Here is a 276,956-nt window from a genome sequence, read left to right as displayed (position 1 = left end):
GTGTGGTGTGTAGTGACGGCTGAGAAAAATATTTCATTTCACGTTTTCATGAAGAATAGGAATAGAATGTGCATCTGTGAATGAGCTGAGGACTACAGCAAACAATATAAAAACAACCACGAAAACAATCTTACAATATTCATGTCTCATAATCCGTGCATCATGTCATCCAGCTATATGCTTGCATAAGCAAAACACATGCATTTTTTGCTAAAATATTGTTGAATAAATACTTTCTGAGAAAACATGTTCTGCGGTGGGCTGGCGCCCTGCCCAAGGTTTGTTTCCTGCCTTGCGCCCTGTGTTGGCTGGGATTGGCTCCAGCAGACCCCCGTGACCCTGTGTTCGGATTCATGAAAACATGTTCACACTGACTCAAGCTTTTACATTGAAGAGCCACCTCTCCTCCTCATTCATTGGTCAGTCTTGTCTTCAGTTCAAAAGGTCGTTCTTATGTGAATGTGTTACTGCTTTGATTTTCTGGAAATATTTATATAACAATATTGTAGCAAAAAATCCATCTTTTTTCTAGTTGTGACCATACTGCTGGATGACTTGACATGTTGTGGTATTATGGGTCCACAGCTCGCTTAGTAAAGGCCATTTAAATAAATGATCACCGCGCTGGCGGTTTCGTGAGGGGGCGTAGTGGTTGTAGCAAGCCGCGGGCGATCTGCGGTGTGGGCGTTTCTCACCGAGTGCACAGGTGTGGAATTGCCCACATCTGTGATCGTTCCCGTGGCTAATGTGCTGCAGCTGCTATGGCCCCTCGCTGTATGAAAGAAGCGCGAGTCGGTTGGGAAAGAGATCAGAGAAAAAAGAAAAGGAGAGGACGGGGGCTACATGGGAGCGAGAGAGGAAGCAGGTCGGTGCAAGAGAGAGGGACACGCGGTGCGTGTGCGTGGACGAGCGACCGAGCGCTCGTGGGCAGCTGCGAGAAGTCTGGGTGTTAGGCCTACACCCAGGTGTTGATGTTGGATGTACCTGAGCGAACAGGTAGCGGGAGTGACCGGGGAAAGGCAGCGGGAGTTGGGAGGCTTGGTGGTGGAGTCCCCAACGTGAGCGACCTGGCCGTTGGTGGAAACCAAGTCTCGGGACTGGGATGAGTGCCAGACCAAAGCCAGGGATCGGGAGGTCTCCAGTCTCGTGTTCGGGTGAGAAAAGGGAAGCTACAGGGAGCGTCTCGCCTGTTGCATGGGCCCGTATGGGAGAAACAGGTGAGGCGCCAGCATGAAAGAAGGCACCGGGATTGTTGTTGTTTTTTTTTAAAGACTGCTTCCTGTAGAACATTTTAACCTAGTTTTTAAAAGGATTGTTTTTTTTTTCTATTGTTTTTTAACCTCCACATTTTTTATGGATTATTTATTTATTGAACTATTTTTGAAGCACTGCACTTTATTTATTGAACACTTTGTTTTTGATTGATGGACTGTTTTTAAATAAAAGCACTATGCACCTTTTTATACCATCCATCCCCTTGCTATGTTGCTATGTTGTTGCCTCCACTGTCTAGCTCACTCGGTGACATTACTGACAGTGTTGGGTTGAAGGGCTGCCGAATAGCGATGGGAGCGTGGAGCCAAACCCGCATCGTCACACATGTGGATTATGGGAAATGAGTAAAGTGTGATTTTGTTTCATAGAAATCCTTATATTGTTTACTGTGGTAAAGCGTTGGTCTCCATAGGTGTTCTGTCGTCACAAAAACATGAGATTAAATTTTTTTCTTGGGCATCACTACAAGTTACATGGGCTAAGTAACATATAAAATAGATACATTTTAGGTCAAGTATGCCATTGACTTGCCAAGGAGTGTGTTGTAGAAAAAATGGAAAATAAGCATTGTATCTTTTGGATAGCTGTGACTAGAAATATGCTATGTTGTAGTAATAGTTGTAATAATGGTAGTAGAATTAGTAGTAGCGTTGTCACATTCTTACTTGTATGTCCAACCAACATGAAACACATCACCATTCTCCAGCTTCACGATAAACAAGAATGCAATAAAATACATAACTTGCTGTAATTTTATTCAATAGAAAACAATAATCAACTTGCCACAGTAACCTTAATATCTCCCATCTCATCATCTCACGTAGACTGCGTGTTTTTCAAAGCAGTAAACCCAATCCCAGAACACTCAACGCCATGCATGCATTTTCTCACATGATTAAAAATCAAGGATGTGTTTGTTTGGCCACAAGTATAATAAGCAGACAAAAAAAAGTTTTCTGTCATTTCAGTATAGTTAACAGAACTTGTGTACCTTTCAGAATTTCAAAGTTTTAAATGTGTCATTTTATGTGAGATTTAGGTTATAATGTAATTTTATATTACAGACAATTTATGATACGTGACTTGTAATATAATGTAAATATCCATCCATCCATTATCCAACCCTCTATATCCTAACACAGGGTCACAGGGGTCTGCTGGAGCCAATCCCAGCCAACACAGGGTGCAAGGCAGGAAATAAACCCCGGACAGGGTGCCAGCCTACCGCAGGGCACACACACACACACACACACCAAGCACACACATTAGAACATTAAAACACTAGAACACTCTAGACGAGAACAGGCCATTCAGCCCATCAAAGCTAGCCAGTCCTATCCACTTATTTCCTTTCAAGAAAACAATTTAGGATCGCCAGCTCACCTAACCTGCATGTCTTTGGACTGTGGGAGGAAACCCACGCAGACACGGGGAGAACACGCAAACTCCACGCAGGGAGGACCTGAGAAGCAAACCCGGGTCTCCTAACTCCAAGGCAGCAGTGCTAATCACTGCACCACAGTGAAGCCCAGGCTATAAGTCCATCCATCCATTATCCAACCCGCTACATCCTAACTACAGGGTCACGGGGGTCTGCTGAAGCCAATCCCAGCCAACACAGGGCGCAAGGCAGGAAACAAACCCTGGGCAGGGTGCCAGCCCACCGCAGGGCACACCTACACACCAAGCACACACACTAGGGACAATTTAGGATCGCCAATCCACCTAACCTGCATGTCTTTGGACGGTGGGAGGAAACCCACGCAGACACGGGGAGAACATGCAAACTCCACGCAGGGAGGACCTGAGAAGCAAACCCGGGTCTCCTAACTGCGAGGCAGCTGCGCCACCACTGTGCCACCACCCTCATTCATTTACATTTATTTGCTTGGCAGATGCTTTTATCCAAAGGAACTTATAAAAGAGGTAAACATAATGGAGTAACATTAGGCTACGGCCTGTTTGTTGAGCAAGTGTAGTAGGACAGGTTACAAAGGTTGACTGCCACAAGTGAAGAGATGTAATAACTAATAATTTGCAATGCTATATTAAGAATCGATAAAGCAGTTAAACTTAATGTGACATAAAATCAACTAACAATATGAAATATCATAAAGTTAGACAGATATTTACAGAACAGATTGGCTTTCAATTGCTTCTTAAATACATTGACGGAGTCAGCAGGTCAGATGGTGGTGAGCAGCTCATTCCACCAACTAGGAACTACACAGGAAGAGAGTCTAACTGTGAGGCAGCAGCACTACCCACTGTGCCACCCTAATGTAAATATGTAACATATAATTGAGACTCCACAAAAATGTAATTTTTTATGCTTCGCCTAGCCCCCCCAAGCCTAAATGTCAAACTCCTGTACATGATGCCACCTTGAAGGGACCTACAAAGTGAAGGTTTATGAAGACTGAGGATGGACACATGAACATGCTCTTCTTGAAAGGTGCTACACCTAGGTGTGAATATTTCAGATGATATACAGTATACAAGTTTAATGCATACTCCTCAAGTGTTATCAGGTGAATGAGTTGAAGGTCCTCTTGAAGGTGTCTGTCTACACAAGGGTTATTGGATCAGGACATTCCAGTTGAGTGGGATACTGTGCGATGGCAGTGTTATGTGTTTGTCCTGTTTTCTTGCCGTGACAACAAGGAAATGAAGTCTGATCATGTGCTATTGAATAAAGGGCCTCCCTAACAAGCCTAAACAAGTCTTGTGGGAGTGACCTGCCTGTCCACAGCTGCAATGCTGGTCTGTTCCATCAGGTTGCTCATTTAGTGAAAGGCTACATACCTCTACAACAACAAACTCAGGAAGGGAATGGAGAGCCAATTTGTCACGCTAGCTGAAGTCCAGTGGACTCCGGAGGAGTGTGGACCAGTACCCGTGCACGCAGAAAACACATTTTGCTGCCAGGGTTTCCTCAGGTCCAGAAAGGTTTGTTCGGCATCTGCTGTACAGGAAGATTTCCACATTCATCTTGGACCCCAGTGTTCCCGTACATCATCTTCGGCAAAAGCCATTTTCTTGGAGCTGTTGGACACAGAAACTCTCGACACTTTCTGCAAGCAACTGAACGCTCAAGGCTGGAAAAGGTGGCAAAATAAGAGGGTTACATGTCAGGACTTTCTAGCGTTGATTGCCGTGGCCCTTCAGGGTGGCTTCCACAAGGGGCTGCGACTCTATGGCCTTACAGACTCTGTTAACCAGATGGAAAAGCTGCGACATTCCTTACCCCAGGTGCAAGGTTTTCCTCTACTACTAGATGACTTAAAGGATGAAGCGGTGTTCCAGGCGGCAGTGCGGAATTTACTTGAAACGATGAGGAAAAATTTCCAAAAGGCTTGCACCCCAGGACAGAACCTTAGCATCAAAAAGTTTGAGCTGCGCTCCAAAGGCCAACACACCATGAGTGAACTCAGAGTGGCTGTGCTCTTCGAGACGGCACATGGCTTTGTGTGCAATTTCTTCTTCTACTCAGCTTCATGCTTGCGGAGAAGCACTAACAGTCCTCCAGTGTTGCACATCCTGTGTGAACTTTTACAGCCATACTACAACAAGGCATATCATGTGCAGCTGGACCACTCCGCATACTCAGACGGTCGTTTAGCGGATTCTTTTGCCCGTTTGGGAATAACATTAAGCTTTACAAGCTTCTGTCCCCGACTAGAAAAAACTCCTGAAGAAGTGAAGCCATCCTTCACATACAGCCAGACTGCACTATGGTGTCCATTTCTGGAAGGATGGGTATGGCCTGCTCTCGTGCCGCCTTCTCCAGAGACACATTTGGACCCATTCTTAATGTTATGGTTAGGAGTGCACTTAGTGTGCGTGGATGCGTTTGTCCTCGGATCAGTAACACAGCATGGCACCATTGGTGAGATGTCCCTCTGCGATTTCAGCCATTCTCTTTCTGCACAGCTGGCAAATGAGTGTGTTTCAGAGGAGCCCTTTATAGCAGGGTTAACGTTACACAACCTAAAGATCAGCTCTGGAAGAAACAGAGGCAGCATCAGGTCGAATGTTTTATTTTCTTTGTTTTTTTCACAGAAACAGACAACTGCTTGAGCTTCACGGTGCTACAGTTAAGACTTCTCACCAGTCAGAAGTATCCAAAAATGAATTGTCAGTAATACATTTTATTGTTCTTCTTCTTCTGCTGCTGCTCCTGTTAGGTGTTGCCACAGTGGATCATCTTCTTCCATATTTTCCTGTCCTCGTCTTTTTGCTCTGTCACACCCATCACCTGCATGTCCTCTCTCACCACATCCATAAACCTTCTCTTAGGCCTTCCTCTTCTCCTCTTACCTGGCAGCTCTATCCTTAGCACGTTTCTCCCAATATACTCAGCATCTCTCCTCTGCACATGTCCAAACCAACGCAATCTCACCTCTCTGACTTTGTCTTCCAACCTGAGCTGACCCTCTAGTGTCCTCATTTCTAATCCTGTCCATCCTCGTCACACCCAATGGAAATCTTAGCATCTTTAACTCTGCCACCTCCAGCTCTTTCTCCTGTGCCACCGTCTCCAGCCCATATAACATAGCTGGTCTCACTACCATCTTGTTGACCTTCCCTTTCACTCTTGCTGATACCCGTCTGTCACAAATCACTCCTGACACTCTTCTCCACCCACTCCACCCTGCCTGCACTCTCTTTTTCACTTCTCTTCCACAATCCCCATTACTCTGTCCTGTTGATCCCAAGTATTTAAACTCATCCACCTTCGCCAACTCTACTCCCTCATCCTCACCTCTCCTCTGACCTCCCTCTCATTCACACACGTGTATTCTGTCTTGGTGGTCCTACTGACCTTCATTTCTCTCCTCTCATATCTCCACCTCTCCAGGGTCTACTCAACCTGCTCCCTACTCTCACTACAGATCACAATGTCATCAGCGAACATCACAGTCCACAGGGACTCCTGTCTAATCTCGTCTGTCAATTAAAAAAAAAATAAAAAAATCTCTTAATGGCGTGAATGACCTTTGTCGTTTTGGGTTGTAATGTTACTGCTTCCTTGTACCTCTGATAAGAACCTGAGACAGAATCCCAAGCTAGAGACTCTCCTCATGTTCTGTCTCTTTCGGGGTGTAGTTTTTCCAGGTGTTTACATTTAAATCTTCATCCCAAAAATGGGTAGGTTACAGTGCCTATAAAAAGTACTTTGGATGTTTTCACTTTTTCTTACCGTGCAATTTTGAATAACAGTGGATCATTTAATCAGGCTTTTTATTTAAACTGATCATCAGAAAGATACTCTTTAATGTTAAACTTTGCACATATCTCTGCAAAAAAGACTAAATTAATGGTGGTTATAAAAAAAAAAAACGTAACTAGGTCCACCAAGGACACAACGAGGCGACATATATCATTTTGGGCAGGCAGGAGGGAGTCTGCAGAAGCCATTCACCATTTCTACTGTTCTGATGGTGTAGAGTCCTAGATTGTTACAAGCTCACTATTTAACAGGGCTGCCCACCTCTCTTTGATAGAATGTTTCGTCATTAGTAGTGAGGAGACCCACACATGTCATCATTACCGCCGCCAGGATTTAATTCAGGGGGGTGCATAAAGAGATTTTTTTCTTTCTACGCTCCCCCCCGCAACAAAAACTTTTTTTGTATATATGTGCCCATTAAATACCTGCCAATACAGTCGCTATCTCTGAACAGTACAGAGCAGTCAGTTTTTGCATAGATAGATTAACCACTTAAGGCATGACCTAATTTTTAATTTTCTGACAAAAATCATCGACTTTTTTTTGTTATCATATGATCACTGGAATATAGTTAAAAATGTTATTGATGTATTCAGTGGCATAGGTAGTGCTTTTTTCCTTAAGTTTTTAATGTAATTTTGTAAGCACTTACATACAGCTAGACCTCTTTTTACGCCGGTTAATAGTTCCGATTTCTGGGAGAACAGTACACTTTAGAGAAAAATATTTCAAATAAAAATTGTAGACATTGATAAGTTCTACAACTTTTATGATAAATATTTTTCTCTAAAGCGTACTGTTCTCCCATAAATCGGAACTATACACCGGCGTAAAAGAGATCTAGCTGTACACTATAAGAGGCTACGAAGTTTTATCCGGCTGTTTCCGAGGCACTCAAGATTGGCATGACACTTCCTGCAACAACCTGCAGTATTGAAAGATCTTTTAGCACATTACGGCGCGTCAAAACTTGGAACCGATCTACAATGAGTGACGATAGATTAAGTGGATTATGTATGCTTAGTGTACACAAAAAAAGAATAAATAATTGTCCAAAATTTATCGACAAAGTTGTAGACAAGTTTGGACAACAAAAAAGAAGGCTTGAGATGCTCTTTTAGAAACAAAGTGAATGATTGTTTATGTATAGTTGTAAAATGTAAACGTCTAATTGTAATTTAAAAATTTAAAATAAAAACTATTTTTTCGCGTTTTTTCTTATTATTGAAAGATTTATTTTTTTTCTCCATTTCCTTTTTTTTCAAAAGCTAGGGGGGTGCACGTGCACCTACTTGCACCCCCCTGCCGGCGCCCATGCATGTCATATCATCAGCAAGCTTCACAATTTGGTTCTGGAATTATCAAAGGAGGTACAAATATAAATGTAAATTGAGAACAAGATGGGTGGAAGAATTGAGCCCTGGGGAGGACCTGGTCTGATACACAAGCAATTAAACCATCTGAGAATCTTATGATAAACAGAAAGTCTTTCGCTGCGTATTCCTCGACACGGAAACCCTGATTTTACAGCGACACCTGCTGGTTAATAAAACAGTGACTAGTGTTGTTGACTAGATGAGATTCAGGGTTCAAAACCAGTGCCACAGACCTTTAGAAATGAGAGGAATAGCACACCAGCATTAGCCTATTTTAGATAATAGGCACAGTTTTGTACTTGGCTAAAAAAATGGAAAATCTGCTGAATTTATTTCATCATTTAGATCATAAAATATAAGTGATGGTTTGGCACAGTGGCCACATTGGATAACGTCTAAGAATAATATGATTACACTAAATGCATTTTAATTGCAGTGTATTATACAAAAGTTTGAAATAACCCCACATGACATGATCAAGATCGTTTGCACACACCATATCTTAAACCAGGGGTGTTGAACTCCGGGCCTGGAGGGCTGCAGTTCCTGCAGGTTTTCATTCTAATCCTTTCCTTCATTTTAATAACCCTGTTTTTAAGGATTCAGTCCGCTGAATTTATTCCTGTCTTCGTTTAACGATAGCCAAACAGAAATGAGATGTGAAACGAGCCAACAGATGACCAGCTAAACTGGGATTTCAAACTCCAGCCAATTTCACTCCAAACAATCTCTTAATGAGAAGCTGATTCTTGCTGTTAATTAAATCCGTTATTTAGGCCTTGTTCACACGGGCGTTAAAATCGAGCGTTTTTTTTTTTGCGTTCGTAGCGTCCGGTGAGCGCGGATCAAGCGCCGAGTGTTTTCTACACGGGCTTTGGTGACGTGCGTTTGTCCGGCTGCGTGTTTATACGGCATCAAAAAACGTTGCATGCAGCTTTTTCTTGGCGTTCAAAACTCAACGAACGCAAGGAAACCGTTTCTAGTTCGTTTTCTGCGCGTTTATTTTACGCTTGGGGGGGGTGCATTTCAGTGCATAACACCGGTGTAAGCGCACGCTCGACTACTGTTTCCTTACCTCAAAGTGACAAGTAGTCTCTCTTCGGGGCTAACACCAAGTCGCATATTGGTTGATCGGCGTGCAATGTGGCATTGCACCAGCTGCAGCAGACAATCAAAAGTGGAAACCGACATCCGACAGTAATTAAAAAACTTGCGCGGAAATTTTCGCATTTCTTCATAAAGCACAAAAAAACTTCCTTTAACCCGACGTTGTGCAGTCAGAGGATGAACCCAGTAGCGGCGGCGATTTTTTCTCTACCTACGTCGCCGTATTACGAGTATTTTTAAAACAAGAAGATTAATATCTAACATAGCAAAATGGTCCATATTGAAAGGAGGCACCTCAAATAAAACGACAAGGGCTTTCATATCCAGTTCCCGACACTGCCTCCACAGGTTAACACACAAACTACAATTTAGGCTGCAGGCTGGCGTTAGACAGAGACAAACGGACGCCGGTGTAGAAGTCAATCGATCGCCACCACAAAATGCAACATAAACGTCTAGGACGTTCAGAGCAAGTTCGTTTATCCAACAACTTAACGCCCGTGTGAACAAGGCCTTAATTCTATGGCTTGTTGCTGGTCTCATTCTGACACAGCAGATATTTCCAATACTGTTGATTTTTCTGTTTTTTCTAACAACACCGTCAAAATGTTTTAGTGACCTGAGAGATCAACCTTACTGACTTACTTACTGACCATCACCTTTCTTTATTTTCAGATACTGTGTAATGGACACAGGTGAGCTGCTCATGTGGCAGCTTGTTTTGTGTCTCGCTATTATTTGGCTGCTAGTTAAAGGAAAAGAGACAACTAAGGGGCCTGAGTTGAGTTAATTAAAACTAAGGCAGAAGAATTTAATTAGCCGCAAAAACTTGTCACTAATGAAGAAGATGGTTAGAATGAAAACTTGCAACCACTGTGGCCCCCCAGGACCGGAGTTCGACGCCTGTGTCTTAATGGACTACTCCACCCCAACATTTGTACAGGTTTCTTACTTCATGTAGATTGCAGAGATGGCTGAGAAAAAAATGCACTCTCATGTTTCCATGCAGAATGGTGAGAAAAATGTATGATATAACAGAAACCCAAAATGACCCAGGCATATACACAACACATGCAAAATCCATGCTTTTTGGTAAATTACTGTTAAACGTTTACTTCCAGAATAATAAACACACATCGCAAACACAAAACTAACGCCTCATGGGATTGACTTTTTGAATTGAAGACTCACATCTCCACCCCCCATTTGTTAGTCTTCAATTCAAAAAGTGAATTGCTGCTACTTTAAAGCAGGGGTCCTCCATCATGGTCCTGATGGGCTGCAGTGGCTACAGGTTTTCATTCCAACTAGTTTCCTAATTAGACGACAGTCCTTGCTGATAATGAAAATTGGTATTTAACTATTTGGCTTGTTAGTGATTTCATTCATCCAATAGAAATTTTAATTTATTGTAGAGTTTCCTTCTCTGAGAACATTATTCATGTGTTTTGAGGACCAGAACAGATTGAATTTAAAGCTCCTTCCAATTCCCCTCTCATTTATTTCTAAACATCTTTAACACAGATACTTCAGGGTGCACATGCACAGGATTACAGGGAAGCACATTAGATGGAGAGCTGCTAGCTTTATTAGTTATCTGCATTACATTTTTAAATAAAGTCTGGTTAAGAAAACAGGCAATGATTAAAACTTAAATGCAGCTGCTAAAAACTAAAATTGGCAAATAAGTGTTTTGAATTGTAATAGGCAAGGTAACTAAAATGAAGCCCCAAAAAATGTATTGCTTTAGTAGTAAATAAATGGGTTCTAATTAAGAAATTGGTTGAAATGAAAACCTGCACCCGCTGTGGACCTCCAGGACTGTAAATCTCTAATCTATAATTTAACAAAAAATTTGTCTTTAATGAATGAAAATGCTAACAAGGCATATAGTTAAATATCAAGGTTCATTATCAGAAAGGACTGAGTTCTAATTAGGAAACTAGTTGGAATGAAAGCCACTGCGATCCTTCAGAACCATGATTGTGGATCCTTGCTTTAAAGAAATACTCCAGGCAAAAATGATATTTCTTTATATGTTACTTACCCCATGTACGTTTAAGTGGTGGCAGAGAAAAAATTTGAATGTCATGTTTTCATGCAAAACGGAAAGAACAAATGTTATGATGAAATACAAGTCAATAGTGACCAATGCTGTGCAACTGCAAGCAATGTGAAAAATGTTGATGGAAACAAAGAACAAAAAATCTCCCATTGCTTGTGTTGTACATGCCAGTTAACCAGTCATATGCACAAAACATTATTGTGTTATTTAATATTTGTTCTCTCTACCTTTAAATGTGCTGCCATTTCTTATGCTTTACTGGGGGGAGCCCACAGGAGGCAGGGCCACCCTGATGTTTCTGCTGCCTGGTTGTCTTTCTGTCTTCATATTGGAGCTAGAAAGAGAGCTCTGGCAGTGCATTACTGAGTTTGTGGCTTTTGTTTGGCTTTTGCTATTGGATTGTGTATTTGGACTAGTTTGCCTTTGTAGGCAAATCCTTTTGGCCCTATTTTTGTACTTTTGTTATGTTTTGTTCTTTTTCAATACTAGGGGGCTTTGCCCACCTCTCCGAAACCCCTCTTAAACGGTGAGACAATGGGAAAGAAGTACATTTTTTTTAAACGGTGATACAATGGGAATCAATTTTTTTTTTTTAACTCCTTTTTGCTTGAACTGCTGCTGCCCTCACACGTGATCTGCAATTTGCTCGCCTATCCTCAAGCCAGCAGAGGACACCCCAAGGAGATGCATCGACTCCTCCAAAACCCCTCTTAGACGGTGATACATTGGGAAACAAGTAACAGGTGTTTTTTCACCCCCTCTTTGATCGAGAAGCTGTTGGCTTGCTGCTGCTGCTGCGTCCCGCGTGATCTGTATTTCGTGCGGAGCTGTGAACATTTAAAAGCCTGTACAGCACCTAAATATTCAATCTCTTTTCACCGTTTCATTATTTTCCCGAGTAATATTTTCAGATTGGTTGCACTAATGCGATCTTCACTCTCATTTTTGGAGACTTTCGAATTTTCCTACTTCCTTCATCTCTAACCTGCTCTGCATGTGTATCGCGGGTCTTGCGTCTGACGGTTGTTAAGTATGACGTGACTTGACCGTCTCGTGAGAAGTGAAAGTGTCTCTGTCTCTCTTCAAAAGATCACGTCTTGTCCCCGGGAAAAAGTCTCGTCTCGTTGCAAGTTTTTTTTTTTTAAATAGAGAGAAATGTTGTCATTTATAAAAGTTCTTTTTGATGCGTGGCTCAACAAGCCAGAGTCTAACAGTTTCTCTCACCTTTGTGAGACGTCTTGATATATTCTGGGACATTTTTGATATTTTGAACTTTAAAAGCCAGCTCCTCCCTTTTGGACCTGCTTAGTTTTAAGTCTACTGCTGGTAATTGAAGACTGTCTGACTTGGACTGAGGTTTATCTGGGCAGGCTGATTAAGGCCTTTGCCTGCTTTGCGGAGCATTTTGGGAACAGCTACATCTAAAATGCACAGTCCGGTGTAAACCAGAATGTTAACATAAGCCAAAGTCTGAAACCTTAAAATGCTTTTTTGTTTTCAAAGTTTTCTCCACAAACTCAGTATTATGAGTGGATTCATTATTTCATTTTTTTGCACTTTTTCTGTCATTTTTCGAGTTCTAACACTTCATGTGGGGTTTTCTTACCACTAGAATTCAAATTTAACATCAGTTTTCTGATTTGAAGCTAAGCTTTAAGGATTTTGTCACTCCTTCTGTCTTAAAATGTCTTAAACAGCTAATATCATACACTGATAATTTCTGTATTATCTATATCTATTATTTATTTATTATATTACATATCTTACACATCAATATTGCTGCTACTTCTTTGTCCAATCTTTGCACAATGTCTTGTCTAGTTTGTGTTTTAATTCTATTTTTAATTTATTATTTGCACATCATGTTGTTACACTGTGGACCCTGAGCTTCGCAATTTCGTCTATCTGTATACTTGTATATGGTTGAGATGACAATAAAGTTCACTTTGACTTTGATTTTGAACTTTTAGTGGGGTTAAATATTTTGTGTCATTACATTTTGGTTATTTACGATTACCACCATTTTGTCTTCTTGTCGTTAGGGCAGCTTCTGCATTCTGCATTGTGAGAGCTTTGAATTACGACGTGCCAAATAAAAAGGTCATAGTTGGGATTACTTCTGTATTTGAGCAGAATATTCAAAATTCTATTCTGAACACCTTTTTTTGTTATTGAAATCAAATTTGTACACAAGAAACCTGAATGCAAGTCATTTACGAAGGAACAGTATTAACCAATGGAGTCCAGTTATCAGTGATACCCAGAGCACCAGGTTCTATAAACATCCTTTTCAGAATCTTTCTCTTCTGTTTTGTTTTTTTTTTTTTTTTTTATTTGTGCCTGACTGTTTTATTCTGCTTTTCATCTTGTGTTTTTGATTTTGGTATTTAGAGCAGAAGATTTTGACATTTTTCTGTCTTTGACTTCATCGTGTCAATTCTTCTTTCTAGTTTTCTTGCATAACAATCAGAAGACTAAAGTGCCGGTTTATATGATGTTGCAGTCATGAGGTCACGTCAAGTAACATCCGAAGACATGCCTGTAGCAACCCACATAGTTACGGTTGCTCAAAATGGTGGCATAAAAAACAAAGCAAAATGGCGTCCCAGCAACATTCCAACTAGAATGTTAATAAACAGACTTCTTCAGAAACAAACTATACAGAAAATCACCAGTGCAGAATGTCCCTTAATAATTCAGAGAAAGAATAATCCTTATTTTAAGTTCTGAAAAAAGTACTGAAGGAGAAGAAATATTTTTTAACGGAATCTAACTACAGGGTGGTCCAGATCTAGTTATGCAGATCCAGATCGTCTGGATGATTTTGATTTATGTGAAGATTATTTTTCATGTCGTCAGTTCGCACACTTCTTGATGGTCCGGGATTTTTCGGGTGATTTTCTATGTAATAAACTTAATAAGTTATAGCGTAATGAAAATTGCATAATTAGATCTGGACCACGCTATATAATGCTATCCTGCTAATTCTCTTCCATGCGTTTCAAATTTTTATTTGCAGAAGTTAATGGACATCTTTCTTAAATGATTCTCGTCTTAACAGGACTGTGATAATGTCATTTCCTCAGGGAGAAGCTGGAGGTAAGAAACCATGGCTCCTACTATTGGGGTGATAAAGAAGAAGCAGGCACGCATGGGACAGCTGGAAAAGGAGCACCTCATGGTTCTGTAGGTTTAACCAATTTGGGGAATTCCTGTTACATTAACGCTGTGCTGCAGTGTTTGAGCCGCACCACTCCACTTTTGCAAGAATTTCTCCGTGAAGAAAAATGGCCAGATCAGCCAAGGTGAGTGACCAGTCCTGTGCTAAGATGTGTTGAACATTTCCTTTAATTTAGATTGCTTGTTTGCATCTATTGTAGTTCAAAGTCTACGGTATACAGTGTGTTGGGTTACAGTGCGACTTTTAAAGCTAGATTTCTGCGCAGATGTGCTTCACAGAAGTTAAGATTTTCCAGAAACTTCAGCTATGCACAAGAGGTTTCTAGCATCTTGAGTAGGATTTAGTTTTGCTTCCTTCTGAACCCAATTATAATACTTTTGGAACCTGATGAAGTTTTTTTTTTTTTTTAAATTTGTAGTTGTTTAGAATAAGATTTTGTATTTCACTGTGCTAAGGTGAAGCTAAACGTTCTTGCACAGATAAATCTCTCACTTGCCAGATCCTTGCAAGCAATCTCGGCATGTTTAGTAGAACAATAAATTTCACTTTATTTTCAGCCAGAGAACTGATGTGACCCGTGCTGTTGTCACACTTCTAGCAGACATGTGGAATGGCCACTTGGAGCAAAGGACTTTACATGAAACTGTGTCTTTTATCAAGCAGATGCACCCTCAGTTCACCAACAGTAGACAGCAAGATGCACAGGAATTGCTTCTGTGTCTTATGAATGTACTTCATGAAGACTTAAAAAAAGTAAGAAGCTGTACTTGATCTGCGCTTACAAGTGGATGTCAGTTCCAGCATGTCAGTCTTCAAATCTTGTGTGCTCTGAAAGGCTACTTAATTGATACCATCAGTCTATATATTTTAACATTTTAGTGACTAGAACTTTGTCAGAGGGTGCTTGAACCAACCAGATTTCATAACAGCCATAACCAAAAATGTTTTGTTGAAGTACTTCTGAAAAACAAAAACACAAACAAAAATGTTTGTTACATTTTTACAGTTGTACAGTGACACCTAGTGGGATTTCTCTCTCATCACAAAGACATGTAAATTACTGGCAGTACTAAGTAGGCACGTTGTGAGTCAAGTGCTTATGACAATGTGCTTCCTATCCATGGTTGGTTCCTGCCTTAGACCCAATAGCCGGGAATAGGCTCCAGCTCCCTCCAGCCTCATAATGGAATACATTTATTCAGAAAACAAATACTTGCACATTATTCGAAATGAAATTGTAAATTCATTGGAAATATCTTTGACTTTCTAATATATTGGAAAGTGAAGAAAAATGACACCTTTTATTGGCTAACTAAAAAGATTACAATATGCAAGCTTTTCGAGGCAACTCAGGCCCCTATAATATAACAATAATTATAAATTATTGTTTGGGATTATTTGCGATATACAAAGTCTCAAGGCTTCTAAGCCACAGTTGCTTCTCTTTCATTTAAAGGGCACTGTTTAAGAACTCTCATTATAAACAGCAAAATTCCACATATTTGGAGGAAGTGCCGGGCTTTCTATACCATGCAAAATTTTACTTTACAAGGCTTAACATCAAGGCCAGTGTAACCTCTACATGGACCTGGGTGCAAGTAAGCAAAGAGATCCCATTCTACATCCTCCTTCCAATGTGCAAGTACAGACATGGAGTAACAGGGAAAAATGTTGGTATGTTGGATAATACCTGAATTTAATACTTATAAGGCTACCACTTATTTAAAAAAAAAAACTTGGATTTGCCTCACAACTTGAATCATCGCACTTGTAGAAAAACCCGCCTCCGGCCACCATCCAACTCACACTGCACCCGACCGTGTCCCTCGGGGAATCCTGTGGGCGGTGCTCCGGGAGTATGGGGTACCGGACCCCCTGATAAGAGCTGTTCGGTTCCTGTACAACTGGTGTCAGAGCTTGGTCCGCATTGCCGGCAGTAAGTCGAGCCCGTTTCCAGTGAGAGTTGGACTCCGCCAGGGCTGCCCTTTGTCAACGATTCTGTTCATAACTTTTATGGACAGAATTTCTAGGCGCAGCCAGGGTGTTGAAGGGGTCCGGTTTGGTGGACTCAGGATTGGGTCACTGTTTCCTGTTTGCTTCATCAGGCCGTGATCTTCAGCTCTCACTGGATTGGTTTGCAGCTGAGTGTGAAGCGGCTGGGATGAGAATCAGCACCTCCAAATCCGAGAGCATGGTCCTCAGCCGGAAAAGGGTGGAGTGCCCTCTCAGGGTTGGGGGGGAGATCCTGCCCCAAGTGGAGGAGTTCAAGTATCTCGGGTCTTGTTCACGAGTGAGGGAAGAATGGATCGTGAGATTGACAGGCAGATCGGTGCGGCATCCGCAGTGATGCGGGCTCTGCATCGGTCTGTCGTGGTGAAAAAAGAGCTGAGCCGTAAGACAAAGCTCTCAATTTACCAGTCGATCTACGCTCCTACCCTCACCTATGGTCATGAGCTATGGGTAGTGACCGAAAGAACGAGATCGCGAATACAAGCGGCTGAAATGAGTTTCCTTCGCAGGGTGTCTGGGCTTTCCCTTAAGGATAGGGTGAGGGGCTCAGAGTAGAGCTGCTACTCCTCCACATCGAGAGGAGAGATGAGGTGGCTCGGGCATCTGATCAGGATGCCTCCTGGACGCCTCCCTGGTAAGGTGTTCCGGGCACGTCCAACCGGGAGGAGGCCCCAGGGAAGACCCAGGACACGCTGGAGGGACTATGTCTCCCGGCTGGCCTGGGAATGCCTTGGGATTCTCCCGGAAGAGCTGGAAGAAGAGAGGGAAGTCTGGGCTTCTCTGCTTAAGCTGCTACCCCCGCGACCCGACCTTGGATAAGTGGAAGAGGATGGATGGATGGATGGATGTAGAATAACCCTGACTAGAGACCCTTTTTGTCGCAAAGGTCTTTGGCCTAGGCCAGGGGTCCTCAATCCCAGTCCTGGAGAGCCGCAGTGGCTGCAGGTTTTTGTTCTGACCTGGTTGCTTAATTAGAAAGCAATTCTTGCCAATAAAGCACTAACAAGCTATGAAATTAAATTAACTCTGCTATGTCAGGTCATTCTCATATCCTAGATTTTCTTTCCCTTTCTATCATGCAAATGATTTGAAGGCTAAAATGGACGAGTAATTCTCAGTCCTTCACTTTTTTCTCTTCCTTTTTCTTCCAAGTATTTAATTAAACCCAATAGTGCAGATAAATACACACGGGTGTAAATGTAAATAAGCTAAATGGAGAAATGCTGCTCTCTCTTGTCATTTGCATGTTATTGATAATAAGGAGCAATTAAAATAGCTGTTTAAGACAAAATTAAGCAATAAGGGCTCAAAATCACTAAAGTGAAGCAGAAGTGTTACTTTAGCAATAAGTGCTTTTTATTAAGCAACTGGGTTGGAGCAAAAACCTGCAGCCACTGCGGCTCTCCAGGACCGTGATTGAGGACCCCTGGCCTAGGCCCAAGGTGACAGCCCACCTTGACAAATGATGTCCATTGGCTTTCAAGAATGAAATACCTTTGATTTGCAAGGGTTTGCTTTTCACTATGTCCATTGTGATGTTGTTGGTTACTAAGTCTGGCCAAAGTGAAGGGTCAAAAAAAATAATTTATATCACAATTATTCCCTACTACTGTACCTTTCATTGAATTAGTTTTTAAAACTTTGACATCAGTTGCCTCTGCAGCATTGTCGCCATGATTAATGAGTTTGGTGGATGTTCTTACAAAGTGGGTGCTGCCCTAGAAATCACTGCCTGCCAACTGATTTTGACACTTGGTGGTAACTGGTGACTAAGGCAGGCTCTATTGTAGACAGGGAGCTGGACAGTTTGACATCCGTGGCAGAGCGACGGGCGCTGAGCAGACTCCTGTCAATCATGGAGAATCCACTGCATCCACTGAACAGGATCATCTCCAGACAAAGGAGCAGCTTCAGAGACAGACTGCTGTCACTGTCCTGCTCCACTGACGGACTGAGGAGATCGCTCCTCCCTCACACTATGCGACTCTTCAATTCCACCCGGGGGGGTAAACGTTAACATTATACAAAGTTATTGTCTGTTATACCTGCCTCTCACTCTCCACCTTGCATTTTTTAACTTGCACTCCTTTTTTTTTATTGCTCTTTAATTAATATTGTTCTTTATCAGTATGCTGCTGCTGGAGTATGTGAATTTCCCCTTTGGGATAAATAAAGTATCTATCTATCTGTCACTGCTATATAAGGAACTGTGAGGCAGGAACCATACACTCTTTTGTCAGTCTTTTCTCACTACCAGGCTTACACTTTTGCATCGTCTTCACCACCTACTGTACCAGCATACAGCAACTACATATAGTTTTTCAGCCTTATGAGACTGGTCCAGCAGAGTATTATTTTTATATCTTATGTAACATGACACATGCAGTGTACAATTGGGCTGAATGAAATATATCTCTGTATTATAAAAGAAAATCTTGAGATGAGACTTTTGCCAAGAGGTTTTTCAAGTCCCGCGAGACGAGACTATTGCCAAGAGATTTTGAAGAAACCAAAATTCAGTCAGGTTTATATTTATGATCATGGAGGAGTGATAGATTTGAAAGAGTTAAATGATCGGACATATTAGAAATTCTACAGGCAATAATGGATACAAATCCATACGTCCAATAGTGTCACACTTTTCATGGAATTTATCTGCAAAACACAGACAAAGAAGTTTTCTTGGATTTCTATATGAATCCGAAAGATCACGATCGTATTTATAATAAACCAACATGTGACGAATTGTCACCAAATAATAGTTTTGAATTGATATTCGTGTTTATCCAAAGCACAGCACAGTCCGTCATTTGTCTAATAATTCAACTCATTCTGATCATTTACTCTTTCCTTTGCTTTTCCCTGTTGAAACAGGATGGTCGTATAATATGAAACACACGAATTCGGATAAATGAATAACACCCACACAATATTTCAGGTCAAAATTAGCAATACGTCCCAATGTATTTTACATCCGCTTCACCCTACAAGAGCGGCAGATCCACGAAGTGGCTAGCGCATAGTGCCGACCCGGGGGTTGGCGAGCAAAGCAAGCAGGGGGCAGAGCCCCCTAGTCTTTATTTAGGAAAAAACAACATATTATTCACTTTAAATATTGCTCTGCCTTTTGCATGACAGTATCAGTTAAAACAAACTGAATAAACTAAAAGGTTCCTCTGGACCTGACAGCAGCGGCAAACAGCAATAGATCACCACACAGAACACATTAAATGTATGATATTCCAACTCTCTGCATATTTAGAATCCTAAGATTTATACTTGATATCACTTTCATGATGAAATGCATGCATTAAAGTGTGTATGTTACATTTTACAGATAAATCGTTAATTTTATTTAAATAATGAATACTGTTAATAATTACACACATGGGGGTGATATGGTGGCGGAGCGGTAGCACTGCTGTCTCGCATCGCTGGTATTCTCTTCCTGGAGTTTGCATGTTTTCCTGCTGGGTTTCCACCGTGTGCTGCGGTTTCCTTCCAAAGATATGCAGATTTGGTGACACTAAAATGACGGCAGTGTATGTGAGTGCTTGTATTCACCTTGCGATGAGCTGATGCCCCATGTAGGGATTGTTTCTGCCTCGTGCCCAATGCTAGCTGGAATGGACAAATCTCTGGATTGATGGATTTAATCATTAAACATCCTTTTCAGAGATACTGCGGTAAGGTGTCATTGGAATTTAATGGGTGTTCCAGGCAATGCACAACACAGCGAAGCCGAACCTGTTCTCACCGTGATAATATCTCGCATTGCCACCTGGTGTTTTCCTCCAGATTTACGTAAAGTACGATATAGTTGGACAATGGATGGATGGACGCGTGCAAGTATAAACAGTACAACACTTGTGTAGCAGGAGCGTCTGCTGCAGCATGCGTCACGTCACGTGAAGTATAAACCCGGCCTAAGAGTTGAGGGTGAACAGTCGCTTAATCTACTTAACTGAGAATTTATGAAAAAAATGGGTATATTTGTACAAGCTGTATTAAAATATCAGTTTCAAGAACTGCTGACCCAATGTGCTGTTGTCCCTGATTAATTTAACACATCTTTGTGCCTCAATCATATTTAAATAAAGAAAAGCAGGGGGCTCAGCCCCCTGCTCGCTTTGCTTGCCAACCCCTGGGTTTGGTTAACCGGATGTACAATTTAAAGAGATTGTTATTTTCATGGGAATTGTTACATATGCATTATTTTCACTTTTACTTTAAAAGTTCAGTTAAAACAATATTTGGAATTAACTTTTCTTCAAGATCGCATTGAATTTTGAGTCTGTGTTTGGATTTACATTGTGACAGCGCAAAGTGAGCGAATATCGTTTCTTTCTCTTTAATAAATAAACCGACTTTTTCTAATGTTTGTCTCTGTGATTTGTTAATTGTCATAGCAAAAGCTATTCTCACGGGAAACTGTAAACATTTTAATATGAATGGCATATCAAGATCTCCTTTGGTGTCTAATGTTATCCACGGAAGATGTACTACATTACCTTTCTTGTCACCTGTTAAAATTTTACATGTTAGAATTGTTCAACCAATTTTTAATACGACTAATCTTGTTCCATTGCATAGCCCATCACTCATACATAAATTACGCAATAACATTACGATACATCCTTCTTTCAACAGTAATTCGGTCGGTGGAAGACCAGACGGTGTTAACGGTTGTAGATATTCTTTGCGATATTGTAAGTTGATATTTTCATCTTCCACACCATCACCGCCAACTGCTTCAGCAGAGTCTATTGATACGCATTTAATCAATTTGCAGTGTAACCGATCGAAAATTTTCATGGTTAATTCATTTGACTTAATTTCTCGCTGCCATATTTAGATGAATGGGTGATTCTAAACTGGCTCTTCGTAAGTGTGTGTGTGTGTATATTCATAAGTATGCCTTTTAATGGATTGGTGTCTCTCCTGTGAAATGCCAGTATGCTCCTGATGACCTGGGTCTTGTTTGAAAATAGTTGTAAGTAGGGTGTGAATCTCATGGCAAAAGTCTCCACATCGCAAAACTTCATTCCAAAAAATCTCTTCAAAAAGTCAAGTCTCGTAGCAGATTTGTCTCATCTCACCCCAAGATTTTTTTATTATAATAGAGAGACATTAAAACGTAATCAAAAGGCTGCAGGAGAAATGCAAAATAAAAAAAAAATATTTAAGTGAGCAGCAAGTAAGAAAACCTGCCACCATAATGGTGCTCCTATCAGCGGCTGATAGCTCACCATGACTTAGGTTTGACCATGGCCAGAGTAAGACATACCCTGTAGCATAGAAACAGAAGTTTATCTCTCCATTTCAACTTAATTTCAGACAAGATCAAGGAGCCACTCACGATTTGAAAGTGGGAAATCATCCACCGAGGAACCAAAAGAGTTTTCCATCATTACTCAACTCTTTGAGGGCCTGCTAAGCTATGATATGATATGCTTTATATGTGACCATCAAACCCAGACAAATGAAGTTTTCACAATTCTTTCACTGCCTATTCCAGCTAACACCAAGGAGTGCTCTGTTCAGGTGAGTCATTTGGGGTTTAGTTATTGCAGAGCCATGTTTAATTGCCTGCATGCTGTCAAGTCTTGTTAAGCTTTCTTTTAAAAGTTTTATTTAATTTAGGCTTTAACAACTGGAAATTTGTAAACTGTACTATTTATGTAACAAATTTAGATTAGGAAACAGTTTATAAAAATAGAACATTTGTAAACTAATGCAATAAAAAGTAGAACAAATTCTATGATCTTGTTCTAGGTAGATTTACAGCTGTGCCATACTTTTTCCATTGAGTAATTGATTTAACTGGACACATGGTGATTTTGATATTTTCTGTGTCCATCCTGAACTGTGCTTTTCTTGGATTTGCTTGAGGTGTTCTTTTGTCTTCATTGTGTAAGTGATTCCAAAATACCGACTCAGCACAAATTGTCCTTCCAGATAAGGTGTATTTATACAACAATCTACTGACAATGCCAGAATGTGTGACACATGATGTCACCAGAGTGACACCATATAGAAGCGCGCATTCCCATAGTATACAAGATTGTCCGAAAACTCCTGTGTAGTGTGCAAAGTAACATTTTTTTTTTATCTTTATCCTCCTAGTTTAGTAGTTTTAGATTTTTTGAGGTCTTCAAGTTCTTGTTAATGATTTCATTTTTACTGACAGATCAGTTTGATTTTCAGATTAGACCCTGGTTTGTTCCTAAATATGTTCATCTTCCAATCCTTATCACCCAGAGTCAGTAAACAAACACCTTTCCCAGCTCACTCTACAGAACTCCCTTCTCTCCAGTCCTCTCTTGACTTTCCTTCTGCCATTTTAATGTTTGTCACCTGCTAACACTAAGCTCCTAACAACAACAACATTTATTTCTATAGCACATTTTCATACAAACAGTAGCTCAAAGTGCTTTACATAATGAAGAATAGAAAAATAAAAGGCACAGAAAGAAAATAAAATAAGTCAACATTAATTAACATCGAATAAGAGTAAGGTCCAATGGCCAGGGGGGACAGAAAAAAAAAAAAAATCTCCAGACGGGTGGAGAAAAAAATAAAATCTGTAGGGATTCCAGACCATGAGACCACCCAGTCCCCTCTGGGCAATCTACCTCACATAAATGAAACAGTCCTCTTTGGATTTAGGGTTCTCACGGAAGAACTTGATGATGATGGTCACGTAGACTTCTGCCTTTTAATCCATCCATCATTGCGCCACCACCACCACAGAGAAACGGGAAAAAGAAACAGAAGAGAGAGTAGGGGTCAGTACGGATTTTAGAGCCACTATGAATAGTTATTGTGATGAATTGAACATACAGAGTATCAGGATTAAGTTAAAGTGAAGTTATGAGAAGGCCATGTTAAAGTAATGTGTTTTCAGCAGTGTTTTAAACTGCTCCACTGTATCAGCCTGGCGAATTCCTATTGGCAGGCTATTCCAGATTTTAGGTGCATAGCAGCAGAAGGCCGCCCAAGGTACTGGTTGAAAGGGCTTTAAAGCTTGGGTCTAGGAACACTTCCAGCAAACCATTCAAATCTATTCAGCCACCATTCAAAGTTTGCTGGTCATTTAGAGGAAGTCCCCCAGCAACCCCAGGAGGCTCCCCACTGGACACTACTAGAGTGTTATTTTTCCCACAATTCTTGCAAGTCTAACCCACAGCGTCACCTAGTGGCCTTAAGAATATTAACAATGCTAACAAATCACAGGGGGTATCCCGGACAACTTTGCAAAACCCATTAAATGAATTTTCTTTTGAGAAATATTTAATTTTCACTTTCTCATAACGTCATGCTGTACTAGTGTAAATTCAGCAATGTATTTCTGGTTTATGTACTGGTTCATTTTTTTTTCTAGTCAACTATGAAGGGGTCACACTTTCCCATTTCTCTTGCTTCTGTGCCTTTCAAAGGACATAACCAACTTTCTGGGAGCCAGTAATACTAAAAAATTAGTTGTAATCATTCAGAATATTTTAAAATATGCTTTTCAATTGATTTGTCTCCAAAATAGGATTGTCTGGAGCTCTTCTTTCAACCAAACGCTTTGCTGCAAGGTAACCAAATCTTTTGTCCTCAGTGTGAACAGAAACAGGATGCAGCAGTTCTGACAACTCTCTCAAAACCTCCTCAAATTCTCATCTTGCATTTGAAACGGTAACTGTGTTCAATTCGTTATTCTTTAAATGGTTTGCCTTTTGACACGTGAATACTTTTTCTTGTAACCTGATATTCTGTTATCCTTATCCCAGATTTGGTGCAAAAATAAGAGAATGAATGGCTGGATCTTCTGTATTTTCTATATTACATTCTTCTGTATTTATTCCTGTTATTAGCAGGACTTCTTTCTGAGTATTGTGAGCCAGCCCTTCAAACTGGAGGAGTTGCTCAGTCAGACCAACATCAGGGGCTAAGTACAAACAGAAATCAGCAGCAAAACATTTTAGTGCAACTGAACCAATGCAATATGTCATTCACTAAATTCACTAAAAGTTAATCATGTGTTTCTATAAATTCTTATATGATACAGTCAGAAATCATATTTGTGTTCAGCTTGGAGCTGTGCTTCATATTCACGAAAAATCTTTCTGGAACCATAACTTTTGAAAAAAAAAATATTGTCCAGTGTTTCAATAGTTGCTTAATACAGTTACACATCTTGGTAGCCAGTGCCCATGCTGACAGCACTAGGCACAAGGCAGGAAGAAACTGTAGCTGCACACAAGCACAAGTCTTTGTGTCACCACTTAACCGAATGCTGAGGGAACCCTGGAGAAAACCCCACTAAAGGCAAGGAGAGAACATGCTAACCTTACAGAAGATCTACTCAAAGTAACCGAAGGGTACAAATCCTAATGCTCAGTTCTATAATACGTTACAGCATATAGCATTACTGCCACCTAGTGGTGCAATAAAAAAGTGGTTAGTAATCTGGTCCTCTCATCTGCTTTAAAAGTTATATTTCAAACGTGTAAAAAGGATTAGTTTATGTATAGTAGTGATAGATTTATGAAGACTTGCAATATATATATATATATATATAATATAATATAATATAATATAATAATATATAAATATATATATATAAATATATATATATATATAAATATATAAATATATATATATATATAAATATATAAATATATATATATATAAATATATAAATATATATATATATAAATATAAATATATATATATATATAAATATAAATATATATATATATTTACTTTTTGTGCACATTTTTAATTGTAATGTAGGACCAGCGATTTCTCAAAAAGATTTTCTTTCTAAACATTTCTTACCACTGTGTCTTTGTGTATTTTTCACACCTCTAAATATAATGTCATGTTCTTCAAAAAATATATAACCAGCAGTTATACAGATAATTAATCAGAAAGGTTGTTTTTACACGTTTGTTTTCCAAGGCCAATGTCTCTGGATAAATTTAATCCAATCCTGATTCAAATACCCACAAATAAGTTAAAAAATGAGAATATGTTGAAATTGAAAAGTTGACTAGAGGCACACATATGTACCCTAAGATTAACCACATACCATCTGTAGTTTTCAATACAGGGGTAAAAAGAAGCAAAAACTGAATACTTGCGTCAAGTTTGTGGTGGAGACTCTGGATCTGTCCCCCTATTTAACTACCAGGACCAACTCGCAATACTTCTTATATGCTGTAGTGGTGAGTAGATCATACTTAAAACATTTAGTATTGCAAATGTTATTAACAAGATTGAAAAAGTAATTTAATATATAGTGTCCAAGAACAAATTTAAAGAAAGTTGGTTTTAGACAGTTGTTTCATATAAAATTTCACATTCAGAGAAAAGTGTAAACTGGGACTAAGAAAAAAATATCAACTCTGAAGCCCATACAGACTTACCCCAATCCATTCATTGAATGACAGCCATTATACAATGTGCCAGTATCTGTACTTTGTCCAAGTGGATCAATGTAAAGGCACAGAGATGTGATAGCATGGCTAGGTAAATGCCCTGTCATATTACATAACCGTTCCTGCAATTTTCAGATGCAGATTTCATTTACATAATCTAGGGAGATGGATGCAGACATGGCACACTCTTGTAATCTGACATACCCTGCAACTCAGTTCAAACATCCTGTGATGTGCACCAAAAAAAATCAAACAGGTCTGGTTATTTCTTAAGTATGCGTGAGAGTTGAAGCCAGTTAGCACTCCCCGGCTGTACACTGCCTCATATGCAGTCAAGAGGATTAAGGAATAAAAGCAGGTATTTTGGACTTAGCTGACAGACCTGAAAAGCATTTGAATAACACTGACTGTCAGGCAGCAAGTTATTAGCTGTTGAGTTCACAATACTTTGGAAATTTGACACTATGCTGGAAAGTCATGTAATTTGCCAATCGCAGCAAATGCTACCTGTGTAATCCAACATCTTCAGGTGATGAGAACAAATCAGGACAAATTGCTCCAAGGCCCGTCACACTACACTGCTTTTCCTGAGATTTTCAGTTGTAGACTTCATTTACATAATTCTAGAATGTCTAGGGAAGTCATCACACACTCCCTTGACCGTGTAGTTTGAAAGTCCCTGCAAATCAGTTTGGCCAGTCTGTGACTCGCCCCAACAAAGTCAAACTTTGTTTAGGTCGTAAGGACGGGCTTACGTGTATGTAAGTGCGGGGGAGCAATGCATATGGCTCAGCAACAAGGAAAGAATGAAAGCAGCGATTTTGGACGAGTCAAACTAAAGGCTTCTCTGTCTGATATATAGTGTTTGTCATATCATTATAGACTTGAAAAAGGAAAATAAAATGGTGGAGATTGCAGCATACACCTTGCCATACCTGGAAAGTCTTCGTACAGCACTGGCATCATCAGGTAGCAGGCTATTGGACATCAGAATGTGTTGAGCTTCTGATACTTTGAAAATGTGAAACTGCTGAAAAAACTGCAAGAAGTCACATAATTTGTCAACTTATGTGGTTCTTACCAAGTAATCTGACATCTTCAAGGCAACAAGATCAGCAATTGTAGTCATTAAGTTTGACATCCTTTACAACTATAAGTTATGTGATGTGCCCCAGCTTAGCTGCGTTGAACTCCCCAAAGCTTCTGATGCCAACAGTAGGATTGCTTGTAAGGCGCACTCTTTGCTAAAGTATCACAAAAAAGGACGACAGTGGTGAAGACTCCTGGGGATGAACAAACATATCTGTGATACCAACTGCAATTCTACGTTTTTCTTTTGGTGCACATTAGGTTTATACACATACATATCAAACAGTTAATGATTTTATGAAGCAAAAGTCTGATTTACTTTTGTTCATCCATGTTTTTCAGAACCACACTGGTGATTTGGATAAAGGACACTATACAGCCTATTGCAGAGACCCTTTCACCAAAAACTGGCATCAGTATGATGACGAAATTGAATCAGACATCAAAGAAGACTTTGTACAGTCTCCCAATGCTTACTTGCTTTTCTATAGCAAAGAAAACCTGCCAATTCCTTGTCTTCATTTTTGATACACGACAGACTACTGTTAGTGCACATTACTGTATATAAAAAATCAAACTTTCCAGCATGTACTTGGTTTTATTTTTATTGAAAAGTCAACCCAGTTCACTTCCCTGCACATCTCAAAGGCATACATGTTAAGCTTACTGATTGTCAATTTTAAAAGTTGTGTCATGGGAGCTCTGTGATGACCGCACTTCTACTTGATCCCACTTGGCAGATGCCTCAGACCCTGCAAGCATGAGCCAAATTTCAAAGAATACATTTCCTTAACAGTGTGAGCTATAATGAAAGAACACCATCAACTAGCTAGTATTTGGATTATAAACTTAGAAGTTAAAATCCCTTCTGCCAGGTCTATGCCTACTATAAAATAATTATAGAGTAATAACTCAAAAATGCTTTCCTTTATTTGTAAACACAGTAGCAAAACCACTCTACTCGTATAAATACAAATTCCAAAGTATTGTCTTCATTTTGATCCTTCTTGTTAATGCAAAGCGTAATTCATGTAGCTCTTTACGTTTTATGTTCTTTCTATTCTATTGCATCAGAAACTTCTAGCTGTACAAGGGAGTAGCCAAAAATAACCGGAATTGAAGAAAAAAAAAAAAAAAGTTTTAATCATTTTTACTTACTGAAACATTAGTCTTCTTTAAAGTACTCTCCATGTGAATGAATGCACTTGTCCCAATGGTTTTCCCACTGGTGGGAACATTTTCAGAATTGCTGAAGAGGAACATTGTCCAATGCCTGACTTCCTTCATGGTGCAAAAATGCTTTCCTTTGAGTTCTTTTTTCATACGCAGGATAAAGAAAATGTCGAACGGAGCAAGACCAGGTGAGTAGGGAAGGTTGTAAGAACTCCAAGACTCACAAGTCAGTTCAGAAATCTCTTCAATAGTCCGACGGTGATCTTCATAAATTGCATTGCAAACATTTTCAAATTTTTTTTATCATTCCTAACTGTAGAAGGCTGGCCAGATCTTGGTTGGTCTTCAAGTGACATTTCTCCTCTTATGAAACGCGAAAACCACTTGTTGACCTGTGTTTTACTTAAAGCTTCCTCTTTAAAAGCAGTTTCAAGCATCACTATAGTTTCAGCAGCTGTTTTCCCCAAGAGAAAACAAAATTTAAACGCAGGCTCACTGTTGTTTATGATCACCCATCACAAAAATCGCAGAACATGTTTAATAGGCACCAAGAAAAACTGAACAATACACAGCAACGCCACTTGGCAGACTACCACAGAATACATAAGTATGCTACACCTAGCAGCGTAATTCACAACTAAGTCGAGATTACACCCCACGTACAGATTCCAGTTATTTTTGGGTCCTCCCTTGTATATATTATATATCCTCGTGATTTATATAATTCTCTGCAACTAGCCCAGAGAATGGATATATAAGAACGGTTTGTAAGTTTGCAAAGCTGAAGTCAATAAAGCAGCAGTTTTGACTTCCAGGGCTTTTTATGTTTCCACAGAACTTTAGACATATTATTATTTACTTTTCAAAACTAGTACTCTGTTTGTTAAATGAAACTATCACCAAAGATTTACCCTATTTATTATTAATATATTGTTATATTTATATGTGTGCATTTATACATTTTGTATAAAAATATACTCCATTTTAAAATGTAAAGTCAAATTTACATTTGATTATTATTATCTGTAGTAAACTGGTAGTGTTAATACCAATTCAAGTATGAAATTCATCAAAACAAATTACTAAAGTACTTTATAGTCCATATGAAATGCACACATAAAAGTGAGTATCAGTTCATAATCCATTTCAACTACCAGATTACAAACAAAACATATACAAAACATTATATCAAAGGGTAAAATAGAAATAAGCCTACATTTATTAAAGTTGCATCATAGAAAGGATCATAGGATTTTCGGGGGCGCCGCTTACAGCTTCATCTAGAGTTAGTCCTGAAAAATTTTAAATTGTACAAATAATTATGAGAACAGTCAGACTTAATTAAGAGTCTAAAATGAAGTGAAACTCTGCCAACCCCAATATAGAATTTTATAGTTTGGATTTCTAAAATGCTCCCTGTTCCTGCACAATATCTAAAACACACATTCACAAACACATAAACTAAGAAAACAGACTCTTTTGGAGACATCCACATGTATCAGGGTTTATAATATCTTAACAGTGCAAAAATAAATTTTAATTTTACATACATTTCTAGGAAAATGTCATTTTATATTTAAAATGTGACATGGATATACAAATATTTCTTTCCAGTGACAGCAGTGATTTCAAGTGTACTTTTCACAGAGCTAACAATGCTTTTCAAGAAATGAAATGTCAACGCAATTAGTGTTTGTGTAAAAATTTATTCTCCACAAATTTTGTGAATGCTGGTTAGCAAAAACTGTGGTTAGTAAGGTCTGAAGTAGTAATTCTTAGTATATATGTGCATGCATGTCTCTCACAATAAATGTAACTGGTTGATTAAATAAATGAATATTTATTTTCAAAGCTATATACATAAGATTTCATGTGCAATATCAGCAGTTTTATATACATATACAATTCTATATAATTCTTCTAATAAATTCACAGTACAGGGAAGCTGAATTTCAGTTATGTGAAAAGGCCATAAATATGAAAATCTAGAGACAAGGTTTATAACATTTAATGAATTTTTACATAGTTCCATTTTGACTACAGTATAATAAGGTCATTGTGTAATACACATTTTAAATCGTGCTAAACTGGACTTTTTCCTACAGGCAGTAGTGTAGTATTGTAAAGGACAGGAAGATATGCTTTTTAGCCTCACTAAAAGAAGAGTTACAGTTGTTTTATATTTATGTAAATGCTAAAAGAGTGTAAATTCAGGCACCCACAGACCTGTACTGATTACTTTCCTTCAATTAGGAAGTTATTTTTATAATGTTCTCTGTACCGTAATGATAACCAGAATGCTGTTTGACGAAGAGCAGTTTTATTAAGTGGCAATTTCTGACACTCGGAAATCCAAGGAGGTGTAAAATAGAATATAAGCAGCAGAAGACTTGACTGATGATGTTGAAATATCAGACACCTCGTGATCATCAAACTTGTGCCATCGTTGCTTTATAGCATTTTTGCAGTAAGCTGTATAATGACCTCCATCCAGTCCTCCATAGTGATTCTGTTTAAAATAAAAATAAGCATCTTAAAATTAAGTTTCTACAGTCCTTATCTTAAAATTGCCAAAGTGCTTAATTTCCAAGTTATTACTGTAATAAACTCTGCCTTCACACTTATAAGAAGTTACTTCATTAGCCCAGCAAAATATTACAATGAAAAGATGTAGATTAGTTTAAAATATTCTATGTACTACTTACAGATACTCCATACAAGCTGTATTTCTTTAAATTACTCTTTGGACCAATCACATACTGGGACAAATCCAGATTTTCCAAAGGGAAATCCACAGAGGTCTGAAGCTTCTGTTTCCATCTGCCGTCATAAGAAAACCTAACAAACATAAAATGGAGATATTTTAAGATATTACTCTTTTCCCAAATCACTCACTCAAAAAATAACACCAATATGGTGAAACTCAAGTCTGAGGTACGTGCACAGGTCTTTACATCAGAAAAGACTTTTCTTAAGAGCGGCTGCCAATTTTCATCACAGATAATAATTCTGATCCAAAGCAATCAATAACTAATTCACACTGATAGTAAATAATGCAATTCACATTTCAGAATAAGCTATCTGTTGTTAACTTCTAACTTTTAGCCAGCCAGAATACTGATAGCTGTTGGGTTGTATCACCTTCCTGTGTACTACACAGAGGCAGCATTAATCAGTATGCTTCTGGAGAGGCTCTCTGAATGACTTTCACCTTTTAGAAATCTCATACATGCTGTAAATGTTTGTCTAAATCTTCTGTATAGTGGTACCTTTTTAAGTGCACAAGCAGTATAGGTGGGAGCTTCCAGATTTCAATCTTTTTGGTTGAATCTCTTCGGGTTTTGCAATGGCTGCATAACACTTTATTGTTGTCAGTTAGTTTTTCTTCTTTAGAAAATAACTTCAGACATTCCTAAGAAAAACAAACAAGGCATATAATTCTTCTTCAAAAATGGAAAAGTATATGATTCTGTTACCTTGGGAGGATAACCAATAATGAAAAAAATGCACTGCAATAAAAAAGTTAGCTATAATAATGAGTTTAAAGATGACATGTTTTCCAAAAATATGAAGTCTGTATTTTTATTGGTGTTTTCATGCTCTTTCATAACTGTTCTGTTTCCATGATGAAAGGGCTCTTGACATCCAATCTAAGACCAACACTTTTTATGGTTGGGCATTTCAGGAAATGCCAATAAATTTGCTAATTTTTTTAATACTAAATCAGAGGAATCAATTAATGCGAATGCAAAAAATATTAGATATAGACATGTTTGAAAGTCCGTTTTTTGAGCTCCTGTTATTTAACATTACAAATAAATTTTTGCTTAATAAAGTTTAGCCCTTTCTTCTCTCAAGGAAACACTTTGGATCTAAAACAAAATCTATGAATAGTGATTAGATTAGGAATTTGTGCCTTTAATAGATATAAATATAAAGTGCAATATGAAGTGAACCCTAAACTGCGTTAGCTCAGTCAACAAGGTAAATGTAACAAAATACAACATAAAAACAACAAAGACAGATGCGAATCACTTTAAGGCAACATCAAACTCCAGGGAAAAATCTGGGAGTCTCCGTGGCAGAATTTCAACAGACATTGCATTACAGTCAATTGAAAAAGTAAGCCAGCCTCATGAAATATTGTTTCTTTTGTAACATATGTGGAAAAATCAGGATTTGTATTTCATTTAATTAATATCTATAGATAAAAATGATATTAACAAACACAATGCTACATTTACATTTTGTAGTCCATTGAATAGTTTAAACAAGCATAAATGCAAAATTATTTTAATTTTTAAAAGTGGAAGAATGAAGTTCACTACCTCAAATTAGAATCAGGTGCACATGATTAGAACCTCATGAGAGAAGATGTCGTTATATTTAAACCTCAGACATTTACTTTCATTGGCTCATTGTTTCTGAAGTGCGTGAAAAAATCTATGAGGCCTTCAGAAAGACAGTAATAGAGGCCTATGAGTCTAGGAAGGGATTTAAAAGGCCAGTCCATCCTGATAGCTGAAAACAAGATACTGTAAGGAGTCTCAAAGAAACACAGAATTTCACCACAGAACCTACAGGTAGGTCTTGGCACAGATCTTGTCAAAGTTCATGAGTCCACCATTAGAAATAGGCTGCACAAATTAAGTTTCTATGGGAGGTGTGCCAGAAGAAACCTTGGCTGTCCAGAAAGAAAATCAGAGTAAATCTAAAGTTTGTCCATGAACACCTAGACAATGACAAGGACTTTGGTAACGATGTGCTCTGGACAGGTGATGCAAAGAACAATAGAGTTACAGTATTTGGTTACAGCAGCAAAGGACAAGTTTGGTGAAAACCAAAGACACCATTTTACCAGAAGACAATGATTACAACTATGAAGCAGAGTGGGGGAAATGTTATGGTTTGGGGGTGCTTTTGTGTCTCAGGAATTAGGCAGTTCAACATCATGGAATCCACTATGAATTCTTTATTGTACCACAGGGTGCTTGAGGATAATGTGAAACCATCTGCTGTCCAAGACTGAAGCTCAACAGAAGGTGGACTTTATAATATGACAAAGACATTAGACATCCCAGTAAATTCACAAAATATTGAAAGGAAAGCAATGGAGTGTTCTGGAATGGCCAAATCAAAGCCTGAATCTGAATTCCACTGAGATGATGTGGGGTAATTTGGAATAGGCTGTGCAAACAACGCACCCCTCAAACATTGCACAGCTGAAAGAATTCCGCATGAAGGAGTGGGAAAAACTTTCTCAAAGTCAGTGTCAGAGACTGCTAGATAGGTTTAGGAAACATCTATCTATATGAGGGGGCAATACCAGCTCTAGAGCCAGATATGGAAAATGTGTATTTTTTAAATAAATTATATCATCATTTAATTATAATTTAAATAAATTACATCTTGCCTGTAGAAGAGGCCCGAGTTTCCTTGAAAGCTTGCATATTGTAATCCTTTTAGTTAGCCAATAAAAGGTGTCCTTTTGCTTGGCTTTTCTCTACATTCATAATGGCTAACACGGTACAACATCCTAGTACTAAATAAATTATGGAAAAGTTAAAATTTTTATTTTTAATTACACCAACAAGATTTTTTTTTAATTATTATCAAATCTTGATATGTATATCCCAACAGGTTCAAGAAAAATGCATATCATAAAGAATGTTGTTGGTGCTCACTAGCCTGAAGGGTGTTTATAAGACCATAGCAAAAAGTTTATCAGTATACAATAAGACAAAGTTTTCATTAGGTGGGTTGTGCATTCCTGTGAAACTGTCACTGTTCCCATCTATCAGACTCTTGGTATAAGAACAACAGGGTTCAAAATTCACTTTTTTCATTCTCTCCATGAAAATACTACTGTGCTTATTTTGACAGATATGGTTTGCTTACAAATGTGGTAAAATACTATGACAAGGACAAACACCCATGAATTAATCTCATGTACAGTACATGTTGTGTATATAACTCAACTACATAAACAAAAGAGCTCTGCCTTGGTACCAGCAAAGATTACAGATACTGGAAAGGGAAAAATTAGCTTAATATATATGAACATTTTCCGCTACTGCTGCTAATATTCTCTATGTACACATACTATGACTTAAATCGGACTAAGGGCTTTTTTTTTTTTGAAGACCTGCCTCTTCTCTCATTCACTGGTCACGTCTGGTCTTTAATTAATCAAAACCATTTTAACATGTTTCATATTCATGCACTACACTGATTTTTCCAGAAACAGGCATTTAACAATATTTTATTTACGTGCTTTAGATGTGATGAACATATGACTACATAACTGAAATATGGATTATGCAACACAACTTGATTTTTATTCATAGATGTATAAATATTGTTTGCTGTTTTTCAGTACTGGCTGCCTGCCAGCACCTACATTGTTACATCTGTTCTCTGTGAAAACGTGATATTGAAAAATCTTCTCAGTCGTCACAAAGCAAGACAGATAAGTAACTAATAAAAAATATTTTTTGGGTTGATTTTTCCATTAAAGGCAATCTTCCTTTAAGTCTACTGAACTTACCTGCAGAGAACATTTGTTTGAAGATGCTAATGGCAATGACAAGTACATGAAAGCTTCAAATGTCCTGGATTTTTTATGACATGTCAGGCACTGCACTGTGGATTTGAACTGGCCTTGAAACAGGGCCACAATAATGGATTCATTAAGCATCTTGTGTTTACTCCAAGCCAAATCTGCAGCCTTGTAGTCATCAAGGTGATCATTAGTTTCTTCTTTGTACCTTTTCCTATTGTCAGCCTTGAAAAAGTAATAGAAAACCAAGACATTAATATTTATCCTCTAATTTCAAGTGTACAATTACAGTTTTTCTTCAGTACCTCGTGTTGGTTTTAAGAAAGGTAGTTTGGCATGGCCTACTTTGAATTGTAAAATATGTTGTTCTGAACTTTCACAAGATATGGGAAGAAAAAAAGGTTTAATAGCTGATGCTGCTGAATAATGTAAAGCATGACCATTTCCAATGTTTAGCCAATAACTCAATGAGATGTTAACATTTACCTTAAATTAAATTTGTGATTGAAATGCAATGGCTTTTTTCATTAATATAAATTATATGCTGTGGCACAGGAATTTAAAGATATAGTTAGATTCTAGAAGAATTATTGCCACACTTGATAAAGATAAATAGAAAAAATTAAAGAAAAGACACACTACCTGGACAAACTATACATTTTATGTCCAATAATGAGGAAAACTATAGAATTTAATCCTAACACAATAATTTGAAAACATATATATTAAAAATCACCTAATAATGATTGGATCTTCTGCGACTAGTATTTGACTGAAACCTCATCTGAAAAGGATAACAGAAATCCATTTCCTATAGTGTTTAATCAGTGAAGTATCTGAAAATCTCTCCAATGGTTTGTGTAACATACACTTGTGTCCTTGTCCTGTCAAATGACTCTCTGTTTTAGAAGTTTTGAACATCTTGTTCATTTCTCCCAAAGAACAAAGTGTTAATTTTTAACTTTTTTTTTTTTTTTTTAGCTTTTCTTGTCAAGGTTTATGAAGACCAAAAACAATTTGTTTAAACCGATTTTCAAAAATATAACTTGGGAGTTACATTTAAACTGAAAGTATTCAATATAGAATGAATTTTCTTACAATATCTAGACTTTTGAGGAACAAAATAGGTATTACTAATTTAATGGCATGCTTGTCTTAATGAATATTATAATAATATGGGAAGATCAGTTTAGATCACATATTGACTATAATTTTAAAAGTGAAAAGCGGAAGCTAAAGTGGCTCTTCCAGGATCGGGTCTGCGTACACCTTGCTTCATCCAGTTCAGAGCTATGAAAACAGTAATCTGGTTACAATTATTTCAAATGAAGAGAGAGTAAACAAGATATTTGTCCAAATCTGTTGACGTTAAATAATGCAGGAGGCTTAGATGTGTAACATCACCCTAAAATTAAATGGTAATAAGTTGGTAAAAATGTTAAAATTATTATTCCCTATTGACATTTAATAATAAAAATGTCATGGTCTCTCTCTAGTAATAATCTCTACCCACTGTATACGCAATGCAGACAGGTACCTATTTCAAAGCACCTAATAAACCGTGTGCAAGAACAGATACCATTCTTACAGATGTAACAGTCTGTAGTGTCCTGTAAGGTATGCCCTCATTGAAGGCCTCAGGAGGGCAGGGTGTCTTGCATTTCTGTTTTCCCAGTTTTATGTATTTGGAGATTTACTTGATTTATCTGGCTATGTAAATAAACATCTTGGCAGCATAACACATGCTTAAACTAAAAAACCAATTAAAAAATAAAAAGTATGTTAGTTATAGTCAGTGCACTGATGATGTTTCAAACATAACCTTAAGCCAATTAACTTCGCATCATTGAGAACAAATGTGTCAGCTTTAACTCTGTTCATTCCAATAACACGTTTCAAAATAAAAACAACACCCAAAACCATAAAATGCAGAAGCCACAATACAATTTATTTTTGCATAGTAGCCCAAAATCACACAAGAAGTGCCGCAATGGGCTTTAACAGGCCTTGCCTCTTGACAGCCACCCAGTCTTGAATCTCTAAGAAGAGAAGAAAAACTCCCAAAAAAAACCTTGTAGGGAAAAATGGAAGAAACCTCAGGACAGGCAATTCAAAGAGAGACCCCTATCCAGGAAAGGTAGGCTGAGCGTGCAGTGGGTGTCAAAAAGAAGGGGGTCAATACAATACAATACACAGAACAAATCCTCAACACAGTATAAAAATAAATATTTTAGGAGTACGGAGTAGAATTAACAGTAAATGATATCATATAATATGATTTGGATTTGTTTACAATACAACTGAATAAACGTGTAAGGAGTATTCTGAAAGAAAAATTAGCACATTACTCTAATACACTAAAACAAAAGACACTGAGATGATGACTGAAAAAAGTATTTTACAAGTGAAATGATATTCTGCACAATGGCAACAAACAATTACACCACTTGTGTTAACTTTATCTGAGGGTTGGGAAGGAATTTAACTTAACGAAAAGTTAATATGATAACATATTCACTTTTGGATAAATACATATGTCACAATCATGACACAGGAAGAAAAAAAAGATGTACTTTATGAATTTACTTTAGAGAGCATCATATGCACAAAACACAGATGATCATAAAAATCACACATCATACGTTACTTACTCTCTAATTTGTCATCGAAATGAAAACCAGAAAAGAAAAAACAAAAGGAGAAATGGATACCATTATTGATAAACAATAGACGTAAAATTATTACAGCATCATTTGTATTTTGTTTATTTTCTCTCAAATGTTTTGATATTTTCTGTAACAAAAATTTGAAAGCAAAAAATCACAATCCACACCATATTTAAAAATTCTATAAAAACATGTAAAAGACTAGTACAGATAAAAAAAAATGTGTTTTATGGAGGAAAGCTATGTATTTTTGCAGGCAAAGCTGAATTAAATAAATCACATAAAGGACAACTGATGCTATATTTACCAAAAAAGGTACCACTTAATAGATGCTTGCTTCTGATAATTACTATAACAAAAAAGAGGTTAGTACTTGTTGTATTTATAATATAAAACTACTCAAATGTAAATGTAACAAAAGTATCATAATACCACAATCAAAAGATAGAGCAGAGGGGAAAACATGAAGCAGATGTCTTACTTTATTTAGATCCTCATGAAGCCCATCCATTAAGAAAAGCAACAGCTCTTGTGAGTCCTGCTGATCAAAGCCTGAAAACTGATCATTAATCTTCCCAATTGTAAATTTAAAATCTCTGGGACTAATAAACCTGTACTGCCCCGACCACAGTGCTTTCATAATAACTCCAAATTCTTCAGCTACTTCTCCTTTATGTCCCAAAATGTTGGATCTGTGAAAAGGGAAAAATTAATTGCTCTCCTTTCATGTAACAAGATTACTTTTGCTATGATATTGGAGTTGCATCTTAAGACTCAATTATTTATCAAAAATATATTTGAATTCATTATGCACATCAATCCCATGTATCAAAGTACAGCATATTCTATGTCACGTGCATACAAATTTTGAGAATAAAAATGGAAATTGATCATTTTTTAAATTTTAAAGCTCACTAAAATGGAAGGGGGTAAAGCATCAAATCAAAAAATATTATACACTGCAATCAAAATATTAAGACTTTCATGCAATTCTTCGGTGACTCTTTTACCCACACTACTTGCCTGTTGATATCTTCCTGATAGTAGTTCTTATTGAAATATTCTGCCAAGCGTGGAGTATTACACAAGCATTGCAGGATAGAGTTCATGTAACAGGTGTTGCCAAGATTTCGCAGACCTGTAAGAGCAGCACCTAGACCACCAAACACAGGGTTGAGGTTGCGTATCTGAGTAGCAGTTGGCCGTGTGATCTCTGTTTTAGTGTATGTGGTGAAGCTGGCAGGCCTTTCAAAGAAATTAAATGTAAAAATATTTTAACACTTGACATTTAAAGACATTAAAGGAATACTTCACCCAAAATTATATTTTTTATATGTTACTTAAACTATTTGTTTTGTAGCAACGACTGAGAAAAATGATTCATCTCATGTTTTCATGGATAACACAGATAAAAAGATTTATTGCACAATGGCAGCCTATGGTGGCAAATGGTGGACCACAGCAAACTGTATCAAAAACATCCATTAAAAAAATACTTCACTTTACTCATGTCGCATAATCAACACCTCAATTCAAATTGTGGTTCCTATTTATGCCTGACACTGATTTTTCTCGATGCATTTATTTAACAGTATTTTAGGAAAAAGGAAAAAAAAAAAAGAAAAAGAAAAAGAGAATGCACTTTGGACATTGTGAATATAAGACAGGATAACTGATATGTGGATTATGTGACATAAGTAACAGATTTTTTTTCCTCCATGGGCATTTTTTAAATTGTTACCTACAGTAAAGCACTGGTCACCATACACTGCCATTCTATTATAAACATTTTTTTATCTCCGTTCTTCATTAAAACATTAGAATAAAAATTTTTCCTTGGCCATCAGTACAAAACACTTGAAGTAAATAAAGAAAACAATATGTAACAAAAAAATTCACCTTTTGGGTGGAGTAACTAACTACACATGAGAACAGATTTGTAAAAGCCTTTACTTCTAGCAATTTCCACACTTGTATTAACTTGCTTGATTTCAAAGCAGCATATATGCTGTGATACATTCCTAATGCAATGTACTATTTACAGTTTATCGTCTGGCAGACATATGTGCCATTTCATCATTGAAACTTTGTCATCTCACAGATATGAAACAATTAGATCAATGTTTTTTAAGTTCAATCATGGGGCACCCCTGGCTTCAAGTTTTCATGGCGAATAATTTTTACAATCAGTGTGTCATTCTTATGAAATTGGTAGGAATAAATACCTCCCATCCACAGAGGTATCCTACAACTGATACTGGGAAATCAGCTAGTTACACTAGTGAAATAATTAGGCAAATATAATGTAAATCTACTTTGTAAAATGGTATAAAACATCTGATGACCCAAAAATAACATTCATGGGGGGGGAAAGAAATCACTTTCCCAGTATTAAACTGTAATATCCCTAATACTGTGAAAGAAATTCCAAGACAGACATACTTAGTTCCTCGGTTAATTGTGGGAGTTACAATCACTTTCTTCTTGCCTTCCTCCAAGATGGCTTGTGTGATGTCTGGAGAAGAGTAAGAACGCTTCAACTTGGAGTGCTCCTTTTCAAGCTCCACCTGTGGCTGCTGCTTTGGCTTAAGAGTGGGGGGCGTGGAAGGGGGTGTTGCAGATACACTCATCTCTGGTGGGTACAGGTGAACCATATTTGTGGGTGAATGATAATATCGAAAAGTCCCAGTCACTGTATCTAAAAACTAACCAAAAAGAACACATTTAATAAAATGAGTGTCAGATTTGCATAAAAGAATAAACAGCCACATTGACATGGTCCCAACTGTATATAAATGCATAATATCAATAAACTGAAAAAATTAACATCTAAAATTTTTCACTTATAGGAATTAGTAAGTGGATTAATTATTATTAATTTCATATCTATCAATATTCATATCAAAACCTCTCACTACAGTACAAACAAGTATTATTGCATGCAAAATTTTAAAATTATAAAAATAAATGTACATTGGACACTATGTTACAGTGCACTGTAAATTACTGTAAATCCATATTTTATTATTATTATTATAACAATAGCTTTAGCACTAAAAAATGTAATTCATTTAGTGCTCAGCATCTCACCTTCATCCAGCCATCAGGCAAACCAGGCACAGTTCTGCCCATTTCTTCACTCCTGGCTCGGTTCAAGGTTTCTCTCTTAAGAAGAGATACAAAATAGAAAAATGTACTTTATTCATCAAAGAAAAAGTGATGCCTTAGACAGTTGGTTAACAAATGTTATACTCTTGTAATGGTCAATGTCCTGCTGTTCTCAAAAGCAGTTTTTCAGGTTTTATCAAGTCACAGCAATCTTTTCCATTCTAGTCAGTTCCTTAATATTTTCATGAAACTAGTAAAACTCTATCATTATAGCTTCTATATCACAGAACACAAAGGTCAGCCTGAAATCCAGTTTCTTTTTTTTTTTTAATGAATACTTTCTCATTATGCTATAGCTAACCTAAATTGACAGTAAGTTGGTTTCAAAATGAATATATGCTTACATTAATATGAATCTAAAAAAAGAAATGTCATGGGGTAAATAATGGAAATAGAAAAAGATTCTGTCCATCTTGAACTGTTATATGGTAAAGGAGTTTGAAAATGGACGGATAAATAGAAATTAGGTAGAACAGCAACACAGTGGTTAGTGCTGCTATAGCATTGCTTCAAGGCACAAAGTTTGAATTATAGAAAAAAAAAATCTAATATGCTATCCCAATGACTCGAATCTCTATTATTCAAGCAGCAATAAATGCAATTTAAGATATGTGCTATTAGCAATGAAAAATACGGTCAGCCACTAAAAGCTTATTTGTTTATGTGATACTTCAGAAAACCAACAACTTCTGGTAACGGGTCGGATTTATTATTTTGCCACTTCAAATCCATCAAATGCTTGAGAAGTTCACACAATATATTTTTGTCCAATTTTTTAAATCTGTTGATAAATTTAGGATCAAAAGGAGTTTCTAATTATATTTCATTTTCACCAAAAGTAATCTTCTAAACATTGTATAACATGTTATGGGTGCTCACCTTAGTTTCATGACTGGCCATGATATCTGGAGAGGATTCTCTGGAGCCCTTATTTACTTGAGCCATTTCACTACTTCTTCCTTTCTCTTGATCTTCCTTGAGTTTTTTTTCCAGCTCTGCTTTTTCAGCTTCAAGCTTTTCTAACCTTTTCCTCTCCATTGTTTCTTTGTGTTCTTTCTCTTCCTTCTGCTTTATCTCTCTTTCTTCCTGCTCTAATTTCTCCTTCTGTTCTTGCCTTTCTCGTTCCTTTTGTTGCTCTTCTTGTACATTTTTTTCTCGTTTTCGCAATTCTTGCTCTTTTTTTGCCTTTTCTATAAGACTAGCGGTTTCTAGTTGAATCTGATTTTTCTCTTCATCCGTGAGAGAACTGCTTATGTCAAATGATGGCTTTACCGAGCGATCAGGAACAACAGGTCCATTGTGAATATTTTTTTGATCAGTGGATGCAGCAGCTGTGCCAGATTTGGTGCCATTTGGTATTTTTACTGAAGGCTTCTTGGTACGATCAATCTATTGAGGGGAGAGAGAGAGAAACATTTAAAGACTTAAAATAAGAAAATATGAAACACACCAACAATAATGTGAGATTTTTTTAAATAAAAAAAAAAAAAATGTTATTGTTGTTCTATTTTTGGCTGCTCCCGTTAGGGGTTGCCACAGTAGATCATCTTTTTCAATAAAATATAATAATAATGTAAGCAATAAAAATGTTAGATCCAGTATGTCATATTACTCAAACATGAAACAGATAATAGTGGTATCTCATCAAGGGTTGGTGCTAGTCTTATGTCCACTGCTTAAGGCAAAGTCACCTGTTTCCCATAACCCTGAACTAGATAAACATGTTAAAAAAATTAATGGAAATTAAATTACTCACTTGTGGAATAATCTTAGTTGTCACTACAGTTTTGCTGACTGCCTCGCTTTCTGATTTTGCAGAAGATATGGGTGATTCCACCTGGTTTTGCTCAGGTATATTTTTTGCAGGCTGTTTAGTTTCTTCTGAATCTTCTACTTGAAGCTCAGTTTCATCACAGGTAATCTTCCCATTTACTTCCACAGGGTGTTCTGGTTCTATGCTAACTTGTACAGGCGGCTCTTCTAAAGATGGGTAGCTAAAATTTACTAACATAAATAGATAAGCAAATAAATAAAATGTAACCGCCAATATTACATACATTTATACATCTTATGCTGCAAATTAAAACCATCACCAAAAAAGTCATGCTAATACACATGCTGAAAATATTCCAATTGTCCAGCCTGAACATTTACTTTCCAAAAAGTAAAGTCAGAAATGTGGTAGTGTGTCAGTTTGGGGCATTATACCAAAACGTATTCCTAACAATCAATTATTGAGCTACAGTTTAAATGCTTTTTCTTCAATATACAATTTTATAAAAGGAAGCCTGCTTGAGATTTTACTAAAATATTTTGTCTGGGACAAGACTCAGTTAATTCTTCTAAAAACACAAACGTGTTCACTACTAATCCTGTTTTTGGTAGATCTTTTGTACATTTCATGATTATTACTATGTTGAAAAAAACATTTTCAACTTCAGTTCTCAGAACAGAAAGTCTACAGTTTCCTTCTTAAAATTTTGTGATGACTCTGAATTTACAAATCCCTCAACAGCAGAAATTCATCAAATAACAAAGCCGCCACCGGACTAAACTATTGGTTTTGGTGAGGTTGGGACTTCATTTTCCTTGTCAGTAAGTGACTTACTGTATATGATTATGAAAATCACAGCAATAAAATGTCCATTCTAAAATCTATACCAGCCAAAAAAGAAATAATTTGTTGCACCGACATTGTGTTTGAGTGCACAATGTATACAGAGAATATGGACAATTCAACATGACGTGACAATCAGTTATTTATCAAAAATACAAACTACTTTTAGAGGCAGACATGCACAGCCAAGTCAAAACACTCATCCCATCACATTTCAGATGAAGTGGCATGCACTGGGTAATGTGCAGTTCACTTCTTTCACTACACTTTAAGTTTGTCAGCACTATAGTAGATGGTTCCTTTTGAATAAATAAATACTGATGTAATAAAAATTGCATTTGTATACAGCAAAAAGGCAATTTTGACTTTGTTATTATAGTACTCCAGAAGTAAAAGTGGTTAAGTTTTTATTATCCAGCAAATACAGTTGGTTTTGTTAAGGGAGCATTACACATTTCAGAAAACTCACATAACGTTGCACAAAGGGAAAAACAGTGAGAGATAACAAAATGTATGCATACTTACATGAAACAACTATGGTTTCAGTCCTCTGCTGCTTTGGAGGTTTGATTTTGGCGTTAGATGTATACATGGGATAACAAAGAAGCCAGCTTTCATAACCACCTTCTAAAACCAATGGTTCACTCCGAAGTATTGTCTGACTGTCCCACTGAAGAAAGGTTTCAGAATTAAGATGAGCTACTTTATGAATTGTTCAAGTAATTACCAAAACACTTAATACAGTATTTCTACTGAAAATTAAAATGTCTACTAATAAAAGGGTTATGCTTTAGATTGAAACGTATTAGATATTGAAATGTTAATTACTGATTAAAACGAGGTTTAAAATATTTACTGTTTTAGCTGTCATTCACAATTACGAGTATGTATAGAACATTTCAAAACTGCTAAGTTCCAACATAATTTCTATTTATTTTTTTATTAAAAACATTCAGAAAAATGTATAAGAAATACAGTGACTCAAAGCACGTGCAGCTTAATATTTCAGAAAATGTCATACCTTAAACAATGCATCTTTTAAGCTTTGTAGTGTGGTCCCAAGTTTTAGGTCCTTTGCAGAACTAAACCAATCTAACAAAACTACATAATCAGCAAGGCCTCGTTTCTTCCATTGTTCTCTGGATTCTGAAGGCAAGTTTGCCTCTATCTGGTTTACTGTTATTCTGAAAAAATGAGTGAAAAATGGGTTAAGATAAAAGATAGGGCACTTCATAAAAACTGCAAGACAATTTTTTTTTATAATTAACAATCAGATAAATTTCCATTATATCTGAAATAGTGTCATATCACACATTGCACTGCAAATATGTTAAAAAAAAAAAGATGTTAAACAATTAAACAAAAATACTTTTCTGCATATTAAATGTCACTGAAAATGCACTATGTACAAGTGAAAGCAAAATAACATTTTTGTTGATATACGTAGTTCAATTTATAATTTAGCAATGTAAATAGGTGTTGCCCTAGATAGATTTTTCTAGAAATACACATGGAATGTTGCAAATTATACAGTAAATACTCTGTCATTTCATACGTTAGTTAGATAGTCCAATTACACAGTATCTGGTATACCCAACCATAGTTTCAATACGCCACAAATATCCAGAGATGGCATCAGGCACTGAAACTCAGTGCCATGTATTAGGACCCTCAGGAGAGGAAAAAAAGGATATCCACTTACTAATAAGAAGACTAAAGTGGACATATTCAAAAAAACTTAATGTCTTATAAACTTCAAAAATCTAATTACTCTTAGAAAAAGGTAAACTCAATCTGGAAAGAGAAATTTATATAAATATATACAAGGACCACTTATAGTGCCAGATTTTATACTTGATAAGTATTTGATGAGACCTGAAGAATGTAATGACATTTTAAGTAAAAAATAACTTTTATATTTCTTTTATTAACTGAATTTCTAATGTAATATAGTGTAATATCAGAGATTACTATGAAGAAACAATAGTTTTAAAGAATTTTGTGGAAGAAGTTGACAGTGCAGAATGAACAGCTACTTTCTTTGCAACCAAAGGATTTTTTTTGTTAGGAGTTTTAAAACATTTAGGAAAAAAAACTGCGACTGAATTAAGACATATTACTGTAACAGCCAAATTCTTCTTGCTAACATAATTTTAAACACAATTTCATCTGAACAAGGCAACATATCTTGAACTATATTGTCAGTATTTTTCCCATGTTTTACAACTGACATCATAATTCTTTTTGTTTTCATATATTGATACAGAATCTTCATTTCTTGTATAACTCTGGCTTTAGCAATAAGCAAGCATATTGGATTTTAAAAATTGTATGACTGATCCAAACTGGCAGTAATCAAAACAAAACATTTAATTTCATGTTATGAATTCTATCTTGCAAAACTATTATCACTTTTTTCTTTGCTGTTACAGTGTCCTTTGCCATTATGCACTGTGCAAAAACCATCTAAATAAGACTTTTCTTTAAACTGGCTTCAGCTGTAATGTGGAAAAGTTGTTTCAATAAGCATTCAAACATGGCAAGTCACAATCTGATAAATATAAAATTATGTATATGCGTTTGTTCAAATATTCTCTTCACCATAACATAAGTCCTTTTTCAGTTGTTGCTCTTTATTATACCCATCTGTGTATGAGAAGTAAAAAATTGGATTGCATTTCCTTAAGCCATGTACAATTTGCAAGAAAGTAATATTAGCTAGGATATTAAAGCTGAAATATATTCATGTGAAAATAGGCTATCATGAACTACCAATTTCCAGAGTATGGACGAAGCAGGACTAGTTTTCTCAAACCAGTAACATTTGCCCCACTTATACTGTATTACATGTATTGTCTTCAAGCAATGCAGTTGAGGCCACAAGTCTACAGGGAGTGCAGAATTATTAGGCAAGTTGTATTTTTGAGGATTAATTTTAATATGAAACAAACACAGTTCTATCAGTCAATCCAAAATGTTAATAAACCTGAAACCTGAATGTTTCACAACGGAAATGTGAGTGTGAACATCATCAGGGGAATACATATGTGCGCACAATTATTAGGCAACTATTAGTGTGCAGATTTATTATGCAACTAAAGGAAAAATGAAAATTTTCCCATCTCACTTGTTTATTTTCATCTGTTATAGTGAGAATAATAAACAAACACCTCAAAATTTACAAATAAACATCTCTGACATTTCAAAAAAAATAAATCAATCAATCAATGACCAATATAGCCACCCTTCTTTCCAATAACAGTCATAAGCCTTTCCATTCATGGAGTCTGTCAGTTTCTTGATCTGTTGACGATCAGCTTTTTGTGGAGCAGTGACTACAGCCTCCCAGACGCTCTTCAGAGAGGTGTATTGTTTTTCTCCCCCGTAAATCTAGCGTTTAAGAAGTGCCCACAAGTTCTCGATAGGGTTTAGGTCAGATGAGGAAGGGGCCATGTCATTATTCCTTCATCTTTAAGGCCTTTACTGGCTGGCCACGCAGTGGAGAACTTCGATGCAAGTGATGGAGCATTGGCCTGCATAAAAATCATGGTCTTTTTCCTGTATCACTGTTTGAAGAAAGTGTCTTCGAAAAACTGGCAGTAGGTTTGGGAGTTGATTTTGAGTTCATCTTCAATGCAAAAGGTCCAACTAGCTCATCTTTAAAAATACCAGCTCATACCAGTACCCCACCTCCACGTTGGAGTGGAGCTCTGTGCCCATTACTGATCCACAGGTCCATCCATCTGGTCCATCAAGTGTCACTCTCATCTCATCGGTCCATAAAACCTTTGAAAAAAATCTGTCTTCAGATATTTCTTGGCCCAGTTTTGACGTTTCAACTTATGTTTCTTGTTCATTGGTGGTTGGGTTTCAGCCCTCCTTACCTTGGCCATGTCTTTGAGCACTGAACACCTTGTACTTCTGGGCACTCCAGGTAGGTTGCAGCTCTGGAATATGAAAGTACTGGAGGATAATGGGTTCCTGGTAGCTTCACGTTTGATTCTTCTCAAATCTTTGGCAGCTAATTTGCGTCTTTTGTTCTCAACACCTTTCTTGCGACCCTGTTGTCTATTTGCAACAAAATGTTTGATGGTTCTGTGATCACACACCAGTATCTTAGCAATTCCAAAAGTGCTGCATCCCTCTGAAAGACTTTTTACAATTTTTGACTTTTCAGAGTCAGTTAAATCTCTTTTTTGGCCCATTTTGCCTGAGGAAAACTAGCTGCCTAATAATTCTGCACACCTTGATATAGGGTGTTGATCTCCTTAGGCCACACCCTCCCTCATTACACAAATACACATCACCTGACGTGCTTAAATCCAATAAGCATTCAAGTTAATACAGCTTGGAGTTGGAATATACGCATTAAAAATGATGATATGGTCAAAATACTCACTTGCCTAATAATTGTGCACACAGTGTATATGCAAATTAGCTAAAAACTTTCAGAATCAAAATTACCTAAATTAAACACATATCAGGTTACCTAACAATTAATGAAACCCAAGATCCAGAAACTGGTGAAGGATTTGGAGGCACCAGGAACAAATACGTCATCTCAATCATTAAGACAGCATTTCTTCACCATGGCCTGAAAGTGCGTCGGTCTAGGAAGAAACCATTACTCCAAAATTGTCATAAAAAAGCAGAAGTACAGTTCACGGTTGCTCACTAGAACAAAGACAAAGCCTTTTGGAAGTGTTCTCTGCTCAAACAAAACAAAATATGAGCTATCTGGACATAATGATCAGCATTACGGGTAAATGCAGACAGAGGCCATTTATCTGTTCTCATCCTCTTAGATCTGAGTGCCGCATTTGACACCATTGATCATAATATTCTTAGAAATCGCTTAGTCAATGGGTAGGCCTCTCTGGCAGTGTCTTAAATTGGTTTGAATCCTACCTGGCAGGGAGAAAATTCTTTGTTAGTTGTGGTAATTACAACTCAAAGACACATAATATCCAATATGGCATTCCACAAGGCTCTATCCTGGGTCCGCTGCTCTTCTCAATCTACATGCTTCCGTTAGGTCAGATTATCTCAGGGCACAACGTGAGCTACCACAGCTATGCTGATGATACACAGCTGTACTTATGAATAGCACCTGATGACCCTGATTCTCTTGATTCACTAACACAATGTCTGACTTGTATCTCAGAATGGATGAATAGTAATTTTCTCAAGTTAAATAAAGAGAAAACTGAAATCTTAGTGATTGGCAATAATGGATACAGTGAGGCTATTAGAAATAAACTGGATACATTAGGATTAAAAGTCAAGAAGGAGGTAAAAACCTTAGGGGTAACTGTTGACTGTAATCTAAATTTTAAATCGCATATTAATCAGATCACTAGGACAGCATTTTTTCACTTAAGAAACATAAGTAAAGTTAGACCTCTTATATCATTTCAAGATGCTGAGAAATTAGTTTGTGCGTTTGTTTTCAGTCGACTACATTACTGTAACGCACTCCTCTCAGGACTACCCAAAAAAAGACATAAATCGTTTGCAACTAGTGCAGAATGCAGCTGCTAGAATCCTAACTAGAAAAAGAAAATCTGGGCACATCTCTCCAGTTTTGATGTCACTACACTGATTACCTGTGTCATTCAGGATTGCCTTTAAAATTCTGCTTATGGTTTATAAAGCCTTAAATAATCTCGCCCCATCTTATATATCGGAATGTCTGACACCTTATATTCCAAATCGTAACCTCAGATCCTCAAATGAGTGTCTCCTTAGAATTCCAAGAACAAAACTTAAAAAAAGTGGTGAGGCGACCTTCTGCTGTTATGCACCTCAAATCTAGAATAGCCTGCCAATAGGAATTCACCAGGCTGATACGGTGGAGCACTTTAAAAAACTGCTGAAAACACATTACTTTAACATGGCCTTCTCATAACTTCACTGTAATTAAAATCCTGATACTCTGTATATCCAACTCATTATAATAACTATTCATGGTGGCTCTAAAATCTGTACTAACCCCTACTCACTCTTCTGTTTCCTTTTCCAGTGTCCTTTTGGTGGTGGCGATCTACTCAAAGCACCGTGATGTTCCAGCAGTGATGGACGAATTAAAAGCCAGAAGTCTGTACGACCATCAACATCAAGTGACTCCGTGAGAACCCCAACTACAAAGAGGACTGTTTCATTTATGTTAGGTAGAATGCCCAGAGGGGACTGGGCGGTCCCGTTGCCTGGAACCCCTGCAGATTTTACTTTTTTCTCCAGACATGTGGGGTTTTATTTTGTTTTATCTGTCCACCCTGGCCATCGGACATTACTCCTTTTCTATGTTAACTAATGTTGTCTTATTTTAATTTCTTATTTTGTCTTTTATTTTTCTTCATTATGTAAAGCACTTTGAGCTACTTTTTGTATGAAAATCTGCTATATAAATAAATGTTGTTGTTGTTGTATTATGTATGGAAAGAACACCATCTCAACTGTGAATAACTGGGGAGGCAGAATCATGTTATCAGGGTGTTTTGCTGGGAAAGGGGTAAGGTGCGCTTCAAAAAATAGATGACATCATGAAGAGGGAGCATTATCTGGAAATTCTGAACCTACACTTCAGGACATCACCCAGAAAGCTAAACTTTGACCACAAAAGGGCTTTCCAACAGGTCCATGATTCACTATTCTGGAGAAAAAATGTCATGGAAATTAAGTAGATATATTAATTGAGTTAACACAAATTGTTTGGTAATGTGATATGTGTGAATTTGGGGAATTTGAGTTTGAATATTTTTAGCCAAGGTTTATGTAAACTTGTGGCCTCAACTATATATATATTTTTCCCAAACTGAAGTACTTCATTTAATGGATGATTAATCACAATGCCCATGTGGCTTCAAGGAAAATGGTGAGCAATTAAACCTACTTGTATACATATTTTTATTAAAATACCCCAGTGAGCACCTGTGTTCACTGAGGCTTAAAACTTTCTGAACATGTCCATATGTCCGACGACAAGGTAAACAATTTACATTTTGATTTTTCAGTATCAATTAAATTCTGAATTGTTAAATTCAAGGAAAAATGTCTTGATGGAATTTGATACTAAGGATCTAATACTTTCACAAGATTAATAAATCCAGCACTTTTAAACTATACTAAAAGAAAGACTGCCCAAAGCAATCATTTCTCCAGTGTTATAAAGAATTTCACTAGCCTAAAGATTATTAATAGCCCCCTAACAGGACTTTGTTCAAACACTGGGCTAACCTCTGAGGTTGCCTGACTTGATTCCACTGTTTTGAATATATTTAAAACAAATGTTTCATTACCTTCAAATATCCAAAGAACTTTGCTTCCACCTTATGATTTACTGAATTACATGTTTTAGCACTACTTTGATTTCATCATGAAATGGCACTTCACAAAAATCTTCACATTAAACTCTTTTACAGTAAAAGTACAGGCAAAAATAAAGTAATAACTATAACCACGACTTTACAAACCTGGATTAGACGCTTACGTACCCCTTGATAACAAGTTTCTTTGCAAATAAGGCTGATTTTCTTTCAACTCTATAAAAATGTATTTACTCTGCTTTCTTTCAGTAACTTCCTTTTATCGTTTGACTATTTTTTTTTTTTCTATTAAAGACCTGTGCCAGCTGAATAGTTAAATAGGGTACTGGCCTTAGTGAACCTCAAAAGCATTGCTGAGAAAATGGCTTATATTCACGAGTACATAGAACTTCTCTAACTTTCATTTTATTAAGATGTCTTGTGTGCTAGACAAATGTCCTAATGAGCCATGGTTTCAGTAGTCTTGCAGCAGACAGCATAATAATGTCAGAGTAACACTATTGCTGTGCAACTCAGCAAGTTATTTCTGAATTCCAAAAGATGAGAGTAGGGAGCTTTAACAAACTGATTTTTCACCACTGAAGGCTGCACAAATTATTCAAAAATGGAAGACTAATACATGTATATAAAAAAGAGAAGGAAACAACAGGATTCTTAATCAGTTACTTTCAGGAAGTAACTTAATATTTTAGCAAAAAATGCACACATGTTGCAAGTTTTGACCACACAAATCGATAACAGACATGTGGATTATGCAACGTGTTTATGTGAGAATTTTTTTTTTCTTTCTAAGGACATTTCACGCATTGTTTACGGTTTCCCAGAATTAGTTACAGCAGGGCCCTCTTTGAGCTTGTATATTAAATATGTTATTTTTCTATGGAAGCATAATATTAAAAATTCTTCTCGGACTCGACTACAAACTACATGTGGTAAGTAACATAAAAAAAAAAAAAAGACATCCTTGTGTGGAGTATTCCTTTACAAAGAAAAGAAAAACAAATTATCTTACTGTAGATCTTGCAATAAAGATACTCTAGCACAACATTGCTTAACTTGTTTTCTTTCTTCAGCAGATATTAATTTATTTAAAAACCTTACCCTGGTTTTATAATGTCCTCAGGAACGCTGATAATTTTCTGAGTAGGCACTTGAATTTGAGATTCCTGATAATCCTTTTGACTCCTGGCATCCATTATAATAACAGCAATGTTTTGATCATTTAATATTTCAAAAAGTTTTTTTGCTGTAATTGCTGCAGGTGACACAGAATCTATGGTAAGCAAGAAAACCAAAATACTAGATTCAGTTTAGTGCAAAGGTCCCACGTCCAGCCCTAAGAGTGCCAGAGTAGCTGACAATACTAACTGCAATACTATTTTATTAGGATGTAAATTGTGTGCAACTCCATGAATTTATATTTTACAGTTTATTTCAATGAATGAGTGGCTTTAAAATAAAAATATTAATGATACATTCAGCAAAGACAAGCTCAAGTATTCATTATTCACACAGTGAATTTTTGTATGAGCCATTTAAAATCGAGTTATACAAGATAATTTAAAAATAGATTATATATCACCAGCTCATTTTATTGGACTGTAGAAACTATGGAGGACTGATATGTATGCAGGTCGATGTTTTCCATTTATCCTTGAGCACTAAAATATTTTATTTTTATATTATTTATTTATATTATTTTGTTCAAGAAAATTAAACATTTCTGTAACATAAAAATTGGTAGTGTATTAAGTAATGTAGTGCTTTGTGACACACTACAGTTGGCAGTAATGAAAGGAGAACAAATAAACCGATTCCTGTTGCACCTCACCTTTCAGTATCTCAAATAGATCTGACCATTGGAATAGCAACCTATGCATAAGCTGGTACATTCTGTTCTTAACATCTGGAATTGTGATTTAATTAGTATTCATGGACAGGCGGGCACTCAGGAAAAATTATTGATAAATTGGTAATACTTTGGAAAATTATGACTTGAAGTAGTGTCAAATTACAGTGTTGAAGCGTTTAAATAAAACTGAACAGGACAGTTCACGTTACAATTTTCAGGCCAACAGCTATCTCCACCAATGACTTATTTCCCACTCTAATACATGGTTTGAATTGAATTGTATTCCGTCCCATTGACAGGTGATAGACTTTCTCAACCCTTTATTACAACAGTGACTACAGATTTTTTTTTTTTTAACATTGTACATTAGGCTATGCATTTGTGGCTAGTTTTGTTTCAAATTAAGCAGTCCAACACATCAGAAGCTTCATTAAAATGTCATTACTGTATAACACTGTGACTTTTACTAGTTCAATCAAAGTTAGATTAGCACTTTTCTGTTATTTCTTTTTAGTCAGCTATTAAACAGCTTGTATATGATAAACATTATCAGCTCTACAGGAGCTATGCTTGCATGAGACACAGTGTTATTTCTAGCTGCTTAGCAAAACACTGAAAACAATTACATAGAGAACAAGGAACATAAATCATCCAATTATAGTGTAGTTTATCAGAAAGAATTTGAGCAGTGATTATGTGATACAATATAATGAGCCGTAACAGTCAATCCTCATAAGCCGTATTACATTCTGAAGAGTACACTAAAAACACAGAGGAAAGGGGTCTGCTATTATGGTTCAGAAGGGGTCATGTATGCTAAGTGACCTTTATAAACAAAAGCACTAAACAGCATTACATCATATCATAGGTTTAGGGCTTAATGTAAGTTGGACATGATAACCTTATGTGTTTCAACAGTAATAAAATTTCAACTTAAACAAAAAAAGTCCTAAACTATTTTAGTTTACATAATATAAACATTTTAAATAACAAATTTGATAAAAGTTGTGGTTTTAATTCTTTACTTTACAAGACTGGCAATATAAAATATTTTGGTGTGAAAATGTATCATATATATTATATGTATTATATATTTACTTGTGCTTTAAACATGCACTTACCTTTTGATGTCTTATTTTGACCATCTTTTAAATCCTTCTGCTGCAACTTAATCTAAAATATAAAATTTAAAGAGTGATTTTATAAATCAGAAATACTATAAATTCTCTGTTTTTGCATATGCAACACTTTCTGAATCTTCCAAACTATGAAAGCTCTATACAAGTCAATACATTTAGAACTTGATATTTTAAAAATGAACTAGTGTAAAAGAAAAAACATTTTCTCTAGGTATGAGGTCATGGGCTAAACTAGTGTTGGTGTCAGAAATATTCTACAATCTACACTTTAAATGGCATTATTAGTGTTCAGTTGTATCTTGAAATGTATGTTCCATTAAGAAGGTGCTGGAAAACTGGCACATTTTATCACTTTTAAACTATATTAATGCCAACAAATTCTGTCAACTATATTTTAATTTAATAAAAAAACAACATAATTCACAGATTCTTGGCAAAATGGTTCACTCAATTGGTCTGCATTATTTTCAACTGCCGTCAATGTTATTGTTAGTATTTGTTTCAGTAAATCACAAAGATTCCAAAGTAAATATTACATGTGTTATTAAAAAATCTTTACATTTTAAAATTATTTCCACTTTAATTTTTGAGACTTTCAAACCTCTTGGAAAAAATATAAGAGGTGATACCAGCTCTTTTAGCTTCTATGCAGAATTAAAAATAGAGTGAGACTTAACTTAGATTAACACGGAGATTGCTCACTTGCTGTTCATGGTGCTGGTGTGAAAATAACAGCCGAACATATTATATTTTCTATTTCAAAACTTAAAAGATCAGCTATATCATTCACGGAACATTTTTAACAGTCATTACTTCTGTTCACTTTTGTTAAAATCTTGCTGTCGAACACAACTGTCTTAATAATGGAAGCTGTTGCAGTGTAACAACTTTACCTTCTTGTCTTTTTTCACATCTCCATTCTCTTTCAGGGCACCTTTGGCTGGTTCTTTTTCTTCAGTTTTTGATTTCTCTAGTTTTTTCTTCTTTTCTTCTTGTCTTTCCCTCTCTTCTAGTTTTTTGCGTACTTCTGCTTCCTCATATCTTAAATGGGGGGTGGGGGTGGAAAAAAAATCAAACTCTATTTAAGCAACACTATCCAATTCTACAATATTGGGGACCTTAAACTTTCTGGCTTTCATTATTTTTTACATTTTTGTTTTAGGTATATTTCAGGGGAAAAAAAAATATATATATATATATATATATATATATATATATATATATATATATATATATATATATTTGGGAGTAGAAAAGTAAGCCTGTATATATAATAAAAAAAAAAAATCAATATTTGTATGTTCTTTGCATATTCTTCCTGCGTACATATTGTTTATTCTCTAAATTCCAAAGATATGCTTGTTAGGTTAATTAAAGATTCTAAACCAGCAAACTTTCTTTGTAAATTTATTGGTGAAATGCCACCATTTCCACAGGAGGTTTTATGTCTTACACCAGATAATACCAAGGATAGGCTCCTTCATCAGAAAAATTATTATTAAGCAGATCAGAGTATGTTATGTTATGAGAATATTGCGGTATATCCAAATAATAATAAATCCAAAGAACAGTATATGATTACAGACACAAGTGCAACAAAATCCAGAATGCAGATTTTGCCAGCTGTGGTAGGCTGGTCTGTCAGCTTCCAATTTAATTTTGTGGATTCTGCTTCAAACAATATTTGTTATATTTGACTAAAGGATACACTCATTTTTAATGTCAGTACCCAATTAAAAACAGAAGGTATACAAAATTAACCTGGAAAAAAACCTAGTTTAAAAACACAAAAATAACTAATTAATTTTAATATTACTGGTATAAATGGTAGCCTTGCCATCATGTAACTCTTGTAATTTAGCCATATAAGACATAGTATAATGGCGTATGCTGCTCAAGACCCTATATAGAGTAAACATTGAAATATGTTCTCCTTATACTTAAAATCTTCTGACAAAGAATGAATTAAGCTAACATAGCCAACAATCCACAAAACCTACTGAATCTATTTCAATATACAGTTTGTGCCTGTGGCATAACACATTGAGGAATGAAAATACTGTCAGCATGGTTTACATAAGACAGAAAAACCCAAACGTTTAAACAAAGCTGAATACAAATAGTGAGGAAACTAGGCTACACATCACTCAAAGCATTACTAGGGCACAGACAAGGCAGTGTTATCAAATAAGGTGAGTGAGGTGTTTATTCTGCTTCCAGTAGACTTGCCTTCCTCCCTCAAAAGATGAACAACATCCTGCACATCCTATGGGCAAACTACACCCTTTTCAAGATTTGGCTCCTCTTTTTTTGTCACAACAAAGATGTCCCACGCTTTTTTGGGCAAAAAACATTTAACAGAATTATAAACCCCAAACATGGTCACTGTCTGTGCAGAGTTTGCAGCTTTTCCCCTTGTCTGAAAGAGATTTTCCTACCACATCCATAATGAAATGGAAATTAGGTTAACTGGGATTTCTAAACTGGCTCCAGTGTGAGTACACCTTGTCCAGGGCTGATTTCTTTCCTTGTACCCAATACTGTTGGGACAGCACACCCATGACCCTGAACTGAATTATGCGGACTGGAGCACATTATGTAGAGAAATGATTAAAGCAACTGGTGGTGGGCTCATTCAATCTGTTCTTACACACACATCCTAATTAATTTAGAATTAAAGCTAACAGAAAACAGTAGATGGTTAAAACTGAAGATTCATTACATTTCTTTTGTTCATGCTTGTCTTCTGCACTTTTTACTGCTCAACCAATGGCATTAATGTCAGATACAGTTCATGGGGCATGGAAAAAGAGTGCCAAAATACATATTTAAAAACTTCAGATCAGCACAAGAAAAACACAACTCATTATTTAAACATTATGAGGAAAACAAACTAACAATACAATACCTAAGTTTAAGACTATCCGACAGCTTCTCAGCTTCTTCAATTGCTTTTTTGAAACTTGTTGGTCCAAGCATAGACATAACATAGTCCTGGAGGGAAAAATAAAATAAACAGTATTATGTACTTCTTAAAAATAATATTGTTGAATCAGTTACAGATTAAACATACTGATGTACATTTCAGTCAATTGCAGTTAAACATATCTAGACATTAACCTGTCACTGTTTTAAATTGTAAAATTCACAGAAAATATTGAAAATATTTTGTTAATGACTGTTTAAGCATGTCACACTTTGTTCACATATAGCTTTTACACAAGAATCATAGTTTATCAGAAAACAAAGGTACAATCAATAACCATTCTTCACATAATTAATAACATTTATAATATATACCTGCTGCTGCTTAAAATCAGGCCTTTTTTTAATAAGATCATAAACAGAGAGGAACTTCATATAAAACACATATGCTTTTTCTTCATCTCTGTCCAATCTGCACTCTTCTGCAGCTTTAAATATTTTACAAGCACTCTGAACATAACTGAAATTAAAAAAAAAAAAAAGTTATTTTTAATATTGTGAAGGAAGATTTTCAAGGTAATAGAAATAGTAGGTAGATGCATGCAAAACAGTCTCAAAAGCAATAGGCAAGTTAGATTAGTTAAACAGGAGAATGCGTTAAATGTTTTCAAAGAGGAGGACCCAGATTTTTTTTTAGTTACCAGATAAAAACAGCATAGACTGTAAATCACCATTTCTGAATACGTGTGCAATCAGGTATACCAGCTATACTAGTATGTGAATGTAGGCCATGATTTAAACAAAACAAAACAAAAAATCTGTACCTCCGTGTGCTGATTTTATCTGGTTTAACCTCAGCTTTCTTGTTTAATTCTCCTAGAGATGTTGAAAGGTACAGTTCCTTTAGACCTGATGATACTGCTGGCATCTTTATAGGTCTTGTATTCCTTGAAAAGTTACTTTACTCTCTTGTCTGTATGCATGGTTAGATTACCTAAAAAAAAAACAAAGAAAAAAAAAACAACTAATGAAATCTAATAAAACTGTTTTTTTCTTTGATCCTTATTTAATACAAATGGAATTCAATTACTTGAACTATCTACACACAAGTTATTCAATTAAATTGAGCTAAATATTAATAAACTTCAAACCTTGTACAAAAAACATTTTTAATTTTCCAAATTAACCACACCACAACAAATATACAAAACTCTAAGTGCAATAACCTATGCCAACATGCAGGGTGTATTTTAATGATATACTCACAATCAACTAGATGAATTATGCTGTGACCTTCCAAATTATTTAGCCAAGCCTACACTGGGGAAGGAAAAAAAGTAAACCATTCACTTAAAATGAATCAAATAATTGAATTAATTTCACTATTTATCAATCCTGAATTGCATTATGGAACATAATGAATTTAGTTTTAAATTACTGATAAGAGCATTAACAACTAGTAACATGCAGTGTGGATTTGAATTGTGGAAGCATGGCGCTTAAAAAAAAGATTAATAAAATATAACATACATTGTACAAGATTACAAGGGATAAAACAAACATATGTACTGGTATATATTTTAATAATTGTACTTTATAATGGCACTTAAAAATAAAGACCAATTAATTGCCAATGGAAAAAGCAGGTCAGAAACATGACATGGAAAAGAATGGATTATTTGACATAGCTCCTTTACCATGCAAGTCATCCTTTATAAAAGGATTGTAATTTATTTCCCTGTAGCTCCTCACAAAACTGTTGTAATGAAGTGGCCTTTTTTTGTTTTAAGTGGTAGAGGTGGGCTCTGTGTGTGAAGGGGTTGAGAAACAATGATCGCTCAGTTGGAAATAGAATGCATACAAGTGCCACTAAAAGAAATGAGTAATGTGGGAGGTCTGGACCTCGCAAACAGGAGAGAGACTTGTCAACCTGATGTTATGCGTTTTATGTACCACGACAAAATGGAAAAATGAAAAAGGGTCGAGATTGTGGCTGAGTTATTCATACCTGGAAAAGAATTGTGTAGTACCTGTTCTGACAGGCAGCACATTACTGGCTATCAGACTCCTCTCCCATAGATGACAGGTTATGGTGAGGGAGGCCGCAAAGCAAAAAAAGTTGTCTGCTGTTTTTGGTGATGCAAAGTGTTTTTTTCAGTTCATTAAGATTTGTTGTATTGTTCAATCACCAAATGTCACCATTTCATGGAAATGCAACATCTCAAATGACTGCTGATTACGTTGTTTATGTAGCCTTATGTAACTCTGTCTAGAACATTTCAATTGAATAGGAAGTGGTTAGGATAAAAATCCAAATTTCTAAATCTGGAACTGGTATTTTCTTCAAAAATGAGTGAATTCATCTCCACATACAGAGTTACTTAACTACTAGGTCTTCTTAAAATTTAAGGCCGGGTGTGAGTATGGAATTAACCAAGTAAATAATTGCTGTAGTAGCAGTAGCACTGTGATCCTAATAGTGAAGCTTTCGATCGAAGTCTCCATTATCCCGCAAGGCCCCAATGTTTGAAATCAATCTCCTATACCAGTAGTTTTGGAATCTAGTGAAAATACATACTCTGCACCATGGGAAAAAGACAGAACAAATGGGAGGGATTAAATCTCTTAGCAGGCCAGGAAACAACTGAAAATTCTTCAGGAAGAGCTGAAGTAACTGGCTTAGGCCTCTTTACTAACAAATGCCAACAGGGTCAAAAATAATGCCATCTGCAGCAGTGGTTAAAGGAAATGCCCAGGGTTTGAGACCATTGGTGAGCGACTTTCAGATGAACCTGTACTTAAGGTGGTTCTGGCAAATAATTTGATGATTCAAGATGGATAAACAGAGGACCGCTTGCACATTCTTGGCATAGGTAGGGAAAGGCAGACCTCAACCGTAGATATCACAGAAAAACAAAGGAATACAAAGAGTATCTCTAGTATTTCCCTGTCTAAGGCTGCTGTGGAGATTAAAAAGCTCCATGGAAACAAAACCACAGGGGTGGATGAAAAGTTAAATACAGGAAGTTGCTGTCATACCAAAACACATGCCTTAGTGAAAGTGTGAACAGGTAGGTACTTGCTGAACACAATTGTCTGCCTGAGAGCAACACAAGGCTAAAATAATTTGGAAAAAAAAAGTCTGGCAATAATGCACAGTTTACAAAACTAGAAGACACCATACAAGAAGTATGTTCATTGAGGAGAAAGAATGTGCTTTCAGACCATGACATTACCCTTTCCATTTCCAAACCTGCTAGGACAAGATCACAGTCAGCCCAAGCCTATCCTGGCCCCAATTAATCACAAGGCACACTCACACACAAAAATAGGGCCTTCATAGAGCTGTCAATTAGCATTACACACACCCCCGGGATACGTGGGGAAAAAATGCTGTACCTAAAGCAAGGGTGTCAAATTCCAGGCCTGGAGGACTGCAGGTTTTCATTCTCACTCTTTTCCCAATCAGTGACCACTTTTCACTGCTAATTAACTTCTCTTCCCTTCATTTTAATATCCCTGCTCTTAAGGATTCAGTCCTCTAAACGTATTCCTTTCTTCATTAAATGACAGCCAAACCAAAATGAGATGTGAAACAAGCCAACAGATGACCATCTTAACTGGGATTTCAAACTCTAACCAATGCAGTGCAGCATTTGACACTCAGGTCAGACATAACATTCTACCATCCAGAATGAAGAACATGCTGGGTATCTCTGGCACTGCCCTCCAGTGGTTTAAGTCCTATCTGACTGATAGACAAGGGTTTGTTAGTCTCGGCAACAGCAGATCCAGCTCAGAACCAGTCACACAAGGAGTCCCTCAGGGCTCTATCCTCGGCCCTCTTCTCTTCTTTATTTATATGTTTCCCCTTGGCCATATTATTTGTAGCTATGGACTGGGTTATCATTTTATGCAGACGATACTCAACTCTATTTCAATGTTAAAAGTGCAACTTCATCAGAGCTTTCTCAGCTCACAACCTGCCTCAGCAAAATTAATACCTGGATGGAGCAGAATGCTTTAAAATTAAATTTAGGGATGCACCGAATGTTCGGCAACCAAAATTATTCGGCCGAAAATAGCCAAAAAAAGCACTTTCGGTGTTCGGGTGAATAAATTTTGCCGAACAATGACGTTTTTAATGACGCGATCAAATAGTAACCCGCGTAGAGTGAGAGGCGCGCGCTTTATGCAGCAAAAATGTCAGCAGTGTGGAAGCACTTTCAAGCGTCAGAGAAAGAGGCAAGAACGGCCGTTTGCAGACACTGTTCTGCTGAATTGTCCAGAGGGGGTGCATCTACAAAAACGTACAGCACTTCAAGTTTAATTTATCACTTAAAATCAAGACACCCCGAACATCATGCAGAGTACGAGAAAGACACGGCAGCGGCTACGGCAACAGCAGCAGCGAAAAGAAAAGTAGCTCCTCTCAGTCCTTGGACACCCACTCCATCTGTGGCTGACTTCTTAGAAAAGGCAAAAAAGTTTGCCAATGACAGTGCCAAAGCTAAAGGTATTACTAAAAGGATAATGGAATTCATCGCATTGGATGATCAACCATTCTCTGTTGTAGAGGATGTTGGATTTCGAAGGCTTATAGACCATATTGAGCCCTGTTACACCATGCCTAGTAGACGGCATTTCTCAGACGTGTGCTTACCTGAGACGTATAACGTCGTTTCAACTCAGGTCCATGAGCTCTTGGCTACAGATATTGCAGCCCTCAGCTTCACGACTGATATTTGGAGCTCGGATGTGAGCCCCACCAGTATGCTGAGTTTAACTGCGCAGTGGATCGACACAGATTTCAAGCTACAAAAGATTGTGCTTCACTCACAAGAGTTTAGAGGGTCCCATACAGCTGTAGCCATATCCGAGGTGTTCGCCAACATGTTTGACACTTGGCATATCGACTGATCTAAAGTGCAAGAGGTAGTCAGTGACAACGCAAGAAATATGGCTAAAGCCATGGAAGATAGTGATCTGAAAGGCATACGGTGTATGGCACACACAATTCAACTGGCAGTCAACGAGGGATTGTTGAGTCAGCGCAGTATAGCAGATGTGATAGTGATAGGCAGGAAAATTGTTGGCCATTTAAAACATTCACCGCTTGCCTATGCGCGCCTACAATCTATCCAAGAACAGTTCGGAACGCCACAAAACGTTTCCAACAAGATGTGAGCACAAGGTGGAACAGTACATATTATATGCTGGAAAGCCTTTTTGCGCAAAAGCGAGCCTTGGCTACATACATAGCAGATCATGACCTGCCCGCGACATTCACCGCATACCAGTGGGTGTTAATCGAGAACGTTCTCTCTCTTCTCACCCCCTTTGAGCAGATAACAAAAGAGATAAGCTCATCTGATGCATCTGTGGCAGACGTTATACTTTTACTTGCAGCACTAAAGCGTCTTTTAAACAAAGAGGCTGAAACAGACCACGGAGTTAAAACAACTAAAAGTGCGCGGTCAGCACACGATTTAGTCAGGCGGACTCAGAACCCCTGTACTGCATCGCGACTGTGCTTGATCCACGATATAAAGATCATTACTTGGATGTGGGGAAAAGCTGCACGAGAAATGATCCAGGGAGAGTTGGATTTGGGAAAGCCGCTAGGTGATGGAGACGGTCAGGTGATGCACAGCGCAGGAGATGAAAACAGCGCAGAGAGTAAACTGGCTCGTACTACAGATGAGTCGCGCATAGTCTCGCTGTCTGACATGTTCGATGAGATCCTCCAAGAGAATAACCCATTTGCAAGACAGAGGACAAGCTCAACCGCTCAACAGTTAGATGGTTATCTCTCAGAAGTCTCCATCATCCCCAGGAGCAATAACCCTCTCGAATTTTGGAGGACCAATCAAGGCCGCTTTCCCGACCTGGCGCAGATGGCACGCAGGTAGGCTACTTCTATGGGAAATTAATTTAAGATTTTATTTATATTTTGGATTATGGTAACACTTTATAAGTAGTTTCTATTTTTAACATTAACTAACAATGAAAAACCCTTATTAAAAGCATTTATTAATCTTAATGTTAACATTTACTAATACAGTATTAAAACTAAGTATCACATTTTTAATTTTTGAATTAAAAAGTATCAAAAGTGGTAGGCCTATTTGTTAAAATTGTTAATGCACTTATACTAACATGGACTAAATATTTTTTATTATCTTACATTAACGAAGATTAATAAATACCATAACAAATGTATTGCTCATTGTTAGTTAATGCAATAATGTTAACAAAAGGAAACATTGTAAAGTGTTACTACCTATATTTTATATTATGTGAAAATTTAACTATTTTCAGTGTAGTAAAATAGTAGGCCTACACTGGGTTTCAACCATTTCATTATCTTGAAGACATTGTTCGTTTTGAAATGAGCAACTGTCAGAAAACTGCAATAAAAATTTCAACTATTCTGCAGGTACTTGTCTGCTCCATGCACAAGCACCGACAGCGCGAGACTGTTTAGTGCTGCATCTCATGTCATCGATGAGAAGAGGAACCGACTTTCATGTGAGAAAGCAGAGAAGCTACTTTTCATAAAGAAGAACCTGCCACTTTTCCTGAAGAAGTAGGCTAAGTAGGCTAATGTCTAGGACAGTTATTCATTTGTTGTGGGTTCATCCACATTTTTTGCACTATTCAATGCACATTTGTTGTTGTAGACATACAGAGTTACATTCTTTTAGCAGTCAGTTATAGGCCTAACATAGGCTATTCAAGAAGGGGGGCTTCAAAGATGGCCAAATAAAAATATTTTTTTATTTTACTAATTTATTTATTTTAAGTTATATTGTGCTTTCTTTGTATAATATCTGCTGGAATGTTTAAAAAAAATGTTCAGTGTTAAATAAATATTTTGAAATTGTATTTTTGTTATTTGATTTATTTCTCTGAAAAGCAACACAAAATAGTAAAAAGCAAATTTTTACTATTTAATTATTGTAATGGTGAAAAAATTGGCAAAATAAATGGAAAAAAATGCGAAACACCACGTTCGGTATTCGGCCTTCAGCCGAGCATTTCACTATTATTCGGCTTCGGCCAAGAATTTCATTTCGGTGCATCCCTAATTAAATTGCAACAAAACTGAACTCCTGCAAATTGGGACTAAAGTGCAACTCAATAAAATGAGCTCCTTTCCAGTCCACCTTGGTGGTGATCTCATCAGACCTGCCTCTACAAAGAATTTTGGTGTCATTTTTGATTCCTCCCTCTCTTATTCCGCCCACATAAATCACATTAAGAAACTTTCTTACTTTCACCTCCGTAACATGTCCCGTGTTCGCTCCTTCCTCTCCTTCTCTAATGCTGTGAAACTTGTCCCTACTTTTATCACATCCCACATCGTTTATTGTAATTCCCTACTGGCAGGTGCCCCTTCTAATCTTATATCACAGCTGCAGCTTATTCAAAACTTGGCTGCAAGAACCAGCAGCAGCGAGCACATAACACCCATCATGCTCCGCTTTCACTGGCTCCCCGTGTCTTACAGAATCAAATATAAAAATTCTACTAATAACCTACAAAGCCTTAAATGACCCTATGCCAAACTACATCAGTAACCTTCTCCATCACTATGTGCCTGTCCGCCCATTAAGGTCCTCTGATTCTGGCAATCTTAATGTGCCCCACACTAATCTACACTTAATGGGTGACAGGGCCTTCAGCTTTATAGAGCCCAGACTATGAAATGACCTACCGAAATTAATTACATCAGGTGACTCCATGAATTCTTTTAAAAAACATCTCAAAACTCATTTGTTCAGGAAGGCTTTTTAGTTCTACCTGTCATTATTACCCTTCTCTCAGTTTACCTCTATGTCAAGATGCTCATGTAACCTGTATGTGTGTGTGCTAAACCATCAATTATGTTGTCTGTAAGGCTTTATCTCTGAATTTACTATCTTACTCTTCTTTATTATCTGGTTTAGTACAATGCTATATACTGTATACCCTGCTATTCTTTCTTAAACTCTGTGAAGTGCCTTGAGCATGGGAAAGGCGCTATATAATTAAAATGTATTATTATCATTATTATTATTAAGGCTCCTTGCAAAGCTGTTGGCGAGTTCACTTTTGTAGGCATTGACCAGCAGTTTCAATATGAGGTCATCTGATAAAATCAACTACATGGACAGAAAGGCACCAAAACACAAACAAAGACAGACCAGCCCAAGCACTTTTCGAGCCACATGAAGGATCATTAAAGGAAACCACTGCTGTCATCCATCAAATAATGAATAATCTTATCTGCCCACTGCAAAAAGCATGTGAAGTGCATAAATTCTTTCACCATCTTTTTGTGGTCAGCTATTTATTTTTAAAGTTGAAAAGAAATCAACTCAAAGTAAGAAAAGAGCAATATATAAAATAAATCCACACAACACCCCTCTCTCTCATCCCCCAACCATGACCTGTGCCATATCTCCAGGAGCCACAGCAGCACCAACTGACCACACTTGACCAAGGTAGTAACCACGTCACGAGTCTCGGCACATAAAAGATTTAACTCTGGAAGCAAGAGATTCCCAGTTATGAATGAACTATGGACTCACTGAATGCTATCTGAGATGCAGGCAACTCCAAAAGGATCAGGTTGTAAAAAGGTACACAATCAGTTCTTCAGTGTAATTAATGGTCTTCCACCTAGAGGCAAGACATGTTTAGCAGCTACCATGTCCAGAATTTATTCTTGTGCAAAAACGGAACAGTCCTAAAAGGTCTAGGAGTACAAGAACATTTGGCAAAAGAGAAACAGGAACTGATAGCACTGAAGAGGGTGAACAAGAGATTAGAGTCCAGAAAGCCAGAACAGGAGGATAAAGCCAATACATTTGCATACATGCTAATGGGGAATCACTGGGGCATAAGTGACTGAGGGGATCTGGGTTAAGGCCCATTAAATGTAACTTATGAGGAGTAAAATATGACTTGTATACAAAATTAAATTGAGTAAACTTATGAAAATTTGATATTCCTCAAAACTATATTAGAGCACACTGGAGAAGATAATGTGAGGTCCACTGAGAGATGAGTGGTAGGTGTTTACAAAAATAACATATTATACAGCAGTGAGTAAAGCCCTGAAACAGGTGTCTGAATGGAGAACTGCAGCGCTGCTGCCTTCAAGAAGGCAGGAAACTTCAGTGAGCACCTAAAATCAATGCATGATTACTGAAGACAGGTCAAAGCATGTCATTTGGGAATTTTTCCTAACTTTTTTTCAGTTTTACACCAAATGGGCTCTAGGTAGAGTTTGGATATGCTGAGCTTGAAATTGGCTCATACAACTGAATTTAATTTTTATGGCATACAACTAGCAATTCGAAGCGAAACAACAAAAGAACACAACCGATGGTGACAGACAATATAAAGCATACAGTTACAATACAACATTTGCTAGAACAAAAAAATAATAGTGGGATGCTGTCCTTAAAATATTATTAAATGTTAATGTTGAAGTTTAGAGAGGGACACACTTTAATTATTAAGAGGTGATTTAATTTGTATGAGATGCAAAAACCGGATTGGAGTAAACTATTAAAACTCTCTCTTTAGGACAGATTAAACTGCACTGGGTGTGGGCTGGAGGACAGAATTTTTTTAATTCAAATTGGTTGACTTTGCGTGTAACTTCAGGTCTACTCTTTTAAAAACAAAATAGTCAGTTTTTAATTTAAGAAATTATAAGGCAAGATACACAAGCTATATTTGAATATATAACATTATAAACTGTAGTCTACATATACAGATGACGGACCCACAAGCTATATACTTCTATACCATAATTAATAACGAGGTTCTTTAAACGGAAGGATAACAAACGAATGACTGTTTATTGTGTTCCATCTGGCATGGGAAATACGGAACACAACTAGGGGACAAGGGCGAGTGTCTTTTTTATTTACTAAGAATATTTGCTTCGACAACTGCAATAAACATGAATCCCCGAATTTAAACCCAGAGGTTTATCAGTGTTTATACCGCTTTTGGATATTCACGGGAGATAAGAAAAAGAGTTTGTGGCCTGTACTTTCACTACAGGCTTCGCGAAGACTGTTCACGCTACCACGAAGCACAAGCAAGCGTCTGTTCTTAACAACAACATTAAACAATAATCGATACGTCCCTTATAAAAGAATTAAACAACTTTAAACACACCAGCAAAATGTCAAACCCATTACGTCCTCACCGCTTGAACTGCCAGGCTGCTGTTTATATCAGGCACTGCTTCACTTCCCGGAACAAACTCCTCTCGACGTGCAATCATCAGACGAGTCGCGTGACGTTATGACGTTAGGGGGCGGGGTTTGCAAGCAAGTTTACCGGTACTGTGGTGATTGGTATACGAAAAGAGCCTTCTGTTTTTTTAACGATCAACGAAACGTTTTTCATTAAAGAACTGTTCATAGAATTTTTGAAAATAATTTGCTGTTTCACATTACTGTAACATTACTAAGAATGCAACACAGAGTTTATTGTATTCAGAAGAATTCCTTACAGACACTTTTTGAACTCGAGCAAAATTACACGTTATATCGGCTAACTGAACAGATCACAATATTGAAGCTTTCGAGCAGGCAAGATGAAAGCTTGCATATTGCAATCTGTTCAGTATGCCAATAAAATATGCAATTTTGCTCGACTTCTCATTGCATCTATAATGGTTAACACGGTACAACACCCTGCTATTACGGACGCTTTGAAATCACTTGTTTGCCCGGTGCCTCCTGAATCACCGCTACATGAAAATTTCCACATACGATATACCTTTCGACTAATCTTGATGTCTGCTTATGCAAGAGATTGATTTTTGTGAGGGTTCCCCCTATATTTGACCCTCTAGACCAGCAAAAAAAAAAAAACAACTCATTTTAAAGTCATTTTGAATCATATTTTGTGCAGTAAATTACAAAAGAGTAAACCTATGTGTTTTCTACCAAAAATAATTAGACGGACTTGAAGTTGTGCATGCCATATCAACTGGCCTCCGAGGTTCAAACCCAAATGGGATAGGACTCGATGCTCCACATAAATACTTATTCGAAATAGGAGGAGTCAAAGTCACTCCCTTTAACAAAATTTTCGAACAAGTAGTTATGTGAAGTGTCGTTTAATGAATTTTCAAGTTTGCTGATCAAGAATAAAGTCATAGTTTTCATATTTGATTATTGCCCTCTAAGAGCCACTCCCAGAAGGTTAAAAATGACAGATTTTTGACTATATCAAAGTAACTGCTTAGAAATGTATTATTTTTTTATCCATTACCAGGGATCTAGCCCCCTATGGACCTCTGTCAGAGGGTGAAAAATTCGGACGTGAGTGTCAGTAGGCTTTGCGCCCTAGGAATCAAGTTACCTAAACTATTCTATAACATTTCAGTAATTATTTACCGCTCTGATGCTGATCTCTCTGATCATAAGATAGGTATAGCAATTGACGAGAAGAATTCATAATTACAGAATTAAAGTATTTGAGGGTTCCTGTAGAGTGTCCCCTTTCTTACATGATTTGGCTCAAAAACTAATGAGCACATCATCATCTCATTACAGGCTTAAGGTTTGAGTTTGGTATTTTTCTGTCCAACCATTTTAGCTCTAGACCGTCCTCAAGAAATTCTGACACACAGATACACACCCATCATGGAGATATTAATGCTTTCGTTATAAGGGGACCCTAAAACATCAAGTTCCATCCAAAACCAGATCAACATTTTTGATGAATCTAAAGCTTTTGCTCCTCCCCCACAGAAGATAGGTTATGGTGGGGGAGAGCACAAAGCAAAAATTGCAAATTTTTATTACAATCGTGAATATTTAAATATTAAAAATTTACACAGTGCATTTTAATTTTTCAAATATTTGACACAACTACTCATGTTTATTATGTACTATCCCATGAAGTAAATCATTATATTTCTTATCTTCTTCTTTCGGCTCTCGGTTGCCACAGCAGATCATCTTCTTCCATATCTTTCTGTCCTCTGCATCTTGTTCTGTTACATCCATCACCTGCATGACCTCTTTTATACCACATCCATAAACCTTCCACTCTTTTTACTTTCCTCTTCTCCTCCTGCCTCCGGACACGTCTCCCCCATCTTCTTCACCCTCTTTTTCTTTGGCCAACAGTAGCCCGATTTCTGCCAGCACCCTGTTGGCTAACAGTACTGGTGGCGGTCATTGTTAACCCGGGGCTCGACCGATCCGGTATGGAAATTTGTATTGTCTGCATATTGATTTGGCAAAATTTCACACCGGATGCCCTTCCTGACGTAATTCTCCCCATTTATTAGGACAGTTTATGCTAATTCCAACTTTTATCCTTATTCTTTCCTTTAAACTGGAGGTATCAAACTCAGATCTTAAACAGCCACATTAGAATAGTTTTCTTCTTTCCATTTATGGCGGTCCACATTCATTTTAAAGATGCATTACCACCACCTACTGTACAGTCGTGGCCAAACGTTTTGAGAATGACACAAGTATTGGTTTTCACAAAGTTTACTGCTTCCGTGTTTTTAGATCTTTTTGTCAGATGTTATTATGCATACTGAAGTATAATTACAAGTATTTTGTAAGTTTCAAAGGCTTTTATTGACAATTACATTAGGTTTATGCAAAGAGTCAATATTTTCAGTGTTGGTCCTTCTTTTCAAGACCTCTGCAATTCGCCTTGGCATGCTGTCAATCAACTTCTGGACCAAATCCTGACTGATGGCAGCACATTCTTGAATAATCAATGCAGAGTTTGTCAGAATTTATGGGTTTTTGTTTGTCCACCTGTCTTTTGAGGACTGACCACAAGTTAAAAATCTTGGTAGTTTCCTGGTCATGGACCCAAAATTACGATGCATTGTTCCCTGAGCCACTTAGTTATCACTTTTGCCTTGTGGCACAGTGCTCCATCATGCTGGAAAAAGCATTGTTCGTCACCAAACTGTTCTTGGATGGTTGGGAGAAGTTGCTCTCAGAGGATGTTTTTGTATCATTCTTTATTCATGGCTGTGTTCTTAGGCAAAATTGTGAGTGAGCCCACTGCCTTGGCTGAGAAGCAACCCCACACATGAATGGTTTAGGGTTGCTTAACTGTTGGCATCACATAGGACTGATGGTAGTGCTCACCTTTTCTTCTCCTGATAATCTGTTTTCTGGATGCCCCAAACAATCGGAAAGGGGATTCATCAGAGAAAATGACTTTACCTCAGCAATCCAATCCCTGTACCTTTTGCAGAATATCAGTCTGTCCCTGATGTTTTTCCTGGAGAGAAATGGCTTCTTTGCTGCCCTTCTTGACACCAGGCCATCCTGCAATAGTCTTTGCCTCACTGTGCATGCAGATGCACTCGCACCTGCCTGCTGCCATTCCTGAGCAAGATCTGCACTGGTGGTGCCCCAATCCAGCAGCTGAATTAACTGTAGGAGATGGTTCTGGCACTTGCTGGACTTTCTCCGTCTTCACAACAACAGTGGAAATCGGTTTTTTGGGACTAGGTTCATTTTCATGGCAAAGAGGGATTGTGCAATTAATTGCAATTCATCTGATCACTCTTCATAACATTCTGGAGTATATGCAAATTGCCATCATAAAAACTGGGGCAGCAAACTTTGTGAAAATGAATATTTGTGTCATTCTCAAAATTTTTGGAGACGGCTGTACTTGGAGTGTGAGAGAGAAATGGCCAATTCTCCAGATTCTCCCACCCAGAAACTGTTTTGATTATAAATGTAATTACCACACTATGTACCTCATTTGACCCATTTTAACTCCTAGGTCCACTCTCACTTCAAATCCTTTTGTATTTCCAATTATTTTCTTCAAAAAGTTTTACTTAAATACTGTATATGGAGGTGGCACAGTGGGTAACGCTGCTGCCTAGCAGTTAGGAGACTCTAGGTTCACTTCCCGGGTAATCCATGCGTGGAGTTTGCATGTTTTCCCCATTTCTGCGTGGGTTTCCTCCAGGTACTCCAGTTTCCTCCCAAAGTCCAAAGACATGCAGGTTAGGTGCATTGGTGGTCCTAAATTGTCCCTAGTGTGTGCTTGGTGTGTGCGCCCTGCCTGGGGTTTGTTTCCTTTCTTGCGCTCTGTGTTGGCTGGAATTGGCTCCAGCAGACCCCCGTGACCCTGTAGTTAGGATACAGCGGGTTGGATAATGGATGGATGGATGGACTGTATATGGAACAAACCATCATTATTTGTTTTTCCATTGCTGGTAACATTCATGATTCATACATACCATTGTCATGCTTTCTCATTAGTATTATTGCGGAGTTTAAACCAGTATCTCCAAGTTTCAACCTTCCCAGCCACACATCATCCTTCCTGTTTTTACACATCAGACATTTCCCTTCCACTGATCTACACGATGCATGATATCACCCACATACCCATTTTTCTATTACCCCATATCATCTGCCACTTGTTGATCCCAGCCAGTTTTGCAAGACTTCACTTCTCATACTAATTAGTACATCCACCTCTGGCCTTTTACTTGTTTTTTTAGGTAGACTATCTGCCTTTTCATTCCCATAAATCCCATCATGTGCAGGAACCCAACAAAAGTAGACTACTACACCCCTAATATTTCAAACCATATAACAATCAACCACAAGTAGCAGTCCTGCCCTCTTCTTTCTCTTTGTACTCCTCATTCAATAAATACAACACCAGGTCATGTCACATGCAGAAATTCTCAGATTATTCTGAACTGAAGGGAAGTATTAGCAACAAGGGTGAGACAGAGGAGAGGAGTAAGGTGGAGAACAGTCAGGTAGAGAACCATTGTTTCTTGGTGCAGAAAGAAGTGTCTGCAAAGCACCATCAACAAAACCAAGGAACTGCTAATTGACTTCTGCCACACAAAAATGGCCTCTACTTCCAGTCTCTGAGGAGAATGTGCCCCTTTAATGTGGGCAGTGACATCCTTTATATTTTCTGCATCTCTGTAATGGACATTGCAACACTGTGGTTTGCTGAGTCAGTAATATCACTTCAAACCCACCAAGTTTATTATAAAGACTCAATTATTGGACACATTCTTGACCTACTGGAGGTAAAAGCAAAAGAGAGAATGAGAACAAAAAAAAGTGAGATTATGAACAATGTTGCATATCCTCTTTTGCACACTTAACATGGAGTACTTTCTGCCAACAAATTATTCAGCTGAAGTGTGTCAAGAAACACTACTGGGATTCTCTTTATAACAATGGCAATATGGCTTTATAATGCCTCATTGTGACTGCTTTTTATCTTTACTTAAATTAAAAGTGTTAGCCATTATATTGTGTATTTATGGTTTGTTATGACAATATTTACATAGAGCTTCTATAAAAAGCCACATTTTCCTGTGGGGACAAACAAAGTGCTTCCCATGCATTTAAGTGTGCTTCTGTGTTCACCCTGTGATGGACTGGCATCCTGTGCAGGTACTGTTCTTGCCTTGCACCTGATGATTACTCAGATAGGCACAATAGCTTGCCCTGGATAAGGGGGTTATGAAAATGGGAGTATAAAATAATCACCAACCTTCTACATGTGCTTAACATTCCTTAATTCAACTACAGCTCTTTCATCGATCACATTTATCTTGTTTAAAATTGTCCAAAATATACCCAGGGCAAGATCCAACCTACAAGCAATGCCATCTAGCTCCAACTTCACAAGATTATATGTTTTGGGAATGCTCTAAATTAGCATCATTTTGGACAAAGATCTTTACATACTTCTCAGACAGCCTTGGTCTTAGAATCACTCTGATTGTAACTGCCTGTATTACACAACTAACACACAGACATGTCTTCCTTAGCTGGAAGAATTTCAACCCACCCTTTATAACTTAGTGGATAAGCAGCATTCTTTATCATCTCCTATTTGAGAAAATAAAATTCTCTCTCAGAGGATATGTATAAATCTTTTAAAAACATGGCAAAAATTAAGTAATGTTATTTTTAGAGCCAAACAAGCATTCTGGGCCAATGACTGACTGTAATGGGCTGCATCAGGAGTGGGCAGGAGGAGGAGTACAGAAAGTTAATCAAAGACTTTGTTAAATGGTGCGACTCAAACCACTTACACCTTAACACCAGCAAGACCAAGGAGCTGGTGGTGGATTTTAGGAGGCCCAGGCCCCTCATGGACCCTGTGATCATCAGAGGTGACTGTGTGCAGAGGGTGCATACCTATAAATATCTGGGAGTGCAGCTGGATGACAAATTGGACTGGACTGCCAATACTGATGCTCTATGTAAGAAAGCTCAGAGCAGAATATACTTTCTGAGAAGGTTGGCATCCTTCAACATCTGCAGTAAGATGCTGCAGATGTTCTACCAGACGGTTGTGGCGAGTGCCCTCTTCTACGCGGTGGTGTGCTGGGGTGGCAGCATAAAGATGAAAGACGCCTCACGCCTGGACAAACTTGTTAAGAAGGCAGGCTCCATTGTAGGATTAAAGTTGGACAGTTTAACATCTGTGGCAGAGCGACGGGCACTAAGCAAACTACTGTCAATCATGAAGAATCCACTGCATCCACTGAACAGTGTCATCTCCAGGCAGAGGAGTAGCTTCAGTGACAGACTTTTGTCACCGTCCTGTTCCACTGACAGACTAAAGAGATCGTTCCTCCCCCACACTATGCGACTCTTCAATTCCACCCGGGGGAGTAAATGTGAACATTAATTTTATTTTAATTCTTTTCATTTTTATTACTATTTAATTTAATATTGTTTCTTTGTATCAGTATACTGCTGCTGGATTATGTGAATTTCCCCTTGGGATTAATAAAGTATCTATCTATCTAATGTTATGAATCACTTATGTTTAAAAAAAACAAACTTTTTTATTTTTTGCTCGTCGCTCTTCTTTTTCTCCTGGAGGAGGGCTGAATTTGTTTTACTTTCTTCTTTTTGAGTACTTTGCATGAAGTTCGAAGTAAATGACTGTTAAGTTATTGTTACGTGTTTAACGCCATATTATGGCACGCCATAATAATCACGTTTTTGAAAATACAATTTATATAAAAATACAGATCAACGTTAACATAATGAAAATGATTTCTCATTTTGAAAAGTGAAGACTGATAACGGATTTATCACAAGATCTGACATTACATATTTATTATTCTGATTAATTACATCTAAAAGAAATTAGCTCCATAGTATAACAAATCACTAGTTGAACAAAGGTAATGGCTATATTTTAAGGGCACTTTTATCCTGTATTTACACCTGGAGGTGTTCGACTGCATTCCATATACAGTAGCTCATTCATTTTTTTTTTTTTACGAATCGGGTCGTTTAGGTAATATTTAAATTTTTTACATTTACACTCGTACTGAAGATGTGTTGTGACTACATATCTAGCGGTTTAGTTGGCCGAATTACCGCTGCAGCTTATTAAAGGCAAACACAGCAAGGCCGATAAACGGTCTTTATTTTTGCTAATACGGTCTTCCTAAACACACGAGTAGTTTCAACAAGTCTCTTAATTTATTAGCATAACCTCACTGATGCTCTCCTCCATCTTCATACGCCCGTCTCAGCAGAGAAAGAATGGAAGTAATAACGCGCATGCTCAGGAGGCTAAAATATTACTCCGCTAGGCGCTTCACCATACAATTAACCATGTCTCGAAAATATGAAAAAAATCACACTAGTAAAACGCACTAAACAATCGAATTCCAGCATTTGCTAGAATTACACGAAATCGTACCATAAAGATGTTCTGTAATTAAAAAATACAAAGGCACAATAAGTGTAAGGAAAATTGAGGGAGGCACCTTGCTCTGCGGTGCTTTGGTATGTACACATCCGCGTCGTTATACGGGGACTTTTCTTTCAGCGAGAGAAAAAAATTGGGCGCCGAACAGACGGCATTATAAGAAAACCCGCCATCCTGTACGAGCCGGCGATCTAGACTCGGTGTTACGCGATAAATAATTCCAAAAAGCAAAGGTAAGAAGTAAGCGGACGCCGTCTCACCAGGGCAGGTAATAACGAATCTTTTCCAGGTCAGTGTCAGGGTATTTTGTGTGGCCCTACCGGATGTGGAAGTTGATCTCTTTTTGCTGGCGAAAAATAATTCAACTTCCCCCGGAACCCCGATCATCCGACCGATTTCCTGTTTATTGCATTAACTCGCCGGGTTTCCGGGGTTACCGGAGTTTAGGGTTTTATATTTTGAGGAGAAACGTGATCAGGAGAAGGTGTTTCTCAGAGTAGTGATCAATATTTTCTAGGGAGGGGAAAAGGGGGGTGGTGATCGGTGTTACCTTATAAAATGGTGGCCTGTGTTTTCGCTGATAAGGCGAGGCGGCCGACCTGTGTTTTGAAGATGAGGGCCAAAATAAAGAAAGACGGTGGTTATGTTAAAAAAAAAAAAATTGGGGGTGTGCGTGGGTGAAACAAACAATAAATTAGCAGGAATAAAACATTGCTGATTCTTCCTAATGTGTCTAATAGTAATACGTTTCTTGCAAATACTTTAAACTACAATCGCGCCAATTTAATATAATAACAATGGGATGGGACAAGAAAAGAAGCATTAGAATTGTGTGAAGATACAATGTAGACAGATGAACAACGCTTTATTTGTTCACAAGGGGAAAGTTGGCTTTTTACAGAATTCGTTAAATAAATGCAGTTATTTTATGACAAACAACAATCCCTCTGAAAAATACACACTAGAATGAGCAACAAGAATGAAAAATGTGCCAGTTTTCATAATAATTATTTTAAAGACATTGATTTTTTCCCCTTTATACTCATACTTGTGTAGTTTTAAGTAGTATAATATTTCATTACTAAATTTTGATATAAGATGATTTTTTTCTGCCTTGAAAAATGAATTTGTTCTGCTAAGAGTAGTGCTACTCAACATTTTAAAAGAGAGACCTGGAGTTTAAATTGATTAATCCCATCTATTCAAAACACTGTACATATTACAACTTGCTTGTCAAATATAGCATCATTTTTGTTAAGTAATTATTTTGATAGTAAGCTTCTAATGCAAAACATAGTTAAATGCTTTATCCAAGTATTACATTTTATGTAGTAGAGCAGAATATAGGAAACAAAAAGACAGTACTTGTAGTAACATTCTCACACAGCATAGAAATCATTAGATAATTAACCAAATTAGGAGCTTTGTAGCTCTTAATGTAAAAAGACTATACACACTATACAGAAAAGAAATGTGTAAATAATGGGCAACATCTGAAATGTCTGCATTTATCTGTAAATTTTTCTAACATGCTGTATTGTGTGTGTGTGGTCATGGTGATGCTGCAAGCATAGGGTGCAAGTTAGAAACATTCCTCGGACGGGGTACCTGTCCATGGCAGGTTGAGCACAGTGACACCCATGCACTAACATACACTGGGGGCAATTTAGTATTGCCAGTCCACCAAACATGCATGTCTTTAGACTGTGGGAGGAAACCAGAGCACCCAAAGGAAAACCACATGAATATGGGGAGAACAAATAAACTACAATGTACTCTGGTGTCTTTGTTGTGAGGTGTTAGTGCTACCAATGTTTTTGTTTATGAAGGAAATATTTACCAAATGCTATGGAAAAGTTATTCAGGAATAAAGCAGTATAATTAACATATATAAAAGAAAGTAAAACACCTCAATTCAGTTCAGATTAAATAAACAACTCAAATTGTGTTCAGTTCAAGTAGACACATCTTGGTGTTCTGGAGTAAAGATATTCAAAAAGCGGTTCTTCTGCATAGTAATTCTAAAATACACAATTGATATAACTTCTCTCTTTGTTTCTTTTGTGTGGCATATAGTCCTTTTGCCTGTTTGGTGGGAATTGGTTGAAAAATCACAGTGAGTGATGATTGTTAGATCATTCCCACTCTATTTTTTAAATCCCCTATAACCTGTTATAGGGTTACATTGAGACAGATCCTGCTCTAACAGCATTGGGTACAAGGCAGAAACTAACCCTAGATGAGTTGCCAGTCTATTGCATGGTGCACTTACCCACAGTCCCATTTCTGCTCTTGCCAGGCCAGTCCAAGTTAGATTGGCCATTTTACATATCCTGAAGTGGAATATGAAAAGAAAACAAAACTACACTTAAAAAATAAATAAATATATAAATAACTACTAGGTCACCATGTACTGTAAATCAAATTCTACAGACAGTGAGCAGATTATTTTTGAATCCAAGCTTTGAGGCAGAATTTGTGAATTGTTAGAAGTATCACTGCATTACCTTATCAACCTATAATAGATAATATAACGTTTTACCCAATAACAACAATAGGTGAATAAATGAAGTGAATAAAAATATATAGATAATTGCTTAAGATGATGGTAACAGAGTGATACAGTTACAAGCAACATTTTTTTCATACATATGTTGCCAGTTGTGTCTTGTTTGTAAACATAAAAGACTGAATGATCTTTTGTGAGAGGTAAAACTATCTTAATTTTAAGCAGGAGCTAACAGTTTTCAGAGCTGGATTAATATCTGTCATTACTCCTAAATCATGGTACGTTTCTAGTCAGTTATATTATTTAAAGATAATAGGGGGCTCTGCCCACTGCTCGCTTCACTCACCAACCCAGGGTGGGCACTATGCGCTGGCCACTTCGTGACTCTTAAGCTTGCGTATGGGGAAGCAGATGTACAGTTTAAACAGATTGTTATTTTCATGGTAATTGTTACATAGGCATAATAGAACTAACTGTTTTACATTACAGCGTGTAATTAACCATATTAAAATAGTTAAATGTAATAAAATGAAAGAAAATTATGTTTCATATTGCATTAGAGGTGTTCATTGCGTTATACGTTTTTGTTCTGTTTGGCTTTGAAATTAACACGCAAATACTTTTTAAACTTACACTTTTACTGTAAAATTTCAGTAAAAACAATATTTGGAATTAACGTTTCTTCAATATCACATAGAATTTTGATTCCGTTTTTGGACTTGCATTGTGGCAGCGCAATGTATAACTGCTCGTGAGTGAATATCATTTCCTTCTCCCTAATAAATAAACCGACTTTTTTGAATGCTTGTCTCTGTGATTTGTTAATTGTCATAGCAAAAGCTATTCTAACGGGAAACTGTAAACGTTTTAATACGAATGGCATATCAAGATCTCTGATATATCTGGTGATCCGCGGAATATGTACAACATTACCTTTCTTGTCGCCTGTTAAAATTTTACATGTTAGAATTGTTCACCCAATTTTCAATACAACTAATCTTGTCCAATTGCAAAGCCCATCACTAAGACATAAATTACATAATAACATTACAATACATCCTTCTTTCAACAGTAATTCGGCCTTTGGAAGACCGGAAAGGTTTTAATGGTTGTAGATATTCTACGGGATATTGTAAGTTGATGTTTTCTTCTTCCACACCATCACCACCAACATTTTCAGCATAGTCTATTGATATGCATTTAACCAATTTGCCCTGTAACCGATTGACAGTTTTTTGCATTAATTTGTTTGACTTCATCGTTTCTTGGTGCTCTCACTGTTTTCATAATCTGTAACCTGCTCTACATGTGTATAACGCCAGCGTTTTCGAACCACATTACGACATTCTACTTTGTTTGAACCTGCTAGGTTTTCAGTTCAACTTGGTCCGGGCTGATTATTTCTTTCCTTATTTTCTGAATTTGTACTTTGATTATTATTGTTCTTTTTTGAATTCTTTTCTCTCCAACACTTTCGGGCCTCTTTTCAACATGCTGCCCTTTCTTCTTCGTTTAGTTGTTCATGTGTCATCTACAATGTATAAAATAATTGTCCAGAAAAGTACTACAACGAAGGAAACAAATAGATTGTATGTATAAAAATACTGCCCAGAAAAGCTTCTTTAAAGGATGAAACTGAGAACTTTTCGTAAACTACTTGAAATCAGGAAAACTTAAAAAATTTATGAGAGCTGAGAGTGCGGGAAGTGTGTCTGACAAAAGCATTCACATGAATGAGAGGTGAGAGGACCGTGGCCATGGGCCGTCAACCGGAAATGGTTAAGACCAACTTGAAAAAATCTCTTGGTAAAAATAATAATAATTCTTTGCATTTATATATCACTTTTCTCACTATCAAAGCACTCAGCAATTGCAGGTTAAGGGCCTTGCTCAAGGGTCCAACAGAGCAGAGTTCCTTTTGCCATTTACGGGATTCGAACCGGTAACCTTCCGATTGCCAGTGTAGATCCCTAGCCTCCGAGCCACCACTCCGCCACAAAAGAGAAATTTGTATGTTTTACATTGGAATTGAACTTGCGCTTCGTGGTTGATAACTATTTATGCTAACCACTACACTACCATAACTGGCCTTGAATAGTGTCGAAATGGTTCAGACCATCTTGAAAAAATCTCTTGGCAATAATCTTGTTGCGTCTCAAGATTTTCTTTTATAATAGAGAGATACGAGATAAATATAAGAAGAAAAAAATAATAACACAATGACTTTCTCCAACCCAGTCTGCAAGAGGTTTGCGCCTATCCTGGCAGCAGTGGGCCCAAGGCAGTAAACAGGCTTGAATAGTACACTGGTTTATTGTGGTTATAACAATGTATATTTAAATGAAGGGATATAGGAAAAGGCATTGCTCTAAATAAAAAAATGCAGACACTGGTTCATAAGTCAAAACAGTAAAGAAAATAATTTGTTTTTATTGTCAAATATAGCAAATTGACATTTTTATGTGTCTGTCCTAGGGCTGGCTACACACCCTTTTGTATAGAGTAACTGCATTTTAATTTCAAAATTTATCCCTGATAGTTTGTTTATATGGAAATGGTAACATACAGAATGGTTTAGGGGATGTCATCACATGAATTCACCTTTAGTTCTCAGTACAAGGCAACTACAATAACCAGCTTTTTTCAATTTTGTTTTTTTTACCAAGCTCATTGCCACCCATTGAATTTAGGCTTTTATTCTATGAGCTAATCTCTTTCATTGCTGACTTTTCTCTCCCATTAAATGTTTAGAAATATACAGTTTTACATGAAAATATTTTAAACAGATGAAAAGGCCTTTAATGTGTAAAAACTGATGTGTTGCAAGTAAGGCACTGTGAAAAATTAACATTGTTATGTTATGTAATTTGACAGTCATGCTGTTCAGAACTAGTTTTAAATTCCAAATTGCAAGTGTACAGGGTGGTCCAGATCTAATTATGCAGATCCAGAACGTCTGGACGACTTTGATTTATGTGGGGACGATTCCAGTTCGGCACAAAGACAATTCTTCATGTCGTCAGTTCGCTCGCTTCTCGATGATCCGGGGTTTTTGGTTGATTTTTTATGTAATAAACTTAATAAGTTATAGCGTAATGAAAATTGCATAATTAGATTTGGACCACTCTATATTAATGAACTTGACAGTAGAATTATTCCTTAATTTTTATACATTGAGGGAAAAATGGTAATTGATCATTTCAAATATCTTATTTCTTCATTCTACCAAAGGAGTGAGAAGTCAAGCAAAATGACACCTTTTATTGGTTAACTAAAAAGATTACAATATGCAAGCTTTCAAGGCAACTCGGGCCCCTTCTTCAGGCAAGATCTTTACTACATTAATAATGGCTAACACGGTACAACACCGTAGTACTTCTACCAAAGAAGAAATATATATATATGAATGTGTGTGTATATATGTATGTATATAATATGTATATGTGCCGTTTTGACAAGCTAATATCTTCATTATGTATGCCACTTGGAAGTTAAAGCAGAACATGGAAAAAAGGTGGAAAGATGTAATTGACTCATTGAAGTTCTTTAGTCATTGTTTGTGTTTGTTACCATGTGTATATGCAGTGCATTTCCAATTCTAACTTCTTTAGTTTTGTAATCCAGGTTAAGTTTCATCTGCTCATATTTTCATTTACATCCTACAGTTATAGCTTCAATAGTAGCTTATTGCCTAATTTTCTACAGAAGAATAGCAGAGCAGACTCTACCTTCTTAGGAAGCTGTACTCCTTTAATGTGGATAGTTATGTTCTTTGCATATTTTACAACTCTGTAACGGCCAGTGCACATTTCTTCGCTCTGATGTGCTGGGCTGATAACATCACTTCAAAAAAGGCCACCCTATCAACAAGCTAATTAAAAAGCTAGACTCGGTTATGGGGTATACTGTCAACCTCCTGGAGGTGCTACCAAAGGAGAGAGAGAATGAAAACAAAACTGAGTGCCATTATGAACAATGCTACATATCTTCTCTCTGAAACACTAATATTGAGTACTTTCAGCTAACGGCAATATATCTGCTTAATACTTCACTGGAACTGTAACTCCTCTTTTTATCTGTAGCCAAGTAAAAAGTTTTCTTTCCTTTTAGTCATTCTAGTGTTTATTTAACTATTTATTTATTAACTAGTGTCTGAGGAGGTGGAAAATCATGTTCTTCATATAAGCATTTGGTGGTATCTCATTTTGTGTTTTCATTTTTGAACTTTATTTAATCCACTTTTGTTCAAAGTCTGTGACTTCAAAATTTGACCAAAAATAATCTGCACCTCTCCTCACAATTCAAGAGCAGTCAGACAGTCAGTTAGAATTTAGATTTTTTAAGGAAATCCTTTGCCTACATCAACTTTTCTGTTCAGGATATGGTAATTGAAAGTGTAAAAACATACTGAAAAGGTTGAATTCAAAATGTCATGTAAATACACAGCTCCACTTAAAAGGAAGGTTTCTGCCTTTTTAAATTGTCTGGGTATCAACACTGTATCTGGACTAGCATTTCAGTAGTCCCTTATGTAATACTAGTATCATCCTTAGGCACATGGACAGTTTATATGTTATCCTCAGTAAATTAATGTATATATGCTACCAGTGTAAAATTTGAGTTGCATCTACTGACAATTTAGTCACACTCTGAAGCTCTTTTACTATTTTCACTCTAAGCTGTATTTTTATAGTTTACATATTCTTTTTATTTAATTAAAGAAATATGATTATCTTGTTTTCAATGTAAAGATATTTATTTATAGTGTGAATGCATTATTTATGCATTTCTTATTAATGTTTCCATTGTTACATAAAAGTTGACACAGAGCATTGGGGCAGCTTGCTTTACTCATGTTCATGTAAATACAGTAATTACAGTTTAATAAATTACAAATTTCAAAGCACATTAATCTAATTTTATTTTCATGGAGCCCTTTCACAAAGCTTGCAGTGTCATGCTACATGATGTTTTCTCTTTATATTCCAAAGACCTGTAAGTTAGGCTAATTGATGATTCTCAACTGGACCAGTTGTGACAGTGTGGTTATGTATAGGAGTGTGCCTTGTGATGAACTGCCACCATATGGAGGGTTAGATCCCACCTTACAACCAGTGTTGCTAAGTATTGATTCTCCTGAACCATTTCACCCCGAGCATACAAACAAAACAAGAAAAATCAACAATTAGTCAGTTATTTAAAAAAGAAATAAAGAGTGGCCTGCTTCGAAAGACTGTGTCCAGGGTTATTTGTAAATAATTTTCACCATTTTATATTCTGCCTGTTCACAGCACTATATGCACAGCCTGCTGTTACATTACAAAAGAATTTTCATTATTAGACATCAAAGTAAGTTTTAGATACCTGTTGTTTTGTATATTTTATAGTGTATTATTATTACTGCTTTGCATTTTTTAACCTTAGTTTTGTAAATGTATTCTCTATTTACTCTGACCTAAATTTGCAATATGCATAGATGGAAAGTTAACATTTGCTGTGATTTTCTTTTTTTTTTTTTTAACTTTTTATTGTTACATTGCACTTAGTGTTGTGCATTTGATTTTTGAAGCTTCATGCTGCTTCTTAATAAACATCTTAGGCATAGCCAAATGCTTTTTCCCGTATCGTTGATGGTTAAGATGCACTGTTAGAGATAGTAAAATAAAAGAGTAGTCTCATGCAGTCCTTTTTAGTAATCAAAAATAATTTATGAAATGATCTCTCTTGCTTCTGTAAATGAACATAATGTTTAATTCATTATCAGATATCAATTTATAGTTTGTAATAAAAGTATTTCAATTTGAATAATTCATAAATCGCAGTTTCAAGTTTATTTAAGAGTGAAGGCAAAGGTGCTAATAATCTCCAACACTAACATAAATGACTTGTGTGTTTTGAGCATTATTTGCTTTGTAGTGCATTGGTTTTAAGTAGAAAAAGATTAAAGTAAAAATACTCATCAGAGAAGTTACACTGGTTAACAAAATGTATTTTTTGTCACATGAATCAATGTAGGTGAATCTTACAGTATTTATCATGCTGAATTCAAATATCTAATCAGACTTTTTCTGCCACGCAAGGTTTTTAAGTAACACACAATTAAAATTTGCAATAAATGTATATCTGAACTATATATAAAGTACATGCTGGGAGTGTCTCACTTAAAAGTTAGAAGTGTATGATTTTCTGATGTACTGGACCTCAGGAATAACCCCCTTAGTAGTCCGCAGTAGTCGGCAATCATACTGGGACACCATTTGCTGTGGTATCGCGTTTCTGTTTCATTAATGTCCTGATGAAACTGTTCACAATGCTTCTTGCTGACCACTTTGAGATTTCCAGGGAAAAAAGTCTATAAAATGTTCACAGACAGCAATTAAAACATTTTAAACCTGAATTTACCTTTAAAAAAGCACATACACCATAGTGATGGTTTATATACTAAATATAAAGCCTGAAAAAATAACTTGGAAGCTGTGAGTGACAGATCTTTGTTGAGTAGTGTTATGTTCAAAGTATTTTGTGATCTTTAGTTTGAATTGCTTTTTTTTATTTCCTGATTAAATAAAGCATGCTCCTTTTTAATTGTATGCTAACTTTAATGAAGCATGAGCTCAAGAAATTATTGCATTTATTTTGATGTCCTGTCTTCACATATCACCATTGTACTGCACTCATTTTTCTCAGAATAGTTTAATATCTGCGTTCTGCTGATTTTTGCCAATATGAAATGTCAGCCTGAAATACATCTAAAAAGTTATTTCCTGGAATGTTTGTATGAATTAGTTTTCTATATCGGACTTAATACATTTATTAAATGTAAACTGCTTGAAAGTTTGTATTAATTATGTGTCATTTACCTACAGATGTCCCTTGTGGACTTGGGTAAGAAACTATTAGATGCAGCAAGAGCAGGTCAAGATGATGAAGTCCGTATTCTCATGGCCAATGGAGCTCCTTTTACCACAGACTGGGTATGTTATTCATGTGTAAAATACAATTGAAATATTTTTGGTCTGCATGCCACATTTCATACAAGTTGTTTTATGTCAAAAGAAGAATGACAAATAAGTGGTGGGGGGGGGGGTGAAAAATAGTTTCTTTTATTAGAAGAAAAATATTGTAACTATTAGTTTCATGATTGTTATTACTGTAAAGTCAAAATAATGTTGAATGAAATTTTAGATTTTTTTTTTTGCTGTTTTATATTCAAACAAAATGTAAACTCTTGAGATTATTCAAGTTGAAATAAGTTGTGGAACTGATTTATGGTGTTTCTTAGACTATAGTCACTATTACTGAGAATGCTTTTTTAAATTAAAATTTCCAATTAATGTATGTAATTCCCCTTTGGGTTTTTAATTTGTCTACATTGTCTAGTATTAGTATGCTTAATAGAATCATATATCGTGTCATAATGAAGATGTAGTGGTATTAGATAGTAGCATTGTGCTAGATAGAAGATGATGATGTACTTTATTAAATTGTTGTAGTCCATTTTATCTTTTATTCACACTGATTAAATCCGGTGTGTACCTATTATTATTATTATTATTATTATTATTATAGTATGTATAGATTCAGAGTCTTTCACATGTTTACAAGTGTAATACATTTGCAATAAAACATAGACAGTCATGCATTATACTGTATGTCTTATACATACAGATAACTTCAGTATGCATATAGAGATTCTTTTAAGGTTTTGTAGGGGATGGCAAAGTAGAACAGTGGTTAGTGTAACAGGAATCAGGGCTTCAGTTCTGTTCAGTCAGTGTAAGTGTGCTCTGTGGTTGTTGAAGAGTAAAATATTGATATTGCGGTGCTGGATGAAATCCCTCTGAAATCAGTCCCCATAAAATACAGTATTAGCAGACAGATTCCATGAAACAACACTATGTCATCTATGTCCTACAGGGCATGTCCTGCGCTAAAGGGCTCAGACCTGTTTAATACTGAACAGAGGTGTTTGCACAGGGACTTTTTTTAATCTTTCTGGCCATCAGTAAATGAAATCAAATGGAATGCTGTCAGTCAAATAATGAATTGTGTCCTTGAAGACTCTGGTCAGAACTAAGAGCAATTGTGTTATACAAAAAACCAATAGACAAGTTAATTCCGAAAGTGAAGTAGAAATCTTTAGGAAAAAAAAAAAAAGACTACTAGACTGATCAATGCAGTTAAAGTGGAAAATCTGACCACTTTTAAACAACTTATTTACTGTATCAAAGCAAACAGATGAGATGGAGTGAGTGTTTTCTGTCATTTATAAAATCTCCTATATCTATGGCATAATGACAGTTTTGCAGGACGGTATTCGAAGCACGATAGACTGCATGCTAATGATGCAATTTGGGTATACTTGTTACTCATGTTTTTGCAAAAAATGTTAAGTGGTACTGAACTCTTTTACATTTGAAGAAAAGTCTGGGTACACTTGTACTCCACACAGTTAAATTAAGAGATATTGTGGCATGTTTCCTGGGATGCAACTTGGGGGGAAGGGGGGGAAATCAGTCGCTTATAAGCAGACTTTTATTTTAAGAATTCATGTACTATACTTTAAAAACATGACATCAGCCAACTGCACCATATGTTTCAGAAAGACGATTATTGATTTGCTGTACATGTTCCAATATCAAATTTCTTTCTTTTAGATGAAGCTATGTGCCTTCTACCTTTTGCAGATTTTACATTAATCAGTGTTGATTCAACAAAAACTCTTTGGTACTTATTTACCACCATTCTTATGAGAAAAGAAGGCAACACTTAAAACACTCTTTTTCTTTAATGTTAAGCAACGGGATTTTCTTACAGCTGGGAACATCCCCCCTACATCTCTCAGCCCAGTATGGACATTACTCAACAACAGAAGTACTGTTAAGGGCAGGAGTGAGCCGTGATGCACGGACAAAAGTGGATAGAACACCCTTGCACATGGCAGCAGCAGAAGGTCATGCCCGCATTGTGGAAGTACTTTTAAAGGTAAAATATTCTTTGGTCTGGTTTGGTTAAAGCCTGTCCATATCATAATGGTATATAATGTAAATTGTGTGTCATTAACATTGTCAAGTCCTCATAATGACACAAATAAACAGTGAATGATTGAATGATACTCTGAAATTACTGTATAAACAAGTATAATTCATGTACTCGGGATCAGTCTTTTTTTTATATAGACCTTATCATTAAAACTATAAGAAAATTTTAATATATGTGTAAAGTAATTATTAGTTCAATTAGCGTCCTAAAGTTCTAAGTTAGTCGTGTATAATATGCATGTAAATAATAGGTAATATTTTATCTTAGACTGCTCGAGGTTTACATATTTTTTACTAATGGTTATTCAGCTGACGATGTTAAAATTATATTCCTTCACACTATGTCATAATAGCATTTATATACAATATATTGCTTAACATATAATAATTAGGTACAGTATTGTTAAAAAGAAATCTATATTTATATGGGGTACTTTATAGAAGCACGAGTCATCTTTTGATAAAGTAATTTTGCCTTTTATGCACATCTACAGAGTGGAGTAGCAGAAGCAACAGTAGCTTCCACGCAATGCAGAAAGCTAATTTATAATATACTTTCATCATCTGTAATTATCTTTTGATTTATTGACTTGGAGAATGAAAAAAATACATATTTTCAATTGATGTATTCTTTTACATACTTCTCCAGCATGGAGCTGACGTCAATGCAAAGGACATGTTGAAAATGACAGCTCTTCACTGGGCAACTGAACATGGACACCGGGAGGTGGTTGAGCTTTTAATAAAATACGGAGCTGATGTCCATGTCCAGAGCAAATTTTGCAAGAATGCTTTGGATATTGCTATTGACAATGCAAATGAAGAACTGGCAGAAATACTTCAGGTAAAAAATAATGGAAGTTAATAGTTTATCATTGTACATGTGTGTATTAATAATCATATGTTTGGATAATCTAATTTGTTACTGAATTATTGTATGCTGTAACTCAAGTGTACCCTGTACTTTTGCCAACCTTTGAGGAGTTTTCAATTTGTTTTTCTCTGATTGTAGGTGTCCATGCAAAACCAGATTAACACGAACCCAGAAAGTCCAGATACAGTAACAATACATACTGCAACGCCTCAGTTTATAATTGGTCCTGGAGGAGTAGTAAATCTAACTGGCTTAGTGTCAGCAGCCAATTCATCCAAATCTCTAGGTATTATTAACTTTTTGCAAATTTACTGCTTTATAAGATGCTCTTGGCACAGTTCTCTTTCACTCATGGATTGAACATACAAACATATGTTGCATATTTAGCATTTTATTCTAAACACAAATGTATTTCTGTTACTGGCAGCAAGTTTCATTCAAGACATAAACACGTCTTGTGGATTAATTTACTTTGCAAAGGTGCAACCATGCATTACTGCAGCAGAGCCAGAAGGATTTAAAACAAAAAATCAAAAAATACACCTTTAGAAATATAAGATTTGTAAAAGTTGTAAGAAGATGCACAATAGCTTGTGTCATATATCTTGTGTAGTTCCTTTTGTGATATATCAGTTTAACATACGCAAGTTAAATATTATATATCAAAATACATATTTTTTTTTCTTTTCTAATGGTAAAATGACAGCTACGGCTGCCATTTCACAGATCGAACTTCCTATGTTTGAATACCACTCTCTGTTTTTTGTATGTGGACTTAACATGTTCTTCCTGTTTCTGCATGGGTCTGTTTCTGTGCTCTCTGTTTTTCCTCCCACATCATCAAAGCCCTGCAGATCAGGTGAAGCAACAATTCAGATTGGCCCCACTTGTCAGTCTGAATGAGGGTGTATGCATAAATGGACCCTACAGTTAACTAGTGCAATGACCAGTGCTGTTTACTGCCTTGTACCTAGTGGTTATAGGATAGGCTTTGGCACCCCCAATGATGATGAACAGGATTAAGTGAGATTGAGAATGAGAAAAGCAGTTCTGTGTTTTTATTTAAAAAAAAAAAAATCCCAGGTTGTAAAAACATTCTTCATATTGTTTTAATTGGTGAATCTTGCTTATGTAGTGAATTTTCTTCTTTCCCATGTGGAAAGTTGTTAAATTAATATTGCTTTCATTAACTGCACATTAATCAAACAGATAAACAAACTAAGGTGTTCGGATATGTAGAGCAGATATCTGAACTGTTCCCCTCACAAAGGCTAAATTTAAAAAAAAAAAAAATTTGGAAAAAATGGACAGCATTTTGGAGCAGTCATTTGCACTTTTGCCTCACAACACTGGGTCTGAATTCCACCATTTTTTTCCCCCCATATAAATGTTTGTGTGTTTGTGCGGGAATGTGCCTTGCAGTAAAGATGATTCCTACCATCCTACCTTAATCCTGATGTGGCCAAGTTATTTTCCAGCTTCTCCTGTAGTTTTATTAAACGTGTTCATTAACTAGATGAATGGATATTCTGAAAAAGAAATTGTAGTGATTCACCACTCAAATATATAGGAAACTTATTTAGTGTCATGGGAAGCTCTGCTAGTTCTGCTTAATAACAATGATGACAGTGCTGATGCATTTATATATGTATATCTATATCTAGAGATATAGATATAGATATAAATATATATATATATATATATATATATATATATATATATATATATATATATATATATATATATATATATATATAATATAGTAGTTGGCAGAGAATATTGTCTTCTGATGCTGTTCAGGAATTTTTCTCACATAAACCATAATAAATCTGTGTTGTTTAATAATGTATATTCAGCACTATCTCTGTCATTTTAAAGTGTTTTATATACTTATACAGATGAGGCAGGTGTTTCAACAGTTCAGTTTGGCAATTCATCAACGTCAGTATTAGCTACTCTGGCTGCTTTGGCTGAAGCATCAGCACCCTTATCAAATTCATCTGACACTCCAGGTAAGTTACAGTTATAATGTTAGATTTTTGTAGTAGATTAAAAATACAGCAATGTTTTCTCTGCTGCTTTGAAGTGAGGACCAGTGCAAAAATATCATTTTATTTTTACAGTGTTTAACGTGTTCTACCACATGGTGAGCTAAAAGCTCAAATGTACTATAAGTCTATGCCAGCAAAGCCTCCCTTTGTAATCTGTTAGTCAGATATATATCTATGAGGCCATTTTCAGATGTTCATGCAGTAGGTGGTAGTAGACAGTTCACTTTGTCATTAGTCTAGTAACTATGGCGATGTTCAAAAAATGCAACTAATGATTTCAGTCAGGGGATTTATGCATTGCCTGTGATAGACTTTTTGGTGTGTGTGTGTGTGTGCATTTTTTCTTTTTCTTCAAGACTCATTGGATTTGCAGCATAATTCATTTCATATTGATATATTTGCCCATTTAGAAATACCAAACAAAATGAGATTTTATTCAAAGCAATGCCTATTTACTCCAAGGTACACTTTTTAAAAGAAACTTTTAGAAACCTCAAAATGACATCTTAAAATAAAAATGAATGCAAGAGAAAAGATTCCTATGCACATAAACTTCCATTTAAAAGATGTCCCATATGACAATGCTTAATGCATTTTGACTTTTATTTATTTGATTTAGTATGGAGGTCAGAACATAAGTAAATTTAAAACATAGTACAGTATACAGTGCATTTAAAATGTTTTGACTCATCCTGATTTCCACCATTACTGCAGATGTTTGACATAGCCAGTTGATGTTGCATAGTTTTGTTCATTCAATAAATTACACAAGTTAACATAAATGTTATTTTTTCACTCTTTTATCTTGTAATATATTTTAATTGAAGAACTGAAAGCATTCAGGAAAGAAGAAAATACTTGTTCATAGCTCTGTTTTAATTACATTATTTACAAATGACCTGCATTTTATTTTCTCCTTCCTTGAATAATGCTAGTGTTGCAGTGTTTTGTGATGAGCGTTATTAGTTCAACATGTCATGACATTTATAGTGTGTGTTAAGCCTCCAGAAGCTCTCTGTCTAAGAATAACTTGGGTTATTACACAAACAATATGAAGATACTCTTCATCAAGAAATTGGTAACCCCCACCCCACTGAGGCTCAGAATCCCTGAATCCTCTGAGGATCTTTTAATATTTAAATGTAAAGGTTGCTTAAGTTAAAATGTAAATCTTAACCTTTTTGGTGGAAACTGTAAACAAAACAGCCAATGGTTTTTCATTCAAATACTATTTTAAGATAATATTGCTCTAAGATTAAAGCATTGTATTCTGGTTCTCAGTCTCTCATCTCCAAGTAAGCAGGATGACGCATGGTGAATGAATAGCTGTCTAGTAAGGCATCTTTTTTTTTATCAAAGCAGTATTTCTATTTTATATTGAAGGTATAATTAGATTAAATGGGACTATTATCTCAATCATGTATGCAATCATGGACTTACTGACTCCGTATTAACTTTTATTTGTGTAGATATACTTTTGGACTAGACCTATTGAAGAAAATAAAAAAGCGAGTGGCATGTTTCATGCAAAGAAAATATTATTGATAAAATGTCTGAGTTTCAGTTTGAATAGTGGAACAGAAACTTCTGGTGAAAGCTAAGACATCATCTTTAGCAAGTTTGTGTGGATTGATGTTGTATAAATTTAAAGAAATGATGTGTCTCTGAATATAATAAGTACAAGCTAATTCATAGTTATTTGCATGCTTTGCTTCCTAACTGTTCAAGTATGCTGGATAGCTATGGGCTACATTCAGTACTTTCGTATAGACACTTCATTTGTGTACTACTTGTAGATATATATATATATATATATATATGCGGAATGTAGGGAGTGGAGTGTGATTCAACAGTCATGTCATTATCCAACCTGCTATATCCTAACACAGGGGCATGGGGGTCTGCTGGAGCCAATCCCAGCCAACACAGGGTGCAAGGCAGGAAACAATTCCCGGGCAGGGCGCCAGCCCACCGCAGTATGTTTAATATATTTCTATTTATTTTTCTATGACATAGTGGTTGCAACAGAAGAAGTTGTTACAGCAGATTCCGTAGATGGTGCCATTCAACAGGTTGTTAGTTCTGGAGGTCAGCAAGTTATCACCATTGTCACTGATGGGATTCAGCTGGGCAACCTGCAAACTGCAGCTGGGATTGGACAGCCAATTATTGTGACAATGCCAGATGGTCAACAAGGTATCTTGATAGTATTACATCTAATTATAAAGTCAATTTGTTTTGTAGTAACATTGTTCCACGACTGTTCTCAGTTCTCAAAGTAAAATGTAAATGCAAAAAAACCTCACTGGGTATTTATATTTTTAGTTTTGACAGTGCCAGCGACAGACATTGCAGAGGAGACAGTTATCAGTGATGAACCATTAGCTAAAAGACAACGTATAGAAATAATTGAAAATCATGTGGAAGCAACAGATTTTGAGGTAATTGCATTTTAATATTGTTCAAGGTTGATTTTTTTTTTTTTTTTTTGGAAAGGTTTGAGAGTAGATCATGACTTTACCTGACATTTCTCTCTAAACTCATTCATGATATTTAAAGGCAATATATCTTTGAATAATATATGTAACCCTTTTATTTACCATCATACTTAATGGTGCCACACACAAACACTCAATCAGTATGATATTAGTTTTTTTTTTTTTGTTTTTTTTTTAAGCTTTTGAAAATGTTATAATGCTATCATGTTGTTGGCATCAGTCTGTTGTGGAAAGTAGTTAAAACAAGGTTATGGATATATAAACTATATGCAACATGTATGGTTTACTAATTAGTCACTCCCTTATTTTTATTGATGATATTCCATTTGTCCTGTGATAAACTTGTGCCCTGTCCAGGCCGAGTTCCAACACTGTGCCTGATGCTTCTGAATTAGAGCTTGGCACCCTGTACCATATCTTGTAGTTTTCAACACATGACCATTATAAACTGATTTTTAAATTGTGCAACAAGTTTCCAGTAATCTGTTTTGTTTATGGTTATTTTTGCCAAAACTCTCTTAAATTAAATTCATGTTATATACTGGTATGCCCATTTGCTTGTTTGTTTTTTGTGTTCCAAATTATAATTAAGCTTGTTGGCGAAGCTAATTCTTTACTGAAGAATTTAAAGAAAGCTAAGAGACAAGCCTTATTTTTTTTGTCTATTATCAGTATCAACAGGTCATATTTATTATATCTAATATCAGTATCTGCAGGTCTTATTTTATCACTAAAACTTTATTGATTGGCATATATTTTTTGTCTGTGTTTAGTAAATTCTTCCATCCATCCATTTTCCAACCTGCTGAATCCGAACACAGGGTCACGGGGGTCTGCTGGAGCCAATCCCAGCCAACACAGGACACAAGGCAGGAACCAATCCTGGGCAGGGTGCCAACCCACCGCAGGACACACACAAACACACCAAGCACACACTACGGCCAATTTAGAATCGCCAATCCACCTAACTGGCATGTCTTTGGACTGTGGGAGGAAACCGGAGCACCCGGAGGAAACCCACGCAGACACGGGGAGAACATGCAAACTCCACGCAGGGAAGACACGGGAAGCGAACCCGGGTCTCCTAACTGCGAGGCAGCAGCGCTACCACTGCTCCACCGTGCCGCCCCGTGTTTAGTAAATTCTTTCTTAAAATTGCACTGTAACTGAACAAGTAGTACTTCTTGCTGTGTTTTATTTATTTGAATTTACATCGTGTCTTTTTCAGTAAGATATGCTTTGTAAGGAAAAGTGACAGTAAAGTTACAGACCAAATCCTAAGCATACTTAAGGGGACAAATAGTTTATTTCTTCACCAGCAAAAATGAATTATAAGCAAGAGAAACATCTAAATGAACTGTTTATATCTCCAAAACCAATGGTTAATATGCAAAATGTGCACATTCTGATTTTTGTTTAAAAAATAGCTTTGCAAATAGAATTTAACTTATTCACCACAAGATAAACAGAGTAACTAATCCTTAAGGGCTAAAATTCCTATTATTAGTAAAGGGAAAAGGCCAATAAGATTTTGCCCAGAATATATTTAGAGTACAATCACAAAAACCAATAATACAACTGGAACTGAAGAAACTACAAATAAAGAATATATAGTATTTTTAAGGAATACTATAACCTTTTAAACATATCCATGTGTATTGAAAGTGAGGCTCTTGTCAAAACTTTTTTGAGAAACTTGAATTGCCACAAATTAACACACCTTTTATAGAGTTGCTGGATAGACTTTTAAAGCTTTCTGAAATTCTTTCAGAAAACAAAACACTACATCCTACAGACCAAAGTCTTTATTGAACAACAATGCGATTTTGATTTTTTTTTTTTTGTTGATAGCAATATCAAAAAGAATGGAAAAACACCATTCTTAATTATGCAAAATCAAACATTTGGTAAATAAAGATTCATAGTAATTCAAAGTAATATATTCTTCTAAAGCCATTGTCATGCTATCTCTTGATGCAAAAAAGAGTGAAATGGAGATATTGGTTTATTGTTTTGCTTAATTTAGGGTTTACATTTAGAACAGAAATACTTCAGGCTAGAAAATGTTTTTTTCACATGTAAAATATAAATTCTAAATATTTTGTCTTTAGAGCAATGTACTAGCCATGGCTGCCCACTGACACTAATGCTATTTGCCATTGTTGTTGAACCTCTCGCCATCCAAATGTATAAGCAAGCAGATATCTGAGGGATTACAGATGAGGGTCTTGAACAGAAAATATCTCATTATATAAATGACCTGAAACTTTATATTGCATAACATTCTCAACCTGCTTAAACCAATGCAGGTGTGCATGAAGCCAGAGCTAATCCTGGCAGTACTGGGTTGCAAGGCAGGAGTATCATTAACAAGTATATAAGGTGTGTTGAAGGAATTTATCTTTGAATCACAATTATTTATAAATAAATATATTTAATTTTTGTAACCACTTGGAAAGTGTTGTGCTAGATATTACTAGATGGCTATCTTTTCACCTTACATTAGGTGGAAAAATTTATTTAGTCAAAATTAACATCCTTCCATAATGCTAATGACATTTTCAGGGTACACCTGTATACATCTTTTAAAATGACACACCACTGTAATAACATCTAAGGAAGCCATGGATTGAAAAAAATCTGTATTATGAAGATCAAAAGAAGAGTATTCCAAGACTTTGGAGGGAAGCAGAGAGAGATGTAATTGTTTTGGTTTGGTTAGCTTTGGAAACTATTCCAGTTCAGACTTCTCATTACATGCTTTGCTGTTTGTGCTTTCTATATCTGACTGCCATTAAGGTAGCACAAATTCATTGGTTCAGCACTCAGAATACGCTGTCAGAGTATAGGAGACTTGCGTAACAATCACTTTTTGCAATGGCCCTTAACTTAATGTTTACATTCTCTGAAAATCTATATCTTAAAATTTAACTTTCAAACTGTCCATTTCTTTTATCATTTGCAAATAATGAATTTTGCTAAAATATACATGTGTATTGAGTCTACATATAATCTTTTTTAATAACTGTGATAGAATCTGTTCTTTTTTGCAATAAAGATAAAGCTGGTATTTTCCCACTCTTCTCTCTCTTTTTATAAAAGTTCCTCATAACAGCATTGGGAAAAGGATCCTTCTCTCAATATTTCAGCTATAGAAGAAATCTCCCATTGTCAAGATATAGTACACTTCTCATCATTCTAATTTCTAATTGGGAAAAGCTCCAGTCTGCCCATTATAATGCTGTGGAAAAAGAATATCCTGTTATATCCTCATGATTCTAAATTGGATTTAGCAAGTTTGACAATAGTTTATTGTTGAACTGATGTTGTTATACCATGTTTGATGTATTCAAGAATGTTATTTTAACCTTAACTTTTATTCAGATTAGTATAGGGTTAAACTGGGAATTACTTTAAATAAGTATACAGTACAAGCCAGATTGTTAAATTGGCATTTTATAACAGATTCTGCCTGATTTGCCCACCCTCTGACAAGGTGTTTTGTTTTACAGTTATTTAGATCCCCACTGTGTATGTTTTCCTTTTTATGGAATACTACACCTAAAAATGATATTTTATTTATATCTTACTGTTACCCCATGTGTTTTACAGTAATTACCAAGAACATTTTTTATCTCATGTTTTTATGTTGGAATAGTGGTCTATGGTGACCAATGCTGGACCACAGCAAGCAATATCAAAAAGTGTATGAAAATAAAAATCTACATTATTTAATCTACATGTCAGGTATCCAGTCAAATGCACTTTTTTGCTGAAATATTGTTAAAGTACTTCCTGTTTATGCCTGGCACTAATTTTTTTCTGGGAAGCGTTGCATGGAGCGGAGTTTTGAAATTTATGATAGTACTCTTGACCTATGTAGGAGGAAGAGGAGCAAGTTAGTTGTTGATTACATATGTGATTAACTGGTTATTCAGGTGGTTTTTAAAAAAAATGCAACATTTGTACAAAAGTGTAAATATTTATTTAAAAAAAAAAAAAGATTTATTCCTTTAACAATATTCTACTTCATAACAATTGAACGAGGTTGCTGTAAAATTGCATTTGCCAAAAAAACGCGTCGCAAAAAGCCTTGTTAGCAACTGTAAGATCTTGCTTAACCTTTTCAAGTCTATTGTCAGAGAAAGTTGAGGGGTAGATGTTAAGCATGAACAAAAGTTGTCTTAAGTATACTGCTTGATTTTTATCTGCTAGATGACAGCAAAAACCACAGGGTGAACTGACCCTGGAACACTTCATGACTGCGTTTTCCTTATAGTACAGCATCAAATAGTGGGTTTCGCTATCATCAAAGGCAACACTGTCCAGACATTTTCAAGCTTGTTGATGTCTTGGATTCTGCACTGTCAGGATTTTGAACTGCTGGAGAAACATAAAAAAAATTGGCTTTGAGATTGGTTGCTGAATTATCCACAAGTATGAGTGACAGAGAGATGACCATTACTCTGCTGTATTTTCTTTTCAGTTGGTCACAATCACAGTTGTACACTTGTGCCTAGTGAGATCATTTTTACAGATCTCAAAATGTGATTTAATGTTTCTGTCGATTTAATAAAGTGATGTATATAATACATAACAATGCAGTTAATTGATAACAAAATTCATTGCCAAGTATTTTTTATCACTGATTATTATTAACAGTATTAATTAATGGTTGCTGCCCTATGTTGGATTTTTACATTTTTTTTAATTCATCCAGTACATTTAGGATATGGTAGCGCTGAGTCAGAGTAAGTAATATAAAGCACTGTGTCATCTGTATAAAGAAATGGCTTTTATTCAAATTTGTCCATTATAATTACCTGAAACTCCAGTTGCTTTTTAAAGTAGATGGCAAGGGGCACTGTAGCTTCCTAGCTATGATTCAAAAGTGTAATTCACTAAAATATACTGGGTTTAACCCAAATGTGCATAGCCAAAACTAGCCTCATTCAACTCTGTCAAAGGCTTTTTTTTCTGCATACTAAAACAGAGATATCTCTGAGGCCTCTATTGCAATTGAGATATAGGGTATATTATATTTAAAATGTGTCCACTTTCATGCGTTTAACTTGATTTTGTGAAATAATGACAAAAATCTTTACACTGGTGTTTTGTAGAGGGAACTGCTTTATAGAATACACATTATAGTGGCGGAAAAGAGATATTGACACCTGGAGTGGTTAGTATTTTAGATAACAGCTTTACCTTTCTATCTTTGATAAACATAAATAACATTATTTCATTCCATTTATTTTGCTAAGTTGATTGTCTAGAGCAGGGTCGTGGGGCAGCTGGAGTCTCTCTTAACAAGTATTGGGCGGAAGGCAAAGATAATCTCTGGACATTGTACCAGCCCATTTCTGAGAAAGCACACACACACACACTATGGCCAGTACAGCAACGTCAACCCACCTAACATACCTGCCTTTAGACTGTGGGAAGAAACGGGAGCAGCCGAAATAATCCCACACGGAAGCAGAGGGTACACAACAAATTCCACACAGGGAGCAAATGGGGCACGAACTCTGGTCTTCTTATTGCCAGAAAACAGGTCTATCATTGTGCCACTGTTATTTGGTTGTCAGCAGTTATGAAAGATAATAGCAGGTGTTTGATTCAAAAGATGGGGAAAGGGAAACGCTGTAGCAGTGTAAAAAGTGAATAGAAACCCCTTTTGTGTTTTACTATTCAAGTCAGAATTGTTTTACATAAAACTCTTGACATATATACTGTAAATGTAACATTTACTTGTAATTTTCTGACAGAGGAAACCTATATAACAATCAATGTTACTTGTCAAAGACAGGTAATATTCAGTCATTTCTAACCGTCTTAGTCCTGAACAGGGTCGCGGGGTGGGGAGTGGTTGGGGTGCTGGAGACTATCCCAGCTAGCAAAGGGCACATGGCAGGGCACCAGTCCATTGCAGGGTGAAGACATACACCTATACACACCCTAATCACACACTAGGGTCAATTTGGTATCTCCAGTCCACCTAACCTGCATGTCTTTGGACTGTGGGAGGAAACCCACACAGACACGGGGAGAACATGCAAACTCCACGCAGGGAGAACCCTGGGAGCGAACCCAGGTCTCCTAACTGCAAGGCAGCAGCACTACCCACTGCGCCACCGTGCCGCCCTCCTTTTTAACATTCTCTTCTTTTTTGTAAACTGAGATTCAGAGCTCACTTCTTTATGTTTTGGTATGAAACATAAAACTAGAGTTTGGTAATTTTCAGGATGTATTCTAACTATCTTATTATTGTTATCATTTTTTTGAATGTATATTTGGCTGACACAAAGGCTTCTTGCAAACTTGGAATATTTTGCAGTTGTTTACATTTTTTTTTTACAATTGAAGAACAGGTAGGTTAGACGACTCCCTCAGGGGTCAGAGCTGAAATTTAAGCTGGCAATCTTGTTTTAAAATAAAATGCCCCATCTCCTAGACCACACTATCTTATGCAGTAGAAGTGTTTACTGTTTATAACACGGGCTGTCAATAGGCATCAACTTTTTCATTTATAATTTTGTAAAAAAAATATATCAATGAGTAATAGATAAAGAGATCACAAAAGAGAACGGGCTCTTTGAACTATGAACTGTAAAGTTTCATTCTGCCTTGTATATGTAATTAATCATCTTGTCATTTTAGGTTCAGTGAGAACACCCCAGGTAATCTAGTGGATACAGACATTAAATATGAGGAGAAAGAAAGATAACTAGAAGAATGGAAATAAGACAAGATATACAGCAGGAAGCATGGCAGAAGAGAGAGAAAGCCAGACAAACATGACAAAATTACGTTAGAGACTTTTGTAAAATATATTTTTTATATATTTTTACATTTTTTTATTATTAAAAACACACAAATTCTTTGTGTTATTTAAGGAAAATACAAATCTTCTGTAATATTGCCAATAAAATGCATCTTCTAAATATTTTTTCTCATTTGCTTATTTCTGGAATTTCATTGATGACAAGGAAGAAAATAGAGCAATGCAGTGACATTCTAATGCTAGAACCTAGACATTTTATACATATATTGTGCACACACAAATACTGGTCACACAACAATGAGGAATATATGTAACTAAAGAATATATATGTATCTTTACAGTGTTGCCACTTAATCTTACAAATGGGTCTTTGGGACATGGGTCCAAAAGCACAGTCTCCACACAGGAAAAATCTGGAAGCAGAGTTTGCCATGCATTGATGTTTTGCAATACTAGCAAAGCAAGAAATCACTATAGAAATGAAATGAGGAGTGGAAATTAAATGGGTAAAAGTAATAAAATTACAGTAGGCACACTGTGATTAATTTTTACCTATTCCAGCTAGCCAAAGTATGTATCTGTAAAGCTGTTAAATTTTTTGTTGCATGCTTTCCAATACAAATGTTTCATCAGAAGTGTTTTTGTTTACCTCTTTTTTTTTTTTTTCCCTTCTGCAACTCAAGGAGAAAGAAGCGTTACAGAAACAACTGGAAGAGGCGAACCGAGAGGCACAGAAGTACAGGCAGCAGCTGCTAAAGAAGGAGCAAGAGGCTGAAGCATACAGGCAAAAACTGGAGGCTATCACTCGCCATCACAGCAGTAAAAAAGCTGTATGATCTGATCGAATGTACAAAATTGGACCAACAAGCCTGATATTTTTGGAAGCTGTGAAGTTCATAAGTATACAAAGAGAAAAGAACACTTGAAGAAAGCAGACATTCATTGTATCTATGAAGGGTATGAGGATTTTACTTGCTCATGAAGTATTATTTCCTCCAATATGAATGAGAAGTCACAGTGCATGCTGGGCACAGCCAACAGGATGTGGTGCTACGGTGGAGTGATTTAAATCCTTTCAGTGAAATTAGAGGCCGTGATGTCACAAGAGAGACGTATTATGGTGTAAAAAGGCAATATGCACTGTGCATATTAATTTGATTACAATGTTATTCATTTTTCATTATTGTGAATTTTGTTAGAGAAAGTTGGGATTGCCAACTGTTACAGTTTTTGTTCTCTTTTCTTCTTCACACTACATTGAAATCCAGATTCAGCATCTGACTTGTTTCCTGAATATTTTGAAGGGCAAAAAAAGCTAAATATTCAGACAGTAAATTTTGTACTGTCCTCTGTGATACATACTGTAAAACCTTTCATAAATGGAAGTACTTATATAAAGAAGAGAAACACAAGCAGAATTTCACTTTCAGCTAGAGCAGTCATTTTCGTCTTTATACCTTTATAAAACCCTCTTACCCATGATTTACAGTAGTTTTAAATTAGAAAGGGGAGCTTCTGCTTTTTATATATGTGTATATTGTGTCCATTTTCTTGACTTCCAAAGCCTTAGAATGAAGGATTCACATTCTTAGGACTGCTTGTGTATTTTGCATTCTCTTACCTTGGATATGAGAGCTGGAAAACAATTTATTTTATTTAATCATTTTAAAAGAGCCACTTTAAAATGTTAAACATATGTTGTAAATACATAATTTTATTAGACTGAACCTAGGGTCGGTAAACATTAATTTGTTTTAAGTTCTAAGTGGGTGAAAAAAACACTTTAATACTCCATTTAGTTATTTCACACCCCACATCATGGACATTTGTATACTGAAGACTTTTAGTTTCATTTTGTAGCATTTTTATAACATGGATTGTTTGTTACTCTACTAAAGATAAAACCATTTGGCTTGTTGGATTTCGAAGAAACTAAATGTTACAGCATTTAACAAAAAGGAGGGATTTTGCCAAGTAAAAAGGCCTGCAAGTCCAATGCATTTACAGTTAAAGTATACCTGACTTTCATTATAAATTTTAGTTAAGAAATCCGATTTAGAGGGAGCCTTTGTAGAAAGGAACATTGTTTGTACATTTTATTTTTGATCCTAATTTGCACATTACAGTTCTGCCATGCTGGTTCATCATAAAGAAGCACTTTCAGAGGGGGGGAAACATGTGAGTATTGGTTTCTTTCACTTTGATCTCCTTCACTAAATCTTACAGGGTCAGCATTACTTCATTTGTAAATCCACTGGAATTACTGGCTGTTCACTACTCCATGTTACAAGAAAATATGAGATAGGGATATGTAGCCAAGAAATGACTTTTAACAGCTTTTGAGATGTTACTCTTTTTCTTTATATTGACCAATAAATTTTTATTGTATTGTTTAAAGGAAATCTCATCATTGCTTACTGGTTTTACTTTAATTTTTCAACTTTTGGAATTTTGTTGTGTATGGCATATGGTAGAGCGAGCCAAATTATCATTTAATTTTATCTTTAAATGATTTTAAACATATGTTGAAATACTTGAACACAATATTTCCAAATTGTGTTGTTCAGAACACAGTTTCACTTTCAGTTATGTTTAAATGAGTTATAGATATATTGCCTACACACTGTAGCGGAGCAGGTGCAGTTCCAAAATAGTTGAGGTGCCAACTAGGCAAACCCTGTTTAATTCAAAGAAAACAAGAACCTAACATGTGCACAGTGGCACTACAATATAGAAATTGGCAGTAGCCTGTTATTGCCCTCTGGTGGCATTCCTAGGAAAGGCTGGCCTGGTATCGTTCCTGACAGTCGGGCTTTTGGCTCCAAATGAGACGGCTCCCTTTTTTGGTTAGAAGGGGTGGAGCATCTCTGGCTTCATTGACCATCAATGCTGTGAGGTGAGAAAGGAGACAAGACTGTTAGCAGCAGTGCTCTCTGTCGTCCCGGGGTGGTGCCTCATGGAAGGCAATCCTCTGGCGTGCATGCATGACAACACTGAAAAATATCTTTACACCTTTGAAATGGACATGAATTGGACCTGAACTAAAATATATATCTTTAAAGAAATTACATAGAAATTTATATTGCCTATATAAAGTAATTCACCCCTCTGGGCAGTTTTCACATTTTATTATTCTACAATATTGAATTGCAGTGGATTTAATTTGGGTTTTTTTTGACATTGATAAGTGGATTAATGTGAAAGTGAAAATAGATCTCTGCAAAGTGGCCTAAATTAGTTACAAATATGCAAATAAATATTTGCAGTTTTATAAGTATTCACCCACTTGAAATCAGTACCTAGTAAATGTACCTTTGGCACCCATGACAGTCTTAAGTCTGTGTGTTCAGGTCTTTCTGTCTCCATCAGCTTTGCACATCACCACACTGCCATTTTTCTCCGTTCTCCTTTCACCCAAGATCTGTCAGGTGTCATGGAGATTGTGAGTGAATAGCCTTTTTCAAGTCCAGCCACAAAGTCTTAATTGAATTGAGATCTAAATTCGGACTGGGCCACTCCAGGATATTGACATTATTGTTTGGAAGCCATTCCTTTGTATCTATAACTTTATGCTTAGGGTCCTTGTCATGCTGGAAAACAAATTTTCTCCCAAAGCATACGTTTCTTGCCTACTGCATCAGGTTTTTCCCATATTTTGCTGCAGAGACTCATCCTCACAACATGATGCTGCCTCCACCATGCTTCACATGATGTGTGCAGTTTTAACATGGAGTTTAGTCCGATGGACAGAAGGCTTAATTTTGGTCTCATCAGACCATAGGACCTTCTTTCAGCTGACTTCAGAGCCTCCTGGGTGCTTTCTTGCTTTTTCTTTACCACTCTACCACTTTCGATCACTTAGTGTTTGGGAATGGCCTACTCTTGGCAGATCTACAGCTCTGGACTCCAAGGGATTTTCAGCGATTTGGATATATTTTTGTCTCCATCTCTTGACTTGTGCTTTTCATTCCCCTTTAAAGGGAGTTGCTTGGAGTGTTCCCTTGTCGTCATTATGTATGTTATTCCACATTACTGACTCGCCACAAAACACAGGTGCATTGTTAAAATCTAACTTTTTTGTGAGCATCGCAAGCCAATATTTTTGCTTTCAAAACAGTTAAGGAATGAATGAGGTGTACAGTATACCCCTCTAAAGACTTCTAACCTGTATTTGGTTTCAAAGCTGTCTGACTATAAGAGTGCTAATTTAATTTGGTGCCTTAGTGGGAATTACAATATGTGTCAAAGGTTTGTTCAAAAAACTGAACTGAACTTTAATGTAGCATCCGGTGGCATTTTTCTTGCTAATGCCTGAACACTTTTTGAGCCCCTGGGTAAGATGTTAGCAGGTGAAAATCCTTTTTTGTATTAAATAGTAAATTTGCTGCTAGGATTTGAAACAATTAAATGTGCAAAAAGATATGAGAACAACTTTAACCCCACCAAAAAATATTGATATGTACGTGCAGAGTTTCAGAGTCTACCCTGAATTACAAAATGATGTGTCAGCTCTCAAATGTTGTTCTAATATGGCTTCTTTCAACATAGTTAATAGTAGTTGAAAAATATATTTTTATTTTCTAAAACGAAATTAGCTACAAATTGCAGAAGCCTAATAACTTCACAGTCCAATCCACAGCTCTTATATTAAATTGTCTCCTAAATGATTTCCATTATACTAACACATTTTGGATGAAATATTAATCAGAAGTGAGTGCACACTGAGTAGAAACGAGTTTGGCAACCTTTAGGTACTCCTTCTGGGCAGTTCTTTTTTTTGTTTAAATACCCTTTTCTTGGTGTGAATTCTAATATTTGATATATCTGGACGAGTTAGTTTTAATCCCTGTCGACGTAATGTGATAATTCTCACGCAATCAAATATTGACAGTTGGCAGCACTTTGATTATACAAATGCTGGTCTGGAGGGTAATGCTAAAATTGGTTTATGGTAGAAACATGTTACTAATGAAGAGAAAGTGCAGTAATGATTCAAAAGAAAGTTCTGAGCAACATTATAACTATTACCAAAATTATTCTGGGAATCAAATTTTTTAAATTACAAACCCAATTACAAATAAGTTGGGACAGTATGGAAATCGTTTATAAAAATTAAAAAGAGGACTTTGTAGATTTTATTCACCCTGAACTCTTTTTAAGGCCGGCACGGTGGCACAGTGGTAGCACTGCTGCTTCGCAGTAAGTAGGCCTGGGTTCGCTTCCCGAGTCCTCCCTGCATGGAGTTTGCATGTTCTCCCCGTGTCTGCGTGGGTTTCCTCTCACAGTCCAAAGACATGCAAGTTAGGTGGATTGGCCCTAGTGTGTGCTTGGTGTGTGGGTGTGTTCTGCAGTGGGTTGGCGCCCTGCCCAGGACTGGTTCCTGCCTTGTGCCCTGGGATTGGCTCCAGCAGACCCGTGTGACCCAGTGTTCGGATTCAACGGGATGGATGGATGAATTCTTTTTAATAAATTTTTATTGTATTGTTTAAAAGAAATCTCATCATTGCTTACTGGTTTTACTTTTAATTTTTCAACTTTTGGAATTTTTAGTGTATGGCATATGGTAGAACAAGCCAAATTATCATTTAATATTATCTTTAAATAATTTTAAAGATATGTTGAAATACTTGAATATATCTCCAAGTTGTGGTGTTCAGAACACAGTTTCACTTTCAGTTATGTTTAAATGAGTTATACATATATTGCCTTTTTATGTATTAATTTGTGAATTTATTTGATTTTTGAAAATATAAACTTCTGTCAAATCTGGTGACTGTAGAATAAGACAAATTATTTTTTTTATTTTATTTATAATAATGTTAAAATTATTTTGCATAGTTGTGAAATTCTGAAATGATTGATTTTCTAGTTTATTGTTAAGTGTCAGGAATATCCAGTGCAATCCGGGAACCCACCTGGGATTTATGAGTGCATGTCACACTTACATACAGCCCCACTGTGCTGTTGTGGTTTATATGATTTGTTTTTGACTATTGTTTTTATCATTTTTTTCTCTTCATTTTTTATTTTTCTATTAATGATTTTTATTGTTAATTCTTTGACATCATTTCAAGGTCAGGTCCCAAAACGTTGGGACAGTCGAGTGATTTCCACTGTGACACATCCCCATTTCTTTTAACAACACTTGTTACGGATTTGAGCACTGGAAACATAAGCTGGTTAACTTAACTTTAGTTTCTGTCATCCATCCATGGTGCAGGTTTTCCGCTGCGTAATTCTACAGGAACTTTGTTGCCATATTTGCACTTCGTTCTATGCCACACAGGTCAGGGCTGCAGGCAGGGCCAATTGAGTACCCGCTCTCTGGGCTTATTGAGCTGTGCTGTTGTAAAACGGGCTGAATGTGGTTTGGTGTTCTTCTGCTGGAAAATATAGGGACATCCCTAGAAAAGACGGCATCTGGATGGCAGCATATGTGGCTCAAAAATGTGTACATGTCTTTCTGCATTACTGGTGCCCTTACAGTGTGTAAGTTACCCCTTCCATGGGCAAGGACACACCATCACACCATGACAGCTGCTGTCTTTTGAACCTGATGCTAGTAACAGCTTGGATGGCCCAAAGAGCACAATGCCTGTTTTTTTGTATATTTTTTTCCATAAACTAATTGAAGTGTTGATTCCTCAGACCTCTAAACACAATTCCACTGTGTTACTTTCTATCTCAGATGAGCCCAAAGAAGTTGGCGGCACTTCTGGACATTGTTGACGTATGGTTTCTGCTTTGCATAGTAAGGCCTTAACTTTTATCTGCAGATGCAGTGGCGAATGGCTTTGCCTGACAAAGGTCTACCGGAGTATTCCCCGAGCCCATGTTAGGTTATCCCTTACAGCTGCCTGATGGTTTTTAAGACAATGAAGTTTGAGGGGTCAGAGATCAAGCACAATCAGAAGTGGTTTTAGGACTTGTCTTTTACATACCTAGCTATGAAGGGATTTCTTGAATCTTTTAGTTATATTGTGCACAGTAGTGTGAAATGCCCAAAATCGTACTGTCTTTGATGAGCTTTGTTCTCAGAGTGCTGGATTATTCACTGAAACACGTGTTGGCAAATTGGCAAGCCTCAACCCATCCTTACTCTTATTTGGAGGCTCCTTCTATACTTGAACATAATTGCCTGACCTGTTCAACATCAAGTTGTCACATTCTTATTAGTCCCGAACTTCTCCTGTCCCATCTTTTTTGGACCGTGCATCAATGTTGGAAAAAATGTATATGTTCAAAAAAAGAAAAAAACAATGCAATTGATCAGGTAAAACATGATATAGTCTTCTCTTTATACTGGTTTTGTTTGAATACAAGTCAAAGTAAATTTACAAATGGCTCCTTTTTGTATTTATTAGCAATTTCCATACTGTCCCCACTTGGAATAGGGGTTGTACGATAAGACAAGTAACAAGTCTTTCCATTTGTACTAATGTTTGAAATTGTTTGCATAGTTTTGAAATTCTGAAATTATCAATTTTCTAGTTTCCTGTTAAGTGTCAGGAATATCCGGTGCCTGTGTCAGCAGCCCTGGGAGTAATGTGGAAACCAATCTGGGGGATATGGATGCCAATCGATTGCTTGGCACACTCACACACAACCCCTCTGGGCTATTGTGTGGTCCAAATTTAACATCTTATTAAAGAAAGAAACATCCTCTTAACAGGACAAATCAGTAATCAGGCAGGAGACAAGCTGTTCATTGGATCTTTTAATTACTCCTTGGCAGAATGTCTTGGAGGGAGTATTCTTCAAAAGCAGTCTGTTACAGCCTGGTCAAAATGATCAGAACAGTCCGAGAAACAAAAACTAGACGTTCATTTTATAAACTACTGAATTTACATACAGTGTCAATCAATGCATACATTTTGCTGTGGTTGGTTCATTGGTTTACACCCAAATATTTATATAGAATAAAAGTCTATTATATTATATTCTGGTTCTTCTTATACCTTTTGAGATGAGACACCACCCTTGAGATTTCTGTGCATATAACAACTGTCCATTCTGGTTCATAGGGCGTCTGCTGATTTTTTTAGTCATCCTTCAGTACATTCTGTATATTACATCAGCCTTTCTGCTGGTACATTCTTAATTTACTTGACCATCTCAGTATTTTTCCTAAACCAATTCTTATATTTCAGTGTACATTATGTTGTTCACTTGACCTTTATTTGGTTGCCCACATTTATTAACCCTTTATGCTATTTCTTTAAAATGAATGCTATGTTACTCTAAAATTATTCTTCCACAATTGTAATTCATATTTGTTTTTTCTTTTTAATATTCTGTATTTCTGTTATTTATTTTCATTGTTATTTGTTATCATTTCAAGGCCATTTCTGCTTACTCATATTTCCACTATTGTCACCTGTCATGATTTACTTGTGTTATAAATTTTTTCTAACTTTTTATTTTGCTTCTTTTTGTGTTTTTTTTTTTTTTCTTTGTTTTGGAGGTTTAGTTGCATTGCTCATTTTTGCTTCACAACTTTTCCCGATGTCCCTTTTGTTTATGGGTGCCATAGTGTTGCTCGAGTTAACAACCAGAGGTATGCTGCATTCAAGGTCATCCTTGTGATGGGATAAAGACGGGCAACACGCATTTTCTAACCATGTAAGCTCTGGCTCCTCATGCCTGTAGTGAGGCTGAAAAGGAGAGAGTCAGATGTAAGATAAGATCCCTTTATTGTCACTGAAGTATCATTTGGAGGAGGCCGATAGATGCCTTAGATTAAGTTATATGAGAATAAACCTTAAACTACAAGAAGCACAATTTTAAAGGTAACATTAAACAAGGAGAAGTACAGTTACTATTAATGGTTCCAAATATACACAGAGTAAAAGTGAAGGTAAATATGTAAGCATAAATAGATAAATAATAAACGAAATTGCAGTGAGAATTACAGTCAATGTAATGGTCACGAGTTCCACATGGGTCATGTATAAGTTTGTGACTATATGTGGTTGAGGCAGATGTTCAGGTCAATCAGTGGTGGTTTCTGTTACAGGAGTGGGCCAGTGATTGCTGTGCATTTGAGAAGGTGATTGCTTTTGGCTGTAAAGTCAGAAGGAGGTCAGTTGTACTATAGATTTGCTAATTTAGATGGTTGTACTGGTGGCACGGTGGCACAGTGGTAGTGCTGCTGCCCCGCAGTAAGGAGACCTGGGTTCACTTCCTGGGTCCTCCCTGTGTGGAATTTGCATGTTCTCCCTGTGTCTGCATGGGTTTCCTCCCAAAGACATGCAGGTTAGGTGCATTGGTGATTCTAAATTGTCGCTTGGTGTGTGTGTGTGTGTGTGCCCTGCGGTGGGTTGGTACCCTGCCTGGGGTTTGTTTCCTGCCTTGCACCCTGTGTTGGCTGGGATTGGCTCCAACAGACCCCCGTGACCCTGTAGTTAGGATATAGCGGGTAGGATAATGGGTGGATAGATGGCTGTACGCTGCATTCTGAATCCAGCAACCTAAACCTGCACCCAGCAGCTCCAAGTGAGGAAGCATTGAGAGGGATGAATTTCTTGCCAATGACAATGCCCTGTATTAGAATAATCATTGGATGGATCAATTAATGGTATGTATGAATAAATGCTATGTTGGTAACGGTCATTATTCATATTAGCATATAATCCAAGCCTAACCTCTGTGAGTTACTTGTAAGTGTTTTAGATTCGTTCCAGATCCCAAAGATGTACAGATTAGATTAACCAGTTTGTTTAAGATGGTCATTTATGAGTGTTTTTGGGTGTATAGACCTTGTGAAAGACTGGCATCTTTTCCAGGTCCTGACTCTGCCTTCTGCCCAGTGATACTAGAAAAGGCTCTGGCTCCTCATGGCTGTAGTGAGTCTGAAATGAACAAATCCTGCTACAAAGTCAGAAGCCCATTTGCTCACTAGAGAGAGGTGAGTTCTACTATATATTTGCCAATTTAGATGGTTGTACTCCGCATTCTGAATCCTGTAACCCAAGTGAGGAAACAGAGGGAGGGGTGCCACATCAGTGAATTTCTCACCAGTGTCAATGCCCCATTTTAGAATAAAGAAGTTTGAGAAATAATTGGATGGATTGATTTAATGGTACATATGAATAGATGCTATATTGGCAATATTCATCATTCATATTAACATATAATCTAAGCCTAACTTCTGAGTTTCTTGTGTTTCATATTCATTCTAAATCCCAAAGATGTGCAGATTAGATATAATGGTTTGTCTAAGATGGTCGGTTATAAGTGTTTTTGGGTTTGAATGCCTTGTGAAAGACTGGCATCTTTTCCAGGTCCTGACTTTGCTCTGACTCTTCATGGCTATAGTGAGTCTAAAGTGAAGAAAGCCTGCTACAAAGTCAGGAGCCCATTTGGTCACTAGAGAGAGGTGAGTTCTACTACTGTATATATTTGCCAATTTAGATAGTTGCACTCTGCATTCTGAATCCAACAACCCAAGCCCGTACCCAGTGGGTGCAAGTGAAGAAGCAGAGAGAGGGGTGCCACATCAGTGAATTTCTCACCAGTGACAATGCCTCATATTAGAATAAGCAGGCTTGAGAAATGAATGGATTAATGGTACATAAAGATAAATAATGTGTTGGCAACATTCTTTGTTTATATTAATAAATAATCCAAGCCCAACCTCAGTGGTTTTCTTGTGTTTTAGTTTTCTTTCACAACCCAAAGATATGCAAATTAGATTAACTGGTTTGTATAAGATGGTCAATTATGAGTATTTTTGGATGTGTATGCCTTGTGAAAGACTGGCATCTCTTCCAGGTCCTGACTCTGCCTTCTGCCCAACGCTACTGGAAGACTGGCTCTGGCTCCTCATGCCTGTAGTGAGTCTAAAATGGAGAAAATCTGCTGCAAAGTCAGAGAAGCCCATTTGGCACTAGAGGGAGGTGAGTTCTACTATAGATTTGCTAATTTAGATGGTTGTACTCCGCATTCTGAATCCTGCAACCCAAGCCTGCATTCAGCAGCTCCAAGTGAGGAAACGGAGAGAGGGGTGCCACAATAGTGAATTTCTCACCTGTGTCAATGCCCCATTTTAGAATAAAGAAATTTGAGAAATCATTGGTAGCGGGCCTCGCAGTTAGGAGACCCGGGTGGCGTGGAGTTTGCATGTTCTAGTCTGCTGCTCCCACAGTCCAAAGACATGCAGGTTAGGTGGATTGGCGATTCTAAATTGGCCCTAGTGTGTGCTTGGTGTGTGGGTGTGTTTGTGTGTGTCCTGTGGTGGGTTGGCGCCCTGCCCAGGATTGGTTCCTGCCTTGTGCCCTGTGTTGGCTAGGATTGGTCCAGCAGACCCCTGACCCCGGATTCAGCGGGTTAGAAAATGGATGGATGGAGAAATCATTGGATGGGTCAATTAATGGTACATATAAATAAATGCTATATTGGCAACATTCATTATTGATATTAACATGAGACAAAGACTGGACTCCTTTGGTACTGTGTCTCTCTGGAAAATCCTTGGGTACCGTTGGTTTGACCCAGTGCCAAATGAGGGTACATGCATTGTGAAGGAGTTACAGCATTGCAGGTTAGGGTGATCCGTGTAAGATTGTTGGGGACCCGAGTGACTTCTAAACCTGGCTGTGGCAGATAGACGGTCTAGTGGGACTGGACCGCATGTCTGCCTGGTGGGTGTGGGATCCTGAGTTGTTTTTGTATGTGTGTACACTGTACCAGTGCATGCTCCCCAACTTGACTTGACTTGATTAACATATAATCCAAGCCTAACCTCTGAGTTTCTTGTAAGTGTTTTACATTTAAGATGTGCAGATTAGATAAAATGGTTTGTCTAATATGGTCAGTTATAAGTGTTTTTGGGTGTGAATGCCTTGTGAAAGACTGGCCCATGTGTTGGCTGTAGTGATTGAGAAAATCTTCTGCAAAGTCAGAGAAGCCCATTTGGCACTAGAGGGAGGTGAGTTCTACTATAGATTTGCTAATTTAGATGGTTGTACTCCGCATTCTGAGTGCAACCCAAGCCTGCATTCAGCAGTCCAAGTGAGGAACGGAGAGAACAATGGAATTTCTCACCTGTGTCAATGCCCCATTTTAGAATAAAGAAATTTGAGAAATCATTGGATGGGTCAATTAATGGTACATATGAATAAATGCTATATTGGCAACATTCATCATTCATATTAACGTGAGACAAAGACTGGACTCCTTTGGTACTGTGTCTCTCTGGAAAATCCTTGGGTACCGTTGGTTTGACTTTGTGTTGCTCATGGAGTGCCAAATGAGGGACATTACATGCATTGTGAAGGAGCGTCGGTTACAGCATTACGGCCATGTGGCACGTTTCCCCGAGGGTGATCCGGCTCGTAAGATCCTTATTGTTGGGAACCCGAGTGGCTAGACCAGGCCAAGGGACAACCCACCTAACACCTGGCTGTGGCGGATAGTGGGTAATTTCCGGAGGGTGGGACTGGACCGCATGTTTGCCTGGTGGGTTGCAAACCGGGATCCTGAGTTGTTTCGTTGTATAGTGGGTGCGGCAACTCACTGTACCAGTGCATGCTCCCCAACTTGACTTGACTTGATTAACATATAATCCAAGCCTAACCTCTGAGTTTCTTGTAAGTGTTTTACATTCAAGATGTGCAGATTAGATAAAATGGTTTGTCTAATATGGTCAGTTATAAGTGTTTTTGGGTGTGAATGCCTTGTGAAAGACTGGCATCTTTTTCAGGCCCTGACTTTGCTCTGGCTCCTCATGCCTGCAGTGAGTTTAAAATGGAGAAAGTCTGCTGCAAAGTCAGAAGCCCATCTGGTCACTAGAGACAGGTGAGTTCTACTAAAGCTTTGCCAGTGTAGATAGTAGTTCTGTGTACTCTGAATCCAGCAGATCCAAGAGAGGAATTGGAGGGAGTAGGGTGCCACATCAGTGAATTTCTCACTAGTGACAATGCCTCATATTAGAATAAGCAAGCCTGAGAAATGAATGGATGGATGGGTTAATGTATTAATGGTGCATATGGATAAGTGCTGTGCTGGCAACATTCATCATTCATATTAATATACAGTATAATCCAAGCCTGACCTTGAGGCTCATTTTAGATGGGTGCAGTGTGTTGGACACTCAATTACCGTCATACTTTGCAAAATATTAGCCTTTTCTCATAGCAGTCAGTAAAAACAAACAGGGCACGGATATGACCTTCTATTATTCAACAGAAAAAACAACAGCTTCCTTTTGAACATGAACTATGATTGCGTTGATTGGCTTGTAGACATTTACTTTCAAGAGGGCTGTGAATGGTTTTGTTTGTTTAATTAAGCATAAGAGTGACGAAGAGCTTGGGAAAAACCACATGTGCAACTTGCTATTCACGACACAAAATGTTATGTACTGTTAGAAAAAGCAGTTACAAGAAAGGAGAGATGGAAGCACCTGGTGATTTAGATACTTTTATTACAGCCTACCATTTACCATTGCGATGCGATAGCAGATGCTCTTTTTAAACAATTCATGGTACTTCACATCTTCTTAAGAAATTTAGCACTCAATTAAATCTTTTTATTTATGTGTAATGATCGTGCAATGAGTAGAACTTTGGTCTCAGAGTTCCAAAGGTCTAAGGGTGGTGGGATGAAGAGTTTAATATAGTATAGTATGTATAGTGGATTCAGAAAGTACTCCGACCCCATCACTTTGCTTACATTTTGCAGTTTATCTGCCTTGCGGTAAAATCATTTAATTGTTTCACCAAATCAAGCAACACTCAATGCCCCATATTGTCAAAGCGAAAATGGTATTTTAGAAATGTTTTCAAATTTATTGAAAAGTAAAAAAATGAAAAAAACTGCAATAGTATATTGACACAGAATTCCCTGAAGCTCCTTTGGCAGCCATTCCAGCCTGAAGTCTTCTTGGGTCTGAAGCGACAAGCTTCACACAACTGGACCTGAGGATTTTCTGTCATTCTTCTCAGCAGATCCTCTGAAGCTCTGTCAGGTTTAATGGAGACTGCTGGTGGACAGCTATTTTCAGGCCTCTCCAAAGATGTTTAATTGAGTTCATGTTTGGGCTCTGGCTGAGACTCTTGGGGACATTTCTCAGTGGTGACCCTACATTACTCCTGTGTTGTCTGTGCTTTCTACTTAGGGTCAATGTTCCATTGAAAGGTGAACCTTTGGCCCAGTCTGAGGTCCAGAGCAGGTTTCTTTAAGGATATCTCTGTACTTTGCTCCGTTCAGTTTTCCCCCAGTTTTCAGCCCCATCGCATCATGCTTCACTGTTGAAATGGCATTGCGCACATGATGAGTGGTGCCTGGTTTCCTCCAGACATGATAACAATCCTGGTTTAATCAGACCAGACTTAGAGTTCTTTTAAGTACTTTTTTGCAAACTCCAAGTTGGCTTCCATGCCTGTTTTAGTAAGGCAAGGCTTCTGTCTGACCACTCTGTTATAAAGCCCAGATTGGTGGTGTTGTGCAGTGATGGTTATCCTTCTGGAGGATTTTCATATATCAACACATCAGGTGCTTGGTCACCTCTCTTACCATGGCCCTTCTCCCAAGATTGCTCAGTTTGGCCAAGTGATCAACATTAGGTTGTTCCAAAAATTTCTATTTAAGAATTATAAAGGCAACAGTGCTCTTGTGAACCTTTAATGCTTCAGGAAAGGTTTTGTAGCCTTCCCCAAGTATTTTTCTCGACACAATCCTGTCTCTAAACTCTAAGCTCAATTCCTTCAACCTCCTGGGTGGGTTTTTGCTCAATTGTGGGACCCTCTATGGAGGGAAAGAGTCTTCCTTAGACTGACAAACTGTAAATTTGGTGTCTAGTAAACTCCTGGGTTATGCTTTCAGCATATGATTTGTTGCAAATGGCAAAAGTGGAGTCTCTTAGAATCAGAATCATCCATCTGTCCATTATCCAACCCACTATATCAGAATATCTGTATTGTCATCATAACAAATACAACGAAATTAGGTGCAGTACCTGCGGTGTCAAAATATAAATAAATATAATTACAAAAGAATAAGAAAGGATAAGAAGAAATAAGGTAGAACACAAACATTCAACATAAGACCTTAATTGCACATGAAACACTATTGCACAAGATGTCATCTATTGCACTTTTGGATAAGAGGTGATTAGGTGGCATTCAGTGCCCTAATACTGCTATCATGGGATGCATCAGGAGTCGGAATGAGGAGGAGTATAGGAACCTAATCAAGGACTTTGTTAAATGGTGCGACTCAAACTACCTACAACTGAATACCAGCAAAACCAAGGAGCTGGTGGTGGATTTTAGGAGGCCCAGGCCCCTCATGGACCCCGTGATCATCAGAAGTGACTGTGTGCAGAGGGTACAGACCTATAAATACCTGGGAGTGCAGCTGGATGATAAATTGGACTGGACTGCCAATCCTGATGCTCTGTGCAAGAGAAGACAAAGCCGACTATACTTCATTAGAAGGCTGGCGTCCTTCAATAAGATGCTGCAGATGTTCTATTAGACGGTTGGGGCGAGCGCCCTCTTCTACGCAGTGGTGTGCTGGGGAGACAGCATAAAGAAGGACGCCTCACGCCTGGACAAACTGGTGGGGAAGGCAGGCTATATTGTAGACACGGAGCTGGACAGTTTGACATCCGTGGCAGAGCGATGGGTGCTGAGCAGGCTCCTGTCAATCATGGAAAATGCACTGAACAGGATCATCTCCTGACAGAGGAGCAGCTTCAGTGTCAGTATGCTGCTGCTGGAGTGTGTGAATTTCCCCTTGGGGATTAATTATCTATCTATCACAGGGTAGAAACTGTTATTCAGTCTATTAGTCTTTGTTTTGATGCTCCTATATCTTTTGTCTGATCACAACAGTTGGAACACATCATGAGCAGAGTGTGAGGAGTCTTTCAGGATGTTTTCCACTTTCCTGAGGAAGCGAGAGCTGTGCAGTTCATCCAGAGAGGGTAAAGAATAGCCGATGATCTGCAGGGCCATCTTTACGATCCGCTGAAGTGTTTTCCTCTGCGCTGTTGTGAAGCTGGAAAACCCCACGCAGAGGCAGTAGCACAGGAGACTCTCAATAGAGCAGCTCTAGAAGGACAGCAGCAGTTTTTGGGGGCTGTTATTTTTCCTGAGGACTCTGCTGAGCCTTCTTTGCCAGTACAGCTGTGTTCACACCCCAGGACAGGTCTTCCATGATGTGGACTCCCAGAAAGCGGAAGTCTGACACCCTCTCCACACAGTCCCCTCTAATGTAGAGTGGTGTGAAGTCCGTTTTCTTTTTCCTGAAGTCCACAACTAGCTCCTTGGTCTTCATTGTGTTCAGGAGCTGGTTGTTGTCAGTGCACCCTGCTGTCAGCCACTCCACTTCATCCCTGTAGACGGACTCATCCTCCCCAGAGATGAGCCCCACCACAGTGGTGTTCTATGCAAATTTGACAACAGTGTTGCTGTGGTGGGCAGGGGCACAGTTATGTGGGTACAGCGTGAAGAGCAGGGACTCGGCACACAGCCCTGAGGAGAGCTGATGCTGATGTCCGGGGAGATGTGAGGGCCCACTCTAACGCTTTGTGTGCAGTCTGTCAGGAAGTCTTTAATCCATATACAGGTGGAGTACGGGAGTCCCAGGGCTAGCAGCTTGCACACCAATCTTTGAGGAAGGATGGTGTTAAAAGCAGAGCTAAAATCAATAAAGAGGAGACGTGCTTAGCTCCCCTGGTGCTCCAGATGGGACTGCGTAGCATGGAGAGCAGCAGCAACAGCGTCCTCAGTAGACCTTAGGTTAGTAACAGTCCTGCTGCACTTAACAGGGGGCAAGTACTGCAGATCTAATGTTCTTATTGCGCCCATCTTTAGAGAAGACAGAGCTGGGACTTGTAACATGTCTGTTGGCCGTGTTAACTGTTCCAGCAATGGCCAACAAGGAAGATTTAGTGTAGCTGAGGTTTAGCTGGCCTCTTCCTACCAACACCAGCTAATAGTATTTAATACACTCTGCTTAGTTGATTTTCATTCAGTGTTTGTCCCTATAATTACCTAATTATTTGTGTTTTGGCTTATTTAAAACAATATTTTGTTTTGTTTTTTGTTGAGTTCTTTTTTTATTCTATTCTTTAAGGAATATTTCCATGGCCAGACTTCTGCAAGGTATCACCAGGGCAACAGCCCAAGGTCCTGAAATTAATCAAGATGTATAAAAAAATAATTGTCCTTTTATTTTTCAAAGAAATATTCCTGCTACTAGACTGGCTAATCAATCCCCCTTTGTCCCCTTTACCATTATTCCTGAGATATCTTGTCTCCCGCTAGTTGCATGTACTGTACACTGTCATCTCCGAATGTACTCATCTTGAATAAATTACAGGTAGTGACGCTGGGCGGCATTCGTGGATGCAGGAGTGCCGAGTATGGGCTGTCGGAGCGTAAAGTGATTTGTCATGTTATAATGACGTGAAAGTTAAGACCCCAAAGTGTCCCCCTGTGAGTCAAGTAGCCAGTGAGGAGGAAACTTACCAATGAGTCTTTATTTTCTCTTCAGAAGGGGGAGCGCCTCCTTTCAGCAAGCTGATCAGAGTATCTCCCTGAATAAAGTGATTCATTTAGTTTTGCTGTATGTATTTTAGGGTGGCTACATGAGATGAACTGATTCATGATTATACAACTTTAACATATAAAATGATTGTTTAATGTATTGCTTACACATTTTATGACCTTGCTTTATTCAGTGTACGTGACTTAAAGTTGCCGTATTTCTAAGTTTCACCCCATACCAAGTTCCCTTTTTTCAAGCACATCCCTCCTACATTTTATCTTAGCAGATTACCCACACCCAGCTCAAACTTCCAGCACCCATTTTCCCTTTTCACCATAGCAAAATCTTATCTTGCACACCCATGCAGTTTAGTTATACTAATTGACTTTTGATTAATGCCTAATGCTGTTGATTAATACTGTGCAACTTAAAGCATATAAAAATAATCCCACAATGGTGACGGTTCGTCAACACTGGCCAGTGACAGCATTATACAGTAGACTGTAGCTCTAGAGACAGTGAAGCACACAATGGTGATGACTGACTTTAAACAGTTTTTCCTCCCACTCTCCTTCTCTCTCTTTTCTAAATAGAACGTTGAAATAGGTCATACTCTCTTTGTTTTTAATATTTGATGTGCTGAAAGTACAAGTCTCAGCTTTGGCATTTCATTCTCTGTGCCTCACTCTCTAAATCAGGGGTGGGCAGTGTCGGTCCTGGAGGGCCGCAGTGACTGCAGGTTTTTGTGCCAACCCAGTTTCTTAATGAGAAGTCAGTTATTGCTGATGAAGCTCTTATTGGTCAAGTAACATTTTGATGCTTCCTTTTAGTGGTCTCGCTTGTTAAGGTTCCCCACCCTTTATTTCAGTCTTAAACACCTTCATTCACTGCTTAATGGCTCCTTATTAGCAATAAGATTCAAGTGATAAAGGAGCCAGCAGGTCTCCTTCTAACTTCTTTCCATTTACACCCATGTGGATTCATCCTGCACTATTAGGTTTAATAAAACACTTGGGAGAAAAAAGTGACAGACTGAAAAATTGCTCATCTGTCTTAGGCTTCAAATCATTTGGATGATATATTGTAGACTTTTTCCTTTCCAAGGATAAGAACCTAACATTGCAGACTAACAAGCCATAAAATTAAATAAGGTCTGAGATTGGCAAGAATGGTTTCTAATTAAGCAATTGAATTGGAATGAAAATCTGCAGCCACCGCGGCCTTCCAGGACCAACATTGCCCACCCCTGCTCTAAATCATTTATAATCTCGGACGCTTCTTCAGTTTTGTTTTTTTTGTGCATGGCTATCTATACTATTCTTGCATTCACTCACATCGGCTGTTTTTGTGTTGCGTCTTTTCAACTTTAGATGATTTCTAAGATTTGATATTACATACTCGTTTTCCCATGATTCCCACCTACCAACATGGGGCCCAAATAATGGTTCAGGCCCAGGGACCCCTTTCCCTCCTAAGTCAGCCCCTAAATACACTGATGAACCAGAACATTACCTGCCTAATATGCTGTTGTTCTTATGTGCTTCGCCAAGCCGACTCTGATCCACTGAAGGCATTAACTTTATAAGACCTCTGAAGGTGTCCTATGGTATCTAGAACCAGGACATTAACATTAAAACGTAAGAGCAATCTGGACGAGAACCGGCTCTTCAACCCAACAAAGCTCACCAGTCCTATCCACTTAATTCTTCTAAAATAACATCAAGTTGAGTTTTGAAAGTCCCTAAAGTCTTCAGCTTCATCACTGCTGACCACTGTAAGAAACACAAAGACAGGCAAAAAAGAGCTGGGGATCCATCACATATACTGTAAAATAGAGTAGTCCCTAAGGACTGAGACAAGTACCATCTATCGGGACTGATTGATTGGGTGAACTCAGTGAATTTATAGCAGGACAGAAGGAAGGATGTGTTTGCAGGGCAGGAAGTAGAATAAGATCATCTGTGGATGTTGGAAGTGAGGTCATCTGTGGGGGCCCGACGTGAGGTCAGTGACACGAGGAAGTGTGTTAAGAGTTTTTTTTTTCCTCTGAAGGTCTGTGGGAAGAGAAGAGGCATTAGTACTCGGCACCAACCCTCTGGCCGGTGTGTCCATACCCCAAATTGAACCCTTTGACTGCCTCCCAAGTCCACGTGTGTGACACCACTAACAGATTAGATAGTAGTGGGAATGAGGTATTCATGGAATGATAGGAGTGAGATAGCAAGGGAAGGCAAACCATGGAATGATCACAATTAGTAAGAGAATGGGGAATGTTTGCTGGAGTGTTTTAACTATTGCAGTGATAGGAATGGGCCCTTTGGAGGGCCAGATGAAGAGAATCTAGGGTCTAGTCAAATGGCTAAACTGACCTAGTTAGCTCCCGTTAGCTTTAAGAATTTACTGCTATATATGTTGGGAGGACAGATTAGGAGAGTATTGGAGGTAATAGCATGATGAGAGCAAATGGAGGACTAGGACTTTCAAAAAGAACTTAGCATGCAAAATGTGGGTAAAAAACCATTTGTAGAGAGACAGTCAGGGAGCTGGACCTCTAGAAAGCAGATGTGGCTCAATTTGATAAGAGCAGGCATAGCTGGTGAGGAGATTGATGGTGCACCCACATCGGATCTGAGAAAGTGCTGGAATAAACTACCTGAGAAGTTTAAACTATGGCAGAGAATAAAGTGGGCTCAGACAAAATGAAGTCCGTACAACAAACTCAGGACAAGTAACCAGCAGGTAGCTTGTACCCAAACCTAAGTGAATATAAGGAAAGGTGGAAAGTACAGGTAAAGGACCGATGCCCATACACACCTTTAACACTCTCTTTTGGGGTAAAGGACAGACACAGAAGGCTTTAGCTCTAATTGACACAGGAGGCCATGTAACCTTGATGCATGTTGAACCAGAAACATTTAGTGGTAAAACTGTTTATGTGACAGGATACGTTTGGACTGAAACATACGGTGGTCATGAAGGGCATGTGACAAAAAATTTTTAAGGGTGTGCCACACGCAATTAAACACAGAGATGTGCACACTTAAGGTGATGCACACATTCAAACTAGGTGACGCACAATTAAAAAAAGGTGACATGTACAGTCAAACGAGGTGACGTACAGAATTAGAGATGATACTCTCACAATCAGATGGGTGACGACAAGTAAAAGTGTATGGAAAGTGTAGTTACCTTGGCAAAACAAAAGGAAAACATTGATTGATGACAAGGTTTGCCTGTCAGTCCACAGGGGAATTTTCCGGTTGAGCTGTGCGTTGAGTGAGGGAAAGTTAATATAGCATTCTTTTTTCAATTAAATTGTTGGCGGTCACAGTTCCCGATGCACAGTATGTATATAATGGTGTACATTAAGAGGTGGACATCAATTTTTTTTTCCCCATGCAAAGAGTTTTTAAAAAAAAAAAAAAACGATCCAAAGTAAACTTAGGGTGCTCCCCGTTCTTTTCTTTGCCTACAGTGTAGTGCTTGATAATTTGTTCCAGTTTAAGATTCTACATACCATTTTATTGTAATAACAATCACTAAAGGAATTATTTGCAATCTAATGGGTGCTGCTTTGTGATTTTATGTTCGATCGGGTGCTGTATCATTGGAGAGGTATAGGGCAGCAGTAGCTCAGTCGGTAGAGCGGGTGGTCCAGCAATCGGAGGGTCGCAGGTTCGATCCTGGCTCCCGGCATGAGAATGCAGCTGTTGTGTCCTTGGGCAAGACACTTAACCTACCTTGCCTGCTGGTGGTGGTCGGAAGGATTGGTGGCGCCAGTGTTCGGCAGCCTCACTTCTGTCAGTGTGCCCCAGGGCAGCTGTGGCTACATAGTAGCTTATCATCACCAGCGTGTGAATGGGTGAATGACTGTTGTGTTGTAAAGCGCCTAGGGGGGTTCTTGAACTCTAGTTAGGCGCTATATCAAATACAGGCCATTTACCATTTACCATTTTAGCAGCAAAAGACAAACAATCCACTCTTGCATTCATGATTTATATGTGCTCTGAGTGTCCGTATGTTTGAGAGTTCTGGATATTGTACAGTATTACTTGTTCAAGACAACAAGGCATTCCTTTAAATAGTGCAGTGACATCACCTTTTTTAATTGTATGGAACCACATTTAATTCTGCATGTCACCTCTTTTGAATGTGAGCGCCACCTTGATTAATTGTGCGCATCACACCTTTACATTTTTTGTCACTTGCCCTTCGGGGCCACCATAGAAACACCAGCTAAGCTAACAGAAGTGAAATCTTCATAAATGCAAAAGTCCCTTTCACTGCACCAACGGATATTATAGTGGGGGCAAAGGGTAATGATTACCCAGGGCTCACAGGGTTTTTGGACGCCTCAAAGCCTGGAATGAAAAGGATGTGTGACAGACACAGAGGAAGGGGCCCAAAGAGACTGCTTATGCATAAGGCCCAGAGTTCTATATTACACCCAGTGGAGCTTGGCATGGACACAGATAGGCGGACACCAATAGGTCACCCAACACACGTTTATTAAACATAATTCTATTTACAATTGGTGCACACACAACCCCAATACTTCCCCACAGTCCAGGCCTTCCTTCACATTATCTTCCTCAGGTCTGCCTTCACTCCTCTTCTCCAAGACTCCCTCTTTCTCCACTCCCGACTCCAGCCATCGAATGGAGGGAGGCGGCCCCTTTTATACACACCCGGGCGTGCTCCAGGTGCCTCCTGATGAGCTTCCACCGTCCCTTCCTGGTGTGGTAAAAATACCGGCTGCGCACCTGGAAGCACTCCGGGTGTCCCTGGTCTTCTTCCCCCCAGCACTTCCGGGTGTGGCGGAAGTGCTGAGGGCCAGGGCTCCAAATGGCATTGGGGCACCCCCTGGCAGTGACCGTGGGCCCCTATAGGGTTGAGCTTCTAAGCGCTGTTCCCATGGTCCCCAAAGCCACCAGGGTGGTCGCCCCCTCATGGTCCGGAGGAGGCGTAAGCCCTGCCCTGGTCCTCCTGGGTGTCCCGGCTGGGTACCACCCCCAGCCACTCACCACAACCCATGTCTACATCGGTATTGATCTCAGCCATAGAGGATAACTTTCTATACATTCTAGGGATTGACATTTTCAAAGGACAAACACTTCAGACTGAGTGGTGTAAATTTTGTGTAGGGGCTTTGGAACTCGGTTCAGTCAAAAGGGTGGAAGAGGGGCATACAAAGTGGATGCCGCTGGAGATGCCTGTACTAGATTAGGTAGTCTGTACTGAACAGTATAAGTTGCCAGAGAGACACAAGGAAATACATGAAACCGTGCAGGAGTTACTGAGAGGAGGGATCATCAGAAGCCCTTTTAACTCTCCAGTATGGCCAGTAAAGAAGCCGGATAGTTCTTTGAGGATGACAGTGGATTACCAAGCTTTAAATAGAAAGGAGCCACCTTTGGCAGCAATGTTAGCCCACATTGAAGCTACAGTTGAAGGGTAAATGCAGAAAGGGAAGGAGTGGCGTGCAGTAATTGACCTATCAAATGCTTTCTTTTCTATTCCAGTAGAACAGGAAAGCCAATATCAGTTTGCTTTCGTATGGGAGGACAGACAGCACACGTTCCAAGTGTTGCCTCAAGGGTGCTTACATAGCCCAGGTGTATACCATGGTTTCTATACCAAGAGACTTCAGCAATTGTAAAGATGTAGAAGGGGTGGAAGTTTTCCACTATGTAGATGACAGGATGCAGAGGCTGATCTCTTACTTGAGACCGAGAGGATGGGCTATGCATGAAGTCAAGGTGCAAAGGCCAGCGAGAGAGGTGATGATTTTAGGAGGACGTTGGGGAGGCATACAAAGCACATACCTGAATTGTGGGAAGCATTTTGAAAGTTCCTGTTCCAGTCGGTAAAAAGGATGCACAGTCCTTTGTACGCTTGCTGGGCTACTGGAAGAATTTTGTTCCTCATTTGGGGAAAAGTTTGAAGCCTGTATATGGTGTGACAAGAAAGAGAGCTGACTTTGAGTGGAGCCATTCACAGCAGACGGCTTTTGAGAAAGCAAGGGAAACCATTAAAGAATATAAAGGGCTTGGACTGGTATCTCCTGGAGACCCATTCGAGCTTGATGTATGAGAAACATCTGATGTAGCAACATGGAGTTTGTGGCAGAAAAGACATCACAAAGTACCTATTGGTTTTTGGAGCGAGCAACTCACAGAAGTAACAAAACTGTTACAGACCTCTGGAAAAACAAGTACAGTGGTACCTTAAGATACGAGTTTAATTCGTTCCGTGACCAAGCTCGTAAGTCAAAATGTTCGTATCTCAGATCAATTTTCCCCACTGAAATTAATTGAAATGAGATTAATTCGTGCCAGCCCCCAAAAACCAACCCCAATTTTTTGTTAAATGTTTTCAACATAAGAAACATCTCTATATATAATCTTCATTTGGATCTTGATCTTTGTTTGTTCGCGAATGAATTAGAAGAAGAAGCACTAGATGGCAGTAGAGACACAGCTAAAACATAGGCATTGCATTAAGGATCTCCTCCAGGCTTATACTACTGAAGACTGTAGTACTCCAGTCACACCTCAAAACACAGACATTCAAACTAAACAAATTGTTGTGCTTTAAATTAACTAAAGAGATCTACATTTAGATCTTGATCTTTGTTTGTCTGCGAATTCCACGCATGCGTAGACCACCTTCCAGTTTAGGACGTTGTTTGTTACTCACGGATGTCAACAATGTGCCGGAATAACGAAAGGGGTGGTGGACAGTGTTACGCTGGTTAGCTCCTGAGGCCTGGTTAGAGAATGAGATTGCCGAAGATAAAAGGTACGTGCCTACTTAACATATGAATGAAAGAAAGACACTGGGTAAAATGAATGACAATGTAACAGCATGTTCGGAAATTATTATTGCTATGTTGTAGCCGGCGAGTGCTGCGCGTCTCACAGTTGTACTGTGGCTTGCTCACATGTCAGTGAAGTGATCCCTATTTATGCTTTAAAGAGCCTGGATACCTATGTGTCCCCCTTTTATAACCATTGCTCCGTGTATATTGCCTTACTCTATGGATTGCCACAAAGCAACCTATGAGATTGGAGAAAGGTTGAGAAGAGATCGTGAGAGGAAACGACAGCATCGTGAAAACAAGACGGGCTGTGAACGGACAGAAGCAGAAATGCTCCCACACCACCACATAATTACTGTTCGGACATGGATTCCGAGTAGGCCGTTCCTATCGAGTCAATGTCCAAGGGTTTTCTTTTGTAATTTTGTTTCCCTTATAAAAAATCATAATGCTGTGCAACGAAGGGCCCAGTTCACGACTGGCAGCCGCGTTTAAACAGGGAGCCCTTCACAGACAACTTTAACACGTGCAACATAGTTGGGCGCACATGGCTAGTGTATTTATAATGAACAAATATTGTATACAAACAAAATAAAACCTAATGCATAAAAGAAAATCTAAAGAAATAAACAAATGTTGGCAAAGTCGATTAGCATATTGTAATGTTTTTTTCTTTTTTGCCACGCTTTCATCACTTTCATTCTCAGGGCGTTTCAACAGAAACTTGTCCAAGGAGCTTTGTTTAGTCCTCCCCTTTAGAATGTTTCTGAAATAAGTTAGGCAACTGTCAATAAATAGCACCACTGCATGACCAGTTGCAACTTTTTCAAGGTGTTTCTTTTCTTTAAAGTTCTAAACTTTTTCCCACGTGGCAAACACTTACTTTATCTAAGTTTAAGAGAACCTCCTCCGCGATACCGATCTCCTGCAGAACCTCCATATGTTGCCGCGTCTGTAGTTCCGTCAACTCCTCCGTCGATAGTTCCTCGGAATGTGCGGCGACATGCTCTTCGATGGCTCATATTTCGAATTTTCGCTAATAACTCAAGGCAAAAAATTGATTTAATGATGGCCCGTATCTGAAAAAACTCATACATTCGGGCACTCGTATCTCAAGGTACCACTGTATTGGCTGCCTGTGTTGCACTAGTACAAACAGAGAGCGCTATAAGAGACAGTTAGGTGATGTTGAGAACAGGGCGACCAGTCTAGAGGTGGGTAGGAGATGAGACAGGTGTAGGCAGAAAATGTGTAGCATAGAATCAGACACCGCTACAATGGAACGGCTATCTTCAGGCTGGAGCAAAGCTGAGCACTGAAGAACCAAGCACTTTATTGGAACCAGTGACAGGCACAGTGTGTTTTGAAAATCCTGAGGACATATCAGGAGTCCCATCGCTGGAGACTTTGTTTAAGGAGGCTCCTGCTTTTACAGACTTAACCGACAAACAAACCTGCACAAAACCTGTATAAAATGAGGAAAGACAGGAGTGCAAACCAGTCATAAGGGCAATTGCTGACGTGTCAGTAAATGAGGGAGACAAAGTCTTGACTCTATGTCTGGGTAGGACTGACGCCCTTAAGAGTACAGATAAGCCAGTTCCAGATTGAGCCAGGACGTAAATGTTGGATTGTGGTGCCTAAAAAACCACAAGAAAAGACATGAAAGTGTGGCACAAGGCCAGTGCTCATAGAGGGACAGAAACTGACCACTTTTAGACCAACACAAAAGAATAACCTGAGAGCAAGTGAGGTGACAGAGAGGAGAATCTGCCAGAACGTGTGCAGAGGATTTGCCACAAACTTGACATTTCTATTTTTTTTTTCCTGCTACCAAGTCATTCATTTACAGTCAGTCAGTCATTATCCAACCTGCTATATCCTAACACAGGGTCACGGGGGTCAGCTGGAGCCAATCCCAGCCAGCACAGGGTTCAAGGCAGGATACAAACCCCGGGCAGGGTGCCTGCCAACTGCAGGGCACACACACACACGCACACACTAGGGACAATTTAGGATTGCCAATGCACCTAACCTGCATGTCTTTGGACTGTGAGAGGAAACCCACGCAGACACGGAGAGAACATGCAAACTCCACACAGGGAGGACCCGGGAAGCGAACCCACATCTCCTTACTGTGAGGCAGCTGCGCCACCACTGCATCACCGCCCTCATTCATTTACATTTATTTGCTTGGCAGATGCTTTTATCCAAAGCAACTTATAAAAAAGGTAAACATAATGGAGTAACATTAGGCTACAGCCTGTTTGTTGAGCAAGTGTAGTAGGACAGGTTACAAAGGTTGACTGCCACAAGTGAAGAGATGTAATAACTAATAATTTGCAATGCTATATTAAGAATTGATAAAGCAGTTAAACTTAATGTGACATAAAATCAACTAACAATATGAAATATCATAAAGTTAGACAGATATTTACAGAACAGATGGGCTTTCAATTGCTTCTTAAATACATCGAAGGAGTCAGCAGGTTGGATGGTGGTGGGCAGCTCATTCCACCAACTAGGAACTACACAGGACGAGAGTCTGGATTGAGACTTGATACCACATAGAGAAGACATCAGCAGATGCTGTTCACTGGCAGACCTGAGTGGGCGAGAAGGAGCAGAAGACCTCATCAGTGTCTCCATATTACTCAGGTGCTGACCCATTGACTACTCTCTAGATAGGCATCATGGATTTGAACTTAATACGTGCTGCTACAGGGACCCAATGTAGCGAGCTGAACAGAGGAGTGACATATGCCCATTTCAGCTGGTTAAATACAAGATGGGCTGCTGCATTCTGAACCATCTACTGCAGCTTGATAGCACATGTGGGTATTCCTGCCAGAAGTGAGTTGCAGTAGTCCAGATGTGACAAGGTCAAAGCCCGGACCAGAAGTTGTGCTGCGTATTCTGTCAGATATGGTCTGATCTTCCAGATGGTGTACAGTGTGAACCTGTATGATTGAGAAATAGTAGAAATGTGGTCATCAATCACCACCCAACGGTTGCATACTAACTTGGCAGGTGTTAACAACAGTGAGCCAAGCTATTCAGAGATGGGGAATTGAACAGAGTGGCTGTCCAGGATCACAAGAAGCTCAATTTTTGCCAGGTTAAGCTGTAGATTGTGGTCCTTCATCCAGGTTGAGATATCAGTAAGAAGTGCAGAGACTCTAGCTGATAATGTGTTGTCCTCAGGAGGAAACGACAGGTACAGCTGCATATCGTTGGCATAGTACTGATAAGAGAACCAATGGGTTTGTAAGATGGAGCCCAGCGAGTGGTGTGCAGAGAGAAAAATACAGGATCCTGCACCGATCTCTGGGGCACCCTTGTCAACTCACCTTACCAGGACACACTGCGCGATCTGCTCGAGATGTAGGACTCGGATCATCTGAGAGCAGTCCCAGTGATGCTAAGGTAAAACAGGGTGGCAAGAAGGATGTCATGGTTGACCGTGTCAAAGGCGAAGGAAGTATCTAGCAGGATCAGGTTGGTAGCTCTTGCAAATCGTAACTGGTTGACCACGGTCAGTAAAGCTGTTTCAGTAGAGTGGTTCTTGTTGAAGCTGGATTTGAACCTTGAAAGTAATGTGTGGGTCAGGAGAAGAAATAGATGGCAAATGCCAAAAACACTTTGAACTAATGACTCTTGATCCAAGCAGCTTATTCCATTTGCTTGGGAAGTCGTCTTCTTCTGCTTCTTCTTCTTCTTCTGCTTCTGCTTCTTCTTCTTCTTCCTGCTGCTCCCATTAGGGGTTGCCACAGCGGAACATCTCCATATCTTCCTGTTCTCTGTATCTTGCTCTGTTACACCCATCACCTGCTTGTCCTATAGGATCTAAGTTTTATTTGTGTAACAGTAATGCACCAGGGTGGAACAAGTGTCAATGTTAATGTATTGTGGATTTTGCGTTAGGATAAGACACATAAGGATACAAATTGTACAAGTCTAGGTGTTAGGACACATGCTAAATTACAACTTTTTACAGGGTATAGTACTGAATTTTTAAAATTTGTGAAACAAAGTATTAGGGAAATTATTAACTAAGAGAAATAAACAGAACAAAGTTTGTGGGATAGTGATTAATGGTGCTTTTAGGAACTGGGGCACTTGAAAACAAAGTTATAGATTGAAATAGTTCAAATTAGCGTCTGTTGGTGGCAATACAGAGAAGATAATTAGTAATATGGCTTTTAGGGGCCCCAATAGTTTGGACTGTAATGCAACAGAGATGGAGTACCTTAAGCAGAGAGTGGCTGTGAGTGGAGTTGTCAACTGGGAAGCCCAGGCGCAAACCGAGGATCTCACCTGGAGGCAGAAAGCTTGGGTACAGCCCTCACAGTTCACATGCATTCCAGCAGGGGGCAAGTGTCTTGCATTCATGAGAGTGGTGCTGACATCTTCAAAAAGAGGATTGACACCTACTGTCAGCAAGGATAACTGCTGGTTTTTAATGAAACAACGGTGGGAGCCTAGCACAGACCACCGCTGGATAAACCAACAGGGCAGCTTTGTGAATGCGAGCATGAAGGTGTGAAGATGGTTGCTTATGTAAGGACTCTGTCTCTGGCTAGACTAGTCTTTCAAGGAAACATAATTGGACTTTGGAAATCTTTTGAAATATATTCAGCCGCTGCCACCAATGTTACTCTTGAATGGCCAGGTCATACGCAGAATGCTGGGCCAGATATATTTTCCAAAAAACAACAAAACTAGTATCTTTTGGGTGTAGGAGAATCGAACTGTTACTTTAACTAAGAAATAGATATGGCATTGGTCAGCAGCTTTAGGTAATGTTCATTTGCCACGTCTAGCACCCCTTAAACCAGCGTTTCTCAACCTTTAAGTATTTGCTAGTTTTCATAACAGTTTTAATTGCGCCCCCCTAACGTTTTTTTGAAAGGTGCCCACTAATACCAATTTGTTCTTTTTTAAATTAATGTTATATCATAGATGCATATTTTATTATACCTACTTAACATTTATCAACATTTATCTAACTCTATATTTATTTTTCTAGTATCAGAATGTAGTTTAAGTTAATTTGTTTTGGTTTCAATAGATGTATTTTTCATATTTTCGATTCTTGCTTTCTTTTTTTCACATTTTCACGCCCCCCCTTTTTGTTACTTCACGCCCCCATAGGGGGGCCCACCCCACAGATTGAGAACCACTACCTTAAACTATTAGAAAACTTACAGCTGCATATTACTGAGATTTATATAAAGGAAAACAAAATGAATTCTATGCTGAAACACATTACAGGGGGTCCTTGGGTTACGACGTCTTGACATAACGATGTTTCGAGTTTACAACACTCACTCCCATAAAAACATAAAAAAAATTGAGATGTGAGTGTTTTGACTTATGCTGTTAGCATCGTGCTTACAGACTACATGGGCAAACTAGTTTGGTTTGCAAATGCGTTAGGACAGGTAAGTGACTTAGGCTAGGGTGTGTTTCAACTTACACCCAAATTCGTGTTACATCACTTTCGTAGGATCGGAACTGTGTCGTAACCTGAGGACTCCCTGTATTACACAATTAAAAGTGAACAGTTGAGAAGACAACTCAGTCTGACTTTGCCACCTACAAGACTGCTTCTTCGCTCCCAAGCAGCACACCTAATTTAAGAAATCAAAGACTGCAAGAACCATTGTTGAGGAAGTTAGATCAACTAAGTCATAGCTGGCGGAACGTTTTTGTGAATGTTCGCACTGTTCCTTTCCATTCAAAGTAGTGTGGTGCTGAGGTGTCGCTTGCTGCACAGCTGCGCTCAGGTCCTAACTTGGGATCCAGTGGTGGTTCTTCGTGTGGTGGGTGCGTCAATGCGCCGCATCAGTGCAGGTTACCAACTTTACCCATAAGGGTAGAATGGTTCAGCTGAATCATCTGTGAAAGACGCTATATAAGTGCCTGACCCGGCACAGACTGACGCTGAGGCACGTACAAAGTGATAACAAAGCTTTTATTAATTCTTCAGCTGTTGGACACGTCTTCCCCGTGCCACACAACCCAACACAGTCCCAAAGCACAAATACCACCAAAACACTCTCTTTCTCCTGTTCCGCCTCAAGCTTAGCCCTCCTTCTCCCGACTCTGGCTTCCTGAGTGGTGGTGGCTTGCCCTTTTTATAACCCACCCGGAAGTGTTCCAGGTGCTTGACCACCTGGTCCTAATTGTACCTCCGGGTGGGGCTGAAGATTCGTCCAGCCAGGCTGCTGAGTCCATGCAGCTCCCCGTAGTGGCCATCCGAACCCCCAACCAGGCTGTGGAGGACTCCATCTCCCATGGAGCCCTGCGGGTGGTTGTGGAATCACCGTCAGCCATGGAGGCTGCCACCAAGCGTCCCGGGGGAGATACTGGACTGTCCATGGTGGCTCCCCCAGAACATAACAGCAGGGGCGTCCCTGCCATCCTTCACACATCCAATTATTGTTCTTTAAAAATACATATGCTGTTGACTTCAGACATTGTGTGCCAAGGCTGAGATCACTTTAGATCACCTGGGGGTCGAGTTGTTCCAAAAGTTAACAAACTGAAGCCAGCAAATATTTACTTTGTTAAATTTAACAACAGGATGCAGTGTAATTAGGCTGGAAAATTGAACTTTTACAGTATTTTAAATGTAATTCGTCTATTTTATTTATATCTGGTTTTCATGTCCGCACTTGCTTTGATACGACAATGCACAGACATGTTTGTGCTACATGTTTTTTCATGCATTCTTACGTGTGACTCTTTTAATGACACATTTTACCTTTTTGTTCGCAAGTTTGGTATGTAATGTGTTTTTATCATAAAAGTGTTTTTTTGAATTATTTTACTTATTAATTAGGTACCTATTGGAATCCTAGATATTTTGAAGTAACAAACAAATAGCAGTAGTAAGGGAGTCTATTTTTGCTGTCGTCGACCCCCAATTTTTTTTTCATTGAAACTATCGACCCCTAGAAAGTTCAAATCGACCACTCTGGGAACTCTTGGTTTAGATAATGACTCTTAAGCTTATGTTGGAAATTTTCTGTAACAGAAAGGTCAGACTGGTACAAATTACCTTATTAATGCTTTAATATCCATGAAGTCATTCCCTAAAACTGCCATATTTCCTGTTTAGCCTAAAGTAACTTATTCAACAATCAGCCAGACCGTGGCAACTAATTGGTTGTTCCAAACTTTGTCTGATGCAATATCTTACATAAGGCAGACTTTTATTGTGGAAGGGGCAGTCAGCAAGACACTATAAATTCAAAGGATTTTACAAAGGCTGGAGGAGAGAGCGAGAGAAGCAACTGCCCAAGAGAAGACAACTCAGTCTGACTTTGCTGCCTACAAGACTACTTCTTCGTTTCCAAGCATCACGCCTGGTTTAACAACTCAGAGACTGCAACAACCAAAGCCATAGCCACCTGAAACGAAGCTTACTGTGTGACTCTAATTTGAATCATTCAGGTTGTATATTTTTATATCTAACATTTTACACCTGTTTCCTCCTTCAACTTCTTCTTCTTCATTCGGCTGCTCCCGTCAGGGGTTGCCACAGTGGATCATCTGTCCGCATATTGATTTGGCAAAATTTTACACCGTATGCATAATTAATTATTGAAATAGTTCAATAATTTGAGTATTGCTTTGCTAAGGTTATCCTGTTGTTTGTTGACATTTAGCAATGACTGAAATTGTTAATAAAGTGAACTGTGTCCATTTAGGTATTGTACTGTCAAGGCTAGTGATTAACCCTTGGCTTCTGTAAGATTGTATAACCCTTTCAAAGGTAGCGATCGGGATACAAAGCCTGACAGGAGTAGCCGTTCCTGTGCTTTTGCTGGGGTATTCTGAAGTGTAGCCCTTTTGAGTGGAAGCAATCTGAAGACAGATTGACACTCGAGTGAATCCTGTTACAGGCTCCTTGTGAGTGGAATGGCTTTCATCCCCTTGTAAGGTGTCAAAGCTGAGGTAGCTGGCCTGCAGCGTTGAGAGATTCTTGCTTTGTATTTGAGCTTTATCTGTTCAGAGTGAACGTCGAAGAGGTAGTTTTGCAGTTTATATTGTATGTGTGTATCAAGACTTAACAGTTTAGGCATTTACTGTTTTAACTTGTCCATCAATACAATAAAACCTTAGAGGTTAAATTACCTTTCCTGGGCACTTTTACTCCACAAAAAAAGTGTGGAGTCAAAAAATGTGTTTCAGTTTTCATTAATTGGTCAATATAACAATTCTGCTATGCACTATGGGAGAAAACCTATGCAAACCCCTGTAAACACACAAAGAGCATTTCAAACTCCACAAAGCAGACACTTCATCTGGAATATGAATGGCAGCCCCAAGTACCCTGAGATGGTATCACTACTTGCTGTATCCCTGTGTTGCTTCAAGCAATGCATCAATCTATTTTCCCAAGCTCACTTACAGTAATGCAACGTCAGGATCACTGACCATATTGGGCACTAAGCCTGAATGAACCCTAGATAAAATCCAAGTCTATCACAGGGTCCTCTTACACACAGAACCACACTCATATTTTCACAAATTATCCAACATGCATCTCCTTGCAGTGTGGCAGGAAACCACTGAAATAAAAACACCCAGACACGAGGAGAATGTGTAAAATCCACACAGACAGTGGTCAGGCTGGGATTTGAACCCAGTCGTCTGGAGCTCTACTAACCACAAGTAATAGAAGTCCATTTTGAAATACAGTCAATTTTACATTAAAAGTGCTGCAGATGTAAAATAAACATTGTGTATTTCACAAGATTATCTTTAATATCTATTTTTGTATTAGTAGACACAGGATTAAAACTCGCGTCAGAGTGATGCCTAAGGAGGCGTGTTCAGGCACCGCGCTCCTATAAATCACCTGAGAGCTGTTGACCTGATCGTATCACTGCACGTTATCTGTGAACTGCACACCCTGCCGAGACCCGCTCTGTTCAACACAAAGAAGGCGAGATGCAGTCTGAAGAGTACATCAGAAGAGGTAAGCATTTTGAGAATGGACGTCAAGTGGCACACTTGAACAGCTGAGATTCAGTTTAATACGCCATGTGCTCGCTTGGCCGTGGGATTTCATCTGGGATTAAGGTCTGTATAGCGACACAAAATTAAAAGAGAGATGGCTTGTTTAGGTGAGGCGAGGATGTCTATACGGCATGTGAATAAACTGATCCTTTAGAGCTTACCTTGCAATATGGAGATGGGTGGATGTAAGACGATCTTTGTGTATGCAAATCCACTATGTGTTTTTATGAGTTTTTAACTTTGAATAATTACAACATAATGCAATCAATCTTTACAGTCCCTGTCCAGGGAGTTGGCACATTTCCCTCATACATTTCAAAGATTTGTATCTTAGGTTAACGGCTGACTCTAAACTGGCACAGTATGGGTGTGAGTGTTAGAGTGCCCGGAGATAGACTGGCACTCCATCCAGGAATGGTCCAGTTTTTCACGCAATAGTGCCAAGTTAGACATCCATGGCATGCATCCTGAATCCAATCAAGTAGATTCAAGAAAGCTCAGTTTCTTATATTGTCATCATTTTCTAACCAGCTTAATCCAGACCAAGGTCACGGGAGCTGTTAGAGCCCATCCCAGATAGCAGAGAGCGCAAGGCAGGTACAAACACTGGGCAGGGCGCCAGGCTATCGTATGGCAAACACACACTAGGGCCAGTTTGGTGTCACCACGTCACCTAACATTCATGTCTTTGGACAGTGGGAGGACACCAACACAGTACATATAATAATAAAGCTTACATTTATATAGCGCTTTTTTCACTTCTCTAAGTGCTTTTCAAGCAGAGAGGTCCCAGGATGCAAACTCATGATCTCCTTACTGCGAGGCAGCAGCGCTACCACTGCTCCACCTGCTTGGATATATTGTCCAGTTGTTAATTTTTCTTTTAGTTACATGTTGATATTTTTATCTGATAATGTTTAATTTGATGTATACCAGATTATTTATGGGTGGCACAGTGGTAGTGCAGCTACCTCACAAGATGGAGACAGGAGTTCACATCCTGGGCGCTACCTGCAGGGAATTTCATGTTCATGTTCTCCCTAGGTGTGTATGGACTTCATTCATGTGCTCTGTTTTCCTCCCAGAGTTCAAAGACATTTAAGTTAGGTGAAACGGCAATGCTAAATTGGCAGCTTGTGTGCGTGCGTGCGTACCTACCTTCACCCTGTGATGGACTGGCATCCTGTTTGTGGCCCCAGCTTCCCTGAGACCCTGCTGGGAATAAGCAGGTTTGAAATTGGAAGAATATACTATTTAATTACATGCCTCTACCTTTGTACTACATACTACACTATTTATTTATTTTCTGTTGTTTATTTTAGCACAACATTCTCAAACTTCTTTAGTGCAATTCAGGGTTGTGAGGAGTGGAACCTACCCCAGCAACTCTGGGTGCAAGGCAGGGACAAACTCTGGACAGAGGGCACTAATACACATGTGCCATGACAACTTATACATGTTTGGGGATGTGAGGGAAAAATTGTACCCAGAGGAAAATCTATTTAGATATGAGGAGAGCGAGTGGGCACAGGATGTAAACCCAGGATCCTGAATTTGAGTGGCAGCACTGTTAATCTTTCTAAAATTAATTAACTTGTATATTAATTTATTATGTATGATTCTATTTATTTTTCTTTTTATATACTTATTTACTATACATATATATATATATATTATTCCAAAATGGATTAAATTCATTTTTTTCCTCAGAATTCTACACATAACACCCCATAATGACAATGTGAAAAAAGTTTACTTAAGGTTTTTGCAAATTTATTAAAAATAAAAAAACTTGAGAAATCCCATGTACATAAGTATTCACAGCCTTTGCTCAATACTTTGTCGATGCACCTTTGGCAGCAATTCCAGCCTCAAGTCTTTTTGAATGTGATGCCACAAGCTTGGCACACCTATCCTTGGCCAGTTTCGCCCATTCCTCTTTGCAGCCCTCTCAAGCTCCATCAGGTTGGATGGGAAGCGTTGGTGCACAGCCATTTTAAGATCTCTCCAGAGATGTTCAATTGGATTCAAGTCTGGGCTCTGGCTGGGCCACTCAAGGACATTCACAGAGTTGTCCTGAAGCCACTCCTTTGATATCTTGGCTGTGTGCTTAGGGTCGTTGTCCTGCTGAAAGATGAACCGTCGCCCCAGTCTGAGGTCAAGAGCGCTCTGGAGCAAGTTTTCATCTAGGATGTCTCTGTACATTGTTGCAGTCATCTTTCCCTTTATCCTGACTAGTCTCCCAGTTCCATCCTCACAGCATGATGCTGCCACCACCAAGCTTCACTGTAGGGATGGTATTGGCCTGGGGATGAGCAGTACCTGGTTTCCTCCAAACGTGACGCCTGGCATTCACACCAAAGAGTTCAATCTTTGTTTTATCAGACCAGAGAATTTTGTTTCTCATGGTCTGAGAGTCCTTCAGGTGCCTTTTGGTAAACTCCACGTGTGCTGCCATGTGCCTTTTACTAAGAAGTGGCTTCCATCTGGCCACTCTACCATACAGGCCTGATTGGTGGATTGCTGCAGAGATGGTAGACCTTCTGGAAGGTTCTCCTCTCTCCACAGAGGACCTCTGAAGCTCCTCATGACCTCCATGGGTTAGACATGTGTAATATTAGTTGGATGGATATTGTGTATTTTTTCTCCGAGACTAATTTGTGAAAGTGTTGCCTTTCAATTTGCTGCACATAATTATTTATTTATTTGCTTATTTAATAGTATTTGTTCTTGCCATGGCTTTGATATCGATCTGTGTGTGGTACCATGTTCTCTATTGTTGCTGTATATTCAATGTTTCTGCACCAGGGAGCTGAGTAAAAAAATAATTTTATTTTATAATAAGGTATATTGATGGTACATTGAATTAAATTGAGTTGGGTGGATGGATGGAAGGAAGGTACAATTAAGTAGTTAGGGTATACAGATGTTAGTTTCCCAAGACTCCGCATCAGATAACGTGGTCCAAAAATGGCAGAATAAGTCAACTCCAATATTAAGAGTGAGTAGCTTTGCATTTTGAAAAACTGGTGAGCAAAGAAGGACTGAAAGGCAGCCACCAGCAACAATAATATGATGTGCTGAAAATGTTAGCTTCTTCTGAAGGGTTGAAGAAGAATAACTCAGTCCTTATTTTAAAGTGGCACTTTTCATAGTGGATACCATCAGGGACCCCATGGTGCACATCAGTGGCTGCAGATTTAAACAATAGCCATTCCTTCTCAAATGTCTGTCCTGGGCTAGCTTTACTTGCCATTTCTTGTTTGCTTGCTCAGTTAGTAATTCAGGATTTACATGGTGGATGAGCTGTTCATTAACATTATACACAGTGGTTCAAATGATTGTCCACATTATCCCAAAGATGGACATTTCATGTTAAACTGTGTCTCAATAATGTATTTATACTTGCCTAATCAAGGCAGGGAGTGGCAACATGTTGCATGATGATTAGCACATAGAAGTACGAATTCCACTGTACTTTGTAAATTCAACAATACTGACCTATTAACCTGCAAACTGTCTCTTAGGAGACTGTGGCCCTATAATATAGATGGTGACGTCCTTTACATCTTCTGCAGCTCCGTGATGGCCAATGCGATTTTAAATGCTTTGGTGTGCTGGGCTGGTAACATCACTTCAAGAGAGGCCCACTGAATTAATAAGCTAATTAGGTGGCTGGGCTCAGTTATGAGGTAAACTCTGGACCCCCTGAAGGCTGTAGAAGAGGAGACTTCCAGCCAACGAGTTATTTAGCAGAAATGTCAAGAAATGCTAAGGTGGCTACTTTATAGTTAATTAATTAGTTACTTTTGAGAATTAATTAGTTACTTTTGAGGATTAGTTACTTTTGAGTTGATATCCAACAGCAATACACCCACATTATGCCTTACTTTAACTGGGACTGCATAGTCAGAACTTTTCTTTCGCTTTAATTCTTTTACTTTTTAATTATTCTGGTGTGTGTGCTGATCACAGTTAGATAGATAGATAGTTAGATAGATAGATATAGTCTCTATCTATCTCTATCTCTCTATCAAAAGCATTTCTTGTTATTTTATCTAAATATTTAATCTTGCCTACTACACTATCTATCTGTCTATCTATCTGTCTGTCTAAATTGGCCTGGAAAGAGAGATTAGGCTCTTTGTGATGGACTGACATCCCACCTGGATTTGGCTCTTCCCTTTTGGTAGATGCTGTTGAGTGTGATTTCCTGTGACCCACTAACAGAAATAAATGTTTTCAGAAAATAGCTTGTTGGATAGATGAATGGATGCATTGGTTCTAAAGTGGCCATAATTTGCACAGGCCAGAATCAGATGTGAGTGAAGGTGAATGGGAGGCTTCTATGCGGCCCTCTGTTTGCTTATCAGGAATAAAAAAACTCCACTCTTCAGTAAAAACAGAGAGCACATAACATGCACATCAAAGAGAGAAAATACACTTCTGTGAACTAAAAGTCTTCAAATAACCTCAGGTATACAAAATGCTTTACGCAAATAAAAACAAACAATGAGATTGCTCGGAATCCTCAGTCTGAGTTCAAAAGCAATAAAATGTCAAAGTCATTACAGATTGCATTAGACACGCAGCATATGGAATATACAATTTGCCTTGCGTAGTTAATTATAAAATGGGCCCCTAGATGGGAAATGGCTGTTCATGTCCACTTCACTTGGTGTGCTATCTCACGGCTGCTATTGAATTGCTAACGTTGAAATATAAAGCTGGATGAGTTTAAATGTGACCTGTTTGTTGTACATCTACTAAAATGTGCTTCTCAAATGGTTTCCCTCTCCTCTTCAAGCACTTTCTAAAGAATGCTAGCAAGTCTTTTTGATTTATTATATATTAATATACAACAATACATACAAAGAGGCATACAGTGTAACACTTATTATATACACTCACACAGATATACACTGCTTAGCCACAACTTTTAAATTACCTGCCTAATATTGTGTAGATTCCCCTTGTGCCTCCAAAACATCTCTAACCCCTTGAGTCTTTGGCTTCATAAGACCTCTGAAGGTGTCCTGTGGTATCTGTGAACCAAGACGTTAGCAACGGATTCTTTAAGTCCCATAGGTTGTGAGTTGGGGCCTGCATGGATTAGACTTGTTCTTCCAACACATCCCACAGATGCTCAATTGGATGGAAATCTGAGGAATTTGGGGGCCAAGTCAACACCTTGAACTGCTTGTTATATTTTTCAAACCATTCCTGAACCATTTTATGCAGTGTGGCAGGGTGCATTATCCTGTTGAAAGAGTCCACTGCCATCAGGGACTACCCGTTGCCATGAACGTGGTCTACAACAATCTTTAGGTAGGGGGTACGTGTCAAAGTAACATCCACATGAATTCAAGGACCTAAGCTTTCCCAGAACTTCCTCCACCAAATTACTTTCTTCCCATAGTGCATCCCGCTTCCATCTCTTTCCCAGGTAAATGATGCACACACACCCAGCTGTCCACATGATGTTAAAGAAAATGTGATTCATCGGACCAGGCCACCTTCTTCCATTGCTCCATGGTCCAGTCCTGACACTTGTTTGCTGCCCATTGTAGGCACTTTTAGCAGTTGACAAGAGTCCACATTGGCATTCTCTCCATTCTACATGTACTGTGTGTTCTGACACCTTTCTGTCATGGCCAGTATTATGTTTTAAAGGAATTAGTACTACAGTAGCTCTTCTGTGGGATCAGACCAGGTGATCTAGTCTTCACCCAATTGCATCTATGAGCTTTGGGTTATCCATAACCTTGTCGTGGGTTCACCGGTTGTCCTTCCTTGGACCACTTTGACAGGTTCTAACCACTACATACTGGGAACACCCCACAAGACCTGCCATTTTGGAGAAGCTCTGACCCAGTCGTCTAGCCACATAATTTGTCCCTTGTCCAACTCGATCGAATCCTTACACTTGCCCATTTTTTCTGCTTCCATCACATCACCTTTAAGAACTGACCCACCCCTGGACAGGTCCCACTGTACCAAGATAATCAATGTTATTCACCTGGCAGTGGTTTTAATGCTCTTTCTGATTGGTGTATATGTAAGTATGTAATATCACTTAAATTCTGTGGTAGATGGACAGATGTCTGTATATGTGTGTATCCAATTTTGTATTCATACTGTATGTTATTCGTACCTATTCACCTGTGTGTATGTGTGTGTGTGTTTTCCCCACATCCCAAAGACATGTATGTTTGCTTAGTTATCAGCTCAAAAGTAACTAATTAACTAATGTAGATGCCACATGGGCTGGGCGGGCATCCTGGTCAGGAGAGGGAGAAGACCACAATGGAAGGACCGGAAACGGGGATGGACAGCCCATTAAAAAGAAAAGGTATTGCTGGGTTTTTTTTTTTTATTCTTCCAGCACGCTAGATAGCAGCAGCCCTGGTTATCGGTGCCCAGTGGAAAGTCGGCAGGGCATGCTGGGAAATGTAGTCTGGCAGGGCAGCCCTGCTGGGGTCACGGGGTACTGCAAGAGGGTGCTGCAGAGAGACAAGCTCCCTACTGTGATGGAGTTCCGTGTGACCTGGAAGTACTTCATTCGGGTGAACACCCTGGCACTGGAAGTACTCCCGGGTCTGTAATAACAACAACAACAACAACATTTATTTATATAGCACATTTTCATACAAACAGTAGCTCAAAGTGCTTTACATATTAAAGAATAGAAAAATGAAAGACATAATTATAAAAAATAAATCAACATTAACATCGAATAAGAGTAAGGTTCAATGGCCAGGGGGGACAGAAAAAACAAAAAAACTCCAGATGGCTGGAGAAAAATAAAATCTGTAGGGATTCCAGACCATGAGACCGCCCAGTCCCTCTGGGCATTCTACCTAACATAAATGAAACAGTCCTCTTTGGATTTAGGATTCTCACGGAAGGGCTTGATGATGATGATGGTCACGTAGACTTCTGCCTTTTAATCCGTCCATCATTGTTGGAGCATCATGAAGCTTTGAGTAGGTGGTGGTGGCGCAGGCCACCACCACAAAAACCGGAAAAAGAAACAGAAAAGAGAGTAGGGGTCAGTACCGATTTTAGAGCCACCATGAATAGTTGTTATGATGAATTGAACATACAGAGTATCAGGATTAAGTTAAATTACGATTAAAATGAAGTTATAAAAAGGCCATGTTAAAGTAATGTGTTTTCAGCAGTGTTTTAAAGTGCTCTACTGTATCAGCCTGGCGAATTCCTATTGGCAGGCTATTCCAGATTTTAGGTGCATAACAGCAGAAGGCCGCCTCACCACTTCTTTTAAGTTTTGTTCTTGGAATTCTAAGGAGACACTCATTTGAGGATCTGAGGTTACGATTTGGAATATAAGGTGTCAGACATTCCGATATATAAGATGGGGCGAGATTATTTAAGGCTTTATAAACCATAAGCAGAATTTTAAAGTCAATTCTGAATGACACAGGTAACCAGTGTAGTGACGCTAAGACTGGTGTGATGTGTTCTGATTTTCTTTTCCTAGTTAGGATTCTAGCAGCTGCATTCTGCACTAGTTGCAAACGATTTATGTCTTTTGGGTAGTCCAGAGAGGAGTGTGTTACAGTAATCTAGTCGACTGAAAACAAGCGCGTGAACTAATTTCTCAGCATCTTTCAATGATATAAGAGGTCTAACTTTACTTATGTTTCTTAAGTGAAAAATGCTGTCCTAATGATCTGATTAATATGTGATTTAAAATTCAGATTACAGTCAACAATCACCCCTAAGCTTTTTACCTCCGTTTGACTTTTAATCCTAATGTATCCAGTTTATTTCTAATAGCCTCATTGTATCCATTATTGCTGATCACTAAAATTTCAGTTTTCTCTTTATTTAACTTGAGAAAATTACTATTCATCCATTCTGAGATACAAGTCAGACATTGTGTTAGTGAATCAAGAGAATCGGGGTCATCAGGTGCTATTGATAAGTACAGCTGTGTGTCATCAGCATAGCTGTGGTAGCTCACGTTGTGCCCTGAGATAATCTGACCTAACGGAAGCATGTAGATTGAGAATAACAGCGGACCCAGGATAGAGCCTTGTGGAACACCATATCGGATATCATGTGTCTTCGAGTTGTAATTCCCACAACTAACAAAATATTTTCTCCCTGTCAGGTAGGATTCAAACCAATTTAAGACACTGCCAGAGAGGCCCACCCATTGACTAAGGCGATTTCTAAGAATGTTGTGATCAATGGTGTCAAATGCAGCACTCAGATCTAAGAGGATGAGAACAGATAAATGGCCTCTGTCTGCATTTACCCGCAAGTCATTTACTACTTTAACGAGTGCAGTTTCTGTGCTGTGATTTGTTCTAAAACCTGACTGAAATTTATCAAGAATAGCATGTTTATTTAGGTGGTCATTTAACTGCATAATGACTGCCTTCTCTAGAACTTTACTTAAGAAGGGCAGGTTAGAGATGGGTCTAAAATTTTCAAGAGCCGAGGGGTCAAGATTATGTTTCTTAAGTAGGGGTTTAACTACAGCAGTCTTAAGACAGTCTGGGAAGACCCCAGTATCTAGTGACGAGACTGTCTGGGAAGACCCCAGTATCTAGTGACGAATTTACTATGTCAAGAACATTATCAATTAGCACGCCTGATACTTCTTTGAAAAACCTTGTTGGTATCGGGTCAAGGACGCAGGTGGAGGGTTTTAATTGAGATATTATTTTTTGTAAATCAGGTAAATCTATCCTAGTGAAAGAGTTTAATTTGTTTATAACAGGATGTTGGGGTTTAGGGGGATCCTTAGTGTTGGGGAGATATACTATGTTATTTCTAATATCATTAATTTTTTTATTGAAAAATACAGCGACAGCCTCACAGGTTTCACTGGAAGCACTTAGGAGGCATTCCTTTGAGCTACCTGGGTTTAGTAGGGATCAATTGTTGAAAATAAGAGTAATAAAAGGGGCTGCACTCCCTTACCCAGGCAAATCGGAGCTGGGAGGTAGAGAGGCAACACTTTACTGGAGGAGGGCAGAGGGGTGGTGAGAAAATTATTGTGAGGTGAAAAAACCTTCGTTTTTGTGCTTATTGTGATATATTTGAGAGGAATTGGTTAATAAATCAACCTTTATTTGAACTCAGGAATGTGCTTGTGTGTTCGTGTTGGGGTTTGGGCTTTCTGATGCCCGGGTTTCCTTTATGTTAATTAATAATTAATTAACTAAATTAATTATTATTAAATCATTAACTAATAATTATAATTATCAACTCATGACTGAAAGCTGATGTGTGTGTGTATATGATCTGTGACGAACTGGCGCCTGACCAAAGAGAGTTCCCATGTTGTGTCCAATACTGCTAGGACAGGCACCAACTCACTATGATTCTGAATATGATAAGTGAATTAAAGAATGGATAATAGATGAATACAAATTAGCAAGTGCCTATCTTATGCAAATGTTTATTTATATTCAGCTCAGTTTTAAGACTTGCACTTAGTCCAGTTTTTTCATTTAAAGCAATTCCTATTTCTGCCTAGATATGTGTGTGTCATTAAAATGTAAGTGGAGTTTAATTTTATACTAAATAACGCTCTGTCTTATTTATTTAACTCAGAATACAAATATCACACATAAATATAGTGTAGCCTCCTGGCCAGGGTGAAGCTCAGAGGGAAAGTGACTGTTGGGTTGAGGTGGGGAGGACGGACTGACATCGCGATATGACTGACAGTAAAGGGAAGAAAAGGGGCGGCACCCTGAATGGAGGGCAGGGAATGGAGGCGGGGATTTCTGGATGGTTCGAGGAACAGCGAAGAATGTGTGGAGGGACAGAGGGGTAGTTGAGCTGGGTATGTGAGGTGGGTTACGGAGTCTCTCAGGGCCATAATAATGAGAGATTCATAGATAATTGTGAATAGTTTAAGTTCAAATTTGTTCGTTTTGCTTTAACATTTGTCCATTTTTCTTGACTGAGTGAACTGTTCTGCAATCACCTCCTTGTACTGCTGTTTCTTCTTTTTCAAACTTGTCACGGTTGAGGTTGCTACAATATTTACAGTGATGGAAACATTCACCCTAGAATCCAACATATGAGATTTACTTGGTCATTTTTTTAATTCAATCAAAAATTACAGTGGGTTCAGAAAGTATTTAGACCCCTTCACTTTCTGAATACTTTATTGCATTGTAGATTTCATTTTAAAATAATAAATTTGCCATTTTTTCCCATCAATCTACTCTTAACAGTCCCTAATGACAAAGTGAAAACGTGTTTTCAGAAAATTTTGCAAAGTTATTAAAAGTCAAAAACTGAAATCTCTTGTTCAGATAATATTCAGACCCTTTGTTGCAGCACCCCATGTTGTGATCAGGTGTTTCCTGTTTGTTTTAATTCTCCTATTATTTGTTTCGATTAGAAAGGCACTCATGTATAGAATGTCCCACAGTTCACACTGAATGCCAAGACTAAACCCCGCCATCTGTAGACCTCTGCAACTGAATTGTGGTGAGGCATTGATCAGGTCGAGGGGATAAAAAACATTTCTAAAGCTTTGAGTGCTCCCACAGGCACAGTGGCCCCAATAATTGTGACTTAGTAGAAGTTTGGAAACACCAGGATCTGTGTAAACTGAGTTACTGGGCAAAAAGAGCCTTGTATGACCAAGAACCCAAAGGTCACTCAGACAGAGCTTCAGAAGTCCTGTGCTGTCGGAAAGAAGACCATCTCCGCAGCACTCACTCAATCGGGGCTTTATTATAAAATGGCTAACTTCTGCTTGGACTCTGAGAGAAGGAGGAAAAAAGATTCTCTGGTCTGAGGAACTCTTGGAGCAGAACTCCAAGCACTATGTCTGGCAAAGACCAGGCACTGCTCAACACCTGCCTAATACCATCCCAATCACAAAAGTATGGTGGTGGCAGCTTCATACTGTGGGGTCAGAATTAAGGAAAGGATGAATGCAGCCAATTTCAGAGAGGTCCTGGAAGAAAAACCTGCTTCAGAATGTGCAGCCATAAACTGGGATAACAATTCACCTGTCAGCATGACAATGACCCGAAGAATACAGCCAAGATACCATGGAGTAGCTTCTGGACAAGTCTCTGACTGAGCCAAAGCTCCATAGAACATTTGTGGAGAGACCTGAAGATGGCAGAGCTTGCCAGGAAGAATAGAATAACTAGCTCAAATCCAGGTGTGCGAAGCTTGTAGAAACACATTAAGAAGACTGAAAGTTCGAACTGCTGCCAAAGGGGCTTCTTCAAAGAACTGAATTAAGGCCCTGATTACTTGTGAAGGAGAGACAACATGTTTTCACTTTGTCATTATGAGATATTGAGTGTAGACTGAACAGGATGCAGCTGAGTACAATTTGGAAGTGCCACAGCCAAAGGGTCTGAAAACTTTTATGAAGGAGAGATGTCAGGTTTTGACTTTTAATACATTTTCAAACCTTTCCGAGAAACATGTTTTCACTTTGTCATTATGGATTACCCAATATAGATTGATGGTCAAAAATTGACAATTGTATCCAGTCAGTCAGTCAGTCATTTCCCAACCCGGTATAGCCTAACAGGGTCACGGGGGTCTGCTGGAGTCAATCTCAGCCAGCACAGGATGCAAGGCAGGAATAAATCCCTGGGCAGGGCGCCAGCCACCCCAGGTCACACACACACACACACACCAAGCACTCACTAGGGACAATTTAGGATCGCCAATGCACCTCACCTGCATGTCTTTGGACTGTGGGAGGAAACCCACACAGACACGGGGAGAACATGCAAACTCCACACAGGGAGGACCCGGGAAGCGAACCCAGGTCTCCTTACTGCAAGGCAGCAGCGCCACCGTGCCGCCCCAATTGTATCCATTTAAAATTAAATCCACAAAACAAAAGAAGTGTGCATAAAATGAAGGGGTCTGAATACGCTCTGAATCCACTGTGTCCCAACATACAGAATATACGCGCTAATGCTCTGGCCTCCATCGTTTTTTCTTGTATTTTCTGTTACCATTAAAGGCTTCAGTTCCTTTCAGATCCGTCACTCAAACCAAATGTTGAGCAGGGCTGTTGCACTTCGGTTAGTGGGCACTAGGCAATACCGTAATATATTGTAAGTCTGTTGAACTATTGGGGACTCTGTATTGATAAGGAATCAGAGGTACTGGGGAGCTAATAAGAAGTAGATTGTAATACACATATGGTGTACTTAACAACGATCTCAGTTTAAAAAAAAACAAAAAAAAAACCTTGTTAAAGTTTATTACTTTAAACCTGCCTCCATCTTTCTCATTTCGTGACTGCAATATCATTACCTTCAGATACAAAAAATATGAATTTCTGAATTTAAAGTGTAATTTCTCCCTGTATGGCGCACTCTCGGTAGGGTTGTCCATGCCCAAGTCATCCACTGTGATCATCAGTAGGCACGTGTGATTCAGTCCAACTCTGGTCGATGCCTTATTTTGCAGCTAACCTACCAGCTGATAGCTGAATTCTGTCGTCGATATGGGATGCAATTTCAGAGTCTTGTAATTCAGTAGTGAGAGGCAATTTCAGGCATTTTCTAATATCTGTAATATCATTTTTTGAAAATGTTGGACTCTGCTTTGTGAGATGAACACACAAGTTGCTGCCGAAGGAAGTGTCGACTAACCAGTTGGTTGGGAATAAAATGCAGTCCTACTCTTTAGAAGGACACACAGACATCCAGAAATAGCCTGGCCTGTTTTGCTCTTGGTGAAGACCACAACATTTCTTTACCTCAGATATGTGATATCAGAAAATCATTTAATAAATCTCTCTGGCCAGTATGGTGAGCTGGGCTGGTAGCATCACTTCAAGGGAGGCCCACCGAGTTAACAATCTGAATTAAGAACACATGCTGGAGTCAGAAAAGAAAACTGACGGCCATTATGAGCAAATGCTGCACAACCTCTCTCTGACAAACTAACACTGAGTACTCTCCGCTGATAAATTATTAGCAGAAGTGTGTCAGGTGACACCAATGGGTGGGGGGCTCTTTCATATCTAAGCAACATGCCTTTATAGTGCCTCACCTCACTGTGGCTGCTCTCTTATCTTTATCTTTTTGTTTTTCCCTATGGTTTGTTACAACATTTCTTGAGCTTCTGTGGGAAACTGAATTTCACCTTGGAGACGAATACAGTACTATCCATCTTTCTATGATTGTCAGATATTTATATTATGTTTAACATACTACATTATCTGATGATTTTTCATTCACTTTGACTGGATCAATCCGTGTGCTTAGTTATTTCCTGTGCAGAGGATTTCATATTGGCTGATTACAGTTCTGTTATTAACACAATGTCTTCATTTCTTCAAGGTAAAGAACTGGTTGACTACATCGCCACATATTTAAGCACCATCCGGGAGAGGAGGGTCACCCCAAATGTACAGCCTGGCTTCATGAGGGCACTGCTGCCCAACTGTGCACCCACAGAGCCTGAGAGCTGGGAGGACATTTTCACGGACGTTGAAAAGATTATCATGCCAGGGGTGAGCGATCCATCCTGATCCTTGTCTGAGAGAGCGAGAGAGAGAGAGAGTGTGTGCGCGTATATAATATTATATATTGTGACACTAGGGGTCGCTGTTGCCCCATGTAACCCACAGACAGGTAAAAGTGAATTTATCAAAAATGAATTTAATTTCTTCAATAGTGTGCACAAAGCACCTCCACCTCCACAATACTCAATAATAAACAATAATCACTACAAAATTACAATATTCAATCCTCCTCTCCTCCCAGCAGCTCCGTCACACTTCCTCCCAAGTCCAGCTCAGTCTGCTGGGTTTCCCATCGTCCTTTATATAGTCCATGACCCGGAAGTGCTTCAGTCCATGTGACTCCATAGCACATCTGGGTCAGATGAAAACTCCTATTTTTCTTCAGCCTGGAAGTACTTCAGTTCTTCCATTACCATGACTAGGGAATACTTCCGGGCTATAGGGAAAATAGAAAACCCCTTGTCTCCCTGCAGCATCCTCCGATGGCACCAATGGCACCCAGCAGGGCTGTGACGTCACACTCCATTTCCCATGATGTCCTGCGGGCATCCCGGGCACCTCCATGCTGCAGGGAGGACTCCATCTAGCAGCCTGGGAGTGCTGGCCGGGATAAACTGCCGGCCATCTCTCACTATATATATTTATAATCTCCGCTTTGGCCTGCCATTTCATGAAGTGGCGAGAACTCCCTGGCCAAAATCTGATGTGCTGATGTCCGCTTAAGGTGTGAAGATGCTTAAAAACTTTCAGATGCAGATTCAGAAGCGAGTTTTCCATTCTGCATGAGAAACTAACCAAGGCGGGTCTTGTTCAGAAAGCGCACATTGAGACGGCCTTCCCCTCGCCTAAACACTAACCTAACTAACACTAACCTTAAAGTCAATAAAATAGGTCCCTGATGTTAAGTCACTATTTTAGGACTGAAATGATAACAGAAATGTGAAACCTACTTCTATACCTAATCTTAATTATTATGAAACAACCAAGTGGCATCTGCTTTCTGAACAGGAGCCGCCATGGCTACACTCAATTCAATTGCACTACTAAGTGCACAACAAATCACTGCTCGGGCCTTTTTTCTTACTACTTTGGCCGATTGCCCCGTGCCATCTCGTAAACTGGCTGGCCAAATCCCGAAATCGAGGAAAAGATCGGACATTGTTCGGTCAATTTACAGCGACATTTCCCGCTTTGGCCGATTTCGGGTTTTGACCTTAACATATACATAGCAGTACCATTAGCGTTTACATAATTTTGACTCCCCCGATATAAAGTTTTCACCCGCTTGGATGTTTTCACATTCCACATTATAGACACCATTGAATCCCAGTGGATTTCATTTGGCTTGTCCACACAAATTCAAGTCTGCCAAGGCTGATAAAGGTACATCTACTAAATTCTGACTTTAAGCGGGTGAATGCGTATGGGATCGTTTATTTTGTTTTTTTGTTTTTTTTATAATTGGATTACAGCACTTTGAGGAAATCTGTTTTCACTTTGACATTAAAGTGTCTTTCCTTTGTTGATCAGCATCAAAAAATTCAAAAAATCAAACTGAATTCACTGAGGTTCTGTATGTATAAATCTGAGAGCAGTCCCAGTGATGCCAAAGTCAGAGAGGGTGACAAGGAGGTTGTGTGTGATGGTGGACTGTGTCAAAGGCAGAGGACAGATTTAGAGTATGACATACGGCATGACAACTCAGACCTGCTTAATTTAATTCATTGTTGCTGAACATTGTCTTGGGAGTAGTCGTCACAAGACAGAAAGCATGTCATTGGACAGGATATCACTCCATTCACCTTAATGGAAGAATAATTGTCTGTGTAGCTGTGCGTCAATCCAGTTGCTATGTCTCTGTCATTCCATCAGATGGCACATCACAGACATTTGTAAGAATAAAATGCATTGCATTTGTCATTCCAACAAATGGTGCATTAAAAAAAAAAGAAAAATGCTTTTACAAATTCCGTACCAAATGGCATATAATAGAAACCTTACAAATTCCGTACCAAATGGCATATAATAGAAACCTATGTATTGCATTTTCATTTCAACGTTTCCAACAAACATAATAGAAATGTTTATTACTACAAATGTTTGTGATACGCCATCTACTGGAATTATAAATTAAATGCATTTTATTATTATATGCATTACAAAATACACTATAATAGATGATGCACTGCAGACGTTGCTGCTGAGGTCTACACTGATTATTTGGATTTCAAACCCTTCTTAGACAAGTAGCACAGCTAGTTTAATTATAATATACCGTAACTTAATAAGACTTTCATATGTGCAGTAAAAGGAGAAATTGCAACAAACAGATTAGAGACACTCAGAAATGAAAGAACATGAGTGCTGGGGAAAAACTGACTGAAGAAACATAACTGTTCACCCAGGGTTTATTCTGTGTGAAGGATGCTTGAGACGGATTATGGCAATAAGAATAGTAACGAGGATTTGAGAGAAAAGACTGGTCAGATGGAGCAGATTGAAATCGGCATATTGAGAATGATTAGATGGGCAGGACATGCATGGTGCATGGATGACTCAAGGACAGCAAGAAGAGTGGAAAGATGGATGCCAGTAGGAAGGAAAAGAGCAGGAAGGCCAAGAAAGAGGTGGAAAGATATGGTGATAGAGAAAGCAAGAGGAAGAAACCTGGAAGGAAGTGGCACAGGATAGAGTGAAGTGCAGGAAGCTTTATCATAGGCGAGGACACAGCGTAGAATACAAAGGAGATGTGGCTAACTGACTAAAATATAAAGCCTGAGGGCGGTCCCAAGCCACTGATGTCATATTGACTCCACCTCTTAGGGGCTCCACACACAGTAAACAAGGAGCACAGGCAAAAAAAACCAAATACACAATACATAAATACAAACTAATATTAAAAACATGAAAGATAATAATTTGAAGAAATAAAAAGAGTAAACCTAAACCAGAGAACACAGCCTGACTGAAACATAATGTCACATTCTCAGACCTTCTGGTCTAATTCAGGATTGTGAGGAGCTGGAGAGATTACTTTGGCAGCATGAAGTGCAAGACACCTGCTTACACGCGCCACACTCACCTGGGGTCAGTTAGCCTAATCGAGATGTTTTTGGGAGTAAACGCACAGTTCCTCCAACACGAGGGGAACCTGCAAACTCCACATGGTGTAAACCCAACAATTTAAATGTGAGAGGCAGCAGCACAAATCGTGGTACTGCTGTACTACCTGAGTCAAGGAAGCTATTGTGAAAATGTAACCGTGAAATTATTATGAAGTCTGTATTTGTTATTTTAACTTTCTGTTTTATCCCAATGCACCGTCCTCTCCTTGTTGACCATGATGTTTGCTGGCGTCTCAGTGTGTCCTTATTCCTTGGACCTTTGCAGATTGTGCACTGGCAGAGCCCTCACATGCACGCCTACTTCCCGGCACTGACGTCTTGGCCCTCGCTGCTGGGAGACATGCTGGCCGATGCCATGAACTGCCTGGGATTCACTTGGGTGAGGCTTTACAAAATGTGGAAGGTTTTGAAAATGTAAAAGTCCTGTTAGGCTCCATTAGTTTTAAGCCCGGTGTACTGTATAGTTCCTTATGGCATTGATGCATTATAGTTAAACATTAGAGCAGACAGAAAAAAAATCACAAATGAATGAGCACAGGAAAGGAGCCAGCAGAAGCAACCTGGAAAGCACTGGACTCTTCATACTACTTGTATTTATTTTGGCTGACTCTTACTATTACAAATCAGATACAATTGATTCTTTACTATTAAAATGGAAAAAAGTGGGAGTTGAATTCCCATGTTGGTGTCAGTGGTCATTCAGTGCTTTGACCACAAGACTACACTGCCATTTCCAGTTAAGAGAGATGGCGCTGTTTGGCTCTTTGCCGTTCTGTGGCATTGCCATCATGCATCTTATTCTCTCGTAGGTACTAAAACGTATCCATGCTACAAACCAGAATGGATGAAAGACTAACTGTGTTTTGTGTTACACTTTACCAGAACCTTCTTGTTTGTATATCCTATAGGCTTCGAGCCCAGCCTGCACCGAGCTAGAGATGAATGTCATGGACTGGTTAGCTAAAATGCTGGGGCTTCCAGATCACTTCTTGCACCATCATCCAGACAGCAAAGGCGGAGGCGTGCTACAGGTAAGCCTGTATGTATGCAGAGGAGATTTCTACTTTTATTTTATTATTTATGCATTATTTTCATTTTTCATTGAATAAATTACAAATATTTGCTATTTCTTTTTTTTTTAGAAATTAGGGCAGATAACATATCCGTAGATTAATGCAAAAGCTGTTTCCACCTGCCTTAGTTAATCTGGATTACTGCCTACATTTCTGAGGCATCAAGAAAATTCATACAACTGAGTTACATTTTCATTTATTAATGAAAAATTATACAAATACAGACTGGGAAATAAAACATCTGTGCTCTGTTTAATAGGGTTATTCATATGGGGGGATTTAATTACAGTTTTTAATTTGATTCATTTTCATTGAATTAATTAGAAAAATTGTCAGCCACTATCTTATGTAGTGCCTGTTGTTGCAGATTGTGGATGAGCTGTATGTAAAATAACTCCCTTCATGGTGAGCGCTCTGAGGCTATAAGACTAAAAGAAAATGGGGCCTTTCATAGTGAGCATTCTCAACACAAAGTATCCTGGAAACTAATCTGGATCAGCGTGCTTGTGCAGTCTGCATGCTGTCCGTAGGTGATGCCCTAGGTCTTCTGGGTTCCCTCGCATGGTGACCTGTGAAAGCGGGTTAGAAAAACATTGGATGGATAAATAGAGAGAGAGAGAGAACAAGTGAAAGGCACCAAGATAGATATATGGATAGATAACACAGCGCGGCAAATGATGAGGCAGGGCAAAAGCCAAATGCTTGGGGTGTTGTTTAATTCCGTCCAAAAATAAGGAAAATATGCTCTTACGGACAATTCCCTTTAATTAGTTGTCATCTATCTATCCATCTATCCATCTATCCATCTATCTATCCATCTATCTATCTATCTATCTATCTATCTATCTATCTATCTATCTATCTATCTATCTATCTATCCAACTGCACTTCCTCTGTCTTTCTAAGTTCTTGCTATCACAGTCAGGTCCAAAATGAGATGTATATTTTCCCTTTATGTTGGGTGTGTGAAGCACTTTATAAAGAAAACATCCATCCATCCTTATTCTCCATCCACTCCTGTCCCGGTGCAGCATCAAGCTCAAGGCAGATAAATCAGACATCTAACCATTCTAAGCGTAGGCCTGAACAAAGGCTTTTTATTGCAGGATATGAAGCGCTTTATAAAAAACAATGATGACAACACAGTCTTCATTTTCACATTGAATACTCTCACAGTGTACGTTACCAAGTGATCAGTCAACTTTTTTGGCACTGAACATACATGCAATTGTCTAGCCAGACATGAATTAATTTGCCTTTTGCCATCTTGTGACCTTCTAGAGCACGGTTAGCGAGTCCACACTCATCGCCTTTCTGTCAGCAAGAAAAGCTAAAATCTTGGATTTGAAGAAGTCTGAGCCTGATGTGGAAGAATCTGTCCTCAATGCCCGGCTCATTGCATATGCATCGGATCAGGTAAGGAACTGGAAGACATTGTGAGATAAAAGGAAATGAGAGTAAAAACCAATAATAGATGCCATACGTCATGATTGATTGCTCTTGTAATGAGTTCACTCTTAAAATAACGGTTCTTTAATGCAGTGGTTCCCAAACTGTGATACGTGTAGGTTTGGGAACCCCTGCTTTAATGGCACCTTGCAGTGTTGATTTTTCATGGGAGTGCCATGAGTCAGTTTTTATATGTGCCTTTCACATGTGTGGCTATAGCACATTTGGCCTTCTCGCAGTTGCTGTTACTTTTCAGAATGCCCAGCTGGGCTTACCGAGGCACAACATGTATAAAACAAGGTTGCTTACATGTGATTTTTTATTTCCTGTGATTTTGTTTAATTAACTAATGTCTAGTGCTCTCAAACTGTTCTGTGCCGTGATGGAGAATGTTTCTCTTTGCAGGCACACTCTTCTGTGGAGAAGGCCGGCTTGATTTCACTCCTGAAAGTTCGATTTCTGCCTACAGATGGGCGCTTTTCTCTGAGAGGAGAAACCCTTAAGGCAGCTATCAATGAAGACAGAAGCAGAGGACTTGTTCCTGTTCTGGTAAGCCGCCTGACAATGGCGCTCGAAGCTGAAAGTCGGTCTGTTTGTGTGTGCATTTCGAAACTTCTAAGGCAGGAATTAGCAAGCTGAGGAAACTCGTGGAGTCCTGGAAGGAGCCTTCAAAATGTATATACACACTCACTATGTGGGCCTGGGTTGGATCAGTGCAGCCTTATATTAAAGTATCCATCCCACCCATCTCTTTTCCAAACCAGGGAAGCAAGAGCCCACGCCAGTAAGTGCAGGGTGCTAGGCCGAAAACAATGCAATTTTACAAAATTTAATTGTGTTGTTGATCTATCTTTAAATAGATTAATTTGCCATTTTTGTCCCTCAATCTACACTCAATAATCCATAATGAGAAAGTGAAGACATGTTTTCAGAAAGGTTTGCAAATTTACTAAAATTCAAAAGCTGAAATCTATCATTTCTTCTGCATATTCAGAGCCTTTGCTGTGACACTCCATATTGTGGTCAGGTGCATCCTGTTTCCTTTAATTCTCCTTGAGATGTATCGAGTATTTGTTTGGAGTCCACTTATGACAAATTAAATTGACAGGAGATCATCTAGAAAGGCACACATGTATTACTATTGATAGATTTAATAAACAAACGTATGCACGTTATTTGTCCCCAAGGGGAGATTTGGCATAAGGTCTTCTATTTACACTGCATATGGGAACAAAACCCAAGCCATGAAGTCCAAGGAACTCTCTGTTGACCAAAGTGTAGTGGGGCATTGATCAAGGCAATGGGGATAAAACATTCAAGTTTTGGGTGTTCCCAGTCTCCCCTCGGCCCACTGCTTCTCTCTCCGATTTGCGCAAAAAATCACTCCTGCAATTGAAAAATCACTCCTGCAATTGATATTTACACGATGAGAGAAGTCGCAAAATCAACCAGAATGTTCAAGCTAATTATAGAAAAAAATCTGTTAGTTATCTCATGAAAAGTGTAAAGATAGACATTGGATATTGTATTGTATTGTATTATTCCTTAAACAGTCTATTGACTCCTTTCTGTCAGCTTTGTCAATAATGCAGGATTCACAACAGACAGTTCATACACGGGTTAGAAGATGGGTGACTCTCTTCAGAATAAGAAGAAACTAAAAACTAAAACAAGACTAGCAGAGAGTCAAACATGCCTCACAGTAGCAGTGCACTGGTCCATTTTACACCTTCCAGGCTCCTTCCATTCCTTTCCCTGTCGCCATTGCCCCATCTCACCCTACAGTGTTGTCACCAGCAGACTGTGGCTTGGGCTCATTTGTATCTTATCTATTTATTTGTTTGTTTGTTTGTTTTGTCTGTTTTTCAGGTTTGTGCAACGCTAGGCACGACCGGAGTTTGCTCGTTCGACTGCCTGTCAGAGCTGGGTCCGCTTTGTGAGTGCCTGATTAAAATATTGTCTTTCCTTGTATTGTTATCATCAGAATGTTTGACAGAACAAATAAAGAAATCCTGGTGCCAGCCTTTCATTACTGAACTCTGGTTTGTGTGGACTTGACAGCAGACATATCTATCCGTCTAGTTAAGCCTGTTGTCACATATGGCTCCAACAATAAGGCAGCATAGAGACAATAATAATAATAATTTGAATGATGTGACGGCAGCCATTTTTGCACCAGTACGCTCACCTCACATTAGCTATGAATGGTGAGAGAGCAAACCAGTTAGTGACAGGGGATGGTTTGGGGGCCAGAATAACTAGGCCATGGTGGCCAATTTTATCCAGGACATTAGGATACACTCTGCTATTTAGAAAAGATGCCCAGGGATCTTTTATGACCACAGAGAGTCAGGACCTCAGTATTACATCTCATCTGAAGGATGGCACCAATACTGGGTAGTTGGAATCCACATTCAGACCATGGGGTTGGTGCCACCTGCTGGCCTCTGAGAAAGAAGGGAACAAGAAGTGATGATTAAAAGGAAAATCATGTATCTATGCAATGCTAAGTATAAATTATGCTAACATAGGTAAGATTCTTGATTGAAACTGCTAAAGAGACGCAGAGATATTGTTAACACTTCACTGTTATAAAAGAGCTGTTTGTGTTTAAAATAAGGAAGTAAGTGCATGGCTCTGCAAAAGAAAGCTGCTGATCCATACACACCCTGTGATATTTCGAAACCAGCTGTAACCAGCTTTGAAGAACACGCTAACCAATCTAAGTAGATTGCCTAAAGTTGTGGGTGTGCTTTAGGATTCCATCCATCCATCCATTATCCAACCCGCTATACTATGTGTATAAGCCCATTCTGTAAAAAGCCCAGGGTTCTAGAAACTATTGAAGTCATCAGAAAAAAAATGAAATGTAGGGATGTCAGGTAATTGAAAGGAACTACTCTGAGCGTCTCGGTCTCCTAGGAGGAATTCATTTTGCCGACGTGCTCACCTCGCTTGTGCATTAGCGGCGGGAGGAACAGCAAAAGGGATACCATTCTGCCGATGTTAGCAGCTAAGCAACTTTGTCTTTCTTCTGAGGTTTCATTTTGCTGATGTGCTTGCCTTGCTTGTGTTGTTATCGGCTGAACGAATTTTCTCTTTCTTCGGACGCAGAGAGACTCTACCTCTCACCCGCACACACTAGCGGTATATATATATATATATATATATATATATATATGGCCCATATTTATGTATATAACGTTTCACAGGCTGCAGCATTTAAACTACTGCGCGAAAAGCATCAACAATCGCATCACTGTGTACCCTGAGAATGGGAGTAATGATGTGCTGGACCGGGCAGCCCCTGCTGTGTTTGAATACAGAATAGCAGTTAATCGATTGTCGCTAGAGCAGTGCGTACATTGTGTATGTTTATACTCTGCAACGAAGAACTCGGAGGATGGCAGTTGAGTTTGGAGGCAGCGGCCCTAGTGTGCTAACCCATCGCAATAATAAACACAAAATCTGACATCAGCCTTACTGTTTTGCAAGCGAAAGGAGCAGGTAGGTCCAGGAGTGTGCGTACCGATGCCAACACAGCTCTTGTGGCGAATGCCTTTCAAAGTTTGGTTCGTCTTCAGGCGTGTATCGATCTGGATGGCGCATGGTTCATTATGTTACTTGATAATAATATTGGTAGTTTCCTGACAATGATGCCTTTTCAATCATATACAGTACACAAATTCCATTTGATCTTCTCAGATAAGCCTAAAAATTAGTCATATTGTGGGTTGATGATGTTTACTATGATAGGCTTTATTTAAAATACTAATATTATGTTATGCTTACTCACTGGAAAATAGGAAATAACGACTGACATTTTGTTTGTCTTTTATTATTATTATTATTATTATTATTATTATTATTTACTCATTTGGCTGGCAAATGGAAAAAAGTAGAATATGTAACTCCTATTGAAGGAGCAGGCCTGGAATCATCTTGCTGTCACACAAGTCTATATTGTTTAGTTTACTGGAAGGTTTATAGGGTCATCATCATCATCATCATTATCATCATCATCATCATCGTCATCATAGACCTGTATGTTCCTTATATGAGCAGGTACGAGTGAGGGTCTTTGGCTGCATATCGACGCCGCATATGCAGGGACCGCCTTCCTCTGCCCCGAATTCAGAGGGTTTCTCCAAGGAATTGAACATGCAGACTCATTTGCCTTCAACCCCTCAAAATGGATGATGGTCCACTTTGATTGTACTGCCTTTTGGTAAGGAGACCATTTCACGCTTTTCCTTGGAAGACAATCAATGCAGTGGTTTGAAGGTGAAAACCTTTTTTATATGAATACCTTTTTTTTTATCTTCATAGGGTGAAGGATAAATACAAGTTACAGCAAACCTTTAGCGTCAACCCTCTCTACCTCAGACATGAAAACTCAGGAGCAGCCACAGACTTTATGGTATGGAGGGCTTTGTATTCTGCTCTTGCTGATATAACGGAGACCGGATACCTCAGGCTGCCACAGCTTTGTCAGTTGATATCTGCTATTATTAACATGCCTCTCACATTACAATCTCTTTGTAAAGAACCTTGTGATCATGCGAAAAGGTGGAGTGGTGGCTCTGAGGCTAGAGACCTGCACTTGCAATCAGAAGGTTGCCGGTTCGAATCCAGTAAATTCCAATAGGGACTCTGCTCTGTTGCGCCCTTAAGCAAGGCCCTTAACCTGCAATTGCTGAGCGCTTTGAGTAGTGAGAAAAGAGCTATATAAATGCAAAGAATTATTATTATTAAAGTGCTATATATGTTAAACACATTTCTTGGTTGACCGGAGCTGATGAATTGATGTATTTTGAACAATTTATTTAACACAGGAGCAGAATTTAATGTGGGTACTTTTCGTGCTTGGAATATTTGAACTTATTTTGAAGTGCGCTATACTGTACATATTAAACTCGTTGGTTGGTTGTCTGCAGCTGACCAATTAATGTAGTTTGAATATTTCATTTAACATGGGCACTATACATACTAGGAATAGATGAAAGGCGCTATATGTATTAAACACATTGCTTGGTTGACTGGAACTGAAGAATTGATGTAGCCTGAACAATTAATTTAACGCAGGACTACAGTTTAACATGGGCACTATACCTAATACATTGTGACCACCAGGGGGCACTGCAGCACCCCAATCTCCACACACAGTTGCCTGGTCACAAGTCCCAGTATAAATCAAAGGTTTAATCCTAAAAAACCTTATAAAAAGGTTTCAAAAAAGGCACAAAGCAAACACAATACAACTCTTTAGTCTCCTTTCCCTGCTCTCCTTCTGCTCCTCCAGGACCACTTAGCGTTTTGGGAAAGAAAATAACCCGAATAAATAGTCTTCCACTGTCCTTCCATTATACTGGCCACCTGGCCTGGTAAGGATCCTTGTTCAGTCCCTTCACACCATCCATTACATCATACTAAGAATTCATGAACTTAGTTTGAAAGAAGTGCAGCATCAAAGAGTTGGGGTACCGCCCAGGCAAACCCTGTGTAAGGCTTTAAACGGTTATACTCCATCTTTCATTCAATAAATGTAAACCTTTTTATATAGCTGCTTTCACAGCATGCAACATTAAATGAAACTTTCAAAGCAATGAAGAATACAGTATTAAACCATTTGGGTTGAAAGGTTTCACTTGTGCATTATGAAAGGTGCTGAAATATTAAGTTTACTTGTGAAGAGAAATACTTGTACTTGACATCTTAAATGTCGTATTTGTGTTATAGACATTCATTCTAATCTTACATTTGTTTACTTTCAGTGTAATATCTATGTATTTTCACTTACTATTATATCCAGTTTTTTATATGAAATGTGAAGTACAAATAAATGATTACCTACATTACAAAGCTGACTGCATCAAAAACCACTTTCCACTGTTAGGCTGGGACAGAAGCCTTTAAGCTGTCATTTAATTGGGCCTAACTGAGCTGTCCTTGAATCCCACCTCTTTCTGCTTGCCGTCTCTCTTCAGCACTGGCAGATCCCCCTCAGTCGCCGATTCCGCTCACTGAAGCTGTGGTTTGTGATTCGCTCATTTGGAGTAAAAAACCTTCAGGCACACGTGAGACATGTAAGTCTGCAAGTAGCGTGTCTTGGGGTGGTGGGGTGGGTGGGGGTCCTGCTTTTATTATGTGTTTTTTATAATTCACTTGTATTTTTTTGTTTTGTTTTTTGCATTATTATATTAGCCAAAGGCAGAATGGTGTTGCAGGGATTAGTTTGTTATGTCATGGATCTGGTGTCCAGCGTTAGTGTGGAGTTGGCATATTTTCCTTATGTCTTTGTGGGATTTCCCCTCACATCTATAGAGGGGTGCTGTCCGTTTAATTGGCCTGGTATGAGTGAATGTAAGTGTGCCCTGTGATAGATAGATAGATAGTGTAGTAGGCAAGATTAAAAATGTAAATAAATGAACAAGAAATGCATTTGATTACACATAGTGTAGTAGGCAAGATTAAAAATTTAAATAAATTAACAAGAAATGCATTTGATTACACATAGATAGATTGTGTAGTAGGCAAGATTAAAAATTTTAATTAAATAACAAGAAATGCATTTGATTACACATAGATAGGTAGATAGTGTAGTAGGCAAGATTAAAAGTTTAAATTAATTAACAAGAAATGCATTTGATTACACATAGATAGATAGATAGTGTAGTAGGTAAGATTAAAAATGTAAATAAATTAACAAGAGATGCTTTTGATTACACATAGATAGATATATAGTGTGGTTGTTTGAGGGAATGACAGGCTGATACTACAATGAATTTTTTGTGGGGGGAGCAACCTGGATGTCCCCTTTTACCTGCAAAAATCAACAAAAACAACATGCAGTGGCTTTCGAACAGAAAACAAAAAGGCTGCCATGTAGCACTAGAGCTAGTTCAGTCAACACAATTAAAACAATCGTGAACAGGCTATAGAGCACTTCTCTTTAGGTCATTTAAACCAGAAGTGATGCCACCTTCTGAGTGGTCTCGCTTTTATGGCTCAAGGCCCAGAATGGGTGGAGTCAGTTTCCCTTACTGGGTGGTTTCCTTGGACTGTGGAGGTAGAAGACAAGATAGTTAGAAGCAGTGCCCCTCTCTGCTTGGGGTGGTAGTGCATACCTGGGAAGAACTCAAAGGGTGACCCTCTGATGTGCATGCCTGACAGTACAAAGATATACTGTATTTCTTCCTGTGGAGAAATTAACTTTATAGGAGCCCAAATAAAAAATTACATAGACACAAAAATATATTAAAATGATATAAATATAATATTTATATTATAAAACAAACTACAAACCCCACCCAAACACACATCATTACATCTGGTTTGATTATAAGACCTTCTGCTGTCAATTTTAGTCCTGTAGGTGAGAGTAAGATTGAGGTCAGATCTAATGGACTGGCTAGTGGACTGACATGGATGGTTCCTGCCTTATGCCCAAGCCTTCTGGGATGAGGACTGCATGCTGACAACCCTGAATCAGATAAACAGGCCAGAAAATGAATGATATAATGTGTTCTGCCTTGTGAACAGTGCTGTCAGTATAGACTCGGGTTCCCGGTATCCCCACAATGAATTAAGCGAGTTTGAGACTGTTTAATATAATTTAACTAGCCATGTAAGCCTGTGCTGTAAAAAGCCTGAGGTCCTAGAAACTATTAAAATCGTCAGAAAAAAAACTAAAATGTAGAGATGTCAGGTAATTGAAAGGAACTACTCTGGGCATCTCTCTCCTAGGAGGATTTGATTTGCTGACCTGCTCGCATCGCTTGTGCATTAGCAGCGGGAGGAAAAGTAAAAGGGATGCCGTTGTGCCGATGTTCGTGGCTAAGCGACTTTCTTTCTTCTGAGGTTTTGTTTTGCTGACTAGCTGGCTCTGCTTGTGTTATTAGCGGCTAAGCAAGATTTCTGTTTCTTCAGAGGTGGAGCCCTTACCCCAACTCCACCTCTCACTTCCGGTCCAGACAGACAGACAGACAGACACACACACTTCCACACGTAGACGTTTATATGTCATATCATATCATATCATATATCATATGATATCATGATCCATCCACAGAATTAAATTATATTAAAGTAATAATCCACCTAGAAATTAAACTTTACTTCATGTTACTTTGTAGTGATGGGGAAAAAAAATGTATCTTATGTTTTTGTGCAGATAAATTTATGGATGGAGCAGACCTCTATGGTGACCAAAGGCAGGACAACAGCAAATAATATAAAAACCAAACATTTCATGAAAAGAAATCTTAATTACTCGTGGCACATAATCCATATGTCAAGTCATCCAGTTACAGTATATGCTCACAAACACTTTATTTTTACTGAAGTATTGTTAAATTAACAATGTCAGGGAGTATGTGCTGGAGAATAAAGCACCAGCTTTGTGATTTCCAATCCAGCACCTCAGCCACCAGGCCGCAGCAGCTAATCTTCTGGATGCCCTCAGACTGAATGATGCTGAATTACCTGATGTGGATGTTTGAGTTAATGTTCACTAACATTTGTCTTTTCTCCTTCATCAGGGTACAGAAATGGCCAAGTTGTTTGAGTCCTTAGTTCGAAGTGACACAGATTTTGAAGTCCCAGCTGAAAGGCACCTTGGTCTTGTTGTATTCTGCCTAAAGGTATTCTTCATATATCTGTATGATTGCCTGTCTGATGATGTCAGACAACTAAGAATCAATGAGGTTTTCAGATGTACATGCAGGTCCCTATTAACTGAACCAAATGCAATTTGGCCGTAAATTGGTGAAGTGACCAGATATGGACGAGGGTGAAGCTAAGTTTTGTTACTGCATTAACCACAAGAATTAAAAATATATTTCAGATCAGAGAAAATCTCCACAATCAGACTGTGGTGAGGTAGGAATCAGGGCAAAGTGATAAAGCCATTTCTAAAGCATTGAGTGTGCCCAGAAACACAGGGGCTTCAATAATTGAGAAGCTGGAGAAGTTTAGGACCACTAGGACTCTTCTAAGACTTGGCTTGATGGACTCTTCTAAGACTTGGCCATCAAGCCAAACTGAGACTTCTTCCTGTTCAATGACTTCTCTTTCGGTTTGCCTTCATCTTTTATTTGCTGTCCATTCCCATCATTTTGGTCCTGACCATTGGCCATCCTTCATTACAAGTCTTCCTGAAGTGACACTTCCTGGTTTCATTGCTCCTCACAATAATTTCTGAAATATCTAGCTCTAAACCTGCCATTGGTTTTGTGAACAAAAACATTTTTATAAAATTTTGTTCAGTGTTCTCTTTCTTTCTTTCTTTCTTCTTGTCTGTATTTTTATTTTGAAAACAGGGACCAAACAGTCTTACCGAGGCCCTCCTAAAGGAACTGACTAAATCGGGGGCCATGTATCTCATCCCTGCTTCAATCAAGGGAAAACTGATCATCCGTTTCACGGTGACCTCGCAGTTTACCACCAAAGAAGACATTCAGAGGGACTGGAATATCATCCGGCAGATGGCGACCACAGTTCTGCGTAGAGATGTAGTCACGGTGCCGCCCAGGTTTAATGAGCTCAATGCTGTGCCTCAGCCTATGGACGATACAAACAGCAGAATAAATAGCTTTGCACCCCTAGGGTCTGACTCACGGGCGAAAATGTACAGAACAATTGTGAGATATTCTCTAAACGAGGCCGAGGGCAAAAGATATACATCCAGCCTTAAAAAGATGGAAGGTTCAGATCCCTTCGATGACGTACAGACAGCAAACCAGCTCAGGCCTCCCTTGCTGATCTACAGCCATTTGGCCGGTCAAGGCAAAAGGAAGACGATACGATCACTGAGCTGCAACAGCGAACCCATCAGTGGCTCGAAAGACCTCACCCATCTCAACCTCTTGGCCAAAGAGGGGATTGTAAAAAATTGGCCCTGCAATAAAGGCAGCCTGCTGACCAAACTCCCCGAGAATGCAATACTTCTGGAAAAAAGTGCCTTGAAGAAACTGACCAAGTTTTACAGCGTCCCAAGCTTCCCTCAGTGTAGCGTCAACCGAAACGTCAAAAAACCCTGCTGCCTTCTGCAGAGCTTCAAGGCGCTCAATAAGGCCTGGTTTACGTGTAACCGGGTCCAGTCGGCCTTAACCTGCCTTGCTAACCAAAGTTAAAGCGTCCGTCAGGCTCTGTGCTTGTCCTAAGAGTGGGGAAAAACAGAACAGAAAGGAATATATATATTTGTGCTGATATTTTAAAAATAATAAATTGACAATTAATAATGCGCTTGATTTTTTTTTTTTTTTCTTTTTTCTGATTCTAAATATTTGGCCGCTACGACAGTCACTGATCATCCACGGTTCTGTGAAGATGGAGCTTATTCAGCAGATACTTTGCCACCATTGCTGGGCACACTCCTGCACACACCTTCACTCACTCACGCCAGGCCGGTTTAGGACCAGCCGACAATTAAACAGGATGCCTTTGGGCTGTGTGGCACGAAAGGAAAGCATCCACAAAATGACGCAGATTATAATGAATATATGTGAGACTTAATCAAAAAATGAAAGTAATTTGAAAACTACGCAGTAACTGTGCTATACGTTCACAATGGTTTATGGGTAGTTGAAACACGCATACCTCGGCACTCTGCCATTAGTCTAAAATGAAGCCAAGGTCCAATGAACATCTGTTGTTGAACACCTTGCGGCGGTGAGATTTCTTTGGGCAGAATGAGCGAAACCTGCTGAAATTCGCCGAAGGATGTGTGCTAAGCACGGAACTGAAAATGAGTAGTTTATGAATGGCGACAAAGGGTTAAAGTGGGAAGAACAAGTGTAACCGATGAAGCTTGATCTGGTTGACTATCAACATCTCACACACAAGTCCACATCGACCAAGCGAATGCCTTCATCAGAGATAACCAGCAGATCACATTGTCGGATGTTCCTGCACATTTGGGTATCTGCACAGGCCAATAGTGCAGGGGTCCTCAATCACAGTCCTGGAGGGCCGCTGTGGCTACAGGTTTTCTTTCCACCTAGTTTCCTAATTAGAAGACAGTCCTTGCTGATAATGAAACTCGGTATTTAACTGTTTGGCTTGTTCTTGATTTCATTCAGTCATGCCATCAGTCATTATCCAACCTGCTATATCCGAAGTACAGGGTCATGGGGGGTCTGCTGGAGCCAATCCCAGCCAAGCCAAGACAAGACAAGGCAGAAACAAATCCCCAGGCAGGGCATTCATCCAAGAGAAATTTTAATTGCACCATAGAGTTAACTTATCTGAGAACATTATTCATGTGTTTTGTGGACCAGAACAGATTTAAACTTAATGCTCCTTCCTGTTCCCCCCTCATTTATTTCTTGCGACCAGTAGGGGACGTTGCAGCACCACAAGACCCAAACACAGCCACACTAGACAAGTCTTGGGTTCAAATAACCAAAATATCTCATAGTAAGGCTCTTTAACAATATTCTTCTTCCTCTCTCTTGTTCCACCACACTCCCCCAGGCGAGTGTTGCCTTTCTCCACTTCTAGCTCTGGCACGCATAGATGTGGCAGAGCCGCTCCTTTTGTCTGTGATCCAGGACTACTTCCAGTGCCAGGGCACGGCCCAATGGAAATACTTTGGGGTCAATCAGAAGTCTTGTAAAGTAGGGATTACCAAGCCCACCAGCTCCCCCTTTTTGGCTCCCACTGAACCCAGCCAAGTTACTCCACGGGACTTCAACTTCCATTATGCCCTTCAGGTGTCTGTGTGGGAATCCTGGTCTGGATGTGCTGCCTTGTGGCATATCAGGGGAAGCCACTACTCCAAATACAACGTCTCCCCCTGTTTCTTAATTGCATTGGCCGTCCAGCTGGGTAATGAATTAGGCCCCCCATCCTGGTTTGAATGCCAGCCTTTACCTGTCATCTATGACATTCAAAACATGTTTTGAAAACGGATAACTTCATGGTGCACATTCACAGGTTTACAAGGAGGCACGCTAGCTGGAGAGTTGCTGGTTTATTGGCTGTCTGCATTTCATTATTAACTGATGTCTAGTGTGGCGAGTGGCTGGGGCTGCTACCCAGCCAGGACGCCCAGGAATACCGGAGGAGGCCTCCTCCAGACCATTAGGGGGGGGCGACCACCCTGGGGGCTTTGAGGACCACGGGTACAGAGCTTTGAAGCTCAGCCCTGTGGGGACCTGTGGTCACTGCCAGGGGGCGCCCAGATGCCTATGGAGCCCTGGACCTCAGCACTTCCGCCACACCCAGAAGTGCTGGGGGGAAGAGGATCGGGGACACCCGGAGTGCTTCAGGGTGTGCAGCTGGTGCTTCTGCCACACTGGGGGGTGTCGGCGGAGGCTTGTCAGGAAGCACCTGGAGCTCACCCATGTGTGAATTAAAGGGGCCACAATCCCCCCATTCGTTGGCTGGAGTCGGGAGGTCGAGAGACAAGGTCTTGGAGGAGGCAAGGAGGCAGCCTGAAGACTGAAAGAGTCATTGTGTGTCGGCCTGGTCTTTTGGGGACTTTGGGGGTTGTGTGTGCACTTTATACTGTACATAATAGTTGTAAATAAACGTGTGGTGGTGCTTTAACCATATCTACCTGTCTGTGTCCGGGGCTAGTGCTACACTAGTTAAAAACTTAAATGCAGCTGCTAAAATCTAAAATAGGCAATGAAGGGTTCTGAATTGTAAAATGCAAGAGAACTAAAATTAAGGCCAGAAAACGTATTGCTGTAGCAGTAAAAATGGGTTCTAGTTAAGAAAATGGTGAAAATCTGCAGTCACTGCAGACCCATCCATCTATCCATTTTCTAACCCGCTGAATCCGAACCCAGGGTCACGGGGGGTCTGCTGGAGCCAATCCCAACCAACACAGGGCACAAGGCAGGAACCAATCCTGGGCAGGGTGTCAACCCACCGGTCACTGCAGACCTCCAGCTGTAATCTCCGATCTACAATGGAACTAAAATTTGTCTCTGAACGAATGAAAGCTCAAATAAGGCATAAAGTTAAATACGAAGGACTGGGTTCTAATTAGGAAACTGGTTGAAGTAAAAACCTGTAGCCACTGCGGCCCTCCAGGAACGTGACTGAGGGCCCCTGCCATAGTGCATGATGACTTGGGGGGTATCGTAAAATTTGCACAAGACGGGCACCCAAACAGCTTACTGATCTGCACAAGCCAACATCCTTCGGTGAATTTCAGCAAGCTTTACCCCCCCACTGCCCAATGTCGTGTTGTTCAGCAATGGTGCCTGTCAATAAGACTTAACAGAACATTGCGCTGTGTGTCTTTTGAACTACCCATAAGCCATTGCAAATGTGTTGCACTGCATTGGCGTCTACTCATTGTGTTCGATTTGCCTTTATTTTTTTTGATTTCCCCTCATGTTTAGAACATTAGAACCTGAGTCTGTCTCTGTTATTTCTGAAATCTGTGCCAATTTATTGTTTATTATTTTATTATTCCAGTGAAGTCACCACAGCACCAGCATGATCAGTTCTTGTTGTTGCTGTTGTTGTTGTGGGTGTTTCTGATGGCCGCAGCCATATTGTTTGTAGCATGGATGTCCATTGCTAGCCATGTGATTTCCTTGTGCTTACCTATTAAGGATGGCGACACGCAGCAGCTTATTAATCAACTCTTGGATTCCCATCTAAAATCCAATTTTGTGGTAGTGATGGCTCCTTAAGATCGAGTGGGGACTTCTGGTTTAAAACCGTCTTTGCTTTTGAATGAATTCCTGTTTTTCTTTTAAATATTACTGTCCCTTTAGCTACAAATCTGCTGCAAATTTTTTAATCTAATAAAATTTTTTTCTGGCTTCATCTGCGCTCTAGAAATATCTCTAAATGAGCGTTTTCCTTCCAGGTGTTCACAATACTGTTATACCACCTGAAGGAAAATCGAAACTTTCTGTAGCCGCATATTAGGCCTCATCCACACTCTCATGTTCACAACAAAATGGCCTCCATGCTGTGGGGATTAAAAGGAGAGAAATAAACAAATGGAATCCAACAAAAGAGCATTCATTAGAGAGACGGGGGTCATTATCATTTACTAAAAAGAGACCGAGTGCCAAAACCAACAGAAGGTCCTTCCTGTGATCATAAACATCATCGTATTTTGGAGGGGCCTTTCAGCCATGACTGCAGTAGGTCCTTCTTTTGCAAACACAGCTAAAGTTGAGAGATTTTGTTGCGGGCCTTGCCAAGTTTTATAGTGGCACTCGATGGTATCACACATCATATGACTTTGAAGGAATACACCACAGAATGCTAAATATTAAAAAAAGACACACCATGTTGGCAGAAGGGACATAGGAGACTCTGACGAAGGTTCTGTGGTCTGATGAGACGCTGTGACGATGCGTGTTCTACTCCATGCTCCCGTTCAGCTTCTGGGAGCTCTTGAACCTGACGCCGTCGGTAATGTCACCGATGAGCTAGGCAGTGAGACACGACAATGAAGCAAGGGGATGGTGCAAAAAGTGCAAAGTGCTTTTATTAAAAACAACAAAATCAAAAGCAGTATCCAAATAAATAGTGCAGTGTCTCAAAATCTTTAAATAAATAATCCAATAAAAACAGGTGAACTGTGGAGGTTAACACAATAAATAGATCCTTTAAAAACGGATCAATAATTTATACTTACTAGGGGGCTCTACCCCTGCTCGCTTCGGTCACCAACACCCCACTACAAGTTAGCCACTTTGCGGATCCACTTCACTCCATAAGTAGCCAGAGTCAGGAGGAGAGGACAGGACAAAGCCTGAAGAGGAGTGGATGGAGAAGGACTGGCAGAAGAAGGGGCTGAATGTGTTGTTGTGTTGAGTTGCGTTGGTAAAACTTTAGTGTGGCAAAACCTGCCTGTCTGTGTCTGGGTTAGGGTGACGGTACGCCCCCTATGTAGGAAAGCGCCATATTTACAGCACAGTGTCACCATCACTACACTGGGATCCACATTCAGACCACAGGGTAGGCGCCAGCAGCAAGCTGAATGCCACGTTTCAGGAATTGCTTTCCAAGCGTACCATTATTCTTGTGATGTTATTTGAATTTGTTCGACTGGGCTGTATTCTGTTATGTTTTCTTTCTAAATAAAAAAAAAAATAAAGCGCAACGCCTGTTTGTTTTATCGTGTGAGGTCCTACGGTGACCCTATTGGTGACCCGGGCCTGAACATGCTGAGCTTCAGGGGGATGACCTCTTCGGAAGTGCAGGAGGTATGGCTGATTTGTCATTAATTTAGACCGTTTTGCAGAGATCTGCTTTCACGTGCAACGTTTGCTCGTTCGACTGCCTGTAAGAGCTGGCACCGCTTTGTGAGTGCCTGGTTAAAATATTGTCTTTCCTTATCATCAGAATGTTTGACAGAGCAAATAAAGAAACTCTGGCGCCAGCCTTTCATTGCTGACCTCTGGTTTGTGTGACAAGGACTTGACAGCAGACATATCTATCTATTAAACATTAACACATAAGTCCCCAACCATAAGGCAGCTTTGAGACGACAATAATATATTTTTTTAAAATGTATGTAGCGCATAAAGCACTTCAGAGAGTGGGGAGGCACTTTAACCACTAATGTGTAGCAGCCGCCTGGATGATGGGGCGGCAGCCATTTTTGTGCCAGTACGCTAACCACACATTAGCTGTTAGGTGGTGAAGTGGTGAGAGAGAGAGAGACAATTAGAGATGGAGGATGATTAGGGGGGCATGGTGGGTAATTTAGCCAGGACATCGGGATACACCCTGCTCTTTAGGAAAGATGCCCGGGTATCTTTTATGACCACAGAGACCTCAGTTTTATGTCTCATCTGAAGGGTGAGGCCATTTTTACTGCACTGGGTCATTGGGGTCCACAGTCAGACCACCAGGTAGGTGCCACCTGCTGGCCTCACCAACACCTCTTCCAGCAGTAACCCAAGCTTTTCCTAGATGGTCTCTCGTCCAAGTACTGGCTGGGCCTGAACATGCTGAGCTTCATGCGGATGACCTCTTCTGAAGTGTGGCTGATTTGTCATTAATTTGGACCGTTTTGTGGAGATCTGTTTTCACATTGATATTAAAGAGTATTTTTTCTGTTGATCAATACTAAAAAGGTCAAATTAAATTCAACTGTGATTCAATAAAATGTGAAAACTTCCATGGAGGGGTGAATACATTTCATAGGCAGTGTAATTTGATTTGCTTCTGCCTTTGCCAAATTAAATACACTGTAATTCAATGAAGTACATAATACTGAAACGTAAAAACTTCCCAGGCGGGTTTGGGGGGCACTTTTTTATAGGTGTAATTTTATTGATTTATGGAACACTTTGATTTTTGGATTCATTTTAATTAAAGCACCGTTTCACTTTTGCACCTACCCCTTGTCCTCACGCTCCTGGCTCATCTCGGTTATGACTATCGATGATTCGTTTTCAAGAGGCTCCCTGGATGCAACAGGAGCTAAACTGGATTGTCACAAGTAGACTGCCAGATGTAAAGAGTGGAGTAGCATGACAGTAGATGGGTGGGCCATTGTACCTGCCTTTCTTTCGGGTATAGACCACTATGCGGCAGGCCCAAAAACCAGCCTGCTGGCTTCAAAGGTGTTGTAGAACATGCTGTATATATGGCATACACATGATAACTACATTGTCTTTATTTGTAAGCTAGACAAACCAAAGATACTATTAGTGTTTCAGGAGGCATGTCTTACCCTTTTGACCTGAACGGCGGTGCTTTGATGTTTACTGAACCAACCCACAAGTCTTTAGGAGTGACTCAGGATGAGAGCATCAGACCAGCTTGGCAAGGGTGACAGTGTTTAGACTTCCATGAGCCTATAAGCCATCCACTGGAGGAAGGCCATGAACTGACTAAACAAAGTAACTGGGGGACGAGTTGTACCTGAGAGCTTTTGTTGGTGGGCGGCCCAGGACAGGTAAACTAAGCAAAAGAAGATTAAGAGGTGACCTGACTGAAGTATTTAAAATGATGAAGGGAATTCGTCCAGTGGATCGAGACTGGGACTTCAAAATGAGTTCATCAAGAACACGGGGACACATTAGGAAACTTGTTAAGGGCAAATTTCACACAAACATTAAGAAGTTTTGCTTTACACAGAGAACCATAGACACTTGGAATAAGCAACCAAGTAGTGTGGTAGACAGTAAGACTTTAGGGACTTTCAAAACTCAACTTGATGTTTTTTTGGAAGAAATAAGTGGATGGGACTGGTGAGCTTTGTTCGGCTGAATGGCCTGTTCTCGTCCAGAGTGTTCTAATTCTGGTGGTCTAAAGTGTGGCTGTTTATGATTGGTTTGGAATCGGAGGCCATTCTGTACCACAACACCCCATTGGCTTTACCTCTCTTGTCTCTCTCTGAATATCTGGCCATGAAGAGAAGACGTGATGTTTTGTTTCATAGGACTAGGTGTTTACATCCCTAATTGCATACGTGAGACCTTCAGCTTAGATTCCGTGGAACTGTCAGATAAGTGATGGAGCCTTTCTGGGTTATCAAGAGGGCGTCCCCCTTCCTCAATGTTTCACTGATAGGCCCACGACGTCTCCAGAGGGTTCGGCAGTGAATCCCGGTGTCCTGGGCTCACCCCCAAGATGCCATCTACCCAGTTGAAGCCCAGCTGGAGTTCTTCCTCTTGAGCCAGAGACACTGACTGCCATTTTCAGCAGCTCTGGAGAAGCCATTCAATGCTTGCCGGTGAGCCTGTCCCCGCATTCCCAACTCCCGGAAGATGACTCTGTCTCAGCAGCCATAGTGTGACCTGCGTGTGGCCTGTTTCAATACTCCATTTAAAGGCCATGTGGTAACAAGCAAGCTAAACTGAAAGTAAGCCGAGAGCCGCCTATCAACGTAAGATGCACTGCACCGTAGGCTGTGAGTGTGTGGTTTGACAATATTTACATCGTATTCTTCTTCCTTAATATTTTTGGGCATATTATCAATAATTTATACTTACTAGGGGGCTCTACCCCTGCTCGCTTCTGTCACCAACCCCCCACTACAAGTTAGCCACTTTGCGGATCTGCCGCTCGCGTATGGGGAAGCAGATATACAAGTTACATAGATTGTTATTTTCATGGGAATTGTTGCATATGCATAATAGAACTAACTATTTTACATTACAGCGAGTAATTAAATATAGTAAAAAATAGTAAAATGTAATAAATCAAAAGAAAATTATGTTTCATGTTGCATTAGATGTTGTGTTATATGTTTTCTTTCTATTTGGCTTTGAAATTAACACACACATACTTTTTAAACTTACACTTTTACTGTAAAACTACAGTAAAAACAATATTTGGAATTAAGTTTTCGTGAATACCGCATTGAAGTTTGATTCTGTGTTTGGACTTACATCGTGACAACGCAACGTATAACTGCCCGTGGTGAGTATCGTTTCTTTCTCTCTAATAAATAAACCGAGTTTTTTGAATGTTTGTCTCTGTGATTTGTTAATTGTCATAGCAAAAGCTATTCTAACGGGAAACTGTAACTGTTTTAATACGAATGACATATCAGGATCTCCTTTGGTGTCTAATGTTATCCGTGGAAGATGTACTACATTACCTTTCTTGTTGCCTGTTAAAATTTTACATGTCAGAATTTCTCGAACCGATTTTGAATACAACTAATCTTGCCCTGTTGCATAGTTCATCACTCATACATGAATTACGCAATAGCATTATGATACATCCTTCTTTCAACGGTAATTCTGCCGGTGGAATACCGGACGGTGTTAACGGTTGTAGATATTCTACAGGATATTGTAAGTTGATGTTTTCATCTTCCGCACGGTCACCACCAACTCCTTCAGCACAGTCTATTGATACGCATTTAACCAATTTGCCGTTTAACTGATCGGTAATTTTCACGTTAATTCGTTTGACTTCATCGTTTCTCGGTGTTAGGATTGCCCGTGTACTCATTTTTTCTGTTGATATCCCTTGGGGATGGAATTCTTCAATAAGATTTGGACATAATAAATCTTCTTTAATTGGGAACTTAAAGTGAGGATAACGTAAACATTTATAAGAGGTAAGAGTGCAGGAACTGTGTCTGACAAAAACATTCACATGAATGAGAGGTGAGTGGACTGTGGGTGTGGGCCGTTAACCGGAAATGGTGGCGAGTAGGGCGGGACTTCTCTTGGCAATAATCTCGTCACGTCCCAAGATTTTCTTTTATAATAGAGAGAAATGTGTAACTTAACCACTGCTTGTTTCTTTATTCTGTCTAATTATCTGAGCTCACAGTTGTAGAAGAGAAGGGAAGAGGAAATGTTGAAGTACCTCACCACAGAGTGGTAAGTGTATGAGATTTAAGACATTTTATTAAAGGCTACACAATTAAGGGTATAAAATGGGGAAAACAGGGTCACCATAGGACCTCACACGATCAAACAAACAGGCATTATGTTTTATTTTTTTAATCCTTTTATTTGGAAAGAAAACATTATAACAGAATACAGCTCAGTCAAACAAATTCAAATAACATCACAAGAACAATGGTATGCTTGGAAGCAATTCATGAATTACAGCATTCAGCTGCTAAACCAGCAGGAGAAAAAGAGCAGCTGGGGCCAAGAGTGAGACAGAGAAGCTAAGCAAAATGGTGCACTGCTTTGTGCTGTAAGTGGATAACATCTGACAGACTCACAGACAGACAGACAGACGTGCAGTAAGACCTGAGAGGAAGCAGGGATTTGATTTGCTTGTTCCAAGACACCCTCCTCATTTTGACACAGTCTCTGATTTACAGGAACGCTCTCAAGTATTCATTAGATTACTTAGTTAAATAATTATAAGAAATTCAAAAATATACATTTTCAGCAATTTACAGGTATTATGTAAACTTGACAGAACTCATTGTTTGTATGATTTGTCTACTGACGGATGGTAAAGTACCCTTTAATCAAACATATTGACCCAATCAAGTGAAGCAGACCCTTGAATATTGACACTATACGCGTATTGCAGTTTAGTTAGTGGGCGGCTTGTGGGTCACATCAGGCCTATTTATCTTCTGGTCTTTGGGGGTCTACCTTTTTCTTTCAGCCCAGCCATACAAGCAAAAACAAATCTGGAAAGCCATTTAATCTCCATAATCCCCCGCCATTGGCAACGCACAGCGGGATCAAAGCAGCAAGTCTGAGAAGCGTTCAGCTCCAGATTGATTCATTTCACAGAGCAAATTTCTTTTTTCAGTCAATGTTCAAAATTCAGTCTAGCTAAAGCTAAAGAGATAATTTGATGGACATGCATAATCCGTAGCCATGGCTTGTGTTTTTGGAAATGATTACACTGTAACAAAAAAAGAAAAAAAAACTACTTAGAATTACACAGTTTTGGCATTTATGCAATAAGGGTCTGTGAGGCACAACCCCACAAGATGAGTGAAATAAGTCATAAGTGATTTATTATTGCAAAGTTTTTCAACAACCCGCAGCTTTGTCTTCTTAAGCAATTCTCTTCCCAATTTTCTATCACATGCTTCTCTTGAAAAATCGTGCTTCTTGTAGTCTGTGAGATTGTCTTTGTGCCTGTTTCCAGCTGAGCAATTGGCCCTGCAGTGTTCTCCGGACCCTTGGCTGTGTGCTCATTTGCAATGTGAACTGGTCAAATCTCAGTCGGGGTTCTTCCACTGGCTGGGATTCAAATTCATGTTTAACGTCTCTTTTGTTCATTTCTGATTTGTTGATTTATCTACCTGCGGTGCCCTTGCGCCCCATGTTGGCTGGGATTGGCACCAGCAGACCCCCGTGACCCTGTAGTTAGGATATAACGAGTTGGATAATGGATGGATGATTTATCTACTTAATGTCAGTCAGTCACTCATTCTGTTCGTTTTTGATTTGTTGATTTATCTACCTGGGACAACACTAGGCACAATTTAGGATCTCCAATGCACCTAACCGGCATGTCTTTGGACTGTGGGAGGAAACCCACGCAGACACGGGGAGAACATGCAAACTCCATGCAGGGAGGAGCTGGGAAGGGAACCCGGGTCTTCTAACTGCGAGGCAGCAGCACTGCCACTGCGCCCCTGTGCCACCATATGTACTTAATGTTTATTACTCATTTTCGGTTTAGTCTGTGTTTCTTGATGCCTGTGTTGTATACGTGTGTTTTAGGGGTGGTTCCCCAAGAGGCGGGGCCACCTGCCAATCACTGCCAGGAACTGCCCTCCACCCTATAAACTGGAGGGCCTTCCATAGTTCCTGGCAGTTCATTTTTGAAATTTTGAAGTGTTTACTTGTGCTTTGCTGCACTTTGTGCTTATTGTGATTTCCTGGATTTTTGAACCTGTGCTTTGTTTTGTTCTGACTTCTCCTTGGGATTCTGTATTAGGACTGTGTTTGTTGTGGATTTCCTTGTCTTTTTAAGCAATTCCTATTGTGCATTTTTGTTAAAAATATATATTTAATTTTATAAAGACTCTTCAAGCCCACTTTTATTTCTAGTAAAGGTTTTGATGGTAATCCCCCCCCCCAGGACCATTTTTGGACGTAGTTAGGGGCTTTTGGGAATCCAAACTTAAGACAGAATCTTACAGTGTGCTAATGGGACTTATAACGGTTATGTATCAAAGTTTGTTTATCTCTTATTGTTATTGTGTTTGAATTATTATATTTAATATTTTATGTATTTTGTTTGTAATTATATGTCATCTGTTTAAATATTCAGAAATTTCTTGTATTTTGTGGGTGGAGTCCCAGGAGGCGGGGCTACCCTGACATCATCATCCCTGGGCCTTCTGCTAGGAGGGAACATTTTGAATGAACCTGTGAAGTACTTCTGCCTGTGTAACTACAGCTTGGCATATACTAAGTGATTTTTAGATGTCATCGTCATGCAACCATTCAACACTGCACGATAAGAGTCCCCAGTCGTTTATGTGCTCAGCCTGCATGAGGACATTTGCATGGCTACAATGGATAGTTTTACCCACTCAAAAAAACATGATAGCCACAGTCTTCTCAAAATGTCAACCAAGATGCGTTGCTAACTGTGCTCTGAAACTACAAATGAAAAACACATCGGCGCAGCTGGACACACGGATGGTTGGGAAGGCGTGGACAAGACAGCCTGTCTGTTTTATAGAGAGAAGTGGAAGTACGAGGTCTGTCCAAAAATACACGAACTTCGTTAAAGAAACATTTATTGATATGCTCACAACTTAATCAGACTTGCCTCCATCAAAGTATTCCCCTACTTTATTTACACGTCGTTCCCAACGGTTTGTCTATTTCTGGAAGGCATCTTAGAATTTGTTTTGTGGAATGTCACATAGGACCCGTGGTGAATTATTTATTGTTTGAACATTCAGGGTGGGATTTCAACTTTGGGAACAAAAAAAAAAAAGCATGAGTCCGCAGGGGATGTACAGCCACGTTTCACCACCTGCTATGACAGAATGTCTTCATCAGCATTTGAACGATCTAACAACTCCTGACTGGCTGTGACAAGCTTCGCTTCTTGCTCCTCTCTCAAGAGACGAGGCACAAATTTTGCAACAACATGATGCATGTCTTCAAGTTTTTCAGTCAAAATTGTGTCCCACAAACGTTTACTGATATCTCCTTCTTCAGCAACTTCATGGACAGTTAGGTAAAGATTTTTACAGCACGATCACCGTCCAGTTTATGGGACCGTCTGCCAGGCTTGAATCAAATTGTCTGCCTGATTTGAAACGTTAGTACCACTCGTGACATTGTGTGCGGCTCAGATAGTCCTCTCCATAAACTCGTCTCAACATCTGAAAAATCTTGCTAAACATTTTTGAATAATTTCATATAGAATTCCATGGTAAAACTTTGCTTCTTCAAGATCCTTCATATTTCAACTTGTAAGAATACACAAAAGGCACAGGAGACAAGCTCACTGTACTGCACGGCAGGATTGAGCAAGTAGGAACGTTAAAGGTCAAGGTCACCACTACACGCTAGCAGACGCGAGTCTGCTCGTTGGCACCCTATTTAAGAAGTTTGGTTTCTTTTTGGATAGACCTCATATGTAAACTATGTCTTTTATCAATAAATTCATGCATTTATTTCTAGTAGGATTGACTACTGCAATGCGGTGTTCACTGGATGTTCAAACTGTTCTTTTTACAGCCTCCAGTTAATCCAAAATGTTGCTGCAAGAATTATTACAAGAACAAGAAAATAACTCCAGTTCTTAAATCCTTACACTGGCTCCCGGTTAAGTTTAGGGCAGATTTCAAAATCCTTCTTTTAACATATAAAACATTAAATGGCCAATTTCCGGCTTACTTGTCTGAACTTATCATGACTTACAAGCCTGAGCGCACATTAAATCTTAAGATGCCGGTCTGCTTAGGATTCCAAGGATTAATAAAATAACAGTGGGAGGTCGAGCTTTTAGATACAGGGCCCCTAAACTGTGGAGTGGTCTACCTGCTAATATAAGAGATGCCCCTTCGGTCTCAGGCTAAGGACTCACTACTTCAGTTTAGCACACCCTGACTAGAGCTGCTGATTAACTGTACAGACTGCATCTCTGTTGTTAGTCATTAGCACTAAAACATAAGTAACATGATAGTGATAATTTGTTACTAACCCTCACCTATTCTGTTTCTCTTCTCAGTACTCAAATGTGGCACTTGGTGCCACGGCCCACCTGCCAAGTTGTTTTGCCTGCCTAAGGTAAAGTCATCTCTGATACAGAATCGCAGGAATCGTGGGGTAGAGGGGTCCTTTCATTGGATTGGCTGGCCCAGTGCTGTTTCAGCTGTGAAATGGCCAAATGGGGGAGGCAGCTTGATGAATGAGGTCTCCAGGACTTAAAACAAATCCAAATCATATCATGTGATATCATCCACTGTTAAATTCTACTCCGTACTTCTAAAATGTTTATTTTTATACTGTATTGAGGATTTTTCTGTTATGTGTATTCTATTGTATTGACCCCCTTTTTCTTTTTGACACCCACTGCACGCCCAACCCACCTGGAAAGGGGTCTCTCTTTGAACTGCCTTTCCCAAGCTTTCTTCCATTTTTTCTCTCCAAGGTTTTTTTTGGGAGTGTTTTCTTGTCTTCTTAGAGAGTCAAGGCTGGGGGGCTGTCACGAGGCAGGGCCTGTTAAAGCCCATTGCGGCACTTCCTGTGTGATTTTGGGCTACACAAACAATAAATTGTATTGTATTGTATTGTATTTTGGGGTCTTCCAGTAAATGTTTCCAAAGACACTTCTGTCATTGGACATTCAGTTGTTTGTTTTACTACTTGATAGGTAGCTTTAAGAAATTAAAAAGGTGAAAATGAGCATGACAACAACAATACTCAATGAGATGCTATGATTTTTGCTCGGAGTAACGAGGACAGACAGAAATTAGAAATGAGTATATTAAAGGGACAACACAGGTACAACAGTTTGGTGACCAAGAGAGGGAGACTTGATTGAGATGGTTTGGACAAGTGCAGGGGAGAGATGAGGGGTACATCGGGAGAAGAATGTCGAGGATGGAAGCGCCAGGCAGGAGGAAAAGAGGAAGGCCAAAGAGGAGGTTTATGGATGTGGTGAGGGAGGACAGGAAGGCAGTCAGTGTGGCAGAAAATGATATAGAAGACAGGGATGATCTGCTGTAGCAACCCCTAAATAGAAGAAGAAGAACGGCAATACCCAATGTACAATGCACACTTACTGCAGTTGCTGCACAATGAATTTCGGTAAATTTGATGTCAACCAGAGATTTTGTCTTGTGTGACGGCTCACACTTACAACTTTCTGGCATTTATTGATTTCTAAATTTATGTTGTAAGATACTGTCGGGTATAACATCCCCTCTCATACTGCACATGAAACAATGAAGTTGAAATTTGGGCCTACTCAGCAAATTGATCTTAAAATTGTGCCAAAATCTCAGACTGTATTTCTGACATAAGGCGCTCTGCATGCTCTATATCAGTGTTTCTCAACATTTTAGCATTATGACCCACTTATTCCGATATGAATGTTTTCGTGACCGACCAAGAGTCTCCTCTGGGTAAATCGAGCACGATCGTGGTGAATTTTGAGCGATTTTCAGATTAGGGAGCATTTAGTCAGGTTCAATCCTCTGAGCATTTTTGGACAAGCGCGATCATAGGACCATTAAACAAGTCGCAAACTACTGTGTGAACCACAAGCATTATAAACAACAGCAACTTACCACCCACTGGCGTCCACTGGTTGAGAAAGAATTGTTCTCTGTGAACCACCTTTACTTGAGGACCACGTGTTTCATGGTGTATTTCAAATATGTTAAGAGGACGCTGAATTTCAAAACAGCTCAAATGCTTTTAGAGATATTTTGAAGTATTCATTTGATTGGCAGTAATAAAAATGTGAGAAGTTGATGTCACTTCAGATTAATTACTATTAAACTAACTGAAGTCATAAAAAATAACCTTGTTGTTATAAGAGCCCTAGTTAGTGGTTTTGCAAAGGATAAATGAATGCATATAATTTTGAACTCTCCTCTATTCTGTTTTTTTTCTTGGTCTTCTACGGTGGCACAACAACAGCCCATGGAAAAGACATTTGTGATGCTAGAAGTCCTGGAATCATCAGATGGAACAATTCTGTCGTCTTATTAGATGTCCTGGCACAGACTCTGCAGAAGAATGCCCCGGAGGTGGTGTGTGGTAAGTTGGCCGAGGTCTCCAGGACTTTGGTGGTGTCTGACGTTGTCTGTTATAACTGACCGTGGACCCCCCAGAGGTTTCTTTTCTCCTGCTCACTGGAGTTTTTGTTTTCCCCTGTTGTGAACTGGCCGTATTTGAACGATTATATTTGTTGACAACCTTTTCTTGGGCTCCATGTCTATTAATCGGTTTAGAACTGCTTTGTCTTCCTGTGCGCTTAATCAAATCTGTGTCTTCACGAGTGACTCAATTAGTCATTTGTAAAGTTTGGAACTGCATTTACCTGTGAATATTCTGAGCCTGCAGTCAGTGAGGGGCGCTATACAGAAAACAGACTGAACTGAACTGAAAATTTGGCTGAGTGACTCATTCGGTAAGTGGCACTCGTCACCTCAGAGCCTCATTTCCTTGTTAATAATGGCCTCATAGATGCTGCGGGTCATTGGCACATAGGTCTTGGCTTTGTCATCCAGAAAGTACAATTGATCCCTGATTGTGTCCATGTTAAAGCCTTCTTTGGACAGCTTCACTTTCAGCTGCTTCAGAGTTCCTGTCACCTCAATGGAGTTCTAAAATTCAAATTCAAAAGTGCTATGTTATTATTAGGGTGTACATGGCTGAAAAAGCAAAAATAATTTGCCTAAGAAGAAAATCCAAAGCAAATAGAAGAGAAATAATCCAAGAAAACAAGGCAAGAATATCATAAAAAAAATTGACTAAACTCAACACAAACAGCAATACTTAAAAGACTCTACTGTACATGAATGATCTCAAACTCCCAAGCCTTCTCCGCCAATTTAAATAGCCAGAGGGAGGGCTTAGGGGTGGTGATATCAGGTCGGTCCCATCTCCTGGGTTTCCACCCACAAAATACAAAGTACATAAGAAAACAGGATTTTTCAAAAAGAAGCATAATAATGCATAAACAGAAGATTATTAACAAAAAATAAATAATTACAAAAAAAAAACAAAAAAAGAGGCCGGGGAACACACCCTGGTAGACACATACGAGTCACACGCAATGACACCGTCAGTGATGAGGGAGCAATGTGGCGGTGGCTCTGTTAATACTGCCAAATAAATAATTTAACAAAATGACATCACGATGCCCAAAACTTGATGATAAAAATTAATTACAACAGTAAAAGTGATACAAAAAAAAACTTAATAATGATATTGTCAGCTATTCAAAAATAAAAGGATTGTGACACAGCGAACGTTATGATAATTTCTTGCCACAGTTTTTTTATTAATCTAAAAGAATAAAATACTGAATGTAGTTTAAAATTAATAATAATAATAATAATAAAATAGTACCTGAATTCTAATAAATCGTGGCCTGGCATAAGTGGGCAAGTGATGTGCAACAGTTGTGAAAAAATCTCCAGCATTGAACTGCTTCCCTTCCTTCAACTTAACAGAAGCCATTCCTGTGCGCCCTTCATGCCCTGGAGATTGAAAATGAAGAGCGTTTCAACCTTCTTGTACTAAGCCAACATTGACAGTCTCTGTTTGCAGTCCAATCAAATGCTCAAGTATTTGTTTTTGAGATACATATGGCACTTAAGGATAAGTTCTGTATTTTTCAAATCAAAATGACCTCCTCACAGTTATGATATCATATTAGTCTACCACATGAAATTGAAACAAGATCAAGGTGGACTTCAGAAAGAACCAGGCTTCCTGGAGACACACTGATCATGCCGCTCAATCCAAAGCCAGTCTAGGAGTGACTCCGATTTTTAGTCCAGTCCAATCATACCATGCCCACTGTGATCTTATTCATGAAATGTAGCATGAAAAAGAAATTGGAATAAAAACTAATGTATGACAGATGATCAAGGAGGACCTTGGCTTAACCTTAAAGAACAATTACAGTAATTTTCAAGTCAAAGTTATTTCTTCACAAACATGGTATAAAAATGAAAAAGCATTTACTACACAAAAAGGTGTTCTAAACTTAAGTATTTCTATCAATTTGTAAAAACATTTTGCCCTCATTGGAGGTTAATGGGGCATGGGGCATAAATAAAAAAGCTTAAAAACTTATCGAATTTGTCCAAGACAGTTGTCGAGTATTGATCCACGTCTTGTGATTGCGCACACATTGTAAAATAACTTCAACATTCAAAAAACACCAATATTTTGAGATTTGGCCATTTTCAGTTATGCACACCACCTCAGTGTTTGTCATCTTCCGCTAACCTTTCACCCTCCTCAGGACGTTGTATCCTCTTGAAAGACCAAATCATTGCAAACTATTTGTGACATGTGGTTGGATTGATTTTGATTTACTTCTGTATTTAAGTGAGACCTTACACAAGCAAGGAGAAAACATATCCTTCAAACACAGAAGACACGTTTTGTTATATTAAAACTTTTGTGGTTTCAGTGGTAAGTTTTCATGCTTTTATTTTTCCGGTGGTGCCCCATACCCCATTAGCCCCTATTTAAAATGCCAGTGAGGGCAAGATCTTTTTAAAATTTATAGAAAACACATGCGGTATATTCATAGACATCATTTGATTTTTGATTTGATTTGATATACTTTGTTAATCCCTGAGGAGAAATGGTCTTTTCACATGACCGTTACAGGTCAGAGTGCCGGGTCAGCCATTGTACAGCACCTCGGGAGCAATTTTCAGGTTAAAATGTTTGTGGGGAAATCACTTTGACTTGAAAAAATGCCAGATGTCTCCTTTAAGGGACTTCCATTTAACTTCACTCAAAGTCATCAACATTTTCTGAAGGACGGCTGCTGCTTCACCTGGCACAAGGACGCCATAGACGTTTGCCTCTGCAATGCAGTCCACCAGAATCAGAATGCTCTCGACCTCTGAGGTGGCCACATTTTCTCCTTTCCATCTAAGAGCAAATAAAATGAGAAGCAGAGAATGCATCACAATCGATCATTCATATCAGGTGAGTACAGGTTTTGATTGCTGCCAAATTCATGAGTACCTACTGTAGAATCATATTCAAGATTTAACATCAGAGACTGGTCACTACCTAAAAATAAATGACAATGACAAGGAGGATATTATGTTTGCAGTTGCACTCTCACCTGCCACCCTAGAAATAAAACCTGACCACCAACTGGTCCTCTTGTACTTCCTTTAAAATGTATAGAAGGTTTATCCTTCCCAAAATTTCTTAAGAGAACTTATTAAATGTATCGTTGTAGCCAATGCTTTTACTTTAAGCTTAATATTTTATAAATGACTGAATACTTCATAGATAACTCTCACCGATCCTCTTTCCATTCCAACATTTGGGCTACAGAGAGTGGGAGACAATCCCTGCACCAACACAGTGCTATTGGGGGGTCCCAAAGTACACGAGTCCCAAAAGTACATCCAAAAACGCCCACTAGAGGGGGAAATCCCATCAAAAACCCTGGCTAACCACAGAAAGGACCTAATAGAATTTTTATAAAATAAAAGATTTGTTCATCACACAATCCTCTTCAATAACATTGAAGCTTCATGGGACACAAAGGCAGTTGTATTTACCCTAAACCATAAGGCAATCCAATGTAGCCAATGTCCCGATACACTAAGCCACAAAATGAAGTCAAGAAAGGAGCATTAGGTCAAAAAAATCCAGTAAATCACAAATAACATAAGCACAGCAAACATGCAAATAAACTCGCCACTCCATAGCACATGCAAAATGAACTGCTAGGAATAGTGAAAGACCCTTCAGATTTACAGGGCGGAGGGCGGTTCCTGGCAGTGATTGGCAGGTGGCCCCGCCTCTTGTGGAACAATCCGCAAAACACATGAAACATAACACAGGCAGCTTACCTATAAAGACAAAATCAGAAACAAAGAAGGATGCACATAATCAACATTAACAAAAAAAATCAAGAATGAACACGAGAGAATTTTACAAAACATGAATTTGAACCCCAGACCGAGGGCAAGCTCAATTTGGAGCCCCCCAATTTCACACTTCTGGAAAGCAGATGAATAAAACCAAAGCAGACAAAGACAGAAAATGCAAACAGACAGTAACCAGAATTCAGGTCCAGTCTCCAGGTGCTAACCAGTACACCACCATATCAATTCAAGAAGATTAGTCACCTCTCTTACCTGAACGTGTCTCCAATTCTGTCCTGGAAATAAATAAAATTGTCACGGTCGACTTTTAGCAAATCCCCACTGTTGAAGTACACATCTCCTTTTTTAAGGACATCTCTTATTTGCTTCTTCTCGGTCTGCTCCCTGTTTTTTGCATAGCCAGTGAAAGGAGCAATTTTGGTAATTTTTAATACAAGGAGGCCTGTTTCACCTGTAAAAAAACACAAAAATATTAAATCGAAAACTATTGGCTTAGTACTCAGTTGTCCAGGTCCATGACACTGACATAACAGGAAGTAAAAAAGTTGCAACTTAAACTTCTACCCACACCGTTTTCCCATTATTTACATACACGTAGGTATGAACATGTAGAGTATGGCTGAGTTCCATTTATCTCAGAAGTCGGATGACGGAGCAGAGAATGACTTCACACCCGGGTTAGCTGCATTCGAGTACAACATTCAGAAAACCAATATGGACGCCTCCAGGAAAGCCTTAGTTGCACTTGCTTTTTTCAGAATAAACAACTGTTGATAACAACGCATTACACTGTATTTTGTGCATTCAAACCCTGTAGCAACATGTCCACAGATAGAAGTTGGATAGTGTTGTGTGTACGACTGATTTAATGAGACACCAATAGACATAAGTGCTAATAAATAATACATTACTACTGCTTTTGCTGAAGTTTACGGTGTACATCGCCATTTTGGATTGACGTCACGATCTGGAGTCGGACTTGACATGCTGTGTTCCATTTACCTCAGAAATAGGAGCTGGGAATGAGGACACAGCCGACTTGACCGCGATCCAGTAAGACATTCAGAAAACCAATATGGACGTCTCTAGGAAAACCTTAGTTGTGCGTCCTCCATCTGAATAAATAGCAGTTTATAACAAAACCTCACACGGTATTCTGCGCATCCAAACTTTGTAGCAACATGTCCACAGATAGAAGTTGGGCAATGCTGTGTGTACGACTGGTTTAATGCAACACAAATCATCAGAAGTGCTAATAAACAGTGTAATCCTACAGCTTTCACTAGAGTTTGCGGTGTACGTCACAATTTTGGATTGACGTCATGATCTGAAGTTGGACAAACTCGGACTTGACAAGCCAGCCTTGAGTTTCTAAATTGGAAATCTGACTTAAGGGGCATTCCGGTTGAAAACTCCAACCAAATACTCAAAAATACTGACTTACAAGTTCAAATGGAACACAACATGTGTCCTGTTTGCATAAAATTGGGGATAGTGGTTGGTGTTAAAGGACTTCTGGGAATAAACAGTGCCTTCTGTTACACATAAGAATTAGAAGTGAAAGAGATATGCGAAAACAGAATTTTGTTTAGTGACCATTTCTGTTGTGGTCTTTTGCATCTCTATTACTTCAAACAATTCTCCCATCATACAGTTTCAAGAAAAAGTACTGAATGTGCATCCTATGGAATGACCTGACATTCTGCATTGATGGGTCCTTAAATGTGATCTGATCTTCATCTAAGTATATCCAAGTGTTGACAAACACGACATGCTTCTTGTGACAATTCTAATCTGTCACGTCTTCATTGAACAAACCAATCAAATATCCACAGGGTGCTGTGGGGAAAGTAAGCAAACCTTTGGATATATTAACTGGTCAGACCTTCTCCGGCAGCAATAACCTCAGTCAAGCGGTTCAGACCTGCACAACGTTCAGGAGGAATTCCAGACCTTTCTTCACTACAGAACTGCTTCCATATTCTTTGGATGTCTGGAGTGAACGGCTCTCCTGAGGTCATTCTGCAGCATCTCTGTTGGGTTAAGGTCCGGGCCCTGACTGGGTCACTGGATTTCTTTTCTTGAAGCCATTCTGTAGTAGATTTACTTTGATGTTTAGGGTTTTTGTCCTGCAGCATCATCACCCAACAACTACTGAGCTTCGGCAGGCAGCCACCCTGACCTTATTCTGACTTAGGATTTCATTTTCCCTTTGATGGTTGATGTCAGCAAAGCAGGCCTCAAATCACAATGCTCAATCCACTGTATTTTACGAGTAGGAAAATGCTTCTTGTTGGTATGTGGTGCTGCTGCATATCCTTCACAAACACTTCAACCTTAAGTTTTCTCACTCCTTGGAACATTTTCCCAATAACATTGTGGAGTGTCAAGATGGTCTTTGGCCAACTTTGGGTGTGCTGCAATGTTTTATTTTTTTAGAGCAATGGGATTCCTCCTTGGTGTCCTGTCATGGCCAACATGGCTGTTTTGTGTTTGGTAGGCCTATGAACAGAGATGCTAATCTCCTCCATAAATCCCTTCAAGCCTTCAGCTGTTACTCTGTGGTCCTTTTCTACCTCATTGACCATTCAGTACATTACAAGCATTTCTCTCATTTTCCTACAGGAAGTAAATGGTTGTTTTCTAGCACCTCTAGTCAATTATTGTCATGATCGGAACTCCAAGGGGAACATGATGGGTTATCCTGCTGGAAGGAGCCATCAGAAGATGGGGACACTGCGGCCATAAAGGAATGGACGTGGTCAGCAACAATACTCAGGTAGGCTGTGGTATTTAAACGATGCTCAGCTGGTACTAAGGGGCCCAAAGTGTGCCAACAAAATATTCTCAACATCTTTACACCACCAACCTGAAATGTTGGTGCAAAGCAGGATGGATCCATGCTTTCATGTTGTTGACGCCAAATTCTGACCCTACCATCCGAATGTCATAAAAGAAATCCAGAATCATCAGACCAGTCAAATGTTTTTACAATTTTTTGCTGTGCAATTTTGGTGAGCCCGTGAAAACTTGTAGCCTCAGTTGCCTGTTCTTAGCTCACAGGAGTGGCACCCGGTGTGGTCTCCTGCTGTTGTAGCCCACCTGCTTCAAGGTTCAACGTGTTGTGTGTTCAGAGATGCTCTTCTGCATACTCAGTTGTAACAAGTGCTTATTTGAGTTACTGTTACCTTTCAGTCAGCTTGAACCAGTCTGGCCGTTCTCCTTTGACCTCTGGCATCAACAAGGCATTGTCGCCCAGAGAACTGCCTTTTTCAGACCACTCTCTGTAAACCTCAGAGATGGTTGTGCATGAAAATCCCTTAGTTCAGCAGTTCCTGAAATACTCAGACCAGCACGTCTGGCACCAACAACCATGCCATATTTAAAGTCTCTTCAATCGTCTTTCTTCCGTGTTCTGATGCTCAGTTTGAACTTCAGCAGGTCACCTTGACAATGTCTACAGGCTGAAATGCACTGAGCTACTGCCATTTCATTGGCTGATTAGATATTAGATAAAACATCATTGCAGATCCATCACACCCTGGTCATGGTCTTTTTCAACTGCTTCCCTCTGGTAGGTGCTACAGAGCGCTGTACGCCAAAACTACCAGACACATGAACAGTTTCTTTCCACAGGCCATCACTCTCGTGAACACCTGAGTCGATCTCACAGCATCAGAGATAGTACTTGTGCAATGGACCAGTCAATGGCTATCGTCCATTGTGCTGAACTGGTCCCCATGTGTATATAATGTATACACGCATAACACATGCACAGAGAGCAAGGTAAAACCAGAGTCTAGTTCCTTGTATGTGTATATATACTTGGCCAATAAAGCTGATTCTGATTCTGATTTGTGGTAACAAGCAGATGAATAGATGTACCTAATAAAGTGGCCAGTGAGTGTATATTACATCTAGCTTGAACCAACACAGTGTTATCTGAACAAATATATTTACATTAACATGCCAAATACTCAAAGGGGTGAACTCCTGTTAACGATTTGGGGAGTGTGGTGTATTAGGGAGGTCAGTGTATTTGCAGACTGGGGATTGAAGTAGCTGTAAGTTGGGGACAGGAGAAGTTATCCATTATTCAGAACTGTTTTGGGTTTTGAAACCATTCTGAGGTCCAAAAGCTGGTATTCATACCAAAGTCAAAATTTTAGCATCGATCTAGCACTAATTCTGTGTTGTAGCTTTTGAGTCATCTTGACTATGCTCTCACTTCTACAGAGAGTAGCTGCAGTACTAAATCATCTTTATTTATACATAGTTTGTCTAACTGTGGACTGATGAATAGCAAAACGTTATAACCATTTCTAGGTCATGCAAATCAACAGTTCTGGGTCGTAGACCTTCGAGACCTCTTTCTGTGATGTATACGTCACATCAGCAGATGCTTCCTGTAAAGAGCAAAATCAAAAGGTCTTCTTTATTGGTCAAAGTAGTTCTAAGCCACACCTCCAAACTCATTTCATTGGTCGCATTTCAGGTTTGCTCACTCCTGCCTCCAGTTAGCTTTTGCTGACGTCTTCAGCCCAGGAGTTCACAGAGTTTTTCCAAGCTACGCTTATGAATGTTTGAATGATGTATTCAATACGTACGAGAACAGTACAATAATTTGTATGTTATTCGTTAAAACAGATTGCGCTTGCGTATTATTGAAGGTCAGACCAGATTTACATACACATGGTGATTTCCAAAGGGTTCTCATACTGTTACTTGCCACTGTATTTCCATGTGGAGAGATGGCAGCCAGTTACATTACGGTCAGTTTTCCCTTTTTAAAAATCACTACAACTCTGCCGTTTCTGCTCTTGCGATTGCTGTCTATCGTGTCTCTTGTTCGTCTTGATCTAGTGAACTTGATTCCCAGCGGTGCCCAGAAAAGCTCCAGCTTTCGTTGACCGTGAATTGGATTAGGTGGGTTTGTGACAGTCCTGTCGCTGATTGCATTCACTTCTACCGCTTATCTGTTGCTTTAGGAAGTGTTCAAAATTACCTTTTTCAACTTCTTTGCAAAATCCACGGGAATCGCGCACTGGTTCTTCTCTCTCTGTATCGTACTTAATAAGAGAATATGGAAACAATTTCTAAAAATGAAGAATACAATTAATTAAGTTGACAAAATGTAAAAGAGAGAGAAATAAATCCACCTGATATGTCACAGAACTGGGGTACTCATTCCTGTAAGAAAATGATAGCATTGTTTATTGGCGTATACTGTACCTATAAGGGTAAGTCAGAAGGCTAGTCATTATATGCTATAATACTTTTTCCATAAGATATAGCATTATTAACATATTGTACCATAATGACATTACTGTTCCAACAGTGGGGGCACAGGGAAGGAAAGTGGCTGAAAGAAACACATCGTTAGAAACAGGCAGAGATTAAAAACCAGGAAATCGTCACAACCAAACCTTCAAAATACAGAGCACAAGATGACAATGAGAAACCAAGAACCACAAGCTTGAAATCAAGCAATCAAAAATAATTAAAATGCAAGGCCAAAGCACAGAAAGAATTTATGGGACCGTAACGACGGACGGCATCACTTGGATGACCTTTAAACCCATTGCCAATTCAGACATCACCAATGCTGCGTCTCCCACAGAATGCTGGGATTGTTCACTTGGATACAGGAGACACAAACGACACAAAGTGGAGGCTCCCATCGGGATCCAAAATGGCTTTGCAGTATACAAAAAATAAATGATCAGCTTTGAAATGAAGGATTAAATTAGAAAAATGATGGAAACTTTCAGAGTCCTTGATGTAGAAAACCCTCAAAACACATGTAAAAATTATGGCTAGGGACGTTACTGTCATGATTTAGGCTGAATACTGATGTTTTGTAGCCGTTTCCTTTTAGAGAAGCCATATTGTGTACTGTAGTCAGGGTCACGGCTCACGTTTCTAGGGACGTGGTCATTGGGGTCGTGACCTTAACTTAATCAGCAAACAGCATTAAAGCTCATCCTTTTTCCCTGAGCCTTATCTGATCTGCAGATAAAATCCTTATTTTCCGTTTGACTTCTCGTTTGATTATTTTTCATGTCTTGACCGGTTTTCGACTTATTGCATGTTATTTGAATTTGAATTTTGCCCCTCAATCATTATGAAAACATGTATTGTCACAAGGAACAACTCAGAGGTTAATTATATTTTTCGCAGCATTCGCTAATTAAGGAAGGTTGAGGATCTCCAAGATCATATGATTCAAAGTCTGTCTGTCTGTCTGTCCGCTTTTTATGAGCGAACTACTTAATGGATTTAGATTGTTTTCTTCTATAATTTACTTGAACATTCTGGTTGATTTTGCGACTTCTCTCATTGTGCTAAGAATCATAGTCCGCCTGCAGGAGTGTTTTAATCGCGCTCATCTGATACAGAGGATGTGGGACGTGGGAAGGGGGAAGTGTGACGTCAGGAGTGGGGAGCCGGGCAGGGCCATCCTCACTCACGCGCCAGCCTCCATTCGAGTCGTTCTACCTCTCGTGACATGTTGGAGCGTTCCTTGCCTCCACTTAGCTAGCGATACCTGTTTGTTTATTGATTGTTAAAGTTTGTTCTCTTTCACTACTACGTGGACTGAGCCGCATGGGACAGCTAGCTAACAATACATATGAGGCCATCTTGCCGTAAGCAGGGAACGGCGCCAAAAAAGAGGACCCAGACTTATGGTAACCCCAACTGTGACAGGCTCAGAGAATTAAACCTGCTTAGCGTCAAGCTGACAAGTCAGCGTGGGGACCTAATCCAGGTCTTCAAAATCCTCCAAGACATCGATGAAGTAGCTCAAGCAACATTCTTTCAACAAAATGGAGAATTACGTACTTGAGGAAATGCATTTAGGATTGACATCTTGAAGCACCTCTTTGTGCAAAGGATTGTGGGAATTGGGGACAAACTAGCAAGACATGGAGTTGAAGCAGAAGTCTTTTAGAACATTAGAACAGTCCAGACAAGAATAAGCCTTTCAGCCCAACAAAGCTCACCAGTCGTAGCCACTTAATTCTTCCATTTCGAGTTTTGAAAGTCCCCAAAGTCCTATTGACTATCACACTGCTTGGTCACTTATGGTCCAAGTGTCTGAGGTTCTCTTTACGAAAAAAAATCTTCCTAATGTTTGTGCAAAATTTACTTTTGACTAGTTTCCAACTGTGTCCCTGTGATCCTGTTGAATTTGTTTTAAAGTCACCATCTCGATCCACTGGACCAGCTCCCTTCATAATTTTAAACACTTCAATCAGATCTCCTCTTAATCTTCTTTTATCTTTTCGTTTCAACATAACAACCTTTAAGAAGAATCTGAATGAGCTATTGGGACAGCTTAGCTATTAGATAAATGAATGAGCTTGGTGGATTAAGGGTATTCTCTTGTTTGTTAGACGTGGGCTGAGACATGAAGGCTATTGATTGTTAAGTGGAGCATTTTCTATTTAATAATTCCTGAAATGAATAACAACATTCACAGAAACAAACTTCATGCCTCCATTTGATAAGCCATTATTGCGATCTAAAAAAAGCAATAAAAAATACAAATAATGAAGCTGAAAGGGAAGGTGCAACTTCCAGCCGCGTACCTTGTGTATAAAGACCTCCCGTCCAATGGCTCCGACTCTTCCAATATAATTTATGAAGCCAACGTTCCCCTCTGTCGCCCCATAGCACTCACAGACTTGGATGTCTCCGAATCGATGCAAGAACTCCTTCCAGGTGTCCATTCTGGCTCCATTACCAATGGCAAGTCTGACTCGGTGGTGACGATCACTGTCACTCTGAAAAGAAGAATCCATTTTAAATTTTTTGGGGGGGATTTTACACCAACAGCTATGTATGTATATTTTCAGAGTGTCCTTTGACAGCTGTGATTAAATTGTCCAGTTGATAAAATTGAAATTGATAAAATTGTCCAGTAATAAAAAATGTTTGAGCTGAGCAATGCTAGAGTGTATGCTAGAATCACAATGCAATGTAATGTCATGAAAAGATTTTTTTAACTTTGTTTTATTTCACTTTACTGGCCAATATGGCTGTTGATTTACAAAGGAGATGATAAAGAGCCAGTGGGCAAAATATAATTCAGTACCAATGATGGCCTTTTATTACACAGAGAGATCAAGGGACAAGATTAGTGTGTTTCAACAGTTTTCTGAGTGTTAAAGATCGAGCAGTCATTGACCTCCTTCTAATGCTGGCCTTCTTTCTGAGTCTGTTACACTGTAATGCGATTTTTTGGCAACCAACCATTCATTCAGCTTTGTGGCCCTGCTTTCTGGAATTGTCTTCATAGCTCTAATCAGAAGGCTCCATCTTTCCCAACATTCACATCCAGACTGAAAGCTCTCATGCGTTCTCTGGCTTTTCAACTGCCCCGCTTTGTATTTATAAGTTTCTGTTGTGTCTGCTCTCCTCAAACCTGATCTTCTTCTTCTTCTTTCAGCTGTTCCCATTTAGGGCTTGCTGTCTTCATCTATTCCTGTCTCTTACATCATTTTCTGCCACACCGACTCCCTTCATGTCCTCCCACACCACATCCATAAACCTCGTCTTTGGCCTTCCTCTTTTCCTCTTGCCTGCCAGTTCCATCCCCAATATTCCTTTCCCGATGTTCCCCTCTTCTCTCCTCTGCACATGCTCAGACCATCTCAATCTCGCCTCTCTCACTTGGTCACCAAACTGTCATACCTGTGTTGTCCCCCCTAATATACTCAGTCCTAATACTGGCTACCCTCGTTACTCCGAGAGAAAATCGTACCATCTTCAACTCCGCCACTTCTACCTCGGCCTCCTGTCTTTTCCCTCAATGCCACCATCTACAAACCATTCAGCATAGCTGGACATTCCCTTCACTCTTCTATCACAAATCACTCCTGTCACTCTTCTCCACCCAGTCCACCCTGCCTGCACTCTCTTGAATCTCCTTTTAGACTTTTTCACTTCACTCCTTTCCGTTACTTGATACCCTGTGTGAACGTTGACCTGGGCACAGACAGGCAGACACGCTCGTGTCGCCAAACACACGTTTATTATTCATTACTATTTACAGTTCAGTGCTCACAACCCCACAGTCCCCAAAGTCCTGGCCACACAACACAACACCTTTCCACTCTTCAGGCCACCTCCTTGTCTTCCACCCGACTCTTGCCTTGAATGAAGGGAGGCGGCCCCTTTTATAGCACCCGGATGTGCTCCATGTGGGTTCCGGCAATCTTCCACGGACACACCCCCGTGCGGTGGAAGTGCCGGCTGCATCCCCGGAAGCACTCCGGGTGTCCCCTCTCTTCTTCCCCCCAGCACTTCCGGGTGTGGTGGAAGTGCTGAGGTCCAGGGCTCTCCAGACACCGGGGCCCCCCCTAGCGGTGACCACAGGCCCCTACAGGGTTGAGCTTCAAAGCTCTGTACCCGTGGTCCCCATAGCAACCAGGGTGGCTGCCCCCACGTGGTCTGAGATGGACGCACGCTCTCTTCGTCTTTCCCGTCGTCACCCCAGGCATCTGCCACACCTGTTTTCTACTTTTGTATTGTATCTGCCTCAATGGTATGGCTCCTTTCTGAATGGCCATTTCTTTTTCACTCCCAGAATTTACAGTGGATTCAAAAAGTATTCATGCCCCATCACTTTCTGCACATTTTATTAAGCTGTAGATTTTTTATTTTTTATTTTGATATACTTTGTTAATCCCCGAGGGGAAATTGCCTTTCTACTTGACCTTTGGAGGTCAGAGTGCAGCGTCAGCCAATTTTCAGATTAGGGGCCTTTTTGGTCTACTGCCGCTATAGTTACCTTTGGAGTATTGCACAGATACCGTAACACCTCGCCGACATACTGGATAACAGTGACGTTGTGCTTTCGGCAGTCATTCCAAAACTGTGAGGTAGAAAATTTCCGACTTAACACAATTGTAATGCCTGAAAGAAAGGAAGGAGGAAAAATGTTGCAGGATATGTGCTAAATACAAGATACTCTTTAAGAAATGGCTACTTCTGCGAGGGTAAGCCGAAACTGATCCGTACTTTTGTGATAATGGGTGGCACTTTGGCACAGTGGTAGTGCTGCTGCCTCACAGTAAGGAGACCTGGGTTCACGTCCCGGGTCCTCCCTGCGTGGAGTTTGCATGTTCTCCCCATGTCTGTATGGGTTTCCTCCCACAGTCCAAAGACATGCAGATTAGGTGCATTGGCGATTCTGAATTGTCCCTAGTGTGTGTGTGTGTGTGTGTGTGCCCTGCGGTGGACTGGCACCCTGCCCGGGATTTGTTTCTGTTTTGCGCCCTGCGTTGGTTGGGATTGGCTCCAGCAGACCCCCAGTACCCTATAGGTAGGATATAGCGGGTTGGATGATGGATGTGTTTGGAGGGGTGTGTGTGTGTGTGCTTGTCCTGTGATGAACTGGTGCCCTGTGCTAGCTAGGATAGGCTCCAGCAGACCCCCACGACCCTGTTCAGGACAAAGTGGGTAACAAAATGACTGATTAACGTTTGTGATAATTTCCTTTAGGCTGCCCATATAGTTTTCCTTGCACACTTGTGGATATATGGAGTGCCTGTAGTGACAGTGCTAGAGTTCGTTCTGGCATTTTGCTGCGGCCATGTTAAAATTCCAATTTCCGTGACAATGCTCCAGGTTGTCAAAGAATGTGGTTTAGGACAGCAACGTGTCTTACATCATCAGCGCAATCCATTAAATACCGGTGCAACAATTCATTTATGTCTGTGATTTGGATACACAGTGTGAATTACTCTCTTAGAGAGTTTCTGGTTTCCAAACTTTCAGTTTTCCGAGTTAGGATTACTGAATACACTTTAGTGTAATAAGTTTGGTCTTCTCAGTTTTGCCTTGTCTCCGGTTTTGACTACGTTTCATCTCCTGGTCCTTTTCCAGCTGTTGTAAGTGCTGCGCTGGACCCTTTCCCAACCAGGATGCCGTAATGGGAGGACAGTATGGAAAGAGGCACAACCCAGCCGGGATAGGGCTGAATCAACATCCGGTGCAAAGGGATAGATTAGGGGACAGTAGAGGGGAGCTGGGATATCAAGAGCAGTCCAACCCCCCCATAATAGATGGCAATGCTCCTCTGGTGTGGACCCAACAAGGACACCCTCAGGGATTTATGGGAATCGTAGTCTTGAGGGACAACAGTGTTGGGATGCTTGGGGTCATTCAGAGGGCACTGTAGGGTGAAGTGAAGGACTCCCTGGTTCAGGAGGCTTCCATCTGACCCGGAAGTACTTCAGTTGGGCTACACCCCTTTACCGGAAGTGCTCCTGGGTCTGACATAAAATCAGGTCGTCCATCTCCTCCAGTGAGTCAGGAGGCAAAACTTACCTGGAGGAGGAAAAGGCGGAGTGTTTATTGGAAGGCTGTGGAGTGGAGTGGTCTGTAGGAAGGTATCTTGCACAATAAAAACATTTATTTTGCAACTGGGACTGCTAAATGTGGGTGTATCTCGGGTTTTGTGGCTCAGTGATGCCCCCTGTTGCTTACACCATCTAGCTGAGATCTGAAGGCCTCTAAAGTCCCACTGAGTACAACACTACTTATAGTTTACCAGTAACGGCACACTACACGATAATGTGCAGTGAATACATGTATACGTGACGTGAGCATTCCTAGTTTTCATCCTCTTTCTTTCTCTGTACGTTTGTCTTTCATTTGCTCAGAAGTTGATGCGCTTGCTGCTTCCTGAGCAGCTCTTCTTTTCTCTACCCTAATGGCCCGCTTCTTCTCTTCTTTCGTCGGCATCTTTTAGCATTAAAACTGATTAAGTCGGTGTTCGTGTTGCAATTACTTAGTATGTTTTCCTTAATTTTTCGCTTAAGCTGGTATTTAAGTCATCAGTCTGCCTCAAGAATGATTTAAGATATGAAGAGGTAGGGGAAGTGATGGCGAAGGTGGTAGCGAATGAGAACGGTGCCCTTACGCATTCGCTGCATTGCCGCCCTGCTGGCTGCCTCCGAGAGTTGATTCTACAATAAAATAAAATAAAAATAAAAAGAGGAATAACCTTGGAGGTCAATCACCCCGAAACAGTAGATGTCACAGGTGATTTAACATCCTGGACAGACAATCGGACAGCCGCGGTAGTGTATTATATAAGAAGGCTCCACGTGTCTGTGGTTCTCTGTGTAGAAAAGTATTTTCAAATGTCTCCGTGTTCTCGTTGAACTCATGTTACAGTAGGATCCTCAGTTAACAAGTCAGCCACTTTTTAAAGTGCCATGTGTTTTTTTGAACCATACTGTGTAACTGCAGATATTTAAAATATGAAGAACTTGCTGAATTATGTGTAAGTCGCTTTGGATAAGAGTGTCTGCCAAGCAAATAAATGTAAATGTAATGTCAATGTGACAAAATAGAAACGAGCACGAGATGGTAAACTTTAAAACTACTTGTTTTGGACGAGAGTCACTATTTTCAAAATGGTTCAGTTTTAAATCCCTTTGTTTGTGTGATCGCCAGTCACTGTAGCCAGTGAAAGCTCAGTGCAACGCTTAACTTTACAAAATGGAAGAATTTGGTTTGATTTTATTTGTTAATTGGTACTCCAGCCACCATAAAAAAACCTCCCACTAGTTCCATTCCATGTGAACTAGCGTGGTGTTGAGGTGTCACCCGTCGCATGGCTGCACTCAGGTCCTAATTTGGGATCCTGAGTTGGTTTGTCATGTGGTGGGTGCGGCAATGCAATGCGATGCAATGCACTTTATCAGCTCTCCTAACCTCTTATTTGTTAATTCTAAAATCTACAATAATCTGCACATTACCTACTACATGGTATTATTTCGATTTATCTTCATGTGAAGGCTCATAAATCAAACAGTAAAGGCAATTTCAAAATTACGCAGGAATCACAATGGATAGAAGCTGCAACAGTGCATGAGTGATGGATTATGGGTAGTCTGAACACACACAGGGCAGAGCTCTGCCGTTAATCTAGTTAAAGCGAAGGTCAAATGAACATGGACGCTCTGCTGCGGGACTGCACTATTGTTGAACAGCACTCCATAAAGAGTTTCCTTTGGGTAGAGGAAGTGAAACCTGCTGAAATTCACTGGAGGATGTGAGCTCAATACAGAAGAGAAAATGAATGGGTAAGGAAGGTTCAAACTGGGAAGGACAAGAGTAACCGATGAAACTCGATCTGGTCGACCATCCACATCGTTCACACAAGTCCACATCGACATGGCAAATGCCTTCATCCGAGAAGTCTGACAGATTACGTTGTCCGCTGTTTGCCGCACATTTGGATATCAGCGACAGATGTGCATGATGACTTGGGGGTACCGTCAAGTTTGTCAAGTTTACTGATCTGCATGAGGCAACATCCTTCGGTGAATTTCAGCAGATTTCACTCCCTCTACCCAAAAAAATATCACTGCGTCAATGTTCATTGGACCTTCGCTTTAACCAGAGTAATAGCAGAGCGCTGCGTGCGGTGTGTTGTGTTCAGACTACCCGTAAGCCATTGTGAACATGTTGTATATCCAAATTTCCAAATCGTCTTTACTTTTTGATTTATCCTCATATTTCTTTCTTATTTTTTTTTTTTACCAAAAAGGCTGTTGTTGATATGAGAAGACAAAGATATTCTTCATTCTGCTAAGTCTTCAGGCTACATTTTGTGCTGGCATACTGCAGCTGCCCCTGTTACACTATCAAGATATCTTTAATTTATTTAATTCCATCCTGTCCACCAGGATGGGCTCAATGGGTACATTTCCTAAAGACTGATTTGTCTCAACTTCCAGGCAATGAAAGATGTCCCTGTACCAAGTTTCTGTGGGCCTGCTGCCCTGCAGGTGTTCATCACAGTTATTTCTTACGTACCCCTTTCAATTGCACCAAGGACACCCATCAAGAGGCCAGCGCTGTGGTAGAGAGGGAGGTTGATGTAGATAATGTCGTTAGATTTTACTCCCAACATTCCTTGAAGAAAGCAAGCTGCCCAGAGACGATGATGAGTGACAACTGCAGCCTTGGGGAGGCCTGTGAGAATAAAAGGGGGATGATAAGGCAACCATTGAAATATCTCAAACCAGCTTTCTAGCTTATGAGAAAAACAGTACCAATGTTGTGGCTTCCATTTGGACCAATGACACAAGGGAGCTTGTCATGTTTTTTTCTTTTCTCTTTTCACAATGTATATTTAGATTGACTTGCTTTGTGTTATTGTCGCACTGTTTGTTTTCTGTTCATCATTTCACTAGTGTTTTTTTGGTTTGTGGGGTTTTAATGCACATTATGAAGTTCATTTGTATTCATAGAAGCCTTGACGATTCGTACTGTATCTAGATATTTGTTTTTTGTCATAAAAGTTACATGACAACTCTATAAGGGCATGAGCAATTGTTTTAAATGCTGGACTTGTGCTACAGAAACTTGGCGTAGTCGGCAGGATTGTTGTTGAATACAGGTGAATTTTTAATTTTTGTGCAAGTCAGGGTTGGTTGTTAGAGAGAGAGTAAAAAACGTGACAAGCCCCCCTTGTATCATAAAACCAAACAGTTAAGGCACGGATTTCACTTCCTTACTGTGGACATCCAGTTCACTGTTACTCTCTTCACACCCCTGCCTTGAGACTGCTTCTGGACCAGTTTATACAGAAGTGTGAATTATTCACAAACCACCTGTACTATTTAGGCCATCTATCTTTATTAATCCTACATCTTCTTCTTCTTTCGGCTGATCCTTAGGGTTTGCCACAGCAGATCTTGTTCCATATCATCCTGTCCTCATCATCTTCCTCTGTTATACCCATCACCTTCATGTCCTTCCTCACCACATCCATAAACCTTCTCTTTGGCCTTCCTCTTCTCCTCTTTCCTGACAGCTCTATCCTTAACATTCTTCTCCCAATATACTCAGCATCTCTTCTCTGCACATGTCCAAGTCAACACAATCTCGCCTCTATGACTTTGTCTCCCAACCGTCCAACCTGAGCTGACCCTTGAATGTCCTCATTTCTAATCCTGTCCATCCTTGTCAATGCAAATCTCAGCATCTTTAACTCTGCCACCTCCAGCTCTGTCTCCTGCTTTTTGGTCAGTGCCACCGTCTCCAGCCCATATAACATAACTGGTCTCACTACCATCCTGTAGACCTTCCCTTTCACTTTTGCTGATACCCGTCTGTCATAAATCACTCCTGTCACTCTTCTCCACCCATTCCACCCTGCCTGCACTCTCTTTTTCACCTTCTCTTCCATACTCACCATTACTCTGTACTGCTGATCCCAAGTATTTAAACTCATCCACCTTCGCCAACTCTACTCCTTGCATACTCACCATTCCACTGACCTCCCTCTCCTTTACACACATTTATTCTGTCTTGTTCCTTACTGACCTTCATTCCTCTCCTCTCATATCTCCACCTCTCCAGGGTCTCCTTGACCTGCTCCCTACTCTTGCTACAGATTACAATATCATCACCAAACATCATAGTCCACGGGGACTCCTGTCTAATCTCGTTTGTCAACCTGTCCATCACCATTGCAAATAAGAAAGGGCTCAAAGCCGATCCCTGATGTATTCCCACCCCCATGTTGAATGCATCTAAATAGCTAAATAGCTACTCCAAGTTGCTAAGAAATGAGGTGTAGGACAACAACATGTCTTACATTATCAGCACCATCCCTTAAATACCAGTGCAGCAATTCATTTATATCTGTGATTTGGATACGTAGTGTGAATTACTCTCTTGAGTTTCTGGTTTCCAAGCTTTCAGTTTTCTCAGTTAGTATTAGTGATTAGTGGAGTCTGCATGTTCTCCGTGTGTCTGGGTGGGTTTCCCCCAAGTGCTCCAGTTTCTTCCCACTGTCCAAAGACATTCAGGTTAGGTGAATTGGCTAGTGGCTGTTTGGTGTGTGTGTGATTGCCCTGCGACATACTGGTGCCCTGCCCACGGTTTCTTCCTGTCTCATGCCCTATTCTATCTGAAATAGGCTCCTGCAACCCTGGTATAGATTAAGCAGGTGATAAAAAGTCATGACAACCTAATGGAGGAGATTCTATAAAAGTCAAACTCAAGACCAACAGAGACTCATTCATCAGCCCTTTAATTTTAATGCCATACCTGTGGTGCCAGACGTATAGATGTATGCCGCTTTACTGTGAATATTAATGCTGTCCCTCAGCGATTGGGGCAAAGGCTCATCCGAGGCTTGATTGATTTTGTCTCCAAGACTCTGAATATCCTCATTGTCAGATGTGTCGCTGAAGATGTAGACGGAGACATTCTTCTCCCTGAGCGTAGGCAGCACCTCTTCAACAGCCGACTTCAGTTCTTTGAAAGGAAATCACAACAGTGAACGACTGTGTCGTTGAGAGTTAATCAACATTAAGCAGTTGAGGCCCGCAAGATGAGTGGACTACAAATGAGATCTCAGAATTAAAAACCTTCCTGAACTCTCGGAGTGAGCCAATATGATGACAACTGAGGACAACATGGCACCATGGGCTTAGCTAACCTGAATCTGAACCTGTCTGAGATGCTGTGCTGTTTTTATGTGGGTTTTCTCCATACAAAGTAAAGTCTGGCAGCGCTAAGCGTTAAGCTGTGGCTCTCTGGATGTGTGACAGGAGAAATGTGTGACAAATCGTATTATGTGATATCTACTGTTGAATTCTGATCTGTACTTGTAATATTTCTATTGCACTATTATATAGTATTGAAGATTACTTGTATTGCATTGACCCCCTTTGTCTCTCTTCAACCTGCCTTTCCCAAAGTTTCTCCCTTGTTTTCTTGGGAGTTTTTTCTTGTCTTCTAAGAGAGTCAAGGCTGGGGGGCCATCAAAAGGCAGGGCCTGTTAAAGCCCATTGCAGCTCTTCTTGTGTGATTTTGGGCTATACAAAAATAAATTATATTGTATTGAATTGTGGGCAGCATGGTGGCGCAGTGGGTAGCGCTGCTGCCTCGCAGTAAGAAGACCTGGGTTTGCTTCCCGAGTCCTACCTGCGTGGAGTTTGCATGTTCTCGCCGTGTCCACATGGGTTTCCTCCCACAGTCCAAAGACATACAGGTTAGGTGCATTGGCGATACTAAATTGTCCCTAGTGTGTACTTGGTGTGTGTGTGTGTTTGCCCTACGGTGGGCTGCCGCCCCGCCCAGGGTTTGTTCCTGCCTTGCGCACTGTGCTGGCTGGGATTGGCTCCAGCAGACCCCCATGACCCTGTGTTAGGATATAGTGGGTTGGAAAATGACTGATTGACTCTTATGCAATAGCAACAGATTTCCAAAGTCAACATAAACCATTTTCTGTAGATATTTAACTGAGGAGGAACAACTCCAAAGTTTGTGTTTGCATAAGTATTCAAACCTCTGTGCTTTAGAAGCTCCAGGCTTACACAAATGAGGTGACAGTCATAATTAAATATAATGAGGTGCTACTTGTGAGTCCTTCATAACTCTCTGGATAGAAAAAGGGTCGCAGTCATTGTTGGACAGTCACTGCAAAAATGAAGACAAACGAGCTTTCTGCTGGTGTGAGAATTCATTGAAATGCACAAGGCAGGAAATGGCAACAAAAAAGAGTTTGAATGTCCTGTTGTGCACTGTTGGGTCCATCATCAGAAAGTGGAGGGTTCATCACAGCGCCCCGACTCTTACTAGAACAGACTGTCCCTCCAAACTAAACATCAGAGCGAGAGGGAGACAGAGATGTACTTTTATCTTTATGTTCGTTTTTATATGAAGGTGGCTGTGATTACATTCCACATGTTTTGTGGGTGGCTCCTCAAGGGGCGGGACCACCTGCCAATCACCTCCAGGTAGGCTTTCCACCCTATTAATGGGAGGGCCTTCCATAGTTCCTGGCGGTTCATTACGAATGAAATAGGCAGTGGAGTGTCTCTTGTGTTTCTCTGTGCCTTCATATTGGTTTTCGCACCTTCTGGATTTTTTGACCCCCTGCTTTGTTTTTTGACGACGCTTTTTGGATTCTATATTGGGATTTTTGTTTACTGATGGTATTCTTTCCCTTCAGGCAATTCCATTGTGCTCATTTTGTGAAAATGAACCTTTTATTTTCTAAATATTTTGCAAGACTATTTTTGGTGTCTATTTTTTTTTTCGCCCTCCTAGTTGGCAATTATTGAAAGTGGTATTTGGTACCTGTGCTTTTGAGACGCCTGAGTCACGATAACAATAGTCCTGGGTGCAAGAGCACTGCAACTGTGAATTGTTGATAAGTGTAAAAACAGACAAACGTGAGTGGCGACAGAGACGTGACATATAACTGTAGTCTACGGGAAAAGCATTTGATAAGTGGGGATTTATGTTTTAGGGAAACACCTTTTCCACGATTTTAAAGCCTGAAATGAAGAAACCAAAACTAAACAAAACAAAAGCAAAAAATCCAGAAACCATAGAAATTCAACACACCTCCAAATAGACACACTCGTCAACAGACAATGTGACCATCATCAAGACCTCTAAATAAAGGCTAAAGGTGGTCCAAGAAGCAGTGATGTCAGGGTGGTCCCACAAAATATAAAGAATGTATTAAAAAAAACAGTATTGGGCGGCACGGTGGCGCAGTGGTAAGACCTAGGTTCGCTTCCCGGGTTCTCCCTGCATGGAGTTTCCCCCACAGTCCAAAGACATGCAGGTTAGGTGCATTGGCGATTCTAAATTGTCCCTAATGCATGCTTGATGTGTGCGTGTGTGCGCACGCGTGCCCTGCGGTGGATTGGCGCCCTGCCCGGGGTTTGTTTCCTGCCTTGCGCCCTGTGTTGGCCGAGATTGGCTCCAGCAGACCCCCGTGACCCTGTAGTTAGGATACAGCGGGTTGGAAAATGGATGGATGGCATAACAGTATTAACAGAAAAAAACAAAAAGCAGAAGCATATAAGTAAAAGCAAGAAGAAAAATAACTGAAAATGTAAGATAGTAATAAAACACACCTTATTATTATCATGTGTAAGTGCCACATGGGACGGACAGGCATCCCGAGCACGAGAGGGGAAGATTCCTTATCAGGAGCGGGAGGCTCCAAGTGGACAGACAGGCATCCCAGTCAAGAAAGAGAAAAGTGCCATACTTGAACAAGACTCCACAGGTAGATAGATGGACATCCCAGATGAAGGTGAAGAAGACTTCTTACCCGGACAGGAAGCCCCAGGCAGATGCACAGGTGTCTACACCAGATATATTTGGAGTACTTTCCCTGACTGGGACAAAGTGAAGGACTGTCACTGGGGGCTGTTTATTCACCTAGGACGCTAGATGGCAGCAGCCCTGATATTGGTGCGTGGCAGGAAACCAGAAGGGCATGCTGGGAAATGTAGTCCGTGGGTGCCACAAGAGGGAGGAGCGGGGAACCACACTCCCTGCTATTGGGAACTTCTGTATGGCCTGCAAGTGCTTTAAATGGGCAAAAACCCCGGCACCGGAAGCACTCCCGGGTTCTCAATAAAGGGGGCCGCACTGCCTGGTCCAGGTGAGTAGGAGCTGGGAGGAAGGAAGGCAACACTCGACTGGAGGAGAACAATGCGGTGGTGAGAGAGAAAGGAAGGTGAGCCGACTTGTTTGTTGTGCTCGTGTATACAAGGAATTTGTGTAATGAACTCGCCTTTATTTGAACCCGGGAGTGTTTTGTGTGTCTGTGCTTGGAGTTTAGGGCTCTGTGGAGACCCCTAGCCTTCACACATGATATTTGTCTTGGGCTACTTTGGACTTTGATCACCTTGGATGCTTCCCTGCACTGATGCTGTGGTGAGCAAATGCCCTTATCAGTTCCATAATGGACGCCAAGCTATTTAAATGCAAAGGTTCAAGGAGGCTCATCTGTCTGGACTTTACCTTAAAAATAAAAGTAAGAGGGTAAAGGAATGAAAGAATTTCATTCGTTAAGAATGTCTGGTTTCCAATCTGACCACTCAGCTGGCACCATTTACAAATGTTCCCAGGCTTTTGTGGCCTTGTATAATCTTTTGGCTTTGAGTTCTGCTTCATGTCTTTGATTTCTGCTGCTCCCATAATATACAAAGTAATTGTCATGGCATGCTCTCCCGGTCCGCATCTGCTAGAAGATAAGGCGTTTCTTGAATGAGAAGAAAACAATTCAGGCTATCAAGCTTGCTTGACAAGATAATCTTTTTCCAAACATCTCATCGAGGTCTGTGTGGAAATTATCATACATCACGTGAGACGCAAATCCATTGACTTCATTACTCGATTAATCCACTCAGGAGGAGGTGCAATTTATGGCAACAATTCAGACTTGTATAACTGAAGTGTGGACAAGCGACAGACTTTGATCTTGTTTAGAGTCACACCATAAAAGTTATGACTGTAAGGACCAGAGTTGAATGACTTAGCACCTGAGACACACTTTTTTCTCACCCTAGTGGTATCACTAACTTCAAATCTTGAGATGACTTGAACTTAAACCTGACAAAGTGCAAACAACTTGACACGAAGTAAACTAAAAAAATACATAATGGTAATGAAAAACAACATCCATAAAACGAAACCAAAAAGTGACAACTAAGTTCAGAAGAGGACTCCCTATGTATAAAATGCCTGAAATAGTCAAAAACACATTCATGGAGATGAATAGATACTATGGCTGCCATCTTATTTAAAATCGGGAAGCAGTTTAGTTTAGATTAGATTAGATAAGATCAGAAATACTTTTATTAATTCAAATGCATACTGTCATGAAACTATGGAATTTTGAACCACAGGGACCAAAGCACTTTCCAAAGTTGCCCACCAGAGGGGGTAAACACCGTCGAAACAAACCCAACAAGAAACCAAAAAAGGTGCCGAGAGAGATTTTTATAAAATAAAAGGTTTATTTTCAAAACGCTTTGCAATGCACAAAGCTCTGATGAGCACAAAGGTAAATCATACGGAACAAAGTCCCAATATAGAATCCAGAATGCGTGGTCAAAAAACATAGCAGAGGTTCAATGAAATCAATGAACACAGTCCTGAAACGAAAATCCAAAATCGAAGATAAGAACAGCGCACAGGGTCGAAAATCCACAAAGCACAAGGAAGTAGCAGTCGTAATAACACAAGTCACACTCCCCACTCCCCCACTCCCCAGCACATTCGCAATGACCTGCCAGGAACTATTGGAGGCCCTCCCTTAAATTGGGTGGAGGAGGGCTGTTCTTGGAGGTGATTGGCAGGTGACCCCGCCTCTTTGGGAGCCACCCACAATACACAAGGGTTATAAACCTAAGCCATGCCCCTTTCCCAACACAAAAAAAAAATGTAGAAATGTAGAAAAATGTACATTATAAATAAAATAAACCTTAATACAAATAAATGGCATAAAAGTAAACCAAACAAACAAGCTTAGAACACCAACTAGGGGGAGATTGCTGGCTGAAACAAGACACATGCCACAGCAAAAACACAGAATACTAGGATTAAGAATATAAGGCGATAGAATAAAATCATATAAAATAAAATATATTAACATTTCTTTAAGTAAAATGATTTTATTTACTTTAGTTTTAAATGCACTAAAAAGCAAAAAAATATTTTTTCTTTAACAATTTTTGTGGTTATATGTGACTAAATAAAATCGTGGGGCGCACATAGATTAATTGATTGAAACAATTTTTGAAACTTGTTTAGCATGGTGGGGACTTACAATGTTGTTGTTTTTTATATGAAAGTAACTATTCTATTAATTGATTGAATTAATTTATTAATGTGCACCCCACGATTTTATTTGTGGCCTCGGCTGGATGTGTTTTCAGTGCCTTTCCTGGTCAGGATAAAATGGAAGGAAAGGGACGGATTGTCTCTGGGGACTGTTTGTTCCCCCAATATGTTAAGTGGCAGCTTCCCTGTGGCAGAGCTCCCATTCATACTCCTGCAGGGCATCATGGGACATGTAGTCTCAGAAAATTAAACTCTTTGGGCCAAACATCCAAGCAACCAATGTCTAGTAAACACTTGGCGCTGCTCCTACCTTGCCTAATACAATAGTGACGCATAATGGTGACAACAGTATTATCACTAGAGAGGTTACGGACTGCACCTGTTGACCCCATCAGAGGTGGTGACACCCAAATGACTATGTCTATAAAATTTCTGTGCTGAAATCACCCTAGGGGAACTGCTCCATGATACAATCAAGTGACTATGTGCCATTTCATTGTGGGAATAACTGTGCTGCATTAAATGGCTGGGCTTCTGCATGCTGCAATGTTTAAAGTATAATCAACCCTCTAGGGCAGGGGTGCCCACACTTTTTCAGCTTGCGAGCTACTTTTAAAATGACCAGGTCGAAATGATCTACCTACATTAAAAATGCTATACAGTGCATCCGGAAAGTATTCACAGCACATCACTTTTTTCACATTTTGTTATGTTACAGCCTTATTCCAAAATGGATTAAATTCATTTTTTTCCTCAGAATTCTACACACAACACCCCATAATGACAACATGAAAAAGTTTACTTGCGGTTTTTGCAAATTTATTAAAAATAAAAGAACTGAGAAAGCGCATGTACATAAGTGTTCACAGCCTTTGCCATGAAGCTCCAAATTGAGCTCAGGTTCATCCTGTTTCCCCTGATCATCCTTGAGATGTTTCTGCAGCTTCATTGGAGTCCACCTGTGGTAAATTCAGCTGATGTGACCTGATTTGGAAAGGCACACACCTGTCTATAGAAGGTTCCACAGTTGACAGTTCATGTCAGAGCACAAACCAAGCATGAAGTCAAAGGAATTGTCTGTAGACCTCCGAGAAAGGATTGTCTCGAGGCACAAATCTGGGGAAGGTTAAGAAAAAATTTCTGCTGCTTTGAAGGTCCCAATGAGCACAGTGGCCTCCATCATCTGCAAGTGGAAGAAGTTCGAAACCACCAGGATTCTTCCTAGAGCTGGCTGGCCATCTAAACTGAGCGATTGGGGGAGAAGGGCCTTAGTCAGGGAGGTGACCAAGAACCCGATGGTCACTCTGTCAGGGCTCCAGAGGTCCTCTGTGGAGAGAGGAGAACCTTCCAGAAGGACAGCCATCTCTGCAGCAATCCACCAATCAGGCCTGTATGGTGGAGTGGCCAGACGGAAGCCACTCCTTAGTAAAAGGCACATGGCAGCCCACCTGGAGTTTGCCAAAAGGCACCTGAAGGACTCTCAGACCATGAGAAACAAAATTCTCTGGTCTGATGAGACAAAGATTGAACTCTTTGGTGTGAATGCCAGGCGTCACGTTTGGAGGAAACCAGGCACTGCTCGTCACCAGGCCAATACCATCCCTACAGTGAAGCATGGTGGTGGCAGCATCATGCTGTGGAGATGGAACTGGGAGACTAGTCAGGATAAAGGGAAAGATGACTGCAGCAATGTACAGAGACATCCTGGATGAAAACCTGCTCCAGAGCACTCTTGACCTCAGACTGGGGCGACGGCTCATCTTTCAGCAGGACAACGACCCTAAGCACACAGCCAAGATATCAAAGGAGTGGCTTCAGGACAACTCTGGGAATGTCCTTGAGTGGCCCAGCCAGAGCCCAGACTTGAATCTGATTGAACATCTCTGGAGAGATCTTAAAATGGCTGAGCACCAACGCTTCCATCCAACCTGATGGAGCTTGGGAGGTGCTGCAAAGAGGAATGGGCGAAACTGGCCAATGATAGGTGTGCCAAGCTTGTGGCATCATATTCAAAAAGACTTGAGGCTGTAATTGCTGCCAATGGTGCATCGACAAAGTATTGAGCAAAGGATGTGAATACTTATGTACATGGGATTTCTCAAGTTTTTTATTTTTAATAAATTTGGCAAAAATCTCAAGTAAACTTTTTTCACGTTGTCATTATGGGGTGTTGTGTGTATAATTCTGAGGAAAAAAAATGAATTTAATCCATTTTGGAATAAGGCTGTAACATAACAAAATGTGGAAAAAGTGATGCGCTGTGACTACTTTCTGGATGCACTGTACTGTATATACTATATATATACTGAGTATACTTTATAGATAAAATATATGGTGTCGTACCTTCCATAACTGAATAACCTTTATGGCACAATAACAATTTAATACATTTATGGTCAGTACAGTATTTGGATTTAATAATCTTCATGTGGGAAAAGGCTGACTCGCATAAATAAGTAGAGCCGAATAACGCAGTCAAGGCGGTAGCTCTTAGAAGGACTTCTTATGCTTAATGATCGAGTGACTCACCCGGAACGATGCTTCGGTGTGTGTGTCTTTGCTTTTGAATTCAGCCGAGTGAAAAATGACGGCTGTCCGATTAACTGCGATTTTAGTTCCCACTCCTTTCTCTTTCTCAGATCGCTTTTCGGAAGGAAGTCAGTTTCATAGTTTTTATGAACAGTTCGAAAGTGCCTTTCCACATTTTCCTTCTTTGGAATAGCAATGATGGATTGACAGATCAGACAAACGCACTTCGATTGTGACACTGTGAGATAAAAAAAATCCTCTTTCAATTCCACATCCAGCCCCAAACATTTTTTTTTTAAATCCCTTCTTTAGTCGATATAAATAGGAAGGCTAACTAGATCACAGCCGGAGTTTTGCAGTAGGTGTGATTGTGCGTGCGGGATGGACCAGTGTGTTAGAAGAAAAGAACCACCTCTTTCAACCCTCACAAACATATGCAGTTTTTAATATCTGGAAAAAATTTGGAATTAACTTGCTTAGAGATCTTTATATAGACAACGTCTTTGCATCCTATGAACAATTACATTCCAAATTTAACATTCCAGCTACAAATTTCTTTCACTATCTTCAAATCAGGAACTTTGTTAAACAGAACCTTCCAGATTTTCCTCATCTTGCACCCTCATCCACGCTGGAAAAATTATTGCTCAATTTCAAGGAGTTAGACTCCATCTCTACAATATATAAAATCCTTTTACAATCCCTTCCTTTCAAAGATCCAAGAGGACACTGGGAAAATGACTTCTCAATTAATATATCAGAAAAGGAGTGGAAAGTAGCAATGCAGAGAATTCACTCGAGCTCCATATGTGCAAAGCATACAATTATACAACTCAAAATTATATATCGAGCACATCTGTCTCGACTAAAACTCTCCAAAATGTTTCCAGGGCATGATCCAACCTGCGAACGTTGCAACCAAGCCCCAGCCTCACTAGGTCACATGTTCTGGGCCTGCTCCAAATTAACATTATTCTGGACAAAAATTTTTAATTACCTCTCAGACAGCCTTGGACTCACAATCCCTCCTAACCCATTAACAGCTGTGTTTGAGGTTCTTCCAGAGGGGCTTAAAGTGGAGAAGGACAAACAAATTGTGATTGCATTCACTACACTGTTGGCACGCAGACTTATTCTGATAAACTGGAAGAACCCAAACTCTCCTCTTTTAAGTCAGAGGGAAACTGATGTGTTATATTATTTAAAATTGGAAAAAATCAAATACTCAGTTAGAGGATCTGTGCAGACTTTTTCAAAACATGGCAGGATCTAATCAGTAATATTTTGAAATGATTTTATAAAGCACAGAGAATTTGTTGATTTAGGTATTTTTACAAGCCTTAAATTTTACACCGTTTGGCTTGCTCTCTCTCTCAGGGGTGGGGATCGATCTGTTCTTAGCATAATTATTTTTTTTTGTAAAAACTTGATTGCTATGTATTGATTGTAATAAAATTAATAAATAATAAAATAAAAAAAAAAGAAGAAAAGAGATCTTAGATTGGCCGCCCTGTGTGTCAATCAAGTGGCAAATGCCATAGGGAGGATATATGATAGACTATCCATCCATCCATCAATTTTCCAACCCGCTGAATCCAAACACAGTGTCACGGGGGTCTGCTGGAGCCAATCCCAGCCAACACAGGGCACAAGGCAGGAACCAATCCTGGGCAGGGTGCCAACCCACCGCAGGACACACACAAACACCAAGCACACACTACGGCCAATTTAGAATCTTTGGACTGTGGGAGGAAACCCACGCAGACACGGGGAGAACATGCAAACTCCACGCAGGGAGGACCCGGGAAGCAAACCCAGGTCTCCTAACTGCGAGGCAGCAGCGCTACCACTGCGCCACCGTGATGCCCTTATGATAGACTAACGTTTAAAAAAAATTTTTTTGAATGCAATGCGATCTACCTACACTACCTTTGTGATCTACCGACGTCTTGGGAACCTCTGCTCTAGGGGTCTTGATCTGGCCTTGGTTACTGTACTGTGTGACACCAACCCTAGTGATGCTACTGGGTGATAGTGTCATGCTAAGAGGGTGCTTCTCATTAGGGACAGGGAGACTGGTCAGAATTTAGGGATGGATGAATGCAGCTAAGTACAGAGAGGTCCACAAAGAAAACCTGCTCCAGAGTGCATGTGACCCCAGACCGGGGCAACAGGTCGCCATTCAGCACCACAATGAGCCAAAACGTACAGCCAGGATAACGCTGGAGTGACTCTGGGACACGTGACTAAGCCAAAGTCCATAGAACCTCTGTGGAGAAACCTGAAAATGGCAGTTTATAGTCACTTCCCATCCAATCTCATGGAGCTTGAGTGGCTGCCAAAGAAGAATGGGAGAACCTACAAAAATCCAGGTGTGCAAAGCTTGTAGAGAGTCATCAAGAAGACACAAAGCTGAAGTTTCTGTCATTGGGGCTTCTACAAAGTAGCGAGTTAAGGATCTAAATACTTACATGACTGAACGATTTCAGTTATCAGTTATTAGTAAATTTGCATTTAAAGTTTGTGGAAAGGACGCCGTTTGAGCTACTGAAGGTGGGAGCGGTCGCTCCAGAAAACGAGAGGGACCGGGATACCCCAAATACACAGGCCGTCGTTGTTTCCCCGTCCCCTGTTATCATCTGCAAGGCTGTATTTATAATGAATGCCCTGAGAGTCTTCAACTGCCTTCCCGAGTCTTCACAGACTTGAAAGGTATAACGAGAAAGTTTCAGGGATTCCAAGAACGCAGAGCTCATGACATCCGTGAATACCCTGCCGTCAATCAGCTGTCCAGTCCCCGCCCATCTCTAGGGTGACAATGCCGGCTACCACAATAAGAGCGGGTGAAGGCAGTCCTGTATTCTCGCCTCACCAGAATCCGGCGTCGGTTCTTCTTGGCTTTCGAGCGACCTCGGTGGCGCAGCAGAGAGCCCTTATTGTGCAGAAAGGCACACTGAGATGGCCGCCCCAGTTTGTGGGCTACTTGACAATTTTTTTTTTTTTTTTATAACACAGCGGTGAATACACAACACTGAGCAAGCACACTTTTCTTCCCTTCTATCATTTTCCCTCACTAATTGCTCCTCCTTTCTCTTTTAAATAAATCGATAAATTTAATTAAAACTCTCTGACACGGACTACTGCTTACAATAACCATCATAATGATCATATAAAAAGTGAGAATTTGATTACCGTTGCGGTACATCTAGTACACTTTCACCCACATGAGAACACTGAACCTTAACCGCAAACTGACCCTTGCCAAGCACGGCTGTAGCTTACCCGCAGCCACGAGCAACACGTTGGCCCCGCAGCACGTGAAACAATGCAGCAGCGACTTGGCTCGGATGTTGTAGTTGAGCAGACTGGCTATACAGCCCAACTTGGCCAAGGCCAGCCAGGTCCACAGAAAGTTAGGCTCGTTCCCAATAAACACGGCCACACAATCCCCATGGTTCAAGCCGGCATGGCTCCGCAGAGCCCGAGCCACTTTGTTGCTGCGCCGTTCCGCCTCCTGGTAGCTGTACACTTGGTCCTCAAAGATGATGAAAGGTTTTTCGGGCTGCTTTTTTACGTTGTCTAGAAAGCTGTCCAGTACGCTGTAGAAAGGTTTCTTCGTGGAGTAGCGGGATATCCGCACTCCGCAGCGCAAGTACTGAAACAAGTAATTCGCATCCTGCCAGAAGTACGGAAAGAAGTGGCGCAGCAGCTGCGGCAAAAACACCAGGAGCGCAAGCAGCGCGCAGATCGCGTACATGATGAAAGGAGCGCTCCTCCAGTGCCCAAGCTGGCTTTATCATGGCATGAGTGAACATTAACCGAGGGAGGAGCAACGCTGGGTACAAGTCCTGGATTCGATCGACTGCGCCACACTCCTGCCGGACGTGGAAAAGGGGGCTCTAGACGTCATGTCAGTCAGAGCCCCAGTGAGAGCTCAGTATAGGAGGTCGGCGGGTTTACGTACGATGACTAACTGGTTCATATTACGGCTGGGTCGCAGTCCGAGGGGTGTTTGTACATTCTTTTCGTGCACACGTGGTTTTTCCCATTTCCTCTCACATCGTCAAAGACGTTAATTAATATTGCACTCTTGTGGTCATCTAACAGCATTTTTTATTCATTTGGGATGCTTTGGGGATAATGCGTACGAGTCCGCTGATAGAAAGCAAAGTGTCTGCGAAAAAAATACGACCGATCATCCAACTTCTTTAACGGATTGGTGCAAAAGACGGACATGTTGTAAGTTTTTTTTTTAATCAATATCTGCCGGACAGAGGATACGATGAGGCCAATAAAGGGGGATATATTCTGGGAACCTTAACTCCTGTGTGACTGGATGTTTGTGTAGGTCCCGTCCAGCTGGCATCTGCCATGCTCCTTTTCAGCTTAAACTGAAAATTCCAATGAATAAAATAGAATAATTTTAATATAATAAACTCAAATCTGCTTAATCTAACGCACACATCTTTTGGGAAACATGGGACTGGAGAAGACTGAGCAGAACATTACAATAACAGGAGTTACAGAGAACAGTCAGTATGTGTTCAGGTCATGTTATACCAACAGGCTGGAATTCTACTAGAAAGCAACAAAAGGATACAATCAAAATAATGCATATATTATATATCTAGATTTTCAGAAAGCATCCCACGTGAGAGGTTAGACATTAAACTGAAAGAAGCGGGAGTTCAGGGTGTAGTGTTCGGGGCACAGCTGGCTAAAACACGGGAGACACAGGGTTATGGTGACTTGAAGGAAAACACACAAGGGAGCATGGAAAGCATTCAGACTCAACAAGGACAAAGAGCAGGCGCGGGCATTCAGCCCAGAATGCTGGGTCTGTGAGGTGGCGGCAGTGCCCACGCCGTTACTACGCCACCAGAATATGAGACTGGCACATGAAAGTAAGAATGTCATTGTACTCTGTACACATGGCAGCAATGAACCTATAAAACTATGTGATACAAAGGTTTGAAATTAAAAAGTCTTTTTCTGTTGATCAGTGCCAATAGAGGGAAATCCACTGTGATTCAATGTTGTATAACTTAAAGGTGGTGGTGGTGGTGGTGGTTGGGGGTCTTTAACGGTATTTTTTATTGTCACTATAATATAATATAATATAATATAATATAATATAATATAATATTAATATACTAGTGGTAAGGCTTCTGGGGTGAAGGCTGCTCAGGGATTATCAGTATTTTTTTATAATATAACATCTTGCAGTTAGGAGACCTGGGTTCATTTCCCTGGTCCTCCCTGCGTGGAGTTTGCATGTTCTCCCCGTGTCTGCGTGGGTTTCCTCCCACAATCCAAAGACATGCAGGTTAGGTGCATTGGCGATTCTAAATTGTCCAGTGGGTGTGTGTGTGTGTGTGCCCTGCGGTGGACTGGCGCCCTGCCCGGGGTTTGCTTTCTGCCTTGCGCCCTGTGTAGGCTGGGATTGGCTTCAGCAGACCCCCATGACCCTGTAGTTAGAATATAGCAGGTTGGATAATGGATGGATGGATAATATAATATAACACAATATGATACATGTATAATGTAATATAATATATAGTGATACAGTTAACTCTGATAGTACTGTTGCTTTGTGGGCTTGTGAAACAGTGGGAAATGTAACGGACTGGCACTCGATCAAGGGCTGCTTACTGCCCTGTACCCAGTATTGCTGAGCGACACCGACTTAGATGAGAAAGACAGTAAAAGATAGATAGATAGATAGATAGATAGATGATAGATAGATAGATAGATAGATAGATATGCACACACAGTATGGTTTGAACACACGCCAGAAAGAATAAAAGGAAGGAAAGTCCAAAAAGAAAGAAAACTTCTGACTTGGCAGTGCCAGTCCCAATGAGGTGCTATGCAGACGTGCTAAGCCTCCCTTAATGTTTCTTGACACACTTCTCCTGAATAATTTGTTGGCTGAAAGTTCTCAGTCTTGTTGTGTCACAGATGAGGGGGTGCAGCATTGTTTATAACGGCACTCAGCTTTGTCTTCATTCCCTTCTTCTTTACTACCTACAGGGGGTCCAGAGTGTATCCTGTAACTGATTCTGTGATACTCTCTTGGAGCCATCAGCCCAGCACACCACACTGTAGGAAATCGCATTGACCATCACAGTAGCTCCAGGCTGGTACAAGCTGCAGGATGGCTTCTGTGAGCTGCCATGTCCCTTGGTGTATCGCTTATGAACAGTTGAAACAACTTACTCGATCAGTCTGAATTACTTGTGAATGTCCGCTCAGGACTGGAGGAGAATAAAACTGTGTTATTCTAATAATGATCATGAGAAAAACAAAAAGTCTAGTTACTTAAAGCCACTCCTGGAGTACATAACGTCGTTATAATTGACCATTAGGCTGACTGGACTAAGAGATTTAAAGATGACTTTCTTGTTAAGTGATTATAATGTGGCAGCGATCGGGAAAGAAAACACTCATTTTTAACTTTCTCAAATGGCTTTACATAGAACTTCAGCATCCTAAGAATTGCAAAGTAAGAAAAACTGCCTGTTTTTCAAATGTTAACGCTAAAAAACAGTGATCCCCCTCAGAAAGTGACTGGGCGCTGTTTAGCTGCCTGAGTCAGGTGCGCGGCGCAAGTGTGTGCGTGAACGCGCAGTGAGACGCTTTGAGTAGAAGCTCAATGGCTTCATTGCGGGTGTGTGCGCGCGCACGTTTGGGACGCTCCGCTAAATAATCTGTAGTTACGTGAATATAATGTGTGCTACAGATGTAATCGTTTAGTCTACTTAAGTATAAAAGTGTTGACTTGTTTTTGGTACATAAACTGTAACAATGTGTAAATCTACAGTAAATTACTGGCTCCTTAGTGCATTACTTTCGAAAGTATTTTTCTGTATCATATTACTGCATATTACAACAAAATACAATACAGTTACTTCACAGAAAACTGGGCTACCAAATTAATGTCATGTAGCAGTACTATACTGTCCAATTACAACAATGAACCATTTCCAATTTACAGACATTTCCTGAATGTCAGCTGTGTTTGTTCAGCGTTTTTGAGTGCTGTTTGTCCATGGTTGCCAGACTTCCAGATTTCAGCTGGACTGTCCCGAGTTCAACAGACAAATCCCAAATCCCACATTGCCTCTGAAAAATCCCGATTGAACAAAAATTGTTCTCCTTAATTTCATTTCTATATTTAATTTTTAGTTAAAGTGGCTCGCTAAATGTTTGTAGGTGGACTGGCGTACCATCTTTTAGGAATAACATTTCTGTCAACTGAATCCGAGTGTTTGGATCGTGTGTGCTCGTGTTGTCGTACTTTTGTCGTGCTCGTCGTATCTGCTCGTGCTCGTGTGTAATTCGTTGTGAAAGTGAAGTGATACTGACAATGACTTTTCGACTAACAAGGTAGGTTGCATCTGCATTTTATTTACATATATCGTATCGTATTATACGAAAAATAAACAGGTTAAAAGTTATAGCAAACATGCCCATATGTCTGTGACTACGTTATATATTTTTTCTCCTATATATCTACTTATTTACATATACTTATGTTTATATTGTACATATCTATATATCTATAATTGTAATTTAATTAAAATGATCTGTTTTTTGTCTTCCTTAGTTCCTTAAAATTTTTTTTGGTCGCACGAAATGCTGGCTGTGCCGATCTGTGATTTTGGAAATCTGTCAACAGTGTGTTTGTCTGACTTCATTTCTTATAAAATGCATACACATCTGAAGTACAGTTTCCCGCTGAAAAGCGCGAGTACGTCACCAATCACAGCACTCGACCTTTGAGGGACGGAGGGGGCGGGTTTCTTGTTTGATTCCGGGTTGCGTACAAGAAAAGACCGCGCATTTCAAAAAATAGGAAGCGGTGAGAAAAAAAAAATCATTAAAAATGTCGAACTTTATCAAACAAACGCTGCTATCACTTCACCGAAAGGAAAACAGATCCTCACTTTTTATCATCCACTACCTACGGCTGCCGGACTGCTACCTGGAATAACTGGTGAGATTGTTTTGGTTCACGTTTGAACTTCGTTTCTGTTGTCCTTTCATCATTTGGGACTTTGCAGGTTTCCATCCATACGGTTACCGTGTTTTCGTATTGGACGTTGTGTGTATGTAGATGTTTGTTCTTCGTTTTGTAATTCTATATTTTTCATGGTCGAGATAAGGTTCATTTTCATCTTTTTCTTTTCTGTCTCTGTAAATATTTGCATTTACATTATAATTGTGGAATTCGGGTTGTGTATTGTATTGTATTGTACTGTATTGGTCTGGCGTGGCTGAGTCCGGACTTCGCACCAGCACAGCCGGAGTGTCTAACTGGCCGCCATCCGAATGTTATCGTGGTTATTACAATTGTAGTAGTACTGCAAATCAGTAACCAGTAATTGACTGTAAATGTACATATTTAAAAGTGTATAAAGCCTTGTTCGTAACCTAACATTACTGTTAATACCAACCTTTCAGCTGTTGCATGTACAGTCCATTATTTTCATTCGTTGATACAATTCCAATGTTTAATCGAATTAGTTTACGTTGTCTGGTGGAAAAGGAAAGATTGCCTTTGTGATGTAGGATATGCTACAGGTTTACCATTTTATAGACAAAAAAAACATAAATCGGCTTCCATAACCACAGAATCTTCTTCACACACTGAACAAAATGCTTACTAGCTGTCTTCAAGTTTCCGTTTCTCACAGTGCAAAGAAGATATGGGAGCAATTTACAGTGTTTCCTCAAAGGGGGCGTTCCTTATGTAAATATGCCAACTTTATGCTAATTTAGTTTTCTGTGCCATCGTGACTTTAATTCATCCTTCCATCCATTATCCAACCCGCTATATCCTAACTACAGGGTCACGGGGGGTCTGCTCGAGCCAATCACAGGGTGCAAGGCAGGAAACAAACCTTGGGGAGGGCACACACACACACACACACCCTAACCCCCCATCACACAGGGATAATTTAGAATTGCCAATGCAACTTTGGACTGTGGGAGGAAACCAGAGTACCCGGAGGAAACCCATGCAGACACGGGGAGAACATGCAAACTCCACGCAGGGAGGACCCGGGAGGCGAACCCGGGTCTCCTAACTGCGAGGCAGCAATGCTACCACTGCTCCACCGTGCCGCCCAATACTGTTATGTTTATTTATTATTATTTTTTAAATACATTCTTTATACTTGGTGGGACCACCCAGACATCACTGCTTCTTGGACCACCTTTACCCTTTATTTAGAGGTCTTGGCAATGGTCACATTGTCTGTTGACAAGTGTGTCTATTTGGAGGTGTTTTGAATTTCTACGGTTTCTGGATTTTTTTGCTTTTGTTTTGTTTAATTTTGGTTTCTTCATTTCAGGCTTTAAAATCGTGGAAAACGTGTTTCCCTAAAACATAAATTCCCACTTATTCTTGTACTTTGAAGCCATTACTTGATGTTGACAGCTAAGATGATACTTGAATGTCTATATAAGAAACATCACCTGGATGCACTAGGACACATCATCAGTGATGTATCCTGAGGTCATCGGGCGTTTCGGGTCTCGCATATTCATACACCCTCGCTCAGGCGACCCCATACTTCACCATACCCCATAACCAGAAATCACAGGGTGTCAAATCAGGGGAGTGTGGAGGCCATGGCAATGGTCCACCACGACCTATCCATCGACCCGGAAAGGTGTGGACGAGATAAAAACAATCCATTAGTGCTATCATAATTTTGACTCGCCCTGTATTCTTGCTTGCTGTGTTTTAAAACCTAAGGTTTCCATCCTTGGCCGTACTGCTTGATTTGGGTGTTTGAGATATGAGTGGATGTCATATAGGTAAGTAATGTGGCGGGTGGGGGGATGAACATGTAAATTATCAAGGCAGATAGTTTAGGCATTTCTAGTATTAACTTGTCCACCAATATATTTTGTGCATTTCACTGATACTTTTACACCACAAAGCAGGTCCCTAAAGTACTTTTTCTGTCCATTTCATTATTTGGCCACTTATTCTTTTGTGGGTGTGTGTTCACCCTTTGCTGGACTGGCATCCTGTCTGGGTATTAATGTACACTGTATAAGGCGTTTCATTGGTTTCTTTGGTTTTTTTTTCTCTCCATCCTTCCTTTATGTCATTAGGCGGTTTAGGAGAGCATGGGGGTTCATGAGGTTACTGGAAAAGGGTTATCTTTGCAAAAGGACGAAGGTCCCTGTCTTTACACTCCTGGTGCTTGCTATTTTGCCATATGGTTGCGAGACATGGACGCTATCCAGTGACGTGAGGCAAAGACGGGACTCCTTCATGTGTGTCTCTTCAGAGTAATTTTGGGCACCGCTGGTTTGACTTTGTGTTGATCATGGAGTCCCGAATGAGGTACATTACCTGCATTGTGAGGGAGAGTCAGTTATGGCACTATGGCCATGTGTCACGATTACCTGAGGGTGATGTTGAGGACCCAAGTGGTTGGACCAGGCCAAGGGGATGACCACGTAACACCTGGCTGTGGCAGATGGAGGGTCATTTCCAGAGGGTGGGGACTGGACTTCTTGTCTGCCCGGTCGGGAGGGGTTTGCCAGTAGGGATCCTGAGCTGTTTCGTAGGTGTGGATTTACAGACTGACCTTCTTAACTTTCTTTAAAGAGATTGTAATCTCGCTGGACAAAAGTAGTCACAGTTCAGGTATGAACATTAGAAAAGTCTGGATCAGAGCAGGCCATTCAGTCCTATCACTTAATTATTGAAACTTAAGAGGTGATACACACTTCAGACACCAACATGGGGCACTCCAGCAAGAATTCCATCCTACATACAGCAGCGTCATGTGCTGCGGGCCTCCTAGGCAGACAAGGAGTGGTGGCGTGCCATGTGTGTTTGGTTCTGTCTGTGGAGAAATGGGTCACATGACCGGTGTGAATGAGTGACAAAAAGGGGTCACTGCAGTCGGCTATGCCAAAGGGCATAGTATACAGGAAGTTTCTGACATTGTGAGTGTGTCAAAGCGTACTGTCCAATGGGTCTTCCAGCACTGGTGCACATCGCAGTCTACTGCTAATCCTCCCCAGAACTGTGGTTGAAAGACAGATAGAGACTGACGCCGTGTCTTGTGCATTGTGACGGCAAACAATTCCTACAGGTGGCCCAATGTTCGTCACTTACAAACTCTGCTAAACCATTACCTTTTGTACTTCATCTTCAGAGTGAACACAGAATGGCTACTGCAGTCTTTGTAGATGGCGGTTGTTGCATGCACAGTGCTGAAACAGCGTGATAGTTAGCTAGATAGATAGATAGATAGATAGGCACTATATAATAGATAGATAGATACTTTATTCATCCCCTCAGGTGTAATTGAGTGTGTGATTGGCATCAGGAACATTCTGAAGCAGCTCGAATGGCCTACAAAATAGAAAATCCATGGGACTATTTGGAGCAACGAGTGAAATGCTGGCGGAGATCTCGGACCAATTTGGCTGAACCAGAAGCAAATATTTGGGCGATTGCACTATTCTCAGTATTTCAGAAATCACCAATATAGTGTTGATGAGGGAACGTATGATGCTAAACTCGGCAACACGATTTCGCCAGCAGTAGGGTAACGTGCTAAAAGTAATGAGTGTTAAGCAGGCCGACTAGTTTTTAAAGTAATGAGAAGCCTGACGCATTTCTTACCTTATGAGAGTAAAAACACCTGTGTTACCGTTATACCCAGCAGCACTGAGTGTACGGCAAGAAGCGCACATCTGCCGGTCCTTTACAGGACTCCATTGCACAAACCATGCAGGACGGAATTTGCCGTGGGTGTTACGGTACCAGAAGCCTATAAAAGCTTCCATTTGACTAAACACTTTAAAACTTAAGAAAGCGATCACAAGTGTTAGGCTTATTTTCAAATTCAAAGTGACTGATGATGTGTGTGGTTTTTCTTTTTGCACACGTTAATGATGGCTCATCACAAATAAAAGATGTCTGTGTTAACCTAGTTGTGTGTGCACGGAAACGCACTGTATGGCTGTATTTAATCAGATGATGATGATGACGACGACGATGACATCAAGGCTACCCCAATGACCTGAAGCCACTAGAGACGCACCAGGCACCAGCAACCTCTTGCTTGATTTTTATGATGTGACAGATGTGTGAACTTGCAGATTTCACTAATCATTAGCAAATGAGGGTCATACGTGAGTAGTTAAGTAAATACATGCTTACTGTAGAGATGTCTGCGCACACACAGAGGAAAAAATCATCTGGCATGCATATTATGGTGGGGCCACAACAAAGTCCCACCATGTCTGATGAATATCTCGGGAGCCCCAGTGTCCCTTCTGCTCCAGAGCTCGAGAGCCCAGCCCTGCCATGCGAGGCCTGTTAATATCTACTTGTAGTAACAGTAAAGGTCATCGTCCAGCCTGCCACAGAGGTTCAAACAGCAAATGTCAAGCCTCAAGTCGGCTCTCTTCAAGGGAGCTTGGTGTGATGTTGCTCGTGCCAAATGGAAAGATTTCTGTTTTAAATCATGTTTACTTATTTAGGAGGACTATTTTAAACATTCAACTGCTAGACTGGTGAGAATGAGAAGGAAATGAAAAGTTACTTCTTTTAGGGAGGATACACGATATTCAATGGAATCTGGAAGTACTCGGACCCCCTTCAACTTTCAGCATGCATTATTGAGTTGTGGAATTAATTTTAATGTTTTTTAATGTTTTTTTGTTTTCTTTAGTTCTCCTTGCGATTTGTTGAACTTGATTGTGACTGGAGCTCACTTTTAGCACACTGAATTGACTGGACATCGTTAAGAAAGGCACGTGTTTGTCCGTGCAAAGAAGATCCCACAACTTGCACTGCAGGTCAGGACAAAAACCAAGCCATGAAGTCCAGGAAGCTCTCTGTAGACCTCTATGATCAAATTGGGGTGAGGTAGCATTCAGGACGAGGTGATCAAACCATTCCTAAAGCTTGGAGTGTTTCGAGGAGCACAGCGGCCTCAATAATCGTGTGAAGCTGAAGAAGTTTGGAACCACCAGGTCACTTATTAGAGTTGGCCATCCAGCCAGATGGTCCTTGGTCAGAAAGGTAAACAAGAACCTAATGGTCACTGTAACAGAGTCAAGTCCTTTGTTGAGATAGGAAGGATGACCACCTCACCAACACTCCCATCAATCGGACGTTTGTGGTACAGTGGCTGACTTCAGCTTTGAGTTTGACAAAAGGCATTTATAAGACTCTGAGACTAGAAGAAAAACGATCCTCTGGTGTGATGAGGAAAAAACAGAACTCTGAAGACCTGGCACTTCTCATTACCTGCCTGATACCATCCCTACAGTGAAGCATGGTGGTGGTGGAGCATCATTGGAGCACTTCTTAGCAGTAGGGTCAAAACTGAGGGAAGAATAAAAGCAGCCAAATACAGAGAGGCCCTTGAAGAACCTGCTCCAGAGTGCATGCCACCTCAGTCTGGAATGACCGTGACTTGAACTGATGTGGCTTTGTGACAAGTCCTTGTGTGGCCCAGTCTTAAACCCCACAGAACAATGTGAGTGGAGACCTGAAGATGGCAGTTGATGGATGCTTACTATCCAGTCTAATGGGGCTTGAGAGGATCTGCCAGGAAAAAATGGGATAAACTGCCCATGTCCAGGTGTGCAAAGCTTGTGGAGACCTGAACAAGAATCATCAATGGTAGAATTGCTACCAAAGGGGCTTCTCTACAGTACTGAATTAAAAACTGAATATTTATTCTAAGAAGAGATTTCAGTTTTTGACTTTAGTAAATTTGCAAACCTTTTTGAAAATATGTTTCAATTTGTAATTATTTGACTGGCCAAAATGACAAATTGTCAAAATTTAAATCGGAAACAAAGTATGCAGAAGATGAAGGGGTCTGAAGGCTTTCTAAATTCAATTGTGTATGTACTTTAATACATAAACAATAAGTTGGTTGTCCTTGTGTACCTTTTTATAAGACAATTGCATGTGCATTTGTATTAATTCATCCAATAAACTCAAACATTTTAATTGACAGCATTTCCTGATAACTGAAGTTGGCTTCTTACTAGTATTTAACATTTAACCGCAAATATCAACTGCTGGCTTTGGATGATATACTGTCAGAAATATTTGTAATTTACTAAAACCTTCAGTCATAGGGGTTTTCAAAGAACGCTTCTTGTAAACAAATAGAATATCGAATGAAGTGGATTAAGGAAATAAAAAGACGGATTTCTTTAAATTAAATCTACAGTACTAACACATTAGAGACACCTTGTGGACAACATAGACATTGCCCATAGAGTTTCATTTATTCACTTAACTGTAATGTTTACAAGAAAATCCCGTAATTGTTTGCACGTCGCGATTTTATTTCCGATTGGCTAAACTCGAGCCGCAACTGTCACACACATTCTGTACATGAATAAACCTAAAACTATCCTGCCATGGACTGGCCTCCTGCTAACATCATCATTTATTTTATAGCACGTCGACATGCAAGTAACTCAATGCTTTACAAGAAGCGAAGAAGAAATGGTTACAATGGATAAATAGTTAAATAAATAAAAAGTATTCTGCCCAATTCAGAAGAAAGGACGCGCAAAGAATTGTTTGATTTACCGCATCACTGACCCCGCCCCTATACCACACGCAAGTAAAAATCCTTCTGAAGATCGTCCGACAACGCCTGCGTGTGTAGGATTGATAAAGATGGATGGCCTAAATTGTACACGTGCTTTGTGAATAAGGGAAGTGTTACTTTATTAATCCCAAGGGGAAATTCACATACTCCAGCATCAGCATACTGATGATGAACAATATTAAAGAGTGATAACAATGCAGGTATAACAGACAATAACTTTGTATCATGTTAACGTTTACCCCCCCAGGTGGAATTGAAGAGTCGCATAGTGTGGGGTCTCCTCAGTCTGTCAGTGAAGCAGGACGGTGACAGCAGTCTGTCGCTGAAGCTGCTCCTCTGTCTGGAGATGATCCTGTTCAGTGGATGCAGTGGATTCTCCATGATTGACAGGAGTCTTCTCAGCGCCCGTCGCTCTGCCACGGATGTCAAACTGTCCAGCTCCGTGTCTACAATAGAGCCTGCCTTCCTCATCAGTTTGTCCAGGTGTGAGGCGTCCCTCTTCTTTATGCTGCCTCCCCAGCACACCACTGCGTAGAAGAGGGCACTCGACACAACCGTCTGGTAGAACATCTGCAGCATCTTATTGCAGATGTTGAAGGACGCCAGTCTTCTAAGGAAGTATAGTCGGCTCTGACCTTTCTTACACAGAGCATCAGTATTGGCAGTCCAGTCCAGTGTGTCATCCAGCTGCACTCCCAGGTATTTATAGGTCTGCACCCTCTGCACAGTCACCTCTGACGATCACGGGGTCCATGAGGGGCTCTTTAAGAGACTAATTCACCCACCTGTATAAACTGGTCTAGAAAAAGTCGCAAGGAGGTGTGTGAGGAGAGAAATGGTGAATTGGATGTTGCAGTAAAAAAGCGAAATCTGTGCATTTTTATGTGAAAGTTTTTTCTTTACTATGTTCACAATATTGCACTGTTAGATTGACTTTCTATATGTTATTGCTGCACCGTTTGTTTATAGATTTCGTTTTTTCTGTTTATTATCATTTCACTAGCTTTTTTGGGGGGTTGTGGGGTTGTATTCATTTGTATTCATGGAAGCCTTGACCAGTAGTATTTTATTTAGTTACCTGTTGTCTGTAATAAAATGTTTATAGGCAGCATAAAGATGAGGGACGCCCCTCGCCTGGACAAACTGGTGAGGAAGGCAGGCTCTATTGTAGGCACGGAGCTGGACAGTTTGACATCTGTGGCAGAGCAACGGCGCTGAGCAGGCACCTGTTAATTATGGAGAATCCACTGCATCCACTGAACAGGATCATCTCCAGACAGAGAAGCAGCTTCAGTGACAGACTGCTGTCACCATCCTGCTCCACTGACGGACTGAGAAGACAGTTCCTCCCCCACTCTATGCGACTCTTCAATACCACCCATGGGGGGTAAACGTTAACATTATACAAAGTTATTGTCTGTTTTACCTGCATTTTTATCACTCTTTAATTTAATATTGTTCTTTATCAGTATGCTGCTGCTGGAATATGTGAATTTCCCCTTGGGATTAATAAAGTATCTATCTCTCTATAAGGGCAAGAGCATTTGTCTTAAATGCCGGACTTGTGCTACACGTACAACCGTCAAAGGGGAAATATTAGATGTGCAAGGAGGGCTTCAGGAAGGGCAGAGGCACTCGTGATCACATTTCCAACCTTCGACGGATTGTGGAAAAATCCGTGGAGTACCGGAAAGTCCTCTGCATGTGTTTCATCAATGGTCAGGAGGCGTTCGATATTCTTGAGCTCTGGATCTGCTCAAAGGAAACGGGCACACCACCTCCACCACGCCTAACCGTCCTTCTAAGATCACTCAATCAAGATCAAGAAGCTACTGTCCGAACGCCATCTGGAGACACGGGTTGGTTCAGGATCGGAAAGGGCACACGTCAAGGATACATCCTGGCACCTACAGTTTTCAACAGTTTGTACGCGGAAGCTGTCACGCGGCAAGCAGACCTGGATGAAAAATGGCCTGAAATTAGGCGGTAGAAACCTCAGCAATCTCTGATAGGCTAATGATACAACACTGCTGGCTGAAAACAAGATGGATCTCGAACATCTGATCAAGAAAGTCAAAGAAGGAAGAGAAGTTTGGACTGCGCCTGAATATAAAGAGGTTAAAGATCAAAAGAGCAAAAAACGCGAACGTCAACCATGAAGAAACTGAAGTGGTGGAAGATCTCATCTTTCTTGGCTCTAAAATTGATCGCGATGGCGTCTGCACCCCAGAGAACAAGAGACGACTGGCACTTGGAAGAAAAATGCGATGATCAGTATGAACAACATATGGAAGTGCAAAGATATCAGCCTGGCAACTAAATGTAGTTTGGTCAGTGTGGTCGTTGTCCCAGTAGCAACATATGTGTGCAAAACCTGGACGCTGAGAAATGAAGACGGGCTGTGGTGCTGGAGATGTCTGCTACGCAGTTCTATCCATTCATCAACCCGCTATATCCTAACTACAGGGTCACGGGGTCTGCTGGAGCCAACCTGCATGTCTTTGGACTGTGGGAGGAAACCGGAGGAAACCCAAGCAGACACGGGGAGAACATGCCAACTCCACGCAGGGAGGACCCGGGAAGCGAACCCGGGTCTCCTATTTGCGAGGCAGCAGCACTACCCACTACGCAGTTCTAGAACGGATCGAATGGAAATTCTCACTGGTGGCCCAGATAGAAAAAGCAAAAGCTCTCCTACGTTGGTCACATTATGCGAAGCATGTCACTGGAGAAGGACGTAATGCGGTGGAATGGTCCGTGGCAAAAGAGGAAGAGACCACATGGTTACAGTATGTGGACCGGACAGAGCAGAATTGAAGGATCGGAAGACATGGTGAACATTGATCCACAGAGTGGCCGAGAGTTGTACAGATGAACGAAACGAAATACTTTAAAAATACAAAGAAACTACACAGCAATGGTTTATTCTTATATCACTTGCTCCGTCGCAATAAACGTGCAATCCCCTAACGACAAGGAGTACAAAAACAGGACGAGTTTTCATATCTGTGGTACGGAAATCATCCCAGATATTTCACATCTCCAGGTGGCCGCCTCGGTTTTGCTGTGTGACTGGCCATTTTTTTTTTTTTAATTTATTTATTTTTTATTTTGTACGCTCTCACTTGACGTGTTTACGTTTTAACGCGTTTTTAGCTGCGCTTCGTAAAAATGTGCGCGCATTCGTTTTGCTGTAAACCTCGACTGTGCGAGTGTCTGCGTCTGCTTCTCGATGCCCTGCTGTCTCATACATGGCCGATTTCTGCTTTCCGTTCAGTGAGCGGCCAGCCACACAGTAATACAAAACCTGAGTTAATTCTCGGTGAATTTCCTAGTGCCACCATGTGGCTGGCTTGAATAGCGCGATTATAATCACAGATCCACTCCATCAAACCTTTTTTTTTTAAATTTGGAGTTAATCACATTTCCAAACCAGCCTAATTTAGTTCAGAGCCCAAGAATAAAGCAGGATATTTGTTTTCACTGTAACGGTGTCGAGTTTTCTCGGCTGTTTTTAAAGGCAGTACTTGAAACTTAAATTTGTAGAAATCGGTATGCAAATTCCGACACTTTTTTAATTCAGGACAAATCGGGTACTTTCAAGCAATATTGTATATGAACAAACATAATAGAAACGAAAGGCAGGATATAACGATAGACAGATGTGAGAGGAAGTATACAATAATTGATAGGCAGTATATAAAAATAGCGTGGCCACAAGTGGGCATAACAGCCCCAAACCCTTGACGCCACCACAAAGCAACAGTCCTTGGTTCAAATCATTCCTTTTATGAAACAGAAAATCCCCTTTTTTTATGGGCTCTTTTATAGTAAGCAGTTCTCTTTCTTTTTTTTTCCTCCTGTCCTCAGCTGGTGATATTTGCTTTAACTCCTCGTCAGAGTCTGATTTATGCTAGAAAGCTCAATAAATAAATATTAAAACAGCAACAACTAATTCCAGAACTACTATAAAATAAACTTTTGCCTTGGCTAAAGATAAAAGTATTTCCAGCACCAGTCCTGGTCCCAGTGAGGTGCTTTACAGGCATATTGTTGTTGGTATAAAGGACCCCCAGTTGTGTTTCCTGACCCACTTCTGCTGAATGGTTTGTAGGCTGAAAGTCCTCAGTGTTGGTTTGTCAGAGAGAGGATGTGAAGAGTTGTTCATAATGGCACTCAGTTTTATTTTCATTCTCTCCTTGCCTACGACCTCCAAGGTGTCCCGTAACTGAGCCTGTACTTTTTATCAACTCGGTGGGCCTCTCTTCAAGGGACTTTACCAGCCCAGCACACCACACTGGCCACCACAGGGTTAGAGAAGATGTCACTTCCCACATTAGAGAAGCATAGTCTGCTAAAGAAGAAGAGCCCACTCTGCCCTTTCTTTTACAGCTCATCTGTGTAACTAGACCAGTCCAGCCTGTCACTGATGAGGTCCCCCAAGTACTTGTTGCGGTGCACCACCTCCACTCCCTAATAGTGATTGGGTGTAGAACCTTGTTGGTGCAAAAACAACCTCCATAAGCAATGCCTTTAGTAAACTGTCAATCAATTTTAAATCAATTATTTATTTTATAAAAGAAAAAGAATGGAAATGTTAATTTCACATAAAAAATGTACCTTTATCAGCATATTTTATATAGTGCCTTTCACAGTGCACATTGTGCTGTTTCCAAAGCTTGCTGTGTGACCCTGATTTGAAGATTTGAATCTTTAAGGTTGCATTTTTTTATATTTCACTTTTTATGTCTGGTTTGTCTACAAATAAACATAAGCTATGACTGAAATAAAGCCTGAGCTGAAGCTCTCTTGTTGTTTACTGACGTTTTAGAAATGACATAATGAGTGTTAATATAATAGTTCTTTCAGGGGTAGTTATTTGCAAACTTGAGCTTCTGTTTAATTGTTTGTGGAGCCCTTTCAAAGGTAGCTATCTGGATGGAATCCTGAGAGGAGTGTGGCTCTTGGCCATTGCTAAGGTATTCTAAAGTGTAGCCCTTTCAGGGGACGTGTCCTGGGGCAGTGACAAGCCCTTGACCACTGTCTGAGATGAGAAGGATTGAAGAGTGAGTGTTACATGGGGTACTGTAAGTATTGTAGGGCATGCATGTAAATCGAGTCTAATAATTTAGGCATTTGCAGTATTGTCCAACAATGTAAAAAACTTTAGAGGTCAAAGTGCCTTCTGTGAATACATTTACATGATAAAACATAGCATACTTTTTAAGAGGCCATGAGACAAAGGAAATTAACATCGGGGGGTAGGGTGGGATATGTGATATCAGAAAATAGATGGACACCTATAACACTTTGGGGGGTGAGAGTAGAACTAAATTTAAAAAATGTACTGTAATGGTAAATTTGCTGTTTCACCCCAAAGTGTAAATTTGCATTGCATTGTCCAGGCATACAATTTACGTATTCTAGATCCTGCATTTAAAATAATGGGGAAATCCTATTCGTGACTTTCTAAGGCATTGTGCCTTAATTTTTAATTATTTATTAATTGCTGTTTAATAGGGGCGGCACGGTGGTAGTGCTGCTGCCTGGCAGTTAGGAGACCCAGGTTCACTTCCCGGGTCCTCCCTGCATGGAGTGTGCATGTTCTCCCCGTGTCTGTGTGGGTTTCCTCCGGGCGCTTCGTTTCCTCCCACAGTCCAAAGACATGCAGGTTAGGTGGATTGGCGATTCTATTCTGTGCTTGGTGTGTGGGTGTGTTTGTGTGTGTGTCCTGCGGTGGGTTGGCACCCTGCCCAGGATTGGTTCCTGCCTTGTGCCCTGTGTTGGCTGGGATTGGCTCCAGCAGAACCCCGTGACCCTGTGTTCGGATTCAGCAGGTTGGAAAATGGATGGATGGATGTTTTAATAGGCGCCACGACCCTGCAATCCTGCCTTGGATTGGGAATGACGTTGTGTGGTGTTTTTGTTTCTGTATATGTGTGTGTATATATATATATATATATGTATATGTGTATATTATATATGTATATGTGTATATATATAAATTATTTACTTTAAATTATACAAGCATATGGGGCAAGGGAGGAAATCTAAATAACTTCTTCTTTCATAGCTATTCCCAGTTTTATTTGGTGTTGCTATTTATTTATTTTAACTTGTCCAACAGAAATTTCAATGAGATTTTTATGGCTGGATGCATTTCCTGATGCCAACCTTTCCCATTTATCTGGGCTATAAATAAATATCGGTAATTTGTAAGAGATATTTTTGCAGTTGTTAGAAAATAAATTCTGGGCTTGGACACTCTTCTTGGCAAAACCGTGAAACCCACTGTTATTCAGCTCTGTCTGTCTCGAGTGCCCTTTCAGCATTACTCCATAACTGGTATGTTTATGGCAAAGTGCAGGCAGCAGACTCACTCACGTCACATGAGTAGAATGTACTTGAAATACCCGGAAAAATAAGAAGCTGTTGCTCATCCTTTCTTTAGTAGACAACTTTATTAACCATAATTCATATCCTATTCATTAGGGGGGTACTGAGCAGCAGCCCCATAACACCTTTTTTTCCCTTCTTTCCATAATTTCTGAACTAATTTTTAGGTGTACATTTTGTGCCAGCTCTTTACTAATTGTACTTCTATTAGCTTTATTATTTTGTGAGTGTTGTGTTCACCAGTATCACAGATATATTCATGTTGATATCAAATATTTCTTTTCTTCATTAAACATAACCTAACATTTTCAAAATTGTTTAATTCAATGCATAACTGCTAGGGTGCTGACATTGATTCTAGCAGCACTGGGTGCAAGGCAGGAATTACAGCTGGACAGGAAACTAGCATATTGTAGGGCCTGGCAGTATTTAAGAGACATTTAACAAAAAAAAAAAAAAATCAAAGTTTATTGAAAAATACATTCTTTAATCAAAAGAATCCGTCCCAAATGTGCTCAGATATAGCACAACATTTAACCATTAATGCTTGCAACCTTATGTTTTTGTCACTTTAAATGGCTGGTTTAACCAAACCCAAGCAAAGACGTTACATTATCCATTCACCCATCCATTATCTATATCTGCATATCCAAATTGGGGTCGCAGGAAGGCCTGAGCTTATCCCTGCAAGCACTGCATGTAAGGCATGTAAAGCATTCCTGGACAGGGTGCCAGTCCATTGCAGGGCAAACCCGCACATATAAGGGGCCAATTTAGCATCACCAATCCACCTAATCTGCATGTCTTTGGACTGTGGGTGGAAACCCACACAGACATGGGGAGAACATGCAAACTCCATGCAGGGAGAACCCCTGGTCTCCCTGATAATGTAACGTCTATGTTTATCTCCATTTTCCTCAGAGTTTCATTTCCTTTGAAAGGATGGAATTATAGATGTCCTGTGTGATTGGAACGTAATTCTCTGTGGATTCATCCAGGAAGTATAGGGGATCTTGTATTGTGGCTGGGTTAAAACCTTCTTGGACCAGTTTGCATTTCATCTGTTTGAATGTTCCGGTTATCTCCAAGGAATTCTAAATGGAAAGATGGATAGTAAAATTAATTTAAAAATGCATTAACAAACATGAGTACTTTCCAAAAAAAGCAGAAAGTGTTCACTTAAAAAAAAAAAAAACTCCAGCCAAAAAATCCGGATTTTAGTAATTGGGTGACCGTGAAATCCTTCATATTATAATTTTCACCTGATAGTAATTATTTGTGTGTGTGTGTGCGTGTGTCTATGACGAATTTTTATTTTTAATCAAAGACTATATAAGTAAACCTTGTTAAAATTATTAAATTGCAAAAGGGCTAAACACGATTAAGCAGACAATCTACTCACAGGATTATCAGTGTATGAATATTAACATAGATATCTGTCACTCTAAATCTGCATGCCATTTTTGACATGGAGAGTGAATATTGCACATTAACTTTAGCTTCTCTTCATGGATAAGGTTCTCTCTGGGTGCTGCAGGATAGGGCAGGGATGGACAATGGTATTCGTGGACATGTCCAGCAGGAAAAAGAAAGTTATAGGAGGCCTATTGTGGATGAGTGGCACATGAGATTAAGCAATAACAAGTCTGTGATGCCCGTCGATATCCAACGTTCGCGGGATAAACATGTGTCAACCCGTGCAGATAAACTGTTGAATCCCATTCGTGATGAAGACTGGGGCTTGCAATTGTTCACGCAAATAAAGAATTCCCATTAATTGTGGGTAATAAGCTGGTTCTAATCAACTCCTCACCCTTTATATACACTCCCTGTTGTTAATACCACTTGGATAATTTAGTGAAGTTCTCTGAGGAGCCTTACTGCAATTGCTCATGGCCACTAATTGAGCGCCTAGAAGACAATCGAAAGGAACTATAGAGGAGGTAAAAGTCATAATAAGATTTATGTAGTTGAACCTGTGGAGGGATCATTATTGACCCTGTCAGTCTTCTCCCCAGGCTGGCATTCTGCTGGAACCTAACCCTATTCTTCCCATAGAATCCATCTGTGTTTTCTATATCTGTAGGTTTTTCCAAGATTATACCATCATCCAGATATTCAGAATTGACTGTGTGTGTATGTATGTATACACCATTCATCATAAATTCATTATTACAAGTACAGAGCGTTCTGTTTGGATAAAACATTGCATATCAGCACCAAAATCTCATCATTCATGTACAGGAAGCATCACGGTATGGAGTTATTTTGCTGTCTCTGGGCCTGTATGACCTTCAATCATTAAGGGAACAATAAATTCTAAGTTGTATTAGAAAATTCTAAAAAAAAGAATAGCGGGACATCTGTGTAATCCACATCACAAAAGAAATTGGGGAAATGCAACAAGGGTTACATATTTTTTCCAACTCTAGCCATGAATATTTAAACAGTATTTTCAATGATAACATGACAATGTACAATTGCTATTTGTTTAATCCAACTTTCTATTATTATGGTTTACAATGCTTCATTCACAACATTACCCAAATGCAAAATATGGTATTGCTTAATATGCTAGTTTTCAGTTTAGACATTCTTTATATCGATTGTAGGCTATAACAGGGGAGTTAGAACTTTATAATGCTATATAAACAAATAGATTATATAAGCTTATTACATACATACATACATACATACATATGAAGAAATGCTAGCAGCCTTCATACGGAGAGCATTGCCAAAAAGGGTCGATGGACAAAAATGCTGTCTTTTTAGACAAAAAAACATGCACACAGACTGCAAAAATAACAAAATATAAATATCAGGAATGATTTAGTAAGGGTTACCTGAATCCGAAGAAATCGTGGTCTTGCATAACCTGGCAAGTGGCTCATGACATGTTTGCACACCTTGTTGCTTTCAAATTCTTTACCTTCTTTTAATTTAACCGCGGCCATTCCTATTCTTCCTTCATTACCTGGGGAATAAACATCATGAAAATTAGAGAGAGATCCCTCTATAGACATAGTAACATATGGAATCTTGTTTGTTGTCTGCATATATGGGTTGTCAAATGTATCTGACATATTTTGTTTTGCTTGCATTTGGTGAACTTCCCAAACACAAGACTTAATTGAGTTGGAAAGGAGTCTTTTGTGTATTTGCCTTTTCTTTTAACATCCAGAGCAACGCAGAAGATTAGCAGAGCTGGGGATGCTTTAGTTGCAAAGAAAACGTAATTCAGAAGCATGCAGGATTAGCTACATTAACACACAAATCTCACATCTCATAGTGATAAAGAGTCTTAGTAATTGCTTGTGTCTCTAATAGAAGACGTCCTTCCCCAGGAGCTGGGGTGCTTCTGTTTTTCACATATGTGTGGAATGTAGTGCCTCCTACCCCTTTAACAAATACCCATCTTTAGAGTCTCTCTCCTGTAATTTTATTAAATCTAATGTTGTACTGGATATGTATTTGCTAAGTGTTCTAATATAATTAAAAGCTCTGTTGAATTACTCCATGAGAGATATGGATATATATATTTTTTTATAACATTTTATTGAAATTGCACAACATTCCATACAAATAGATCAATTTTACAAAAATAGGACTTAAAACAAATCAACCCTCACCCTTGAATATATATATTCTGACCTTCCAGTGATATACCATAAGCTAACACCCTTTTGATAACAGTACTTCCACCATGATAAAGTGAGGCCTGAAATAAGTGATGGCACCTGGTGGTTATCTCCTGCTGGGTTGTTAGTTTAGTTTGGCATGATCCGTTATCAGCGTAAACTGGATCACCTAAAAAAATGAAACCAACCCTAGGATTGCCCTGCCTTTTCTGGTCTTCAACGTGTTTATAAACATGAATGTTTTGTCCCGAGTACATGGCCACACAGCACAGTCCACTCCATCCTTACGGTCAAAGTGTGATGAAGTCCAGAAGCCACCAAAGGAAATCACACCTAGGGAAGGTGAAGAGAATGCCTTGTTGAATGCCCAACTGAAGATGATCACTACCATTTCTTCAGCTCAGGTCACTCTAGCACTAGAGAATGTAAGCCTATAAAAATGGAGCAGCAGTTAACATTCTACAGGCAAAAGGAGAATAACTGTCATAAACTGCTTGAATAGTGTATTTTTCTAAGATAGACTAGTAAAGACATGGCTGTGGATTGCTGAGGACAGGAACTCTCACCTGTGAACCTGTTTCTCCCTCTTAAAAAGAATTGAGAGAGAGAGAGAGTCTATTCTATGACATTGTATGAATTATATTTTCTTGAATAAATGAGTCTCTCATATTAAGAGATGGAAACCTGATTGGAGGAAGGCCCACACTCAACAATTACAATCTGTCTCCCATATACTGTATGTATGATTCCTGTGTTTTTTTTTTTAAAGACTTGAGAATTTAGATATAGATTGAATAAATCAGATATTTACGTCTAAATGCAAATAAAACTATTTACAATATCCACTTCAAATAATATGCCAAATTTATTTCACTTATTTATGTATGTGAATGTGTCCCCTGGCAAAAAATGATGTGGAAGACAGCTTTTGGTCTACAAACTGAAATCGTTCTTTTACTAAATATATGCCAAAAGATTAAATAATACATATTTAATATACTTTATTTAAATAATGATGAAGAAACAAAAATGTAACAAAACATCTAAAAAATATTTTGGAGTTCTAACACTTCCAAATATGTTTTTATTGTAAATTGATTGTCCCTATCAGCTGAATAATCTCCTCTAGTACAACTTGTCTTTGGCATCTGATGCACTGACCAGCTGCAAGACAGTTGCTTTGAAAACCTGTTGAATCAGCTGTCTTATTTGGAGACCTGGCAGTGACCACTTTAGGCTGGTCACAGATATTGTAAAACAAAGTCAAGTCAGACAAGAGACGAATTGCTGATGACAGCACATCTACTAATTTACTGAGATAATGAGGTATTATATGCTGTCCCTTTCCTTGCTAGAATTTCAGGGCATTTATACAGTCTGTGATATAGCAGAGCATAATAAATGTATAATTAAACAATTACTTTTTGTTTTCCTTTTTTAAAAGCTAACATACAGGATAATTCTTTAATTTCAAACTTTGACCAAAGGACTACAGACTATATAAGTGAATTCACTATTGCTGTAGAATTCATACTTTTCAGGAACATTAAACCTTTCATACCTTCTTATTGTTTTATGTCTCTATTTTTTTGTTTGTTTAATTATTTTTTTTTATTTTGTAGTAAGCAACAAATATTCATAGAGATCACCATATTCTGATGTACACCCTTGTAGAACTTTATCGGAGAAGGTAGGCTGCTTATAGGGACTGCTTTTCTTGTTGAGATTGAATGTTGCTGGACACAGTTACCGGGTGTCTGGCTGGAATGTTAGACTGCTAAAGCTGAAAGAGAGGTATTTGTAATATGAAATCAGGAAGGCCTCTCAAATTCTGAGAGTTCGTCTCCAGCTACAGCCCAGCATGGAAGCCTCATCCAAGAGGGCTACAGTACCATTGGCAATGGAGAGTTGCATGATTTCCAGTAGTTGCAAACTGATCCATGAGCCTCTTTTGAATCCACATCTCCAGTATCCATTTACTTTTATTAATTGTTCTAATGTGTAAATTTTCAACCTGAGTTTTGTATAAATTATTTTTTAATTTAATAGATGTTGGGGTTTTTGCTGTCCTTTTTTAATTTATTTATTGCTGCCTTTTAAATTATAGTGGAACCTCGGTTTGCGAGCATAATTCGTTCCGGAAACATGCTCGCAGTCCAAAGCACTCGTATATCAAAGTGAATTTCCCCATAAGAAATAATGGAAACTCGGATGATTCATTCCACAACCCAAAACTATCCATATAAAAATGATTACAGTTATCCCTCCTCGATCGCGGGGGTTGCGTTCCAGAACCCCCCGCAATAGATGAAAATCCGCGAAGTAGAAACCATATGTTTGTATGGTTATTTTTATATATTTTTAAGCCCTTATAAACTCTCCCACACTGTTAACATTATTAGAGCCCTCTAGGCATGAAATAACACCCTTTAGTCAAAAGTTTATACTGTGCTCCATGACAAGACAGAGATGACAGTTCTTTCTCACAATTAAAAGAATGCAAACATATCTTCTCTTCAAAGGAGTGCACACGTCAGGAGCAGAGAATTTCAGAGAGAGAGAGCTGTCGCTAAGAAAAGCAAACAATCAAAAAATCAATACATGCTTTTGTGCTTTTAAGTATGCCGAAGCACCGCGATAAAGTGGCATTTTTTTTATAGAAGCGTCCGTATCTCTCCTCCTTGAACCGTCACCTTATCGTGGTGGAGGGTTTGCGTGTCCCAATGATCCTAGGAGCTATGTTGTCCGGGGCTTTATGCCCCTGGTAGGGCCACCCAAGGCAAACTGGTCCTAGGTGAGGGATGAGACAAAGAGCGGTTCAACAAACCTCCAATGAAGAGCAAAAACTTTGGACAACGTTTTCCCTTGCCCGGACGCGGGTCACGGGCCCCTCTGGAGCCAGGCCTGGAGGTGGGGCTCGATGGCGAGCGCCTGGTGGCCGGGCACAGCCTGAAGAGGTAACATGGGTCCTCCTCCCCATGGGCTCACCACCTATGGGAGGGGCCAAGGAGGTTGGGTGCAGTGTGAGTTGGGTGGTGGCGAGGCGGGACCTTGGCGGTCTGATCCTCGGCTACAGAAACTGGCTCTTGGGGCGTGGAATGTCACCTCTCTGAAGGGAAGGAGCCTGAGCTAGTGCGCGAGGTCGAGAGGTTCGGCTAGATATAGTCGGACTCACCTCGACGCACAGCTTGGACTCTGGAACCAATCTCTTGAGAGGGGCTGGACTCTCTACCACTCTGGAGTTGCCCCCGGTGAGAGGCCGAGCAGGTGTGGGCATACTTATTGCCCCCCGACTTGGAGCCTGTGCATTGGGGTTTACCCCGGTGGGCGAGAGGGTGGCCTCCCTCCGCCTAGGGGGGGAAGGGTCCTGACTGTTGTTTGTGCATATGCGCCGAACAGCAGTTTGGAGTATCCACCCTTTTGGAGTCTCTGGAGGGTTGCTAGAGGGCATACCTTCTGGGATTCCCTCGTTTTGCTGGGAGACTTCAATGCTCCGTGGGCAATGACAGTGAGACCTGGAAGGCGTGATTGGGAGGAATGGCCCCGATCTGAACCCGGCGGTGTTTTGTTATTGGACTTCTGTGCTCGTCATGGATTGTCCATAACGAACACCATGTTCAAGCATAAGGGTGTTCATATGTGCACTTGGCACCAGGACACCCTAGGCCTCAGGTCGATGATCGACTTTGTGGTCGTGTCGCCGGACTTGCGCCATATGTCTTGGACACTTGGGTGAAGAGAGGGGCGGAGCTGTCAACTGATCACCACCTGGTGGTGAGTTGGCCGATGGTGGGGAAGATGCGGTCAGACCTGGTAGGCCCAAGCGTGTTGTGAGGGTCTGCTGGGAGCGGCTGGCAGAGTCCCCTGTCAGAAGTAGCTTCAACTCCCACCTCCGGCAGAACTTCAACCCGCCCCGAGGGAGGTGGGGACATTGAGTCGAATGGGCCATGTTCCGTGCCTCTATTGTTGAGGCGGCTGACGGAGCTGTGGCCGCAAGGTGGTCGGTGCCTGTCGTGGCGGCAATCCCGAACCCGTTGGTGGACACCGCGGTGAGGGATGCCGTCAAGCTGAAGAAGGAGTCCTATAGGACTTTTTTGTCCTGTGGGTCTCTGGAGGCAGCTGATAGGTACCGGCAGGCCAAGCGGACGCGGCTTGGTTGTTGCTGAGGCAAAAACTCGGGCATGGGAGGAGTTTGAGAGGCCATGGAGAGCGACTTTGGACGGCTTCAGGAGATTCTGGTCCACCGTCCGGCGTCTCAGGAGGGGGAAGCAGTGCAGTGTCAACACCGTATATGGTGGGGATGGTGCGCTGCTGACCTCGACTTCAGGACGTTATGGGTCGGTGGGAGGAGTACTTCGAAGACCTCCTCAATCCCACTAACATGCCTTCCAATGAGGAAGCAGAGCCTGGGGACTCTGAGGTGGGCTCTCCCATCTCTGGGACTGAAGTCACCGAGGTGGTCAAAAACTCCTTGGTGGCAGGGCCCGGGGTGGATGAGATCGCCCGGAGTTCCTTAAGGCTCTGGATGTTGTAGGACTGTCTTGGTTGACACGTCTCTGCAACATCGCATGGACATCGGGACAGTGCCTCTGGATTGGCAGACCGGGGTGGTGGTCCCCTCTTTAAAAGGGGACGGAGGGTGTGTTCCAACTATAGAGGGATCACACTCCTCAGCCTCCCTGGAAAAGTCTATTCGGGGTTCTGGAGAGGAGGGTCCGTCGGATAGTCGAACCTCGGATTCAGGAGGAACAGTGTGGTTTTCGTCCTGGTCGCGGAACAGTGGACCAGCTCTTCACCCTTAGCAGAGTCCTGGAGGGTGCATGGGAGTTTGCCCGACCGGTCTACATGTGTTTTGTGGACTTGGAAAGGCATTCGACCGTGTCCCTCGGGAATCCTGTGGGGGTGCTCGGGAGTATGGGGTACGGACCCCTGATAAGAGCTGTTCGGTCTCTGTACAACCGGTGTCAGAGCTTGGTCCGCATTGCCGGCAGTAAGTCGAGCCCGTTTCCAGTGAGAGTTGGACTCCGCCAGGGCTGCCCTTTGTCACCGATTCTGTTCATAACTTTTATGGACAGAATTTCTAAGCGCAACCAGGGTGTTGAAGGGGTCGGTTTGGTGGACTCAGGATTGGGTCACTGCTTTTGCAGATGATGTTGTCCTGTTTGCTTCATCAGGCCGTGATCTTCAGCTCTCTCTGGATCGGTTCGCAGCTGAGTGTGAAGCGGCTGGGGTGAGAATCAGCACCTCCAAATCCGAGCATGGTCCTCAGCCGGAAAAGGGTGGAGTGCCCTCTCAGGGTTGGGGGAGAGATCCTGCCCCAAGTGGAGGAGTTCAAGTATCTTGGGGTCTTGTTCATGAGTGAGGGAAGAATGGGCGTGAGATCGACAGGCGGATCGGTGCGGCATCCGCAGTGATGCGGGCTCTGCATCGGTCTGTCGTGGTGAAAAAGGAGCTGAGCCGTAAGGCAAAGCTCTCAATTTACCAGTCGATCTACGCTCCTACCCTCACCTATGGTCATGAGCTATGGGTAGTGACCGAAAGAACGAGATCGCGAATACAAGCGGCTGAAATGAGTTTCCTCCGCAGGGTGTCTGGGCTTTCCCTTAAAGATAGGGTGAGAAGCTCAGTCATCCGGGAGGGGCTCAGAGTAGAGCCGCTGCTCCTCCGCATCGAGAGGAGTCAGATGAGGTGGCTCGGGCATCTGATCAGGATGCCTCCTGGACGCCTCCCTGGTGAGGTGTTCCGGGCACGTCCAACCGGGAGGAGGCCCCGGGGAAGACCCAGGACACGCTGGAGGGACTATGTCTCCCGGCTGGCCTGGGAAGCTTTGGGATTCTCCCGGAAGAGCTGGAAGAAGTGGCCGGGGAGAGGGAAGTCTGGGCCTCTCTGCTTAAGCTGCTGCCCCCGCGACCCGACCTCGGATAAGCGGAAGAGGATGGATGGATGGATGGATGGAAGCGTCCGTATCCTCTAGGCAAACAGCCCCTCTGCTCACACCCCCTTCGTCAGGCAGAGAGAGTGAGACATAGAAAAGCAAGCAATCAAGCACCGCGCGGGAAGCATATCGTATATCATTGAGGAGTTTTAGTTAATACGTACTACATGCTCCGATTGGGTAGCTTCTAAGCCATCCGCCAATAGCGTCCCTTGTATGAAATCAACTGGGCAAACAAACTGAGGAAGCATGTACCATAAATTAAAAGACCCATTGTCCGCAGAAATCCGCGAACCAGCGAAAAATCCGTGATATATATTTAGATATGCTTACATTTAAAATCCGCGATGGAGTGAAGCCACGAAAGTCGAAGCGCGATATAGAGAGGGATCACTGTAATACAAAATGTAAAGTAAAAATACATAAAACAAATTAACCTGCACTTTACCTTTAAAAAGAATCATGGCTGGTGTGAGTGAGTTTCTAAACTGTTGTGGGATTCCACCCAACGGGACGAGACGCAGAAGAGCGTCCCAAAGCAATCGCAGTCTCCCAGCGCTGTAGCAGTTCGCCGTATAAGCGTATCCAAAAAGATCGCGGACATGCTATAAGCGCCTGCCGTCGATGGGTGATACAAGGAACATTATAAAGATCCTGCTACAATAAATAACCACGCTGTTGCTGTTTCAAGCTGAATAAAGCTGGTGGTGTTAAAGTACTGAGACTCGGCTTCGTGTTTTGGGGCGCAAAACAGGGACTCGCACTTCACAGCACACATGTGTGCGCGCACACACAGTCACAATGCTGTAGTAAACAGTATACGCTCGTATGGATGTTGACTACTGTATATGAGTGAGGCACGCAGACTCAGAGGGAGAATAGGAGATGATTGCCCTCAAGAGGAGAGAGAGAGAGAATTATCAGCTCAGTTGTGATCACATGACGCTCAGCAGACAAAGTGTATCCATACTACTTGTATTGCAAGACATCGCTCATTTATCAAGTCAAAATTTATTAAAAAATTTAGCTCGTCTTGCAAAACACTCGTAAACCAAGTTACTCGCAAACCGAGGTTCCACTGTAATGGTAAAGATTAAAGCAAGAAGTCAGATATGAACAAAAATCCAATGTACTTGACCTTACTGTATAGCAATAAACTAAATGAAATCTACACTTGCAGTATACTGAGAGAGTACATTGTGCCCTACTACTCCAAATATGAGAATAGATATACCTGGTACAGATACACCATAGGCATTAGCTTCTTCAAAGCAATCCACCATACTCAGAATGTCTGATACCTCTGTAGTGGCCACATTCTCTCCTTTCCACCTAAATACAAAGACAGTTTTAATAAGAAAAATGATTCAGTTTACACTAAAATCTGAATTATGAAAACAGTATTTTCATTTAGTGATGCAGTGTTTTGAGAAAACATTACTTTTTAATAGCTGCTTTATGTGTCCTGTACATTAAAAATGGCTCTGTTCTGAAAATGCTGAGTTCACATTTCTTCCTTGCCTACTTTTTTTTTTTTTATTATACTTTGTTTTACCCATCTTCACATATTGTTCATGCTTACTTATTTGAGATGATAGAAGGAATAATGACAAGGCTTTCTTTAAGTCTTAAATGCTTGACTCGCACAAGATGGAGCTGCTTTAAGGACATTATTAAGACTATAAAATCTGGCAACTACCTCCTTTTTTGTCTTTTCAAAAGATGTCAACTCTATTGTTTAATGAGGAACTGAAAGGAAGCTAAATAACTGTTTTTGGAAAACAAAAGAAAGGGATCTGGTTCAATGAAAAAATGGACAATGCTCATCATTACTATAGTTCATACTGTGGCTTACCTGAAGGTTTCTCCAAGTCTGTCTTGAAAATAGATGAAATTATCTTTATCAACCTTTAAAAGATCCCCACTATTAAAGTAGAGATCACCTTTCCTAAAAACATTTCTCAATTTCTTCTTTTCAGTCTGCTGTTCATTTTTTACATATCCACTAAAGGGTGTCACGTTGGAAATCTTGCATACAAGCAATCCTGGTTGACCTATATATAAAGACATAAAAACCAAACTAGAAATAATGTTCTGCCAGTTTTCAATATGCTGAACATACTTCTTCTAAAAACACAAACAGGATGAAACCAAGTCATTATTCATAAATTACTATATATTGGCATAATTGACATGTACCTTGGGTTATTCAATAATCATGTATATGCTTGGAGTATTGGCCAAAATTCAAAATACCAACCAAATGAGAAAAAAGTTTCAACAAAGGTATATGTTAGATGAAGAATAAAACCATTCACTACCACAAATATAGTATTAGTTCAATTAAATTCTAGACAATGTTATTATCAAGGATGCTACGACCATAGTAATGGATCCACATATCTATATAAATTTGAGAATTTTTCTCCCAACAGTTCAAGGAAAGTTTCTTGGAGTGTGTCTAGTGCTGGGTGCTTTACTTTCAGTTGTAAATGTTCTTGGCTCTCCTTGGGCTGCTTTCTTTCCTTTTCTCCTTTATTATTCTTTTACTCCTGTGAGCTCCTTATACAATAGGTCAGTCTCTCTCCATCTGTCCTTTTTAACATGTAAAGCTGGAATTATAAGTCAGTCGGCAAAGTGATTTAAATACTACTCCTGTCTGCTCTTCAGAAGCTGTCTACAGGTATGTTTAAAGGATTAATGCTGGCCCTCACATGTCTTCCCTATATTGGCTGGCTATCTTGGTTGTGCTGCAGTCCAGAAACTACTTATAGTGATAACTGTATTTATTGGACTCTGTTAGTTGTCTTTTAACAAACACTCAAATGACTTGTGAGTATTTAGATTTTTCGTGTGTCATCATAGGTAAGGAAAACTGCTTAACAGAGAATAATAGCCTCCAAGTGGTGCATTTATCACACATTGTGTTTGTTAACACTTTTAAGAATGTTCAAATGTAAAATCCTTGCTTTCAGAAGTTTTATATGACAAGAAAATGTTTTGAAAAGGACCCTCCATACCACATACCCTGATTCAGAAATAGACCCTTCTCAAAAACTGATCGTAAGAAGGAGATAAAACACCAGGTAATTTGTATAAATTGCAGCTATTCAGGACATGAGTCTGAGACATGTAAGAAATCTATTTTAAATGCTACAAAAAGACAAAAAAAGAAACAAATGCCATCCACACTGAAAAATAAACTTGCAAACTGAATCTATTGGGAAAATAACAATGAACAATGTCCTCTATTATGACAACTGGAGCCTTCAAAAAAGCTAGAAAAATGCATTGCTCCATCAAATAAGTTTAAAAAAAAAAAATCACCTCTGGCAGCTGGTATACATAGGCCTTGAGAATTCCTAATTGGTTCTTCTTTTTCAGCGTCATACTTTATTATTGCATAAGAAGCTGCTAACTAAAGTGAAAAACAAAATACATGTTGTTATTCTCAAAATGTAATAAAGGAGAAATTACATATTTTTCTAACTGCAGGTCTGCAACATTACAGTACATATTTGCTTAATATGTATGTTTTGTCTGTCAAGTTAATAAGGGATGATTGTTTTGCTAAAAACTCCTGAATATAAACTGAACCAAGAACTAGAAACTTCTAACTATGTGTGAATAGGTGTTAAACAATTTTAAATAACCTCAATACTGTAGTTATCATACAATAATTGGCCACTCTAGTTTTACCTCATAGTGAATTTATGGCCCATTGCTCTCAAAACAGCCTAAATTGGTAAGGGGAGAAACCCATAAAGAAGTCCAGAAATGCTGACCAGTATTGATGCCAATAGGCTGCCAAGTTGGAGAAAATTCGCTGCTGATGGATTTCTGCTCTTAATAACTGGTTTTATTTTATCCCACACATTAAGTAATTACTATAATAAGGACGAACTTTATGAAAGGAAACCCCACTACATTGGGCTGAGTTCATTGTCACATTCTTGGACCTATTCTAGGCCTGTGCTAGCTGAGTGGCATGAAACATTATCTTGGAAAAAGGTTATTTGCAGATTGGTACACAGCTGTAGTCCAAGAATGCACCTGACCAATAATGAGTGGTGTGAAAACACACAACATACTGTTATGGTATACTGCCAAGAACTATTTATTAACAAGGTTTCTGAAAAGTGTGTCTAGTATCAAAATACATGGAGTCCAAGCTCAATGATTTACTTTGTAGTTTAGAAAACTGATACGAGGCAGTATTTATTTATTTTTTTTTGGACATTCTTTTGTGGTAGTGATTGCGAGACAGACCAAACCATTTATGCAACAGCAGCAGTTTTGTGTAATTTGTCGGGTAGTGCTGATAAATAGGAGCAAATGTTTAGGACAAAGAGTTTGCATTACTGGTCAATTTACATCTATGTTCTTGCCTATCATTGTGAGCTCTGGTTAATCAACTAAAGAATGAGAGTAAAAATGGCTGAAATTGAGCTCCTGTGCAGCAATATAGGAGGACTGGCAGTGGTACCACATTTTTTCCAGATCAAGTGACACAGTATTGGTTGATGTGATTAAAACTTGTAACTGAGATACCCCTTGAGCAGTCCATAATGGGAGCTATACCAGGCCCACCGGGGAAAAACCCAGTCTCTGATCCAAGACACTCTGGAAGAAGTCTCTTTCTCTTTTAGATGGCTTGAGACTGCATAAGAATTGAGTAGGAAGATCTAGAGAGTGTTGCAGGAGACAGGGTGGCTTGGTCAGCTACGCTTGATGCCACCAAGATCCTCACCCCAAAGAAGCAGAGGAAAAGTCAAGTGACATACAGTATTAGTCAACTGAATGTAGCTCACCTTTAACTCCAGTCAAGTCACTTTAGGCTCTATTGGCTGGATTAAGTGGGTATGAAGATGGATTGACATACTGTACTTTGTGATGGACACCCAGGCATCAGCAAGCCCAAACCCCAACACGAACACACAAGCACAGTCTCGGGTTCAGATAAAGGTTAATTTATTAATCAAATCCTCTCACATATGTCATCACAAGCACAAAATACAAGTTTTCTCTCCAGAAATGTTTCTTCCTACTGCACTAACTTCCTCCACTCAAGCGTTGCTCCACTACCTTCTAGCTCTGACTTGACTGGATAAGGAAGTGTGGTCCCTTTTTTGACAGACCAGGGAGTACTTCCAGTGTCAGGGTGAGTGCCCGATGGAAGCACTTCCGGGTCACACGCAAGTCCATCATAACCGGGAGCTTGTCTCCCTGCAACACCATCTTGTGGCCCCCAGTGAATACAGCCAGTTTGCGCTTCTGAACTGCATCTCCCGGCATGCCTTGCTGGTTTTCTAGGGGGCACAGACATCCGGGGCTGCTGCCATCTTGTGTGCTGGGGAAATAAAAGGTTTCTAGCGAGGTCTTTCTTTCCTAGTGAGCTGTCCGTCCATCCCTTTTTGTCCTCCCATCGGGGTAAGGAACCATCCCCTTTCCTGGCCGGGATGTCCATTCAGCCCATGTGGCATCTACAACTTCTTGTTAAGTACTTTTTTGGGTTAATCATGTTTTTAGTTCCATCCATCCATTATCCAACCCGCTATATCCTAACAGTGGGTCACGGGGGTCCGTTTTTAGTTAAATACAGAGTGCATTCAGTGAAAGGTTAATTCTGTACCCAATACATATTGGGGTATAACAGTACAAGCACTATGGTGTAATGACAAAATAATTTATGCTCCAAACCACAAGGCTGCCTGTGTGCCTTTTGGTACTTATAAACTGCATTGGGAAGGTTTTCACTATAGAAATGTGTGTGTATATATATATATATATATATATATATATATATATATATAGACTATTAATCGTTTGCAAAAGCCTACATTTAGTCTAGGTATTAACTGCTAATTAATTGCTTGTGGACCTTAGAGCTGATGTGTAACCTTAAAGCATGGGTGTCATACACAATTTTCTTGAGCGACAAAAATAAAACTAAATAACAGATATGGGCTGGAATATATCACCAAATGACTACCGCCACATTTTCTTTACAGACAAGACATACAGATACTACTCTGCTTGTCACAGTTTTACTGTATATTCTGCCTCATGTCTTTCTAGAAACTGTCTTCTCTCTTTATCAGTTTTTCTTTGGATATTGTGGCAGGTTAGGAAGGCTACCAGCAGGCATAGGACAGAAATCAGCATTGAGTTTGTTTTTTTAATCTCATCAGCACATCAATTCAAGTGACAATGACATTCCAGCCTCTGTCGAGAGTTTATAGCAAAGCAAAGTACATCTATTTACAACTTCTTTAACATGCATCACAATCATATGGCACTTCATAAAAAAAACTGATGTAAGAGTGTGGGTGATGATTTACACAAACCACATTCAGAGCTGGTCAGAAATGGAGAGTAATTATATTTAACGCAAGAAGAACTGCAAATGTGTTTCCTACCCATGTACAACAATTAAGTCAGTGGAAAAGTCAAAATTAACCATGTAGGGTGGTAGCAGCAGTCATGTAAGCCATGAAAGGGAGACTTGGGACACCTGTGCAGCTTTAAAAACTGAGGGGATAGAAGCAACGATATGTGCGTGAAGTGGAGCTACCATGTCCTCCATGAGACGGTCACATCTTTGGTATCATGCTAAAACATAAGTTCTTTATGGCAGTGTGTCATGTCAGCCTCTTTTCACTTTTTCTTCTTGGGTTATCTTCCATTCTAATTACAGGTTAGTAGCTGTGGTATGCTGCACAGACTAAAATGAGTGTCCACCGTCTACTCGCATTTATGCCAGGATTAAGTGTAACCAAGTTAAATTATATATGCATGTGAAACGCACATTAAATGGGATTTTAGTTTTTTTTTTCTTTCTTTCTAACGGTCATCACATGTCATCCATAGCATGTTTTGAATATTGGTGAATTGTGCCGTTTTAAGTGTCCAAGTGCCAGATCCAGTAAGTGGTTGTGGAGTTTGATATCCCTGATGTAAAGGGCTCTAAAAGTGCATGGTGTATGGGTATAGTGAATACTATGGAAGCACACTTTATAATAAATGTACAGTACACGTATAGTTAAAAAATTCAACAAGACTCTGTTCATGCATAATTATGAAAAATCATAGCAGTTTTTCTTTAGTTGTTAGAAATATATAATTTCCAATATCATTCAGTATGAATTCAATGACACCCAAAAAACATAAATGTCACTGTACTCGCAATGACGTAATTAAATCATTAAATGTAGGCACTTTCTCTCTCTCTCCAGTATGTTCCTCACTCAGTTGTTATCAATAAAAAACGTAGTGTAGTGCACTATATAAATATGACAGTTTCAGTGAAACAAAATTGTGCCAGTATTCCTGACAAAAAGAGAGAAACTTTAAACAACAGTACATAGAATGTCACCAACTAAGTTTTAAACTTTTACCAATGACTGTATCTACTTTTATTTCACTATCTTCAAAGCCGCTACAAACCTCCTCTAGGCAGCACCCTGAGATCTAAGGACGTGTCTTTGGTGGCATCTGTTAATTACACAAAACGCAGCTTGTAGTCCTAACTATACGTTTGACTCTGCATCATTAATTACCTTCCATTAGACTCAAGATTTTCTACCATTTGACTGGTACTTGAACTTCAAAGACCTGATAAAATCACATATTAAAGATGTTCTGTTAAAGTATATGAAATCTAAAAAGGAGAAATGTGAAAAAGAAATTACAAATTTGACTGGAATATGAAGGAGGATGCTATAACCACCACCTCTTTATTAAAATAGATGTGTGCTAAAATTAATCATAAATACATACCTTATGTAAAAAGAATTGTCTCCCAACTGCTCCAATTTTGTTGGTGTAGTTGATAAATCCAACGTTACCTTCAGTTGCTCCATAGAATTCTGTGACTACCATTTTTCCAAATCGGTTCAGAAATTCTTTCCAGACCTCCGGTCTGGCACCATTGCCTATCGCAAGCCTCACCATGTGGTCACGATCATTGTCTTTCTAAACAAGGGGGAATAAATGAATACTGTAAACCATGAATGTTTTATCTTATCATGGCTGATGTCTAATTTTCAGCTGAAATCTGAATAGCAATACCTTAACAAATACAAATGAATTGCGTTTGATTCTGAGCTTCTCTTATTTATCCTGCAAACTGACCTTTTCTGCAATGACACAATCTGTGTAACCCAAACTGATATACAGGTAAATATAACAAGAATGGACACAGTTATTTTTATAAGGCATATTATGTGGACTGTGGTGGGCTGGCATCCTGCCCGGGGTTTGTTTTCTGCCTTGCGCCCTGTGTTGGCTGGGATTGGCTTCAGCAGACCCCCGTGAGCCTGTAGTTAGGATATAGCGGGCTGGTTAATGGAGGATTGATATTATGTGGAGATGCTTTAAAATGCCTAATTGAAATTTCCATCCAATTGCCAACATTATGTAGTTGAAGCAGATAAACTGACAGGCAGAAGAGATAATGGAACTCCGCTAAACATATTAAGTTAGTTTAATAAAATGAAACAAAATTATGTTATTACAAAAGTAAGCACACTTCAGGTTTTTATTTTGTAGTGAAAAAAACAATTTTTGTTATCCTTATAATTGAAAACAGAGAATATGGGTGAGTCATCTAACTAAACAGTTCAATTAATGATTGTGATTTTCATCTAAACTTGACAGAAATGAAATTCGGAAATCTTTGTGGCACACCAGACATTGAGCTTGAGCCTTGTGTCCTAATAATTTACAATTAAACAATAATGCTTTGATTGTTTTAAATTTAGACAGCAAAAATCCAATTGATCAGGAGAACAAACTAAGGGCAAGGAAACACAGAATGGTAAATTTAATTAAATATATATTCTTTCGAATTAATCTACTATATAGCTGAAGGCTTGCCTTTCTTGCCAAAAACAGTAATAGCAAGGCAAAAGCGGTAGAGACCATAACTGCAATGAATTTAATTACAGTAGTTTTATACTGAATTTTCCATCCATCCATTATCCAACCCGCTATATCCTAATTACAGGGTCACAGGGGTCTGCTGGAGCCAATCCCAGCCAACACAGGGCACAAGGCAGGAAACAAACCCCGGGCAAGGCACCAGCCCACCGCAGGGCACTACACTGAATTTTAAATAAGAAAAAAATCTTGCAGGCACAGCTTTTGTCTTTTGGTAACTACATTTATGAAACTAAGCTTAAGCCAGAGTTTGATTACATAGTCAATCTTATACGCAAGGTAAGTAAGTACAAATCATCTGTGAAAATCACCTTTATTAAAAAAGTAATTTGACACTGACTAAAAAAGGTCACTGTGCACAAAAACTGTTAATTTTGAAAAGAATTTGAAAAATATTAATTGAAGAGATACTATTTTTAGATGAGTTCTGAAAAAAAGTAAAAGGTTTCATATGATAAAAAAATCTCAAACCAATAATTGGTGTGATCAGATAAAACTGTTAAAGCTTTAAGGAAACTAATGATCAAAATGTTAGGTTAACCACAAACATTTTAGATCACATTAATCAGGAATTAAAAATATGGACTCAAATAAAAGTCTGAATGATAAATCTGCCTTTTAATCAGTGTAAAAGAGACACTGAAATATTTCAATCATATGCTATTCATAGAAAAGAGCACATTTCCATGGGAGTATGATATACTCCACTTGGCTCCAGGACAAATCATATGATGTGCAAGATCCGAGCACTGCAGTTGATACACTGTTGAGATACAATTTCAATGAGCCAAAGAAACTGTAAATGTGGTCACTTTCTACAACTAATTCATGTAAAGTGATACACATAAGGGTCTCCCTATATTTTATTGGAAAATTAGGTTGCCATATGTTTATATTTATGTTTTCAATCTGTCAGATTCACTATTTTCTCTTGTTTTTAAAGGTATGACTGTACATCTGAAAAAGAGAAACCATCCAACCTGCTAATCTCCCATAACTCATACGATAGCTCATTTTTCTTTTTAACAGAACAGTCCTGTGATATTAGCCAAATCAGTCTTAATTTACAAGGTATTAATTCAGACCACCAAGACAAACTTTCAAAGGCTGCACTTTGTTAATACTTTCCATTTATATTACATTCATGGGTTCTGACCTAAATTCATGCAGAGGAAATGAATATAGTAAAATATCACCGTAGAATCAATTCATGCATCCTTTTTCAGATCCATCATTTTCAATTACTAGGCTTTAAGAACACGGAGCCTTTTTCAGGTGTTTGGTGACAGACAGGAACAAGCCATGGATGGGACTTTAGTCCAGAGGACTCGTCGGCACTCACTCATATCTGGCCAGTTAATAAGTGGCAGTTAATGTGATTATAGAAAGAGAATTACACAGGTAAAGAGTATAAATACTTGCCCAGACAATGATTTGACCAGAAACCGAACCCTTAAAAATGAAAATTGTTTTTGAGGGAAAGATCAACATGACATCTAAGAATTCTATGGAAGAGACTGAAGTGTTTATTCTGTGACACAACAAACCATGACAGAGTGGCTGTCTTTCCACAAATACAGTAAGTCAAAAGTATAAGGTCTTGTGTTGGAAAGGCACACTTATCCATACACTGATTAGTGGGATTTCTTATTAGATATATATAAATGAAATACCTGTGTGTGTATGGAGCAGCGACTAAATGGCACATGCATGCACTTTTACATTTTTTTCAGTGGTTGCACGCACCTCACTTTTCACTACGAAATAACTGTGCGCAGCAAATGTCTCTGCATAACAACAATGTCATGTTAATGACACAGATAAAGAGACACAACATTGAAACGAAGCAAATGCCATGGCTCAACAACATGTAAGTGAAACACCTCAGCAACGGAGGGCAAGGCTTGAAGTTTTCACTAAAAACCTTGTCAGTCTGGATGTATTTTCTCAAGACAAAGATTAATAGAACTTGTACGCCAGCAATCTGGCTAAGATATGGTATCACCAGTGTACAGTATTTTTATGAAAGCCAGTGGGACAGCAAGCACAAGGTGGGTCCACTTCCTCTGCACTGGGTCATTCTTAAGAGTTAGCTGATGCCTCTCCAAGTTCATGAGTGTAGTAAAACTGCTTGGGTGTTTTTGGGTTGTTTTTTGTCCCGATGACCACATGCAGCTGGTATAAAATTAGTTACATTCTTCTTCATCAGTAGCAAAATGTTATCTAAAAGGTAGCACATTTAATTAAACCTTTTCTCCTATCCTTAAATTAATGACTATGCAAATAATAATAATATGCATTTAGAATAACTCTCTTAATGGTATTTTAAATGAAATATAAAATAAAGAATTATTGATATAAGAACAGAGCATCACTGCTGTCTCACAACAAAGAGGCTGTAGTTCACATCCTTCATGGAGTTTGCACGTTTTCCCTGTGTTCATGTGGTTTTCCTCCCATAGTCAAGAGACATGCAGGTTAGGTGGATTGGTAATGCTAAATGGACTGGCTCCCTGTCAAGGGACTGCTCCTGCTTTTGCACCCTATGTTTAGTGGCATAAGTGCCAGCTTTCCTACAACAGGGTTCGGAACATAAGTTTGGAAAATTGCTAGATGGACAATACAAGAACATATCACAGAAGAAGCCAAGCAAAGCTTTTAGATATAAAATTAACTATATGCATTGTAAATGTATGGTTGATATTTAGCTTAGATGGATCCAAATGATTAAACACAGAAAAAAAAACACTTGCGTCCATTAAGCTCATATTACATCATGTGAATCAATTTAAAGTCCCAGACAGAAAAAGAAACACACAGATTTTGCATCAAGCTGCAGTGCCAGCTGTCCCCATGTGACTCTCCATGGCAGTAGGGAAGTCAGTTCATAGCACAAACGTTCCCAGAATGCAGGGATGAGAAGGGGAGGGTGGAAGGAGGTATGACCTACTTTTAATGGATAGCTTGTCTTTTGCCATATCTGTACATCGATTTTGAACGTCACTGACAGCTATTAATAAAGCTGCTTCTGTTGCAGTCAGTTATAGAATTACACCTTCAGACCCATTTTCAGTACAAATTTGGCAGGTTAATAATGAACAATAAAATCAGGCTTTTCCATAAAACAGTACTAAGTGGTATAACTTTTTATAGTAACTGCTAAGGAAATTCCACATGGCTGTTACTGTATTTGATCTTTCATTTGCTTTAAGGGGCAAGCATGTACCCTCTTTCTTTTATCCCACAATCTCTAACCTCTTTTTTTAAGGTTCTTCCACAGTGCACCCTTTTTAAGCTGGTCATTCTTTCCATTATTTCTTATGCCCACCATATTTAATTATTAACCTTCTTTAAGGTTTTGACCACAGGGACTTCAAACCTGTTAATTCATGCCCAAAAAGTGCATTAAGATTACATTAACCATTCTCAGTTGTTTGGTTTAACATCTCTAAATGTAACCATCTCCCATTTTAACTTCTGAGTTATAGTCATTTAGGACCTAAAAATTTAGCTCTTTATAAATTCTTATGCAGTGTTGTTTGGCACCATTCATTGCATAAAAAATGTATGCTGGTTTGTGTAAATTCCTACATTGTCAGTTTCCAAGTAAATAATAATGTATATTTTTGATGTGCATGTATAAATGATACATGATAAGGATTATGGCTCGATTCAGATGATGTCATTTTTGAGTGCCCCTGCTTTATTCTTAAGCATTCCACCGTGGTGTGCTATGAAGTACCTCTGGGTGTATTCTATACTCTGCTATTGGGCAACTTAATGCTTCCTCACGCCATCCCAAACTAAATGCTGATACTCTTAAATTAATTTGGCAGTTCCTTCACAATATACATTTATTATTTACTAATCTTTCAATGGATAGATTGTGTTATTTGTCCTGAGAGTATGTATCTCTGTTTTTATGCTTCTGCTCCTGAATGCATCTAAATTTCCCCTTGGGATTAATGAAATTAATCTAATCTAAAACATACTAAATGTAGCGATTATGGCTTCAACTTTTAATAATAAAAAAGACAGTACAAGTGTCAGAAAGAGACCGCAGTCAGGACAAAACATTTTTTTTTTTGAGCAGAAGAAGCTAAAAAAATAAACTTTTAACAAAGGAGAACCAAGGCAAGCAGTTGTTCAAGTTGTGTGTGTAACATAAGGATGAGCAGTGGTGTTTCAAAATCACTGTCTCTTGGAATTTGTAACAACCATTTTCTATCTTGATGAAAGGGGGTTTAGTATTGGTATGTTCATTGCACAAGCCATCATGTGAGTTCTGTTTGTCCTCAACAGTCTGCCTGGTTAAAGTTTACACCTGAGTGCTCTGTAACCTTTATTCATTACATGAAAAGACACCATTTCTACAAGGTTATCTTGATCTTGTAAAAATCATGATGAACTAAATATTTATTGCTTCCTTGCAAATATTTTTTCAAAGGGTATTTTAAAACAAATGCACACAGATCCAACTTAAAGCAAACTACTATATGTGTTCTTTTGCTGGCTGCTTTGTTGATTATAGGTCATTATTAATTTGTAGCTGATTTAATGTCATTTCTGAGAGATATGACTCATTCAAACACTCAAGCACAAATCAACCCAGGATCTATCCATCTGTTCTCTCCTGGACAGACAGGCAAGCAGACAAACAGAACTTTATTCCATCTGCACAGCTTGAGATTCTTGGGTAAAATATTGAGACTGTGCTGCTCATCCACAACAGAACTATAGTCCAATTAGAAATTTGGTATGCTATAAGTAATGGTTTCTTTTGGACAATCCAACAATTAAAGGAAAAAAAGGAAAATCTCAGTGTGAAAAGGACACAACATTTAAAAAGGATAAACCTAAATCTGTAGCAAATTTAGTTCAAGTCAAAGATGGCTATAAACAAGCTCCCATTTCAACTGTTGTTAATTTGAAAGAAGTCATAAGCAGCCAACTGCTTCTTCATGATCAAGCCTACAAAGTAAACCCAGGGTACGAGATTAAAAAAAAAAAAGAAAGTGATTTAAGGGGAAAAATAATAATAAAATGGAAAGGAAATAAAACAAATGCAGGCATTCAATTTCTTTTGCATTACATTGTATGAAAAAGCTAAGAATGTGTCTCAGTTTCACAATTGTCGAATCTAAAACAATATTTAAGGTCAAATAGAAAGCAAAGATTATTTATGAAAGGAAATATGTTCTATAAACAAAGGATTTGAATGAGAACATGTTCCAGTACAGTATACCCTTCTAGGAGTCAGGTTAGACAACACTGCAAAGCACCGTGAAAGAGTAATTCCAGTCAGTATTGTTTCGACCCCCAGAATATGTAGAGAAGGTAAAGACAATTCACTGTGTTGATTAAATCTGCACAAGAAATGGACCAGTACTCATTGTTACTCTGAACCCGTCACTTCTGATTCTATGAAATACCTGGAGATTTTCCAAGGGTCCCAGCAGTGTTTGAAGTTAACTCACCAGTATGTAGTATCAGCACTTTCCATACTGGCACTTCTCACACCCTCTAGATATTCTAAAGTCACTTGTAATAAATGGCAATTACCCTTTATGATTTGTGGTTTCTTACTTGCCTACACTCCACCCCCCTATATATATCAGTTTCTTACATATATTTTTCCTAGCTTAAATATATTCAAGACTGACCAACCAAAACACTTGGATTACTGCTATCTCATTAATTTTTCTCTGCTTCAGCCACTGGATAAAGTTACTACTTTAAGCAACCTGGCAAAATGTCACAGTGGATAAGTTCTATATCTTCAGTTGTATCCATCTTTTGTTTCCCAAAGATGGAAGAAATTATTTCCTGGGCCAGGCGTTTTACATTACATATAATAAAAATGTTTTGCTAATACATAGTGAAAATGCCATACAGCTTTGAAGACACATAAGATATGATACTATGCTGATGAAACAAACACTGGAGGTTTAGTGAACAACGACAAACTGTTGTTACTCTATTTCCAAATGACCTTTGCTCAGTGTTCTGCAAGTAGTAATTGTGATTAATGTACACAACTATCTTCATACCAAGGTCTATTTACTGTATATAAAGAAACTAATTACTGTATTCAGGCTATGTTTCTGTTTCTCATATGATCTCTACCTTCACTCAGAATCTTTTTTCCCACTTAATACGCTTGATCCACATTGCTAAGTAAGTTGACTCCATCCTGGGTTAACCTTCCTCCAAATGAAGCATGAAATTTCACACTACACATAGTTATAACACATGCTGAAAAGTGCAGAGTTATGACCCAGGCTGGGAAGCTAATGTGATGAGGGGTGATGAGAAAAACACTTTCAATAAAAACTGAGCCCTGTATAGACCAGCATCAAGTGGGAACTCTTCAGATTATACCACCTTAATTTTCACTTTACTGGACTCTAAATTTAGACATTTATTTTCTCTAAATCCTTTTCTGCAGAAATGTTTGCCTTTCACTACCCATTGCCTTCTAGTGCCTTCACCATCACTAAATGTATTAATGTCTGTTATTTTGTATTTTGAATATCTGTGCAACACTTCAAGCCAATCTGTTGTAAAACCTGTAACATAAAAATCTATATAAACTAGAATCACATGGGTAAAGAGAGATAACCATGGGATAAGAATACCGTAAATTACAATGAAATCATAAAATAGTTCTATCTGCCCAAGTTAGGCTCAACAGTTAAGGAACAGGTATTCCTAGTTATCAGAGAGATTAAATGTATCATGTAGTCTAATTGTCGTATAGAAGGTAAATCAATCCATCCATCCATCACACTATATATTCTAACTACAGGGTCACGGGGGTCTGCTGGAGCCAATTCCAGCCAACAAAGGGCACAAGGCAGGAAACAAACCCCGGGCAGGGTGCCAGCCCACCGCAGGGCACACACACACACACACACACACCAAGCACACACTAGGGACAGTTTAGGATCGCCAATGCACCTGACCTGCATGTCTTTGGACTGTGGGAGGAAACCCACGCAGACACGAGGAGAAAATGCAAACTCCATGCAGGGAGGACCAGGCTACCCGTGTTGTCTGAGTTGCGACATGATCCTGACTTTACACCTTAGTAAATTGTTTAAAATAAAGCAGTCTTTTTTTTTTTTTTTTTGGTCAAATTCTTTTTTTTGCAAACCTATCTGCTGAAAAAAAATCTCACTAGGAGCATGGCCTTTTATAATTCCTGCACTAAGTCACTTTAACATTGTTGTCATTAATTCTCCAAGATAACTTGGTTATATAGTGTTTTAGTTCCTTACATACCAGAATGCAGAATTACCGTGCTGAAAGTAAAGGTATGTGCAACTTTCTCCTAACATGGTGTTACATTCTACTTTTGAATACATTAAGGAACAATATACACATTATAGAGTATTTGATATATTGCTGCAAAAAGAACAAAAATAGTCTTCACTTCATCTAGGAGTTTTCACACTTGAAATCATACCCACAGTCGGCAAACCATTACTGTGGTTTATGCTGAGAAGGGTTCAAGTCTGCTCTTGCTTTGTAGAAAAACAAGTTTTTGGTTTTTTTTTTTTGATGGTGTTGATCTAACAATCTTGTGTTCAGCATAAACTTCCCCGCCAGCTGGTTGTTGATTATGAGATCAGAGGAATTTAAGTCAGAGAGCTTCTGTGAAAGCAGTATAACACCTTTAATATTTTATGATGACATGCAAGTTGTAATAACTTTTAGTGAGTCATGCCTTTTGTAGAATGAAGAGGAGAAGCTACAGCATATACTTTGTTTGTCCTCCTACAACCACAGAAACGAACACCATTCATAAAAAAAAAAAATTAACTAGTAAATGAATGTTGTGTAAGCTAGCAGATCCCTTGTATATTTACCTTTGGAACATTACAAAGATAACGTAAAACTTCTCCAATGTATTGAATAATGGTCACATTGTACTTTCTGCAGTCATCCCAAAACTGAGAGGCTGAAAACTTTCTTCGTAAAACAACCGTTCCTCCTACCGAAAAGAGAAAAAACAAATGATGTAAAAAGTTCAGTTTGCTGAAGCATCAAAATTGTTGCACAATACAAGCAAACATTGTAATTTTAAACTAAACTGAGTGAGATTTCTTGTTTAATCATTGACCTAATCCTAATTTAAAACATTTTTAGAGCACAGAGTATGTCAACAAATTTCAGAACATTTTATTTTGACTTGCCAGCATAGTGTCTTTCTGCTGAATTTCATTCTTGATTGGGTCACTGTAGTGTGGAGTATGCCTGGTTTCCTTGCATTTACCTGATTCCTTCCACATGTTAAACACATGCATGGCAAGGTGAGAGGTTACTGTTAAAGCTGGATAATTTCAGTGTGTATGTTTGCATGCATGTTGCGCCCATGATTTCAGCCATGAGCCCACTTTTGCTCAAGTTGGCTTCAGCTCCCCAAATCATTCAATGGGAAAAGAAGATTCAAAAAATAAATAAATGATCTGAAAAACTATGCTCTGTGTGACAAGCATTATGAAATGTAGACTTCTTCTTTTTTTAAAAAAATTCTGCACCAAATTATAAAAGGACCCATTTTGTTATAAACTAAAGTTCACCCACATTATTCACCACTGCAGATTTTGCAGACGGCAAGCAAAATGATCAGCTTCTCTTATACATTAGCTAGTTAATGTGAGAATAAAAACAATAACTTGGCATATATTAGATTCACATTTTTTTTGCATTTATGTACTAGTTTTCTATGATTTTATATTTAAATATAAACTCTGTATATGAAATAAAATTCATAAAAACATAAGTGCATAAAGGTGTCACTTTGATTTTCTGATATACTTACATTTCTACAGTCGAAATAATGGGAAATTGCCACTTTTCATCATTATTAAGAAAAGTAATTTTTTATCATGAAATACATTAGGTGATGAAATATTAGTATCATTAATTTGTAATAACACTAAACAAGAAATTTTTACAATTTTCCTAACTTTCACTGCAGCGAGGTCTCCTATTAAATCCTCACCATCCAAAATGTTTGCTAGTTCTCTTTCAATGGAGATCATAGCACATTAATTGATTATCTCTTGAGACATAGTTTGTTTCTTAAAGTCATATGAAATTTAAAACATGGAATGTTATCTTTTAATTTATGGGTCAGTTTTAATGACACATACTGATATCATTTAATTATTTAAATTATTGGATCTTCATGCTACTATAAGCCTGTTAGAAGAAATGTAAACAAGTCACTACCTTTAGCCTAGTCAAAAATAAAGCTAACAAAATGCATAGCCAGTTGACAACTAATGGAAAAACAGCAAAACCCACATGAACAGCATCCTTCATAAAGACTTCATTTTGATTTCTAGCAAACTGAACCCACATAATCCTACATTAAAAGTGATCACTGGTAGCATGAGACACTTGGCAGGCATGCCCAGAATTACTCTAGGCCAAGAACTCAAACAGTGTGAGAAACAAATACAGTGACCAGGCACACAGAATGATGGCCAACACTAACAAACGTACCTGATGTGCTAGAGATGTGTGCTTTGAAAAAAGCTACAGTACATCCCATGAAACACAGTAATTTTGAAAATACATTTTACTGATATTCAGAAATGAGAAGTACATGTGCTCTACTGTGCCAGAACATAATCTCACATTGCTTGGACCTTGATTTAAATTCCAAGTTTCGATATTTTGTGTTTTGATCTTTTCATGTTCTTCCAGCTGTTTCCCTGGATTTCTTTTCTGAGACTAATTGTTCTTGCACATTCCAAAGGTGGATTTTCAGTTATCTGCATACTCCAAATTATACCAGTGTGAATAAATACACCCAGGTTTATAAAAATGCTTTGCCATAAGCCTGTGTTCTGTCTAAGCTTGTAAACTGTAGTCATTTACACAAGTACTGTAAAACAAGTTTAAAAAGGATATAATAAGAAATTCAAGAGAGACCAGGGAGGTTAAAAAAAACAAACAAGAAATATATATACTAATAGAATGTCCTTAAACAAACCTAAAAACACCTATTTTTTTCAAACTGCAATTCCTGCAATGGTCAAATTTTTATTGAGATTTGAATTGCACTAATAGCCATCGATTTTACTGTTTCCATAACTTCTTTATTATTATGACATTCAGTGCCTTCTGAATTCAAATCAAGAAAAAACAGGAATGGTTGGAATGATGTAAAAGGGTTAATAGCTTAATCCTTTAAGTACAAAAAACTCATTTATTTTTAACCTTTTGCTGCTTATTCTCACTGAGCACAAACCAAAATACTGCAAAGCTTAACAAGCAAATCCCTTGACTGTAAATACAGAACATGTTCCATAAACTGCCATAGCCCCATACATAAAGTATACGAAACATTTTATTAATAATGAACATATTAAGAATCTTGGCAAGGTGTTCTTAACCCAATGTTTGTTTGAAGTTTTTGTCTGCACACACTCCAACTTAGTTCATCCGGTGTATATATCACAATGTGCACCCAGTAACAATTGGTTTTAAATATCCTGTGATGTTCATTAAAGACCTTGAAACATATATACTTTAACCTTTAAAAATTCAAAACAGTACATTAATGGGAAATACTTGGTGCTTTTTTCAAATAGGCACTTCAGCTGGAGCAATCAGACTTCAGAAAGCATAAAAAATGAATGATGTGGAATGCTAATTTGAAATTATTTTATTTCATTAATTGTAAATGGTCATGAGAGAATATTTTCCAAGATCGCTCAGACTGATTTTTTTTTTTTTAAACTGGTCCTTTAAAAGGTAAGGAGATGGATTATCAGTAATTATTACTATTTATTTTCAAATGTTTTTGTACAGCATTGTCTTAACATCCTGGAGTGTCTTCAACCTACTCTACGCAATATTAATATGAGCAGGAGAAGCAATACAATCCAAATGTAGTAAATTGTACTGTATATGGTCAATAAGAATTCCTTTTGACACTCAACCTCACTGCATCCACGTCATGACTTCCCTCAACATTTTTGTGATGAGCCAGAATGGGTATGTTGGTCAACTGACCAACAGGCCCTTGCTGACAAAAACTGCTTTCAGGCCAAGCTTTAGGAAAGTTTTTTGATTTTAATTAGAACAGTCATGAGGGTCAATTATGGCTGTTCCCACCAGTTAGGCCAATTTACTGTGGGTAACCATAACAGAAGCACATATTTCTAGACAGTGCATCTAATTATTTATCATTAAATCATCATCTTTATTTCTGGACACTTGTGTAAAGAGAGGTGATGAGCTGGTAACTTATCACTAACTGACAGAATGACCACTGAATAGATCCTGAAGACCCAACGGGTAATGAGGGGGTGCTGCAATGACTACCAGATGCCACTATTTAGAAATAGTTCAACTACATCCTTGGGGAAACCTTTTCGTGCATCTTGGGAAAGGTCAAGGACACAGAGTCTGAATGGACCATGTCCATGACCTCAATAGTGCAGGAAGATGAAATAAGCTGTGGTGAGAAGATAGTGTTTTTCATGGCTCCATAAGGGAAGCTGTCAAGATCAATGAAGAGGCTTTCCATGTAAAGTCAGAAGGAGGGCCTTCAGATTTGATGGAGAGGTACCAGCAAGCTAAAAAAGCAGCAGGTATATATCAGAATAGCTAGAACAATTTGTGGAGTATAGGGTGACCTGTTCAGCCTATCTTAACATTTTGTTACCACAATCCCTACCAGGACAAGTATCATGCAACTGATGATGATAAATTATCAACTGTTTTGTCTATTCTAATATTAGCTTAATCTTGAGGTATTTTGAATTATTGAGGTAATCTGGCCACCATTAACCATTACATTTTGGGTTTATCTGCATTTGTGCATTACTAATTCTATTCCAATTTGGGAAATATCCAGATTTTCCTTGATTAGTAATTTTTGGAGCATCTCAAATCACTGTGTTATGTCCACACACTTTACATGTATAACATTCTGGATGGTAGTTAGTCATTTTGAATTCTACTAAAGATAAAAAAAGAAACAAAAGAATAATAATTTTTAGTGGAACGGGAAAATTAAGAATTGGATGGAGGCAAGGAATACATTGTGATCATTCTAACTTGAATGGGACAACTAGCCAAGATGGGTGTCTGAGTGGTTATCACCTGCCAACGGGACCGTTATGGCCACATGGACATTTGTGTCCAGGGGAGAACACTACGGGTAGGATTAACAGGGTTGAATGTGGGGAGTGGAGAGGGTGATGGATGGTAATGTTTACTGCATCAGAATTTGATTCCAAATTAGAACAATATTTAAAGTACAAATTAAATATCTAGTTTAAGATGAAGATTTAAAAAAAAACAAACAAACAAAAAAAAAATACTCACCTTCTGCAGTGGCTCCATTGAACCCCAAAGTGAATCCAGCACTGTGATACAGAGGTAGATTAACATATATAACATCCTTGGAGTTAAAACCAATAGTTCCTAGAATGCAAGCACCCAGCCATAAACGCTCATGATTTATAATAGCTGCCTTGGGTAAACCTTGGTAAGAGAAAAAGGAAAAAAAGAACCAAATTTACATGAGAAAGTATTTTAAAAGTTAGTGTGTTTTACAAAAATTATATTTCTTCAAAAGAAATAAAATGGAAGCATAGAAAACCCTGCTGTCTGTTAGTCAACTGCTGCTGCAGTAGATCAAGCATTCAGTTTTCAGAATACTATACCACTGTAGAATTGAAGGAGTGTGGATGTTTAAATAAAATGATCAACTAAATATGCAGATGATTTGTTGGTGCATTCAAATGTTAATATTTCAGTAGACTGCATAAAGATAAACATTTGAAGAGTATGTATATTCTGTTGACACCATTCCCATCCACAAAATAAAAAATGTATTTTTATACTAACAGTGTTCCATTAAGCCTGTATTCAGCAATTAATTGAAATGTGCCATCAGTGTAAACATACTCTATAGTCCATCAAAGAATTAATATTTCTTGAGCTCAGGAAGTAGTTGACAGGTTATTTGCCACCCATCATGTCTGCACATTTTTTTCTTTAGTCACTAGAAGATTTTACATGTAAGTAACACGGCTAAACTAAATATACAGTAATTGGTTCCAAGCAACTGTACAGTATAAGGGTAACTTTCATTCACATCATTGTCTGATTCACAGTTTTACATTGACAGCTAATTCCTACTACCTAGTAACAGAAGGACATTTTTTTAATTCATGAGTTGTAGATGGATATGGTATGAAAAATTTGACATCAGTAATTAAGCTGCAGAGTAGGGGGTGTATTCTTGACGTTTCCATGAACTAAGCACTATTAAAGGTATTCCCAAGCCAAGCCTGTAAGAAAGTTGGTGGTTGTAACCAAGTATAACATACTGTTGGCAGGATGTTTTTCTGTCACAGTGCAAGTGAAATGTGACAGTTTCACAACAATAATACTTTGAAGTCTATTTTATCTTATGAGTGAACCTGCCAGTAGGTACATTTTTCATGTATTTTAGACATGTTTCAACCCAGGACTGAACAACCTGTGCCACTTCTAAAAATTAGAAATGGAGGTTCTTTTTTGCGAAATGTGTTACCAAATACACACTGAATCATTTATGATCCAGATCAGTATGAAACAATTATGTCACCTTGAATTAAACGTGGTCAACATATAATACTGTACTCTAGGTGGGATAAACAGCTTAATTTCATGGTATCTTTATATGGAAAAGAAACAAAACAAAGTGGGATAAATTTAAAAAGATGAGGCAATCTCTTAATAATACTTTCATAGAAACTGCATATATTCCATATGTCACTAACATCATTTTCCCCTGTTTTAGTGTAGGGTCAAGATCCTCTGCTACACTGCACCATTGCACAATACACATACTGGTAACATTTTCTGTGTCAGCAACTTTGGTAATAGTCGGTGTGTATAAAGTCAACACTAGGAACACTGTGGACTCCATTTGCTTTCTAAAACAAACAACTCTGGAACATTTTATTTTATTGTCCAGTCTACCCAGATGTACAAAAACAATTACACAAGATAAATAAAAGATATAAGCAATAAAAGAGTACTTATTATGAAAGACAGACAAGTAGAAGCATAAGAATATTTGCCCCATGTAAACCATATTTACCTACTTTTTAGTCCAAAACTTTTTAATGAGGTGAAAACAAAGTAAACCCATATTGCACTGCATTATTTTTAATATTTGGAGCATTGTAAAAGTGTTTTTTAACAGACTCCCATAAAATTTAAGTTAACTTGATTAAGAATTTAAGAAAAAATGCAGGACTGGTATTGCAGTCAAAGTAGCGAGTAAAGTCTTAGAGGGTAAAAGTAGCACACAGGGTAAGAACTCTTCCATCATACAATGTTTTAAAGTAGTAAAATGTTAAATGTAGCTAGATCTATTACAAAAAGATGAGTAGTGTCATACTATAATGTGCATCGGTTCTGTGTGCCATCACATCAGCACTGTTAGAAGTGTGGTAAACAAGAATAATTGCATTGACATTTTCATATCAGAATACTTATTAAATATTCATTTTCAAAATTGTAAAAATACAAATGATATAAATTATACAGTGCATCCGAAAAGTATTCACAGCGCATCACTTTTTCCACATTTTGTTATGTTACACCCTTATTCCAAAATGGATTAAATTAATTTTTTTCCTCAGAATTCTACACACAACACCCCATAATGACAGCGTGAAAAAAGTTTACTTGAGGTTTTTGCAAATTTATTAAAAATAAAAAAATTGAGAAAGCACATGTACATAAGTATTCACAGCCTTTGCCATGAAGCTCAAAATTGAGCTCAGGTGCATCCTGTTTCCCCTGATCATCCTTGAGATGTTTCTGCAGCTTCATTGGAGTCCACCTGTGGTAAATTCAGTTGATGTGACCTGATTTGGAAAGGCACACACCTGTCTATAGAAGGTCCCACAGTTGACAGTTCATGTCAGAGCACAAACCAAGCATGAAGTCAAAGGAATTGTCTGTAGACCTCCAAGACAGGATTGTCTCGAGGCACAAATCTGGGGAAGGTTACAGAAAAATTTCTGCTGCTTTGAAGGTCCCAATGAGCACAGTGGCCTCCATCATCCGTAAGTGGAAGAAGTTCGAAACCACCAGGACTCTTCCTAGAGATGGCCGGCCATCTAAACTGAGAGATCGGGGGAGAAGGGCCTTAGTCACGGAGGTGACCAAGAACCCGATGGTCACTCTGTCAGAGCTCCAGAGGTCCTCTGTGGAGAGAGGAGAACCTTCCAGAACGACAACCATCTCTGCAGCAATCCACCAATCAGGCCTATATGGTAGAGTGGCCAGATGGAATTCACTCTTTAGTAAAAGGCACATGGCAGCCCACCTGGAGTTTGCCAAAAGGCACCTGAAGGACTATCAGACCATGAGAAACAAAATTCTCTGGTCTGATGAGACAAAGATTGAACTCTTTGGTGTGAATGCCAGGCATCACGTTTGGAGGAAACCAGGCACCGCTCATCACCAGGCCAATACCATCCCTACAGTGAAGCATGGTGGTGGCAGCATCATGCTGTGGGGATGTGTTTCAGCGGCAGGAACTGGGAGAATAGTCAGGATAAAGGGAAAAATAACTGCAGCAATGTACAGAGACATCCTGGATGAAAACCTGCTCCAGAGCTCTTGACCTCAGGCTGGGGCGACGGTTCATCTTTCAGCAGGACAACGACCCTAAGCACACAGCCAAGATATCAAACTAGTGGCTTTAGGACAACTCTGTGAATGTCCTTGAGTGGCCCAGCCAGAGCCCAGACTTGAATCCGATTGAACATCTCTGGAGAGATCTTAAAATGGCTGAGCACCAACACTTCCCATCCAACCTGATGGAGCTTGAGAGGTGCTACAAAGAGGAATGGGCGAAACTGTCCAAGGATAGGTGTGCCAAGCTTGTGGCATCATATTCAAAAAGACTTGAGGCTGTAATTGCTGCCAAAGGTGCACCGACAAAGTATTGAGCAAAGGCTGTGAATACTTAAGTACATGTGATTTTTTCAGTTTTTTTATTTTTAATAAATTTGCAAAAACCTCAAATAAACTTTTTTTCACATTGGTGTTGTGTATAGAATTCTGAGGAAAAAAATAATGTTACACCCTTATTCCAAAATGGATTAAAATAACAAAATGTGGAAAAAGTGATGTGCTGTGAATACTTTCCGGATGCACTGTATGTGTCAAATTCCATATTTACAGCTTTCAGCTTTCTAACAGACTTTGTGTAATTACCATGCTACAAAATAAGACTGAAGTATCACTTTGGTGATTCCAGCCTGTTTGCTATGGGACTGCATTAAAAATGGTCTCTTTGTTTCTAAAGGACAGAGAAGTCTCCTCACCTGTGGTCCCTGAGGTATAGATAAATGCAGCAATGCTCTTAGATGTAATGTCATTTCTCTGTGATTGAGGTATAGGCTCATCTGAGGCTTGATTTATTTCGCCACTCAGATTTACACAGCCTGGCATTATGGATCCATCATCAATGAAACAGACAGTAACATTCTGTTCTCTGAGTTCAGGCAGCACCTCTTCAACTGGAGATTTGAATTCTGTTAAAACAAAAAGTCAGACATCAAAATGTGCTTCCTGTAGAGATGATTTTGATATACTTAAATGCACAAGTACATGAGCCACTGTCTAAAGGCAATAAGCAGTCCTGCATTTTTGGACTTTGTATGATTAGAAGTTAAAGTGCTGGAGATTGATTTGACTTGATAATTGTATTATTAAATGTAAATGTACTGTATAGGCAAATGGCAAATCCAGCCAAATATAAAAAGGTCCTTGAGGAAAACATGATCCAGAGTTTACACAGAAATCCAGGCTTAAACCTCAAAGAATGTTTGTAGAGGGACTTGAAGATGGCAGTTTACAGACACTTAACATCCAATCTAACCGAGATTGAGAGGATGAGAGGAAATGCCAAGATGAATGGGATACACTGCCCTAATCCAGGTTACAAAGCCTGTAGACACTTTCCTTAGAAGACTCAAAGCTGGAATTGTACTGAAGTAAGGGTCTGAATACTTATCTCATTAAGATTATAATAGGTAGTTTATAACAGGATTATAACATAACATATAATGTAATTACAATACACTATCAACTTTACGAATTAAAAAGTAAAATGAAAAGGTCAGGGCGGCACGGTGGCGCAGTGGTAGTGCTGCTGCCTCGCAGTTAGGAGACCCGGGTTCGCTTCCCGGGTCCTCCCTGCGTGGAGTTTGCATGTTCTCCCGTGTCTCGTGGGTTTCCTCCGGCACTCGGTTTCCTCCCACAATCCAAAGACATGCAGGTTAGGTGGATTGGCGATTCTGAATTGGCCCTAGTGTGTGCTTGGTGTGTGGGTGTGTTTGTGTGTGTCCTGCGGTGGGTTGGCACCCTGCCCAGGATTGGTTCCTGCCTTGTGCCCTGTGTTGGCTGGGATTGGCTCCAGCAGACCCCCGTGACCCTGTATTCGGATTCGGCGGGTTAGAAAATGGATGGATGGATGAAAAGGTCACCAAATGCAAGAAATGCACCAGGATACATTTATAGTATAACTGACTGATTTTTACACAGTATGTGTCAAACTGAACTTTAAAAATCAAAAAAAGCTAAGGGGATGCAATTTCAAAACAAAATATACAGCAATGGTGATATACAATGCAAGAGCAAGTACTGAATTATCACACATATAGAATAAAATAAGAAAGGCTGTAGAGTAACACATTAGGGTAAAATGAAAATGTTTAAATAGAACTTTTAAGGCCAGAAGACTAAGTTATTATCAAGCAGTGTGTACAATCAGTGACAGTGCAATCACTTTGAAAATCACAAACCCCGGAAACTTGGAATAACTAATAAACACTCAAAATAACAGCTGACTCTTGAAGGGCAAAGTGTATATGTGCAACAGCATGCATGTGAGGCCGCCAGACTAGTTTTAGGGTTTATACTGATCATTTTAAGACATAACGTAAAGGCAGCTCTTCTACTTCAGTGGCATTTGATATGGCATTTGTGATATCTTCTTCAGTTTTAAGATACAATTTTCTGTTTAGATTTATTCACAATATTTCAGGGGTTACACTTCCCTTTTGGTAGCAGTTCTGCGCTGTATTTATATTTCAGGCAGGATAATGATATGTGATCTCTGCAACTAAGCAATTGAGCAGTTTGCTGCTTCCCTCTTAAGACAGAAGGATCATAAAATATCAGTTACACTTAACAGATGCCAGTACATAGATCCTGGCTAAAAGTGCTACCAGCAAGGCCCTAAACGGGAAACGTAAAAAAAGGCTCAGAATCCCCATGAGATGTATACGTGTGCAAGCATACAAGGCTTATAGAATATACTGTGACAACTGAACAAAAATAAAGAATGTATATTTTTACTCATAGGCACTTTGAAAGAAAAAATGAACATGTGACAAAGCATATTTAACTGATCTGCTACATTCTTGTGCATGAGAAAGAGGCAGTTCATTTCATAGCTACATGCCAACAGTGAGAGCTGTATGGTGGTTATAGAAGAGGCCTCACAGCTGCAAAGGCCTCAGTTTGATCCCTGACCTAATCGGTTTGTGTCGGGTTTTCTTCATGTGCATTATTGTCATACTACAGATGTACATATTACTATAATTGGTGTGTCACATTTAGCCTGGTATTACCACGAATGAGTATGTGTGATAGTGTGCTCTGTGGATGTAAACGGAGAATTTGTGTTGCTGGCTTTTGAACCTTTTTTCAAAATGGCATGCAATTGATTGCAAAGCACTGTATGTGACAATGACAAGTGTTTACCTCTTGTATGAACACAAGAAATCTGACAAATGAAAGCAGACCATTCAGTCCATATCAGCACTAATTCTAATTAGTTTTTTTTTTTTAAAAAAAAAGCATTTTCAAAAGTATGTATCTGCACAAGGCAGGCCAAAGTATTTAGGGACAGAATTAACTCTATCATTTCATCTATAAGAGTAATTATTGTTTATTTTCATTATATAATTTAAAATGAGTTCCTAATTTAACTCAAATTTCTCTTTTCTTTTTCTCAAGCAAAGGAATATTGTTTTTTTTAAATTCAAGCAACTAAATAAACATGTTTCATCCTGCCTAGTTTCAATGGGAAGTTGTCATCTCATTTTGATTTATTTATTTTCTGTTACAAAGCATTAACATAATTATGGGCTATGGGTAATTCAGATACAATTAAGATCTGCAAATTTAACTGCCAGCTTATATGTAACATTGTACCAGGGAAACAAACCAACAGAAACACTATGAGAAAGGTAAATTATATATAAAATTCATATAGACTTGAATCTAGGGCTGAAGCTTGGTAAGAAAACAATGTTCTCTTTGTGTCAAACATTTATTTTTTGACAGCAACATGATGGCACAGGAGACTGGGTCCTAATTTTGGTCTTTTTTGCTGTCTGTGCAGAATTTCATAAAGGTGCATCTCAGTGTTATGAAGGCCCCACACAGGGGACTATAATCAATGCTCTAAAATCTGTGAATATAATTTTTTTTAATTACACATGAAGGCTTCTAAAACTAGATTGAACATTATTTGTCCCCGGTGGAAAATTTTGGCTTTTACAGAAGCTCATTACATAAATAAATACACACACACACACACCAGAATGACTAAAAAGAAAGAACATTTCTGACATGGCAGTCTCAGTCCCAATTATATATTATGCAGATGTATTTCTGTTGGTATAAAGACCACCCAAGAAATGCTTAAGACCAGCAGAGAAGGAATACACATCTGAATGCTGAAGTTAAATTTGATAAATAAGTTTAAGGAAATGCAAGCTTTAAAACTAACTACTAAGTACTGAAAATAAAAAGCAAAAATCTGATTAATAAAATGTTGCAGATACAGTACATCTGGAAGTATTCACAGCACATCACTTTTTCCACATTTTGTTATGTTACAGCCTTATTCCAAAATGGATTAAATTAATTTTTTTCCTCAGAATTCTACACACAACACCCCATAATGACAACGTGAAAAAAGTTTACTTGAGGTTTTTGCAAATTTATTAAAAATAAAAAAACTGAGAAAGCACATGTACAAAAGTATTCACAGCCTTTGCCATGAAGCTCCAAATTGAGCTCAGGTGCAACCTGTTTCCCCTGATCATCCTTGAGATGTTTCTGCAGCTTCATTGGAGTCCACCTGTGGTAAATTCAGATTTGGAAAGGCACACACTTGTCTATAGAAGGTCCCACAGTTGACAGTTCATGTCAGAGCACAAACCAAGCATGAAGTCAAAGGAATTGTCTGTAGACCTCTGAGACAGGATTGTCTCGAGGCACAAATCTGGGGAAGGTTACAGAAAAATTTCTGTTGCTTTGAAGGTCCCAATGAGCACAGTATCCTCCATTATCCATAGGTAGAAGAAGTTTGAAACCACCAGGACTCTTCCTAGAGCTGGCCAGCCATCTAAACTGAGCGATCAGGGGAGAAGGGACTTAGTCAGGGAGGTGACCAAGAACCCAATGGTCACTCTCTCAGAGCTCCAGAGGTCCTCTGTGGAGAGAGGAGAACCTTCCAGAAGGAACTGGGAGACTAGTCAGGATAAACAAAAAGATGACTGCACCAATGTACAGAGACATCCTGGATGAAAACCTGCTCCAGAGCGCTCTTGACCTCAGACTGGGGCGACGGTTCATCTTTCAGCAGGATAATGACCCTAAGCACACAGCCAAGATATCAAAGGAGTGGCTTCAGGACAACTCTTTGAATGTCCTTGAGTGGCCCAGACTTGAATACGATTGAACATCTCTGGAGAGATCTTAAAATGGCTGTGCACCGATGCTTCCCATCCAACCTGATGGAGCTTGAGAGCTGCTGCAAAGAGGAGTGGGCGAAACTGGCCAAGGATAGGTGTGCCAAGCTTGTGGCATCATATTCAAAAAGACTTGAGGCTGTAATTGCTACCAAAGGTGCATCGACAAACTATTGAGCAAAGGCTGTGAATACTTATGTACATGTGATTTCTCAGTTTTTTTTATTTTTAATTACTTGAGGTTTTTGCAAATTTAACTTTTTTCACATTGTCATTATGGGGTGTTGTGTGTAGAATTCTGAGGAAAAAATGAATTTAATCTATTTTGGAATAAGGCTGTAACATAACAAAATGTGGAAAAAGTGATGCACTGTGAATACTTTCTGGATGCACTGTATCAGGCAGAATTACCTTCTGATGATGAGTACAAAAGGAATAAAAACCAGCAGCTACTCCAGCCATCTCCATACAGAATCTGGCACCAGTCAAATTAAAGGTACAGTATTAATCTATTACAAATATCCTGCCTATATCATACAAATTAGATCAGGGCACATTTCACTCATTCCTATTAGATAATTTTTTTTCACCAAAACTGCCAAAGTAGAATGCATGCCTCCAATTTAATTCATTATAAGTGAGTGTTTTGTGTGCCTGAACGTACACAAGTTGGTCTTACCTCTAAGCGTATATATTACTGCTGAAAGTGAGGGGCAGAAATCTGTGAGTCAACTAGCCGTCCTCAATAAACGAGGGCAGTAGCTGATTAACTCTGTTGTTGTCAATAAGAGTCTTGCCTTTCTAAAATTATTGCTTAACAATTCCTTTTCCCAAGGTGAGACAAAATATAAATTGATATGAGTAACACAGTGGAAGATTCAGCAAGAAAAGTATTTAAATTGCATAATGGAACACATTTAAGGTAATGCGCAAAGTAACAAATGTAGTTAATTCCAGAAAACAAAACAACAACACATAACAAAGATCTGGTCAAAATATGAAAAGAGTTGAAAGTTATACAAGTCCTAAAGGTTTTTGTAAAGAAGTGGATCTTCAAGGGATATCTTAACATCAAAAAATTAGAAGCAGTTTGGATGGTTAAGGGCATATTGGGAGGGCGAATGAGGAAACTTGAATGTATTTCTAGCTTGGAGAGCTGTAGGACACTTAATAGGTAAGCAGAAGATGAATTAGGACAATTTGTACAAACAAATGGAGCCAGGTAAGTCAGAAGGAGAGTTCTGAGCAGGTCCTGAGGCACAATAGAAGGCCTTAGAAATACAGAGAGGGAAGCCCTAATAAACAGCTGACAGGAATAGGTATTCGGGATGAGTTAAAAGTATTGATATATGAATTGAAGGTATCTATTTTAAATTGAGACAGAAAATTAAAAAAATCTAACACACCCAGTATTTTTTGAAATGTTTTGCCTTTGTGAATGCCATTGTGACTGTTGGTGTATTTTAAAGCTCCTTACCATGCGTATTCCACTAGCCACGACAGTCTTTAGCAGAAGATGTTGATTGGTGACACAAACATTTAGCACAAAAGTATAACTTCTTCCTTATACAAATCTTGCTTGTTGATGGAGTAAACAAATCTATTTATAAAAGTGAATACTATGTGGTTGACCTTGACATTGAAAAGTCTGAGTTATTAAGCTATCAAGTTATTTTCATATACTTGTTAAGGTGATTTTTAAAATAAATAACGTTTTGCTATCAAGTGGTGACCATTTAACTTGTGTTTGGTTAACAGCTACAGTATTTTGTTGTAATATGTTATCCAGCTAAATAAACCAAGAAATTTGCTTCAATAAACCTACCTGTGAGTCTCTTCCATATTTTAATGTCCCTTTAGTGTGAGAATAAATCTAATGCATCCCTCCTTAAAGAGAAGTCAAATAACTCCCTAATAATACTAACTTATTTATTGTTACAATTCTTAGCCAGAGTTTTTCCCTTGTATTAATCTATGAAAACAAAGTGAGAAACTATGACAACATATAAAGACAGTTAAAATAGTCTTAAGAACCAAATGCCTTCTTCAGAATGAATGGCTAGACCTCTGACCTACATTTTAAATTTGATACTTGTAACAAACACCATTCCCAGTCTTTGGAATGCAAAATACAGTGTGGGTGCTTTACTCTTACAAGGTGGTGTCCTTCAAACTTAAATTACTATCTTCTTGTATTTAATATATTGGTCCTTGCTAAAGATCTGAGGCTAAAGCTCATTTCTAAAAATTAATGGATAGTTGATAACCTTCTTTTTAAGGTGCAGTTAGTTTTTTTTCAGCTGGTTAAAATATTTTGTTTGCAGCTTTAATTGTGGTAAGTAAAATAAAATACACTTAAAATATAAATATTTTCATTATTACTATTCATTGGAAACACAAGGACTATTAATAGTTAATAGTTCTCTACAGAACATGATTTATGGCCAAATTATGCAGTGCTGGATTCATTATTGACAAAGCTGATGACTGCAGGACTTCTTTATTTCTAATCTGATGATCAGTGGATACTTGCACCCGTTCATAAAAGCTGCCAATGAAGTGCCAATTGAGATCATAGAATTAAAAAACAAAGTAATTTAGATTTGGGCACACTAATAATTTTCTCAAATTCAGGTCACTTGTAATAAGCAGATCATAGTGAACATCACAACTAATAATCAATACAATATAATTCACATCAATGTTCGTTCATCAGATTTTAGCTGCTTTTATATGAACCTTTTACAAGAATGCTGTCAGCCTTAGACTGCAGAAAATTTTAAAACCCTGCAGTATTATCAACAATGGGTATGTAAATAAAAGACCAAAAGTAAAACTTGGTCTTTTATATTTTAGGGGCTTCCTCTGACAATGGAGCTAACTCTAGTGGGGAAAAAACAATATGAGATATAAATGGCTACTTCCACAAGCAATATCGTGAACTTAGTACTTTAGAGGTGGAGACAAACTCCTTCTAGTAAGGAGAGTGAGAAAAAGAATACATTTATAGAGGTATGTTGACATGAAATGAGTGTAAGAGCGAGGGTAAAACAAATCAGAAGCAACCTTAGTAAAATATGTTCTATGTTCGCCATAGTTCAACAGTTACTAAATGGACAGATATTACTGCTCTCCATTTATGTTAATTAGTATCAAACCACTTTGTTTTTCTTTCTGTTAAATCAAATATATCAGTGCTCATTATGTAATTTGTAATGTGTACAGTTGCATTTTACCTGAGAACTTGTCACAGTAATTTGTGCCTGTGCATAGTAAAGAAAACAAACTGCATTGAAATGAATTGAATATATGGATTGTAAACCCATTCATGTAGGCCAAATATAAAGTGCAAATGCCACACAGGCAATGATCAGGCTTCGGATTTGAGTACTTAAATTGTAACAGTACAACACAGTCATATTACAATATTTAGATTTATAATGAAACGTTTTATATTTCTGTTACATTATATTCGTAAATTTTAAGATGTTTTCGTGTTTTGTACCCAATAAACTAAATTAGAAAATATTTTAATCCTAGCAAAAAAATGATTTTAACTAATATTTATAACTTCTTTTGAAAAGGGAATTTTTAAAAAGGAGTTCACTAAATTGTAGATTTGTAATCTGATGATTCATAATAAAAATATCAGAACTTCTAATTTGATTGTCAATTTCAAAAATAACCATTTTCAAGGAAGAAATCCAACACATGCACACAAAGAATATGCAAACTTCATTCAGCTCCATTTCTAAAGCACCTAATATTACACAGCCTTTCATATAGTGGTTAGCACTGCTGCCTCACAGATCAAACATCCTGGGTTTGAATCCCATGCCAACTTGTTGTCTCTGTAGAGTCTGATTCCAAATTGTGCATGAGTGGAGCCTATACTGTGTCCAGTTTGGGACTATTTCCTGCCTTTTATTGCTAGGATAGGCCTCAGACTACCTTTAACCCTAGCAACATCTGACAGGAGTTCATGCTTTAGGCAAGTTCTGTTAAAATACTCTCTGGATTATGATAAATATGATATACAAAACTCTATTTTAGCTCCCTTTTAAAAGGGATAATGCTTTTTTTTAATCTCCCAACAGTTTATATAGGCTACCTGTTATCACTTTGCAGGGGACTGACCAAAAGGTAAGGAATATTTCAGGCAAGCTTCACTCCTTTACCAGTATGCCTACTGTGGTGGAACCCATTAAACCACCGATGAGGAGCCACTTTCAGTTTCTCTTTGGTATGGCTGTACATGCATAAACATAACATGTTTTTCCACTACATATAAAAATTGTTAACATAAGATGGCAATTTGTAGCAGTGTCTGGTTTTCCCAAAATAATCAGACCAAATAACTGGACCTAGCTAGGACAGCTAGTGGTAATGAAGCTTTTAACTGTAAGCAGTTCCGTTCCGTTATTGCACAACATCTGTGATGGTATGAGACTGACAAATGTTGTGTCTTGGTGGCCTGAATCAACCCAAAATTCATTTATTTTGAGGCAAAGTAGCATTGGCAAATGTGAATGGACAGTATATGATGGATGGCTTGTTGGTAAGGTAACTGGCTGAACCTTTAGTTTTAATTATGGCCCTTACTATTCATTGTAACAACTATGTCATTACATGTGTCGGGTAACAATGACTACCCACTCAGACACTGGTGCTCTTAGCCTTTCCCTGACCCTCAGAATGCAGAGGAGAGGCACTACAATGCTCAGCATACTCTTGAACGGTCAGTTGCTAAGCAGATAATCGGTTTCCTCTCTTCGAATGCAGGTGACAGTGTCTCATACAATCAGGAGGGTGGCTGCTCTACCAGCTAATGAAGTTGTACAGATCGTGACTGCAGATGTACTGTATCAGGTTGATTAGCATCCTCCGTGCACAGTTGTTTCAGGGTGGCAACCAGGCAGGGAACATGACATGTTTGCTTATTCACGTTTACAAGATGGTTGTAATTTATAAAGGCAAACTCCATAGACATGTGCATACACCAGATTATATAAATCTCATTTTTTGTTTTCTTTTGGCGTATGCATATCTTCATGGAAAGTTTTATAAATGAGACTCCGACGCTCCACTAAGCCGAAATGGATACGTGATTTAGAAAATAGATTTGATTTTGTTTTTAACTGCATGAAATTTATATTGGTGAGGATAGAGAATATATACAATAAACAATTCAATTGAATTTACTTCTGGACTTCTAGTGTCATTAGTCACAATGAAAAGAATATATGTGAAACAGTGAAGGATTGATTATGTTATAATTTTCTGGAATTGCAAATCATGGTACCTGAGAGTCAGTACACCATTGTTATCTAGGATTAGCACAGCTAAATCATAATACTTATCAAAAAACAATCAAAATGGTGGATAGTAGAAAAAGATACAGAAGTACAGTAAATACATGACAACAGTCACACGAGGACGATGAGGTATCTGCAAGAAATGCTGTGCAACCAGTCAAGTTCATTTACATATCTACTGCATTTTTCTGGGCATGGTCAAGTGGAGCCAATGTCTGTACCAGCAGCAACAGGCACGAGACAGGATCTAGCCCTTGACATAGACTATTTTGTTTAATATTAAGCATGAAGGTCATGCTGTAAAAAAAGAAAAAGAAACAAGGTCAAAAATAGTTCATGATACAACTTCATTATACAATTCTTGAAAAAAAAGTCCTCTTTTGAGGATGCTTACAGTGAGGAAACTTTTACAAGTGTGACACAAGATATGGCATGTAGAGATACATTTTTGAAGTAAATCCTCAAAACAATTCTTTGGTGTCCAAAAAACACACAATAGTTATTCTGCAGGTTTTAATTAATTAAAGTAACTGTGATTTTTTTATTTTATTTTTATTTTAAATGTTTCAGGAAAAACCATAAGTGCTTACTGTTAACTAGTTATTTCATACTTCCCACAAGATTGTAGAAAACAGCAATAAGGAATACATCAGCAAACTGATTTTGAGTTTTCGATAAAATATAAATTGTGTGTTTTAATATAGTCTTGTTTATCTTTGACATTCTACTCTGTAATGTAACTCATGCCATCTGTCAGATTGCTGTCACCATCCTGCTCCACTGACAGACTGAGGAGATCGTTCCTCCCCCACACTATGTGACTCTTCAGTTCCACCCGGGGGGGTAAACGCTAACATTATTCAAAGTTATTGTCTGTTTTTACCTGCATTTTTATTACTCTTTAATTTAATATTGTTTTTTGTATCAGTATGCTGCTGCTCGATTATGTGAATTTCCCCTTGGGATTAATAAAGTATCTATCTAATCTATTTCCAGAAGTAAAGTCTTGGAGTTGGCCTGCTTGATTTTTTTTTTTGACAATTTACCTTCCCAAAACATTGCAGTCTTTTGTTACGCTGGTACTTTTAATTGGTCCATTATGAAGGAGTTCTTTAGTCTGAGTGGTAGCACCCTTTCTAGTGCTGCTTACTGTCTTGATGACTGGCTCTGGCATCCTATGAACCTAAACCAGATAATCAGGTTAGTACAATGGAGTCCTGCCTGTATCTTAAGCATTCCATTTCATGTTTCAGACAAGATTTACAGCTTTACAGTCAAAAGCCTCTTTAAAATCTGCTTAGAAGGCTTTGCAACCCTGCACATACAACTGAACAGACTTTAACTGCCTCATTTGTGTTGTTTTGCCAATTATTTTTTAATCCTTTTATTTAGAAACAAAAAGTTGTAACAGAATACAACTCAATCAAACAATAAGTACCATAAAGGCCCTTTAAAAGCAATCCATAAAACTCAACATTAAACTCCTCATATAAACAAGAGATCTTTATGAGTAGGGAGTCCATTTTAAAATGGTTCTTTGTATAGTATTAAACAGCAACTGAAAAAGAAAGGCCCAGTATACATATGTGGATTACATTAATAACTCTTGCCAAATTGTGAAAAGTTCTGAACGCTAGTAAAAACTATTTAATGTTTTTACATTTAATTAGTTAGGGATACTGTAGAACATTCCTTGCCCACTTAGTGAGAGACGTAGTCTGGGATTCAACAAGTTGGGGCAAGTTAATTGTTCCTGCCAATAGTATGGTGTGGGATAATTGAACTGATCAATTAAATTTAATTGAAATAAGTAGAACCAACAAATGTGACTAACCAATTACACACTGTACATCACAACAGTATGTGTGTATCTTCCATGTGAAGATGAGAGGTTATGTAACATTAATTATGCTCATTAATGTACAGTAATCAGTTGTTAGATGATGTCTGGCCTCTTTGTGTTGGCTTTTGTGGACTGAAGACTGTTGCTATATTGATGGAGTATATATATATACATATATATATATATATATATATATATACATATACATATATATACATATATATATATAAAAAAACTAAAAATGATTGCAATTTGTTTTACTTTATGATCGGCTAGTGCAAAAAAAGTGTACACATTTGGCTTAAATTGGGGCAACTTAAGACAATTAAATTGAAACAGGTAACAATTTTATTAGGCATTTCCAACAACTTCTTTTTTTCCATATACTATTGTTGTAATGACAAAAGCTTAGAATGTTGGATCTCCACATTAATTTTGTTAGTAGTACTTATTTCAATTGAAATGGCCTCTTTGTATTGGCTTTTGTAGATTGAAGACTACAGTATTGCTATGTGGTGGGAGGCTGATTATAAAAAGAGGGGGGGGGGATTCTGTTTTTAACTTTATAATCGGCTAATTAGCAATGTTGTACATTAGATCTACACATTTGTTAAAATCGGGGCAACTGAAGTCGATTAAATAGAAGCAATTAACACAATTGTATTAAGCAGATCCAACTTTTTTTGTTTAATAAACACTTGTTGAAATAACAAAAGATTAGAACGTTAGAACTCCATGGGTTGAAGTGCATATTTCAATCAAATAGGAATAGGTGTCATGATTTTATGACGCCTATTTCCATCTGAATTATTTTACTTTTTTCTCCTTCGTTCATTCAGTCTTACCCTCACCGACTGCCTACCACCTAAAAGTCAGCACAGATTCCCCCCAGGAAAAAGAACTGTTACTTTAAATGAAAAAGACACGGGGAGCTCGCAATCACGCTCCTGTTTTGGTTTATCGTAAAATGTCTTACAAACTGTCAGACAATTTGTGATTAAATTGATACAAATTTTCCAGTCTCTCTGTCAAATTGTCGGGAAGGACTGAGGGTTCAAGCCTGATGTCTCCTACTATGCTGACATAAAGTGTCACGCTTACAAGTGTAAGGAAATAATCGTTATCAGGCCGGGGTTCGAAGCTACAGCGGACAGAGCTAACCACTGCGCCGCATACAATCAGAAGTAAAAGTGTGACGGCCACGCGCCAAGTTTAATTCAGACTGCGGCATCGGTGCCTTTATGTTCACAATATGTGTTTGTGATCAGTCATTTAAGATCTGGTTCATACCCAAATCGCTAGCAGCCCCGCCGGTAAATAAAAGTCTTACCTGAGCCAACTATAAGCACTTTTGCTCCGCAGCAGGCAAAACAATGCAGCAAAGATTTGGCGCGAATATTATAATTGAGAAACGCCGCCGCACAGCCCAGTTTGGCCGAGCCCAGCCAGAACCAGATAAAGGCGGGCTCGTTGCTCAAGAAGAGGGCCACTACGTCGTCGCGCTTCACGCCGACGTGCTCCTTCAACACCCTGGCGACTTTGTTACTCTGCTTGTCCATATCCCTGTAAGTATAAGTCTTATGCTCGAAGATAATGTGAGGCTTGTCCGGGTGCTTGTTGACCATGTCCAGAAAACGGTCCAAAACGGAATAGTATGGGACTCTGCGCGCGTACGCCTTGAGTTCGAAGCTTTTGCGTACAATTGTAATGAAATATCTCAAATCTTGGATAAAATACGGAGAGAGCCAGTGCAGAAGCAGTGGCACAATAGCCACGCTTGCAACGAGGGTCGCCAACAGCGCGTACATTTTGTTTTTCGTTTTAATAACAAAGTTTGTGCTGTACACTGGAAGAGCACATTCCTGCAATTACTCGCCTTAAATACCAATCAATGAGTACCTGCTTATGGGGCAAGCCTGTGCGGATGGCCAACCCCCCACCAGAGGCCGAGTAGGGAGGATCGCCGCGAATCAAAGGAGTATCCCTGCTGGGGGCCGGAGCGGGGAGGGTGGATATCACCTCAGCGCTACCTCTGGACTGGTATTGCGTGTTTAGTACGTCAGCAGCCCGGAGACTTCACCCTGAAGCTTCACGTATCGCTGCATTGTTTTGTTTATCCCTATCAGCCTGTTAAGTTTCTTTGCCTTTGTTGTGAGATTCCTTGGACTTTGTGCAGAGGCTCAATGTAAATGTAAAGCAAGTGTGACAGGGTGGGTTCAGAGTTAGCTAGTCATTCTGCCCAAAGCAGGCCCTTTTCGAATGAATGAATAATTGGAGCAACTTGGATAAAAGATAATTGCCGATTATAACCCCAATCGAGACGATTGCAATGGGGATGGGAACAAGCAGTTGTACATTTCCAACCGGCTGAATCCGAACACAGGGGTCTGCTGGAGCCAATCCCAGCCAACAAAGGGCGTAAGGCACGAACCAATCCCGGGCAGGGCGCCAACCCACCGCAGGACACACACACCAAGCACACACTAGGGACAATTTAGGATCGCCAATCCACCTAACCTAAATGTCTTTGGACAGTGGGAGGAAACCAACGCAGACACGGGGAGAACATGCAAACTCCACGCAGGGAGGACCCAGGAAGCGAACCCGGGTCTCTTAACTGCGAGGCAGTACGCTACCACTGCGCCACCGTGCCGCCCTAGCAATTGTACAAGAACAAAAAAAAAACAAAACAAAAAGCACCAATCAAATAATATACTAGTAAGTATACTGCATACCAGGGCTATCAAAAATAAACACAGTATACGTATGGTTTATGCCTTTATTTTTAACAAACGACCGATTTTCCCCAGTACAATCTTACATTGGGTTCACCATCCATCCATCCATTTTCCAACCCGCTGAATCCGAAAACAGGGTCACGGGGGTCTGCTGGAGCCAATCCTTGGGTTCACCTACAAGGTTGAAATATAACATCACCAGCAGTAAAAAGAACTGGCGCCCTGTCTTGGGTTTTATTCCTGCCTTGCACCCAGTGCTGCCTGGAATTGACTCCAGCACCCCAACGTTCAGGACAAAGCCATTTAGAAAATTAATGAACTATAGTATAAAAAGGAAAACAGTAAAGCTGCTGTTAACAAGCTAAAATAAAGGGAAAAAATTACCATGTCAATTGCTTCATAAAGAAGAGAAAAAAAAATTAAAACCTCACACAAAATTACAAGGCAAAAGACTCTGTCTGCCCTCCACTACCTGCTGTTCCAATACTAGTCATCATTTGGGGATAGGTGAGTGCACATAAGGATTATCTGGCACAATAACTATTACTTGGCTGACTTCTTTATTCAAAGCGACTTGCAAGGTCCCAAATACAATTGGTTACGTTACCAAATGGTGTACAGGTAGGTGCAGCGGCTTGCTCCTGCCTTGTGCCATATGCTAGCTGGAATAGGCTCCAGCAGACCCCTGTGACCCTAATCAGGATTAAGCAGATTAGACAATGACTGACTGATGATCAATACACACAGGAGTAATGGGAACAAGCTAGAGGAAGAACTGCTTGTTCCATAAAAACAAATTTGTGTTAAAATTGGTTTGGAGCAAAAACGTAAAGACACTATGGCCCTCCAGAAATGATGGTGCTCACCACTGTTCTATGTGCTAGCTCTGGTTTCTCCCATTTACCTATTTTTTTTTCCAATGGCATTGCATGGCACAGATGTTAATTAACATCACAGTAACTCCAAGAATGATCCTCAACCTCATCACCCCCCCTCCCAACACCGCACTAGACAGGCATGGAGATTCCAAGGAGGACCCCAAAAGCTTGCAATGCTCTTGTTTTGAAATTTAAGGCCTTAGCAACTATTGTGCACTATCGCCGAAAGCTTTTGTTGACACCTATATCCAAGGCAATGTGCAATATCTGAGATACGACCGGGTTACATTTTTTCATATTTTTGCTTTTTTTTTTTTTTCAAGCAAGTGAATACACTTCCTTATGGTCACTCAGTGTCAGTAGTGGGATTTGAACCTTATTTTACAACATTGAATTATTGTGCAAGTAATACAACAACATCAGTTTTTTTTTTAATATATAGCCCAAAATCACACAAACAATGTCTCAATATGCTTTAACAGGCCCTGTTTAATTGACATTTCCCCACCTCCATCCTTGATTCTCTAAGAAGACAAGAAAGAATTCCCAATAAATCCTTGCAGGAAGAAATCATGGGAAGAGCAATTCAAAGAGAGACCCCCTTCCAGGTAAGTTGGGAATGCAATGCTTGTGAAAAACATGGTAAATACAAAACAGAATACAGAGTGCAAGTAGTCCTCTTCTTAAAGCTATGTAGCTATTATAGTCTATCACTTAGACATTGTAATGTTTTTGTTGTAGGTCTGTGATCAGATGAGCTGAGACGGGACTGCAGATCTTTTAATAGGAGGCTTTTGCTGGATTTAGCATACCTAGGAGCATAGGTTGGCATGCTCTTAAAAGACCTCAAGGTAGGGATTCCAAGATAGATTGAGATAACAAAAGGAGTGTGTTAGCATCATTTGAGCTGAGTATTCACGCTATATTGTTATCATTTTTGAGTGCAATAGTTGACTCTGATATCCTTTAGTTGGGCCAACCAAGCCAGGGAAAGATGACAGCCTCAGTCAGAGGGCTTTCTGAGTCATCAGCACCTCTGCCACCACAAAGGATGCTGCAACAAAAAAGTGACAGTACCAAACTCTCAGTTGGCCCAATTTCTCTATGATGCAGTTTTCAAATTTTCTCACACTTTGATGTGTTAAAAGTGTCTGCCAAATATGTGTTTGTACATTTGTTTTATGTAGTTTGGCTTTTTGACATTGATTATCAGAAAAAGACTCCTTAATATCAAAGTGAAAACAGATCTTTGCAAAGTGGTCTAACTTAATTACAAATATAAAACACAAAAATCGTATAAGTATTCACTCCGTTTATGTCTGTATTTAGTAGATGCACCTTTAGCAGCAATACAGTTTGTTCTGTGTATACTTCTCTATCACCTGTGCACTTTTGGATACCGACTGAACGGTGACCTTCACTAAGCTATTTCAGTGCCTTCTAAAACCAGTTGGCTGCACCAGTGATGACGTAGTTGTGATATATTATTAAAGTGTTTCAATACATATGCAATCATTTATTTTGTGTTTCATAATTGTAAATAATTTAGTCCACTTTATAGAGAGCTGGGTTTTGGCTGGAACAATCAAGGACAGCCAGGGACTTGTCCTAAAACCACTCCAATGTTCTCTTAGCCGAGCTGTGAAACTGTTGCCCTAGTTTAATGCTGCATGCAGTCTAGAGCAGGTTTTCTTCAAGGTCCTTGCTGTATGTGGCTGCACTCATCCTTTCTTCAGTTCTGACCAGTCTCCTTGTTCCTGCTGTTCAGAAGAATCTCTGTAGCACGATGCTGTTATTGAAATCTGCTACTAAAATTTTTGTGTTGAGAAAGATTCATATGTCGTGTAACATCACTTTCTTGTAAAACAAAGGATGCTTAACATCATCTGATGTATGCAAATTGATTGGCTCTTTAACAGAGTGGACTCAGGACTTTTGCAGCTAGACTCTATTGGAAAAATCTGATCCCCCCCCAGTTAAAGGCAAGTTGCCATGAAACAAATTA

At 39.3% G+C, this 276,956-nt stretch overlaps 6 protein-coding genes and 1 long non-coding RNA gene across 15 annotated transcripts; 4 read left to right on the top strand and 3 right to left on the bottom strand.

Moving 5' to 3' along the window:
* Positions 1–4,064: 4,064 nt before the first annotated feature.
* On the top strand, positions 4,065–27,910 carry LOC120541321. Of its 2 annotated transcripts, none has more exons than XM_039772828.1 (7): positions 4,065–5,303; positions 14,143–14,361; positions 14,795–14,990; positions 21,585–21,791; positions 23,854–23,930; positions 25,339–25,465; positions 27,110–27,910. In XM_039772828.1, exons 1-7 carry the CDS (start codon positions 4,108–4,110, stop codon positions 27,293–27,295), a joined length of 2,208 nt encoding a protein of 735 aa, XP_039628762.1. In that variant the 5' UTR covers positions 4,065–4,107; the 3' UTR covers positions 27,296–27,910. The 2 variants fall into 2 exon arrangements, with proteins under 2 accessions (XP_039628762.1, XP_039628761.1); XM_039772827.1 differs by having other exon boundaries at positions 23,788–23,930.
* Positions 27,911–29,640: 1,730 nt separating this feature from the next.
* usp8 (ubiquitin specific peptidase 8) lies at positions 29,641–66,481 on the bottom strand. Of its 5 annotated transcripts, none has more exons than XM_039772822.1 (21): positions 66,405–66,481; positions 57,458–57,511; positions 57,016–57,185; positions 56,567–56,711; positions 56,175–56,260; positions 54,160–54,307; positions 53,249–53,300; positions 51,377–51,548; positions 43,972–44,134; positions 43,476–43,620; positions 42,090–42,337; positions 41,213–41,722; positions 40,256–40,330; positions 39,608–39,870; positions 38,189–38,410; positions 37,647–37,857; positions 37,151–37,153; positions 34,488–34,724; positions 31,210–31,352; positions 30,646–30,778; positions 29,641–30,449 (listed from the first exon to the last, which is right to left on the bottom strand). In XM_039772822.1, the coding sequence occupies exons 3-21, from the start codon at positions 57,117–57,119 to the stop codon at positions 30,264–30,266; spliced, it is 3,246 nt and encodes a 1,081-aa protein (XP_039628756.1). In that variant the 5' UTR covers positions 57,120–57,185; positions 57,458–57,511; positions 66,405–66,481; the 3' UTR covers positions 29,641–30,263. The 5 variants fall into 5 exon arrangements, with proteins under 5 accessions (XP_039628756.1, XP_039628755.1, XP_039628757.1 ...); XM_039772821.1 differs by having other exon boundaries at positions 66,374–66,472; XM_039772823.1 differs by having other exon boundaries at positions 57,458–57,506; positions 66,405–66,464.
* A 7,379-nt stretch (positions 66,482–73,860) lies between these two features.
* Positions 73,861–100,088, top strand: gabpb1 (GA binding protein transcription factor subunit beta 1). 3 transcript variants are annotated; one of them, XM_039772819.1, is made up of 9 exons: positions 73,861–74,198; positions 83,306–83,413; positions 85,257–85,424; positions 86,130–86,324; positions 86,493–86,640; positions 88,253–88,366; positions 90,422–90,601; positions 90,731–90,846; positions 98,371–100,088. In XM_039772819.1, exons 2-9 carry the CDS (start codon positions 83,306–83,308, stop codon positions 98,521–98,523), a joined length of 1,182 nt encoding a protein of 393 aa, XP_039628753.1. In that variant the 5' UTR covers positions 73,861–74,198; the 3' UTR covers positions 98,524–100,088. The 3 variants fall into 3 exon arrangements, with proteins under 3 accessions (XP_039628753.1, XP_039628752.1, XP_039628754.1); XM_039772818.1 differs by having other exon boundaries at positions 73,862–74,163; positions 98,371–100,087; XM_039772820.1 differs by lacking the exon at positions 98,371–100,088 and adding an exon at positions 97,564–98,328 and having other exon boundaries at positions 73,863–74,163.
* Positions 100,089–129,296: 29,208 nt separating this feature from the next.
* Positions 129,297–160,442, top strand: hdc (histidine decarboxylase). Of its 2 annotated transcripts, none has more exons than XM_039772816.1 (13): positions 129,297–129,467; positions 130,807–130,998; positions 144,368–144,540; positions 147,943–148,056; positions 148,586–148,708; positions 150,032–150,166; positions 150,605–150,748; positions 152,069–152,135; positions 154,265–154,427; positions 154,529–154,619; positions 156,187–156,285; positions 158,740–158,841; positions 159,520–160,442. In XM_039772816.1, the coding sequence occupies exons 2-13, from the start codon at positions 130,971–130,973 to the stop codon at positions 160,330–160,332; spliced, it is 2,052 nt and encodes a 683-aa protein (XP_039628750.1). In that variant the 5' UTR covers positions 129,297–129,467; positions 130,807–130,970; the 3' UTR covers positions 160,333–160,442. The 2 variants fall into 2 exon arrangements, with proteins under 2 accessions (XP_039628750.1, XP_039628751.1); XM_039772817.1 differs by having other exon boundaries at positions 130,804–130,998.
* A 13,812-nt stretch (positions 160,443–174,254) lies between these two features.
* LOC120541316 (very long-chain acyl-CoA synthetase-like) lies at positions 174,255–207,750 on the bottom strand. The gene is made up of 10 exons (XM_039772815.1): positions 207,108–207,750; positions 195,744–195,953; positions 193,500–193,658; positions 189,457–189,581; positions 187,253–187,447; positions 184,666–184,756; positions 179,913–180,111; positions 178,586–178,683; positions 177,136–177,266; positions 174,255–176,387 (listed from the first exon to the last, which is right to left on the bottom strand). The coding sequence occupies exons 1-10, from the start codon at positions 207,580–207,582 to the stop codon at positions 176,211–176,213; spliced, it is 1,860 nt and encodes a 619-aa protein (XP_039628749.1). The 5' UTR covers positions 207,583–207,750; the 3' UTR covers positions 174,255–176,210.
* A 17,139-nt stretch (positions 207,751–224,889) lies between these two features.
* On the bottom strand, positions 224,890–273,215 carry LOC120541314 (very long-chain acyl-CoA synthetase-like). The gene is made up of 10 exons (XM_039772814.1): positions 272,666–273,215; positions 259,732–259,941; positions 255,719–255,877; positions 251,236–251,360; positions 242,204–242,398; positions 237,752–237,842; positions 236,280–236,478; positions 235,659–235,756; positions 227,695–227,825; positions 224,890–225,942 (listed from the first exon to the last, which is right to left on the bottom strand). Exons 1-10 carry the CDS (start codon positions 273,141–273,143, stop codon positions 225,766–225,768), a joined length of 1,863 nt encoding a protein of 620 aa, XP_039628748.1. The 5' UTR covers positions 273,144–273,215; the 3' UTR covers positions 224,890–225,765.
* On the top strand, positions 272,813–276,172 carry LOC120541315. Its single transcript, XR_005635986.1, has 3 exons — positions 272,813–272,900; positions 275,434–275,559; positions 275,693–276,172. It is a non-coding gene; the product is annotated as an uncharacterized LOC120541315 (long non-coding RNA).
* Positions 276,173–276,956: the final 784 nt, after the last annotated feature.

This window comes from Polypterus senegalus, chromosome 12 (genome assembly GCF_016835505.1).
Source record: "Polypterus senegalus isolate Bchr_013 chromosome 12, ASM1683550v1, whole genome shotgun sequence".
Lineage (NCBI taxonomy): Eukaryota > Metazoa > Chordata > Cladistia > Polypteriformes > Polypteridae > Polypterus > Polypterus senegalus.
Note: the sequence above shows the minus strand (reverse complement) of the source record. Positions and strands in the feature narration are given on the sequence as shown.

Bases quoted from the DNA above. Each gene is read 5' to 3' on its own strand.
- LOC120541321 (XM_039772827.1), top strand. From the start codon at position 4,108: ATGGAGAGCCAATTTGTCACGCTAGCTGAAGTCCAGTGGACTCCGGAG. The intron at 5,304-14,142 runs GTCGAATGTTTT...TCATTTCCTCAG, and splicing joins AGAAACAGAGGCAGCATCAG to GGAGAAGCTGGAGGTAAGAA. The intron at 25,466-27,109 runs GTGAGTAGATCA...CATGTTTTTCAG, and splicing joins ACTTCTTATATGCTGTAGTG to AACCACACTGGTGATTTGGA.
- usp8 (XM_039772822.1), bottom strand. From the start codon at position 57,119: ATGCCAGCAGTATCATCAGGTCTAAAGGAACTGTACCTTTCAACATCT. The intron at 54,308-56,174 runs GTATTGTATTGT...CCCCCATTTAAG, and splicing joins TCGGATAGTCTTAAACTTAG to ATATGAGGAAGCAGAAGTAC. The intron at 39,871-40,255 runs GTGAGATGCTGA...CTTTTTGGTTAG, and splicing joins TGCCTGATGGCTGGATGAAG to TTTTTAGATACAGTGACTGG.
- gabpb1 (XM_039772819.1), top strand. From the start codon at position 83,306: ATGTCCCTTGTGGACTTGGGTAAGAAACTATTAGATGCAGCAAGAGCA. The intron at 86,325-86,492 runs GTAAAAAATAAT...CTCTGATTGTAG, and splicing joins AACTGGCAGAAATACTTCAG to GTGTCCATGCAAAACCAGAT. The intron at 90,847-98,370 runs GTAATTGCATTT...CTGCAACTCAAG, and splicing joins TGGAAGCAACAGATTTTGAG to GAGAAAGAAGCGTTACAGAA.
- hdc (XM_039772816.1), top strand. From the start codon at position 130,971: ATGCAGTCTGAAGAGTACATCAGAAGAG. The intron at 130,999-144,367 runs GTAAGCATTTTG...CATTTCTTCAAG, and splicing joins TGAAGAGTACATCAGAAGAG to GTAAAGAACTGGTTGACTAC. The intron at 144,541-147,942 runs GTGAGCGATCCA...GGACCTTTGCAG, and splicing joins AAAAGATTATCATGCCAGGG to ATTGTGCACTGGCAGAGCCC.
- LOC120541316 (XM_039772815.1), bottom strand. From the start codon at position 207,582: ATGTACGCGATCTGCGCGCTGCTTGCGCTCCTGGTGTTTTTGCCGCAG. The intron at 195,954-207,107 runs GTAAGCTACAGC...TTCCTTTCAAAG, and splicing joins CGTGTTGCTCGTGGCTGCGG to AACTGAAGTCGGCTGTTGAA. The intron at 189,582-193,499 runs GTACGTAAGAAA...CCTTTCTTTCAG, and splicing joins CCTTGGTGCAATTGAAAGGG to GCATTACAATTGTGTTAAGT.
- LOC120541314 (XM_039772814.1), bottom strand. From the start codon at position 273,143: ATGTACGCGCTGTTGGCGACCCTCGTTGCAAGCGTGGCTATTGTGCCA. The intron at 236,479-237,751 runs GTGATTTTTTTT...CTTTATATATAG, and splicing joins ATGTATACCAGCTGCCAGAG to GTCAACCAGGATTGCTTGTA. The intron at 227,826-235,658 runs GTATATCTATTC...TTTATTCCCCAG, and splicing joins CTATGGTGTATCTGTACCAG to GTAATGAAGGAAGAATAGGA.